Source organism: Ammospiza nelsoni, chromosome 2 (assembly GCF_027579445.1).
Source record: "Ammospiza nelsoni isolate bAmmNel1 chromosome 2, bAmmNel1.pri, whole genome shotgun sequence".
NCBI lineage: Eukaryota > Metazoa > Chordata > Aves > Passeriformes > Passerellidae > Ammospiza > Ammospiza nelsoni.
This window is the reverse complement of record NC_080634.1, coordinates 117,147,760-117,436,117: the sequence shown is the minus strand read 5'-3', so window position 1 is coordinate 117,436,117 and position 288,358 is coordinate 117,147,760. Positions and strand designations below refer to the sequence as shown.

The 288,358-nt window shown below is 44.0% G+C and overlaps 2 protein-coding genes across 8 annotated transcripts; one reads left to right on the top strand and one right to left on the bottom strand.

Annotated features, from left to right (window-relative positions):
* Nucleotides 1–41,747: 41,747 nt before the first annotated feature.
* Nucleotides 41,748–76,680, top strand: KCNJ15 (potassium inwardly rectifying channel subfamily J member 15). 3 transcript variants are annotated; one of them, XM_059466815.1, is made up of 2 exons: nt 41,748–41,945; nt 74,534–76,680. In XM_059466815.1, exons 1-2 carry the CDS (start codon nt 41,932–41,934, stop codon nt 75,678–75,680), a joined length of 1,161 nt encoding a protein of 386 aa, XP_059322798.1. In that variant the 5' UTR covers nt 41,748–41,931; the 3' UTR covers nt 75,681–76,680. The 3 variants fall into 3 exon arrangements, with proteins under 3 accessions (XP_059322798.1, XP_059322799.1, XP_059322796.1); XM_059466816.1 differs by lacking the exon at nt 41,748–41,945 and adding an exon at nt 53,609–53,825; XM_059466813.1 differs by lacking the exon at nt 41,748–41,945 and adding an exon at nt 73,980–74,180.
* A 44,023-nt stretch (nt 76,681–120,703) lies between these two features.
* ERG (ETS transcription factor ERG) lies at nt 120,704–269,784 on the bottom strand. Of its 5 annotated transcripts, none has more exons than XM_059493843.1 (11): nt 269,598–269,784; nt 227,920–228,007; nt 153,183–153,400; nt 140,035–140,186; nt 137,431–137,634; nt 136,433–136,513; nt 134,453–134,524; nt 128,856–128,924; nt 128,078–128,134; nt 126,534–126,581; nt 120,704–122,725 (listed from the first exon to the last, which is right to left on the bottom strand). In XM_059493843.1, exons 2-11 carry the CDS (start codon nt 227,956–227,958, stop codon nt 122,205–122,207), a joined length of 1,461 nt encoding a protein of 486 aa, XP_059349826.1. In that variant the 5' UTR covers nt 227,959–228,007; nt 269,598–269,784; the 3' UTR covers nt 120,704–122,204. The 5 variants fall into 5 exon arrangements, with proteins under 5 accessions (XP_059349826.1, XP_059349827.1, XP_059349829.1 ...); XM_059493844.1 differs by lacking the exons at nt 227,920–228,007; nt 269,598–269,784 and adding exons at nt 161,949–162,078; nt 185,150–185,224; XM_059493846.1 differs by lacking the exon at nt 128,078–128,134.
* Between the last annotated feature and the right edge of the window lie 18,574 nt (nt 269,785–288,358).

The following is a 288,358-nucleotide window of genomic DNA, read 5'->3' as shown; positions in this document are numbered from 1 at the left end:
TTGCAGTGAAAGGCCATGAGGATGACTGAAATCCATGGATTTGTGTATCCAAATGACTGAAATCCATGGATTTGTGTGTATTTTCTAAGGAGGCCTCACCTGGCACCACATCAAACACAGATTGTCCCTGAGGAAGTTGTTTGTGTGAGATATCATGGTTTTCAGCTGATCTTGCTTGTGGTTTTGGCTCTTACTAAATGTCTCCTTGGTAGAAAAATAATGGCATCAATATCCTTTCCTGTTTGCCTTGAAATAAAGATTGAGTAGCACACCACAAAATAATAGAGGAGTGCAGCAAAGCAAAACGCTCCTCCAAAATAAAGAGTACTGTAAAGAAAGGCAGAAAGGAGTTTGAAACCCATAAAAAATAAGGACTGTACTACAAAACAAACACTCTGGTATTTAGGACAGAACAGATTTCAAAAACTCAGCAAAAGCAGCCAGAATAATCTGCAGGAAGGTGTTATTAACATTTAAAACTTAGGGTTGATAATTCAACAGTGTATGTGCTGCACATCAAGGTGCCTAATTAGATGTCTTAATTGAGGGTTTGACTGATTGCCACAGGCAGCAACACAGCTGAAAAGGTGCCACTGTAAGGCTGGGGTCTCTCTGCTCTCTTGCCTCTGTTTTTCTGTCTTTGCTTCCTACCTGTTGTGAAATTGTAGGTTTGGATTTGGTTTAATTGCTGGGTTTAGACCTTCCCGCACCTCTCCACGAATAGAAGCATTTTGCACGATTTTCTGGAGTACCTGGACATAAGGAAGACAAAAGGAGCTCTAAAAGCAACTTCAGGGTAGACCAGCAACTGCTCAGATGACACAAGAGGTTGTACAAAAATTGGAGAAAGGAAAAGACAGACTTGGCACTGAGGATGGCAGGAAGAAAAGATAATTGGAACACTGTGTGTTGTTTAGACTTTACACTTCTGAATTTACACATTGTCCTTGGATGTGTGGTTTAGTCAGCTAAATTTAGGCACACCCTAATGATAGTTCTTTATTAATAATTAATGGATTTTGCTACATATGGATAAATATGTTGTAAAAATGCAGTGAGAAATGTGCAGCTCTGGAGAAGTGAATGCTCTTGTGCAGCTGCAGCTGCCTGTAGCAGTCAGACACACAGATCTCCTTCCCTACAGATTTAAGCATCCGTTAAATCCACTGATGTATCCCTAATTTTACACAAAAGCAGAACACCAGGTCAGAGAAAATCAGATCACTTTCGTTATCAGCTTGATAATACTTTTATTTGATTGGTTCAAGCCGAGTTGGTAGATATACAAAATCATTTGGCAGAGTTTATGGAATACTGAATTCTGCAGCACTTGGACCTTCCCTTATGGGACACTGTCCCCTCTGTGACTGCCAGTCCTCTTAGAGTGAAATTTATAATTGTGCAGACACACAGCACATGAATCAAGTTCATGGATTTCTTAAGTCTGACCTAATCCTTGTTTTGAGGCTGTTAAAGACTCCCCTTCACCTTTTATTAGCTTTGCTCTGATGTTCAGCTTATCCATCAGCCCCCTGGGATAAACCAGTCTGCAAGTTCAGGACAGCTCTGTGATTTGTCTTTCAGGTGCCACCTTTGGCCAAACCATCCTCAACAGCAACTTTTAGAAACCCTGAGCATTTTCCAGTGCTGGCAATGCAGATGCTTCAGAGAAAACATCTTCAGTTTTCCTCTTGCTCTCAGTGTGAAACAGCTCTTGGACCTTGGTTCTGCTCAGCTCTGCTGTGGAGGAGAGTTTCCCCCTTCTTGGGTGTTTCTGGACCAGGATTAAAAGTACAATTTTTTTTTGCCTCATATTCCTCATTCAATGCATATCTTTATCCAAAACCTTATCTGATATATAAGATCAAGCTATGTCCAGCCTTCCTTGGCTAAGGAAAGGCAGCAAAACTTCCAGTGGACTTAAGAGAGCTCCCATAAAATCTGCCCCATTCACTGAATTTCACATCCCCTCTCCTCCAGACCTTCTGCCTGCTATAACAACTTTATTTTGGGGGGAAATAAATCAGATTTATTTCTGCCAGTGGCATCAGTGCACATCCCTGAGGCTGATCCCACTCCACCCACTGCAGGATTTTGGGAGGTTGTTCCTTCAGGTTTTCAGCCTTGAATAGAAAAAATCAGCCCTTTGTGCACAGCTTTCCTTCTGAGCCATAGCAAAGAACACCCTCTCCCTCCTCCTGGCATTGTGGCTGCCTGCAGGGACTTTTGTTTTTTCAATAAAAGCTTTGTCTCTGCAGGTTTTCTTCTTGCTGTGCTGATTTTCCACAATTCCATGCTTCTCTGGGCGATCCAGGTTGATTTTAAGCAAATTACTCAGTCCTACCATAGCCTTTAAGCTTAGGGAGTGAAAGAAATAAATTGGTATTTGAGCTGTCTGATCAAGACAAAATAAAGATTTCCTGGGTTTGTGGCATGCAGCTTTAAGGCCTGTCCATCCTAGAATGTCTTGTGCAAATCTGTGGGAAATAGTAAAGGCAAAAAGATTTCTAGAAAGCTGTAAAAGCAGGCTTTAGAAACAGAAAGAACAGAAAACAGAATTAGCTGTAGCTGCAAAGTCTGAAAGTAGAAAAAGTTACATTAGTACAGTAAGGACATGAAACAATAGCTTGAATTTTAGGCTTAGCTAAGATATATTTTAAGACTGCAGAAAAATATGCTTAACAAGACAGAAGAAGGTTTTAAACTTAATAATAAAGTATTGTGTATTGTTAATAGAATATACAAGCAAGCATTGTGTGAAGTAGGTGTAGGTGTGCTTTTAGTGATTGGTTGTGCAAATCTACACATTTTCCTGTCTCCTGGAAAAATATGAGCCTGTGCCATGTTTTTTCTGCAGTTTCCAGAAAACTGTGTGGATTTAGGGGAGTCAAAACCCTCTGCATGCACCCTCCAGGAAGTTTTGAGCCAGAATTATGATTTCCTCTTGCTCCTTTCCTGTTGGAACCCTGGTTACTGAGAATTTGAGAATTTCTGTGCTGCCAGGCACTGAGCCCCAAGAGAACACTGCATTGACCTGAGGCCATGCAGAAGCTTCCAAAATTCAATAATAAAACTGAGATTAAGGGTGTGGAGTTTGAACAGAAGTGTGTGATATCACAGGGTGGGAAACTCAGAGCTGAAGGGTTTAGAATACAGGAATAGATAGAAAGCAAGATGGAGGTTTTAGGGTGGAGGCTGCTCCTTGTTCTTGCTCTTGTTCTTCTTCTTCTTCCTTTTCTTTTTCTTCTTTTTCTTCTTCTTCTTCTTCTTCTTCTTCTTCTTCTTCTTCTTCTTCTTCTTCTTCTTCTTCTTCTTCTTCTTCTTCTTCTTCTTCTTCTTCTTCTTCTTCTACTTCTTCACCTCCTTCTCCATGGATTTGGGTGGTTTTGTATAATTGGCTAAAAAAGTCCCCATTGGGGGCACGGGTGGTTGGTTATTGAGTTAAACATAAAAATAATTTAAGTGTCATTTCTTAATTGGACAGTTTATCCTTCAAAGGTCTTGTAGAAAGAGAGAGATGGGGCTCCATTTTTAGTTTGTTAAAGTGCTGCAGAACTCAGGGTTTGTGAGACTGTGACAGAGATAAGAACTGATAAACATCTGAATCCCAACAAGAAATACCCTCTCACACATTTAATCCCAACCCTGGAGAAAAAAAAAGGCACTAAAACTTGACACTTTACACCACTTTGATAACACAAAACAGCCACATGGCTGAAAATTTCCTTCACCAAAGGAATTTAGGGGTTGGTGGGTAACTCTGCCACTGGTGGAAAAATCCCCCAGTTCTGCAACTCAGCAGGAATAGAACCCTCATGAAGAATATATTTAAATATATCGCTAATAAAAATCTGTGTTGTCACTACAAGGCCTTGTGGACTTGGCTGATTGAACCATGTGAGTGATTTACAACTATCATCAATAAACTGCCTCTCTTGAGTGCCTTTTCTATTCAGGATAAAGACTTTGTTCCCACAGCCACTGGGAATGGTTTTATTTACACCTGAGAATCCCACAAGAGGGAAGGAGATTTTCTGCGAGCCTTCTTAAGATCATAATTGTTGATGGGATTTGTCTTGCCTGACTGCCAGGCTGATGTCTCATGCAAGGCAATTATCAGAGTTTCTTCCATGAGAGAGAGAGAAACTGGCACTTCCAGGGGGATTTCCTCCCATCTTTAAATGGAAAAAAAAAAAAAAAAAAACCCCAAAAAAAACCCTATTAAATGAATCACACTGTAAAGGTGTTTTTACCTTTCTAATGAGCAGAGAAGGAATTCGGCTGATTTTGGTAGGATATTATAGGATATATGGATAGGACAGCTCATTTTTTGAGGCATGTTTGTGCTCTGCTGTCATTTTTACAGATGTATTTCCAAGCCTTGGATCTGGAGGTGATACTGGAGCTTTTTTAGGGCTGATTTTTCCCTGATCCAAGAGCTCTGGTCCCCTTTGTCCCCCTGAGGGACCATCCCAGAGCTGGGTCCCAGCTGTGAGCACTGGGGCTTTATCCTGGGAGCTCTGCCAGACACAGATTAGAGGAACTCTGTTTTCATTCCAAGTAGATTTGGGCTTTCTCTCTGTGTGGGCCGGGGGTAGAAGACACACTGAGTTTTTGGACAATGTTTATTGTAACACCTCCTTGCTCAGCTGCTGCTTGAAATTCTGTTTTAAAATGTTGACAGACATTTGTGGCCATATCTTTAGTATAACAGAAATAGCAAATTTTCCAGGTTAAGAGCAGACACTGGGCCCAGTTTTTTCTAGAAAACAAACTATATTGGAGAAATCTCTTTTATTTCTCACAACAACAATTGCAGAAGTTTGAATCTGGGGCTTTTGGAAGGGCAGAACATTCCTAGCTTGATTTTGGAGTTTTCTTTTTCTCACACATTGTTTGGATTTGTTGGCTTAGTTTTAGTTGGGATTTTTTTGTTTCATTTAGAGAATGAGAGGAATAAAACCCAAACCCTCCTCTGGGAAAACTGGAAAATTTTGAAATGGGGCCAGTGAAAGATAACAGCCACGGAAGACTGCAATACAATTAAATTGTGTTAATTTGCAGATGATTATGCATATTTCTTTAAATACTTCTGCAAAGTTCTCCCTCCACCCCAAATCAGTCTCTTGCCTTTCCTGGAACTTGTGAGGAAAAAGAAAAAAACCGTAAGAAAACCATTGTTACCCTAAACTTCCTTAAGCTGTTCAAATCCACATCTGTTGTCTGGGGAATCACCTCATTTCCTCCTGAAATCCTTTGCATTACATCCAAGCCTTCTGGTCCAGAGTGAGGGTTTAGTTCAGGAGTTATTTCAGTGCTCTCTGGCTGAGATCCTGGTAATTTATGTGATGTTAACAGAAAGTCACACTTGAGAGAGATGGGAGCTCAATAATAATTTAACCTTTCCCCTCTCTGAGCACAGGAGTGAGCACGGCAGGGGCTGGAGGGACAGAACCACAGCCAGAGGCTGCAGGTTTGACCAAGAAGATGGCTGGCCTTTGGGAAATGCACTTCTTTCTCCTCCCAACCTTCCAGCCCCACTTTCCCATTCAGTTCCTGAACTCTGCTGCACTGGGAAAGGCTTTTAAACACCAGGGAGAGCCCAAAATCCCAAATCCCAGGTGTTTCACAGACAGCTTCCCTCATCCAAGCACATCCTTCTGACTGTACTTTTGCCAAACCCAGACATGAGTGCAGCCTTTTTTTTCATGTTTCATGGTTTTGGTTTGGACATCTGAGCTGAGAGTGAGGTGCTCAGAAATCTGTTTAATCACCTTTAATTGTCTGATCAATGATTCTCCTATAGCAGGATGTGGAGGGGAACTTTTCCCCTGGGATTTGTCCATGCTCATGTACAAGTTGGATCAAAACATTTCATGAGATTGGGAAAAGATTGCTGAACATGAGGGGAAAATTAGCTTTGATTGCCTTTCTTCTTCTTGCTTTATTGTACATTTCTTGCTGGATGAGGCTCTTTGGCCTTGGAATGAACCCTGGATTATTTTTAGTGGAATGCAGGACCAGCAAGAAAATCAGCAAATGAGCAGAATTTCCCTGCAGCCTCTCTCCCACGGCTGGACCTGGGGAGCTGCTGCAATCCCCAGCAATCTGTTCTGTTCCAGAGCACAGAGAAACCCCCAGCTGTAGGCACTGCCTCCCCTGTGGCAGCTCAGGATTTCTCCAAGGCAGCGTGGATGTGCACGAGCATAAAGAAACGAGCTCTGAAAAGCCCAGAAATCCAAATATTCATCAGCTGGCAGAGCAGCCAGAGAGAAAAGGGGATTTTGAGAGCAAAATTTAGAATTATGGAATGGTTTGGATTGGATGGGACATTAAAAATCATTTTGTTTCATCTCCTGCCACGGACAGGGACATCTTCCACTGTCCCAAGCCCCAATGTCCAACCTGGCCTTGGGCACTGCCAGGGATGCAGGGGCAGCCACAGCTGCTCTGGGCAGCCTGTGCCAGGGCCTGCCCACCCTCTCAGGGAAGGATTTCCCCCTAATACCCAATCTAACCCTACACTCTGCCAGTTTGAAGCCCTTCCCCCTTGTCTACGCATAGAAGAAGAGAGGTAGATCCATCACAGCCAATATTGGAGATCTTTTCTGGAGCTTTTGATGCCTCCTGGCTCTGCAGAATTAACAGGTGGGTCTGGCTTTATTTTAAAAGATCTTGGTAGGAAGAGGCCACAGGGGTGGTCCCTGTGCTGGACACAGCCAGTCCCAGGTGTCTCCAAACCAGAGCCACCCCTGGCCAAAGCTGGAGCAGCCTCTGTGACACACATATTTAGGGAAGGGTTAAAACCCAGGGGTGAGAGAGGAGTGGAAAGGTGTGAGGAGCAATCCAGCAGCCCCAGGGCAGAGCAGGAACAGAGGCAGGGCCAGAGCAGCTGGGTGGGTGGGTGGCTGGCAGCCAGGCGAGGTCACCACCACAGCAGGTGATTTTCCTGCTGGGACCTGCACTTCCAAGGTTCTGGTGTAACTGCTGGATTTAAACTCGTCCTCTCTCCCATTGGTTCTGATTTCCTCTTTCATCCCCAGAAACTGTACAAGGTCTGTGCGATTCCTCTTGCCAAACCCATCTCTGCCAAAAATGAGGAAATTTAATCACCTACAGCTCCCCTTCTCGAGTCTGTATTCTGTTACATCCCTCTGAAGTGCTGCATGCAAGGCTGTTTTTTTTTCCTGCATTAATCTGGGGATCAAATCTGACTTTTAACAGAGCAAATCCTTTGTGCTCATAACAAAATCATGTGTGGGAGACAAAAGGGTTCTCTTCTGTAAAGTGCTCTTGAGTTGTTTGGGGGTTTTCCCCCCTCCATACTTTACTGCTATCAGTCCTTTTTTATTTGGAAATAAAATAATGTAGAAATAATCCCACCATCTCAGGAGTCAACCTCAAAGACAAAATATATAATTAATTTTGTAATTTTTGGTTACTATTCACTGAGGGGAGACTTTAAGGCTGGAGCCTGAGCTGGGAAAAATCTTTGCAGGACAATGAAAAGGTGATGGTTAATCCCATGTTGTTCCCACCTGGATGGACACCTGTGTTCAGCATTGCTCCCAGTTCAGCTCAGGGTCACCTTCCAGAGCATCTCTGATTTTAGACCACATTTGAAAGTGGAGGGATGTTGAGTTTTATCTTCTTTTTGCCAGGGTCAGGATTAAATGTGCAAGATGGTATTTCTTCTTTGGACTCAGATGTTTATTAGTTCTTATTATATTATAGTCTCACAAACTCTGAATCCTACAGCACTTCACCCTAACAAACTAAAAATGGAGACATATCTCTCTCTTTATAAGGTTTTTTAAGGATAAACTAATTAAGAAATGATACCTAAATTATTTTTACTTTTAATTTAATAACAAACTAACTGTGGCTTGCAATGGGGACTTTTTTATCCAATTACACATAACCACCCAAACCCATGGAGAAGAAGGTGAAGAAGAAGGACCAGCCTCTGTCCTAAAACCTCTATTTGGTTTGATATCTATTCCTGTATTCTAAACCCTTCAGCTCTGAGTTTCCCACCCTGTGATATCACACACTTCTATTCAAACTCCACACCTTTAATCTCAGTTTTATTATTGAATTTTGGAAGCTTCTCCATGGCCTCAGGTCAATGCAGTGTTCTCTTGGGGCTCAGTGCCTGGCAGCACAGAAATTCTCAAATTCTCAGCAGCCAGGGTTCCAACATGTGGAAACATCAGCCTTGTCTGCAGGATCCATTGATCTGTCCCAGGTAATATTAAACCTGTGGTAGAGGAGTTTCAAAAAGAAGTGATGACAAAACAGACAGAAGAGAGAAATTTTGGGAGCAGAGGCCCAGCTGAGGGAGAAAAATGATGTGAGTGGTGGAGGACTGCAACGATCTGCCTGACCCAATTTTCTTCACAAATTCCTTGGTGAAAGCTGGTGCTGCTTCCTTCCTGTGCACCCTGCTCTCTCCTCCTTTCCTGCTCCCTTGTTCCCTTATCAAACTCCAGGAAAAAGCCATGTTCTCTCCGTTCTTCAACAATTCCTGACTGCTGTGACTGCAGGTGACTCTCGAGGGCAGGGCAAGGCCAGAGTGCTCTGGGAGCACGTCCTGGTCTCTGTTACACACCTGATCAACAATTCAGCATCTTGGCTGCAGAGCAGCAATGCAAGAGTGCAAGGGGAGCAGTTGATCATAAAGGCACAGCTCTGTTGTGTCAGGACTTAGCAAAGATGTGCTTTGTGCAGACTGAGACAGGTCACTGCATCAAAAGTGCTTCTGATCATCTCTTAAATGGCATTGTTCCTTCTCTCACACGGGCCAGACCACCAGGCCCCCAGTGACACCTTGGGGTCCTCAGCCCATCTGGGGTGTTGTAAGGGCAGGTTGAGGGGGTCACAGTCACCTTGACTGCCAAACCACCCTTCTCACCTTCCTTGCTCCTAGTCCACGGATTTTTGAATGGAAAACATAATCCGTGGCAAAATTCCTCCTGGGTGACTGTCACTGTCATATTTTATGAAAAATCACTTTGCCAGAATTTTTCTCCTGAGAAGCTGGAGGCCTCAGAAACGAAATGTAAACAATAATTATCTGAGTGCTTGGAATGGGGTCTGGAGGTTGCTTACCAACAGGGGCATCTTTGATTGGTTCCATGTGAATTGTTTCCAATTAATGACCAATCCCAGTCCAGCTGTGTTGGACTCTGTTCAGTCACGGTTTTTTGTTATCATTCTTTGCTAGCTTTCTGATGTCTCCTTTCTCTTTCTTTAGTATAGTTTTAATAATATGATATATGATATGATATGATATGATATGATATGATATGATATAATATAATATAATATAATATAATATAATATAATATAATATAATAATAAATCAGCCTTCTGAGAACTTGGAGTCAATTCTCCTCTCTCACCTCGTCCTGGGACCCACAACACCACAACAATTAATAAACACAGGTGACAGATGTATATCACTACAAACCTTGATCCCTCTGACAGGAACCAGAAATACAGCTGGGAAGGATTGAGCATGAAGGATGAAGAAAAAAATGAGTGATGGAAGACTTGCTGTGAGAATGAAAGTGTTCACGCAGTGATTACCCATAACCACCACCCTGAATCCCCTTTCGGCTCTGAAGGTGGCTGGAGCTCAGTGGGATTCCTGTATTTTCCTGGAAGAAAAATACAATGCTGGGACAACTGAGTTGGTGGCTGTCTTGGTTTGGAAAGCCAGGTGTCTGCTAAGGAAGGCAGGAGCCTCCCCTGAAATGGAAAATGAAAACCCCCTCCCTCTGAATTATTATAATTTTAAAATTAAGGGGCTCTCACGCAAAGATATGGGAGCAGGAATAACAGTTCTTTATTAGGAAAATTAAAAATACAAATGCAATAGTACAAAAAAAGAAAACAAACCACTGCCTGAGTCAGACCCTGCCCTGCCCCCTGTGTGCCAGGGCGGTGTCCCAGCCCCATCCCAGGGGGGCTCAGCCCTCCTGCAGTGCCAGCTGTGGCTCTGCTGCAGCAGGGATCCTGCACAAGGGGGGAGTTTTCCTCTGCAGCTCCAGGGCTGCTGCAGATGGGCCTGGGCTCCCTCTGGCCATGCAGGGCAGCAGAAAGCTGCTCCTCTGGCAATGCAGGGGGCAAAGGCTGCTCTGCTGTCCCAGCACCTCAGATTGGATCCAGGCAGGAATGCTTGGCTCCTCCCCTGGGCGGAGCATCTCCCCATGGGATGCTGGGATTGGATCAGCCCTGCAGGGACACTCAGTGGCCATGGACAGCAGAGATCTCCTGCAGGGAGGGTTGGCTGTGGGAGAGAGAAAGGAAAAACTGCCCCAGGAACAGCAGAGAACTGCCCCAGCTCTGACAGATGGTGATAGAGCACACATTCCCAGCCACAGCTTGTGACCCAAGACATTGGGAAATGCCACAGGGTCTGGGTGTCCTAGTCCAGGCCCTGCTGTTTTCCTGCTCTGTGATCCTAGAAAAGTTACTTCCTTTCTGTGCTTTCGTCATGTATAAACCACTGAGGATTGAATTTACCTCCTTTGTAAAGCTGCGTGAGATTTGGTGAATATCAAAGTCCAGATACGAGTGTCACAACTCTTGAGAACCCCAGTGTTGTCTTTAGTTCAATGTGGGATTTGTGGCTGGGCAGGAATTTGAGTCAGAAAATATTAACCTCTCTTTGGTTTTTCTTCTTTTCTTCTTTTCAATAGGCTTATTCAGCTACAAATCTGAAGCCACATCTTGATATGAAACAGTTTTCTAGGTCATTATCCTCAGAAATGGCATCAGAAATGGGAGATGTGGAGTGCTGGCATATTGCAGAAATCAAGGATGATCCTAAGAATCATCAGGAAGAGGATCATGGACTTTGCTGAATCCAAAAGTGCCCTCATAGTGCTTTATAACTTTGGCAGTGTGTTGTGCCACAAGGGAATGAAATGAAAATGTTACCAAGGTTTTTCTTCACAAAGGTTTATTGGTTCACTGGGAGGTAATCAAAAGGAGAAGGAAGAAAAAGGCAAAACACAAAACTTCCTGCACTAAAAAGAGAAACTAAGGCAGGAGAGTTGTAGAATAATAGAATGGATTGAGTTAGAAGGAATCTTAATAAAAAACATCCCATGGCAGGGACACCTCCCACTGTCCCAGGCTGCTCCATCCCCAGTGTCCAACCTGGCCTTGGGCACTGCCAGGGATCCAGGGATGGAATTCCATCCCAGCCCTGCCCACCCTGCCAGGGAACAATTCCTCATTGCCAGGATCCCACCCAGCCCTGCCCTCTGGCACTGGGAGCCATTCCCTGTGTGCTGTCCCTGCATGCCCTGGCAATTGTCTCTCTCCAGCTTTCCTGGGGCTCCTCCAGGCCCTGCAAGGCCACCCTGAGCTCAGCCCAAAGCTTCTCCTGTGCAGGTGAGCAATGCCAGCTGTGCCAGCCTTTCCTGCCAGCAGAGCTGCTCCATCCCTCTGCTCATCCTGGAGCCTCCTCTGGGCTCTGCAGCAGCTCCAGCTCCTCCCTGGCTGGGATTATTAAATGCTCTGAGTTCTTATATTTGATCAGAACTTATTTTCCCTGGTTCCAATCCTTGCAAAAGCCCCTCCTCAGTTTTGCAGCCTGTTTGGGGTGCACAGGCCCCACAGATCTGCCCTCAGTGGGGTCATGCAGACCCTGCCTGTGTTCCAGGGACAGTGTCAGGGTTGTGCCATGGGTTAGAAGCTCCAGGCTCCTCATGTTCTGTTTTGCCATCCCTGATTTATCTGTTTCTTGCTCCAGCTGCAGCGCTTTCCTGCTGGCACCAACATCAGCAGGTGCTGGCACGGGTCTAGAAGAACCCAAAGAGTTTCAAAGGCTCTGAGCACTCAGATCTTGTGAGCAGCACAATACTGGTTTCACAGCAGTTCTTTATCTTTGGGTCAAAGTGATGAATTACTTTTGGGAATAATACAAGATTTTTTAAAGCCTTTTCCTCTGTGCGCCAGTTTCAGACAGATGGTGACATTTCCCTTCATTATACTCCTAATTTTCCTAAGGAATTGACTAACCATATAAAAAAGTCAAACCAATTACAGCGGGCTTGGGGCACAGGTTTTTTTCCCTCACAAAGTAGTACCTGAAATCTCCTGACTTTTTGTTTATTTAGGAGAAATTTGCATATGAAGGCAAGAGTGCTTTTAACTGTGTCAAAGCAGTATTACCATCACCATAGATTAGAGAACCATAGGATCATTTGGGTTAGAAAAGACATTTCAGACATTGAGCCTAACCCTTAAATTAACACTGCTAAGCCCAGCATCAACCGTGTCCCCTTAAGTCACATCTGCACCTCTTTTAAACATCTCCAGGGTTGGTGACTCCTCCACCACCCAGGGCAGCCTATCCCAATGCTTGACAGCCCTTTCTGTGAAGGAAAATGTCATAATATCCGTATTATTAATATAATAATAATAATAATGATGATGATGATGATGATGATGATGATGATGATGATGATGATGATGATAATAATAATAATAATAATAATAATAATAATAATAATAATAATAATAATAATAGTCCCCAGCACTGACCCTTCCATAACCCTCCTTCCTGGGAGAGTCAAGGTGTTCTGATGTTAAATTAAAATAGATACCCACACAAATCCCACTCCATCTTAGGGCTCTGGGTGCAGGCCCTAAATTACTCACCCTGATTCCCTCCCTAGACACTTCCCAAGTGTGGGAATTGCAAGCCCAGAGAGCTCCCAAGACCTCAAGCACAAAGCTCATAGATAGAGATGGATACAGTGTTTGACCTCAGGCCTTGGAGAAGTCTTGAAACTTTAGAACAGAATAGTGAAACAGACAAAAAATAAGAATAAAGACATGTAGTTTAAGCAGAAATATGTTTCAGGGAATTAGAAATATGCCTCATATAAGTAAATAAATATGTTAGACCAGATAGTAGAAGATTTTAGAGTTTAACAGCAGAGCTTGTTACAGAGTTGATAAAAAGTAGGAGATACACCAAGAAGTTTCTGCAGAGTTACATGATTGGATAGAAAAAGACACATTGTAGGAAATTGTGTAAAATTTAGCAATTAGCAGTTGGTTATGAGGATGCTAACGAGATTTGTGGAAGTAGCTGATTGGATAAGAAATGTATAAAGGACATTGTAACTAGAATTAGAACTGCTTCTGATGCAAGGCTTTTAATGCGATGGTTTTGGAGGTAACAACCTTACAGTTTCTCCCTTCCTTGAGACTGGTTTTGCAATAAACCCCTCTTCAGTCAACCCCATATTTCTGTACCCCAAACACCCAAGTGTGAAGAATTTGTGAACTTTATTTGAGGCAGATGCAGCAGAAGAAGCACCAGGCACCATCCCAACAGCTGGTGAAAGGAAAGCAGATTTGTGCCTGGGGAATTCATCTGCTTCTGCAGTGCTCCTCTGGAGGATGTGCAGCTGCTGTAATTGGGAAAATGTGTCAGAAATTAGATTAGCTTGGTTTCCAGTGGAAGGCACCACTAAGGTGGATATAGTGATAACAAGGTAATATGTCATCCCCATGGAGATTCACATTGTTTTTACAGGATTTGAGTAATTTGGGCTCAGACACACCAATTTCCCCCAATAAAATGAATGCCAGGGATAACACAGATGCCATAATGCTGTTGATCAAACAAGAGCTTAAGCTGTAACTTTCCTCATGAGTGAGAAGGGCAATATAGACACAAAAATCACTGTGGTGATGGCTATAAATTATTGACCTGAAACACTGGATACTGACATTTGATGTTGTGGTATTTCCATTGATTTCAGGACTTGGATGATCCCTGTGGGTTCCTCCCAACTCAGAATGTTCTGTGATTGTGTCCTGCTGCCTCCATGCTCCTTGTTGCAAATGGTAATGAGAGTGACAACAAAAATCCTGTGGGAAGGGACAAATCTCCCCAAACCTCAGCTGTGAGGTGACAGCCTGATGGAACACCACAGGTGAGAGCTGGAAGCCTGAGGGCTTTTTTGTAAGTTTGCCACATGCCTCTGGCAGATCCTGTCCCCTCAGGCATCTCTTTGTGCACCTCCATGCTGTGGTTTCCACGAGCATCTGGGATATCCAGCACACCCCAAGCCCTAAAATTGACTGTGACCTGATGGGGACCTCTCACACATTGAGAATGTTCCCCTGAAATTTCCCCCCAAATGAGGCACCCACATTTTCACAGAGCTCACCCTGCAACAAGTCCTCTTCTGATGGAATCCCCAGGCCACCACACAGATGGGAAATGTTGCTGCTCCTTCCCACAGGCCCACAGCCCTGGGAGGGTGGAATACTATTCTGCCACCTCGGTGCTAAAATCTTTCAGCACTTCTGCTGCCTCCAGCAGGGATCCAATGGATTAGGCACCAAGAGAAAAACGCATTCACTGAGTTTGTGACCTTAAGGGGCTCTCTGAGGGTGAAATCCTGGCAAATCCACGCTCTGTGCCAGTGTATCATTGACATAGTTCCTCAAAGGATATTTATTGAATAATTTATTGAAAATTATTTAATAATTTATTGAAAAATTCCTTTTTCTTTGGAGAAATTTGGCTGAAAAGTGACTGGAAAAGGCCCTGGGGGTGCTGTGACAGGGGCTGGACACGAGCCCAGGGGTGCCCAGGGGGGCAGGAGGCCCCTGGCAGCTGGGCTGGATGGGGAATTGTGTGTGCAGCAGGAGCAGGGCAGGGATTGTCCCTCTGTGCTGGCTCTGAGAGGCCCCTCAAACCCTGTGAGAGAACAAACTCTGTCCCTGGGACAGCTTTTACAGCACTAACAACCTTTGCTGAGGGGTGTTTGAGAGGAAGATGCTGATCTGTGGCACTCGGCTGTGGCATCCTGGAGCAGAAATCGATGTGCAATAATGAAACATTTGCCCATCTTTAATTCTCACCCCGCTGCTCCATGAGCCGTGTGGCTCCGGGAGGGTCGGATAACACCGCGGGAGCTGGGGGATGTTTGCGGGACGGAGATGCCATCTAGTGGGAACAGCAGCTGGGGACAGGGCAGGAGAGGAGGGTCCTGGCACCCCTCCCCGTCCCCCCAGTGCCACACACAGCCCTGGCATGGCGACGTGAGGTGGCACTGGGTTCACAAGTGAATAAGCCTTCGATAACGTGGGGACAAAAAAATAAATAATAGACAAAAAAAGAGGTTTGTGTTGTCCTTGATTCTTGATCTGCAAGTTGGGCGGGAAATGAGTCTCAGGCAGAGTGCTTGAAACAAGGAGCTGAGAGGGGAAAATCTTGCACAAATTAAGGGAGAAACAGCATCAAGGAATTGTGGAATATCCTGAGCTGGAAGGAACCCACAGCATCATCGAGTTCAACTCCTGTCCCTGCCAAGACCCCCAACAATCCCACCCTGGGCAGCGCTGGCCAAAGGCTCCTGGAGCTCTGGCAGCCTCAGGGCTGTGCCCATTCCCTGGGCAGCCTGGGCAGTGCCAGCATCCTCTGGGCAAGAACCTTTCCCTAAATCCAACCTAAATCCCTCCTGGCCCAGCTCCAGCCCTCCCTTGCCGCTGTCCCTGTCACAGAGCTCAGAGCTGTCCCTCAGGAGGAGCTGCAAATCCCTGAGTTCGGCCCTCAGTGTCCTCTGCTCCAGCTGGGCAGACCAAGTGCCCTCAGCTCCTCCTCCTGTGGCCTCCCCTCCAGACCCTTCACCATTTGTTTTCTCCTGCTTTGTCCCTCTGGGCTGCTGACAAGTGGAACAGGTTCCTCAGGTGTGTCCTGCTCAGCCATCCTGTTTCCTCAGGTGAGGTGATGGGCAGTGAATGTGTATGTCATGAAATGGACTGAAGTGTGGAGATCCTCCAGCTGGCTGGGAGGGAGCCATCCTGTGAACCTGAAGTGAAGAGTAAGAGAGACCGATTTCAGCCTCAGAATGGCACTTTTCATCTTTTATTTTTGGTAAAGATGGACAGGGACACCTTCCACTGTCCCAGGTGCTCCAACCTGGCCTTGGGCACTGCCAGGGATCCAGGGGCAGCCACAGCTGCTCTGGGCACCTGTGCCAGGGCCTGCCCATCCTCACAGGCAACAACTCCTTCTTATATCTAACCTGAATTCCCCCCCTTTCAGTTTGAGCCCATTCCCCTTTGTCCTGTCACACAATTCACCCCGATGAATTGTCCCTCTCCTGTTCCCCTGTTGCCCTTTCAGGTATTGCAGCCTGTGAGGGCTCCTCTCCAGGCTGAATGTCCTCAGATTTCTCACCTATTTATAAGACAAGTGCTGGGCATGCAGATCCTTCTTGTGCTCAGGGGGGAATTTGCTCCAGTGGGCAGCAGGGATGTGGGAGGGGTGAAGGACAGCAGGATGGGACAAAGCACCATGGAGTTCATCTGTTCCCTCACCATTCCTCTCTCCAGATCAGTCTCTGCTCCATCTTCAGTTTAGAGCACCAGAGGCTTTGCTCTGAATTCTTACCCTGACAGTTCCTGGAGACCCAAGGTGAGAGAGTTTTGTGGGCTGTACCCTTCCCATGGGATCCCTGAACATTAAACAGGACCAACATTTCCAGGATCAAAACACTTCAACAAGGGTCACTGCACCAGTCTCTGAGGGCTTTGAAGATCCAGAGCGCTTTCCACACATTTAGCCTTTATCTCAATCCACATTTGTGAATGAAGGGATTATAATGTCCCTAAAACCTCTTGATGCTCAGAGAACAGAATGTGAGTCTGCAGCAGCTCCTGAGATCACTTTGCAGATGTATAATTCAAAAATGAAAAATTTTGCTCACACATTCAGCCAGTTCTCTCTTTTGCTTCCTTTTCCCTGTTGCTGCTCTTCTCTTCATCTATAAATAGCGCCTGGTCCCAAAGCAGTGCTGGAGCAGCTCTTCTTATTATCAGCAAAGCCTGATAATTTTGTCTGCCAAGAGCTTAAATGTGCTGAGGAGCTGCAGAAAGACCTGGATGTGGGGGAAATGTCCTGCCTCTGCCTTTTTACCCAGGAGAGAACTCCAGGTACCTTGTGCTGGGATTGGGGATCCTGTGTGGATTCTTCTGTGAGGCCATTTCAGAGGGAGCTGCCTGGTCCAACAGAACTCTGCCTCCTCCATCCTGATGCCTTGTGCAGGCTGCCCCAGAGCAGAGGCTGGGCAGAGCTAAAGAATAAAGCAGGGATTTATTCACAGCATCTCCTCCATGGATGCACCTTGGGCAGCACCAGAGCCCAGCCAGGGCTGCACCCAGGATGAACCAAAATGGCCCCAAAATGCACGGCCGGGCACGGGCTCTGTCCCTGGGATCAGTTCTGCTCCATTTGCACCTTGCAGTTCATTGTCCCATTGCAGCTTTAGCCCTGCAGTCCCACCCTGCTTGTTTTTCTCTCTCCAGCCCACGGGGTTTGTGCTCCTGGGCTGAGATTTGGGTCATTTGTCCTTGGTGCCCAGCTGGAGCAGGAATTGTTTTGTCTCCCTGCTCTGTGCACAGAGCTCACCATCCCATAATATGAAACTTAGAAGTACACACTAAAGCAGCACAGAATCTGTGTTACCTAAATTTCAATTTTCAGAACTAAATCAAGCTAAAACTTGAGGCATCAATCCCAAACCCAGGGTTAGAGATCCCACCTGTGGGAATCAGAAATTAAACCATTTTTGTGTCCTCATGAGGGTGAATTCCTTGTGGAAGTTGGCCACTGTGTTCTTAAGTTGATTGATCCCCTGATTACCTACAGCTGGATGTATTTTGATGCTGCCGGAGCTGCCCAGCTCCTGGTGTGGATTCATCCCCTGGCTCCCAGAGCTGGCACAGGAGGAATGCTGGACTGTTCCTATGAGAGACTGAAGAATACGAAAGGCTTTAATGCTGTTCTGCTTGGAGAGTTTCCTGCAAGAGAGGTGAAAACAATTCCCATCTCTTTCCATCAGCAAAACGTCTCTGTCAACAGCAGCTGAAAAGCAAATGCTTGGGAAATAAAGTGTGGGAAAGGAGGGATTTCTGGTACTGATATCCCTGTCTGGAGCAGCTTGTTTGCCAAGAGCAGACAGACCTGGGTGTTGTTTTTCCAGTTTTCAGTTAAGAGTTTTGTTTTGCTGCTGCAGTTCACCCTGCAGGAGGCTCCTTGTGTGGCAGAGGTGTTATTTATCCTTCACTCTCTGCCTGGACAGCAGGAACTGCTTCCCTCAGCCTCCTTTATTTGCTTTTGCAACAGTACAGCTCTGCCTTGTTCCTTCTGTGCTTATTTCAGCTCTGCCTTGTTCCTTCTGTGCTTATTTCTTCTGCACTTTCTTCCTCCTTCCCTGCTGAAGGCAGATCAATGCTTGACCTGGTCATGAACTGGCCAAGATATTTTTCAGATATTTTTCAAGACATTTTTCTTTATTTAAGAATTGATCATTAGAACTTTGTGCAGGGAGAAAAATAATGAGGCAAAAATGTAATTTTTTTTTCCTCGGAAAACTTTGGGGCATAACTGTAAGGGAGTAATTTACATAATTATTATTGTTGTTATATTGCTGCAAAAATACAGCAGCAGTGGTATTTTGTGTTTAGGTTTAGATGTCTGTTATTTCTTATTTATATTATAAATTGTGAGTTCTATTGTATTTCACTAACAAATTATAAAATGGTTAACCATGTTTATATAAGGTTTTTTAAGTTTAAACTATTTAATTAAGAAATGACTTCAATTACTTTTATTTTTAACTTAACTAATTACTCAAAATTCATAATGTGGTTTTTTCTGCCTGGATTTGGAATGATGCTGTAATTACTGACAGAAAGAGGATCCAGTTCTCCAAAATCATAGTAACATTGACAGTAAAACTGAAATTGTTTATGAACCTTTAAAATGGAAGAGTGATTAAAAGAGTGAATAAATACTACACAAAATGTACAGGAGTCAAAGAATACAGGTTTTACTTTCAATTATATATTGGCAGCACAACAAGTATTGAGTCTTCCCTTTTAATACCCTTTTTTTGTTATAAATTATAAAATACTATTTAAACTCATAAAGAAAAAGGTAAAGAAGGAGGACTAATCACTGTTCTAAAACTTGAATCTTAGTTCTATATATATTATTATATTCTAAAACTTCGAGTTTTATGTCTTCTACTTAGTGATATTGCATACTTCTGATTAATCTACGCACTCATAATCTCAGTGTAATCAATTAATTTTGGAATTTCTCTACAGCTCCAGGTTAAATGCAGCGTCCCCCAGGGAATCAGAGTCTGTTAGTACAGAAAGTTTAAATTTCTCAGCATCCAGCGCTCCAGCAGCCTTCCTTGTGGATTTGGCTTTTTTAGAGGGAACCTTTCCTCTCTGGTGAGAGCTGTGCCCGTGATCACCAGAGCAATTCCCATCCTGCCAGCCCTGGAGCAGCAAATAATCCAGCAGCTGCCTGCTGTGCTTCGTGCTTTCTCCCTCCATGGGCACAGATAAACTGGGGAGAACACATGGTAAATTGATTGTGTTTGTCAGGTAGAAAAACAATTTATAAAGAGTGGGGAACTGACTGCGGGTGAGAGAAATGTGGGATTTTTTATTGAGAACAAGTGAGAGTTTTGCTTCGCCTGGTTCAGGTTTGTTATCAGCACTCTCAGAGGGCTGTCACCAAATGCCACTGCCTTCAAAGCCATGTGCTGTTTCCGAATAAAATAAATAAAATAACCTTTTAAACTGGGCACTGTTGCCTGGTTGTGGATGTGTCGGTGATGGAGGCTGATGACTTTTGAAAATCTGCCCTTGCTGAGCTGCACAGATGGAATTCCAGGTGGAAAAAAACAGTGGGAATTATCACCAAAGGGGTATTGGAGAGAGACAAAGGTGATACAGAGACTCCATCATCAGAAGGCAAGAAAAGCACTTTATTATTAGAAATCCACAGTTCTTATAGAAACAATGGTGGACCTAAGACCTGACTGGCCTTTAGGAATCTTCTCTCACCTATTGGGCAAGAAGGGACAACTCCTTCTTGTAAACACCTTTGACAAACAGAGATTGGGATAATAATTGTTTTAATTCTTTCTCTGAGCTTTCTCACAGGAAATCCTGGGAGAGCCATGTGTCTGTTCAGAGGATGTGTGATTACCACAGGAGTCCCTCATTTGGGGTAAAACAACTTTTCCTACCTCATGCAGGAATCACTGCAGGGTCATGTCCTGGCCTCAGCCAAGCTGCAGAGAAAAATTAATGCTCTGAGAGCCTTGCAAATTTTCCTCTTGGTGCTTTTGAGCCCTTTCCCAGCACTGCAGGGTGTGTTTGTGCAGAAAAGGTGGATATTATGCCTATGTGATTTTTCCATGAATTTTTGAGAATGCATGTAGGAAATAATCTTGTCTTCCAGCTACAAGTCAATGCAGGAGGGAGAGTTCATGGAATAACAAATTCTTCGGTCTCCAGATGATTTGACTAAAAAAGTGAGGGAAAAAACCCCACTTTTACTAAAATACTACTCTTTCTGCTCTCCACAAGATTACACAAACATTCACACTTGCTGTGGAGAGAAGAATCAGGAGGTGGCTTTCAGAATAAAAATAAAAGGAATAATTCATTCACCTGACTTGCTCCAAGCTCTGCTGAGCCAACAGAACTAAGCAGGAGGAACTGAGAGGTCCAGGTGCTGCTTTCTTTTCTATGTTCTGCATAGACTGTGGAATTTATGGCTCTCTTTATCCCATAAAAAAATGGAATAACAGTGTTTTAAGAGCCATTCCTTGCCAAAAAGTCCTCAGTAGCCTTAGCCCTGTAGCTGCTAGATAGAAATTTCTTTGGATCTTACCCAGTGGTTGAAGGTCCTAATAAAACCTCACCTGTGCATGTGTTCTTTCCTCCTGCATTTTAAGTTTTTCACCATAAAATATGCTGTGATTGAAGTCTGCCCCTGGTGAAGAAGCAGCAGACTCCTGGTTTTTGTTTTTTGTTCCAAATCCCAGCAAACCAGTGGAACTTCAAGCTGGGAACAATTCAGCTGGAGCTCAGCAGTCCTGGCTAATTAATTACTCTGTCCATGCTGGGTAATGAGGAGGGACAGCCATTTAAAACACAATCTAGTTATTCCATAATATTTGGCCAGATTTGCAAATCTTGGTGGAAAATACACCGGAAAATGCTAAGATGAGGTGAATTTCTGGTTTTTTATCAGTGCTGAAGAGTCAAGGAGTTTCAGTGTGCTGCAGCAGGTGCAATCCAGCCAGAATCCCATCTTCCATGGGAAGGAAACATCCCTGGGAGGAAATTACACCCTAAAAAAGAGGCAGAAAACAATCTATCTGAAGCCAGTTTGTTACTCCTTCTATATATTTATCTCTTCTTGCAAACCCTTCTGTTAAATTTATGGGGTGTATTTTATTTAGATTACTGACCATATCTCTCTATAGAGGCCACATCTCTACCAGTAAGGTAAAGGGTGTCAGGGAACATTCTCAGCTGCCATAATTTTTTTTTCCTGTTCAGTACAACTTTTAGAGCAGTCCTTAAAATGGTTTCTGTCTCAGACAGATAGGACTCTCCAAAATCTCTTAGTTCCTGATAAATAATATACTTATTGAGAGGCTCAGAGTTCTTTAGGATGAATGTGACTGGTCTCTGACAAAGAATAGTCCTGAGAACAATAGTCCATGTTCACCTTCTGGGAAAAGGCACAATGAATGTGAACTTTAAATCCCATCCTTGCTCCCAGAAATTGGCAATTTTTGACCAAACTTGCTCTGTGTAGAGCTGCTCTTGCCATTTGTGAAGATGAGAATTGGTTTGTTATCAAAGTGTGTCACAGACATAATTTCTGAAAAATATTTTAGTTAGGATTTTTCCTCCTGAGAAGCCTCAGAGGAAAAGAAAAAATTAATTATCTTCTGCTGTGGAATGCAATAGGTGCATCTTTGATTGGTCTATGTGAGTTGTTTCTACTTGATGACCAATCACAGCCCAGCTGTCTCAGACTCTCTGGTCGGTCACAAGATTTTATTATCATTCCTTTCTTTTCTATTCTTTTCAAGCCTTCTGATGAAATCCTTTCTTCTATTCTTTTAGTATAGTTTTAGTATATCATTTTCTATTAATATAATATATATCATAAAATAATAAATCAGCTTTCTGAAACATGGAGCCAAGATTCTCATCTCTTCCCTCGTCCTGGGACCCCTGTGAACACCACCACAAAAGTGCTTTGAATTTAATGTTGTGTCAGCATCTCTGGCTGGGGAATTTGTGTAATCCAATCAATTCTGATATAAAACAAGGTGAATGCTTTGACATAAATGGTTCTCTGAGGAGCAGAGCAATGAGGAACCCAAGTCAGGAGCTGTCTTCCTGCACAATGCCCCAGATCTTGCCACTGGGTCAAGAAACCTCTTTATGCATTTTTGTTTTTTACAGAACAGCATCTGCTTAACTTTGATCTCTTTGGTTGGGCAGAGACAAATCCAGACCTTCCTGTGAGGAGAATCTTTGCTCCTCACTCACACATATTTCACTTCTCCTCTCTGCCAGTGCTCTGGGCATTTTAGGCTAAGAGAAAGATTAAATTTGGGTTGAGCCTTTACCTCAGCACAGCTGCTGCTTTATGTGACTGCAGTGCCTGTGAGGACATGCCTAAATCCTGACAGGATCCAGCCCTCACTGTGGGAACCTGGGCAAGACACCCAAATTTCTGTGTTTAATCAGCTGTGATCAAACTTATTCCTGCTGCATGGATCTTAAAAGCATGGATCATGCTCCAGATAGTTGCTTTTTAATAGAGAATGAAAATAAGAGGGGAATCGGGGGATTGTAACACTTGTCTGCAAATCTATCACTCAGAAGCCTGTGACTTTAACATTAATTACTGGAGAATAATGAGTGAGCAGCAAACAAGAGCCAGCCCCATTACTTAGACAGAAATAATCTGTTAGCAACATAAAGTAGATTTGGGAGCAGCACCATAAATATCTGGTGCAGATCATTAGATTAGAGATGGTTTTTTACAGAGCAGTGCAGAGGGGTGGGTATTGAAGAGGAAGTTTATGGAAGTTTATGACTTGTTTTTGAGTGAGATGGATTGTTCTTACTCTTAGAGCAACACAAATCTTAATAGTAGATTGCTAATTGGGACTGTTCCACTTTAGGTAAAGATAATATACAATTATTTTTATAAAAGCAGAGAGATTAGCATTTTTAAGAGTTACCCTAAGCTTGTTTTTATGAATCTTCTGCCCCCTTTCCCATTTCTGTCTCACAGGGAAGAAGGGGGGAGTTCACTCTCTTTGAGATCTCCAGATTTCTCTGTATGTGCAACAAATTCCCTGCTCTGCTCCAACATTTATCCTTTTTCTTTTCTCAATTTAATCTTTTAAACTATTAAAATCTCTAGGAGTTTTCTAGAAAAACCTCTAGAAATTTCCAGAAGGTAGGCCCCATTCCATGCAATTTTTGCCAAACACCAAAGAAGTTTCTAGACCAGGTTGGCGAACTCCCACTGGAGTACGCATATTAATTAGGTGGAGTTAATTGCCCCTTGCAGTTCCCTGTCCACATTGCCTCTGCAGAAAGCAAAGGTCACTCATTTATGCAGTTAATTGGATATTTTAGGTAAGACAAATCCCAGCCAGGTATGGGCTGTGAGGGGAAATTGCCAGCTCACCTTCCTTGCACTTTGCTAGGATGGCTCATGCTTCACCTTTCCAAAATAGCCATGGAGCTGCCTCTGATCTCCAGAGACAGAAACAGGGATCTGTAAATGAAGGCTGGAGGTTCAGCCCTTTTCAAAATGACTGAATTCTGCTTTTCTGTCTATATCCCTTGCATGTGACCCCAAACATGAGCTCAAAGAATAATGAGAATGAAAAAAGGAGAAGCTTCAGAAATGTTGGCCTTAACCTCTGCTTGTTCTCTCCATCTGCAGCTTCCAGACAGTTAAATTGGGGATTTTCAGTGAGTTTGAAATCCTGAATGTGTCTGCTCCAGCCAGAAACTTTTATCTTCATTCTCCCATCTCTTTGGATCTGCCCTGGATGGGGAATTGTGTGTGCAGCAGGAGCAGGGCAGGGATTGTCCCTCTGTGCTGGCTCTGAGAGGCCCCTCCAGGGCTGGGCCCAGTTCTGGTGATGCCTTGTGCAGGCTGCCCCAGAGCAGAGGCTGGACAGAGCTAAAGAATAAAGCAGGGATTTATTCACAGCATCTCCTCCATGGATACACCTTGGGCAGCACCAGAGCCCAGCCAGGGCTGCACCCAGGATGAACCAAAATGGCCCCAAAATGCACGGCCGGGCACGGGCTCTGTCCCTGGGATCAGTTCTGCTCCATTTGCACCTTGCAGTTCATTGTCCCATTGCAGCTTTAGCCCTGCAGTCCCACCCTGCTTGTTTTTCTCTCTCCAGCCCACGGGGTTTGTGCTCCTGGGCTGAGATTTGGGTCATTTGTCCTTGGTGCCCAGCTGGAGCAGGAATTGTTTTGTCTCCCTGCTCTGTGCACAGAGCTCAGCATCCCTGAATGTGAACCCAGAGCCACACACTAAAGCAGCACAGAATCTGAAAAATAGAAAAGAATATAAGTATTTTATATATACAGAATATAAAAAACATAAACTCTGAGGCATCATGGCTCCTGCAGGAGAGCCCTGGAGGGGCTGGAGCGTGTCCAGGGCAGGGAACGGAGCTGGGCAGGGGCTGGAGCCCCAGCAGGGGCTGAGGGAGCTGGAAGGGGCTGAGGCTGGAGCAAAGGAGGCTCAGGGGCCCTTGTGGCTCTGCACAAGTCCCTGCCAGGAGGGCACAGCCGGGGGGGTCGGGCTCTGCTCCAGGGAACAGGGACAGGAGCAGAGGGAGCGGCCTCAGGCTGGGCCAGGGCAGGCTCAGCTGGGACAGCAGCAGCAATTTGCCCATGGAAAGGGAGCTCAGGCCTTGGAACAGATTTAGCAGTCTCTCTGGTTTATAGGTGATGTACCTCATGCAAAACCCATTTTTTTTGCTCCTCATACCATGAGTTGCAAGCAGGAGTTGCTCAGGTAGGGATCTGGTATGGTTGGATGTGGTGGTGTTCCCAGGGGTCCCAGGACAAGGGAAGAGATGAGAATCTTGACTCCATGTTTCAGAAGGCTGATTTATTATTCTATGGTATACATTATATTAAAAGAAAATGATATATTAAAACTATGCTGAAAGAATAGAAGAAAGGATTTCATCACAAGGCTTGAAAGGAAGAGAAAGGAAGGAATGATAATAAAATCTTGTGAGTGACCAGAGAGTCTGAGCCAGCTGACTGTGATTGGCCATTAATTAAAAACAACCACATGAGACCAATCCCAGATGCACCTGTTGCATTCCACAGCAGCAGATAATCATTGTTTACATTTCATTTCTGAGGCCTCTCAGCTTCTCAGGAGCAAAATCCCAGCAAAAGGATTTTTCATAAAATATGTCCATGACAGTTGGATCTGTGCATGTTGGGAAGAGCAGCCAGAACATCTGAATTTCTCCCCTCCTGATTTCTCTCAGCCTGGCCAAGGTCCTCATTACAAGGAATTAGCACAATGTGAGAGGTCACTGCTCCTTGCAGGGAAAGTTTGTTCTGGCTGTTCAGAAGTTTGTGCTCTCTGAGGGTTGAAATCCTTCACCTCCAAAAGATGGAAATGGAATATCTCAGTGCTTCCTACTTTCACCAGTCTGTGGGAAAGCACAGCTCTCAGTAAGGAATTGCAACATTTTCATTCCTGGCCATAATCTAAATCAATGATGGAATAAAAATTATTATTTTTTCAACTGACTGTAAGAACTATCAGTCTATGGAAGTAGCATTGAACAGTAAGTTACTGTAATTGCTTTCAGGCAATGAGAGCTTGAGTTCTTAATATGTTTATTCTTGAATATCTGAGATCTCTGACTTTTACAAGAAATCTTGCCTTCTGGTAACTGTGATACTGATTTCTAAGAACAATTTGTTCAGTGTTTGCCTTTAGAATCCAGCAATTATTACGCAGCCCAGCCTCACTGATTAGTCCAGAATTGCCTGGTTAAAGCAGCATTTAAAATAATGAATCATCCCACTGTTTCTCTGGTTTTCCAGTGAATTATTTGCACTTCTTTAGACAAATGAGGAGATTAGCTGGAAACCTTAAGTAATGAGTATTCTCCATTGTCTCTGTGATTGAAGCTGAGATTATCTCCCTGAGTCTTTGCTATCCAGGCTGTGATTTCACAAGTCAATTAAGCATGTTGCTAACATTTAAATATGCAAGAAAGCATTAGTTTTGTGATGGAAGTCTCAGCAATTTTGGGCTCCATACAAAGGGAACTGTTGAAGGACTCTAGCTTTCCTCAAAAACCCCAATATATTATTTTAATTCGAATTTATGTGTAAATAATAGTAGAAAAATGGCTAAAAATCAGGATGTTTATTCATCACTCAGAAAAATCATAGAGTGTGCACCATTCAGGGACAATTGTTGTGCAACAGCTGAAAGAAAACTATTTGTAGATCTTGATAAAATAGTGGCATGAAACCCAGGCAAAAAAAGTGAGAAAATATTGGAAAGGAAATTATCACTTTTATGTTTTGCAACAAGAGAAAAAAAAAAAGGGGGGGAAATTGTAAACAGGTTTTCAGTGCATAAAAACAAATGCATTTAATAAATTCTTAACTGAGTGAAAGTCACTTCCCTGTTGAAGGGTAATTTTCTGCCACATTCCATAGCTATTCTTAGCAGGGAAGGGACAGTTCACAGAGCAAGAGAGCAAACCCTTTTCCTGGTGTGCAGGCAGTAAACAAAGGAAACGCATCTGAAGCTGTGACCCTGGCCCCAAACCTTGTCCCTCTCTCGGTATCAGCGATTAGGAAATGGGAGCGTTTGCTAAAGAGATTTGCACATTGCTCACAACGTGCTGGGATAAGGAAGATTCACGGAACATCCAGAAGATGGCATAGATGCAGCAAGGCTGGTGTGGGGAAAGGGGGGAAAGAAAAGAAAAAAGAAAAGGAAAAAAAAGGAAAAAAAGGAAAAAAAAGGAAAAGGAAAAGGAAAAGGAAAAGGAAAAGGAAAAGGAAAAGGAAAAGGAAAAGGAAAAGGAAAAGGAAAAGGAAAGGAAAGGAAAGGAAAGGAAAGGAAAGGAAAGGAAAGGAAAGGAAAGGAAAGGAAAGGAAAGGAAAGGAAAGGAAAGGAAAGGAAAGGAAAGGAAAGGAAAGGAAAGGAAAGGAAAGGAAAGGAAAGGAAAGGAAAGGAAAGGAAAGGAAAGGAAAGGGACACAATTTTTCCCAGGGCTACTCCAGGAAATATCAACACATGGACAAAAAAGATGGAGTAACAAATTTTTGAGGAAGGACTGTAAAAGCTGCAGGCAGGGACACAGAGGGGATGGAGCCTCTTGGAGAGGCTGGAACCTACAAAAAATCAAGGGCAGTGAGGAGGCTGGGAGAGGCTGCAGGAGTGGAGGGGCAGAACCAAAATTTAGGATATCTGTAAGGAAAACATGGTGGGACAGGCCTGCCAATAGCTCCTGATGGGCTTGGAAAGGAAAAGCTGTTTCTTTGGATGTTATTGAGATGTTATGAATGTGGATTATTGTAATCGTGTTTTTATTAGGTGTTAATAATGGGTATTATTAGATTGATGTTAATAAGTGTGCTATTATCTGGCCTGGATTGGCAAAGAGTTGGTACAAATATGGTTTTAGTATTTGTAGTCTCTGTTATTACAAAAATAATTAAAATACTATTTTAATAATGTAATATAAATATATTAATTTAAATTATATAAATAATAGAAAAATATATATAATATAACATAAATATATGTTAACATATTATGTTAATAACATAAATATAATAATTTAAATACTGTTTTTAAAATTATTGTAGCCAATAGCTCAAGTTCAGCCACAATGAAATATTTTATTTGGGATGGTTATTTTGGAAATCAGAAAACACTGGACAAATTAAGCTTTCCCCATAAAATATGATGTCAGGAGACAATTCCCAACCAGCGCTCCTGGTACACAATGTCAAAGACACTTAGACCCCAATCTTTGATTGACCTGTGGCACTTTCTATAGTAAATAATTAAATATACTCTTTGGTGGAAGAGGAGCCAGTCTAGTTTAAGGTGAAAACCACAAATTCTGTGAAGAATTGAGAAAAAAAGAAAGAAGCAGACAGATTTTCTCCTATTTTAGTAGCAAAACTATTGCTCTAAAATATGATTTCCTGCTTGGTGGTTTCTACATCATCTTAAAGAATGACAACAGGAGTGTCTTCCACAAAGCACAGTTCCATTTTTGGGGTAGGATACCAGACTACCCTGCCAAAAATCCAACTGTCCTGGTCCACCATGAATATGTAAACTTTCAGGATGGGATCTGTCTATTTTATTTTACTGAACATGTTCTATATTGTGAGATTGTGAGGATAAAGAATTGGTAATAATCAGTGCTGTAAAACCTGGTTTTGTATTAAGGAGAAAAAAATGTCATGTTTGTTTCATGGAACAGGAAATAAATTTTTACTTCTTTGTCTGACAGGTGTAGAGTTGGCAGTGCTGGAGATATTTAAGTGTGAGTTATGAAAAAAATCCTTTTAATTTTGAGGTTACGTTGAAATTCTTGCTTTTTCCAGAATTCTTATGTATAAAAGAATCCTTTATCTATTATCTTGGAGCTAGCAAAGAAAGATATACCAATTATTTAATTTAAAAATATAACTATGAAATAAAACTTAATGAATGACCGTGTTCCAGAAAAACCATACAGTTCCTTCCAAGTAAATGTAGCTGGCCTTAAAAACATCTCAGGCTTCTCTACAACATTACCTGGCACCTTCTGGCTTAGAGCAAGTGCTGACTTTGGTGTTCAGAGTTTGACTGGGAGGGGAGCAGCTCTCCCTCATGGAACCATGGAATAGTTTGGGCTGGAAGGGTGTCTTGGTTTGAAAAGCCATGTGTGTGCTAAGGAAGGCAGGAGACTCCCTTGAAATGTAAAATGTAACGCCCCTCTCTCTGAATTATTATAATTTTGAAATTAAGGGGCTCTCAGGCAAAGATATGGGAGCAGGAATAACAGTTCTTTACTTGAGAAGAAAATAAAAATAAAACACAAAACAACCACTGCCAGAGTGAGACCGTGCCCTGCCCCCTGTGTGCCAGGGCGGTGTCCCAGCCCCATCCCAGGGGGGCTCAGCCCTCCTGCAGTGCCAGCTGTGGCTCTGCTGCAGCAGGGATCCTGCACAAGGGGGGAGTTTTCCTCTGCAGCTCCAGGGGAAGAGGCAGCTGCTCCTCTAGCAATGCAGGGGGCAAAGGCTGCTCTGCTGTCCCAGCACCTCAGATTGGATCCAGGCAGGAATGCTTGGCTCCTCCCCTGGGCGAAGCATCTCCCCATGGGATGCTGGGATTGGATCAGCCCTGCAGGGACACTCAGTGGCCATGGACAGCAGAGATCTCCTGCAGGGAGGGTTGGCTGTGGGAGAGAGAAGGGAAAAATTGCCCCAGGAACAGCAGAGAACTGCCCCAGCTCTGACAGGTGGGGATGGAACACACACCCCCAGCCACAGCTTGTATTTGACAAAGGGACATAAAAATTCATCCAGTTCCAGGGGCAGGGACACCTCCCACTGTCCCAGGCTGCTCCCAGCCCCAGTGTCCAACCTGGCCTTGGGCATTCCCAGGATCCAGGGGCAGCCACAGCTGCTCTGGGAAATCTGTTCCAGTTCCCCCTGGCACAAGCAAGGAGCTGAGATCTCCCTAAGACCTCCTGGTCCCATCCCACGTCCCTCTGGGGCTCTCTGTGGCACTAATGAAGTTCAGTTTTCCAGGCATTAATTGTCTGTTCCATGCTGGCTCTTGGAGCTGTCAGGGTGAACTTGCAGAAGCTTAGCCAGCACTCTGTGAGGCACGTAATTATCCCACCTCTCCACCAGCCTTGTGAAATCAAAAATAGCCATGCCAAAAGATAACTGTTTCGTAAGCACATCCCTCCCTGCTGAACTCAGAGGCCTCAGCCCTCAGTTAGTTAATCACAAATCAGGCTGATTGTTTTATTAACATTAACAAAGCTCCAAATTTTGGCTTTCTGCCTTTGTGGAGACTCCGCTGTTCTGTCTGAAGTGACACTTTGAGAGGCCCCTTGTCTCATAAGTCTCTTCTTTTGGCTCGTGTTTTAAATTTCCCATTTTCTCTTCTTTTGGCTCATGTTTTTAATTTCCCATTTCTTGTCAGATTTAACCATTGATCAGCTCATATAAAAATTCTAATGCTGATTTCTCCTCAACCACAGGCTCTGAATTTTAACCTGCCTGTAAGATTAAAACAGCAACTTGACACAGAGTTTTAAAACACAAGCATCTTTCCAATCACTTCACTCTTGATGTGTTTTAAACTTTGGCAAAACGTAAGAATTTTGTGTTTACTGCTTGCCAGAATGCTGCACATACTCCACAGCAAGTGGAATGCTGCTCAAGCTCTGAAGTAATTTATTGTTATAAATCAAACTGCTGACTCTCCATTTCTAAACAGAGGAGGAATCACCAAAATTCAGCCTTTTCAGTTGGAACAGCAAAGCAACTACCCTGGGATGGTTTGGAGCAAAATTCACTGACTGCATTGTCAGAGACTGCATGTCTTTCTTTTTTCATTTATAATCTTAATATTTAATATTATTTATTTAATTAATAGGCTACATATTATTTTTTTTAATTGCTGATTTTCACAGGGAAAAAATCCCTCCCCTAGCTAATTCTACCTCCCTATTCCTTCCTTCCTTCCTTCCTTCCTTCCTTCCTTCCTTCCTTCCTTCCTTCCTTCCTTCCTTCCTTCCTTCCTTCCTTCCTTCCTTCCTTCCTTCCTTCCTTCCTTCCTTCCTTCCTTCCTTCCTTCCTTCCTTCCTTCCTTCCTTCCTTCCTTCCTTCCTTCCTTCCTTCCTTCCTTCCTTCCTTCCTTCCTTCCGCCACTTCCTTCCGCCACTTCCTTCCGCCACTTCCTTCCGCCACTTCCTTCCGCCACTTCCTTCCGCCACTTCCTTCCGCCACTTCCTTCCGCCACTTCCTTCCGCCACTTCCTTCCTTCCGCCACTTCCTTCCTTCCGCCACTTCCTTCCTTCCTTCCGCCACTTCCTTCCTTCCTTCCGCCACTTCCTTCCTTCCTTCCTTCCTTCCTTCCTTCCTTCCTTCCGCCACTTCCTTCCTTCCTTCCGCCACTTCCTTCCTTCCTTCCTTCCTTCCTTCCGCCACTTCCTTCCTTCCGCCACTTCCTTCCTTCCGCCACTTCCTTCCTTCCGCCACTTCCTTCCTTCCTTCCTTCCTTCCTTCCTTCCTTCCTTCCTTCCTTCCTTCCTTCCTTCCTTCCTTCCTTCCTTCCTTCCTTCCTTCCTTCCTTCCTTCCTTCCTTCCTTCCTTCCTTCCTTCCTTCCGCCACTTCCTTCCGCCACTTCCTTCCTTCCTTCCTTCCTTCCTTCCTTCCTTCCTTCCTTCCTTCCTTCCTTCCTTCCTTCCTTCCTTCCTTCCTTCCTTCCTTCCTTCCTTCCTTCCTTCCTTCCTTCCTTCCGCCACTTCCTTCCGCCACTTCCTTCCGCCACTTCCTTCCGCCACTTCCTTCCGCCACTTCCTTCCGCCACTTCCTTCCGCCACTTCCTTCCTTCCGCCACTTCCTTCCTTCCGCCACTTCCTTCCGCCACTTCCTTCCTTCCTTCCTTCCTTCCTTCCTTCCTTCCTTCCTTCCGCCACTTCCTTCCGCCACTTCCTTCCTTCCTTCCTTCCTTCCTTCCTTCCTTCCTTCCTTCCTTCCTTCCTTCCTTCCTTCCTTCCTTCCTTCCTTCCTTCCTTCCTTCCTTCCTTCCTTCCTTCCTTCCTTCCTTCCTTCCTTCCTTCCTTCCTTCCTTCCTTCCTTCCTTCCTTCCTTCCTTCCTTCCTTCCTTCCTTCCTTCCTTCCTTCCTTCCTTCCTTCCTTCCTTCCTTCCTTCCTTCCTTCCTTCCTTCCTTCCTTCCTTCCTTCCTTCCTTCCTTCCTTCCTTCCTTCCTTCCTTCCTTCCTTCCTTCCTTCCTTCCTTCCTTCCTTCCTTCCTTCCTTCCTTCCTTCCTTCCTTCCTTCCTTCCTTCCTTCCTTCCTTCCTTCCTTCCTTCCTTCCTTCTTCCTTCCTTCCTTCCTTCCTTCCTTCCTTCCCTTCCTTCCTTCCTTCCTTCCTTCCTTCCTTCCTTCCTTCCTTCCTTCCTTCCTTCCTTCCTTCCTTCCTTCCTTCCTTCCTTCCTTCCTTCCTTCCTTCCTTCCTTCCCTGTCTAGTACCAACTTTGATTTTGCCCTTATTTTGTCATTGCCTGGAAAATTCCTCTAAAACCACCAGGAATAACCAACCTATTCCTTTCTACTTGGGGTACTGCACCTTCAGGAAGGATAGGACCAGTCAAAGAGTGCTTAAAAATATCAGGGAGATAAAAATGAGAGAGAATTGGTATGGATTGGGTGTTATTGTTATGGAAAAGAAGATTGAGTTGAGACAGAGCAAGTTTTCAATTATATAAAAGATGTGGGGAGGAAAATCTGATCAAAACAAGTCCCTGTGAGTGGGTTCAGTGCACAGAGAACCATTCAGGAAATGAACCCTGCCCCACCTCAAGCACCATTGGATCCCTAACCTGACATTTCAAGGGAAATATTTATCCCCAAACATGTGTTTATATATATATTTATGTATATTTATGTCCATTTGGTTTCCATTAAACTTGAAATACTCATTTAAATTCACAACTCTCATTTCTCTTGATTTAAACGCTGGCTGTAAAAGACTCAGCGTTGCAGAGTCTTTTACAGCCAGCCAGATCTGCAAAGCTGACAAAGTCACTCTTAAAATCCTGTTTATGGCAAAGGGAAAGTACATCTCATGTACCAATAAACCCATGAATTCACTAAAATATTAAGAACATTATCATGACTAGTCCAGATGTAATAGTTACAGCAAAAAATAGTGCTTGAATTCAAATTGATATCTGTGTGATTTTTAGTGGACCCTCAGTGGAAAGAGTCACAAGCTTTTCCTCTTGTTCAACAAGGAGATGCATGAAGTGCCCATGAAATACCTGCTGAAATTGGATGCTGAATCAGGAGCTGAACTGGTTCAAAATCTACAGCTCTGAAGCCTTGAGCTTTTCTCTTCTCTTTGGCTGGAGTCCCTGAGAGCAGCTCTGCTCATTTGCAGTCCAAAAATGTCAAAATCACCAGGCATGAAGGCACAGTTTGCTCCTGGTGAAAGCAGGAACAGTTTGTGATCATTCGTGTTCAGAGCTGCACTAGAACAAAAATTAATCGAGTTCAGCTTTTTAAGGGGGAAAAATAAAATTAAAAAATTAAAAATAGAAAAATAATTATAATATAACATAACATAACATAACATAACATTATATTATATTATATTATATTATATTATATTATATTATATTATATTATATTATATTATATTATATTATATTATATTATATATTATGTAATATAATGTAATGTAATATAATAATACTTTTAAAATAATAAAAATAATACAAAAATAATAAGAAATAAAATTAATAAAAATAATACAATAAAATAACAATTAATAAAAATTAATGAAAAATTATTTAAAAAATAAAATAAAATAAAATAAAATAAAATAAAATAAAATAAAATAAAATAAAATAAAATAAAATAAAATAAAATAAAATAGCCTTCAACACTTCTCCAGTCCCAGAAATCGGGGATATCCATCAGAAAAAGCTCTTGAAAATCTCCTTTCTAACTCTTGAGACACTTAAAAGGGGGATGCCGAATCAGAGGCTTCTGAGGTGGTTCTGAGTGGCCAAGGTTATTTGACATTTTTGATACCAATTTTTATTTTGGTTAGGGAAGTATAATCGACCTAATTTAAATTAAGATGTAATGGATTTGGGTAGTATTCACATGTATCAGAAACATGGATTAAGTTTTAAAAGCAAATAGGCTGAATTTCTTAGGGCCATGTACACCTGTTTATACAGTTATAAATTCAGAAACTTTCATCCCTTAGAACAGATGATAGAAAAGGCAGCAGATGTTTGTTTTGAAAAACTTACTTTTAAACTGGCAATGACATTTTTCACCTCACAAGTTGCTGCACTGTGATCTGTTTTCATACATTTTTTAAGGATTGTCTTGCTTCTTTCCAGGTTAAATGTTGTGGCAGGAGTGGCTGGAAAAGTGTTGTTAAAAACAATTAAAAAGATGTTAAAGAGTGTTAAAAGTTTGTTCACTTCTGTGCTCATGGTAAAAGGCAGTCTGACTTCCTTCACACTCCTCTTTGGCAATTGCACACTGAGAATGGGGAAAACACAAATTCTGAATTCAGGAATCCTTTAAAATCTCCAGAGCAATGGAGTTCAGGAAAGCTTCCTGAGTGTGCACAGCTTTGGGAAGAAAGCTCCCAGAAGAAGCAGCATTGCAGATTGCAGGAAACTTTTTAAACATCTGTGAAATGCAGACTGTAAGTGGAGCTGAGGAGAACCCAAACCTGTGAAAACACCCAGTCAAACCACCCAGACAGCTTCATCTGGGCTCCCTCTGGTGCTGCCTGAGGCAAGGAAAACAGAACCCCCAGGCAGCTTTATCCAGGCATCACTAGAGAGCCTTGCTCGGTGAGTTCCTGTCTAGCACCATTCCCACAGCCAGGGAAAGCATCCTCTGGATGTTTTGGGATTCTTTTAAAGGTTTGCTGGAGCTTTCACTGAGTCTCCAACACCTGCTGCTGTTTCTAAAGAGCCCCATCCTCACTAAATGCAGCTGAAATTCGATTTCCCCAGGGTCTGCACAGAGCACCTGAGGTTTCTGCAGTTTCCTTGGCTCTCAGGATGTCTGTGGCAGCTTTTCCTGGGATAGGGCAGCTTGGAAGTTTGTCTCCTGTTCTGCAGAGGCCGACAACCACTATTGCAAAGAGGAAAAGCCAACTTTGCTCCCAGTTTTTCCAAATCCACAGCCTTGCTCTGGAGCTTAACTCCATCTTTTCTGCTCAGCTTCAAGAGTCTCAGCCTGCTGCCTCCTTTCTGTGTTTCCTCCTGCCAGCTTTGATGCTTAAACCTCTCTTGTTTTCCAATTAAAAATAAAAGGGATCATGGGTTGCATTTGTCCCTCTTTCCAGGATGCTTAAACTTCTCTTGTTTTCCACTAAAAAAAGGGATCGTGGGTTGCATTTGTCCCTCTCACAAATTCCAAGTGGCCAACGCTGGCATTAAGATTAAAATTCAGCAGTGATTGTCCAGCTAAAGAAGGGTCACCAGCCTTGAGTTTTGTTATGAATGAGCTCCTTGAAAAAGATCCATAATTCAAAATGTCCAATTGGGTTTGTGCTTCCCAGGATTTGGAAGCCCAGAGCAGAAGCCCTAAAACACAGCCCCTGGGAGGTCACTAAAACAAGTTTATAATGAAAAACTGCACAATTCTCTTTATTTTCCATGTGCTAAGTAGGGAAAAAGGGAGGAAAAAATATTTCCTTCTGCTTTGCTTTAAATGTCCCAGTGTGTGAACACACACCAGTCACTCCAGGCATGAGTTAAAAGAGGGGCAGAAAACACAAAACCTATAAATGGATGTCTATAATGAAAATACAAAACCCATAATGGATGTCTAGACTTGGAGTCCCTTCCAACCTTAATATTCCTGCCCATGGGTGAGAACAAGGTGGATATGTCCACTTTCAATCAGCAGCACATTCCTTCACATTTTCTCCTATTTGTTTTCACTCCACACAAATGGAGCTCAACAGCCACTTTACAGATGTTTAATTAGACAGTTCCCCTTCCCTTTAAAAATTTTATACCTTTGAGTTGTCTCAAAAGGCACACAGGACTGAGGCATGACTTTTATAGAGAGAAAAGAAAAAAAAGAGTTGGACCACAAGGAGCAAATTAAAGCAATAGTTAAAAATGAACTGCTAATTCAACCACATCTTCAATGGAAAATTCATATTACAATGCAAACACCAGCATATTTCTTTCTCCTTTGTGAGTTTAACTTGGAACCTCACCACAGCTTTAAAACTGGATGAAAAGCAAAGAGTTTTGGAGTGAGAATTTCTAGCATGTGTTTTGCTGTGGCAGCACTACAAAAAAAAAAAAAAAAAAGGCCCTTGTATTAAAAGATAGCTGAGGATGTTTGGCTCAGTTTTCTGACCTTGATGTTCATGTTGACACTGAGAAAATCTGATCACTATACCCTAATTTAGTTTTTTTTCTTTGTGCAAACTATAATTCTGCACTTTCCAATTATTTCTGAGGTTATTTGAGAGACATTTCCAGGACCTCGGCATGACAGGCAGGTCTTGGGGTTTTTTGCTAAAGGTTACAGGATGTACAGTTTGAAAACTGTCAAATTAAATAATCACTCCACTGCAGTTACAGGAGGGCCACTAATAGGATCAGAGGGGTGGAACACCTCTGTGCTGGAGCCAGGCTGGGAGAGCTGGGATGGTTCAGCCTGGAAGAGTCTCCAGGGAGAGCTCAGAGCCCCTTCCAGTGCCTGAAGGGGCTCCAGGAGAGCTGGGGAGGGACTGGGGACAAGGGATGGAGTGATGGAGCATGGAAGAATGGCTTAAAATGGCAAGAGGGTAGGATTAGATGGGATATTGGGAATGAGGAATTGTTCCCTGTGAGGTTGGTGAAGCCCTGGCACAGGGTGTCCAGAGCAGCTGTGGCTGCCCCTGCATCCCTGGAATGCCCAAGGCCAGGTTGGACACTGGGGCTGGGAGCAGCCTGGGACAGTGGGAGGTGTCCCTGGCCATGGCAGGGGTGGCACTGGATGACTTTTAAGGTCCTTTCCAACCCAAACCATTCCATGACTCCACAATTTTAAATTCGTGTCCTAGGCTGGAAATAGGGGTGTGCATTCTGTCTCCATCTGTCAGAGCTGGGGCAGCTCTCTCCTGTTCATGGGGCAGTTTTTCCTTTCTCTCTCCCACAGCCAACCCTCCCTGCAGGAGATCTCTGCTGTCCATGGCCACTGAGTGTCCCTGCAGGGCTGATCCAATCCCAGCATCCCATGGGGAGATGCTCCGCCCAGGGGAGGAGCCAAGCATTCCTGCCTGGATCCAATCTGGGCCTGGCACAGCACAGCAGCCTTTGCCCCCTGCATTGCCAGAGGAGCAGCTTTCTGCTGCCCTGCATGGCCAGAGGGAGCCCAGGCCCATCTGCAGCAGCCCTGGAGCTGCAGAGGAAAACTCCCCCCTTGTGCAGGATCCCTGCTGCAGCAGAGCCACAGCTGGCACTGCAGGAGGGCTGAGCCTCCCTGGGATGGGGCTGGGACACCGCCCTGACACACAGGGGGCAGGGCACGGTCTCACTCTGGCAGTGTTTTTTTTTTTTTATTTGTTTGTACTATTGCATTTGTATTTTTAATTTTCCCAGTAAAGAACTGTTATTCCTATTCCCGTATCTTTGCCTGAGAGCCCCTTAATTTCAAAACTATAATACTTCAGAGGGAGAGGGTTTTCATTTTCCATTTCAGGGGAGGCTCCTGCCTTCCTTAGCAGACACCTGGCTTTCCAAACCAAGACAACTGGTAATGGAATTCCTCAGCTCCCTTGCCTGGTGCTTGCATATCCTGAGGGAAAGACCTGAAGCATCTCCTTGTGCCACAGCAGTGCCATGGCCAGGGAGTTGTCCCCTTGCACCTCTTAGGAGCTGCCTGGACCCTCAGTTAACCTCTGCACCTCCACATGCTGCAGGAGGATCCAGGAACTCTGAGGGCAATCATTCAAGGGTAGGAATTCGCCCTGTGATTACAAAACAACTGACCCTGTGTGCATTTTTAAGATTTTTTCTCACCAGGAATGGTTAAAAAGTAGCCAGAATTCAGTTCATACATAATCAGAGTCGTAACGAGGAGGTGTTAAACATTGTGGAGGATGAGGTACTTGAATGAAGGATTTCATACCAAAGTGGTTCCCTTCACATCACAGACAATTTTGTGCTTGAAGATTGAAGTTTTGCTGACAAATGAGTGCTGAATTCTGACCCTTGTGATACCACCAGTGCTTTGTCATGTGCTTTCAGTCACAAGGTTTACCACTGGCACGATGTTTTATAGAAAATCAGAGCAGTATTTTTCCCCTTTGGAACAAATGGTGTGGTTTGATCAGTAAAAATACAAGATTTCATGGCTTTACTGAGGTCTTCTTTGCATTCTTGAGTTTGCCTGCTGGGATGCCACACTGGGGCTGAGTTTTGGCTTTCACAAGAAGCAGAAAAAGGGACTTTATAACAATCCCTGCAGTTAATAGATCTGTCAGAGTCTTTACACTCACTACAGCCTCATTAAGTGCACTTTTAGCTGAAAACAATTGCCCAGTGACAGTGACAAGGAGAACACAAGCAAATAAAAAATTTTATTTCCTACAGGGGTGGACTAAATAATTGATTTTATATCCAAGTGATCTATGGGAAGTGCAATGCCTGTTGTTCCAATACAAATAGGGAAGAATTAATTTCTCCACAAGGAAAATCTGTATTGATCAGCCAAGCCTCATTAACCACTCACAAGTCAGACCATTGAAAGGAAACTTCAGGAAATCATTTTTGTGGCAATCCATTTCCCTTCCTCAGTGTGAATCAAGCCGAGAAGTAATTTTTTAAAGTGAAGCAAACACTGGTTTGGTGATCCATAATCTCGGCTGGGCTTGTAATTCCAATCAATTTGGAACAGCTCAGTCTCACAGCTCTGCTTCTGCCTGGTCTGGGATCACTCCTGGGGAGATCCTTCTGTGGCTGAGAGAACCATTCAGGATCCCATTTTCTGGGGGTGAATATATATCAGCTGAGGGCTGAAATAAACCATGGGTACCACTGCAGAGGCCTGGCCTAGGTCCCATAAACAGAGTATGTGGTGACAGGAATCTGCTGAAGGATTCTCCTGAGCTCCTGTGTTCTCAAGAGTTAAATTTTGGATGCCCCCACAAGTACAGCCTTGCAAGTTGTCCATAAACCAGGGGTGAAGGAACAGGACTGAATAAGAAGCCCTGATATCTCCAATCAGGCCATAGCAATTTGTGAGGCTGCAGTAGAAGATCTCCTTCCAGATTTTTGGTGATTTCCCTAAGAGGAACGCAAAAGATCAGGGCTTCCTACTTTCCCCTGTTTCTTCACCCCTGGATTACCAGAGAACATGCAAGAATGTTCTTGTGGGAGCTTTCCTGAATTCTTTAACATCAGTACAAAGCATGACCTCAGAGTTGTTCAGCACTGTCTTGGTTCAGGGCAAATTTTGGAGAGAAAAATTTTGGTTCAGGGCAAATTTTGGGAAGTCATCCCAGGACAAGCACACAGGAAGCCAGGTGCCCACATTTAAATTGAAACCTGCCAAAAGTACTTGGGGAACACTTCTGCAAGTTTTCCAAGGTGAACACTGCAAAGGTAAATCTTGCCCCATCTTGTGGGGTGAGAAAAGTAAGAGACTTTGCTTTTCACATCTCAGTTTGCACAGAAATCAGGCAAAATGACTGAGCCATGTCAGTGCTTGCAGAGAAACAAATCAGACCATGAGGAGCAGTGTTGGGGCTGGCCTGTGCTGTGAGGATCTGCCACCACCCCATCCCCGAAGCCCAGCACCACCCCAAACTCCAGATATGATTGCCAGCATATCTGGAGAAGATGAAAATCTATATAAACACACAGAACATGAAATTCTGCACTTGTCATGCTCTGACTTTGACCATAGCTGTTTCCTCATCACATCTCCCTAACGATGTTTGAAGATGGATTTGCTGCCAAACCATTTTTGTTGTAATTTATTTTTTTTTTCATATTCCTGAGCTGAAAATCAGCATGCATCAACACAGACATTGATACTTTTCCACATACAATTTTTGTTTAATATAATTTGAGGCACCAAATCCCGAAACTCTAAGAAATTCTAAATCCTGCAGGCCCTGGAAGACCACAAGCTCTCTGCCTGTCTTTCCTAAGAGAAAATTGCTTCAATTGATCTAAGAAGCTGAAAAGACCATCCCTTGGTTAACTTTGACACCTGAAAATCACAGGCACTTCTCATTTGAGTTTTCAAGGTTATTGGACTATGTGCATTGTTGTATTTTCCTTGAACCATAAACACTGATAAGGTGATTTCAACAAAAGATCAGTTTTCACCTCAGAGGATGTGGGCTCAAGTTTGCCTGTTGCACTGTACTAAAACAAATGTGTTTGTCTGAATTCTTCCAACCAAAGAGCAAAAACATCACTGGGAGCCAGTGAGCTCTGATACAGAGAGAGAGCTGGCTCAGCTCTAGTCCATGTGGCCAAGGAGGCACCGGCAGCTGGGCTGGATGAGGAATTGTGTGTGCAGCAGGAGCAGGGCAGGGATTGTCCCTCTGTGCTGGCTCTGAGAGGCCCCTCCAGGGCTGGGCCCAGTTCTGCTCCTGCAGGAGAGCCCTGGAGGGGCTGGAGCGTGTCCAGGGCAGGGAACGGAGCTGGGCAGGGGCTGGAGCCCCAGCAGGGGCTGAGGGAGCTGGAAGGGGCTGAGGCTGGAGCAAAGGAGGCTCAGGGGCCCTTGTGGCTCTGCACAAGTCCCTGCCAGGAGGGCACAGCCGGGGGGGTCGGGCTCTTCTGCCTGTCTCAAGTGAAAGAATGAGAGGAAATGGCCTCAAGTTGCACCAGGTTCAGATTAGATAGGAGAAAAAAAATTCTCTACAAGAGTAGTCAGGCACTGAAATGCACTGCCCAGGGAGGTTTGGAGTCACTGTCTGTGGGAGTGCTCAGGAGGAGGCTGGATGTGGCCCTTGGGGACAGGGATTGGGGTGATGCTCATAGGGCTGGCATGGCACTGGATGATCCTGGGGGGCTTTTCTCACCTTGATGATTCTGGGATTCTGTGATCTCTACTAGCAGTTGTATTCCTGCATATGCCCATGTAGATCCTTATTGTAAGTCCATGGTTTACTCCCATATATTTAATTTGTGCATGTTGGATATAGATAAAAATTACACAGAATTGGAAGTGACCATGGAGAAATGGAGACCAGAAAAGTTGTGTCTGTTCTATAGGAGTAAAAGCTGAACTCAGGTTTGATTTTTTTTTTCTGTGTGCTGTCATTTCTGTGGTAAATTTTTAGCCCATTTCATTTACAGTATTCCTGAGAAATGCCAATGGGTTATTTCCCTAATCCAGATGCATCAAAAATAAAGTGATATAATATACTTTGAATTTTAATATCAAGGATAAAGCCAGCAAAACTTTACAAAGAATCAGCACTGTAAACAAGCCATGCTTTATGTATTTAATTTATCTGCTTAGTACAGAGGCAGCATCTGTTTTCAGTGAGATGCTGCTTTTTAAAAATTTCCTTTCTCGAACTCAGCAGCTGGAATAAATGAAATAGCAGCCAAATGAACAGTTGGACAGGATGATTCTGCTGGAATGAGGGCATGGAAGGACAGTTGAGGAGGACAGTGGCAGGAGGAGCTGTAAACTCAGGATGTCCCAGGAATAACTTGCAGGCCCTCCATCCACAGCTCCATCTCAGACAGGTTCCTCACAGTGCTGCTGATTCCTCTGTTATCACCTTCTTCCCACAGAGCTGCAGGAAGCACAGGAGTGAAGGAGAGGTTGCCCTGAACCCACCACACATCCATGATGTTGGAAAATTCCTGCAGGACAGGGGCCACAGTGTTGCAATAGGAATAAACCTGCCCCTCTCCACTCTGTAACTGGAGAGCCAAACATTTTGGCCTCAAGTCACGTTCTTAAGCTTCTTCCTGGATTCCAGCTTCCAAAATACCAAAGTATAAATTCTCTTCTTTCTTCTTTTGCTCTCCAGCCCTTGGGCTCACCACCTCAACCTGCTCCAGCAGCTGGGAGTGAAGGAGCTGCAGGAGCAGGCAGGGCTGGAAGGAAGGACGGACAGACGGACAGAGCCCCAGAACCCAGCAGGACAAGACAGGGGGGAGATGAACTCCCCAACCCTCAGCAGCTGCCTGCCAACACCCTCAGGATTTGCCATCGGGAAGAGGAACCCCTGGCTGAGGAAGGACCAGGAATAAATGGAAAATAAAAGGTATTTTGGGTGGGTGCATGGCAGAGTGGGCAGACAGTGCAGGGCTGGCATGGCTGGCCATAAGGAATTAGTTTAAATTGCCTTTATTCCAGTGAAGAAAATTAACTGGGCTTTTAATCATCCCAATTAAAACTTTAACCACACTAAATTGTCCTGGTTAGAAGCAGGGCTCCATCATAACTTGAATAATCAAGGCTCTCTGTTTAAATACCTGTTTTCTCTCAGAGGGTCTGAATCTTTCTAGCACTTAGGTCCCTCCGTGCTGCCAGAGACAGCTGAGTGGATTTGAGAATAATACCTGGGGTATTCTTCATTTCCTTCCCTCCATGTCTGTGTGGCACTGGTTGCTCGTTTGTACCTTATGGAAGGTTATTTTCTTTAACCATGGCACTGGAATTAAAATGTAAAATCCCCCTCCTGCCCCCTTCCCCTTTACAATGCTGAATGCAGCACCCACACGAGGAGCCCACCCAGGGAAAGGATCAGCCTGCCAGGAGCTGCAATATTTTGGATGACAAGCCCCAGACAAATGCAAGATGATAGTGCTGATAGCATGAACTACCTTGTAGCTCTGTGTTTGAGGCGTTGGAGAGGACTGAATGATTCAGAGACTGTGTTTGCAGTAATAGCTTTGCACAAAGAGGTCACTTAGAGATAAAGTGGCAGTTAATTCAAACCAGAATTTCAGGCTTAGCTTTGCCTTTTTCCCCCTTCTTTGAAGGAAATGAGAGGTGACACAATTGGATTAGCTACACATTTTAGGCTTTTTCAGAAACTGGGATATTATTTGCTGAAAAGATTGTAACAGTTCCAGGCTGATAAATGCAGTACATTGTTTTTGGCATGCATATCAATTCTTAAAACAAATACTCTTTACCAGAAATTTTGTAGAAGCTCCTTTGGACTCTGGACAGTCTATTAGGTAAATATGGGCTTTGCAGCACTATAGGAAAATGTAGAGTTTTACAGAAGCTTTTCAAAGCTTGGCAACACCATCCAGCCCAGCTTCCTTTACTTTATAACAAAACTCTTGAGATAAGAAGAGTGAGGGAGATAGAGAGGTACTTTGATTGGCAAATGTGTCAGGAACAGAGATACAGAAATGGGAGTCTGTGTGAGGCTGTTCCAGAAACCTGAGAGAAGGAAAGGACATTTTCCTTCTCAGCACCACTGGGATGTCTGGGATCACAGGAGGTGAAAGTGATCCAGTCTGCCAAGGAATGTGTGAAAGCTGCCTTCTAGAAAGTGCCTCTGTTCTGTGTGCACACATTTGCCAGTGTGGGGGTACAAATTCAGGTTGTATTTATACACAGGTGCCCATCTCAATGCAGATATAAACTGCAATTATTTTAATTTAATTGACCTTCATTTCAGAAACTGCTGGCAGCTCTTCAGAGAGGACCACTTCTCTTAGCCCTCTCCATCAGCCAGCTGGTTTCATCTTTGCTCGAGTTCTGTGAAACGTTTTCCTTGCTGTGGAACTCCAGTTAAGGAAGGATTCACCTGCTTTGGAGTCTGCTCCCAGACCCAGAACTGGCAGGACATCTTGTAACGTGCTGTATCCAAACTCTGCCTTGCCAAAGCCGGAATGAAATTGTCTCAGTTTTGATAGCTCCAGATTCCTGGAGGTTCAACTTATTGGAAATCCAGAGCCCTTTCCATGGCCTGGGCCTGATGGCCAAGCTCCAGAGGAAAAAATCAGTTTGGCTCAGTGAGTTCTTCTGGACTGGGGGTGACTTTTTGGGCAGCAGGGAGGAAAAGTCACATTGGGTTCCACAGTGTGATAAGGACCAGGTGTTGCCCTCTTGCTGTCCAAAACCAGCTTATCTTCACCATCTAGGTGGGAATTTTGGGTGGTTTTGAGACAGACTCACCTGTGTGGCTCTATGAGTTGTCATCCCACACCTCAGCTGGCTCAGTAGAATCTTGAAATCTTTTGGCTTTGGTCACACTAGAGGTTTTTCCTGCTTTGATTCACCTTTGAAAAGATCTCAAACCTCCTCAAAAAAGCAGGGCTGTGCTAAGGGATAGCTCCTGCCACTCCTCTTAGGTGTCCTTGGGTGATTTTCAGGCCACTGGCTGGCAAGGATGAAGAAATCTCCCTGCAGATCTGCTGGGATATTTTCAAGGAAGTGATAAAAAACCAAGTGAAGGAAGTTATTGAACAGTACACATAGTTAATGATGGTCTAGATGAGCAATAAAGCAAGGCAATATGAGGAAAATGTAAACAAGCCAGGGCTGAAGGGAAACAAAAGAAGTAAAAGTATCTTGCAGAGCAGTGAGAAAATCACTCTGAGACTGGATAAGCAGGGAGAAATCTGAGAGAAGATCAGGAAAGCAAAGTGCAGAGCAATGTTCTAAGGGTTAACTTCTCTGGAGATGCAGTTGGGCCAATAATACCAACAATTAGAGGGAAAAAAAAAATAAAGTGGTGAACCACACAGCCCAAAGGTGAAGTAAATATGGAAGAAATATTTTGAAGCCTGCCTTAGCCAGCTTTAGGAGATTGCAGTTCCTCCCTGCAATGCAAACACTGTGGACAGGTTTGAAAGGGCTCAGTTCCTCCAGCAGAAAACTCTGCTCCAAGAAGGAGTTAACAGAAGAGATCCTCCAAGAAGGGATAAATAGGACAGCTGGCCTTGAGGGACACAAACATCTGAAAAGGTGTATTGGAGCAAGTGGAGGTTGGAGGTAGCTGAGTAAAGAAAACAGTGGAATGAACCCCGAGGAAAAGAGTTCCTTTCATTCCAAGCAATCCAGAGGTATAATTCATTGTCCTGATGAAATCAATTGTCAACAGGCTGCACTCAAGACACAGAACAGGGGGAAGAGACAGAGTGGTTCAAATCAGGGAATGTTGCAGTGGCCAAGGTTTCAGAAGTCAGGGAATACATGGAAAAGTGTGGAGAGGGCAGGCACTCCCTGTGAGTCCTTTGTCAGTGATTCAGCTGAAATATGCTGTGGGAAGCAGAAGAAACACAGGAAAAAACATGAAATTGTAGAATGGTTTGGGTTGGAAGGGACCTTAAAAATCACCCAATGCCACCCTGGCCATGGCAGGGGCACCTCCCACTGTCCCAGTCTGCTCCAAGCCCCAGTGTCCAACCTGGCCTTGGGCACTGCCAGGGATGCAGGGATGGAATTCCATCCCAGCCCCTGACCACCCTGCCAGGGAACAACTCCTCATTGCCAACATCCCATCTAAACCTGCTGTCTTCCAGTTTGAAGCTGTTTAATCCACTGAGGAAAGATCTGCTTGAACTCTTACACCACAGAGCCATGGGGATTTATGGGGTTAAGCAATTGTTTCACATATTCAAACATTCCTAAATTTAGTGAATGGCAAACCAGTCTGATTTCACCATCATCCCTTTGGTTTCTATAAAAGCTGGATGTATTGCAGAACAAAGTCACTGCAAGTCTGATGTTAAGGTTCACATGCAGGTGCAATTGCAGATCTGCCAGACATTCTTAGGTTGCAAACAAACCTGGAGGAATTATTTAGCAATAATTGGCATGGGGATGCATTAGCTGCAGCTAGAAAAAGGAAGTTATAAAACAAGCAGATTGTTATATGAAATTTGTAAGCTTCGCCTTAGCTAGGCATTTTGTGGTGCTTGAGGTTAAAAGTGTGGCATTATAAGTGTTGTATTTCATGTCAGATATGAATGTATCAAGACAGAGCATGAACAGGGGGTTTTGTGGACTGAACAACATAGTCAATACAAGTAGATAATCAGGCTGCAGTTAGAACAATACTGGGTGTAAAAGACAATAATTGGCAAAGAAAAATGCTGGAAAGGAACTCTGAGGAGAAGGATTTGGGGTCCTGAGGGACAATGAGCTGTCCCTGGGCCAGCAGAGTGCAGAAGGCCTGGCGGGCATTGGGATGGGCACTGCCAGCAGGTCAGGGCTGACCCTGCCCCTGTGCCCAGCCCTGGGGGCACCTCTGGCTGCTGTGCCCAGCTCTGGCTCCTCAGCACAGCAGGGCCAGGAGCTCCTGGAGCTGAGCAAGGGCCTGGAGCAGCTCCGTGCCCAGGAAAGGCTGAGGGAGCTGGGGCTGCTCAGCCTGGAGAGGAGCCCCAGGGAGAGAGAGGGGCTGAGCCCTGCCTGGGCCTGCCTGGCCCTGTGTCTGTCCCTGGCTATCCCTGTGTCTGTCCTTGGCTGTCCCTGTGTCTGTCCCTGTGTCTGTCCCTGGCTGTCCCAGGAGCAGGGAGGTCATTCTGTCCCTGCACTGCTGAGGGCACACCTGGAGTGCTGTGCCCAGCTCTGGCCCCTCAGTTTGGGAAGGGCCTTGGGACACTGAGCACATCCAGAGGGGACAACGAGGCTGGAGAGGGGCTGGGAACACAAACCCTGTGAGGAAGCCCTGAGGGAGCTGGGGGTGCTCAGCCTGGAGAAAAGGAGACTCAGGGCTGCCCCCATCACTCTGCACAGCTCCTGAAAGGTGCCTGTGCTCACCTGGGGCTGGGCTCTTGCTCCAGCAGCACTGACACACCCAGAGCACACAGCCTCGAGCTGCACCAAGGGAAATACAGGGTGGAGAGCAGGGAAAAGGTTTTTGCAGCCAGGGTGAGAAAGTTCTGGAATGGCTGCCCGGGGAGGTGGTGAAGTCCCCATGCCTGGGTGTGTTTAACAAAGCCTGGATGTGGCACTGGGGGCCAGGGTTCAGTTGGGGCTGGGCTGGACTCGATGGTCTTAGAGGTCTCTTCCAACCCAGGGATTCTGGGATTCTGGGAATTCTGTGTCTGTCCCTGTGTCTGTCCCTGTGTGCAGAGCTCAGAGCAGGCCCAGGCTCTGCTCCAGGCCCAGCAATGGCCCCAGAGCCACGGGCAGGGCCTGAGCCCAGCAATTCCCCTCACAGGAGGCACAACTTCTGCCCTGGGCAGTGCCCAGCCCTGAGCAGAGCCCAGAGGGGCTCTGGGGGCTCCTCCTGGGGACATTCCAGAGCCATCTGTACCCAGCCCTGTGCCCTGTGCTCTGGGATGACCCTGCTGGAGCACGTGTCTCCAGATGAAGCTGTAGTCTGGATCACAGGCCAGACCTACTGGAACAAATCCATTTGCACTCCCAGAGACCTTTGGACAGCTCTAGTCTTTATTGGGGCCTGTAGGGAGACTGGCTTTTCCTGTCTGTACAGTAACTTTCAGACATATTTTCTGTGGATGATAAAATCAGGAGAATGTGTGGGGGTATATGAGGCCGCCTGGGTGTGATTTCCTAATAGCAGACATGGGGTTTTGTTCTGGGGCTGTTTGTGGCTTTGAGTGCTGCTCAGCATCTCAATCCTCATGCACTGGCTGTGGTCTGTGAAGCCCCTAGAGTGCATTTTCAGCCATGGGTACCTGCAGTTCAGCATCTATATCCATGTTTTAAAACTCTGCTTTTGAGTAGTGGAGAATATTTAATGCCCTTGACACTGACTAACCCAGCCTGTGGCAATGGATGTGAAAGTGCAACTCTTCAATTCTTAATTAACTGCTTGAGAAAATCAAGTGCTCCATGTTTGAAACATGCAGAGGGAAAAAACAGACCCAGCCTCCTCTCCTGGTATCTTGTATTTAACACCACTTTTCAATAGTTGTCCCTGAAACAGCTCCTGATATAAACACTGTGCAGTTAATTGTCATTAAAGGAGACTTTTGTATCTCTCAGTTAAATCTCTTTTCTTCACCTGCTGCCATTTGCAAGCCTAAACAGTTCTTGCAAACATTAAAATCAGGAGAGCTCTGATGTGTTTTTCATGCCTTTAATTTTCTCCTTCACATGATGGATGGTGGGATTTATTGTAGCTCAGAGGTACAAACCAGTTGTTATTTGATCTGCCCCAGGCAAGCCGCCCTGGCAACAGCCAAAAATAATAGCCATGGTCCCTGAAAAGATTCTGCCTAGAATTTCTGAAAGAATTCACCTTTGGGGCAGACAGCAAGCATGGAAAAATGCAGCCCCAAAGGTCAGCATTTTGCAATGCTCATGGCACATGAAAATAGGAGGTTGTGATGGAAACTGTGGTGCAATCCTTGTGACAATGGGTGCAGCCAGCATCCCTGTCTACCTTCCTCATGGAGCCATCACTTGCTTCCCCTCTTATATCATGGATTGGGATTTACTTCCTCTCAAAGCTGAGTTCTGCAGATGAACAATGAAAACTCTGCTTTTCTACAAAAATCTGATCTTGAAGTTGAGCCTTTTCAGCCCTGTCTGGACAAATGTTTGCCCTTGGTGTTTGGAAGATCACTTTCCATATCTCTTGTGCCACGATCTCTGTTGGTGATAGCAAACTTCAGGACAGTCTTGGTACACAGAGCCTGTACTGAAAACTCTGTGCCCTTCCCTTTATCACCCTCTTTTTGTGCACTTTCTGTAGAGTTCCATGCTCTGTCAACCTCAGGAGTTGTCTGTAGGCTCACTTCTTAATCCTCTTGGATAAAGTTTGGCAAAAGTACACACTGCAGTTCCTTTCATTCAAGCCAGAAGTTATTTTTCCAGGAAGACACGTTTAAAAATGCACAAAGGTACTCATTTAATTTGCTCTGCCTTTTTACTGCTGCTTCCTGAGAGGCCATCTAGTCTGGCTATCTGAAACCAGTAGCAGCAATGCCACATTTTTGTCCCAAATAGTCACAGCTCAAAGAAATTCAGTAAAGAAAGTTCCATAAAAAGGTATTTTTGCAAGGCTCTTATTGGTGCTCATGAAAAGAAGTTTCCAAATAAAATAAACCATTATTTTTCAAGTTATCCTAAAGCAAAGCTCCATTAAAATATCCCAGAAGTTTTAAAGGTAAGTAAAAAACCTGATCTGCTTGCTGGACACTGCTGAGAATTGGGCTTGAATTAGAGAATTAGAGAATTTTAGAGAATTAGAGATTGTGACCCCATGGTTGGAGAATGCAGAGTGGACTTAGCAGATTTAGTGATACAGACAAACTGAAATGTGATTAGGAGAGATTTTCTTTCCCACTGCTGTCCTCCAAAGGGTGCAACTGAAGATACATGAAATTGAAGATGGAAGATACATGAAATTGAGGATGGAAATTTCTCTTTGAGGATTGCTCCTTGAGTCACATCAACAGGAGGCATCCCGTGGTTGAGGAGCTGGGGTTTCCCAGCATTTCCCAAAAGGATTCCTGGTCATCAGGGCAGCTGTTAACTAGGGAAATTCACACTTGAGGAGAAACCATAGAACACCCAAGAGAGAGACCACCGTGGGTCGAGGGGAGGAAAATGACAGACCAGGCAAAGCTGCCTCTGTTTCTTGTGGTCAGTGGCTCTCACAGCTGGATTCTTCCAGCCCTGCCTCTCCATCATCCCCTGGAGCAGCTCTTTTAGGCCATAACCCTGGGTCACTGCTGGGGCCAGACACCCTGCTTGCAGCTGAGAGCAATACTGAGGATTATTGCAGAGTGTAGTCTTCCGTGAGCATGGATCCAATCCTACAGCAACAAATCCAACCTCATGTTACAGCTATGACCTGAGGGAGACTTGTCTGCTCTTGGAAGTGCTGCAGGAAGCAGCTTTGCCTGCTGGGAAGCTCCCAGTGATGTGAGCAGAGCTTCCCCGTGGGGATGTTCATGCATCCTGCTGGCTCATGATGTGGCAAACCAAGCATGCACCCACCACAGAGTATCACAAAGCAAAGATATGAGGACCAGTTCCAGAAATCTGAGGTGAATTTTTGCTGCTTTGGACATTTTGACCAGATTGGCAGGAGAGGGGAAATTAAAATCCCTCTTGGATCTGAAGCCCGTTGTCATTTTCACTCTGGTGTGGAAAGCCAGCTTGGATTTGAATTCTTGTTTGTGAATCTTCCCCTTCTCTGGGCAAGAACCAAAGCCAGAAGATGCTCGTTTCCACAGCCAGGGAGAAGGCAGCCAAATGTGCCTGGGAATGAGTGACTTTTCTCAGGAGCTTGTTTGTCCTCCAGAGCTTTCTGCTACCTGGAAATCCTTTTGCTATCTTGGGTGGCAACATATCAGTATTTCTGTCATCAAGAAGCAAAAATTCTGGGCAGAAACTTAAATTTGGAAGCTGTCAAAGTCCTTCCATCCCTCACAGGACAGCAGTGGAGCTGGGGGTCTGAAACCCTGAGCCAGCTGGATGAAGAACAACCACCTAATGTGAGCAGATAAGACACATCTCAACAACTGCAGCCTTCTCACATCCAAACTCGTTGGGATGAAGTTTTGGAAAGCTGTGCTAACACGGTTTCCACAGAGGTCACCGCTCGCTTAATTGAGAACAGAGCAGGGCTCTCCTCAGCCAGATCCTTCTGTGTGAAGCTCATCAAGCAGAACAAAATCCTGTTCCAATTATGTGCTTTCCATGTGCACAAAGCTCCCCCAGGAGCAGCAGTGTCAGCCACAACCTCTCATAATGCAAAGAGCACATTGTGGAGTGCTCGTACTCAAACCACGGCGTTAACCCGGAGCAGGCTGGGAAAATGGGCTGGGAATTCCTCAGGGTGGCCACTGCTGCAATGTCAACAAAGATGTGACAAAAGAAAAAAGGTGGAAAAATGTGTGTTGAGCATGCTGAGAGCACATGTAAGTGGGGAGAGTGTGGTGTTTGGTTTTTTGGAGTGTGAAGGTTCCTGTCCCCGTTAGTGTCCACAGACCCAGCGCAGGGAGGAGCTGGAGCTGCTGCAGAGCCCAGAGGAGGCTCCAGGATGAGCAGAGGATGGAGCAGCTCTGCTGGCAGGAAAGGCTGGCACAGCTGGCATTGCTCACCTGCACCGGAGAAGCTTTGGGCTGAGCTCAGGGTGGCCTTGCAGGGCCTGGAGGAGCCCCAGGAAAGCTGGAGAGAGACAATTGCCAGGGGATGCAGGGACAGCACACAGGGAATGGCTCCCAGTGCCAGAGGGCAGGGCTGGGTGGGATCTTGGCAATGAGGAATTGTTCCCTGGCAGGGTGGGCAGGGCTGGGATGGAATTCCATCCCTGCATCCCTGGCAGTGCCCAAGGCCAGGTTGGACACTGGGGCTGGAGCAGCCTGGGACAGTGGCAGGTGTCCCTGCCATGGCAGGGGTGGCACTGGGTGATTTTTAAGATCCCTTCCAACCCAAACCATTCTACAATTCCCTGAATTGCATTTCCTGCAGCACCTTCAGGCCCAATGTTTTACCTTTATTTAATGGGAATCTCCATAATGAATTGTAACCCTTTCAATTCTGTTTTTATCAAGAATTTCATCAGTAAGAATCAGGTGAGTAGTTTTATGAAGAGGTGAATACTCTAAAGCATGTGGGAAATGTACAAAAACTAGAGGACTGTCTTCAAACAATTGAATAAAACACAGAGTACATAAAGCACAAATATCTGTGTTTACCAAGACAAGGCTCAGCTTTACACATGGATTTAGTTGTGTAAAAGAACAAATACGGTGTTTAGCAGTTCTCAGGTGACAGCTCTGCCTGCTCAGGACATCCTGAACTTGTTTTGGGCAAGAACCATTTCTCTGGTTTTTATAACAATGCCAGTTTCTTTATATGCTGTATCTGATTTTTAACTCATAAATTGGGGATTCCCAGGAATAAGATAAAAGAGATAAGGCTTGAAGAATGGCTGTGGCTTTTTTCCTATGGACACTGCACACATCCTTCTGAGCTGGATCATGTTCCACATGAGAAGCCCAAAGCACTTTTTCAGTAAAATAACTGATTTTTAGATCAAGTTGCAGGTGCAGATTTGATGACTAGGGCTAACTTTTCTGCCAGGGATCCAGTTTTATTGTTTCTTTTCCTTACTTAACTTCATCCAGAGCCAACATAAAATCTGAAAATGCCCTGAGCAAGCCTCTTATCACCATGGGGTTTCCTGCTCAGCTTTATTGAATGGTGAAGTTTGGATCAGTATTTCAACATCTCTAGCCCACACTTTTGAACTCACTCTTGGTTGCTGAAAGGAAAAAGATTTATAAGCCCTGGTAAATCTGAAGGGGAAAAAAAGTGAATTTATGCATTTTGGAGGGTATGAACTGACAAATTAACTTCTTCTGGCCCACATCAGCAGCAATGTGGGAACAGCCCCAGAGCTTGTGGGGATAAGTGACACTTGTTTAAGGTGGAAAACTGCAAGGAAAGGTATTTGCATTTTTAAATCATGCACACAAAGCTTAAAAACTGAACAGCTGTGCATCTTTCAGAGCATATCCTCATATGATATTCCAAAGGCCTCTCACCCTACAGTGGATTTCATGGTCACCATGTTCCAAAAATCCTGATTTGGGGGATGTGTGGGAATAGCACATTATTCATTTATGATTAGGACAGTTTGTCAAACTTTACCCATAAGAAAGAAGGAGAAAGGCTTAATTGGGAATTTTTAATAATGTATAATCCCAGCTAAACATAATTTAACTGGATAGGGAAAGAGAAATCCTGGTGTAGGTGCTTCATGATGAAGCTCTGCAAACAGAACAGCTCATCTGAAAGCAGAAAAAGACCTTCACAGGCATTTTTATATATAAATATAAATATATTTATAGCTGTTGCCATCTCCCTCATGGTAAATATAGAGAGACACCAGTGCAACAGGTTCATGGATTCAGGGAACAATCCAAGTCGTGTGAAATTCTTTAGTCTCTGGCAAAGTGGAAAAAAAAAAATCACCTCTAAGCGTTGCCCTTTAAAATGCAAAACAGCTGCTGCCTACTGGCACTGCCTGAATGCTGCACTTGACAGCAGAATTCCAGCTCCTGCTTTTCTCTGGTCACATATCATGGCATTATTAATATCTGTTAATGGCATTTAGATCCCCCTTTAGCAGGGATTTGGCTCTGTGTTCCCTGGGAATTTGGGGTGGGATGGGTTTGGTTGGTGAAGGACTCATGCCAATGTCTGATGTTCTCCTTCTCCCAGGGGAAAGGGAAGAAAATTATCCAGGCACTGGGGGTGTGCCTGCAGGTGATGCTGAGCTCTCCTGCCCTGGAGCAGCTTGCTGGGATTTGGAATTCCCAGGAATTACAGTATAATCATATCCAGGGGCATCGCATGATGCTGCAGCATCTTCCCTTTCCCTGCTGCTGTTGGCACGCCCAGGGAACCCCATCAAATTCCAGTACCTGACTCCATCCTGCTCAAATCATCCCTGCCTGTGCTCCCTGCAACTGGGAGACAAAAGCACCCAGGCAAACCCAGAAAAAGCCATCAAAGAAAGGAGTGTTTGGATAAACACATTGGAAAATTTGGTGGTCAGGGATCTCAGCTGCTGCAGCTCAGTGTGTGACAACCATAACCTGAACTGATTTCAGATGAGTTTCAATCTCCCCTTTGCCAGCAGGAAAGGGGTAATCAATAATGTTGACTTTTTATCCTTCTTCCTCTTTTCTGAGCATTATACAACCTCTCATAACCTTATTTATTTAGGAAATAAGGCCTTTCAGGGACTTTGATCAGCCTGGCTGAAGTTTCTTCAAAGATTAACTGACTTCTTTAGAAGTAAATCAGCTTCCTCTGAAGCAGGTATTTGCTCACCACGTAGCTGGGTGTTGAGAGCTGTGCAGTTATAAAGTTTGCTGGGCTCAGCTGTAGATTTCCTTAACACACACTGCTGACATCACTGAGTCTCCTCTCGGACTCTTTTCTTTTTTTCTTTTTTTTTTTTTTTCCTCTCTTTCTCCCTCCCTCCCTCTCCTCCCTCCCTCTCTCCAGTTTCTTTATTCAGGTAATTCCAACTCAGGCTTATTTCAACTTGTTTTTGACTGACAGCGAGGGAAGGGAGACTCTCTGAGGGGTTTGTTTTGGGCTGGATTTTTGTTTGTTTTTTTTTCTTTAAATGCACACATGCTTTATTGAAAAGCAGCCCAACCTTCTATAAAAAAGATTGTTTGACTTGTCATGACGATAACATCTAGTAAGGAATCTGAACATTGCTCTTTTACAGGTAAGAGGTATTTGTCAAAAATCCATACATGTTTAGCAGTGCTTTGGGAGCTGTGTGGAGCTGGAAGCTAAGGAGTAGGTGCTTTTCCTATTTTTTTTCTATATTTTGGTAGTTTAAGGATTTAGAAACTGTGTGTAAGAGAAAAAATGTTTTTATAAAATTGTGCTTTTTTGTGGATTTTGACATAGAGGCAGCTCAACAATTAAGCAAAAGCTATCATGGTTTGGTCTTTCCACTGATGTAAAGCACTGAATGTGGGGTTTGTAATGCTTGGGGCTGGGATTTTTATATGTTGGGGAGGGGGACAGATGCTGAACCTGTCTTTGTCACTGTTTGCCTGCCAGAATTTTTTCCCTGTAGAAACCCAGAGTGCTGTTTAGAGTGTTGGAATCAGAACTTTCAGCCAGCTCTTGCTCTTTTTTCCAGTGCAGAAATCAGTTTTCATTGGCATGGTGGGAAAACCTGCCTGGAACTTTCTCCTGTCCCTGTCACCTTTATGTATAAGAAAAGAGAATGTCAGTTTTCTGTGGAAGGTGTAAAGAATGTAAACATGTCTGAGTTTGAGAACTTCAGGCATTGTCTTCCAACTTTTGCCTGTGTCTTCACACGACTTGTTTACGACAGCACTGGCTTTTCCTCATGATCACAATCAAAGCCCGTTGTGCAAATTCCCCTGTATTTTCTACTGCCTCCCTTTTTATTTTCACACTGGGATCGTGCTGCAATGAGAGTTACAGATAAAATCTCCTTTTCTCCATGAGGTGCTGGTTGTGAAGAAGAACAAAGCTGGCTTTCCTTTGTGAACCAGGAGTATCCACAGCACTTTTAAACTCACCTTGTTTCCTCCTATTCTGTATTTCGAGGCATTTCCAGGGTCTTTCTGATCACAGTGCCTGTGTATTTACCTACCAAGTCTGTATTCTTGTGATTTTTTTGTTTTTTAATTGAGGGGGAAGAAGATTTGCTGCTAAAGAAATGTCTTCTTTATTTCCCTGTTTGTAAAATGTCACAATGCTCTCTGCCCTCCCTAATAACCAGCTAACAGGAGGGAGGAAGCAAACCTGGAGTGTAACACGGTGCTGCCTGTACAGAACAAACTGGCATCACTTTTATAAAGCAGAGTTGTAGACCAGACCAAAAACTTCCCCAGGAATTTCAGCCCAGTAAATGAGGCATGGCCTAGAGACAAAAACAGCAGCAGATGACTTGGGCTTCAGTCTTCCAATGTACATACAATAATTCAGTCTGTTACTTTTTATAGAATTTCAAATGAAAGCAAATAGTTCTTTTTTATCCTGGCTCCTCATGCAATGAAGCAAACAAGCCATTAGCCCACAGCTAATGCTGCTAATTGCACCTGAATTTTTTATTGATTTATCCAGATTTCCTTTAAGCTGTCTGAAATATTATTTCTGCCTCCTGTCCTGTTTCCCTCTCCTCAGACACACAGTCCCCATAGACAGGCTGTGTTCTTTGGGAACAGGTGGAGACCAAGGCTGGGAAAGACCAAGAAGAACAGAAATGTTACTGTTTTACATGCTGAAGCTCAGAGCATTTTGAAATAAATTTTGATTCACTTTTCCTCAAGGAAAAACAAGGCAAGTTTTGGGGTGGTGCATTTTTGGTTTATTTGCTTGACAGAGGGAAAATTTAGAAATTTAGAAAATTTACCTTTAGAAAATTGTAAGTCTTTACCTGTATGAAAATTATAAAAATCATTGATTATTGCATGAAACAGTTAAAATCAACTTTGTCAATTTACTAGGAAGGAATTTACTAAATGCCAAATATCTGAAAGCTGAGCTGTCCTTAACCCCTTGGGGTGAGAGAAGTCATGAATGACTTGAGTGAATTATTACAGGCTTGAGCATCATTTCAGAATTCAGTGTGTCTGGATGTGTTTGTTAGTATGGCAAAGGGCTTGGAGTTAATATGGTAAAGAGCTTGGTGTTAATATGGTAAAAGGCTTAGTGTTAATATGGTATAAAGTGGAAAAGAATTGGGTCTTAACATGGTAAAGGGCTTGGTGGTAATATGTTAAAGAGTTTGGTGTTAATATGACAAAGAACTTGGAGTTAATATGGCAAAGAACTTGATGTTAATATGGAAAAGATCTTGGTGGTAATATGGTAAAAAGCTTGGTGTTAATGTGGCAAAAAGTTTGGTGTAAATATGGTGAGGAACTTGATGTTAATATGGCAAAGAATTTGGTGGTAATAGGGTAAAGAGTTTGGTGTTAATGTGGAAAAGAATTTGGTGTTAATATGGAAAAGAACTTGGTGCTAACATGGTAAAGAACTTGATGTTAATATGGAAAAGATCTTGGTGGTAATATGGCAAAAAGCTTTGTGTTAATATGGCAAAGACCTTGGTGCTAATGTGGCAAAGAGTTTGGTTTTAATATGGCAAGGAACTTGATGTCAATATGGCAAGGGGCTTGGATTTAATATGGCAAAGGGCTTGGAGTTAATATGGCAAATAACTTGATGTTAATGTGATAAATGGCTTGGTGGTAATATGGTAAAGATTTTGGTGTTAATATGGAATAAAACTTGGTGGTAATAGGGTAAAGAGTGTGGTGTTAATGTGGAAAAAAGCTTGGTGTTAATATGGAAAAGAAGTTGGTGGTAATAGAGTAAAGAGTTTGGTGTTGATGTGGAAAAGAATTTGGCAAAAATCATGTGCATGTTCCTGGAGTCAGCAGGGGAGAAGCAGTCCCCAAGGACTGGCTGTGCATGAGCTGAAGCTCCTGCTCACTCTGCCAGTCTGTGCTGTGAAATGCACGTGGATCCATCCCCAACCAGAGCCCCTCTGCCTCCTCCCAAGAGCAGGAAAATGTCCTGTATGCCCAGGGTAGGGAATTGCCTTTGTGTGGCCAGCACACCCTGGGGTTCACAGCAAGGCAGAGCTCATGGCCGGGCAGAAAGGGAACGAGATTGGACAGCAGTGAAGCTTTAGGTGTTGTCACCCTTCACAAGACAAATATTGCTTGGACATGAAGAGGGATTTTTGGGATAATCCTGCAGTTCTGGGATAAATCTGCAGAGTTTTGGGACCTCTGCAGTTCTCTGCACTGGGGAAAAAGGAGTTTGGCAAATTTCATCTTCCAGCAGAGCCTTCTGCAAAATTTCTGCTGCCTCTGGTGAAAGTAAAGTGCTGGGACAAGGTTGGTCCCATCTAAAATCATATTTGGCTCCTTTCTGGTTGGTTTTTCTCGTGGAGATCCTCAGCTGGATTTGCCTGTGCTCAGAGAGCCACTTTCTCTTTGTCATGACTCAAAAATCATAAAATAAAATAAATTTTGACTGCGACAATAGTACAACCTAATCAGATTAATTTAATCTCCATTGTTTTAACTGAGGGGTTTCACTGTTGGTTCAATCTGGTTTCACATAATGAACTTATCTAAAATTAGCACTTTTGCATTGAGAATATATGATAAAAATGGTTATCTGTTCCATATATTACCATAAATCTGTAGGGAAGGAATATATATAAAAAAACACCTACTTAGATGACATTAAAGGATATATTCTTATAATGAACAAATGAAATTTCAAAATTTCCCCTCTTCCTCTCTAGAATTACACAGCCTGACAAAAACATATAATAAAATACGTACAGATAAAATAAAATAAAATAAAATAAAATAAAATAAAATAAAATAAAATAAAATAAAATAAAATGGATAAAATAGAGGTTTACATTTTAACCAGCGAATAAATAAATTTTCCTGGTTAAATGATTTTAATTTCATTTTTAATTCCCCAAGGAAAATGGCAGCTAGACAAATGTTTTTGTGATTTTTCTGACCTTGTCTGTGAAATTTCCCCAAAGTTTTGCCACCAAATAATTCTGGTTTAGCTTTTTGCTCTTTATCAATTGATCACTGGCTCGCATCTTGCTAAACAAATGGCAGCTGAACCGTGGTGAAAATGAGAGGAGGATTTGAAATCCCATCATGAAAAGAGGAACCTTTGAAAGAAGCAACAGTGCCAGAGGTGTAGGATGTGGGTTGTTCATATTTTCACAAAATTCCCAGAATCCCTGGGTTGGAAGAGACCTCCAAGACCATCGAGTCCAGCCCAGCCCCAACTGAACCCTGGCCCCCAGTGCCACATCCAGGCTTTGTTAAACACACCCAGGCATGGGGACTCCACCACCTCCCCGGGCAGCCATTCCAGAACTTTCTCACCCTGGCTGGAAAAACCTTTTCCCTGCTCTCCAGCCTGTATTTCCCCTGGTGCAGCTCGAGGCTGTGTGCTCTGGATGTGTCAGTGCTGCTGGAGAAAGAGCCCAGCCCCACCTTAGGATTTTGGAATGGCACAGATAAAAACATTGGGGGTGCTGTGACAGGGGCTGGACACGAGCCCAGGGGTGCCCAGGGGGGCAAGAGGCCCCTGGCAGCTGGGCTGGATGGGGAATTGTGTGTGCAGCAGGAGCAGGGCAGGGATTGTCCCTCTGTGCTGGCTCTGAGAGGCCCCTCCAGGGCTGGGCCCAGTTCTGCTCCTGCAGGAGAGCCCTGGAGGGGCTGGAGCGTGTCCAGGGCAGGGAACGGAGCTGGGCAGGGGCTGGAGCCCCAGGAGGGGCTGAGGGAGCTGGAAGGGGCTGAGGCTGGAGCAAAGGAGGCTCAGGGGCCCTTGTGGCTCTGCACAAGTCCCTGCCAGGAGGGCACAGCCGGGGGGGGGGTCGGGCTCTGCTGCTGTGTCCCAAGGGGAAAGGAGGAGAGGAAATGGCCTCAAATGGCACCAGGGCAGGCTCAGGTTGGAGACTGGCACAGAAAATTTCCCTGGCAGAGTGGTCAGGCCTTGGGCTGAGCTGCCCAGGGAGGTTTGGAGTCACTGGAATTGTCCCAGAGCAGTCTGGATGTGGCCCTTGGGGACAGGGCTTGGGGTAATTCTGGTGCTGCTGGCATGGCACTGGATGAGTTTGAAGCTCTCTTCTCACCTTGATGATTCTGGGATTCTGTGATCACAGATAAGGGAGTCTTTTAAATGTTCAGGCTTGATGAATCCATATTTTGGTGGTGGTGGTTGTCACAGTTTCTGTGTTGACGGGGATAACCAAGCTGACCTGTAACAGGGAATATCACAGCCAAGAACCTTTAAAACAGAGCAGACATATTCTACACCCTATTTTAAATTCCTAGATGGGTTGTTTTTATTTAAGGAACTTGTTCATAACCTTCAGTGCATAATTTGCATTTTTTTCAACAACTAAACCATGTGTGTGGTGGACAGGGCACACCATGGTGTGTGATCTCACCCAGGATCCCACACAGCTTAGCACTTCCCATGGGATTTCACCTGAAAGGCTTCAGCAGTACAATTCACACTGACCTGTATTTATTTAGGATATTCCAACTTCAAATGCACACCTGTACCAGGTAATTAACATGTGTAATTCTCAACCTTCACATGTACTGCGGCAGTTGATTTTCATGGAATAAATAAACTTGGCATCTTTCAAAACCTCTGGCCTTGCTGTAGAGGTGCAAGAAAAAGACAATTTCAGCTGTTTAAAAGTTCTAGGTCTGGTCTCAGGTCATCAGAACTGCAGGGAGATGGGCACATTCATCCCTCAAGGTATCCCAGGTTTCCATCCTGGAAAAGTGTTGTTTCCAAGGAAATAAATCACTTATTATCCATGCTGAACATAGCCTACAGTCAGAACAAATTATTTCTCACAGCACAGCAGGTCCTCAACACACTTTGCAGTCAGATGAGGAAAGAGGAAAACTTTGGATCTGCTGTAAATTATTTCAGATCTAGCAGTGAAGGACACACAGGAGGAACTTTGTAGGTGAACACAATGATGGGGAGAAGCTTGTGGAAGTTGTATCTCACACAGGTGGATTTTCAGGACGTGGGAATTTTATTTATGTCACATGGGAAGCTATTGTGGAATGGGAGAAGTCTAAACCAGGAAAGGAGCAAAAAAAAAAACAAACAAAACCCAGGGATTGATTTGAGGACAAAGAGGAATGAGATGCCAACAAAGAGCAGAAGAAAGCAGAGCTATGGGGGTCAGGGCAGCAGCTGTGGAAAGGTTAGACTGTGACCTTTAGGGGTATAAAGAAGTGAAAGATGTGTTTGGATTAATGAAAAAGAAATTAAAATGGCCAAAACAGCAGAAAAGAAATAAGATTTTTTTTATCCCAGAATTTTTGAGTGGGTCAGGTGAGAAGGACTGTGAGCAGGAGGAGAATTGGGAAATATTAATTAATAAACTGAAACTCTGGACTGGAAGAAAAGGTGGATTTTGGAGATGCTGTGGCACCAAGCTGACCAGAAGTGTGAGCTGTGCAGCAAATGGAGCAAGGGAACAGCTTTTCAGAGAGAGTTTTTACTTTTGGGAAATGCTGGGTTTGACAGGTTGTCACCAGAACAGTGAACGGAGGAGTTTTCTGCTCTGCCACTGAGCTCCCACCTGGACTTTCAGCAATGCCATGATCTTAACCCCTTCTGAAATCTGCTGCAATTGAAGATATTCACAGCCCTGCTCAGCTGCTTTTTGCCACCACTTATCTTCAGCACTTACCTACAAAATATGAATTCTGTTCAAACAGCACTAAAATAGAATATAAACAGCACTAAAATAACACAGAAAGGTCTAATAGTTACACATTTCCCATCAAGTCTGTTTTCCAATGAAAATGGAGTCTTTATTAAATATTACAGGAAAAGTACGGAGGGTTAGAGATCAAAAAGGTTGATTTTTCCACTGGAAGAATGATCTCTTGTGGGAGATGCAGTTGATTTCCTCATTGTGCCTAAACTAAATTTCCATTGATGCATCGAGCCTTATTACAAGGCGACAGAAAATAATTGGGGAACGGTGGTATTTTTTGTTCTCATAAATCAGGCAGCTTGGAAAACATCAAAGTGCCTCCTGAAACCCACAGCATCTGTAAAACTCACAGAAAAATAAGGTAGAGGAGCTGCTGAGCGTTGTAAAAATAAGTTTGCGGTGTCCTGAGCACAGTCGGAAAAAATTCTCCACAGAGCAGGAACAATGTTCTATTCAGGCTGATGGCTCCAGTGATCAAAGCTGGAGCTTCCCAACTGTAAAAGGTTGCAGGAGCTTTGGAGATGACATGGGATCATAAAGGAGCAGCCATAAAGATAAGGGATGTGTAAATAAATCAGGAAATCAGGCTCCTTTGAGGGTGAGGAAACGCAAGGGCTTTGAAAAGCAGCGTGAGATTTTTTCTCTTGTTTGGGCACATTATCACTGCTGTTATGGAGGTTCCTAAGAAACTGCAAGAAAAAGGAGGACTTTTCAGAAAAATGAGGAGGGAATTGTGTTCCCAGATCCCACCAAGCAGGACAGGCTGTCCCTCCAAGTGTCACTTGTCACCAACCCAACCCACGTGGCCCTTACAGTTGGCTGAGACTTTTCAACCATAAGCTTTAAGGGCTGAAAATACAGGTTTAGATTTTAAAAAAGAACAAACCCCACGATTTTAAACAGTAAAAAAATTGTACTATGGCTTTGTGGAAGTAAGATGTCACAGTCTGTCACTCCAAGGAATATTTTGTTCCTCACCTGATTTAAATGAGTCACATCTGTGCAAACTTCAAAAGGAAAGGCTCAGTTTTGGTTTGACCAAACAACCAGAATGACCTTTTTATGTCTTGTTGTTTTCTTTTTTTTTTGGGCTAGAAAAATTTAAACTTGTTTTTTCTTTTTTTTTTTCTTTTTTTCTTTTTTTTTTTTTAATTTTGTTTTGATATTTCTGGTTTGGCGAGAAAATCCAAAAACATTGATGTGCACCAGTACTTTCATGCTATTTCCTCCCTTTCAGAAGCCACAGTCTCTGCAGCAGACTGAGGGGTCTGTGTCATGGAAATTGGCAGGGATCAAGCAATTTGGGAGAGCAATGAGGAAAACAAAGATTCTTTTCCCTCTGATTCCTTGGGAGTTTATCTGGAAGACGCAACAGAGCAGGGCTGTGTAACCTCCCAGTCAAGAAACTCAGGAAACAGCTTCTTCTTAAAAAAATATCAAATTTTTGCAGATATATGAGTGACAATAAGCTCCTGTACAATGTTAGCATGGTGCTGATGGAAAGGATAAATAATTAACCTGGCTTATTTGAATTTCCATCACCTAAGAGTGAAGGGATACAAACCAGCCCATGTCTTTAAATCCATGGGCTAATTTCAGCTTGGCTTGGCAGGTGAACAGAGGCTTCAGAAATTATGTTCCAACAAGCTCCAGGAAAACAGGGAGCTCTGTAAGTCAGAGAGGATTTATTAGTGCCTTTCCTGAGAAGAGGAAATCAAGGGGGACCAGCCTTAACCCCATGAGAATCCCCATAGAGGGCAGAAAAATGGAAAAGCCTTTGGATGGAGCTCGTGTGTTGTTACAACCCTTGGTCCACCAGATTTCCCCAAATTCAAACCCAGGTTTGGAGCAACCTGGGGTAGTGGAAGGTGTCCCTGCCCATGGCATGGATGATTTCTAAGGTCCTTTCCCACCCAAACCATTCTGGGATTCCATGAATTTGCTGTTAGCCCAAAATACCCCGTTAAAGGACACGGCTGAGGCCATTTCCACTCGGAACTCCCCAGTGTTTCTCACCATTAATCTTTGATTTTTCTCTCAATCCTCACCTAAAATACCAGCACATTCAGGAGTGTGAAGGACTTCATACGAACAGAATGGAGTTTTACCAACCAGCAGCTACTTTTGCTTCACATTTATTAATTTTTAAATCTCTTTGGCACTCCACAATTCCAGTCCCAAGCAAGCACTGGGGCTCAGAACCTCATAAACCTCAGGAAAAAAGCATTCCCATGGACAACACTGAGGTTCTTTCCCATTTCTGCTCTGAAAACACAGGTATAACTAAATACTTCCTTCTCCTCTGCACGGTCAAATCATTCTGGGATTCCATGAATTTGCTGTTGGCCCAAAATACCCCATTAAAGAACATGGCTGAGGCCATTTCCACTCAAAACTACCCAGTGTTTCTCACTATTAATCTCTGATTTTCTCTCAACCCTCGCCTAAAATACCAGCACATTCAGGAGTGTAAAGTACTTCACATGAACAGAATGGAGTTTTACCAACCAGCAGCTACTTTTGCTTCACATTTATTAATTTTTAAATCTCCTTGGCACTCCACAATTCCTGCTCAGAGTCCCAAGCAAGCAATGGGGCTCAGAATCTCAGAAACCTTAGGAAAAAGCATTCCCATGGAGAACACTGAGGTTCTTTCCCATTTCTGCTGTATAAACACAGGTATAACTAAATTCTTCCTTCTCCTTTGCATGGTTCCCCCTCTAAAATGTGCAGGAGTGGAAAAAAGGGCATTTTTCCACTCATTGCAAGGAGAGTAGGGAAGCTTGGCACACGAGTGAGCTATGTACTGGAATTTGGGTGGGTCTAGGAAAAAGCACAGACTTCAGTGGAAAACATATATGGGTGTGTGTGTGTATGTGTGAGCAAAAGCCTTTTAAACCTTAAATTAACCACATCCATGGATTGGTCAGGAACAAAATTAAATTAAAAAAAAAAAAGAGAGAGAGAGAAAGCTGCCCTGACAAAACTTTTGGGCAGCACTGAGGATGAGTAACCCTACACCAATGGGGAAATGTCACTGATATCTTTAATTCTTGCCTGACCACCTCAGGGAAGCAGGTGAAAGGCTTTGGTTTGTAAATCAGAATTTTGGTATTTTAGAGGACCCCCATGATCACTTCTGTCCCCTCTGAGGGGCAGCAGGGTCGGGACAGGAGTGGGGACAGGGATGGAGGTGGGGACAGGGTGTGTGAGCCCCAGGGTGACCCAGCCCACCTTTGGGAGGTGTTTTAGCAAAGGCCTTTGCTCTGAGAGCACAGCCCCAGGCAGTGGCTCCTGGGCCTTGGGGAGGTGTCCCAGACTGGGCATTTGAGGAAATTATTTTATTTCAAGGTCTAGAGAGTTTATTCAGGGTAATAATGGCCCAAAGGGGGACATGTGTGAAAGATGCATCTACAACTGACTTTAGATAGAGCAAAATCTCCCACATCAATGTTTTAGGTTTGCAACTGCTTGTGCTTTACAGAACTGGGAATCACAGAATCTTCTGGGTTGGAAGGGTCCAACAAGGACCATCAAACCCAATTTTTAAGGGAATGATCCATCCAGGGACTGAAACCCCAACCCTGATGTTTTTAGCACCAGACTCCAACTAGCTGAGCTTACACACCATGGGATGATATTTTAATAAAAAAGTACTTTAATAGATACTTTTAAATAAAAAAATACTAATATTTAAAAATACTTTTTAATTTTAATAAAAGTATTTTAATAAATCTCTGACTTCTATGTAAGTGCCCATAAATGTTTGCCCATGAAATATCACACCCTGAATCTATTGGACACTCTTGAATTTTCTTTCCAGAATTTAAAAATTTCTAAGTTTTGTTTAGGTGAAGTAGCTTCCAAACATTTGTTTGAGATGAAGCAGAGCTTGCTCTCAGTTTATCAGACTTTGCCAATCAAGGGAAATGGGTGATTTATGCGATTTGAAATCTTTGTAGTGCAGAGAAAATGGGGTAGGAATGAACATTTTTGAAGATGTTGTGCCCCTCGAAGAGAATATTGCCCACAATTGCTGTAATTCACTGTAAAGCAATTAATTATCAAAAAATAAGTCAGTTATATGTGCCAGTAACATCATCTGTGCTTTGCCTAGGAGAAAGAGACATCCAATGTAAAAATAATTTAGGTTTGTGTGAGAGAAGTGGGTACTTTGTCTCACAGGCTGCATTTTGTCAGCATGAGAGAAGACTTTCTTTTTGAAAACATTCTCCACAGTGTGAACTTGTTCACACAGGCAGGGCAATGCTTCATAACCAAATAACTTCCGGAGAAAATCAGCTTGCAACAAGTTTTAAGATGAAACCCTGACAAACCCATCCTACTTTCTTGGCAGTGTGCTTTGTGTGATGGCAAACATCCCTCCAAATTCACTGCTGTGTCCTGGCCTTGCAGAGATGACAAAAATTTGGATTATTTAGAGGGTTATTCTGTATTTATCATTGCTCTGCCTTCATAAGGCAGCACAAATCAGCTGCAACAAACAGGTTAAAAGGATCCAGGAATTCTTTTATAGGAAAAACTTTACTCCAATAACAGCATCCACCTTCCTGCTGAGTCAAGGTGTGCTGTTTCCCCAGTTGATTTTGTCCACATTAGGAATAAATGAAAAAAAGGTTACAAATATACTTTAAATAATTTTTTCCCCTTACCAGCTTCATGGCCTTTTGCACCCCACCATTACTTTCAATATTATTGAGATTTTTAGATATTTAAAGGCACAGGAATTTTAATATTTTGTGGTGGAAAACTCTTCTCATAGCCTGAGATTTAGTGGCTGCACAGAGATGGAAAATTTGAGGAAAATTTTGAACAATTGAGCAGGTTTATCTCTGCAGAGTATGTGCACACAATATTTGTGGGGTGCTCACGGGTAATTAAAGCAATTCTTAATGAGCTCGTGGTGTGGGCTAAAGGAGAGCTGTGATTTACTGGAAATGTGATTTTTGGGGAGAAAGCAGAGCAAAATCTCACCCTGCAGGGAGCCTCACCCCCATGGCCACACCTCCACCCAGCTATGGGAGCCCTGGTGTGCAGTGACTAATTAAAAACAAACCCCAACTTGACTGGGACACAGAGCAACCACAAATTGTTGATTAAAAAGAGAGCTGCTGAGCCCCAGGATGTGTTGCTGTCCTGGTGGGGGTGGGATACAGACAGGAGATGATGCTCTGGGGGTGTTGGAACCTGGTGGCTGATGTTGGGTTTGGGGTGTCAGGGGATCTGGCGTGAAAAAAATAAAGAGGGGCACAAACCACTGTAAATTGTCTGCTCTAACTGGTCTGAAATGACTGATAAATTGTCTTTCCTGTCTCAGCTGAGAGTCAGGGAGAAGCAGCAGCCCTGGGGAAGGCAGCCTGCAGCTGTTTTATCCAAATTTTTGAACGACCAGCAAAGCGCTAACTTTTCTCCCTGCCGTGGCTTGGCATGCTCCTCTTCATTTTCAACCACCTGCTGACAATTGAAATTAAAAATCCAGAGGAAATGTCTGTTTTTGGGTTTGTTTGCTTGCTTGTTTTTAAACAAAAGCAGATTTTTTATTAGGCCAAGAAATGAATTTGGAGGGAAAAAGGCAAGCAAACAAGAGAAGAAAGCAGAGCCGTTTTCTGTTCCACTAACCCCTCTTCAGCTCTGAAACAGATGCAGCAAATTTCACACCAGCTGCAGACTGGCAAACCAGTTGCTCTGAGTTTGACTTTATTATTATTATTATTATTGCTGTTGTTCAAAGTGATGAAGTGATGGGTGAGTACTGAGGTTAAAAACAAGGTGCTGTCCTTTATCTGCTGTGGAAGAAGGGAAGTGAGGACACAGCCTATGGTGAGCAGGGAATGACAGTCCCAGCAAGCTGTTCATGGAATCATGGAGTGGTTTGGGTTGGAAAGGACCTTAAAACTCATCCAGTGCCATCTCTGCCATGGGTGGGGACACCTCCCACTGTCCCAGGCTGCTCCAGCCCCAGTGTCCAACCTGGCCTTGGGCACTGTCAGGGATCCAGGGGCAGCCACAGCTGCTCTGGGAATTCCATCCCAGCCCCTGCCCACCCTGCCAGGGAACAATTCTTTACTCACATCTCACCCTATAAGCCCTCCTTTAGCTTAAAGCCATTCCCCGTGTCCTGTCCTTGTGAAAAGTCCCTCTCCAGCCCCCTTTAGGGACTGGAAGCTCCTTTAGGGTTTCCCTTGCAGCAGTGCAGTCCAATCCCTTTGTTCTCCTGCTGACCTGGGAGGGAATTCCCTTCCCCTTGAACTTTTTCCAACACAACCTCAGCAGTAATTAGCTTCAGACTAATTATTTTCTATCTTGTTGCCTAATGAAGCTGCCACCCTGTGACCAGAATACTGAAAAGAAGCACAGACACCCCTGATTTGGGTACAAAACCATGAAACTCTGGGCACATGAGCTCGTGCAGGAAGATTTCAGCTGGGTAATTCTTGTATTTGAGGGGTTCCCAGACGAAGGGAGGAATGATGAATCTGACTCCATGTTCTCAGAAGGCTAATTTATTATTCTATTCTATTCTATTCTATTCTATTCTATTCTATTCTATTCTAATCTATTCTGTTCTGTTCTGTTCTGTTCTGTTCTATTCTATAATAAAATATCCTAAAGAATAGAGAAAGGATACAGACAGGAGGCTAAAAAGATAATAATGAAAACTCCTGATTCTTCTCAGAGTCCTGACACAGCTTGGCCCTGATTGGTCATCAAGTCAAAACAATTCACATGAAACCAATGAAATGACCACCAATTTATTTATTGTTTATCCACCAATTTATTATTGGATAAACAATCTCCAAACACATTCCAAAGCAGCGAAACACAGGAGAAGCAATCAGATAATTATTGTTTTCCTTTTCCTCTGAGGCTTCTCAGCTTCCCAGGAGAAGAATCCTGGGCAAAGGAATTTTTCCAGAAAATATGACAGTGACAGGTAATTAATACCAGGCAGTATCCAGAGGCAGAAATCAAGGGAAAACAATGCCTTTGGGGCAAAAACCTCACCCACCTTGAGCCCAGCCCTGGAATCAGCCAAAAAGAGGCAGCACCAGCCTCTGTGTGTTCCTTTTCCCTGGGAGCTGTGCTCCAGCAGCCAGAGCAGCTAGCTGGCCAAGGGCCTGTTCCTAAAAAAGGAATTAAGTACTTAGGAAGGACTTAGGTAGGCCTGAGTTGACGAAGTGAAAAGCTATTCTGCAGAAAATCCCTGCCCAGCTCCTGTTTGGTGCTGGAATGTGTCCAGGTGTCTTCATCCCTGACCCTCACCCTGCTGGATGTCCAGGCATGCCACAAAACACCTCATGGATTAATTGATCTTGTGTCTGAGCAGGAAGAGCCAAAAAAATGAAAAACATGAGGCATTCCTTGGCTTGCCTTCAATCTTCTCCCAGCACATCCCCTGCTCTCCTTCTCCACCTCCCTCCTCCTCCTCAAACCTGCCACTTGTGTTCCCAAATCTGGTCGTTGGAGGTGAAGCTGAGACTCTTCCTTGAGTCTGAGGCTTTGTTCCCACATTTCTGACTGATAAGGAGCTGGGAAGATGGGGAGACCTTGCACTACATGAAGCTTTGCAAAGTTTGAAATTTCTGAAAACAGAGTTGTTGCTGCCTGTGCCAGGGGGTTGGAATGAGATGAACTTTAAGATCCCTTCAACCCAAACCCTTCTGTGATTCTGTGATTCTCTGATGTGATGGAGAGGTCAGGAATGGTGGTGTGAACCTACAGGGAGATTTTTGCTGAAAATAAAGCAATTATGCTGCAAATAAAATAATTATGCACTCAGCTACACATTTCTCTTGGTGTGGGGTAAGCACTCTTGGTTTGGAGCTTTTGATTCAGAAAACGGGAAGGGGAGAGGAATGGAATACAAAACAAAATGAGGGAAAGCAGAATAGTGAGTGATACCCTTGGGGTAAAGAGAAATACCTCCAGGGAGGAGGAATGACAGGATTTAGCTGTTCCCCAAGGTCATCCTGGAAGGGGAGAGTGGAGAAATAGTGGCAGAGACTGCAAAACAGGACAGCAGTTAGTGTTAAGCTCTCTGAAACTTTATTCCTGGCTTTGTAGTGGCTGTTAAGCTCAGCTGGGATAGGACATCACTCCTGTATCAGCTCCTTCTCTGTGCTGAGGTGTTTGATGTTCCCACAGCAGCCCCAGATGCGACTGGAAGTGGAAGTGCAGAGTATGAGCTCAATAAGCAAAAATGCAACAATAAATGTCCCTTTCAGCCCTGCAGAGCAGCTCTGGCTCTACCCAACTTCCCAGAAACAGAGAGGGCAAGATCCCAGGAGTCTGTTCAGACTTGTCTGTGCAGAAAGAGCCAGGGATGGTTTGCACAGCAAGAATGAGGAAAGGGTTTGTAGGTGGGAAGAGCATCACAGCACAGGCAGGTTCTAAATGCCTAGCTGTGCTTTCCCAGTGTTTGAAAAGATTTTGGAGCAACAATGTGCAAGCCAGGGTGGCATTCTAAAGTATTTTTTACTGCCCTGCTGAAGAAAAGCCATTCATAAAAAAATTAAAAAAAAAAATCAGGACAGGTTTCTGGGGAACCTTTCTCTCTCTGGTTTTGTTGGTTTTTTTTTTTTTTTTGTTTTGTTTTGTTTTTTTTTTTCCAGCTGAGCACAAAAAGGAGAGTTTTGTGATGTGGGGAGTTGATTAATTTCTTCCTGAAAGAACACTTTTATGTACTTGAAGGATGTGCATGGCCAAGCCCCTGCCCATCCCCAGAGCCCAGGGCAAGGCTGGAGGGCAGGATTTTGGGAGGGTGGATGCTCCCTTGCAGTGTGTGAACTGCTCACATCCTTGCAGGATGTGCTTTTTCTCCCCTTGGAGGCCTTGGGAATCACTGGGAGCTTCTCCATTAATTTAATAATCTTTGAGTCATCTTTTGCCTCCATTCTGCCTTCTTGGTTGTTTTTCTATTTCTTTGCATCAGTGTAGCTCCAAAGGCTCCTCTGTGTAAAACCATAATTACTGCAAATCCTTGCACCCTGTCCTGGGGAACGACAGCATTCCTGGACAAATCTCCCCCAGAAACAACACCCATGAGACTTCTCCATCTTTAACCCATCTTCCATGGCCAACAGGTAGAGACAGATGGATTTGGTGTTTTGCTTCTTTACCACTATTTTGTGAATGGTGTGAGTGATGTAAAACCCATCTCTGGCTTTAGCAGAGCACCCCTCAGCCCTCCCTGTGCTCCCCAGGATGTTTCCCTGCTTTCACCTGCTCCTGGTTCCCAAATTGGGAAGAGTGACCATTCCCAGGGCTGCTCTGTGCTGATGGTGGCTCCAAGGTGGCAGCCGCAGGCAAACTTTGGGAGCTGATTTTGACTTGAGGGTGTATTTATGGTTCTCTTGCCTCAGTCTTTTTGTGGTAAAAGCCAGAAATGTGTAAGTTTACCTTTTCAAGCTTTTCTGTCACCACTCCCTGGTGGGTCCTAGCACTGAAGGGCTCCTTTTGGAGCCCCGTGTCCAGCTGTGTGGCTGTGCCAGAGGCAAAGCACCCTTCTCCAGCCTCCCCTTGCCTCCCTCCACTGCTGTGAATTCCAGAGCTGAGCCATGGAGGAGGATTTTGCTGGCTGACAGCTGTACAGCATAACCTGGTGCACAGCCCAGGGGGAGGAGGACGTTCATGCTACGCGGAGCACTGAGAATTCAGGAGGCACTTTTGTAACCTACTGAACCACATCAGACCCAGGAAGGATCTGAAGATTATGCAGCCCTCCTCAATGTTTTCTTTCCTCACCCCCTGGCTTTTCATTTTCTCCTTGCCAAGCCTTGCTAATGGTTTTTTGTGTGCTGCTTGAAAAAACAGCTCAAGTTCTGCCCCCGTCTCGGAGTGGCAGCGAAGCATGCGTGAGGATTTGCTCCAGTGGCAAAGCCACATCTGATTGAGGGGAAAAAAATTTGAAAAAAAAAAGGAAAACAGCTGAGGCCCTTCGAACAAGTCATGCTCCTGTAGGCTTTTAATCACTTGTGTCTGCCAAGAGAGATCTTGCACAAGCAAAGCTGGCTCCATGCAAGAGGAACATTTTTGCGTGTGTGCAGGCTGGCTCCCTGATAATGTGCTCCCTGGAAGCAGTGGCAGCGTGCTGCTTACACCCCTGGCTGCTGGAATTACCTTAAGGTCAAGGTATTCATGCTTGGTGGCTTGGTATGTAGCTCTGTGTTTTATTGGCTTTGTCTGCGCTGCACTTGGAGGCTCCTCTGGCTGCTCCAAAAGGGCTGGTGAGGAGAGGAGGTAATTCAAATTTAGAATGCTAGACAAGCCTGAGACAATTTCGTTTTCTTCCCTCTTGGAGTGTGTTACCTTAACTTTGCTTCAGCTCAGTTTTATTTGCATCTCCACTTTGATTTACAGCAATTAAAAGTAATTTATTGGTGTAAAATCAGTGAGGGAACAGACAGAAGTTGTTCCTTTAATTTAAAAATGTATATTACTCTATTATTTAAGCTTGCTTGCTCATATTAACTCACTGTGGTAGATGTGCTTTGTGATTTAGAGTGAGCACAAACCAAACCAACCAAAGTATTTTGGCTGGGGTTGATTTTCAGGGCAGAGAGTGTGAGGTGCCTCTGTAAGATGGGAAATAGCAATACAGGTGCTATAATGTGGTTTTTTACACACACAGACACCCATAAATAATTTATTTTGGGATATTATAGTGGTCACTTCAGTCAGGAAGCAGTGGGGAAGTGGGGGCAGGAGAGGATCTTCATCTGAAGCCTTTTTTTTTCTTTTTTCTCCTGGTGGTTTCATCAGAGTTTCTTCCCCCAAGTGATTGCTGCTGGCTGCTGCCACTGATAAGGGAGGCAGCGTGACAGATCCTCTCTTCCCATGTCACTGTGGCAGAGAAGGGAAGTACTTCTGCAGGGAAAGGAAACCAAGAGGAATTTCCCTGGGGAGGAAAAGAGCACTAGAGGAATTCAGGATCACGCAGGAAAGAGTGATGTGAGAGAAGAAAAAAAAAAAAAAAAGAAAATAGGAAGCAAATCAACACAAAAAAAATACCCTGCCGCCAAAAAAAGCACCTGGATTTGGCTGGGATCCATCTCAGGAAGTGGCTGTAAAGCTGAGTAACTTGGTCACAAATCAGGGGAGGACACAAAACGTGATGAGAGAGCTCTCAAAAAGCTTCATTCACCTATGGCAGGCTCCAAAATTTCCCCCTATGCCACATGTGGGATCAATATTACACATGGGACAGGGAGATGGACAGTGAGGAGCAGCCTTGGCTGGGAGCTGGAGCAGCCTGGAGTGTGCCAGACCAAAACTTCACTTTTTAGCTTAAAACCTGAAATGGCAAATTTTACAGCTCTGTTGGTGCAGCCCAGGGAAGAGACTGTGCCTTGAAAATTCCTTCCTCCCTCCCATCTTTTGGGGGGAACTCTTCTGCTGTGGCATTTTGGTGTCGTGTCTGTGGTTCTGTCCTTCAGCAGGTCTGGGAATGTGGGAGGCTGCTGCAGCTTCAGGATTATTTTCATCTGGGGCTCTTGGACAGGGAACAGCCTATCCCAGGGCAGAGCAGAGACAGGGCAAGGAATCTTTTCCTTCCCTGGGAGGGTGGGCAGGCCCTGGCACAGGTTTTCCAGGGAAGCTGTGCCCTGGATCCCTGGCAGTGCCCAAGGCCAGGTTGGACACTGGGGCTGGAGCAGCCTGGGACAGTGGGAGGTGTCCCTGCCATGGCAGGGGTGGCACTGGATGATTTTAAGCTCCATTCCAACCCAAACCATTCCATGATTGTTTAACTGTTGTTGTTCCCACTGCATCTCACACATAAACCAAGCCCTGGTGCAGGATCTGGGTCTCCTGGGCATGGCAGAGCCATGGGGAGTGTGGAGAGCTGAGTGCCCTTGGGCCATCCCTGCCCTTGGACATAACTCTGGCCCTGCTCCTCCAGCCCAAACCCACCAGCTGGAGCTCCAGGGTGGGATGGTGGAGCCTTGGCTGTCCCCATCCCTGTGACCTGCAGGGCAGGAGGAGCTGTCAGCCCTGGGAATTGCTCCCAGGAGCAGCTCTCCAGGTGGGCTGAGCTGGGGATGGGATGGGGACGTGCCTCCAACACTGGAGCTGAAACCCCAAATACCTCTGGCACAGCAGGGAAAATCATTCTGACAGGGTGCAGGTGAAGTTTAAGGAGAGGTGTGCTTGAGAGGGAGAGGTTTACTGATTTCAGAACAGACTTTTGGGACTGTTTGAAATCAATGTCCTATCCAGGGACAGGCTTGGTGTGGGGGAATAGACTTTTGGGCATGTTTTAAATCCATGTTCAGTCCAGGGACAGGCTTGGTGTGGGGGAATGGACTTGTGGGCATGTTTTAAATCCATGTCCTATCCAAAGATAGGCTTGGTGTGGGGGAATAGAGCCTCTTCCCTAAGGAACATGCACTTGCTGAAGGATTTCCCTTTAGAGGCTGCACATTTTTGCCTCCCCCTGGCAGCAGTGCTGGCTTTGGGCTGGCCTGAGGAGCAGTTGCATGTACAGTCCTTCCCAGCCCCCACATTTCCTCCCGTTGTTCTTTTTCAGATCACTTGAAGGTTTTTTCCTGTTTATTATCCGGACATGCTGCGCTCTGTGTGTTGATTTGACTGTCACATAAGGAATCTCCTACTGGGGTCGTGGATGCACTCCTTTCTTACATAAATATGTATCTGTGGCAATGGTTCAGGGCTGTGGAGAAGAAATGTTGGTGATTAAACCAAAACTGGAATGAGCTGCAGTTGTTAATGAGGGCTAAGTTTAATTACCCTTTCCCAGAAAACCTGCAACTGTGTGATGAGTACAGTCACAAACAAAAATTCTCCTTAATTGACATAACAGGAAAAGTACTTCAGTGAGCAATTATGCTGATGTCCTGGGCTGGCACATGTGTGTCCCACAAATATATCTTGTACTTCCTGCAAAATTCTTTTAAGTAGCTATAAGGAAGACATTATTTTTTTTTTTCTTTTAGTTTTTTTTTTTTCCAGCAGTTGGCGAAAACTAATCACTAACTTGGAGGCTCTTTTTGAGGAAAACAATGGGACAAAACAATGCCTTTTTGTGAGACCTGCCAAAGCACAAAGGATGCATGGGATGTTTTTTTTCTTTGTTGCTTTTGTCAGCAGGAAGTTTTGTTGTTGGGAACGACTATAACATGCACTGTCCTTGCTCTACGTAATCTCTGTCTGGTCCTGTGAGCAGGATCCTGCTCCTGCCTCCTCCAGCTGGCACGGGCAGGCCTCTGCCTTGCCCCGGGGGCTCTGCCCAGCCCCTGTGCCTGCACTCTCCTTCTCCATCCAGCCTGGTGCCCAGTAAACAAACCCAGGGGTCTGGTGCTCCAGTTGCAGGGGTCGTGCAGGTCAGGGCCCACGTTTAGAATGCTGACTTTGTGAATTACTTTCTTTTTTTATTTTTTTTTCTTCCCTCAGACAGCTTAAAATTTAGGAGTGCTATCCAGGGCAGGCAGCTTCAGAGTGTTGCACCCAGGTGTAAATATTGCAGACCTCGCCTTTGATGTGTTCAGGTCTGCTTTGTTTCCCTCTAGGTTGGTTGTAGGTCCGTCACAAAGAGCCAGATCCGACTGAGTAAATCACTTGTGGAAGTTAATTGTTCCCAGTGAAAGCTGGTCTGGCTCATTCTGCCTCTGTCGCAGGAAGGGACAGAGGTGGTGAGCTGGATCTGCGTTCTGAGCCCAGCGACTCTAATTCTGATCAGATGTCTCTCTTCAGGGCATTAAAGAAAACCTGCTCACTAATCAAAAAGAGCCTCTTCTCTAGAGAAACGTAAGGAAAAAAAAAAAAATTAATGCCTTTTACATAAATAAAGTACTGATATAAAATTTCAGCTCTGACAAATTTCTTTTGCAGGCTATCATAAAAGAAACCTACTTCTCCGTACTTGGCAGGCACCAGAATCAAAGAATGATTTTTTTTTTCCTGGAAAAAAAAAAAGACTGTCAAATTATTTGTGATGTCAGATACTGTACAGTGGTAACTTTATATTCCAGCTGTTTTCATTCCCTGCTGCCGTGTTTAGATGATGCTTGTGCTTCTCTCCATCAACATTTTCAAATACTCCTTGGGGTCAGCTCTGGCTTCATTAAGCAGCAGCTTCCTTTGTTTTCTTCTCTCCCCAGGACTGAAGCAGTGAGGATGGAGCCCACGAAGATCAACATGTCCCGCGTGGCCCTGGTCAACGGCGGCATCGACAGCGCCATGCTCAAGGCGCACAAACCGCGTGTCATGTCCAAGAGCGGCCACAGCAACGTCAGGATCGACAAGGTCGACGGCATCTACCTGCTCTACCTGCAGGACCTGTGGACCACGGTCATCGACATGAAGTGGAGGTACAAACTCACCCTGTTCGCTGCTACTTTCGTCATGACCTGGTTCCTCTTCGGGGTGATCTACTACGCCATCGCCTTCCTTCACGGCGACCTGGAGATGAACAAGTTCTCCCCGAAGCGGGAGCCGTGTGTGAAGAACGTGGATTCCCTCACTGGGGCGTTCCTCTTCTCTCTGGAGTCCCAGACAACCATTGGCTATGGATTTCGTTTCATCACCGAGGAGTGTCCCCATGCCATCTTCCTGCTTGTGGCCCAGCTGGTCATCACCACCCTGATCGAGATCTTCATCACTGGTACCTTCCTGGCCAAGATTGCCAGGCCGAAGAAAAGGGCAGAGACCATTAAATTCAGCCACTGTGCTGTCATCACCAAGCACAACGGGGAGCTTTGCCTGGTGATCAGAGTGGCAAACATGAGGAAGAGCCTCCTGATACAGTGTCAGCTCTCTGGGAAGCTTCTCCAGACCTACGAAACCAAAGAAGGGGAGAGGATTCTGCTGAACCAAGCCAGCGTCAAATTCAACGTTGACTCCTCTTCAGAAAGTCCATTTCTCATTCTGCCTTTAACCTTCTACCATATTTTGGATGAAAGCAGCCCTCTGAGAGACCTCACACCTCAAAACCTCAAGGAGAAGGACTTTGAGCTTGTGGTGCTCCTGAATGCCACGGTGGAGTCCACCAGTGCTGTCTGCCAGAGCAGGACTTCCTACGTCCCCGAGGAGATCCACTGGGGCTACGAGTTCGTGCCTGTGGTTTCCCTCTCCCCAAATGGAAAGTACGTGGCGGATTTCAGTCAGTTTGAGAAGATCAGGAGAAGCACAGATTCTACTTTTTACAGTGTGGACTCTGAAAAGCAAAAGCTGGAGGAGAAATACAGGCAGGAGGACCAAAGAGAGAGGGAACTGAGAACAATGTTGTTACAGCAGAGTAATGTTTGATTGGATGGACAAAGTATTCTGAATGATCCTTTTTCTGCAAACTGAAAAAAGAACTTTCTGTGCTGTATGTCTGCTGTGAAACCAGAAGTGAAGCCCTTTTCAGGATTATTTCCTTTTCAGTCCTATTTCAGCAAATAGCTTTGGTGTACAGTAAATCGACCCCTTTGGCTGAGTTGTTAATCAAGTATTTTGTAATTAGGCAGGATTTCTTTGTTCCTGATCATGACTTAGCAAAACTGGGTTTGTGTTAAACCTCTGCCTGTTGCCACCACTGAAAGCAGACACGCCACTTTCCGTTTGGAAAGTGAAACTGGACTCACTGAGCTGATTCCCTCAAATATTTATTTGACGTGGTTTTACTGTGAACATGCAGGGGAAGCACACAGCACTGCTAGAGGAAAACGTGCTCCTTTGAAATGTGTACCTTTAAAATGTAAATTCTCCTACCAGGGATCACCTGCATGGGGATTCCTGGCACTGAAAGTAAGTTGATTGAAGAGACAGATGGTTGGATGTGGGAAGAGCTGCAGGGAGGGGTTAAACTCCTTAAGTCTGGAAGGAATGTGACAGAGCAGTGCTGGGTGGTGGGGAGGAACACTCGCTCTCTGTCTCTGCTGCTCAGAGCTCGTTCTGTGATTATTTTGGGATCACTCACTTTTCTTAACCTTGCTAATGCCTGATTTATATCTGATAGCAAAAAGGGGAGATGAGGGCAGGACAAACACAGGATCACAACAGTAATCACCTAGGGTTGTAGCTGGCTTTGAGACACCGGATTTTTATCCAATGTAAATAGTTTGTAACAGCAGCATCTAACAATACAATTCTACAGATTGCTTGCTTTGCTCCAGACCGTATTTAATTTTGGTTAAAAGAAAGCTGTGTAATGTCTGTAGACAATATTTACTTTTTCTGGCAGCCATAAAGGACAAGCATTCCTTTCATCCAAATCAATTTTGGTCTACTAAAACCATTCCATTAATAAATGAATTTAATTTGAGCAGTTCCTGATCTCTTTGTGGCATGGGGAGAGGGTGAGGTACCCCAGAGATGTTGAAAGAGCTGAGTGCTTGGGGGAGACATTTGGCTCTGGCACAGAGCCCTGGGAATTCTGCAGGTCACTGCAGTGGCCAGAGGACAGGTGACAAACCAGTGGTGTCCACGTAACATCTCTGTTAGAGAGGCCTTTATAATGGGAATTTGAAATTATTTTTTAATGGGAATTTGAAATTATTTCTGACTCGTATCATTTTGGCAGCTCTCTGAGTTCTAGAGATTCTGCTCCTCTAAAGCTTTGGCAAGGAAAAGCTGCTTTAAATGGGTCTGACCTCAGAGCCACCAAAGCTGATAATGATGAGAAATGGGGGGGTTGGAACCAGATGATCTTTGAGGTCCTTCTCAACCCCAAGCCTTCTTTGTTTCTGTGACTTCTGGCATCATTGCACTTATTTTTATTTACCAGTGGCCTGGTGGAATGCAGTGCTGCAGCCTGCCATACAATGTCCTATAAAGCAGATAAATCCAGCAGGCTGAGCACAGAGGTGGCACCGGGGATGGATGTCAGGATTAAGGAGCACACACTGCAGGGGCCTGTGGGGTGTCTGTGAGTGGGGCAGGATGGTGGTGGTGAGGAGGGGAATGAGGCACTTAGAGCTGCTCATTTTTATGTGAATTTTTAGCTCTCCTGTGGGGGAATACATACACAGAATCATGGAATGGTTTGGGTTGGAAGTGATCATCTTCCACTGTCCCATGTGGCTCCCAGCCCAATCCAAGCTGGCCTTGGACTCTTCCAGGGATCCGGGGGCAGCCACAGCTGCTCTGGGCAGCCTGGGCAATATCCAGGTACCTGTTTGAAGAGATAAACTTCACTTCATCCACAGAGTTCCTCTACCCACTACAGAGTGAACAAATTCTCTCAAACCACTGCAGGCAGAGTCTGCCTGGCATTTGTGGAAAGAATTTCCAGGTTGTTTTATGCTGGGTGATAACACAGGTTTGCAGTCCCATGTAGAAGATGTAAGTGTTTAAATGATGGATTATTAATTTCAAATTTTCCATCACTTTTCCTGATTTCTTTTTTCAGCACACACATGAATTGTGTGTGCTCCAAGAACTTTTGCAGTCACTTCATCAATCTGAGGTTTGTGTCCTGCAGCTCAAAGATGCTTTGGGATGAAAGTGCACAGGTGTCTTAACTCCTCATCTGCCAAGCCCTAATACCCATGTTTTGATAATCAAACAAGCACCCCAATTAATTTTTTTACCCAGATAAGGACTCAGATAATTCCTAAAATAATTGTCACAGCTGTGAATTGACTATAAAACAGTTTCACCAACAGCAAATGAGCTGGTTCTTCTCCAGAAACATCTGATGGTGACCTGATCCCTTTGTACACCAGTCCCAAAGTTCAGTCACTGTGCTCCAGTCATCAGATTATCCTGGAAGGAAAAAGCATCTTAAAGCAAAAGCTTTGAAAAGAAAGAAAAAAAAGAACCACAAAAATGGTTTTCTCTGGGCTTTGGGGTCTAGAAGGGGAAGGGAAGGGAAGGGAAGGGAAGGGAAGGGAAGGGAAGGGAAGGGAAGGGAAGGGAAGGGAAGGGAAGGGAAGGGAAGGGAAGGGAAGGGAAGGGAAGGGAAGGGAAGGGAAGGGAAGGGAAGGGAAGGGAAGGGAAGGGAAGGGAAGGGAAGGGAAGGGAAGGGAAGGGAAGGGAAGGGAAGGGAAGGGAAGGGAAGGGAAGGGAAGGGAAGGGAAGGGAAGGGAAGGGAAGGGAAGGGAAGGGAAGGGAAGGGAAGGGAAGGGAAGGGAAGGAAAGGAAAGGAAAGGAAAGGAAAGGAAAGGAAAGGAAAGGAAAGGAAAGGAAAGGAAAGGAAAGGAAAGGAAAGGAAAGGAAAGGAAAGGAAAGGAAAGGAAAGGAAAGGAAAGGAAAGGAAAGGAAAGGAAAGGCCTGTTTCTTTAGAAAAAGAAAGAATAAAGATATTTCTCTACAACTCCCTGACAGGAGGGGCAGTGGGGGGGGGGGGGGGGTGTCAAGCTCTGCTGCTGTGTCCCAAGGGAAGGAATGAGGGCTTAAACTCCTCCAGGGGAGGCTCAGGTTGGAGATTGGCAAAGAAAATTTCCCTGGCAGAGTGGTCAGGCGCTGGGCTGAGCTGCCCAGGGAGGTTTGGAGTCACTGAATTGCCCCAGAGCAGTCTGGATGTGGCCTTGGGGACAGGGATTGGGGTGATGCTGGTGGGGCTGGATGATTTTAAGGTCTCTTCCAGTGTTGATAATTCTGTGAAAATTGGAAATCTTTTACAAAATCAAGACAAATCTTCATTATACAGTGAGAGACTGCACAGTAGTGTTATATACATACATAAAAATAATATTTATTGTCTTCAGCTTGAGAAAGCAGCCTTGCTCTGGCATGAGCTGATCTTTTCCCTCCTGCCCTTGTGCAGGTGTAACTTCCACTGCCCTTTCCAAGCCCAGCAGGGCAGCAGTGGAGCAGGATGATCAGCAGCAGTGGGAAAATGTCAGGACACGTGGATCTGATAGGAACCAGCAGCAAATCACCACCTCTCACTGCTCCTCACCTCCCCAGCTCTGGGGATTTCCCCTGCCTGAGAAGGAACAGGATGTGGAGCCAAAAAACAAAACTTTAGTGAGCATCCCAAAGCTGCCTCACCCACAGGCAAGGACTGTTGAATCAGAATTTCAAATTTCAGGGTCTAAAGAAAGCAGTGGAATTCCACTGCCCTGTGTGAACAACAGCATGAATGTGTGTTAAAAGTAAATTATCCATTCCAGACACTGTTTAAAAGTCAGACTTTTTAAAAATCCAGTTATTTGCTTTTTAAAATTTTACTGAGGAATATGACATACTTACATTTCTTTTATTTATGAGCTATCAGTGAGCAGAGCATTTTTAGAGCGGCTTTATTGTTTGGACTTACAGCCCACAAATGAATGAGAACTTATTTCACCTCATGGACTGTCTCTGAATTATTTGCCTTGGCTTTGGCTTCAATAATTCATTGTTCCCTTTTTATTTTTTAAAATTTATTTATTTTTTCTCTGTAGGTAGGTGATTGAACGAGCACAGTTTCACTTCTGTTGCTTCCTTGCAGAAGATGAGTGTGCCAGAGTCAAATCCACCATCCCTCACTAATGTTTCACTTCATTTTCCAAAGGGATGACAATACCTGTGGGAAGGCAAGGATTTGACAGTAAAAATGTGGTTTTTTTTTAATTTTCTGACTGGAATTAGGAGGGAAAATGGCCATTAAGTGTAAAATATACTGGGGGAGAGGATGGGAAAACAGAGAAAAAAACCCCAAATACACTTACACCCATCCATATGACTGAAAATCTGCTACTTCCAAGGGTTAAAAAAACCCCAAAAATCAACTCCCAGATTTGCTGAGATGACTCAAAGCCCTGGGAAAAGTGAATGCAAGAACTGTATTTGAGCAAATGTTCGTGATGCCTTCAGAGTGTGTTTGCTCAGTGTCAGCCTGATGACAGCCTGAGCTCCTGAGGGAACAGCTAAGACTCTGTGATGACTCTGACAAATCCATCATGGGGAGGAGTTTAAAAAAGCTCAGTGTGTGCTCCAGCTCTTGCTTATCCATTGTTTTTGTCCTGCTTGGCTATGTTCTCCTCACCCTCCTAGTGCTGGGGTTATGTGCATAATGTGAATAATCCTGGTGCTGGGGTTATGTGCATAATGTGAATAATCCTGGTGCTGGGGTTATGTGCATAATGTGAATAATCCTGGTGCTGGGGTTATGTGAATAATGTGAATAATCCTGGTGCTGTGGTTATGTGCATAATGTGAATAATCCTGGTGCTGGGGTTATGTGAATAATGTGAATAATCCTGGTGCTGGGATTATATGAATAAAGGAACTTTCCCCTGCCTTGGCTGCTCAGCCTCCAGCAGAAATTCTCTGCAAATATGAGATTTCCAGAACAGAGCCCTTTCAGTGGCAAAGGTGCTGCCTGGACATCCTGTACCTCTGTGGCCTGACAGGAGCATTTCCAGTATGTCACACATCCCCATTCAACTTTGTCCTGTGGCAGCACGTGGCGCAGAGGGAAGGGAATTCCACCAGCAGCACAGCTTGCAGGGGCTTTGTGCTTCTCCTCCCAACATTTTGCTTTTTAGACACATTCATGCTCTTGTGCACACAAGTATTGTAAAATCAGGATGCCCTGATGAAGGAAGGAATGATGAATCTGACTCCATCTTCTCAGAAGGCTAATTTATTGCTTATTATACTATATTATACTAAAGAATACAGAAAAGTTACTGAATGCTAAAAAGATAATAATGAAAACTCGTGACTCTTTCCAGAGTCCTGGCACATCTTGGCACTGATTGGCCAAAGAGTCAAAACAACTCACACAAGAATCCAATCAGAAGGCTAATTTATTACTTTATGATACTATATTATATTAAAGAATACTATATTATACTAAAGAATACAGAAAGGATATTTACTGAATGCTAAAAAGATAAGATAATAATGAAAACTCGTGACTCTCTCCAAAGTCCCAACGCAGCTTGGCCCCAGTTGGCCAAAGAGTCGGAACAACTCACACCAGAATCCAGTCAGAAGGCTAATTTACTACTTTATAATACTATATTATATTAAAGAATACTGCACTATACTAAAGAATACAGAAAGGATACAGACAAATGCTAAAAAGATAATAATGAAAACTGGTGACTCTTTCCAGGCCTGATACAGCTTGGCCCCAATTGGCCAAAGAGTGAAAACAACTCACACCAGAATCCAATGAAACAATCACCTGTGGGTAAACAATCTCCAAACACATTCCACATGAGCACAACACAGGAGAAGCAAATGAGGTAAGAATTGTTTTCCTTTTCTCTGAGGCCTCTCAGACTCCCAGGGGAAAAACCCTGGGTAAAGGGATTTTTTCAGAGAATGTGAATGCCACACACAGGGAAATGGGGTTCCACTGCTTTCTTTAGACCCTGAAATTTTAAATTCTGGAGTGCTGGCTGTGCCCTTCAGCAGATCACAGAATTGATGATTTCATTCCTTCTTTACCATTCCCTGGAAACATTTATCCACACAAACCATGAGGTGATGCTGGCACTAATTCCACTGGGAGGAGGAAAGTGTTTAGGGAAATATGAGTACAAAAGTCATCTTGCCATCAATTATTCCCTATGGCCAAAACCCATCCCTGCTCTGCCTGTCTGCTCTGCTCTGCCCAAATCAGCATCCTCAGGAGCAGCAGCACAATGGAGCAATTCCTGGCACTCCCAAAGCTCCAGCTGGAATCCAAGTGTCTGACAGGCTCTGAGAGAACCCAAACCAGCTTGTGGAGCTTTATTGGTGCTGAGATCCTGCACCGTGGAGATGCTCTGATGATTTTCATGCAGAAAAAAGTGTCCTTTGGGTGCAGAAATATGAAACTTTCATTGGCCACCCTCCCTGGATATCTACTCTTTTGGGAACACACCAACCTCAGATTAAAATGTTGATTTTTTATACATTAAAAAGAGGTTGGATGGCTCCAGGACTCATTATTGGGTTTTGCAGTACAAACTGTCCACCCCTATACACTAATTTCAATGTTTTTTCCCTTCTGCTGCCCATATTAAGCATCTAATTATCCAGTGTTGGTTAGAATCATAATTTATTTATCTTTCTTTTGCTACAAAAGATGTATGCTTGAACCATGAGCAGAGTATGATTTCACTTAACAACTGTGGTTAAGCAACAATCTTCAAGTTAGGTAATTGTTATTCATTCTTTACGGGATGAAATGGGTAAAATGGTCTGAGAAATGTACCCTTTGCTGTGCTCCAAAATCAGAAATATCTCAAAATAAATATCAAAGTCCAAAATCTGGGATGAATTAGGTGATTCATGCTAAATGACCAATCTGGCCAGTTATTGAAAAAAAACCCAGATGGTTATTTTCATTTAAAAAATGGCAGAAAAGGTTCAGGAAGAACTCTGTACACCATAAGTGCCTCTGAAAGGTGCTTGATGTGAGTCTGGGTGGTTTTCCTGTGGAAAGCTGCCTTCCTGAGAGGAACAGAGCTTTTAGGGAATGTTGGCTTCCCAAAGTGTGTCCAGCTGATATTTGTGTGTGACAGAACCACTCTGGTTCCAGGGCAGCACCATCAGGTGTCTGGAGAAGATCAGAGTGGATATTGTGTGATTCCCAATGAGATTCCCAATTTCTTCATCTCTCCCTCTACTCTTTTCCATGGATTCAGAGCTGTTCTGCCCTGAAAAAGCAGGGAACAGCAAATGAGAGCCCCATGAGCTCTGCATGAACATGAAGCATCTTGAAAACTTCAGATCTGAGTGTATAATATGAGAGTTTATGGCTGAAAAAATAAGGAAAATGCTTTCCAAAAGACAGACAAGGAAGAGGGGGTGAAATAAATATCTTCCCTCAGCGTGGAGCACTTCAGAATTGAGACATTCCACTCCAAATAAACTGCACCTAAGCATAAGGAAATTTGTGTTTATTTCTAGAAAATTGTCCTAAATCCATTTTTTTACTTATTCCTGGGTGAACATGACAGCTGATCCTTCCTCCTGCAACCGGAGTGTTTGGAAGCCAGAACAGCCACTCCAAACCAATGGTTTGAAACTCGGAAATGGTTGAGCCTTCTGATACATTGGAGAAAAAGTTTACTCAGCTGTGAAATGCCCATTAATGAAATTCTGATTGCTTTACTTGGGCAATTTTATTTGTACAAACCTCACAAACCCACTGTGAGAGGAAATAACCAAGCTGAGTTTATTCCCTGACAGAATTCCCCAATTCTACAGCAAAATGAGGGCTTGCATTCACATGGAATTATTCCAGCACAATCATTTAACAGCTCCCAGTAACTCAGCCCACAGTGGCAGTGCCTGGGGATGTTGGGGGACTGGAATCTGGGTGTCTTTCCCTGCCTCAGCTTCACTGAGCAATCCCAGCAGAAATAAATAAAAAAGAAATAACCCCATTGCCACATGGCTCTCTCCATTTTACCGCTCTCACACTCTGAATTTACAGCTCCTCTCATTCCAGATGTGTTTATTTGCATGTGCAGACAAGCCCCAGACTGTGAGGAGCAGCTCCAGCTTCCCTCATGGAAGTTGGTCCTTCCCAGGAATTCTTTCTGGGTGTTAATGGCACTGAAATCCAGAGGCCAAATTCTTGGCTTCACGGTTCCCCTTCTCTGCAGAGAGGCAGTAAAACTGATCCAAAAAGCCAGCTGAACCTTTTCTCTGGCACAGGGGGAAGGATCATCAGGACCAGGCTGTTTCCACTGGAAAAATGAGCTTCATTTTGTTCAAGAGACGAATGAGCTGCAATGAAATTTTACAACTCCCATAATAAGCCCATTATCAAGATTGTGACAAAAAAAAACCCCACCAAAAAACATAAAAACCAAACCAACAAAAAAACTGTAAAAGCTTTAAACTTCCAGTAGTTTCATGCTAACCCAGAACAATTTCAGCCAGCTCTAATTCTGTTTGGTGATGTTCAGTTGGTGTCAAATACAGGTTTGTTTAAACATTATATTTTACAGCTCTAAATTTGGCTTTTTAGCTGGAATTTGAACTTAGACTTCACTGCTAATCCATGGTCAGTGACTGAATTAGTATTTCACAAGTTTGTGGACTTTCCTCTTCTGAAAGTGTCTATTTTTAACCCTGCATTGTGACACCACCAACCCATTACCAAAGAGTCATCTCACACCTGAGCACTAAAAAACAGCAACTCTGCCTGGTTTTGCTTTTGCTGCCCTTTGGAGCAGGAGGTTTTCGGTGCTTCTTTAAGGCAGCCCAGCTGATTTACTGCCATTATTCCTCATTGCTGGGAAGCTGTGGCAGAACAGAAGAGCAGGACATCAAGGGTGACCCAGCAAATCAAAGCTGGGGGTGTGCATGCCAGGTGTCAAAGCTGAGTTTTAGTTTGGTGAGATCACAGTTGGGTCAAATCAGGGATTTTTAATACATTTGGTGCTACCTTAGAGGTGATGAGTGTGAGATTTTTTATCTCTTCCAGGGGCCTTAGAGATAATTTAATTCCCAACTCCTGGGACACCTTCCACTGTCCCAGGCTGCTCCAAGCCCCAGTGTCCAACCTGGCCTTGGGCATTCCAGGGATCCAGGGGCAGCCCCAGCTGCTCTGGGAACCTCTGCCAGGACCTCACTATCAATTTATTGAACTTCCTTGGAATTTTTTTAGTTAAGTGGTGACTGGAGCCACTGCACTGCTCAGATGGATCCTCTCTGAGGCTGGACAACATCTGAGGATAAAATTGGATGTCCAGTTTGAGAAGAGCAAGCTCAGCAACTTTCCTTCTGCCAGCCAGCCATAAAAATGTGCGATCTTGTCCTTCACCACCCTAACTTGTGCCAGAGAGCTTTCTTGGGAATATTGTGCTCACAGTTAGGCTTAGGGAACAGACAGCAGGGCAAGAAGATGTTCATTTATATCTTTTCTGATGAAGCTTCATCCAAAATAGTTTCAGTTTTCAGGCAGCTACTGAGAGGTTTGGGGGGGTGATGGAACAACATTCTCCAAGAGTTTAAACTACAAACAAACAGTGGGGCTGGCACTGAGTGGAAATGTTCTAAATATGAGGAGAGCAGCTCCAAATGTGGGGTTTGGGTTACAGAAATAGAGTGTTTGCTGCTAGGGATGCGTTTCCAGTCCCAGCCCTGGGTCATTACGTGTCACCACAGTGCATGTGTGTGTACAGGGGGATCTGTGACTAATTCAGCTGCTGGCAAAACACAAAGTACCCCAGACATCATCCAGAGTCCCTTGAAGTCAAGGCCCTTTTCCATGGACTTCAAGGGACTCTGGATCCATGCTGGAGTGATGGTGAGCCAAGCTCACTGCTGGAACAAATGATGGAAGCCAAAGGAGCTCCATTGCTTGTGCCAGCAGTGAATCTGGTCTATAAACTTTATTCTGCAGCGATCAGAGACTGCATAATTCATTCAGTGGCTTGTAAGTAATTAAATTTTCATGGCCATCAGTGTATCAGCCATGTTATGGGCCCAATTATGTTCTGACTGTATGAAATAGTTCTTGCCCACAATCATTTATTTAAATGCTTTAAAAAAACCTGGCTCTTTCTTGCTGCTGTTGTTGAAGCCATTATGGTTTGCTCCCTCTCCTTATCTAAAATGCCATTTAATGTCTGAAGCCTTCCTGTTCACACAGTGGCAAGGTAATAAAATTAAATGTATGATTATGAGCCTGCATTTCATTTATCCAGAGTGTTGGTGGAGGAGAAATGGGACCACGTGACTTGTAAAAGAGCAGGGTGGAAATAACTCTGGACATTTCTGGTCCTTATAAATGTAGCAGCAATTCTGAGCTGGCTCAATGCTCATTTGCAGTTCAGGCATCTGAATTCAGAGGGGAGCTCCAAAATACTGCATTTTGCTTTCCATTTTCTTGGTGATAGATGCAAAAAAGTCATGGAGACTGTAATGGCAACATTTATGATTATAAGACCACACAGGCAAAAATAAATGAGAGAGCATTATGGAGGAGGGCCTGGTATTTCTTCCCCTTTCTGTTGTTTTATTTAAGTCCAAAGGCTGATTGCTTGTTTTATTGGATTTTTTTTTTCATATTAGCATCCCAACAAATGACCATCATCTGTGGATTGTGGTGGATCAAATGCTCCATGGACTTCCTCCTCTTTTTTGGCCAGCTGAACAAAAAGCCTTAATCCAGATAACAGATGTCAAGTAGAGTATAGCTTTTTATGAACACATAAAATATATATGAAAATATTTTACTTTACATTTTGGCAAGAGCAGGCAGTGAATGTAATCAGGGCCCCAAGAGCACTTGCAAACCTTATGGTAATGTGTGTCTGGGCAGGAGGAATTCTGTGGTAGTGCAGAAAAATGGAAGCAAAGGAATATTGCACCGTTTCATTCTTGTTTTATATAAACACCACCAACTAGGAGGAAAAACCCTGTTAAAAACACTTATTGAACCTCTTTTCTTTTGTAAACAAGTTCTTTTTAAATTCTGTAAATAAAGATAACTTCATCAATATTTCCGAACTGAATTTTTAAAGCAGAGCACTTCTAATTTTGTGTTAAGGTTGGACACCTAGCAATAAAAATTTTTTTTTGAGATTTTTCCTCGCTTAGGCAACAGCCACCCCATAAATAGTTAATGTGGCACTTGGCACGTGAGGGATCTGTGGTGGAGGAAGGAACAAGGTAGTGATGGGTGGAAATCTCTGATAACCCCAATAAAATTCTGTCCTGATTTCTCTTTCGTAAGCACCATCATCAGCAAGCTGGTAACAATTTACCAGGTGTATCAGGAGCCAAGCTGATTAGAGTGATTAAGTTTAATTAATACACAGGGGCTTGTCAGAAATAAATGATTCAGCCTTGAAATTTCTCACTCATGTCTTCGTGGAGGGGAAGGCACAAACTCCAGCATCATTTCCTCTCTTCCCATTGTTTGCACAATCTGAGGGTGTTCTGGGTACTGCACTGCCTGGAACTGAGCTTGCTGGAACTCCAGGGTGATAAACCCTCCTCTCTCCAAAATGAAAATGCTTTCAGGCTGTTAAGAGCCTTCACAATTGCATTTGTGGTAATGCCAGTGTTCCCCAGAAAGGTTTTAGAGTGGGGATATTCACAGTTCAGGATAAAATCACATTTCTGTCATGCACGAGGTAGGGATTTACATGAACAACCACAGACAGGTTTGGTGGGATGGTCACTCCTTCAGGAGCACAAAAATAGGGGAAAAAAATATGTGGGGATGGTTCAGACATGGTACTGGGTGTGATTTAAGTCTTGCTAATGAAGGTGGAAGTCTCCCTGATTTTAGGCTGGGACAGGAGTACTGACATAATCCTCATATCCCAGAATGCTTGGAAGGAGCCTTGAAGACAGTCTAGTTCCTGAGGGAAAGAGTAAAAGTGAGAAGATTTTTTGAAAGCTGAGAAAATAGGCCTCAGAAACAGAAAGAACAGAAAACTTAGAACTAGTTGTAGATGTAAAGTTTGAAAGTAAAAAAAAGTTACAATGATATGGTAAACAAAGACATTAAACAATAACTTGAGTCTTAGGCTTAGCTAAGATGGGCTTTAAGACTGCAAGAAGACATACTTAGTAAGATAGTAGAAGGTTTTAAGCTTAATAACGACGTATTGTGTATTGTTAATAGGAAAAAGACAAGCAAGCATTGTGTGAAACAAATGTACATGTACTTTTAGTAATTAGTTAAAACAATCATCTGTGAGCTTCAACAACACGCTATTAGCCAGGAAGTTTTTAAAGTACTCTGTAACAAAAAAAATCCTTAGTTGCCACTAGCTATACATGAGCTTTACCATCTTCCTATGATATCAACCATGTCATGAAGCTGATGCTACAAATGAAGCTCAAAGAAGGACCCCAGCATTCCCTGGCTGAAATAACCACACCAACACAGTTTCTACTCTCTGCCACAGGTAGGGACAGCTTCCAACAGACCAGGTTGCTCAGAGAAACATCCAATCTGGCCTTGGACACTTCCAGGAGTGTCTGCCTGCCCTCTTCTGCTGGGTGATGTCCCATGGGTGATTGAAGCCCTACAAACACATTTGGTGAAGGGCTCAGGTACCTTGTGGCCTCAGCTCTCTCCACAGAGAGCAGCAGGCACAACTTCCCCAAGGATTTCTCCTGGGAAAGGCACTGAGAAACCTCAGAGAAGAAGAGAAAACAATTCTTATCTCTATTCATTGCTCCTGTTGTTTGGCACATGTGGAATGTGTTATGGGGATTGTTTACCCAGTATGATTTGTTAATTGGATTCTGCTGATGGTCGATTGGCCAATTGGGTCAAAGTTGTGTCCTGGCTGTCTCAGACAGTCATGGGTTTTTCTTTAGTGTCTCTTTACTATGTAATTTAGTATAGCATTAGTGTAATATAGTACAGCTTAATAAAGCAATTGTTCAGCCTCCTGAAATCATGGATCCAGAGCCCATCATTCCCTGGCTGGGGGTGCCCTGCATCAATAGGGCTTCATCACATTCCACACCTTCCTCAAGAGGGGAGAAGGAGGGACAGGCACTGATTTCTCCTCTGTGTGACCAGGATTTGAGAGTCACACAGAGGAGCTGTGTCTGGGCAGATTTAGGTTGGATTTTAGGGCAAGGTTCTTGCCCAGAGGGTGCTGGCACTGCCCAGGCTGCCCAGGGAATGGGCACGGCCCTGAGGCTGCCACAGCTCCTGTGGCCACCACTGCCAGGGATGCCCAGGGTGGGATTTTGGGAGGTCTGGGCAGGGCCAAGGTGGGACTGGGGGATCCCTGGGGGTCCCTTCCAGCTCAGGACATTCTGTGATTCAATTAGGGCTCTTCCACTGACCCCCCATTTCACAACCCTATGAAAGCACCAAACACCTCTTTAACCATGATCAATTCCCCGCCAGTGTGAATATTTTGCTCCAAGGGCAAGCCTCACATCACCCTGGCTTTGACTCTAGCACTAATTAGTTTTTGAGCTGAATGCAGCCCTCAGAAGCCTTTCTAGCAGCAGAGTGGTGAAACCAGTGAATTCTCTGCTCAAGAAAAGCCCCCGAGCGCAGAGCGGCTTTGGGAAATATTTTTCATGCCTCTGACAAGTCAGTTGGAATTTCCAATCTGCAGCTTCCCCACAGCTGCAGACACCCCTCTGAAATGGGTCTGTCTTGAGGTATTTATAACGTGTCTGTCACCAGGGGAGCCCAGCACCACATGGAAAAGCAGCACCCAGGTTTGCAGCTGATGCAGCTCGTCATCCTTTTGTCTCTCTCTCCCAGGTTCTGTGTCGCAGACACATTTTATGAAAAATCCTTTCTTTAGAATTTTTCCTCCTGAGAAGCTGAGAGGCCTCAGGAACAAAATGTAAACATTGATTATCTGCTGCTGTGGAATGCACCAGGTGCATCTGGGATTGGTCCATGTTGGTTGTTTCTAATTAATGGACAATCACAGTCCAGCTGGCTCAGGCAGAGAACCGAGCCACAAACCTTTGTTATCATTCTTTCCTATTCTATTCTTAGCCAGCCTTCTGATGAAATCCTTTCTTCTATTCTTTTAGTATAGTTTTAATGTAATATATATCATAAAATAATAAATCAGCCTTCTGAAACATGGAGTCAAATCCTCATCTCTTCCCTTATCCAAGAACCCCTGTGAACACTGTCACAGTTCTGCACTCTTCTAACAACAAAAGGCTTGTTACAAAGGTTTGCCCCTCCAAAATTTCCTCTGTGGGAACAGTGGGCAAGCCTGGTGTCTGCCTCCCTGCAGAGCAGCATCCCCTCCACAGAGTAAAGGCGTTTAAAACTTTGATTTTCTGTTCAGGAGTTGGGGTGGCTTTGGATGCCACAGTGAGCAGGCACATTTAGCTCTCCAGGCTCTTTCCAAATGAACTTTCAGTGTCTGAATGTACCAGTCTTGGCAGGTGAGCACTTTGAAAGGATCACAGGCCAGTGCAGATCATTGCCCTTGGTCCTGCAAAGCCATGAACTGCTTTCCCCTCTCATCTCCTTCCTGACCAGTTCCAAAGGCGCTTCAACCTGAACTAACTCTCTAACAGCCTCATCAGCCATTTCCTTTCCATTTTGTCTGCAGTTTTCATCCCTTCCTTGTGTTCTGCCCAATATTTACTTGGAGGAGAGTAATCTTATCTGAAAGATGGGGTTTCTGCTCTTCAGGGTAAATATCCAGCTTGGACTGCTGGTAAATTACCTGTAAAGGAGCTGATAAAGGGAAATCACTCCCAAGCAGTTCTGGTCTGATCCAGATCTGAGGGCAGGTAAAGACCTGGGACTCCAGAAAGCAGCCAAGGAATTTGAACATTTGTGCTGTTTAATTGGAATATATGTCTGGGCAAAGTCACCCAGGGCTTCCCAAACCAACCCCACCACTGCGTTTTGTATGTGCTTGCACGTCTGAAGTCTGACAGTTTTGCAAAATATATTCAGAAAAAAACACTCCAAGGACCATTTAGGTTACAAATAATAATAATAATAATTTTAAAAGAGCTGAGAATTCATAGTAAAAGAGGCATTCCTGGTCACTCAGCCCACCTGGAAGGGCTCAGCCACAGGGATTTGCTGAGCTCCAGTAGCTGGGGGAAGCCTTTAGAGTGAGCTCTGAGCAGGGCTGAGTTTTCACACAATGGGGACTCTTTGCTCCACTTAAAATGTTCACAGGGCAAACTCCCCCATGAGAGAGACAATCCAAAGGATGGAAACATCAGGCAGAAATTGCTGGCATTCCCTTTTTGTTTTCCTCCCTAAATGTTTCAAACCTGAAGAAATCAGAACCTTCAGGGGATCTCAGCACAGCCCCTCTGGTTCCCCTTCCAGCTCTGCCTCATTTGCTGAACCCTGCCCTTAGGGAATGTCACAGACACAAATTCCACCACTGATTTCCCATTTTTTCCCTGGAGAGCAGCCTCGTGGACTTCCAAGATATTGCCCACAAAGCCAAACTGTTGCTTCCACTCCTCTGGCCCTCCAGAGCCCCCTCATTGTGTGCCTGCCCTGCCCACACTGCTGCTCCACAGAGACTCTCACAGACCATGGAAAATTCCAAAATTTGCCTGTAGAATTCCTGCGTGTTCCGAGCGGGGGAAGGGGCTGGGTCTGCATCCAGATTGAGTTTAGATTTGGTTTGTGGCTGACCTGGGACTGGAGTTCATGGTCATAATTGAGGAGAGGAAAACTCCTTAGGATTTGTCTGATGGGAGATCTTAGTGAAAGAGCTACTCTCATCAGATTTGGGGTGCATGGGAAGCAGGGCAGGACATGGAGTATCCCCCCAACATCCATTGGTTCCCATGGGATGACCAGAAGAGTTTGCATTGAGCCCTAAAAACAATTTGTGTGAGGCTTCTGATTTTCTAATTCTTATGCTGAACAGGATCCACTGAGGGGTTTGCTTGTGGGGAGCAAAGCCCTGCATATTTAACAGTTATCATGACTTTTTGCCTCTTTGTGATACCTAAACTATGCCCTGGGCTGGGATTTGTCCCTAAACTATGCCCTGGGCTGGGATTTGTCCCAGCCTAGCTGGGGGACACTGATCTCGTACTGCTACACACTCTAAAAGAAGAAGAGGAGGTCTTCAAAACTAATGAGGGTGGCATCTCTTAGCTTAGAGAAGAAACTCTTTTTGGCAAGAACAACACAACCTGTCCCCAGGCCAGCAGGGTGAGATGAAATCTGCCTCAGGTCCTCCTGGCTGATGTTCTCCAGCACTGCAAGAAACAAATCTGTTTGCTCTTTTTATCAGTGCAGCACACACAGCACCAGTTTTCCATTCATGCCATTGTTAATCCACAAGGGAAAGAAGCCAAACCTTTCACTTTTCCACTGTTGTTAAAGCACAGCCATTTTATTTGGAGACTCAGAACATAATTGTTTAGAGTCTTAAGTAAGATTCCTGTGCTGCCAAAGATATCCATTCAGAAACCACAAATCAGCCCACTGAAGTTCTTAGGGCTGGCATAAACATCATGAGACCTTAAACAAAACAAAAACAATTTTCCTTTTCTTTCTTTCTTTCTTTCTTTCTTTCTTTCTTTCTTTCTTTCTTTCTTTCTTTCTTTCTTTCTTTCTTTCTTTCTTTCTTTCTTTCTTTCTTTCTTTCTTTCTTTCTTTCTTTCTTTCTTTCTTTCTTTCTTTCTTTCTTTCTTTCTTTCTTTCTTTCTTTCTTTCTTTCTTTCTTTCTTTCTTTCTTTCTTTCTTTCTTTCTTTCTTTCTTTCTTTCTTTCTTTCTTTTCTTTCTTTCTTTCTTTTCTTTCTTTCTTTTCTTTCTTTCTTTCTCTTTTTTTTTCTTTCTTTTTCTTTCTCTCTCTCTCTCTTTCTTCTTCTCTCTCTCTTTCTCTCTTTCTTTCTTCCTTTCTTCCTCTCTTGCTCTGCCTTTCTCCTCTTTCCCTCTCATTCTTTGCCTCTCTTCCTTCCTCCAGGAATAATATTCTAAAGCTTTTCTCTGGACCATTAAAAGCAGAAAAACTTGGTTTTCAGTGAGAAGTGAGACTCAGCTATGACCACCTGACTCTGGGACATGAAGTTTTCCAAAAAAACCCAAATATTAGTGAGACTTTTAGTGCCATTACAAGAACCTGCCACACTTACCTGCCATGAGAGCTCCACAAAACCTAGAGAACAAACAAAATTCAGCTACATGACATTTATTTAATTTCTATTTGAGTCCTATCTGGTGATAGCAATTTCATGGCTACTTTCATTACTATACATTGTCTATTTTAAAGTAAAACCTACAGATTGTGGCCAAACTCAGGATGCTCCTACACTGAGAGGCAACTATTAAGTCTTAAAGGATGAGATGAACAAAGGGAGGAGGAAGTGAGAGATTCCCTCTCCCTCCCCATCCCAGCAGAGGAGATGGAGAAGCTTTCCCACACTGTCTCAGGAAGTCTGTGGCAGAGCTCAGAACTGTTGGTGCCTATTTCCAGGCAGCTTTGCCTTATTTGCAAATCCTTCCTATCAACCCAAAGCCCAAGAAATGAGATCAGCAACCTGAGGTGACCCAACACCACGTCAGCCAGGCCAGGCCATGCTCTGCCCCCCTGATGCCTCAGGTTTTATCTTTTCTATTTTTCAGATTCTGTGCTGCTTTAGTGTGTGGGTCTGGGTTCACATTATGGGATGGTGAGCTCTGTGCACAGAGCAGGGAGACAAAACAATTCCTGCTCTTGCTGGGGACTGTGGTATTTTCTGGGTCCTCAGAAAATTGTTGGGAGGAATGCTGAATCTGACTCCATGTTCTTAGAAGGCTAATTTATTATTATATTATATTATATTATATTATATTATATTATATTATATTATGCTATACTAAACTGTACTAAAGAATAGAGAAAGTATACAGACAGAAGGATAAAAGATAATAATGAAAGCTCCTGACTCTCTCCAGAGTCCTGACACAGCTTGGCACTGCTTGGCCAATAAGTAAAAACAATTAACTTGTTGGATAAATAATCTCCAAACACGTTCCAAAGCAGCAAAACACAGGAGAAGAGAATCAGATAATTATTGTTTTCCTTTTTCTTTGAGGCTTCTCAACTTCCCAGGAGAGAAATCCTGGGCAAAGGGATTTTTCAGAAAATATGACAGTGACAGGGCACCAAGGACAAATGACCCAAATCTCAGCTCAGGAGCACAAACCCCGTGGGCTGGAGAGAGAAAAACAAGCAGGGTGGGACTGCAGGGCTAAAGCTGCAATGGGACAATGAACTGCAAGGTGCAAATGGAGCAGAACTGATCCCAGGGACAGAGCCCGTGCCCGGCCGTGCATTTTGGGGCCATTTTGGTTCATCCTGGGTGCAGCCCTGGCTGGGCTCTGGTGCTGCCCAAGGTGCATCCATGGAGGAGATGCTGTGAATAAATCTCTGCTTTATTCTGGAGCTCTGCCCAGCCTCTGCTCTGGGTCAGGTTCGCAAGGCATCACCCCAGTGCAGGCGTGCTCAGGATCCCTGCTGGGACAAGGTCAGGGTCCCTTTTGGGTGTCCCTGGGTGCTGAAGGGCAGCACAGCCCCTGACACGTCACCTGAGACCTGAGGGTGACCTCAGGACTTGTCCTCACCCCCATGGGACAGCACAGCCAGTGCTGATGTGACGTGAGCTCAGTCACCCCCAACCTCCCAAGGGCTCCCTCTGAGTCCATGGCCAGGCTCAGGTGGCTCCTTTTGGCCCAAGAGGAAAGGAAACTTGAAGGGCTTTGCTTACCGTAGCATGAAGGGAACAAAGGAACAAAGTACACTGCTCGTGGAAGTCAATAAAGTACAGAGAAATATCCCAGACTTGGCAGGAATATCACTTCATTAAATAAAATAAAAATCAGTGTGCTGATCAACTTCCTGAATTTTAAAGTATTGGTTTGATTATCAGCACTGAGCTGCTTTCCACATACCTGGAAAACTATCTAATGTAAATAAACTTTATGACTCCCAGCTATATATTATTAGGCAATGAACATGATGACTTTATGAAGGTTATTTGGAGTAACTGTATAAACTGTATAACTGTATCTGGGTCCTGGGATAGGTATTGCATGTTTTAACTTAAGTTATTCTGGGGAAAACTGTGGTGGTGTTACAGGGGTCCCAGGATGAGGGAAGAGATGAGAATCTTGACTCCATGTTTCAGAAGGCTGATTTATTATTTATTATTTATTATGATATATATTATACTAAAAGAAAATGATAGATTAGAACTATACTAAAAGGACAGAAGAAAAGGTTTCATCCGAAGGCTTGAAAGGAATGGAAAGGAATGGAATGATAATAAAATCTTGTGACTGACCAGAGAGTCTGAGACAGCTGGACTGTGATTGGCCATTAATTAAAAATAATCACATAAGACCAATCAAAGATGCAGCTGTTGCATTCCACAGCAGCAGATAATCATTGTTTACATTTCATTTCTGAGGCCTCTCAGCTTCTCAGGAGAAAAGATCTTAAGGAAACGATTTTTCATGAAATGTGTCTGTGACAGAAAACAAAAAGAGGACAGTAACCTTCCAGTTTTCTGAATGAGGTGATTTAAGATTCTATCATAAGCAGATATCTTATCTGTTGAATATCTATATGAATCTGCTGGGTTCAGAGGCCTTGCCTCCTATGCCTTGAAAATTAGACATCAGTGGAGTTTGGGAACAAAAACTTATGGAACAAAAACTCCTTTCAGGTGGGAGGTGAGGGTGGGCAGCACAAGCAAGAGATGGTTTTGCTTTTACCAAGAGGATGGGATGGACTCCCCAGAGCAGGGAAGGGTCAGGCCTTAGGAAAGGACCAGAATTTGGGTTTCTGCTGTTTCTTTCCTTGGAAGTAGACTTGATTTAAGGAGAAGTTGGTGTCTCTGAAGACTCTGCCTGCTGGTGATGAGCTGGGACTGAAATGAGAGGGGACCTGGGGGGACCTGGGGAGAGTTGGAGGGACCTGAGGGGCCTGGATAGACCTGGAGGGACCTGGATGGACCTGGGGGACTTGTGAATGCCTCCTCCCAGCACAGAGAGTGATGGGGACTAGAATAAAAGAGGTGTCCAGTCAGGGTTTATATCTCCCTGGGCCTGAGATGTTGTTCATTTGCCACTCTTCTGGAAAATATTCCTCTTCTGGATGGTTCTCATGGGCCAAAGCACTGTCCCTGCCACCCTGTGACCCCACAGGGCACTCTGGGGCTGTGCTGCTCCCAGCTGTGGCAGCCCCACAGCTTCCCCAGTGCCCCTCTCCTCTGGAAGAAAACTGAGATTTGTTGATCCAAAATAAAACTGTTTATTTTGGATGGTGTTTACACCCCTTTTCAGCTATTTTGCATACACAAAGGACAGCCTTTGTCAGTTTTATTCTGATGCCTGCTCAGATCCATTTCCAGGGCTGATGCCAATCTGGCTGGCTGCAAATGCAGGTGCCCTTTCCTTCCTGCTCTCCTTTCTCATGGTTACACAAGTGAAATAAATTATTTACAGCAGATTTTGCCACTCCAGCATCGTTCAATTTAGTGAAAGTGCTCCTGTTTAAAGGCCAAACCATGCTGCTCCATGGATGTGCTCCCTGGACTCTGAGAGGAGCTACAATTATGTAATTTGGATTTATGTGTAAATGGGCAGATGCTTGAAAAGCCTGTTCAGTTCTCCTAGAAAGGCTCTGTAGGAGCTGGCAGAGCTGACAGAGGGCAAAGCACCTTGTGTGCACACATTTCTGACCCAGAGTAGAGTCACAGAATCCCAGAATGGTTTGGGTTGGAAGGGGCCTTTCAGATCATCCCATTCCACCCCCCTAACATGGGCAGGGTCACCTTCCCTGTCCTGGTTCAGAGCAAATTTGGGAGAGAACCCCCAAAGAGGCTCTGGTAGGAAAGCACATTCAATTTGCCCCTCCTCACAACCAGTCCAGGAGAAAATACCTCCTTGGAGAAAAGTGGAAGAAACCTGTTTATTAAATAATAAAACCTAAACAATATTAATCAATAAAAACCCTTGCTGCTCCAAAAGAGATGACAAACTCACAAAGTCCCTCCATGGGTTGCAGCTCAGCTCACTCAGTCTCTTGGTGATGGAAATGTCGCAGGCCCGGCCAGGCCCGGTGGGCCTCAGGTGCAGCTGCCGGTGCTCTTCTGGTGTTCAGGCCAGAGCAGGCTTAAACAGTTCCAAAGAAAAGGGAGGAAAAGAAACCCCAAAGTCCAGGGACCTTCTTTGCCTCAGCTAGCTAAACTAGCTAAAAGCAAAGGAGAGCTCTGTCCTGCTGTCTGTCCATCCACAGACAGCACAGTCCACGAGCAGGAATGTGTAGCAGTGAGTGCAGTGTCTGAAAACAAACTGCTGCTTCTTCTCTCCCCCCTTCACTCTCTGGAACAAGTCCTAAAAGTGCAAAAATTATTATTCAGCATAAACAGAACAGACAATTGGGAATAAAAGCATCATATGGTCAACCCAGGACATTCCCTTAGACCAGGTTGTTCCAGGCCCCATGTGGGGCTGAACCACGTCCAGGTGCAGCCTGTGGGATTTGTGGGCATTTCAGACAAAGCTCCAGGTGTTTACAAGAGGATGGAGTGACAGGACAAGGAGGAATGGCTTCAAAACCAAGGGCAAGGTTAGATCAGATCCAAGGTGAGAATTCTTCCTTATGGTGGCAGTGAGAGCCTGGCACAGGGTGGGCAGAGCAGCTGTGGTTGTGCCTGGATCCCTGGCAGTGCCCAAGGCCAGGCTGGACACTGGGCTTGGAGCAGCCTGGGACAGGGGAAGGTGTCCCTGCCATGGCAGAGGTGGCACTGGATGGGCTTTGAGGTCCCTCCCAACCCAAATCATTTGGTATCCTGTGAAAACCATCAAGCCAACCATGGGAACACCAGCTCCAAGAGAAAGCTGTGGCAGCTCTGCTTTGCAGTATTGGGGGCCACAGACTTGTCACAGGTCTTAGCCCAGCATTTCTCAAGCCCAGCATTTTGAAGTGGAGAATGACCTCACTGTTGCCAATAACTTCCCCCCTAAATTTAATATTCCTCTATTCAGGAGGAAATGGAACTTTGGGTGCTGGTCCTGCACCATGAAATCATCTGCCCACAGAAAGTCTGGGCCCTTGTCACACTCTAATATACACACCAAGAGGAATGAGGATATTAAAAAAAACCCAAAGTGAATCTTGAAAACCCTGAAAGCACTAAATCAACACAAAACATTGCACAGGTCATTTTTCCTCTGGGAAAGAAATGCCAAAGCACATGCCCCATATGCTAATTATGTGATATAATACACTTCTGTAGTATATTCTGGAGCCATATATGGCTCCTGAGCAGATAAAAGCAGGATAATAAGATTATTATGGATAATAGAACAGCCTGAACAGAATTGTTGACTAAATTCAGAGAGTCATTTCCACTGACCTGAAGTAGGAATGGGTGAGATACACAGAGAGGTATTCCTGGTGGCTTTGTTTGGGTTTTTGTTTTGTTTTGTTTTTGCTTGTTTGTTTGTTTTTCATTTTGGGTTTTTTTTTTGTTTTTGTTTTTGTTTTTGTTTTTGTTTTTGTTTTTGTTTTTGTTTTTGTTTTTGTTTTTGTTTTCATCCAGAGAGAAATCAAACCTTTGGTCAACAGGAAAAGCTGAATGAGGGGTCTGTGGAGGGCATGGCTGAGAAGCAAGTCACACACACAAACTCACAGTAAAACTCTTTGAAGCGGAGGTTAAAATAAAAGATCCCAGGGGGGTTTTGACCTCCCAGAGGCTCAGTGCTCCGTGGGCACCAGCAGGAGAGAGGACTCAGGGATGGAAGCTTCCTGCTCCTCCAAGGCAACAGGATGATATCCCCAAACTATGGATAGTGGAACAGCCCGAACAGAACTGTTGACTAAATTCAGAGTAATTTCTATTGACCTGAAGTAGGAATGGGTGAGATACACGGAGAGGTATTTCTGTGGTTTCTTTTCTGTTGGTTTTTTCATCCAGAGAGAGATCAAACCTTTGGTCAACAGGAAAAGTTGAATGAGGGGTCTGTGGAGGGCATGGCTGAGAAGCAAGTCACACACACTAACTCACGGGGCTTTGAAGCAGAGGTTAAAATAAAAGATCCCAGGGGGTTTCTGACCTCCCAGAGGCTCAGTGCTCTGTGGGCACCAGCAGGAGAGAGGACTCAGGGATGGAAGCTTCCTGCTCCTCCAAGGCAACAGGATGAGCGTCCCAGCACGGCCCCAGGCATGGCCCTCACTGAGATAATGTCACTGCTGCAGCCCCTGAGCCCTCCCACTTCCTCCAGAGGATAAACACCTCTGCTTCCTCTTGATTCTCCCAACAGACATTTGGCAATGGAGCTTCTCAATTTCCTCAGGAGAGATGAAGGAAAGTCTCGGTTCTTCCCAGTTGCGCAAATCCCCCCTCCCCGATCATAACCTTGGCATGCAGCAAGAAATTATTTCCTCTTTCATCAGTGAAACCTTTGCACAAGCATCCCCTGGCTCCTCAGCAGGCAGGAAAGGCACAGGAGAGGGCACAGCATGCTCTGGGTCGCTGCAGCCTTATCAGTAACTAAATATAAGCAGCAGGAGGAGATTTCCTGACATTTACGCCATTCGTGCTCCCGATGACTCTGCAGCAATTTGTTGCAGCCCACCACCTCTGCCTCCTTCTCCAAAAGGGCTGGAGGACACAGGGTCATTTCCAAGGCCTTTGCCACACCAAACCCAGAGCAGGTTGCCAGTAAAGCCTGCACAGTGAAGGACAGGGTGACTGTGTTTTTTGGAAGGTTGGCGAGGCTGGGAGGAATCACCATAAATCACCAGCATCTCTCTTCCCTTCAGCTCAGCAGCCCCTGTGCAAGGAGATCATTCAACATCCCATCTCCCTCTTTTCCTGGGCAGAGAGGGACATTCTAGCCCAGTGAACTGCTCTGTTTTCCAGGTGCTCCTCTCTGGTGCAGGACTCACCCTTAGGGATGTGACTCTGCTGTGACACCTGCGTTTGTTCTGCACCTCGCGGAGCAAGAGAAGGGCTCTGCTTCAGGAACAGCAAGGACAGGATGCTGTGCAGTTTTTAGCCTTTTGTGTATTGAATCCCTGCCCTGCACAATGGCCTGTTTGGGAGCCTGCAGTCCCTCAGGAGGAAATCACACCGGAGGAAGCATTTCCTGCTGTGGGCAGTTGACAGCTGGCGCTGTCCCCAGTGGTGGCGAGGGGGCTATTTTGGGGTGGTTTTGGTGACATTATTTTACTCCTCTTGTCAACAGGGCTGGTGGTTGCCATAACACAAGTGAAGTGGCAGATCAAAGGGGGAAGGTGACAGCAGTGAAGGGCTTCAGGTCAGTGTGTGTGTCCCAGGCAAGCAGAGTTTTCCCCACTCAACTCCTGTCATTCAGTAAATTGGGTTCTCCCTCACCTCCTGGTCATATTTGCTGAGCAAGGGGGGAGATGATGAGCACAGAGGTGCCACAAATCCCCAAGTACAGAATACCCTGCATGGATAATGTCTCTGAAGAGCTGTGATTGCTTGGAGGGGCTCACAGTGACAATGCAGAAGAGTTTGGGGTGAATTCAAGCCATTTATATGGCCCTGGAATGTCCCAGACCAGGCTGGACAAGACCTTGAGCAACCTGGTCTAGTGGGAGGTTGGGACTGGATGATCTCTAAGATCCATTCCATTCCATTCCATTCCATTCCATTCCATTCCATTCCATTCCATTCCATAACTTTCTATAATTCTATTTCTGTGGTTCAGTCAGCCCATAACAGAGAAGAGATTTCATGGGCCTTATTTTCTGCAACGAGACAAGGACACGTTGGAACATTCAGGTCAGGATTGGGAGCAAGAGTGCTGAGCAAGGGTGGAGATGATGAGCACAGAAGTACCACAAATCCTCAGGTACAGAATACCATGCATGGATTATGTCTCTGAAGAGCTGAGATTGCTTGGGGGGCTCACAGTGACAATGCAGAAGAGCATGGGGTGGATTCCAGCCCTGGAAATGTCCCAGAGCAGGCTGGACAAGACCTTGAGCAACCTGGTCCAGTGGGAGGTTGGGACTAGATGATCTCTAAGATCCCTTCCATTCCCCTCCAAAACTTTCTATAATTCTATTTCTGTGGTTCAGTCAGCTCTTTACAGAGAAGAGATTTCATGGGCCTTATTTTCTGTAATGAGACAAGGACAAGTTGGAACATTCAGGTCAGGATTGGGATGATTTTGCTGAAATCCTGGAAAAACATGATCATTTCAATCAGTAGTGGGAGAATGAGAGGAAGAAACAAAGGAGTGGGCAAAGAAACTCATCCTCTGAGCTCTGAGGGCAGCAGGATTGCAGCAGCCAGAGCTGGGGAACTGGTCAGCTGGGAAATCTGAGAGATGGGAAAAGCAATGACAATTTCTATTAACTGGCAACAAAATGTTTTATGAGCAAACCAAGATTGTGCATCCAGTACAATCACATGTTTCTAGCCAGTAACAGCCTCCACAAAACCCATGGCACAGCTCAGCTGGGCAGTAACATCATTTATTTTTGGGAGAAGGAATTTGAAATAAAGATGATATAAATATGAAAAAAAAATCACTTTGGATAGTCATAGTTTCCATGAGTGGAAGAGCCTGAAACAATTTCTAACAAAAGGATATAACTAAGAAAATTACTTATTTTAATTGACCAAATATTTTGTTGAATTCCTATCAAATTCATTGAACTACTTCAACCAGAAAGGGCTGAGAAGACAAAATGTTAACCAGCAAAATATTTAACTTCGAGATTCTCAAACAAAAATATTTGGTTTTCCACTTTGAATGTGAGGGTAGCTTTCCAAAATAAATCTTTGTGTAAATATATCTCTAAGATTAAGGCAGGTGGGCGAGTGTTTGTCTCTGCAGTCATTTATTTGCAGTTTGGGGCAGCTTTACTGGAGATGCAAAAGGACATTGCTCAAAGGGGCTCCTGCTCCAACCCCCTGGCATGTCACACACCACATTTTCCAGGACAGCTGCACAATCCCCTTTTGTCCATCCATCCCCGGGCATCGTGGCTGTCATCACTCCTCGTGGTTTCAGCTGACAAAAGGAACTTCACAACACAGATGGGCCCGTCCTTTGTGCTGCTGATGGCCTCGCCCATGGCTATCCCAGCATGTCCCTTCTGTCCCCACCCCTGCAGGTGTCCAAGGAAGGCCTGGACGTGGAATTCAGAGCTCTGGGCTGGGGACAAGGTGGAGATTGTGACCGTGCTCACAGGGGTTTTCAGACTGGGGAAGAGACGAGGATCTGACTCCATGTTTCAGAAGGCTTGATTTATTATTTTATGATTTATATTATATTAAAACTATACTAAAAGAATAGAAGAAAAGTTTTTATCAGAAGGCTGCCTAAGAATAGAATAGGAAAGAATGATAACAAAGGTTTGTGACTCGGCTCTCTGTCCAGGCCAGCTGACTGTGATTGGCCATTAATTACAAACATCCAAGAAGGGCCAATCCCAGATGCACCTGTTGCATTCCACAGCAGCAGATAATCAATGTTTACATTTTGTTCCTGAGGCTTCTCAGCTTCTCAGGAGGAAAAATCCTAAGGAGAGGATTTTTCATAAAAGACGTCTGTGACAGCGGATGGATCACAGGTTGGACCTGATGACCTTGGAGGACTTTTCCAGCCTCGGTGATTCTGGGATTCTGTCACCCTCTGGCCAAATATCTCCTTTCCCTGCAGCCCTGTCAAAGCAACTGGTTGCCTTTACTCCTTTTCTTCGTAACACTTCCTTTATTATTAAAAGAAATTTAAAATAATAGGCAGCAAGCTGAATGTTTATTTAATTATTGGTCAGGAGTTGGCTCCTGTGGAAATGTTGGCTAAAGGCACTGCTGCACAACTCAGTCCCTTCCAGAAGAGTGCCAGAAAACCCAGGGGCAGGTGGCAGGTCTTGAACAATGGTTAATTAGACTTTTTAGGCAAATATTTGCTCATGTGTCCAGACAATAATGTCTTGTGGAAATGTGTTTGCACAATGTCCTTGACAAAGGCTCTTCTATTAACCTGCACACAATCAGCTGCAGCCCTGGAACAGCGTTTTAACACATGAACCTCTCAGTCCAAGCAACAACAAAACGTCATGGGTCCAGTCCTGGACAAAATAATCAGCCCAAATTGCCTTCATATGGGGGGGGGGGGAAAGTCTTTTAAAGACTATTTACTTTTAGCCTATAAAAGCATCCACTATGTGCTGGGATCTGTGACTCAGTTCCCACAATTTCATGTGCTTCCAGTACAGCCTTGGCCAGGTTGCTCATGAATGGAGTTTCCAGAGGCTCTGCAGGGTACCTACGTTGTGTTGTGCTGTCACAAAGGGATTTTTGGGTGGTCTGTGGGGTTTTACAGAATAATCCTTTACGGTTAGTGCTCACAGGATTAAACAAACAATATTCTAGCCCAGATTTGGAGTGTGGACTGCTCAGGAGGGTCTCTGGACTAGAGCTAGACAAAGCCAAGCTGACTTTTCTATATTTCTCTGGGTTTGGGGGCACACAAAACGAAGCCAGAAGCATTTGGGAATTGTCAGCTCAGCCCTTTGGGCTACAAACAATCACTCCCCAGCTGCTGCTCTTTGTGGGTTCCCTAATTTGTAGCAGCGCTTTGTGAATGTTTTGGCTGAAAGCATTCCAGCCTCTGCTTTGCACACCACATGTTCACCTCACCCCACTGGTGATTCAGCACCCACGAGGTGTGTGAGTCACCTCAGGCATGTGGGATTGTTTCTTATTCCCTGACTGACGTGTGGGCACTTTTACAGGGCAGGACACACCGTTTGTGATAGACAGAAAGCAAATAAACCAACAAAACAGCAACAAACACAGCAGTGGCTGCGCTTTGGCAGGAACACACGTTTGGGCTAAAACTGATGAAAGTGACAGAATTCCTGCAGGTTTTTTTCAGGATATTAATGAAGATATTCAGGATATTATGAACCTGTTCCCTTAGTTCATTACAGGAACAACTGGATGAAATATGAGGTTTGTGTTGTTGGAGGAGGTCAGGCAAGGTAAGAAACAGCCCTGCTGACCTCCAAGCTGAATGCAGGAGTCACAGCAAACTCAGCTTGCCTTGTTTGCTCCTAAAAAATATTCCTGACCTGATTGTTTAGGCTTTATCCCTCTTGATGAATGATAAAAATATCTCAAATTCCTACTGCAGTGTTCCTGATGGTAAAACCACACTCACAACCATTTTATTGTGATCATTATCTTATCCCTCTTTCCCTCCCCAAGGTTATTATTTTCCTGCATTTTTTCTATGCTTATTTTTCCATAGGCTTTTAAAGCTCAAGCTTTTAAAAATTCCTTCATGTGCTCAAAGTTACTTTGTGCTTCTGCAAAGGTAAGCTCAGGTTTACATTGTGGGCACCACAGGAGGAGACACTTGATGAACAAAATTATGATGGATTCAGTTCCTATAATGCAACACTTTTTGTTTATTTTCATCTTTTTCTTCTTTTCTTTCTTTTTCATCTTTTCTTGTGAGTTATAAAGCAAAGGAGGAACATTTGGGTCTCCTGTGGTGCCCCAGTTTTGGCCACTAATGCATATAATTGAAGAAGATTTAAGCAGATAAGCATCAAACACCAGGACTGGTTTAAGTTGCACTCAGGATATTTCTTGGGGTTGTGGGAGAGTGGCCAAAACTGCTGAAGTGGCCCAAACACTGGAGTCAGGAGTGGTAGAGGCTGGTAGGATTCCATGTGCCTTAATCCGTGGTGGCACAGAGGAAATCCTGCCAGGATTCTTGTTCTGCCTCCCAGGCTGCTGCAGGCACGTGATGGAAAGCAAATCATCCCCTCAGAAGAGGGAAAATTGATGCTTTGAACAACCACAATTCATGACTTATCACAGAATCCCAGATTCCCTGGGGCTGGAAAAGCCCTCCCAGCCCATGGAGTGCCAGCTGTGCCCCATGGGCACCCTGTCCCCAGCCCAGAGCACTCAGTGCCACCTCCAGGGGACACCTGCAGGGATGGGCACTGCAAAGCTCCCTGGGCAGCCCCTGCCAAGGCCTGAGCTCCCTTTCCATGGGCAAATTGCTGCTGCTGTCCAACCTGGATCTTCCCTGATGCTCCTTGTCCTGTCCCCGTTCCCTGGGAGCAGACCCCGACTCCCACCTGGCTGCATTCTCCTGTCAGAGCTGTAGAGAGTGAAAATATCTTTCCTGAGCCCTCTTTTCTCCAAGCTGAGCCCCTTTCCCAGCTCCCCCAGCCATTGCCTACATGATTTACTCTCTAGACCCTTCCCCATCTCTATTGCCTTTCTCTGGACCCACCCCAGCCCCTCAATGTCTCTCTAGAATTGAAATCCCCCAGCCCTCGAGGTGAGACAATCACTTCCCTGCTCCTGCTGGCCATGCTATTTCCTATACAAATTTCCAAAGAAGCAGTTGAAACAGATCCTAAAAAATTCCCTAAAACTTTCTGAAGCTAAAATAGACCCCCTGTTAATTAATAAAAAAATTCCCTAAAACTTTCTGAAGCTAAAAGAGATCCCCTGTTAATTTCCTCTCTCCAGCAGCCGCGTTTCTCACCACCATAACAAAACACAGGGCACACACAAAGGGGAAAACCATCCAACCCCCTGGGCCAAAAGCTGCTTTCAGTTACACCCAAAAACCACATGAAAGGCTCCTGTTAGTGAGGTGCCAAGCCAGCACTGAGTCCCCGTTTGCTGCCACTGACATCATGGAGCGTGGCAGGAGCCCACAGCTCCTCATGGCACCTCAGCCCTGGCCAGATGTGGCTCCAGTGGCCAGGAATGGCCACAGATGTGGAATTCAGGATTCCACAGATGTAGAATTCTGCTCCCCTGGCTGGTGGCAGAATGTGAGAGACAGCTGTTTCACTTTGAAAATTTAAAAAGGTTTATTAAACTTTAAAAATACAACAAAGGACTGCAAAAGGAGAAATTCACAGCACTGGGAACTGCCTCTCATGGATGCCACATGGCTGGTTCATCTTCAAGATGGATGCTCAGTCTTTTATACCCCTGGGGCTGCCCTGGCCCCTCCCAAAGTCTGTCAGGCAGCTCTTCTGTGCCATTTATCAGTGCAAACTGCTTTCCTGTCACTGGATTGGAGCTCAGCTCTTGCCATGCCTCACCCCCTGAGCACTCCCAAGCTTTTCCATTCCCAGCTGCCCCATGCAAGGGACACCTGTGCAGCTTCTTTGTACCTGTCCTGGACAGCCCAGGCTGTGTGATGGCAACAATACAGGGGGAAAGGGAACTGTGGGGAGAACAGAGGGCATCTAAACTACAATAACATAACCATACACCACTAAAGCTTTTCTTAATATTCACACAACAGCTATCCCTTAATTGCAAGAGCAAATCATCTCATTATCCATCTACAACACAAAACACCAGCAAAAAAGGCCAAAATAGGCATCAGCATGAGAGCTTTGGGGCTGTGGAGTCACCACCCTGCCCTAAAGCCCAGAGCAGCCCCAGCATCAGGCACCACTTGGCAGGGCAGGGGATGGCAAAATTATATCCCTGTATTCCTCTAGCCCTTGTAATTTCTTGTTGGGAGCCAAGCCTGTGTTTAATAGAGTGAATATTGAAAGAAATAAAATAACCAGCAGATGATGGCAATGATTAATGACAGATACAATAATTGCTACAGCAAGGGGAAAATTGACAGGTTTCCAGAAGACTGGAAGCAACTGGTGACAGGACAAGGGGGAAAGAAGCGGGTTTGGATTGGATATCAGGAAAAAATTGTACTCTGTGAGGGTGGGCAGGGGCTGGGATGGAATTCCCAGAGCAGCTGTGGCTGCCCCTGGATCCCTGGCAGTGCCCAAGGCCAGGCTGGACATTGGGACAGTGGGAGGTGGCCCTGCCATGGCAGGGGTAGAATTCCGTGATCTGTAAGAACATTTCCAACCCCAAGCATTCCATGACTCCATGACAATAACACAACTATACATCACTAAAGCTTTTCTTAATATTCACACAATAGTTATCGTTTAATTGCCAGAGCCAATCCTCTCATTATCCATCTATAACACAGAATGAACTGGACTTGGAGGCTGCAGGAAATCATCCCCCACAGCAGAGCCAGACTCAACCAGGGCCTGTTTTGGCACTGGAGGTTGGCTGCTGTCCTCTGGGGATGATTAATTTTGGTAATTAGCGTGGCTTTTCCTGCAGTTTCTGGGCAGTGATGCTGTTAATGGGAGCAGAGCTGGGGTGGGATGGGGCTGAGCACCTCTCTGAGCCCTGACCTGAGGCCACATAGCTCCTTCAGAGCCCCTGGAGAGCATCCTAACAAACCTGCTCCATCCTGCTCTGAAAAATGCATGTATTTTATGATTAGCTTTTCACAAATATTATCATGAATATTGTATGTGTTGTGTTAGAAAGTTATGCTGTATTAATTCTCTTAAGTAGTGTGTAAATATAGTTTTAGGTTATAACAAAATGTTAAAATAGAAACTATGCTATGCAGGATACTTTTTTTTTAAAGAATGGACTGGCAGTGAGATAGCAGCCACAGGACACCTGAATCTTTCACAGAAAAAGAATTTATTGCCCATTATCAGGAGAAACGAACTTCTTCCCACCTCGAAGGCACTGTCAGGATTCAGAGGAAGAAGTTGATGATGACCAGACAGAATCCTGTGTTTGAATGGAATTTATGCATCATGTATGAGATGTATGAATATGCAACAGGCTATTGTTTTTAAGGGTTAATCCTCTGTTAACCTGGGTCCTTTTTCGGGCTTGTGCTGCCCAGAAAAAGGTACCTGGACACCCGTAACTCTTTGTATTTGTTGTCTCATATTGTCCTAATTCAAATTGTCCTAATTATTATTACTCTAATTGTATTACTATTTTGACAACCATTTTATTGCTATTAAACTTTTAAATTTTTAAAAACAAGCGATAGGCGTTTTCCACGCTGCCAAGCCCCGGGACCAGCCTGGGATGCGCTTCCAGCAGGATGTGCAGGAGGAGGGATCACGCTGAGCCATCGCTCCATCTAGTGCCAGCGCCTCTCACAGCACCCGGGGCTCCACAACATCCCAGGATGATGCTCCTTCCACCCCCGGGGCTGCTTTGGACAGCATTTCGTTGGTGGAGGTGGTTGGAGGGTTTTTTGGAGTTGGTTTTGTTTTGTCAGGGGTCTCCTCAGCTTATAAAAGTCAGCGAACTGCCCTAAGGAAGGGTCACAGGTGAATCTGACCTTTCTGGAGGGATTTGGATGAATCCTGCCCTCCAGAAGAGGTGAATCCTGCTCTAAGGAAGGTTAATGGGTGAATCCAGCCCTAACGAAGGGTTAATGGGTGAATCCAGCCTTCCTGGAGGGATTTCGATGAATCCTGTCCTCCAGAAGGGGTGAATCCTGTCCTCCAGAAGGGGTGAATCCTGCCCTAAAGAAGGTTAATGGGTGAATCCTGCCCTCCAAAATGTCCTGGATGAATCCTGCCCTCTGGAAGGGCTGAATCCTGCCCTAAGGAAAGATTATGGGTGAATCCAGACTTTCTGGAGGGATTTGGGTGAATCCAGCCCTCCAGAATGTCTGTGGGTGAATCCTGCCCTCCAAAATGTCCATAGGTGAATCCAGCCCTCCAGGATGGCCATGGGTGAATCCAGCCCTCCTGAATATTCATGGATGAATCATTCCCTCCAGAGTGTCCTGGGTGAATCCACCTCTTAAGAATGGGCATGGGTGACTCCAGAACATCCATGGCTGAATCCTGCCCTCCAGAACATGCTGAGTGAATCCAGCCTTCCATAATACCCTGGGTAAATCCAGCCCTCAGAATATCGTGGGTGAATCCAGCCCTCCAGAATATCCTGAGTGAATCCAGCCCTCCAGAGTATCATGGGTGAATCCAGCCCTCCAGAATATCCTGAGTGAATCCAGCCCTCCAGAGTATCATGGGTGATTCCAGCCCTCCAGAATATCCTGAGTGAATCCAGCCCTCCAGAATATCCTGAGTGAATCCAGCCCTCCAGAATGTCCTGGGTTAATCCAATCCCTCCAGAATATCCTGGGTGAATCCAGCCCTCCAGAATGTCCATGTGAAAATCCAGCCCTCCAAAATATCCTGGGTGAATCCAGCCCTCCAGGATATCCTGGGTTAATCCAGCCCTCCAGAAGGGCTACAAGTGAATCCATCCTGGAGCAGTCCTCTCCTCCAAGTGTGTGCTACCACCTCACTGCTTAATTAGCACTTGTGCTGCAATGGTGAGTGGCAATTTGTAAATCCCTGAACAGCCCCAAAGACACCAGCAGTAAAAATGGGCTGCAAAGCACAAAAAAAAAAAAAAAAAAAAAAGACAAAAAAAAGGCATGAGTGGGATGTGTAAAATAGGGACATGGACAGTGCTGGACAGACACCTCCAGGTTCAGGTGCTTGGAAGAAGCCCTGCCCTGCAGAACATCACCTTCCCCAGCTCTGCCATGAGGGTTTTCACACCAGGGCTCAGTAGAGTCCTCAACTGCCTCTCACACTTGTGTTTTTAACCACTCTTTAGTGATTTTAAATCTCTTTTAGTGCTTTTAATCACTCTTTAGTGCTGGTAGCACATAGAGGAGAAAAAAGAATGTTTCTGGCTGCATGCTAAACTTTGGTCCCACAGAACATTGGAAGCATGTGGGAATGAAGCACCTGTCCTTCAGGACACACCAACGTTTGCAAAACAAAAGAGCAAAAAGTGTCACTGCTGCAGTTGTTATCACTAATGAACACAGTTTTAGAGAAGTTTTAGGATTCAGTGGTCCTTAGAGGCTGCTGAGCTGCCCAGGCAGGTGAATTGCTTGGACAAGGTTCTCCCTTCATTATTAAATTAAATTCATTATTAAATCCACTGAGACAGCACTTCCAGCCATGGAATTCTGCTGTCTATGGAAATCCTTCATCTGCACACTTTAATTCTTTTCATTCATAGAGCTGTGATCCTGTCATTTTCTTTAATGAAAAGGAAACTTCCACCTCTTCAGGTGATAGCTCCATCAGGGATGTTAATGAATACAAAAAGTCCATTATCTTGGAATGAGGGTTGTTTTTCAGGAAAAGAAATTATTGCTTCATTGACAGTTAAAAAGCTCTCTTCAATGGGTTATAGAAATTGCAAAGAAAAATAATCTCCCCAAAAGTTACTTTCATTAGCTGTATCCTTTTAATCATGGAAATATTTCCATAATTATCTTTACGTAGAAACATTCACATAAAAAAACCCTTAAAACGTGGTCTAAATTACCAGGAAGATTCTCTATTCATAATTTTATGGGCTATGTTGCTTATATGAATAAAATAATTAACTTCTGAGTAAAAACCCTTAATGTTGTCAATTTTGCTACGGCAGATAATGTCAGTGTGCAGGAAGATTAATCCCAATATTGCATCTTTGTTTTTCTCATTGCCTCAGAAATAAAACTCAGGATGTAAAGGGTGGGAGTGGGGGAAGGAATATTTGCATCCTAGCAAAAGACATCCCCTCCTGCTGCACAATAAGGTGATAATTTGATTTTCCCTCTGCTGTTTGTCCCCATAGACTTGAGGCCAATTAGGGGAGGATTCTCCAGAGGGTAATGGGAGTGAGGGATGGGCACTGCCTGGATGGTCCTGGAGGGATTTCTCACAAATATGAAATATCCAGGGTGCTGAGAGCTCAGTTTTGGTGAATCCTAGTGCCATCTTTTGGGAGAAATGGGAATATGCCTTGGGCAGCAAATGTGACATGACACATCAGAGGAGAGGGAGCTCTGGCTCTGTGGGGTGAGCACACTGCCACCCTCACCTCAGGGAGCTGCTGAGGGGACAGGAAAAGGGCAGGATCCCCAGAAGGAGCTGAAATTGTGCCTGCAGTGACTACAGCAGCTGCACAAAACCAGCCAGGGCACTGAGTGTGGCATTTCCAGCCCTTGCTGCCCTCCTGTCCCACTCGGAGGCACCTCTGCCCCTCCTTCAGTGCCCTGGGAGCAGGGTCAGCACCACAGCCAGGCTGGGAACAGGGCACAGCCCAGAGCTTCCAACAGAGACTGCAGGGAGATCCTGAAATGGGAGTATCCTGACATGGGAGCATCCTGAGATGATGGGAGCATCCTGGAATGGGATCATCCTGAGATGATGGGAGCATCCTGGAATGGGATCGTCCTGAAATGATGCGAGCATCCTGAGATGGGACCATCCTGAGATGATGGGAGGAGCATCCTGAAATGGGATCATCCTGAGATGATGGGAGGAGCATCCTGAAATGTCCTGCACAGCCTGAAAGGTCCTGAAATGTCCTGCACAGCCAACTCTCACCAGTCATGATTCTGCAGGGGGAAAGAGGTGAGGGGAGAGGGGCTGAATGTGGCAGTACCAGCTGTGGGTTTCTCTGGGTCTGGATTGAAGGCACTTGAGATGGTGTTTCATGTTCACACTCAGGTGTTTATTATTTGTTATCAGTAAAACAGTCTCACTACTGTGAGTTCAGCAGCTTTTCATTAGAAGGCACAAAATGGCCAACAATCCCTTGTTACAAGGACTTTTAAGACTGAACTATCCAGTGAAGAACTGACACCTGGATTATTTTCCCTTTTAACCCAATAACTGATCCCAAAGAGCTGCAATGGGGACTTTTCTGCCCAATTACAAAATGCCACCCAAACCCATGGAGAAGGAGGAAGAATCAGCATGAAGAAGAAACCCAGGACAGCACCCTGTGCCCTCCATCTTGCTGCCATCTACAATATACTAAAAACCCCCAAATCTCAATTTCTCACCAAGTGATACACCTACACTGCTCTCTATAAACTATTTCACCCTTTTGTGGATTCTAGTTTATTTTGAAGTTTAGGAAACTTTCTCCATGGATGAGGGTCAGAGTCAGTGCTGCCCTGGGGGTCAGGGCACCCCAGAGCAGACAGGGAAATATTCCCAATGCCCTGGGCTTCCACAGCTGAATAAGGCCTGAGCTGCAAAATATGGCCCCAAAACAGCTCTTAAAAACCACTTGGTAAAACCCTGCAGAGTGTGGGAATGAGGAGATGATGGGGGGACTTTACCAGGGAGCACTGAGGCATGGAAGCTCCACATGTGTGTGATCTGTGGGGGTTTTCCAGACCCTTCCCCAGCTCCATTCCCTTCTCTGGACATGCTTCAATCTCCTTTTGGAAGTGAGGAGTCCAAAACTGCTCAGGGGAAGTTGTGGTGTGGCCTCAGCAGTGCCCAGCACAGAGGGACCATCCCTGCCCTCTCCTGATGGCCACACAATTCCTGGATGCCACTGGGCTCTGTGACCACCCAGGCACACACTGGCTCCATCCAGCCAGCTGTCCCCCCATCTTTACAACACCACTCCTGTGCTTTTTAAAACTGATTTTTTTCTTGTTGTTGTTCTTGCTAAAGAGAAAAGCTCCTGGTGCCTTGCACAGCCACAGTTCCATGAGGAACAGGGATTGATGAATCAGGAGCTGACTGATCCCACCAACACCAGAGGAGAGGGTCTCAAGCTGTACCAGGGGAAGTTTAGGGTGGACATGAGGAGCCTGTCTGAGTTCAAGGTGCATTTGGACAATACTCTCAGGCACATGGTGGGATTGCTGGGTGTTCTGTGCAGGGCCAGAAGCTGGAATGGATGATCCTGGTGGGTCCCTTCCAACTCAGCCAATTCTATGACTTTTTACAGTGGCATTTTCCCCCAGCCCCACGGCTGCCTTTGCCAGAGGGAGGGTCACCCCAGGGCTGTGCACTCAGCTTCAAGGCCTTCCAAAGGAATCTGATTTCTTAAATGACAAAGCACCAGGGAGGGATTCCTGGAATGTCCCAGGAACATAAATCCCATCAGCCTATCAGATTTGAGAGCCTGACTTGCTTTTGGTCTTTTGGAAACTTTATCATCAGTCAGCTCACATTCACTTCAGCACATTCTGCCGGGTATTCTGACTAAATACAGCTGCTTTGCTTCTTCCAATTTCTCTCCTTCTGCCAAAACAGGGGAGGGAAATGCAAGTTACAATCAAGTATAACTCTGTCCCTGTGCCCCTCAGGTGATTTCCCACCTGCAGAGCTGCCCCAGCCAGGGAGGAGCTGGAGCTGCTGCAGAGCCCAGAGGAGGCTCCAGGATGAGCAGAGGATGGAGCAGCTCTGCTGGCAGGAAAGGCTGGCACAGCTGGCATTGCTCACCTGCACAGGAGAAGCTTTGGGCTGAGCTCAGGGTGGCCTTGCAGGGCCTGGAGGAGCCCCAGGAAAGCTGGAGAGAGACAATTGCCAGGGGATGCAGGGACAGCACACAGGGAATGGCTTCACACTGAAAAATTACAGGTTTAGATCAGATAGCAGGAACAATTTCCTCCCTGTGAGGGTGGGCAGGGGCTGGGATGGAATTCCCAGAGCAGCTGTGGCTGCCCCTGGATCCCTGGCAGTGCCCAAGGCCAGGTTGGACACTGGGGCTGGAGCAGCCTGGGACAGTGGAAGGTGTCCCTGCCATGGCAGGGGGGTGGAACAAGATGATCTTTAATGTCCCTTCCAATCCAAACCATTCCATGGTTCTATCCTGAGTAAAGTCCACCAGACATTTTTGAGAAATAGATGACTGAGTCACAAACCAAACACCTCAGCTTTTGTCCAAAGTAGAGAAACAGAAATCCAGCAGTGACTGGGAGCACCAGCTCAAGAACTGTTTCGGTAGTGACAGTGGAATATCAAAAATATTAAAGCAGTTCCTGGTTTCCCACCTCAAAGCCTGATGTGCTGAAACCTTCCTCTGTGATCTGCACTGAGCAGGAAAAGGAGAGAATATTGGATTTGTCACAGAGCAAGAGACACACACACACACACAGAGTATGAATGAAACATATTTTTTAGTGTACACCGTTTGCAGAGTGCTAAGCCAGCACTTTGTACAGCTCATGACAAAACAAGAGAGATGTATGGCCTGATGCTTTTATACAGTCTGCAGTGACTGATTATACACTCCCCGTTTAGCATTGCAATACATTTAATTGTTGAGGTAAGTGGTTAAAGAAATGAAAAGTGCCAGTGAGCTCGTTTTGCACAGCACTCGTCAGCGACTGGAGCTGGATGTTTCATTCCCAGTGCAAATCACCAGCATTGGCAGGGCTATTTTACAGCTGTTCCCTCTGCAGCCTGCATTGTAATGAAGTCGTGACATGAAATGTTTGTGGAAATTGTAATGAAATGTTAGCTGAAAATATATTAAAGTGGTGAGTGTAGAAAGAGAAATTAAGTACAACATTTACCCACTCCAACGTCTCCTCTCTGGGCTGCTGCTTCAGCCCAGATGTGCTGACCTGCCTGCTCCTACTGAACTGCACACCACAGCTGCTCTGCAGCCCATCCTTTGGGCTCAGCTTTTTGAGCTAAACCTGACCTTTTTTATTTTTAAGCCTCCTTTTTCTTCCCGTGTCTTGGTTTGGAAAGCCAGGTGTCTGCTAAGGAAGGCAGGAGCCTCCCCTGAAATGGAAAATGTAAACCCTCCCCACCCCTCTGAATTGTTATACATTTTAAATTAAGGGGCTCTCAGGCAAAAAATATGGGAGCAGGAAATAACAGTTCTTTAATAGGGAAGAAAATAAAGGATAAAATAAACAATGCAGTACACTAGAACAACACATACAGAGTCAGAACCCAACCTGACACCCTGTGGGTCAGGCTGTTGGCAGCAGCCCCATTGGAATTGTGGCTCAGCCCTCCTGCAGTGTCAGGGGTGGCTCTGCTGGAGCAGGGATCCTGGAGAAAGGTGCAGTCTCTTCCTCTGAAGATCCAGTGGGAGAAGAGGCAGCTGCTGTTCCTGTGGGGAATCCAGTGGAGAAGCCGTGCTGGTGTTCCAGAATCTCCAGATTATACCCAGGTAGGAATGCTTGGCTCCTCCCTCTGGGCTCACATCTCCCAATGGGATGCTGCGGTTCTTATCAGCCATGCAGGGACATTCAATGGCTGTTATCAGCAGATGTCCCCTCCTGAGGGAGGAGTGGCTGTGGAAGAGATAAGGAAAACTGCCCCCTTGACAAAAGGCAACTGCCACACAGATGGTAATAACAGAATTCATCTTGCCTTGCAATCTGGAACACCCTGAACCTCTCAATTCCCTCAGGCTCACAGTCATCGTTCTTCTGCTTTCATCTCTCTTTCTGCAAACCTTTTGACATCCAGTTGCTGTTTTGTTCTCCACATCCCTCAGATGCATCTCACTTTCCATGGCTAGACAGGGAAATGAGCTGTCTGGGTTTCCCTGGCCATTGAAGACTCCCTGGCATCCCCTGTCCTGTGGAATTCCCCTTTTTCCACGAGTGAGGGAATTTGAGAGAAGCCAACCCCTTGGGTTGCTCCCCTCATGTTCTCAGCCCGTGCTTTGATGCTCTGGTGTCACCATCATATTTTCTGGAAAAATCCCTTTGCCAGGATTTCTCTCCTGGGAAACTGAGAAGCCTCAAAGAAAAAGGAAAACAAGAATTATCTCATTTGTTTCTCCTGTGTTTTGCTGCTTTGGAATGTGGTTGGAGATTGTTTATCCAACAGGTGATTGTTTCATTGGTTTCATGTGAATTGTTTTTACTCATTGGCCAATTATGGCCCAGCTGTGTCGAGGCTCTGGAGAGAGTCATGAGTTTTTCATTAGTATCTTTTTAGCCTTCTGTCTGTATCCTTTCTCTATTCTTTAGTATAGTTTAGTACAGCATTCTTTAATATAATATAGATCATAAAATAATAAATTAGCCTTCTGAGAACATGGAGTCAGATTCATAATTTTCCTCCCTTCATCAGGGGTTCCTGAAAATACCACGCTCTGGTTGTTTCCCTGCTTGTTGACAGCTCTGAGCTGACCTCATCTCACCACCATCAAATCAGGTCCAACAGCACCAAGTAACCCCTGCAAGGATGCCTTAAATTTCACTTCCATCCCCTTCCATAAATTGTTAAAAAGGGTGCCAGCATTTTGCTACTCCTCTGACAGCACTTCAGAACTCTTTTTCTTCTTCTTTACATCTCCATTTTTGCCTCTTTCTCTTACTTTTCCTTCTTCCCATGCCCTGCTGATAAAAGCCCTTTCATTTCTCTGCATCCTTGGCTGTGTGTCCCCTCCCCTGTCACCTCCTGGAACAGCCAAGGTAATTTCCACACCTGTTTTGAGACTCAAACCCTCCTCCAAAGGCTGTGTGCCACTTGCTGTAGTCCTAATTTTCTGTCTTTTCCTAGGAAACCTGTGGTGGGAGGTTTACAGCTTGCTTGCAGCCATGCAGAGGCACTTGGAATTTTTCCATATTTGTAACCAGCAGCCATTCAGACACTCCAGCCCCTTGGGGAGCCAGGCTATGAGCTGTGCCTCTGTGCCAGGATATGAGCCCATCACAATGTCCAAGGACCTTGCACATATTTCCTGGATTTATCCTCAGCATATGCTGGAAGAAAAAAAAAAAAAAAAAAAAAACTTCCATCCCTCCCCCCCAAACTCTTTGAAGAAAGAGTGGAAAATGTTCAGCCTAGTCTTGGTAGAAAATACAGAATTTTCCAGCATTTATTAGGCTTGTGTATTTAAAGATAGGAGCACTTCAAAGCAACATCTGTTAGTCATGATCTGTATTTACCCTCTCCAGCACAATGGGATCCGACTCATGGCTGGGTCATCATTCCCATCCCAGAAAACTGAAATGTGTGGATGTACCGGACCAGTTTCTGGGAACCAGACAGCATGAGGGCATTTTTCAACCATAAAACAATGGATATTTTGATTTTCCCCAGTTTTTCACCTTGTACTTTGAGTACACTAATGCACACATGCTGCTTCCCAACCCACAGGGGAAAAGGGACATTATTTCTAAAATTGACCATTTCAGTGTCAGTGTGGTTACAGAAATACTGGAGAACTTCAGAAACCCTCCATCTCTTTTCCATGGGGTGAAGAAAAGTGGTTTTTGAATTCCTCTCTCATCCCTGGCAGTCCTGGGCTCTTGTGTCAGGTGGCCAAGGGATCTACAAGGCTGTTTTGTGACACAAACTGGGAATTTTGCAAAAATGTAAGAATGAATTGAGTAAAAGGTGTGCCTAAAACTTAAAACTTGCCTTTCACATCCTATTAGAACTGCTTGCAAGCCTAAAAGTATCATGGCAAGTATTTAATCCAAGTTCTTGTGCCTGTTTCAGAAGCCTGTATCCAATTTGGTTTCTGGATATGGATTTTGGGACACGGTTTTTGGGGTGATGGTTTCTTCCAACCTTGATGATCCTGCAATCCTGTGATTCTCTGCAGAGCAGATTTCAAGTTTTCTGTGGAGAAAAATGACACCTCCAGCATGAAGAAAACTGGAAATGAAGAGGCACTTTTTCTGGGGCAGGATGAGCCGGTGGAATCAGTGCAGCAATTTCACTCCAAGAGTTTGCAAAAAGCTTCCCAGCGGTCTGCTGATGGAGACACCTGAGGAAAGGAGGCTTTTAATCCCATGAGAAGGGAACTCCAAAGAAAGAACATGGAATTCCATCTTTCAGGTGCTCACCTTTCATCCAGGTGGGACTAAAGGTGCATCACTGCTTGATGGGAAGAACAGACCCCAGTGGGATGGAGGTGCAGTCAAAAAACTCCTGGATGGGAATGGTTTAGACAGGGGGAAACAGGGGGAAAAAAGGACAAAAAACCCAAAAAAAGCCAGAAAAGAAGAAGAAGCAGGGCACATTAACAATTGTCAGAGAAGAAGAGGGATAGGTTTGTGAAGTGGAATATGTCAAAGCTTGGCAAACACCCAGTCAAAGGGAGCGTGATAACAAACCACAAATATTTGGAGAGCTGTAAACACTGAGGCAGGCAAAGAACTCTGGAGGGTGAGGAATTGCAAAATACAGAAATGGCAGGAAAAAAAAACTAAAAAAACCACCCACCTCCTTTTGACAATGAGATGTGTTGGGCTCTGTGTAATGGGAATGGGTGGAAATACCCTGGAATTGAGACCATTTCAAAGGAGAAGGTTAAGGAAACATCAGTAAATGTACAACAGAAAATAGTTTTGTTATAATGAGTTTTGTTATAATAATACCATAATAATAATAGTTTTGTTATAATGTTGTAATGGATGGATTTGGTTTCCCAAACAGAATTCCTCACTGCTTCTAGGACTGGGCACAGAAAATTATTCTGCCCCTTAGGTTTTTATAAAATATATATGGACCAATATTCTGGCATGCAACCCCAACATTTTCTGAGCCTGGTTTTGAGAAGTCCTCAATCCAGTGATTTAAAAGGACATCTCATCAATTCCTGGCCCAAGAACCCTGGGTGTTTTGCTAATTTTCTTGAAAATATGTGCCCTTTTAAAAAGATGCTAGGGAGGGAGCTGACAAGAAAGATGGAGAGGGACATTTTACAAGAGCTTGGAGTGCCAGGACAAGAAGAATGGCTTCAAACTGACAGAAAGCAGGGTTAAATGGGATATTAGGAAGAAATTCTTCCCTGTGAGGTTGGGGAGGCCCTGGCATAGGGTGCCCATGGATCCCTGGCAGTGTCCAAGGCCAGGATGGATATTGGGGCTAGGAGGGACCTGGGACAGTTGAAGGTGTCCCTGTTGGAACCTTGATCTCCCTTCCAACCAAACTATTCTGTGATGCTATAAAATTAAATTTTGAAATAATTTTCCACATTCCAGTTGGCCCAAATATCCTCATTAACCATCTCAAATTATTCTCATTAACCTTTTTTCAAGCAGAGCTCATGCTGGGTCGTGCTCTGATGTCCGTGCGGCTGCCAGTGCCTCCAAGGATCGGTCACAGCACCCAGGGGACAGCAGCAGAGCCAGGCAGGATCTCCAAGTGCTCCCACCACTGCCCAGGGGGGAATGAAGGATTTGTGTTGCATCAGGAGGAAAAATTCAGGAATTAACCAAAACCTTTAGATGGATGAGGTGCCCCTCTGACAGCAATTTAGATCATCAGAGGCTATTTTCCTAATGTGACCAAAACTTGAGAAGATGGCACAGAAAACGATCATGGGATGACTAATCATATGGCATAGGCAAAATGGTTTCTTCTACCTTTAATGCACATGTAACAAGAAATTGATTTTAAAATTATATTTTAGCTGGGGCAAGAAATAGTCTGAAGCAGAAAAATTTACAGAAGAAAAGCCTGAATCCCTGGTGATCTGTGGGCAGTTTAAAAGGCTTGTGGAATTTGGGGTACGAAGTGCAGACTCTTTGGAATTGTGGTAAGGTTTGAAGCTTGGCTGACAACTGACTTTGAGAGAAACTTAAATAAATTTAAAGAAATCTAAATAAAGGGCTGAAGTTATTAATATTACCAGTTTCTGCAGATGTGAGCACATCAGGGTTGTGCTGTCCAGGTACTAAATGGCAAAGAGAAGATCCAGCCAAGGTTTTGGGGTCTGTGTGAGCCTCACTGAGTGTCTCTCATGGTGTGGACATGGAGCTCCTCTGCTCTGGGCTCACCCCTTGCCATGGCCACAGGGAGACCCTACAAATAATCCCAAAACAGATGTAGCGCGTCTCTCCATCCTTCACTGCCCTCTTGCCAAATCTGCGTTTTCCAAGGCTCCTGGAAGGCAGGGAGCAGGTCCTGAAGGAAGGTGTGGTTCTACAATGGGTGACCACTGAACTTCCCAGCTCAAGGACTTTGCTCTTCACACGAGGGTGCTCCATCTGCTCTGGCTCCATCCCTGTCCCAGGATCTGGATCCCCATGCCAGGATGCTGTTCCCATTGCCCAGGACAGCAGCCAGGCACCAAATCTGGAAATCCTGCAGGCCGCCCCGTGAGCACTGGGGATGCTTTGGAGCATCCAGGCATGTCCTTGCCCATCCAAACAAAGAGCTAATTTAAATCTGGATTTTTAGTGTTTAATTAAAAGCTGGTTCAAAAATACGCTTACCATTTCGGGTTGGAAGTACACATGAAGCAGAAAGTGAGGATCTTTGGATTTATTTCCATTGAAAGGCAAATTATTAACTTTGTAGTCACACGTAGGTGTGCCTGCCTTAACTCCATACCTTTCTAAAACAGTGACTGACCTTTTCCAATAGTTCATATTTTTCTTTCTTTTTTTTTTTTTGTTTTTTAGAAATACAGACTTAAGAGTGCTTATTTCCCTGCTCAGGTCTCACACATTGATAACAGAATCCTGTGCTTATAAACTGGCACCAAGACACTCCTAACACGAATCCTGGTGAGTTGGCTCCCATTGCTCCCCAAAAAATGGATATGCAGAACATCTATAAAACCTGAAACCACACCCATTTTGTCTGGGAAAAAGGACACAAAAGAACAGCAAAAAGGAGGGATACAGAGGGCTGAGCTGTCTGGGATTCCTGCAGCAAACACTGTGGAGAGACACTCATAAATGTCAGGGATGATTTTCCAGACCAGTTCCTCAGATGGTGTTGGGAAAGAATGGATTTATGCCAGTAGGCACCAGATGCAGTTTTGGGGCCCAGGGTACAGAGTGGGAAGCCTCTAAAGCCAGAAGAGAAAAATAAAAACCCCTGCCCTTTGTAACAGCCAGGATGGGCTGCAGTGACAAATGAACAAGGCTGCCATACACTCCATTCTAAAGTGGGGAATAATAGAAATTACTCATTATTCACTTTATTTACTAATAATGATACAGAATGTATTAAGGGCAAGGGGGCAAAGCAATTCAACACACGATTCAGGAGGGAGATACATCTCAGGCTGAGGTTTTGCAGCATAACTTCATGACAACAAAAAACAATTTCTGGGCATGAACACTCTTCCTTAGAGGCCTCCCTTAGGCTTCATTTCCAGCCTTGGGCGTGGAGCTGTCGGTGAATTAATTGGGGATGGTTGCAATCTCTGGGCCAGAGCAGCTCAGCACAGGGATGGCAAGGCACTGTTGAAGAAGGGCTGGAAGTGTTTCAGCAGAACTGTCTGGAAAAGAAGATGCACAGCACCTGTGCACTTTAAACTCAGGCTGTTTGCTCCTACATTTTCACAGCCCAGAAACCCCGGCCTGTTTTAACCTGGTGAGTAGCAGATCTGGCATGGGTGTCACACACAAAAAATGCAAACCACAGTGTCAATCTGAAATTGCCATGCTAGGCCAAGCTTATTTTATTACATACATTCTGCAATCTAAGGACTAATATGTTCATAATGTAAACATTAAGCATACAGAGTTAAAATTCAAGGCCACAATAGTTTTGGTTTTTTTGGATTGTCCCTTTTTTAGTTTGTTTTTTGTGTGTGTGTGTCTTTGGTTGGCCGAGATCAACTCGTAGTGTATAAATGCATAAGTTATATAATAATTATATAAAAAGGAAAAAAAAATAACATTGAACTTGTATACTTCATTCTGACAAACGCACAGCGTTCGCGACTCGGTAAGAAAAACTGGCGCCCGCCTAACAAAAATACTCAGGTGATTTCTGGTTCTGGCACTCAGGGGTTGTCTCTTGCTCTAACCCATAGAAAACAAACTCCCTTAGTAATGATGAGGTTCCAACTGGTAACTTTTAAATATCAGACACAATTCCAGTTTTGATTTTGGATTTTTTTCCTAAAAAAAAAAAGAGAGATGCATATTCTGATTTCTCGCCTCCTTCTGCTTTTTCCCTTTTCCCACTTTTTATTACTACTGAATCAAGTCTGTTCCTCCTGAAATACTGGGAATGGTATAATACTGAGCAATATGTTTCACAAGTCCAAACAAGTGTTTCTTCATAGTCCCAACACTACAAAGTTTTCAGTCTTTTCAGTCTCTACTGGTCAAGAAGTTTCTTTCCTCCCCTTCTCACCACCTTCATCCTCCTCCTTCTCCTTCCTGCTTCCTGTGCCAGGTGCAGGCCTCTGATCTACAATCATACACTTGCCCTCCAGCACATTCTCATTTCCCACGTTTGGCTCAGGGTTCCTGTAAAACTGTCAAGGAATCTGAAAGTTTGGGTTTTCTTCACAGTTTGAGTAGCTGATTCGCTCTGATGACTTTAACAATAAGACTGCTGTTCTATTCCAAATCAGCTTCCACACTAACCAGTCTCTTCTGCTGATATGTTTCTATTTTTTTAAATACAGATAGGCTTTTTTTTTTCCTTTTTTTTTTCCCTTTTCCCTCTCTTTTGTAATGATCCATATACTGTATGTTAGGTCACTATAGACTTATCCTTATATTGCTGTAGTATAGTCCCAGTTTTGCACTAGCATGATATCAAACTTTACACACAAGCTTATCAACTTTTTAAGACCACCAGCTTCCGTAGGTTTTCCTTATCATTTCATGCTTCTACCTACAATAGTCTATTGTTGTTTGGTCCACAGAGTCGATGCCCATATACATTACATTTTAGTATCTTAATACTTCTTGGATATTTCCTTTAAATCCCTACTACAAAAAAAGTCTTTTTGACATCTATTTTTAACGTGGTTTTGGGCTTTTTTTTTTCCCAGCCAAACCTTCACTTGTCTCTTTAGGCACTTTTAATTCGAGTACTCCAACAGAGTTCATTGCGACTCCTCAGGGACCGAACCCCAGTGAGAAGCTCCTTCGCTTTGCCTTGCTGTTTATCTCCCCCAACCCCACTCTAGTAGTAGGTGCCAAGATGAGAAGGCATATGAGCAGCTGGCAGCCTGGTGTTGGGGTAGATCCCTCCAGTCGGCGAATTCCAGTAGGGATTGGGGGCGGCAAAAAAGCTGGAGGACGTCACGGGCAGGGCGGGGGGGTGGGGAGCCACAAAGTTCATCTTCTGCGGGTGCGCGTGGTACGAGCTCATGTAGGGCAGCTCCGAGGGGTACTTGTACATGGACGACTCCGGCGGGTGAGGCTGCAGGGCCTGCGCGATGCCGTGGAAGTCGAACTTGTAGGCATAGCGCTTGCCGTGCACCTTGGTCATGATGTTCTTGTCGTAGTAGTAGCGCAGGGCGCGGCTGAGCTTGTCGTAGTTCATGTTGGGCTTGCTCTTGCGCTCGCCCCAGCGCCGCGCCACCTCGTCGGGGTCCGTCATCTTGAACTCGCCGTTGGTGCCCTCCCAGGTGATGCAGTTGGAGTTGGAGCTGTCCGAGAGCAGCTCCAGCAGGAACTGCCACAGCTGGATCTGCCCGCTGCCTGCGGGGAGAAACACAGCGGGAGTGTCAGTAACACTGCACGGGCTCGCCCCCATCTGGGGAAACAAACAAAGCTTTGCAGCTTTTGTGAAAGTTGTAAAGCTGATATTTACAGCTTTATTACAGAGTGGGAGGCATGTGGGAACTGTTCTTCTAAAATGACATGTGTACCGCCGGGAACTCTAGATTTCTTTTTATCTTTTTCTTAAATATATATATTTATATATATAAATATATAAATATATTTCTTAAATATATATATTTTTTTATATATTTATATTTATATATACATAATATATACTATTATATATATTTTATTTATATATTGTTATATTATAAAATATATAATACTATACATAATATTATAAATAATTTTTATTGTATTATATTATATTATATTATATTATATTATATTATATTATATTATATTATATTATATTATATCTATTTATTATATATTTTATTATATATAATATATATAATAAGTAATGTATATAATAATATATATAATATATATTATATATATATAACATATATATAATATATAATAGATTTTTTCCCTTAATATATATATATTATCTTTTATTTCCAGAGGGAAATATATCTTATATTGTCTTTTTCTTAAATATATATATATATATATATGCCTACAATTTCACAATAGGTTCACACACCTTTATTCCACTGATTTCTCATGACAGTTGCTACTAATTATTTTTTATCAGAATGAACGCTTGGGTCAAGTTTCTACTTTGCTTCATCCCCAAGGACCCCATTAGGAAATGTTGGGATGTTGGCTCCTAACTCTTTCTGTTAGCCAGTCCCCTATAGGAATGTGACACAACTACGGAGTGACAAAACTATCCTTTGTCCCCTCAAAAAGGAAAGAAGCCCATAAGTTTCTCTCCTTGATTAGGTGAAAAAGACACCTCACAGGACCTCCAACTCAAACTGGGGGACTTCACCTCAAACTTAAGGATAGCCAGTTGGACAGAAGCCAAAAAATCCTGAGCAATTTACTACAAAAAGAAGAGAAAAGAAACTAATGGCTTTTTTGAGGTGTTTTACCAGGAGCAAAAACCTCTTGCACCTGGCTCGATTTTTCTGTTTGTTATTTTGCCTTTTATTAAACATTTTGTTTCCAACACTGCAACAGAAGCCATCCTGCTGATTTTATGCCTCCAAAGGTAGCTGAGCTATCTTGGGTGAGTAATAGACCTCCTAGAGCTTATGAGACCTGTCTCGAGGAGACAGCTATTACTGTCCTCCTCCCAGGACTGCCTCATGAAACCCTAAAGAGCAGGGATAATTGTAATGTGTTGTGTTTTCCCTCATGTGAGTGGCAGAATGCCATTCCATGGAGCCTTAATTGTTACCTAATGTCATTCAGCGCAGACAATTGATGGGGAAATAATACAGGGCTCATTTAGGAAACTAATCTCCAAAGTTCAGCACAAACAGCTTTCACTTGCGTAACACTCGGCTTGTTCTCACAGCATTATGTTGCAACTCAATGTTCCCTGCTATGGAATGAGCCCACACAAAATGGAGAAGTTTAGAGCAAGCTGGGCCCGTGCCAAACCATATCATCCCTTTGCAGCATTTGGGGAAATGCACAACGGAAACTTATTAGCTTGCTGTTACACTGCATACAAGCAGAGGGCAAAACAACTGCAAGAACAGTGAAAAGGTCCATAAAATACAACCGTGTCATCATTCTGCTTCCAATGAGTAAAAATGATTATTTTATGTTAAGACATAAAATGTTGCTGTTGTATTTTTCTCACTCTCTGCCAATTCCACTGCAAAAAGAAAACAGTCTGCTGTGAACTTTGTGAAAGTGAGGTAGGGCAACAAAATTTGTCCATTTTAGACAAGTGAAAGTAGATTTCAAAGGGCCTTGCCACTGACAGTCGTGTTATAAGCTTAGCATTTCTTAACAAAGCAACACCGAAATGATGCAAAATGCAGCTGAAGCAGCTTGCGATGCAATCTGTTTCACAAGCACGGTGTCAGCAGAATTTGCCAACCAGCCTGGATGTGCTAACTCTGAACTACGTCTCTGACCAGGAATAGGTTGGGTTTCTTTCTTTTTTTCTTATCCAAAGCAGCTATGTGGGTATAATAAACAAGCTTTTCTTTAGAAAGCTTATAGTAGCAATTACAATATCGAGCTAGAGCAGCATCTGAAACCCATTAGCAGTTTATACTTCAGTGCAACTGAAACCCATATTCATTTAAATTGTATTTATCCAAACTGGCCTTAATGAATTTCTTCTGTTCCATTAACATGCATTAAATAAACAAACAAACAAAAGAATCCATGGTATGAGCAAGGCATGCAAGTTTTAATACACAAAACATAACAAGAGGATTAGGCTTCAAAAATCAATAAACAGTTCAGCACTGGACAAAACACAAATTTTTGAATAAGCAATCCAACATATGTTCTAACATAAACACTTGCCTTCCAAATGTAATATATAGTCCTATGAAAATAAATGGTTGCTGTCAATTTCCTTTTAATGAGAGAGTAATTCCACCAATTTATAAACACACAAAACATGTTAAAGCACAGGAATGATGGCGTGGAGGAATTCCATACCCAAATGTTAAGAAAGAATCCCAATCCAGATCGTGTTAATGTCATTCACAGTAATGAAATCAACCAAATGGACACTTGATAAAATTTGGCAAGCCATGATTTATGACCAAATTAAAGAGATGTGGGCCCCTACTTCCAGTCAAGACTAGTGTTGCCTGGAAACCTCCACCACCTCAGGCCATTTGGAAAATCCTATTCTTAACACTTACTTAATTACTTTCCTCTGCCACACAAAACTGTTTAGAGAGTCAGCTAATCTAGAACTGTGCTCGATGTCGGGAGAAATGAAAGGAAACTGATCAGCCTTTTGGCAATTTCAGGCCTTGAAAAGACATGAGATTGCTGCAAAAAGAGCCATTGTCATGGGGGCTGAGGAGATCTGTGTGAAATGAGCAATGTTGTGCCCTGGGACTGTCCAGGCAAGGGACACAAGTGGAGCACACAGTTCCACTGTGGTGGGCTGTGCTGTTGATCATAGTGCTGCACAGCCACAGCACGTCCTGCAGACTTGGAGCAGTAAAATCTGCACATTTCCTAAGCAGAGCTACTAAATCACCCAGAGATCCTTGTCTTTAGCAAAAACATGATAATCCAAGGTTTCACTCAATGATCCTTGAAGTGTTTTCCAACATGAGTGATTCTGTGAGTCTGTGATTGTGTTCTACGCTACACATCCCTTTCCACAATGCACCCCACTGCCTCCTTGAGGTGGGAGAACATTTTTGAAGTGTTTGATCCAGTTCTTATTTGCAAATAGATTATACTTTTCTTTTTCCTATATATTTCATCCCAAAATTTTGTGTTTATCAAGGTCAGTATGATACTGTGTTGTGGATTAACAGAATCTGGGACACAGCTGATGAGGAGCGGTTAAGAGATTTGTACCCTTCTGGAGGGGTAACTGGAGACCAGATGGGGTCTCTCACACTCCTTAACCAAATCCTGATGTTCAGGAAACTGAGGTGAACTCCAGCTTCAAAGGTTGGACTCTTTGGAGGCCCTTTCCAACCTTAATGATTCTAAATTCCTCAGTCCCACCCTTGTGTAATTCAGAAATTCTGCAACACACTGGGTATCATCAGCTCCCCCTGAGGAGTGTGAAAATCACGGACATCCCCTTCCAGGTGTGGTCTTACAGCTGAAGTGGGGACACTCAGGAGTGAAAGAAAGGAAAGCCTCCTAAATCACAAAAATCCCTTCTCACCTGGATTTGCGAGTCGGCTGCTGGTCGGTCCAAGAATCTGATATGGATCTACAAAATTGCGAAAGAAAGATTTAAAATCATGCAACAGCATTGTCATATATTTTAGGTACCATGTGTGAACCTTGTGAGGGGCAGTGTGCACTGCCTGGTGGGACACCAGGTCCAACACCTGAGCAATTTTCTCCCTCTGCATGGCCATATTTGCATGTTTTCCTTTCAAACTCGGTGTGCAAGGACAGACATTTGCTTTTTGCACTGTAATAATGTCCAGATGCATACATTTAGAATGTAAACTTTGTTATGAAGCATTCTGGTGGTGGAATCCCCATCCCTGGAGGTGGCACTCAGTGCTCTGGGCTGGGAACAAGGTGGGGATGGGGAACAGGTTGGACTCAAGTCTCTGTAAGTCTTTTCCAACCTCAGTGATTCTGTGATTCTCTTTTGGCACCGGACTCCAGTGAGGGATCCCATGGATTAACCCTGCAACTGGTGTTTTCAGAAGAGCCTCTGTCAGCCTTACAGTGCCTGTAGCATCTCAGTATTTCCCTCTGGAAATGAAAACTTACTTTGTCCTGAACTCCAACAGGGAAAAAAGGAGGGCTGTGACAGCAGGATCAAAGCCAAAGTGAGGAGCTGCAAGCACTGAGTGACCCTGTGGCTTTTACAGCCAAAAAGACAATCAGGTTACATTCCTTACACATTTAAATAATCTGTGCAGCTCACTCATAGCCATTAAAAGGTCCTTGGGACTTACATAAATCATTGGTATATTTCTAGGAGGATTCTCATGGTTGGAAGGCCAGATTAGATAAAACACTGTTTGAGCAAAATTCAGTGTAATGCTTCCCAGGCAGTCTGTGCATGAGTTAATGAGACCTAGTCATGCACAGTCTTGTTTAGCTCTAACAAAAACCAGAATAATGATCTAAAATCCATGTGGTAAAACCTGGCTCAGAGTCTTCTGAGCTAAGAATATCCTCTAAATCTCTTTTATTTCCTCCTTCTAACCTTTTGCTGTTAACAAAAGCCATGACTGACTCAGGACTATGGAGTGCTCCCCAGCTACCTGTCCAAAATCCAGCTGAATTTGCAATAAGGGATTAGGTCCCACCTCATGGATTTGGAGCTCTAAAAACACAAAAGGAACCCATTTTGCTAAACCACTCTACAAACCCATAAACTTCTGCTTTCTCCTCAGTTTTCCAACAACATTAAGAATCCCTCTAATATTCCTGTTGTGTTGGGTCATGTACATTTTCCAGCTGCTGCCATCTCAACCACTCGGGTCTTTTGACATCTCCACCTTCCACCTTTGTACCCAAATTGTAGATGAAATGTTTCAAGAGCATTTTCATTCTGGAGGGTTGTCACTGCCTTTAAACATTACACATTTCATCCCAAATCCAGCTGCAGAGCAAACCCCACTCACATCTGGGGTTTTGGTGGTCTCCAGCTGGAGTGGTCTGAACCAGACTGTGCAGTTTGGGTGCTCTTCTCATCACATTCAACAAATCCAGGCAGAATTCAAAGCAAATTACACCCACCTAACTGAGGACGCTGGTCTTCTGTTTTGGGAACTGTTGAGGATGATGGCTGAGAAGCTGAAAATGGAGAAAAAACATCCCATATAGTTATTTTTCCAGTTAGGAAGTTGCTCACCAAACCTATGAGAGGTCCCCAGGCCTGGGGCTCCTGCTGCCCTCTGCTCCAGGATGGACAATAACAGGATTGAAAGCTCATAAAAAGCTTTTTGAGGCTCTATGGCGTCGCAGACATATTTTATAAAAAATTCTTTCCTTAGGATTTTTCCTCCTGAGAAGCTGAAAGGCCTCAGGAACAAAATGTAAACAATGATTATCTGCTGCTGTGGAATGCAACAGGTGCATCTGGGATTGGTCTCATGTGGCTGTTTCTAATTAATGGCCAATCACAGTCAGCTGGCTCAGACACACAGCCTGAGCCTTTGTTATCATTCTTTGCTATTCTATTCTTATCTAGCCTTCTGATAAGAACCTTTTCCTCTATTCTTTTAGTATAGTTTTAATGTAATATATATCATAAACTAATAAATCAAGCCTTCTAAAATACGGAGTCAGATCTTTGTCTCTTCCCTCATCCTAAGGCCCCTGTGAACACGGTCACACTGTGGTGATGGACTTGATGAAGTTTGAGTTTAAGGGAGGATGTGGCTGCCCAGTGACACCGCCCAGCATTGCCCATACAATTGGCTTTCCAAAAAAGCACAGATAAAACCCCTCCAGAGCTCCAGTAATTCCCTTTGGAGCCTAATCCATGTTTCCCCAGCTGTGCAGATGCTTTTACCTTTTGACTGAGGGCTGGGGTGGCTGTGACTCGTCCATGCTGATCTCCTGGCTTGCTCATAAGGCAAATCTGTGAAGGAAAAAGACATTTATTCATGCAGATATGGCCTGAAGTGGTTATGTCCATAAAGGGCACGTTTGAGGAGAGCCAGGATTGGGAAAATTACTGAAACAGGCAGGGAATTCTTTGTTAAAACCTTTAACATCTCTAAAAACAACAGTAAAAACAACAGTTGTGCTCTGCAGAGGTGCCTGTTGTTGTCAGAAGTCTGAGCTGCAGTGAAATAGGTGCTGCAAAGCATCTTTGGAGACAATACAGAGTTCATCACTTCCAAAGGTTCAGGGTACCCCCTTCAGTCCCCTTCCTCAGCCCAGCACACCAAGGAATGGCATACACTGACATCATTGATAATCTGTGCAGAATCTTGCAGGAAAAGTCCCCCAAGAGCCCATTTTATGCTTAAACCCTCTCAAATTCAACATTTAACAGTGTTTCCTTTCAAAAAGACAGGCTTTAGTGGATTTATTCCTTTCTGCTTCTTGGGACAAGCTCCTTAAATTTACACATCTAAATTTTCATTTCCCTTTCTTTCATTTACTCCTTACTTCTATTTTATTTCAGTGCTTTAGCATATTAAAAAAAATGAAAAGAAAAAAAAACGAAACCATAAAAGCTTTCTTCATAAAGCAAATGTAGTAAATTCAAATGTTTGGTTTACCCTTAGAAATCTTTGGCAGTTTCCTGTGCTTTTCCACGGCTGACTTTAACACATTAGCTAAAACTACTGCCAAAATCAGAGACTTGTGTAACTTCCAGGGCCTCAGGAAGGTAGCAGTGCCCACCTGGTGGAACTAAGTTGGTGCAGATGTCTTGACTCTCAACACTGCTTGTGCTTTATTTCAGAATTCATGTTTGGAAATGAAACCAGAAAGCAAAGAAACAGCCCCAGCCTGGCTCTGTGCAAGGCAGATGTATCTGCCCACTTCCAAGCACTGCACGGAAATAAAGTGTAATGTGAAATGCACAACCAAATTGCCTTTAATTTATTTAGTCTGTTAGCTCTGCCACCTCCCAGAACCCTACACTTTTGCTGAGATTTGCAACTGATTTTTCTACTGCTATTAATTACTATTCATTACTATTCATTTTCATCATGAATAACCTTGTATCCCTGATTTATTGAGGACTATTCCACAGCTTCAGAGAAAATAATGTGAATTTTACAGGTGCCCAGCTCTGAGCAGAAGATGAATCAGTGTGACCTGCAGATGTCCTGCCCAGACTTAGACCAACACTGCCGTTTATTACAGACTTTACCATCTGGCAAAATCAATCCAGAATTTGGTTGTAATTGCAGTGGGTTCTGAGCTCTGTCTGTACAGAGGGGGCTCAGCTCTGGGGGTTTGCAGGTACCTTGTGCCTTGCCTGGCCAGCTCCCTGCGCCATGGCAGCTTCTCCACCTCCTCTCCAGATTCCCTTGCCAGATTTGGTCACATAAAGAACCTATTTTTTCCCTCCAGTTTTTCCATTTCCCAGAAAGATGTTGTCTCAACCACAATTACACTTTTCTCTTTCTTTCTTTCTTTCTTTCTTTCTTTCTTTCTTTCTTTCTTTCTTTCTTTCTTTCTTTCTTTCTTTCTTTCTTTCTTTCTTTCTTTCTTTCTTTCTTTCTTTCTTTCTTTCTTTCTTTCTTTCTTTCTTTCTTTCTTTCTTTCTTTCTTTCTTTCTTTCTTTCTTTCTTTCTTTCTTTCTTTCTTTCTTTCTCTCTCTCTCTCTCTCTCTCTCTCTCTCTCTCTCTCTTTCTTTCTTTCTTTCTTTCTTTCTTTCTTTCTTTCTTTCTTTCTTTCTTTCTCTCTTTCTCTCTTTCTCTCTTTCTCTCTTTCTCTCTTTCTCTCTTTTCTCTCTTTCTCTCTTTCTCCCTTTCTCCCTTTCTTCCTTTCTTCTTTCCTTTCTCTCTCTCTCTCTCTCTCTCTCTCTCTCTCTCTCTCTTTCTCTTCCTTTCTTTCTCTGCTCTCCTCTCCTCTCCTATTTTTGGATCTCCAATCCATCACACACCTGTGCCCTGAGAGCCCTGGCAGGCTCTGTGTGTGTTTGTACTTGGTGGCACTTGAACCACACTTGGTACAAATTCAGCACTGTGAGAAAACTGCCTTGCCTTTGAACTCCTCACATCACAAGATGATCTTCTGACTACGCCCTCTCCATGAAAAGAAAAATCACATCATCAGCTTTTCTTGAAATAGAGCAAAGCTCCAGCTCCATGCTTGGTTCAGCCTTGATAAACATGTTGTTATTGCAGATAGGCAGATCTGTTCTTGTCCATGAGACATCAGCACAGCATGTCCTTATCTGGGACAGACCCCTGGTGGGAATGCTCCTGTTTGGTGACACAAACCCCAGCCAGGTGTCCCTGGGAGCCTCATTGTCACTGAAACCTCGTGTTCTGCTCTAAAGGTGACTGCAGAAATCCTCCCTTGCACTGAAGCCCATTTCCCATTTTCTATTGTAGTGCCTTAACAATGGCTGTGCTTAATTAATCTCTCCAGAACTGCACCCCAGGATTTGGCTGATTCCCACTGAACTTTATTTATTCCCCCTGCTCCTCATTTTTGACCTTTTTCATGTCATCAAGTGGCTGTCCCCAGGGTCTGCTTTTGCTCTCACATGAACAGTGCTTTGTTATGGGAAAGCTTCTTTGCAGTCTGGTTGAAATGTGACATTTAACTCAAAGGAAAACCACAGAATAAGCCAACAAAACAGTTTCCTGAAAGAAAACTGAATTTCCGCAAAAAATCCCTTTTTTCTCTGAATAAAAATTCTGACTTTGAAGATGTCCATCAGCTTTCAATTGTAAAAGATAAATTAAAACAATATTTCCAAAATCACTACAGTTCTTTGGAGAAAATGTTTAGTTCTGCACAGAAGAACCCTAAAACTAAACTGCAATTCCACAAGTAATGGTGTGAATGCAGAAAGATGCTGACACAAAGCATTTTGTTAAGTGTCATTTTAAATATGAGTTAGATAAAAATGCTGAAATGAAGGAGCTCATCATGTTTGATAGGTGGTTTAGGACATTTTCCATGAGAGAAAATTTACATTTTAATTTTCCATCACACACAGGATTAAACAAATATGGAAATAATGGACCTTGTCAGGAAACAAAAAAAATCCCAATTTTTATTCAAGTCCAGTGGAAAACAGGCTAATTCCAGCCTTTTCCTGAAATCCTCTTCATTGGAACAGCTTTTCCTGCAGACATCAGGTCCCTCTGGTCTTACGTTACATGTTCATTTCTGCTGGGAATTACTGATAGTTTGGGGCGTCTGGATTTATGTTTGGTGATTGTTTCCACAGTTCTGCTTTGTTTTCTCATCCCTATTTGTGCTGACATTCCCCAGTGTCCCTGAGAGCTCCTGGGTGCCACAGTCTACTTTAATGCTCCATGAAAATGTTTAATTTATTTAGAATATCACTTCTTCTTATACTGACACTAAGCAGGTGCTCTGTCACTCTCTTTATTTTGATAATTACATCAAGTTTCCTCAACCCCAGACTGTGATTTGAACAATTTCAAGCCTCTGTATCTCTCAACACGCTCCAAAGATTTTTTTTCCACACTCCCATGGCTTTCCCAGGCGTTTCTAAGCACCTCCAAACTCTGCCAAAAGCCATTTTGATAAGGGATGATTGATGCAGCTTTCCATGCAAGGCCACACTGCTGGGGTGTTCAGTGGCACAGCCACATTTCCCATGGGATTTTCCACTGTGGTTCTTCATTTGTTCACAACTTTCACTCTGGCTGTCGCTGTGCCATAAATAAAGATGACTCTGCTAAGTTGTTCCTTCATGAGTGAAGGGGGCTAATTTGGAATCAGTAAGATATGCAAATAAATTGTGCCTTGGGCTGCATTTATCAACTTGTGTTTTCAGTTTTTAATTGAATGCCAAGTTGTTTTTCCCTAATGAACTTCCTGGGTAGCTGGACAGGAATCCTGTGTAGGAATCTCTGGGTTTAAGTAACAACAAAATCAAAGAATCATGGAATGGTTTGGGTAGGAAGGGACATTAAAGATCATTTTGTTCCATCCCCTGCCATGGCAGGGACACCTCCCACTGTCCCAGGCTGCTCCAGCCCCAGTGTCCAACCTGGCCCTGGGCACTGCCAGGGATGCAGGGGCAGCCACAGCTGCTCTGGGAATTCCATCCAGCCAGGGAACAATTCCTCATTCCCAATACCCCATCTAATCCCACTTTCTGCCAGTGTGGAGCCATTCCCTGTGTGCTGTCCCTGCATCCCCTGGCAATTGTCTCTCTCCAGCTTTCCTGGGGCTCCTTCACAAAATAACTTAAGATGTCCATTACTGATGACAGGATAATTAGCCAGCTCTTAGTTTGTTTCTTATGATACACTGATTTAATTTCTATTGTAAATAGTTGTGGGGTGTTTTGGTGAATGCCTTATGAAAGCCAAATGTATGCACTGGATCAGCAGTTCCCTTTTTAGCCATTAATATAAACCAACAATTCTAGCAGAGTTTGATTTCCAAGGATCCAAACAAGTTGAATTTGTAATGGCCTGGTAGTTATTTCCTTTTTTCTCTTTTCAAATTATCAATTACCAAATCTACAGACATGCATATATACATGTACACAAGTCTATATTAAATAGTATCTGTATGAACCCTCCTGCACTCTACCCTAGAGCACAAATAAAATAATTCCTGTTCAAACTCCCTTTTTAATGTGCCAATATCTCTTTTCACCAGAGCTCAGCCAATTCCAGTGCATGTCCCTTCTGAGCACTTGGATTGTTGCCTCTGGCTCAGTACTGGATTTCCTTTAAATTCAGTATTTGCTGCAGCTCCTCCTCATGTCCCTTAGTACTCTGCACTCATTATTGGAAAAGCAAATGTCCAGTTTAGGCACTTTTCCAGCATTTTTTGTGGTGAAGGGTGATAAAAAGAAAATCTTTGCCTTCATAGCCATGTCCTCACCTTCTTTAATTACTCCCATCAGCCATTCACAAATCAGCACATCCACAAAACTTTCACAGGTTTCAAAATGTTGAGCCTTAAGAGCTTCCTTATGTTTTGATTTTACTTAAGACTCTTAAACTCATAATCAGATTGTTGTGGGATCTGCTTGCCTCAAACATAAATAAAATTTAGATAGCAGGAGAAGCCTATATCCTGCATTTTTACAGTATTTTTCCACAACAGACTTCAAATAAAAGGGAATTTTAACCTCATTTTACAAAAAGAGAGCTGAAGGGGATTGACAGATGACTGTGCTGGGACAGTGCAACAGAACCACTGAACAGAGCTCAGGTTTCTGATTCCCTGGTGCTTTAAAAAGTTGATACAATTTCTTCAAAGACAGAGATTTGTGGAAGAAATGCACTTCTTAAACTCTACTTAATTATTTCACTCTAATTATTTCACTCCACACAATTATATGGACACATATATATGTGATAAAAAAATGTGTGTGTTCAAAATAGAGCCTCATATTTATGAAAAGGGGAAAAGAATGAGATATTTCAAGAGATGAAATGAGTAAGATCACAGCACACAAAAAGTGGTCATTGTTCATACCTGGCCTGGTTGCAATTCTTTGTGTTGCTTCTGGATAAACTGATGTGTTTGGGAAAATAAAAGTGGCACCTCCTGAAGAGAAAGAAGAGAACATAACACCTAAAGATTCATTTCCACAGTCCCTAAATTCACCAATACTTTCCCCTCCTGTAGAATGAATGAGTGAGGAATCTGAATAGCTAATTTCTGCCTTTGGACTGTTAGATATAAAAGTTAATTCTAATAATCTTCTACGTCTATGTAAATCCATTCAAGTTACTGGATGAAAGTCTGTGCAAAATCTGTTTTAAGAAGGAGACAGTCAAGCTCAGGAAATCCCTTCTACCACAACCACCTCCACCTGGGAAGGTGGCTTTGCACCCCCTGAAATAAAACCTCTTTGCCTTCATTAGTGCATTCCCAGAAAAGTCCATGTTTTCAACAGAGACTTTTGGGTCAGACCCTCAGATATCTCATTAATCTTCCCCAGAGTGAAAAAAAAAGATAAATATTGAGCTTGATTGTAGGAAATGGAATCTCCCTTTTCTCAGGCATTGAAATTGCTCTGACTACACCAATGGAATTCTCATTACCCTATTCAGGAAGATCAAAAAAGTCAATTATTGCTGATTTCAAGAACTTTTTTTCTAACTCTTTTGTGACCCACTGAAAATTTAACAACTGATTTCCCATTTGCTGATGATCAGCACACCATCATTCACAGTCCCCAATGACAGATAATCTCATTTTGGTGAAATGAATTTCAGAATATCATTGTCAGTGCACACATAGAGAAAAAGATAACACACAGAACTGCTGAACAACACTTGGATATCCACAAGTGGAAACTGCTTGACAAATGAGAATCTCTAAAGCCAGAGATGGAAAAGACCATCAAGTCCATCTATTCTTAAAAAGGAGTTAAATCTCATCCAAACCACATCAAGGTAAATGGAAATTCTTTTTTGTTGCCTTTGGTGGGGTTTTCAGCAGGCCTAGAGCCCACAGCAGGACTTTGTTTGCCACTATGACCAGTGGCAAACCTCTAATGTCAGGGAAAGATCTAATCCACTGAATTTTGCTATGAAACTCACTCAGAGTGAAAAACGAAAATAAAATATGAAAGAAACATTGCTATCCAAGTTTTGTTTTCTTTTTCTTTTGCATTATCCTTTGTATTATCTTTTTCCTTTCTCATAGAGAATTGTTATTTCTGGTCACTGTAGGTAACTAACACCCTCAGGCATGATCATGCAATACTCCAAACATCTTTTGTAGGGATATAAAACCACACTATTATTTGTACCATTCCATGCCATCCTCTGCTGCACAACTGTTACAGAAAGTTAAAATAGATTCTCAATTATTTTCATAAATACTTTAAGTTGCATCCTGAAAGACAGATGAGGCACGTGTCATTCTCCTGCCTACACTCTACACTTTTCTGGCCCAAATTAACACGAGGGTGAGTATCAACAAAAATAATTTTAAATTCAGATCAGCCTTAGTGGAATTCCCAGCTCAAGTCCCACAGCAGCTAGAAAATGAGATGAGCTAACTGCCTAAAGAGCAATTTTATTGATTCCCACAACATTTAGCTCATGGGATGGGGGACATCCCCATTCCCCAGAGCCCAAAGCACTTCTGAGCTCCAAGAAGCTTCTAGGGATCCATGGAGAAGATCTCACAGCAGAATGGACAGAGGGACCATAAAAATCCTCAGATGAAAGGCCCCAAACCTGCAGTTTTATGCTGTGTCAGGGACCCCATCCTCTTGCAGGACATCAGAAATTTCTGCACCATTTTTGCACCACCTGGCCCTGCGTGATCTCACCTTTTCTCTGTGTGTCTGTGCAGAAAACACACAGACAGCAGGGAGGGGACTCTCTTGCCTCCCTCCTCATTTACCACCTCCATGTTTTTAGCAAGCAGCCCATGGAAAGGAATCCTGTGCTTTTAGAAGATGATGACCTACAGCAGTGGGAGCAGTGCCAGCATTACCTGTGTTTCTAGCATGCATTAACCGTGGAGAGTTTTGTAAGGCTTTATCAACATCATCTGAAGTCAAATGTGGAAGAGGAGCTACAAAACAAAACAAAAAGCAACACCAAAATGTAAAAAAAATCGTGAATTATCTTTTTAAACCATATTTTTCCCCTGACAGGATTGCCTGAATGTGAATCCATCAACAGCCTGCAGTTTGGAGGGAGGTGTGTGGGCTAAAGGGTAAATGAGGGCATTCATTTATCCAATATCATAATTTATTGTTATGAATGCACAAAATTTCTGGCTGGTTATCGACAGTGTGCGTGTGGAGGAGACTGCACCGCACTGGTGTTGCAATGCTTGGTGGTTTTTTCTCTAAAAACCATGTTCATTTTAACTTCTTTAAGCTGAGGTAAATTTTCCTCAAGCTTAGGTGAAAGCCCTCAATCCAGGTAATCCCTTTTTTCCCATTGAAATTCTAGCCATGCACTACAATTAAGTTGCATTTGGACTTCAGGGACTTTTTTCCACGAATTTACAGAATTTTTTTTATTCAATTCAGTTGAATCTTCCCAATCCTACCCAGAGTACAGCAACCTACTGCCATTCCTTAGAATCATGCCTGGAATTCACTTTATGAATCAATGTTTGCACTCTTGTTTAGTTAAAATGGAAAGAAATGAGTACGTGACCAGAAAAAACATCAGCACTGAACCCCATGGGATTTTTTCTTCCTGCTCAATATGCTCCATCTCAATTTTTTTCTTCCTGCTCAATATGCTTCAACTCAATTTTTCTCTGAGATGGATACCTAGAAAGAGTCACTAATTCTTGTCTGTGATAAAAATGAGTGAAATTAATGGGAATCTTTCCACCAAACTCAACAAGACTTGGGCTGGCCTCCCTGTTATGCTCTTAGGAACAGCAACATTTGCAACAGACATTTGGAAAACCCAATTATCCACAGCGATCAATCTGGGACCGACTGCAGGCAGGACGCAGGGCTGGCTTACTCTCTCTGAGGTAGTGTAGGTGTGACAGGAGGATGTCTGCATTGTAGCTGGGGGTGAGCCTCTGGAAGTCATCCTTGGTCATTTTGCAGAGCTCCTTGCCGTCGATGTTCTGGAAGAGCAGGATGTCCACGTCCGGCAGCCCGTACTCCTTCACCGCCCACTCCAGCCACTGGCGCACGTGGTCAGTGCTCCACAGCGTGGGGTCTGCAGGGACACACAGCAAAACATCAGGCAGGGATATGTGCAAAATAATCAATAATCCCTTCTTTACTGACTGCTGGAGGAGTTAATTTGGTGTGCTGAGTGCAAGGGAGAGCAACTGTGGAGGGCTGAGAGCTCTGAGTGCTAACAACAAAGCCTGTCAAGGGAACAAAGCTGTGTCAAGGGAAATATAGGTTGGATATCAGGAAAATTTTCTTTACAGAAAGAGTGAGAAAGTTCTGGAATGGCTGCCCGGGGAGGTGGTGGAGTCCCCATGCCTGGGTGTGTTTAACAAAGCCTGGATGTGGCACTGGGGGCCAGGGTTCAGTTGGGCTGTTGGGGCTGGGCTGGACTCGATGGTCTTGAAGGTCTCTTCCAACCTGGTCATTCTGTGAATTCTGTGAATTGCTCTGCACAACTCCCTGAAGGAGGGGCACTGAGGGGGGTTGGGCTCTGCTGTTGTGTCCCAAAGGAAAGGAGGAGAGGAAATGGCCTCAAATTTGGGAAGGACCTTGGGACACTGAGCACATCCAGAGGGGACAACGAGGCTGGAGAGGGGCTGGGAACACAAACCCTGTGAGGAAGCCCCGAGGGAGCTGGGGGTGCTCAGCCTGGAGAAAAGGAGACTCAGGGCTGCCCCCATCACTCTGCACAGCTCCTGAAAGGTGCCTGTGCTCACCTGGGGCTGGGCTCTTGCTCCAGCAGCACTGACACACCCAGAGCACACAGCCTCGAGCTGCACCAGGGGAAATACAGGCTGGAGAGCAGGGAAAAGGTTTCTCCAGCCAGGGTGAGAAAGTTCTGGAATGGCTGCCCGGGGAGGTGGTGGAGTCCCCATGCCTGGGTGTGTTTAACAAAGCCTGGATGTGGCACTGGGGGCCAGGGCTCAGTTGGGCTGTTGGGGCTGGGCTGGACTCGATGGTCTTGGAGGTCTCTTCCAACCCAGGGATTCTGTGAATTCTATGAGCGAGCTCCTCCCACTCAGCTCTTCTGCCTCATTGTTTTTAGGCCTTTTTAACCATTGTTTTTAGCTCTTTTTAACAGAGATTCTGGCCCACTGACAGCACTGCAAGCTGGAGCTGAACAAGTTTTGATGCCCTCTGTTCAATCCTTATCTTTATTCAAATGAAATTTCCACTCATGTTTAGAAGAATCTTTCTTGGGTACAGGCTAAATAAGCATTCACAGATACAGGCAATTATTTCACAAACTAGAGTGGGTCTCTAGTTAATAATATTAGAATATTAAAATATTTTGCTTCTCAAACACACCCCCAGGAATACACTAAATAAAAAAGTCCCTTGTTGAGCTAACCATGCTAGCAATTACTAAAAGTCTTTTTTAAAAAAGTGCCAAACGTTAGGAAGAGAAAGGTTTTGGAACATTCAGAAGCTCTGTATTTCAGTGTTGGCAGGACATTTATTATTCAGAGCACCACTCTCCTGTCTCCAGAACAGAATTGACAATACCATTGCAGAGGAGGACACTGCAACAGATTTGTCCACACCTTTCTTGACAAATAACTGAAATAATCACAGCTTGCAAAACTGGCCACAGTCAGTACTCTTGCATGTCTAAGCAACTGAAAAACTGTAATAATATTAAGCAACATGGCAGAGGCAGAAATATTTCACACCAGCACCTTTCTGCTGGAGAGGAACCAGCAGCAAACATTCCCCTCCTGGCTGCAGGTGTTGAGTTTACCCTGTGCCCATCCTGTGGTTTAGGAACACCCACAGATGCCATGATGCTGTGACTTGGAAACAGGCAGGCTAATAATTCTGCAGAATATTCCAGGTTTGTTTGGAGGACAAGGCAACAAGAACAAGGCAGCAATCTTCTTGTCCCATCAACTGTTGAATCCCACAGCCAAGCCTGCCAAGGCTGACCAAGAATTTCTCAATTGTGCTCTTACATTGCAGTGGAGTTGTCAGTTTGCTTATTAAAATGTTTTATGCTGCCCAGACTCAGGGGATAACCCACATAAAGGCTCTTCATGCCCTGTTTGATCCCACAGAAGCTACTTTTTGGTATTTTCAAAGACAACCTGTGCTACAGTGATCCTTTCTCTCTCTCTCCCACACACCCTGCACCCAGTTTGGGATAAGAAATGGAGGTGCTTCTTCCTTTTGCTCAATTTGGGGTGAAATCCTCCAAGAAGGAGCTACAGGAGCCAGATAAGATCTGAGTGCCTCTTATCAGCCCATTCTGCTGCTGAAAATGGGGAGAACAGATTGAGGAGGTGCCCTCATGATCCTCCTCAGCTCATTCTCTCAATAACCCCTACAAACTACTGCTCTTTTCCTCCTGATCACTGCTTTTCTCCAAATCCTCTCCAGTAATCTTAGTGAGGTTGAGGAAAATACAGTTTTTTTGGCTTGCATTTGGTGCAGAGGGTCTGACCTGCTGGCACAATGACTCTCCGTTCGTTGGTCGTCATGTTTGGGGGGGGAATGTGCTTCTCCTCCATGTAGCTTCCATAGTTCATCCCAACACTATCTGAGCTGCTGACCATCTTCCCTCCTTTTGCCACGCTGCAGTCATCTGGAGAATTCCTAGGCAGACAAGAAAGGTGTGCTTCCATTATTATTTCAGTCCTTATTAATATAATCAGAAGAAAATCACCTGGAATGAAATGGAAAACTGGAAAACCCAGTGCCCCCCACCCAGTGACTCTGCAGGTTCCTTCAGTTGTCCAAAAACACCAGGTTCAATGAACCATATAATTATTTCTGTTACCAAAGGATCAGGCTCTCCTATCTCTCCAGAAGTTATAAATACTAATAATTTAATTCCAGACATGGAATGGAGGCTTGGTCATGAGCTTGTTCAGCAAGGAGCTGCATTTCGCTTTCCAAATATCTCACAGCCAACTGAGAAACACAGAAATGCACTTACTGCATGTTTTCTGGGGGGAAAACTATTCTTAGTTGCCATTGTCCAAGCAGTCCAAGGCTTGGAGAGCTGCCCACCTCCACTGCCACTGCTGTTCCACACTCAGTTGCACTTCATGTCATGCAATGTATTCACATTTCTATGTAAGGCTCACAAAAAAAAGGGAATATTTGCCAAAGCCATGATTTAAAATACCACACGCATGACTGGAAAAACCTTTCAGCTCCTGACTAGCTCAGTCTCCATGGTACTGTAGTCAAGACAGGGAAATCTGCAGAGGATCTGCAACCAGACACCTCTTTAATTTTGGCTTTGCTTTCTGAATAGAGTCTTTAGGTTTAACATCCCACAGGGGCTTCCCTAACGGCATTTTAATTGCATCACAGTTTTCTTTCTGGCAGACACAGACATATTTGTCCCTTAATTTAATGTCTACAACGTGTTTCATCAGAGGGAGAAAAATTGTTACAAAAATCAAAATAAAGAACTCAGCCATGGGGAATACCTTTAAATGTAAAGAGTTTGTTTGGCAAGGGAAGAAGGGTGTTAGCTGGGGATTGGTTTCTTCAGCAATACCTCATTACTAACAAGCTTTCCTTTAGCCCTGCCATTTAACTCCTGAAATTGTGCTGTGGCCTCACTGAACAAGAGGCAAGTCACAGATTCATGGAATCGTGGAATTTCAGAATGGGTTGAGTGGGAAGGGATTTTAAAAATCACTCAGCTCCACCCCTGCCATGGCAGGGACACCTCCCACTGTCCCAGGCTGCTCCAGCCCCAATGCCCAACCTGGCCTTGGGCACTGCCAGGGATCCAGGGCTGGAATTCCATCCCAGCCCTGCCCACCCTGCCAGGGAACAATTCCCAATTCCCAATATCCATCTAACTCTGCCCTCCTTCAGTTTGAAGCCTTTCCCCCTTGTCCAGTCACTCCAGGCCCTTTCCAAAGTCCCTCTCCATCTCTCTTGGAGCCCCTTCAAAGCCCCGTGACTCAGTTGTGTTGACTGCTCAGCACTATCATGCTTCAGGAACTAACCCAGCTATAATTCTCTCATGAGTGTTTTAAAAAAAGAACCAGCACTTGGAAAGCTGAAAAAATAGCGTAAATCTTAAATACTAGAAGAAAATGAAAACATAACATTATTTTTTCTACGCAATTTTTCTACTAATTTTACCCTTCTGTGTTAAGGTAGATATTAAGGAAAAAAATCAACTGCTGCTGATTTTCAGTTAAAAAATAAAATATTTTTTTTATTTTTGAGATCATTCGATGGTTGGCAATTTTTTTTTTTTTTTTTTTTTTTTTGAGATCATTCAATGGTTGGCAACATCATCTTTAGGAGAAGGATGAGGGCCTCCAATGCTGCCTGGAAAATGTTGGCTTCACACACTTTTTCCAGGATTTCTCTAAAGACACCCCCTATGAAATGTGACCTGTGTAAAAGCCCTGCAACTGCTCTGTCAGCCCCAGGACTGAAAAACAACCACAGGGAAAACACAGCCAGCACCTGCCACTGCATGGTGGTGAATTCAGCCCTTCCTCTCACAACCAGAGCACTTGGGCAATATTTTCTCAGGTTTAGTTTTGCTCTCCTACCACACACCACTAAATATAACCCTGGGATGCAGCCCATTTCTGTCCAAACAGAGCAAAACAAAGCTGCTTTTTGTTTCAGACATAAAATCTGAAGGAGAGCTTTTGTGATGATTCCTTGTGAGTGAAATGTTGCCTTTTTCTGCTTCCCTTCCACAAATACAAATGGCATAAATGCATGAGTGAGCCTGCACTTGAAATTATGGACATTTGGAAACATCCTCCACCACCTGCCCTTATACCTGTGCAGATGTGGACCCCAACTCCCAAAAGCAATTCTTTTACAAAGAACTATTTGGTTTATTCACTGAACTTTTAGCTAGCAACATCCTTTAGTTTAACTGGCAAAATTATTTAATTTTTTTTTTTCTGGGGGAAGAAACTTGGGCTAAAGGAACTCCAAAGTGAAATATCCCATCAGTAGCAGCCGACAGCACTTCTACAAGCAATGGTGCATTAAAAACACTCTTGTAAACACTGAGCAGTAAATGATGTGGAAGATCCAGTAGCACAGAGGTTTTGGCAATCTGACAGGGCTTCTGAGATGGTTTTCTTGATCTGAATATAAACACACAGGGGTGGGGAAGAAGATCATAAATAAGTCATAACTTTTCATTAAAATCCAGAAGCAGATGGTCAAGGGTTTTGTCCCTTTAGCTCACTGGGTGGACAAGCAAATCCCCCATCCATCAAATCTCCTAAGGCCACGCTTAATTTCAGGCATGGAATCAACTCCATGGGATTTAACAGGACTACTCTGGTACTTCAAATTGAGTGTGTGCCCTAAACCACTGAGCCTGGGCTTAACTCAACTGCCTGGAACAAACTTGTACAGCACAGAAAGCAAAACTGAAAATGCAAGCAGATGCTAGAAAAACGGTGTTTCTAGTGCCCAGAACAACAAGAGAGTGACTGTCTACAAAGGGTTTTTTTTTAGGACTTTCTGTGAGTCTGCTTTATTTCTGTGCCACCAGGGCAGCAGGGTGGAAAAGCAGCTTTTGGAAAGTGTACCCAGAGTGAAGGGTGCAGCTCTGCAGTGATTCATCCCCAGCTCCAGGTCTGAAATGAAAGCAGAGATGTTTTTCTTCGTGGCTGCCTGTTATTTTTGCCCTTTGTAAATATACTCTGTTACATCTGGAATTTACAAAAAAGGAAAAAAAAATTAAAAATTAAAAAGAAGTAAGACTACTCACAGTCATGGAACCCAAGAACACTTTGTCCAGTCTTGAGATGATAAATATCTGCTGAAAAAGTATTCTCTCCTTCAGACTTGAAAGCCTCACCTTAAAGCAGGGTTACTTAAAATCAAGCTGATTTGATAGTTAAATTTATCACCCATTCCTACCAAAGCTGACTGGAGTTCTGCCAGTCATTGACTCTGATGAAAGCAGATGTAAGTTCATAAATAAGCACATTTTTTCCTTTTCACTATGCTACTATTTTCCCCAGGTGACATAAAACACCTGTGCTGTGCTGAAATGCAAGGTTTCAAGAGAAATTCAGATTAGGAATCAGCAAAACCCTACATGTGTAGGGTGTATCATTCCCGTAATATAAACTCCTCTGTTCAATATTTCTGAGTTTCAGAGGGAAATAAATGAGAAAAAATGTATTGTCCAAATATCTACATGTCTTCACAAGTCTAATAAGCACAGTTTGGATTACAGAGCTGCTACAAGGTCAGCTCATGCTGAGGGCAGTGCAAAGCTTGCTCAGCCTCATCCTCATTCACTGCAGCCACTCAGGTTGTGGTGAATTTGGTCAGTGCTTCCTCCCCAAGGAGTTTATCACTGAAAAAGTGACCCATGAAGAAAAAACCTGAAACTTCCCCAAAAGTTATTACTTTGAAACACAATGGGGACAGCCAGATGCTGCCAGGTGAGAAGGATCCTGTGCTGAGACTCTGAAAAGCACTTCCAGAGTGTTTTGGAGGCCTCAGCACTCAGAGAACCATGGAATTCCAGGATGGGTTGGGTTGGAAGGGAATTTGAAGCTCATCCAGTGCCACCCCTGCCATGGCAGGGACACCTTCCACTGTCCCAGGCTGCTCCAAGTCCCAGTGTCCAACCTGGCCTTGGGCACTGCCAGGGATCCAGGGGCAGCCACAGCTGCTCTGGGAATTCCATCCCAGGGAACAATTCCTAATTCCCAAGATCTCATCTAATGCTACTCTCTGTTAGTTTGAAGCCATTCTCCTTCTCCTGTCGCTCCAGGCCCTTGTGAATATTCTGTTTCCATCTTTCTTGTCAGCTCCTCCAGGCCCTGCAAGGCCACCCTGAGCTCAGCCCAAAGCTTCTCCTGTGCAGGTGAGCAATGCCAGCTGTGCCAGCCTTTCCTGCCAGCAGAGCTGCTCCAGCCCTCTGCCCATCCTGGAGCCTCCTCTGGATTCCCTTCCAAGACTTCTTGTGAGAGCAAAATTTCCCACAGAGAACTCCAGCACAACAGAGCCATGAAAATGCCAGAAAACTCACACTGGTCAAAATATCTGCTCCCACAGGCTCTTGCCCAATTGCTCAGTGACCTGGGCTGGGGAGCTGTACACAGAGAAATAAATAAGTAAATGAGTGAGTAAGTAACTGGAAAAGGGATGGCCAGGGTGGGAACAAGCTGCCAGGTCTGTGGAAAGCACTGAAGTCCCTCAGAAACACATCATTGGCTAAAGCTGCTTAAACTGGTGCTGAAACCATGTTGACAGTCTTGCTAATCTTTGCTATAAGGTGACAAAAGCAGTCCTAAGATGACAAAAAAAGAAGGAAAGTGCAGTCCCCCATGGCCACTCATTCATGACACTGCCCTGCTCCATGTTGGGCTTTGCATTTCCAGCAGCCCCAGCAGGCCATGGCCATGGAGAGGCTGGAATGGGGTATCCCTCTCAAACAGAGCACCCAAACCTGGGGCAAACCCCCCTATTTGGGGTGCCCTGGGCTCAGTGGGTGCTCAGGGTTACATGGGGCTGGCCCAGGGTCACTCAGAGATGTCACCTGGAGCCACCTCTGGCTCCTTTCCCCTGTGACAGAGCTGTTGGCTTTCTGTAAACACAACACAAGGTGCTTTTCACTGAGCTCTACACACAGCAACCACTCATCTCCAATCAAGCAATAACTTTGGCCCATCCAATCTTTTAATTTTCTTTTTTATTTTCTTCCCCTTAGCTTTCCCCAGCCATCCTGCAACCCACAGCTGCTTCCAGCCTCAAGGCCATGGTGGCAAATGCAGGCAGTCAGAGTCTGGCTCACTAGAGGCCAGTCAAGCTATAAATATTCCCAGCTTTGCTCTTTGTGCTCCCAGTGTGGGGAAACAGCTGGTTTAAGTTTGACTGCACGTTGTCATTTCTCCATTAGTGCAAACACTTCAATATTTCTTACGTGTCAGGTTGGAGTGAAGAAAGGGAAAGCAGAGAAGGGGGTCACAGAAAGCCAAAGTTAAGAAATGATGTTCTGTATATACATAATTTACAATTAGATTGCTGCCTGGGACAAGGCTGAGGTTTGACATGGTGATAGCTAGGCCAAAGCCACAACGACTTCCCAGTTGGCCTATAACTTTCAGGACCTATTTTCTCTTGTTTTTCTTCTATTATTTTTATAGAAATTCTATTATGATGGTAATGGATTACATTTCTCAAATTGTATTTCATTTCAAGAGCTTTTAAGGCTGTTGTATTTGTGGTTTGGTGAAATATGAAATACCAGGAGATGGGGCCCTTCCCAAACCACACGTGCCTTCTTTTGTGGACAGGGATCATATAGAAAGTTAGGAAAATTGAGCATGCCAGGCATAAACAGAAGTGACATCTTGTATGGAAACCATAATCCCCCATGTCTGTGGAATGTCTGCTGATTTTCATGATTAGCACAAAGGGGCTGTGAGGGTGCAATTTTTTTTTTTTTAAGGACTTTTCCTTACCTTCTGTTTTGTCTTGAACAGCTATTCCTAAACTTTAAATAGTGAACAACCCCAGTGATGCTGCCCTGATCAAAATGAAACACCCACTAATGACAGGGCAGAGGAGAAAACTCACCTCTAAGTGCTCTGGACACAATCAACAGGAAATAAAAAAGCAAGGATGGCAATAGACTTAAATAATGACAGAGATCACAACTCTTGTGGGGTCCTATGCCATTATTTGAAGATTATTTTTATATTTCACTGCCCATCTCAAAGCCTTTGGTTGCTGGGAATTCAGTGGTCAATCCCAAATGTAGCAATGATAATTATGAATGAGTTCATTATCCCAGACTGGAAAGCTTCTTGTTTAGCACCTGCCAGCCCAAAAAGCTTCCAGAAAAACAAAATAGTTGTAGTATTAGTGAGCTGAGTTTGTTTTTCCCCTTGGCAACATGTTTGCCTCAAGAACAGAGCCAAACTATGCCCACACACACACACGCAAGTGCTCGTGTTAAGCTGGTGGATTTTCAGAGCAAAGAGGAGCTTCTTGAAGCAGTCACACATCCTAACTTTACCATTTTTCCAGCTTGGTAGGCAGCCACCCCACCAACCACCCAGTCAGTGGGAAAAAGGATTATCAGTCTGAGATAATCAATGTCTTTTTACCAAAAATTAATGACATTTTACACAGGCAGCTCCAATAAGGAGAGTCATCCTCTTAGGACAGATCTCCCAGCTCTGCCCTGGGCTGCAGTAGGGGCTGACTCTGCTGGTCATGCCTTTTCTTTGGTTTTAGTATTAAGAGTTAGATAAAGAGTTTTTATTTTGGTATTTAACAAGGATTTTTATGGTGTAATAATTCGTTAAGGTGGAATATGCTGAAATGTATATAAATCATAGATGGCATATACAATTGTATAGATTTTGTAAATTAGCATATTTAACAAAGATATTTTAATGAGAGGCTTAAATGAATAGCATGACATTTTTCTATTTTAAACTAATTTTTTTAGATAGGCCTAATTTTAGTTTATATGACATATTTTAGAGGGGGCTTTGGTTTTTTAAGACAATGTAAAGTTTTTTGGTTTTAAAATGTGAGTTTTTTAGGATGCTTGGTTTTTTTGGCTTAGTAGATTATTAGGATTATGTTATGATATTAGCTTTGAAGAATTACAAGTATGTATTTTAAGGGTATAAAGAATATATAAAAGGTAGACAGAAAAAAGAAAAGGCAACAAAAATCATCATGGCATCACTGGAGACAGAATCCCATGGCCTACTGGGGGCTTTGGGCTGGGCTTATTGTTTAGTCTGAGCTGAGATTCCCCAGGAATGCCAGGCTGGATGTGCCACCAGATGTGGAGGGCACGTGGCACCATGCCCCCATCATGGGGCTGTGCTCCAGGGCTGGAAAAAGTCTTGGGAAAACCAGAGATGGCAGGAGGGTGGATGCACATCAGCCCTGTCCCTTCACAGGCTGGATGCTCACCAGGTGGGGATCAAGAGGATGGGGACAGAATTTTCAGTGTCAGGATGAGGAGCAGTGACCATAAACAGAACCACAAGAAGTTCTACCTCAACAGGGGAAGAATTTCTTTACTTTATGGGTAGCAGAGCTTTGGAACACCTGCACAGGGAGAACAAGGAGTCTCCCTCTCTGGGGACATTCCAGACCCACCTGGATGTGTTCCTGTGTCTCCTGATCCAGGTGACCCTGCCTTGGCAACAAGAATGATCTCCAGATGCCCAGGGAGAGCAAGGAGTCTCCCTCTCTGGGGAGAACATTCACCAGATGGGGGCCAGAGGATGGGGACAGAATTTTCAGTGGGAGGATGAAGAGTGATGGCCATAAATGGAACGACAAGAAGTTCCACCTTAATGGGAGGAAGAATTTCTTTACTTTATGGATGGCAGAGCTCTAGAACTGCTGTCCAGGGAAAACAAGGAGTCTCCCTCTCTGGGGAGGACACTCACCTGGTGGGAGTTAAGAGGATGGGGACAGAATTTTCAGTGTCAGGATGAGGAGCAGTGGCCATAAACAGAAACACAAGAAGTTCCACCTCAACTGGGGAAGAATTTCTTTACTTTATGGATGGCAGAGCTCTGGAACTGCTGCACAGGAGCGGAGAACAAGGAGTCTCCCTCTCTGGGGAGAACATTCACCAGGTGGGGGCCAGAGGATGGGGACAGAATTTTCAGTGAGAGGATGAAGAGTGATGGCCATAAATGGAACGACAAGAAGTTCCACCTCAACAGGAGAAGAATTTCTTTACTTTGTGGGTGGCAGAGCTCTGGATCAGCTGCACAGGGACATTCCAACCCCACCTGGATGTGTTCCTGAATCTCCTCATCCAGGTGACCCTGCCTTGGCAACAAGAATGGTCTCCAGACATGTCTTCCAAGCCCAACAATTCCACAACTCAGTGATTCTGTGGAGCTGCCTAAATGCTCTAATTAAATCCACCAGTATCATACCATGATGTAGAGGTGCCTCCTACAGCTTAAAGCCTGCCAGTCTGGATCCTGGGAGCAGGATGGATCTGTTGGAATACAGAGCTCCACATGGATGAATTTTCCCTCCCCATGCCTGGGCACAGCAGCTGTCACACATCCTGATGGTACAAGGCACCTCAAAGGCTCCCCATATTCCAATCTGCTGGCTTGTATAGCACAAAGAATCTACTCCTTAGGAGACTTTACATCAAGGGGAAAAAAAAAAAAAAACACCAGCAAAGAAACTCAAGTTCACCCTGGACTCTGCAAAGTCCTCCAGTGTGTCAGACGTTCTGAACCTGGAGAGTACAGAGGCTCTTTGATGAAAATTCAGGCAGTTACATGCAAAGAAAAATGGTATTTCCCAAAAGAGCCAGCACAAAAGATGTATTAAGTGATAATTTCATTCTCAAATGGTTTTCAAGCAACAACTGGTAGCACTTAAATCAACATTTTGCACATGATTAAATCCTAAGGACAACTAATTATTTCTGGCATTTCTTTCAAACTTCTCTATCAGCCAAGCTGATGTTGGAAAGCTTCTGCTGTGCTTTCACTGCAGTTAACTTTCAAAATACTTCTTCAATGAAATCATCACGCTGCTCATGGCAAGAGAAATTTATCTGTGGCCTGAATAAGACTCTGTGTTCCCTTTCAGCCTGCCTGAAAAAGATGGATTACCTGCAGTAAATGTCATTATTCCAAGGTACCTTTGTGTAGTGCCACCCATGGGCACGGCAAAGCCCCGTGGGTGAGCATATTCCAAGCCACTGGGAAATCCATGGATTCATAAATGTTGTTCAGGCAGTACCCAGAGCCTCATGAGAGCATTTCCACAGAGTGAATTTCTCCCTGAATGCATGACATGAATTGCACTCATTGTGGCAGAATTTGATGGAATACATAAAGAACAATAAACAGCAAAGTGCCAGTGTGGCATATGCAACAGCCAGATTTATACTGCAGAGTGAATCTTTTTGGCCTGACACAGGAGCAATAAATAGCAGGAAACAGGATTGTTACATTCAGGTGAAAGATTGACTGTAGTGTAGCACAAAAGGTCTCATTAGATTTATGCACCTAGAAGGAACAGAATTAATGTACTTAGAGAAACTCAATTTGATACCACCTGTATTATATATGCAACAACAGCCAGGTAAATGATAGCTTTAATTTAAACTTTTCTTGCTTTATTTAATTTAAGGTAAGGCCCCAGACTGTATTTTGTGGTGCTGGGCTGCAGGGTTTATCTTGAAAAATACTGTTATTGTTAAAGAAAAGTGGGTAGCTAATCCCTGTGCAGCACACTGAAAATAACCCTTAATTTCATTCTAATGGCATTTCTCCGGTAGTCATAGGAATGCCAGCTCTGAGACTGTTAAATTTGGAATTTAATGTAGGGCAATCACAGCCAAAATATGTCTGGGGAAAGTCCTAGCAGAGAGGGTACATTCCTTCTCTGTGTGGGTGCTTAATTGGGGGTGTCTGAGGAGTTCAATGTGCTCCCAAAATTTTATACCCCCCTCCAAAGCACAGAATATATGGCCAGGAAGCTCTGGACAGCAAAAAATTGCAATGTTAACTTCTCCCTGGCCACCACTTCGTGGGATCTCATTCCCTGCTTTGCATCCAGAATTATTCAGATCCAAATGTTCACATGAGAGGACAGAGATGCCCTGGAGATCCTCAGGGCAGCACTTGCACAGCTCTGAGATGTGGGGTTTTATTTTAGACTCCTCTGGGACAACTCAGATTTTAAAATGGGTCTAAACAGAGCAGGTACAGTTGTAATAAAAAATGAAATGCAGCTCCAAGCACTCCAGGAATTGCTTGTGGAAATATTGAACTGACAAAGCATTTTAAGAAGTGAGGAAATATTATAATTTAATATTATCATTTAAGGAAATAGTTTTATGGATGGCAAAAGAAGAGAGTAGGGAAGGCTTCTGCAGAAAAGAAATGCAAATTAACTCACAGAAAGGCAGGGTAGCACAATCTGATTCACACTTTGTTCTCCCTAAAACTGGCAGGAAAACCACATTTCAATTCCCAGAGTGTAATAACACGACATATCACACACATGTATGTGAGATGCAGAAATGCCACAACTTATTTATTTTTGTTGATTGGCAGTGTTAGCTCTCCATTAAAAGTGTAGTATCAAGATCTATTTTTTCAGGCCTGAGTTAGGCCCTATAAAATAAAACTTCTCTGATGAAATAAACAGCGGTTTTCAATGACAATAATTTAAAAATATTGTTTTTGTGTATAGTATGAGCATGCAATATTTTTTTGCTTTTCTGCTAATTTTTTTTTTTTTTGGTAGCTTTTAAGTGATTTTTTTTCTTTTCCTTTGGTAGATTTTAAGCGATTTTTTCTTTTTTAACTTTTTCTTTTCTTTTTCTTTTCTTTTTTTTTTTTCTTTTTTCTTTTTCAGCAAGTCATGCCTTAGGAAATGTATTGAAGTATGAATTTTCCTTGCTGTCTCCATTTAGGAACTCTGCACTGATCTTTCAAGAGGGAAGGCTGTAAAAAAAGTCAAGATTATTAAACAAGCACTTCCCACTGTGCCAGGCTGCTCCAACCCCAGTGTCCAACCTGGCCTTGGGCACTGCCAGGGATCCAGGGATGGAATTCCATCCCAGCCCTGCCCACCCTGCCAGGGAACAATTCCTCATTGCCAAGATCCCATCCACTTTGAAGCCATTCCCTGTGTCCTGTCCCTCCAGTTCCTGATGAAGGGTCCCTCCCCACAAGCACAAGCATTTCATGAGGACAGTGCAGACAGCCCTGAAGGAAATGCAGGCACCTGTATCCACAAAGAGGAATTTTGGCAGCTGAAATCTCAGCCACCGCCCATGCAGGGAGCCACAGCATCACCCTGAGTGCTTCAGTGCATGCACATGCTAATAGAAAACAGCAAAAAGAAGGAGAAAATACAGAATCATGGAATGTCCTGAGTTGGAAGGGACCCACAGGGATCATCCAGTGCCACCCCTGCCCTGCCCAGACCCCCCAAAATCCCACCCTGGGCATCCCTGGCAGTGCTGACCAGAGGAGCTGTGGCAGCCTCGGGGCCGTGCCCATTCCCTGGGCAGCCTGGGCAGTGCCAGCACCCTCTGGACAAGAACCTTGCCCTAAAATCCAACCTAAACCTCTCAGCAACAATTAACTCTGATTATCTACTCCAGTGCACTTTATGGAGTTTACACTGAGGGAAACTGTGATCAGTTCTCTTACAGAAATGCTAGCACAAATACCTCAGAGGCACTTTTAGGAAGCAGGTAAGACTGATTTTGAATCAAACACCATTTGTGATTATACCTGTGCATTTGCTTAGCACAAAAAACAAAATTAAAAAGACACTGGAATAGATTAAAGACACCTGAACTTCTGAATAAGCAACCTTACAAGAAAACTTCCTCTAATTCTTGGTAACTTCAGCTCACCATTTATTTCTACGTATCTCAAATCTTTGACTGCTCACTGGAAATCCTGCTTTGACTTCAGCCCAATTCCCACCCTCACCACAGAACAGGAGAGGTGTGATAAGCTGGCAGACCACTTTGCCCTGCCCGTGGTGCTCATCACACCAGCACAGCAAGTGTGAACAGCAACCACAGAGCCCCAGGGCTGCGGTTTTCCTCAACAACTGACCCTGGGAGACGAGATTAAAACACAGCACAGGTGTTTGTGACAGCAAGATGTGAAGCACAGGCTCCACTGGTACATCACCAACAATTGTCAGCAACTGACTCCTCTGGACCTTTGCCCTCCAGCAACACCAAAGGAAAACTGTTTTGACAGTCAGGGATTTTAAACAGGAAAGCACTTGTTTGGATAGCTTCCTTAAAAAAAATACAAATCTTCATTGTGTTTCTTCAGATGTCCCACAGGGTGCTCCTAAGCTTGGGAAAGGCACCAGTCAATATCCAAAAATCCACTTTAATACCTTTGCAGACTAATTGACACAAGTCTTCTTTATAGTGACATTCCCCAAAAAATGTCCTGAGACAACAGTCAATAGATAGACACTCTGTGGCTACTGCCTGTTGAGTTATTTATTTTTCTGTTCCTTTCTACTCCCCTGCCTGCCTCCATATTGATGTTTTTTCAGCATGAGTTCTTAAATCCAGCTCCACTTTTTGGCATTATGTTTACAGTGACTACAAAAGGAAAGATCAATAGTTCACTCCCTCTGCCATTACAAGACTTTACTGCCAGTGTTTCCCTGTTTGGTTATTTTTGGAGCAAAGACAACTGCCCAAATTGCTGGATTTGACAGCTTCCATGGAGTGTTAGATCACACACACCACACCCTTTGATGGATCAATGGTGCTGCTCCAGGCTACAGCAAATCCCCATTTTATTAACTTTAACATGTGCTCTTTCACCTGGTGTGCAAAGCAAATTCACATCCAAAAATGATCAGCAGTCAGAGGAAAGGCATTGCACAAGCTCAGGAGAAGTCTGTGTCAATAGCACCATTTCAGACCCTCTGTAACACATGACCATGGATTGCAGGTCAAGGTAGGGCAACCTGGAGACTTCTAGGATAGCAGCAGTGGCCAGGTGGGATAATGAGGCACCTGAAATGGTGCTAAATACACAGGTTGAGACAACTGAGCCACACTCATCACAAAAATCCCCATTCTTGAGCCACCCCCAGCCTCCTTACCTTGACCCGTTCACCTGGTTGGGGTTACACTCCATCTTGATGGTGACTCTGGCCGGGGGCTGTGACAACCAGTCCTGCTGGGGGACACGTGGGCTCATCTTGGAGGTCTGCCCATATTCACTGGAGGAGGAGGCTGTCATCTCTGTCTTGGTGAGGTGGGGTGATCCGTAGGCACACTCGAACAGGGACTGGTCTTCGCTCACCACCGATAACGCTTCCTGCAAACAAGAGACAGGTCAGGGCAAACAGCACAGGGCTCCCCAGGGAAAAAGGGATTGTCCATCTCACAGGGAGGGGAACAGTCTCATGCATCAAGGAAAAATTAGGTTGGATAGCAGGGAAAAGGTGTTTTACAGAAAGGGTGAGAAAGTTCTGGAATGGGAGGTGGTGGAGTCCCCATCCCTGGGTGTGTTTAACAAAGCCTGGATGTGGCACTGGGGGCCAGGGTTCAGTTGAGCTGCTGGGGCTGGGCTGGACTCGATGGTCTTGAAGATCTCTTTGAATTCTGTGAATTCTGGGAATTGCTCTGCACAACTCCCTGAAGGAGGGGCACTGAGGGGGGTTGGGCTCTGCTGTTGTGTCCCAAGGGAAAGGAGGAGAGGAAATGGCCTCAAATTTGGGAAGGACCTTGGGACACTGAGCACATCCAGAGGGGCCAACGAGGCTGGAGAGGGGCTGGGAACACAAACCCTGTGAGGAAGCCCTGAGGGAGCTGGGGGTGCTCAGCCTGGAGAAAAGGAGACTCAGGGCTGCCCCCATCACTCTGCACAGCTCCTGAAAGGTGCCTGTGCTCACCTGGGGCTGGGCTCTTGCTCCAGCAGCACTGACACACCCAGAGCACACAGCCTCGAGCTGCACCAGGGGAAATACAGGTTGGAGAGCAGGGAAAAGGTTTCTCCAGCCAGGGTGAGAAAGTTCTGGAATGGCTGCCCGGGGAGGTGGTGGAGTCCCCATGCCTGGGTGTGTTTAACAAAGCCTGGATGTGGCACTGGGGGCCAGGGTTCAGTTGGGGCTGGGCTGGACTCGATGGCCTTGAAGGTCTCTTCCAACCTGGCTATTCTGTTCTGTTCTATTAGCTTTTAGGCACATCACTGTTGTCACTGAAGGTGAGGACCCATGGGGACAGATGTTGTCAGCAAATGACAGGACAGCTGCAACAGTTGTGCAGCAGAGGATGGCATGGAATGGTACAAATAATAGTGTGGTTTATATCCCTACAAAAGATGCTTGGAATATTGCATGATCATGCCTGAGGGTGTTAGTTACCTACAGTGACCAGAAATAACAATTCTCTATGAGAAAGGGAAAAGATAATACAAAGGATAATGCAAAAGAAAAAGAAAACAAAGCTTGGATAGCAATGTTTCTTTCATATTTTATTCTGTTTTTCACTCTAAGTTTCATAGGAAAATTCACTGGATTAGAAGTTCTCTCCCTGACATTAGAGGTTTGCCACCTGGTCATAGTGGCAAACAAAGTCCTGCTGTGGGCTCTAGGCCTGCTGCAAACCCCACCAAACCCCCAACAAAAAAAAATTCCACTTACTTTGATGTGGTTTGGATAAGATTTAAGTCCTTTTTAAAAATAGATGGACTTGATGGGGGAACTCTCCCTGGGGAGACCCTCCCAGAGCAGCTGAGCAGAAACACAACCACACACCACCAAACCTTGGTTACAGAGGAGAGGGCAGGGTGGGCAGCACAGCCCAGGTCTGTGGGGTCTCAGTAGAGCTAGAGAAGGCGAGATCTGCTGAATGAAGCAAAAATTGCAGCCCCTGAGAGCAGCAACCAAAAACCAGGCCCTGCTGAGCCCCTGGGATCCTCCTTTCCTTCCTCAGGGACCCAGCCAAGTCCTTTCTGGACCAGGAGCCAAGAGATGTGGGCACAACCTCTAACACAGGGACATGATGCCCACCAGCCACTTTCTTCCCTCTGATGGCAACTCTTCCTGGTGGAAATTCCACTCTGGAGCAGTGGAAGGGCTTCCCATCCTCTTCATGGCAGCATGGGGGTTATGGTTGAGGGCACCAGGGCCCATCAGGTGCCATCACATCGGTCTGGAGGTCAGACAGAAACTAGAGGGAGGGACAGTGACCCTCTATCCCCACTGCCAAGCATTCCTGCTGGCACCAATTCCTTCCCTGAGCTATCTGAAGCTGAGTCTTGTGAGTGAGGCAGAGCCTGTAGCCACCACATCCACCAAGAAGTGTGGGAAGGGCTGAAACTCCTGAAGGGACACATCCCACCTGAGATGAGGCTCCCCAGGCACGAGAGCAGCTCTAGGCTGCCACACTGTCCTCCAGCAGGGCACAGGCTCAGGGGCACCCTCCAAAAGCAGAATTCTGAGGAAATCCAGCTTCTCCAGGGGTCACTTTGGGGGGACAAGGTGCATAAGGGTGCAAATTCAAGAAATGGAAGAGGCTGCCCAGGGAGGTGCTGGATGGAGGTGTCCAAGGAGTGCCTGGATGTGGCACTCAGTGACAAGGTGGGCATTGGGCATAGCTTGAGCTCGATGGGCTGGGAGGGCTTTTCCAGCCTCAGGGACTCTGTGAAAGGACAGTGGCCCACTGTGTGACTCTATCTTGCCATCAATGGAGCAGGGGTGCAGCCCAGCATTTCCTCCCTGGATTGTGGGGACAGTCCCCACTGTGTGACTCCATCCTGCCATAGAATAGAGCAGGGGTGCAGCCCAGCACCTCCTCCTTGGATTGTGGGGACAATTCCCACTGTGTGCAAGGAATGGAGCAGGGGTGCAGCCCAGCACATCCTCCTTGGATTGTGGGGACAATCCCCACTGTGTGACTCCATCCTGGCCTGGAATGGAGCAGGGCTGCAGCCCAGCACCTCCTCCCTGGATTTTGGGGACAATTCCCAGCCCTGGGCCAGCGAGGAGGCTCCGTGTGGGCCCAGGGGCTGATGGAAGCTGACGGGGAGGCTGGGCCAGCTGGCCATGGCTGCGAGTTTGGGGGCCAAGGATCAAGGAATGAGGGGAATCCTGAGCCAGACTCAGGGCAGGGAGCTCTGTGAAGCAGTGTGGGTGGGCTGTGCTCCTGCCAGATCTGCTGCTGACAGCCAGAAACGTGGTCCTGTCAGCAGAGGAGAAGGGAGAGAGAAAGGGATGGGAGTTCCCCAGCTCTGGGAAGGTGAGTGTTTTTCTGCAGGCTCCCACCCTCCCTGGCTGCTGAACAGGGCTCTGCTGAGTCCAGCAGTCACATGCTGCCCTAAAAATCAGTGTTTGATCATTTGAAAACCCATGGTGTGACCCTTGCAGATGTTCTATGCAGGGGGAATAGATGGACTTCATCCTGGTGAGTTTCTACTCTGTGATTCTACATTTCCTCCTTTTTATCCATCTTGTTTGTGAGGCCTTGGGGTGCACTCTGCTAATATTCATAGCTGCAAAGGTGAGGACATCACTTCCAGCCTCTTACTGCCTGTGAAAACTGAGATCACCCCTTAATCCCAGGGCTTGGGGAGGGGGATCTCAGGCCCTTCAAGCTCCCTGAGACTCATGATTGAATTACTAACACTGAGTTCAGGCAGTGATCTGCACCCTTTTACTGCTGATTTTCAGATGTCACCTGGGTGCAAAGATCACCACTAGGCTGCCCCAGTGACTTCTCAGTTACCATCCTTCCTTCTCTCGCACCAAAATACAACCAGCTACCTCTGCCTCTTTGGTTCTGTGAGACAAAAAGGATGCCAGGATACACCTCCCCTTTTTGTCATGCCAGAAATGTTGCTGTTGGTGGTCTGAAGCTTTTCTAAAGAGCCTTTTCTGAGCAAACCTGCAGACCAAGGAGGTGTGGGGGGAGATGGCCACTGGTCCCTTGCTCCTCAAGGATTCTTCCCTGGCTCTACTGAGAAACCTCAGGGAACTTGATGTGCTTGGATAATGAAGTAGCAGGGATGATGTAACAAGAACTAAAGAAAGATGTTACACTGGAAGGAAAATAAAGAGCTCTTTCTCAGCAGCCCACGGAGATTTTTTCATGAAATAACTCCCCAAAATTAAATATATGTGTGCACAAACACAACTTGGCCAGATGATCACAGTGCATCCCATGCTTGATACTACTGAATGCACAGTTCTCTCTTTTCTGCCCCAATCCATGAGACAAAAAACACCAACCAAAATGTTGATTTTGAAAGAGTTAGCTCCAGTAAATACACTAAAGGGTGAATTATACAGGAGAAAGCTGATACAGATTGCAAATAAAACATTATTTAACTCTATTTACTATTGTAAATAGTGGAATATTGTATTTAGTACTGTAAATAGTATAAAGAGTATACTACTGTTAGAGTATTGTATTTACTACTATAACTGTTCACTCATTTACTACTATAAATGTTCACTCAGGCATCAAGCCTGTTTTGGAATGGAGAAATAAATCCATAATGGATTTATTTCTCATACTTCCCCACACAAGTGACACAAAGCAAATTTTTCTGGCTCCTATTAAAAATGACTCCACCTAATGTAAGTTAATTTATGGATATTTAGGGTAAGTATAAATGTAAAGAACAACAAGAAAAAAAGGGTTTTCTATTTATTGGCATTACTAATGACAACAAACACTGCTTGTGCTATGGGTGTCCATTATGTTGCCTGAAGAGGGAACACGCAAACATTCAAACTTCCTGATAAGCATTGTAAATGCTGGAAATACAAACCAAATTACCTAGGGCTGTGTGGAAATCTACAGCTATGGACACAAAACAAGACAAACATAAATGAGCCCAAGAGACAGATTTAAACTTCACATTTGAGAGGAAAACTCCTGGAGAAAGCAAGCTGAGCCTGAGTTTAGCTGTGGTTTATTAGACTGAGTTTAGCTGTGGTTTATTAGCACTGATCTGTATCCATCCTGCTGGTTAGCAGTTAGTGCTCACTGTCAGGTCTGGGAAGGCTCTGCAGGAACCACTGAGCTCCTGCCAGCTTTGTGTGCTGTGGGTCAGGCTCTGTGTGGAGGTTCATTAATGTGCACCCCACAACATCCTCTGACATTCACCCTCCCTGGTCTTGGTGGCCTGTCTGGAAGGACAGCAGGACAGGGATCTCCCCTCCCTGGGTGACAAAAGCTGCCCTGGCCATCAAAGCCTGTGCAAGACATGAGGAGTCAGCACAACTAAAGGATGTGGACCATGCTGGAATCAGCCTCAGGTCTTCTTCAGCCTCTTCTTCCTCTCAATGATCTTTAATCAGTGAATCAAAGAATGGCTTGGGTAGGAAGGGAACTAAAAGATCACTTCATTCCACCTCCCTGGGACACCTTCCACTGTGCCAGGCTGCTCCAAGCCCTAGTGTCCAACCTGGCCTTGGGCACTGCCAGGGGTCCAGGGATGGAATTCCATCCCAGCCCCTGCCCACCCTGCCAGGAAACAATTCCTCATTCCCAAGATCACATTCCCTGGGTCCTGTCCCTCCATCCCTTGTCCTCAGTCCCTCTCCTGCTCTCCTGGAGCCCCTTTAGGCCATGGAAGGGCTCTGAGCTCTTCCTGGAGCTTCTCCTCTCCAGGTGAGCACCCCCAGCTCTCCCAGCCTGGCTCCAGCAGGGTTCCAGCCCTGGGATCAACTTAAACCGCTTAAAAGGAGAGGATTTCTGGCCCAGGCTATTCTGAATCCACTGACCCTACAAGACCCAGGGATGCTGATCCAACCAGTCAGAACCAGCTCTGACTCTCATCCTGGGGAAAAGCAGCCAGCAATAGGAAGCATTTCTCAGTTCTACAGGAATTTCTGATGATGGGCATGGCTTGGTGTCCCCAAAGTGTGAGCTGTGAAAGGAAGGCTCCACCAGTAAGCTGCTGTCCTGGAACAGCTGATGGAAAGCAGTGTGGGTTATTTCTCTCCTAAATACAGGGACTTCAAAATCTGTTTTGCGTTATAATTGCAAATGCAAGCTCCTGGACCAAATCTAATAGAAAAATTGTCAGAACTCACCATCATGAAAAAAATAGTGGCATGGTCTGGCCACGTAGAAATGTAAACAAAGCTATTAATACTGACAATGTTTGGCAAGGTTTTATTACATATGGATGCCAGTTCTATTCCTAGTAAATGCTTTTCATTACTCATTTACATGTTAATCTCTTTTTCTCATCCATATTAATGCTGTCTCTGGAGCAGTTTGGCAACATCAGGCCATAAGTGGGATTAAGAAATGTAAACACTAATAATTATTACAAAATAGATGCCTTACAGGCTTCTTTCAGTTTTGCAAAGGTTTGTAACTTTTTGACAACAATTTTAGCAGTGAATGGGTCATCTTCCTGAATTTCACACGATGCAGCATATTCTCCTGACATCTCAGAAATTAAGTCTTTAATTTCTAGTAATTAATGTCTGGAGTAAAGGGATATGAAGAAAAGAACACATGGACCTTAAAGGAGAAGGTGGGAGGGATCTTTCATGCAGATCATGTGAAGCAGAGCTGCTGGTATTTGAGGTCAATATTGAACATGAATATTCTTTATTTCATCTTCCTTTCTCCACATATTTCCTCTCATGACATCACAGGAAAAAAAAAAAAAAAACAACCACAAAATCTAAACAAACCCATGTTCCTTCATCATATTCTTTTTATATTTTAATTGCTTATACTATGCCAAACCTGGCTTCTCCCTTGGACTTTCTGTACTAATGATAAAAGAACAAAATGATTTCTCTATTTGGTTTTGATTTACACTTCACTGATAAGTTTAAAAAAAGAAAAAAGAATAACAGACTGACAAATCTGTAGAACAATAGGTGCAGCAACGCCTTTAAAGTAGGCATAAAGTCATTAGGACAAAGGTGTTTACTTAATCAAATGCAAGATTACTTGGCCTAGAAACATGAAGTTACAGGAAATGTGATTGAAGTAGTTCCCATCATGAGAAGCACATGCAAGCTGCCCCTCCTTTAAATGCAATGTCAGGAACTAAGGACAAAGACTTTTTTTTTCTCTAAAGTTTGGTCAAACTCAAGAAATGCTACACAAGACAATAAGGTGTGTGGTTGTGCAGCAGAATTTGCTTGGGATGAGGGATATTGGGGAATAAACACAGCAGCAGGATTTTAAAGTACTTTGGAGGCCACTCTAACCCAGGCATTTGAATGGGTTTTAAACTGCGACCTGTTTGGTTTGTTTGTTTTTTTATTCATGAGCAATGGTTTTAAACTGCAGGAGGGCAGGTGTGTATTATATTTTAGGGAGAAATCCTTGGCTAGGAGGGTGGCAACCTGGGACAGGCTGCCCAGATAAATTGTGGATTCTCCATCCCTGAAGTGTCCAAGGTTGGATGGGGTTGGGCAAGAACTGCACCAAAGGAGGAGGATGAATGAGGGGACACAAACACAGCAAAACCCCTCATTGTACATTGAGATGCTAGAGAAATAAAATGCATTTTTTGCTTCTTCAGACAGCATTCCCGGACTCCCAAAAGGACCTGTTACCCTTGGCTTACAACAACACTGCGATAAAGAACTTTTAATTAACTTTGCCATATGCATTGCATTTATACAATCTATTTTTTGACACCAGTTTTACAGTATTTCTCCTCATCAATGTAAACACATTTTGCTTTTCTAATCTGATTTCATGATAATACATAGATAAGCACAAGCTTTGTCCTCCCCACAGCCACAATCCATTCAGACACGGGCTGTTTCTTATCACTTCTCAGATGTCTACAGTTGGGCAGAAAAAACCTCTCTGTTCTAAAAAGAATTCTGACATACTGCAACTTATTTTCATTCTAAATTGGACCAAAAGCTGTTAAACAAAAACTTTCACCAAACCGTTTATTATGAGGATTAATTGTAACACACCAGCGTGTGTTTTGCAGATGTTGAAACTTTGTAATAAACAGTCACATTTGGAGAGGACCTGCATTTTCTGAGGGAAGATTGCTCTCATCAAGGCCGTGCAATTAGCTCCTTAAGTGTTTCCATGCTTTAGTGCTCTTGGTATCCCCTTGTATACCTGGTAACACTGGTTATTGAAGGTTTGTAAATTGAATCACAAACTGTTTGTAATTTGAATTAAAAATTGAATTACAAACTGTTACTGAAAGAAAGGACAGGTGAGAGTGTGGGGGAGAGTACACAGGGCACAAGATTTGAGCAAGTCACTCTTCTTTCTTGCTGCTCTCCTACCCTATCCTCCCTCAGACTGCATCTTCTGATGCTCTAGGAAGCTGCTCATCTGGAGTGAGAGCCTAATTTCAAACAGGAATGCCATTTCCAGGCTGGAGCAGAGAGCACAGGGAGGCTGGATACCAGAACCTCCCTGAGCAGTGGGAACTCATCCAGTGTGAGACTCTGCTCACGTCTGCAGCAGGCACCACTGCACGAGGAAACAAGCTGGGCTTGAACTGCTTCAAGAGCCAAAATTTGCAGCCCTGCTCCAAAGCCAAGCCTTTGAGCCTTGGATTCATTGCATCCAGCAGCAATCGGGTGAAACAAAAGGCAAATGATTGATGTTTTAGCCTTGCTGTAGCTTATTAATCATGATGCTTGTACAAGCCTCCCCTGACCGTTTGCAGAAGGAGGACATTCAATATGGTGTGGGGAACATACTGGAAAAGGTTACTGCTTAAAATGCAGTCACCTGAGTCAGGAATTGCAAGGCACATCTGGAATATGTTTTCCTTCTAAATCTCCGAGTCTTGGATTCATTAGATCAGACAAAAACCCCACATATTATATTCATGAGGAGAGTTCAGGAACAACAAAAAGCCTTGGCAAGTACAAGATAGGAAAGACAGATGTTGTCCTCACCTCCACCCATGAGAATGTGATTGCCAGCTCAGCCAACATCCTCCAGCTCCTTTCAGGGAGCACTTGGAGACTCCGCGTTAATCCAAACACAGGCCTGGTGCTGCCACTTATCAGCTCTCCTCACCTCTTGCTGAGAAAAATACAAGGATGTTTGGAGGCCCACTTGAAAATAGGAATAATCAAGCATCCATCAAAGTGAAGTTATGGAATTGCAGGCTAGATTAATTTCTGGGAAACGGCAGCAGATGTTTGAGGCCTGATCCTGCAGCCCTCTTTGCGTAACTCTGACTTCACCGCTAACGTGGGCAGAGGCCTCGTGGCTAAGCCCAAAGGCTCAATATTTTGTGTCTTAATGAACAAATTCTGAAATATTATAAATTCAAATGCAGACCCTGGTGCCTTATCACAATTTCTAATAAACTGTCATTCCTGAAATGTCAGCAAAACATAAGGTAATATTTGCAGCATGAGCCATTCAACTCCATGTCTGCAAGTGCTTCAGAAAATAAAAAATCACCATTTTGTTATTGCAGATGGTGAAACTTTGATAAAAATTACTAAAAATCAGTGTTAGAAAACATATCTCCCTCATGCCAAGCTGTATGCTGTGTTTAGGACTACCTAATTCACACATTAAAATTACCACACTGAGTAGAGCCCTTTCCAGAGCAGGCACGAGCAGCTGCTTTAAAGAGTTGCCATTTCACAATCAATTATTTCATCTGCAGTTTTTATCTGTCAGCAATGTGCAAATAAATAGCTTAACACTAAGTCAATATTTAATATATAGAAGTAGAAAACTCTTTTATAGATTCCACAGAGATGAAAACTTCCACCCTGCACCTAAGAGGGCTTCAAGTTGCTTGGAAGCAGCTCTGCCCATTCACAATAACCAGAGAAAGGCAGCAGGCTCCTGAGTGAAAGTGGACCTCAAAAATCTCCTCCGGCACAAACAAAGTGCTGGAAAAGTATTTAAAACACTGAGGCAACACCAGGTTTTATCAGCTGCACCATGAGCTGAAGAGGGTGCAGGGTTGCAACAGCACAATGATCAGAATAAGTATTCCTGAATGATTATGTCAACCTTAAATCACCAGGGCTGGAAACAATACAAATATATCCTGCAGATTGTATATTGCATACAATATATTGCATTTTTAAAGAAACTGGAGCTTTGTATGCTTATTTTAGCACTTCCATCCATGGAAAGACTCGAGCAGTGAAGTTTGAATGACTTTTCTTCCAGTCAATACAATAGACTTTTCTTCCTTTTCATCTTGAGAGTATTGTCAATTATAAACTTTGAAAGCTGAAAGTTTTTTGCGTCTTCATTCTTGGCTGTAAATTTCTAGGCCTGCAAAAATTTCTAGAAAAGTGGGAAAACTTTGATGTAGAACCCTTTAATTTCTATCTCAGCCCAAGACTAGCCTGTTGCTGCTACTTTGCTTTTCAGATATCAATCTGAAGGAGCAGCCAATATTCTATTTTGTTAAAAAGTACAAACATCTTGAGTGTTTTTTCAGCAACCTTTCCAGCAAAAATTTGTTTTGCAAAGCTGATTGCAGGTTTGTAAAGTGGCCCAGAGCCCAACAGGAAGGGAACTGAGGGTGCACACACCTGCTAGGAGCTAACAGATCAAAATGATACCGGGAAATAACCTTGGGAGAGAGTCTTGGGACCAACCAGGGCCCAAAACAAGGCACTGACCCCATTCTAAACCATCAGTCTTACCCATATTTTATTCCTCTTAAAATCCTTTACATCTTGGCCAGCCCCAGCAGTTCAGGTGGGCTTTCTTCAAGAATTATAGAGTGTTAATCAGTTATTCTCTGTCTAGAATTAAAGCTTTTCCTTATACACAGTAACTACCCTCAATAAAGTTTGGAAACTTTACTGAGAAAAATTTTCACATTATTTTTTAGCCTTATTCAAAAGACCTGCCCAGTGTTATGGTAACATTTGAAACTCTTTTCTATCTAAGGAAAATTACAAGGTTGTATACTACATTTATAATTTATTCTGCTACGTTTAATATTTGTCCACTTTGGTGGGTTGATAAATAGATAAATTTTATCTATAATAAAATTTATTATATAAATAATATAGAATAAATATCTTATTTATAACCATAGATAAATTTTATATATATATAATTACCTATTCCTATTTTATATATGTAAAAAACCCAAACCAACATATATAATGTATGTAATATAACTATAATATAAAATACACATATACGTGTATGTATATATAAAGGTAATATATATATATATATGTAAGATATATAGGTAAGATATATATTACATATATATTTATGTGTGTATATGTCGCAGACATTTCTCCACAGAAATCCTTCCTTTCAGATTTCTGTGTCTTCTGGAAGGCAGAGGCCTCAGAAGAGAAGGTAAACAATTGTTATCAGCTGCTGTGGAATGCAATAGGATTCACATTGATTGGCTCATTTTCTATGTTTATAATTAAGGGCCAATCATCAGTGCAAGCTAGGGGACTGAGTCCCTGGACACAACTTTGTTGTGGGTTTCTTTTCTATCTATTCTTAGCTTAGCTAGCAGCTCTGCAAACCTCTCTCTATATTCTATTAGTATAACTATAATGTATTATATCATATCTTAATAAATAAGCCTTCTGATCAAGATACAAGATTCACCGTCTCTCTCTCACCAGCAGCGGCCCACACAGGACGCTGTAATATGTATATTTATTTATTTATTTATTTAATTATATACACACACTCTTAAGTATATGTACACATGAACATTTTTAGAGGATCCCACCCTCAATCTCTAAGGAAACTTTAAAGTAAAAATAACTGAGGTATTAAAATACATTTCCTTAAAGCAGAGCATGTACCAAGGATAAGCACATCAGCAAAGTGATTAAAAATGCATGGGAAGGAATGAAGAAATCTTTACAGTCACTGCACTGAGGAAACCAGAAAAAAAAATGCATCCAAAGGAGTTTCCTTTCCAGAGAAGCCTCGTTTTTTAGGAATGCCTGAGAGCATGAGGGAAATAACACTTGGATGGAGGCCACGAGCTGAGCTCCTGGTGACCCGTCACTTCCCTGCAGGGCCTGTGCGTGGTGTTTGTGCACGTGCACACGCCAGGGTGAGCGTGGCTGTGTCACCAGGGGGTCACTCATCTTCCTGCTGCAAAACCTGCCCCGACAGGGCAGTCTCAGCTTCCAACATCCCCCACCCCAAGGGAGCCACAGGAAAACAAAGCGGTGTCTGCTGGGTGGGTGAGCAAGTCCAACCAGCTGGAGAAGCTCAGAGGGTTCACAGAATTCCCAGAATCCCAGAATCCCTGCGTTGGAAGAGACCTTCAAGACCATCGAGTCCAACCCATACCCCAACACCTCAACTAAACCCTGTGTTCACCTTCACACGTGTTTAAAACTTTCACTTTGCTATTTAGAGAGCACTGACCACATTCAGCTCTTGTGAATCTCCTTGCCTGAAAGCTTCTGGAAATGCTGCTCAAGCCTTCTTTGTTTCTATGGATGCTTTTATTCACTTCCAAGTGTATTTTGTACTGAAGTAATTCTTCCCTGGGAGGGTGGGGAGGCCTTGGTACAGTTCCCCAGAGCAGCTGTGGCTGCCCCTGGATCCTGGAAGTGCCCCAGGCCAGGTTGGACATTGGGGCTGGAGCAGCCTGGGACAGTGGGAGGTGTCCTTGTCCATGGCAGAGGGGTGGGAAAAAGATTATTTGTAAGGTCCCTTCTAACCCAAACCATTCCATGATTCTATAATTCTGTATATTTTACTGACTTCTCCACATCAGACAACTGGAATTAAACCAAAATTTACATTACTTTTTAAAAATTTACTCTGTTAACAGTGCTCTCCGTCTTTGCACAGCACTGGAGCAGAAAATCTTTTGTTTACGTTTTTCTGCCTTCCTTTTCCTCAGACACCTTTTACTCTGGAGCTCCCATGTATACACTGGATAATTACATATGTAGTATTGCATGCCTCTCGTGGTATTCTCCATTTCAGGAGCATATGGAATATTGCTCAGATGGGTAATCCTTCTAAATTCAGAATGAACTTTCCAAATATGCCCACTGTGTATGTAAAATATGACTTCCTGTCACGATAACCTTTGCAGTGCATAGCCCAGCATACCTTCCTATAATTGTTTATAATGAATATCTTGATTCATACTTCTGCACACATTATTTTAGTCATCTGCCACAAAACATGACTAATGAAATTAAGGCAGGGTTGAATGTCACAGCATTAAGTCATTTCTTTGGGTGCAAAGACAGGAGAGGGTTTAGTGAAACAGCAATAAAGTTAAGTGCCTACTTTTCTTTGAGGATATTAAATTTACTCTGCTGAACCAGTATAAAGTAAGGATATTGTTGTTTTAGCTCACAGATTAGATAAAATCATTCCAAGAGACTGATTTTTTTTTATATATTGCACTTAGAGATGCAGCCAAATCAATGGATCAGAAGAAAATATTGTTTCATACCTATGGTAGACAAAGTGAACATTCTTTGTTTGTCCCCAAATAAATCAAAACAGAACCATCCCAAAAAGAAACTCTCACACACACACACACACACACACACACACACACACACACATACACCAAATTGTTTGTGACAGCATAAAAAAATCTAATCCCATTCACACCTGTGCTTTTGCTTTTAAGCTAAGTTCTTATTACTTTATTTAAGCAATGCCATTCTAAGTAAAATCTTCAAAATCACAAAATACAATTACTTCAGAAAATTTTCAACTGTTTCATTCTTTTTCCTTTTTTTTTTAGAGCTCTGCCTCACAAATTTAACCTTTATCTTCCAACTCCAACCATTTTATGATTGTAGGAGCTTGTGGCTCTCTGCTGAATCTCATATGCAGCAGAAACAGGTCGTGGCCCATTTTTAATTTTACACCTGAAGAAGAAAAGGAAAATGCACGTGGCAATGTCTTTGATGTGGTGGCAAGAAAAATCCTGCAGCTTTTCCCTGTGGCAATAATTCTTCCAAACTAGTGATTACCAAAGTTATCAGTCAAAATCCAGACCCTGCAGCTCTGATATTGACTGGTTTTTGTAAGAGCACCAATATCAACTCCAGAAAAGCAAAAAAGATCAGCTGCTGCCACTGATGGGAAAGTGAACTGAGAACATCAATGCAAATTAAGGGAATCTCCTGTCCAGAACTGTGAGATCTGCATTTACCACAGCAATAGAAACCTTTAAGAGGGTTTTTTAAGGTGGTTTTTCTCCACACCTCACTAACAAGTGTTTTATACACATTGCTACAAGAAATGAAGCTGGGTGGATGCAAAGTTTAAGATATGCTAAAAATATATTTTTTTATTTGCTTTTCTTTGGGCTGTATTGAAAAATCACCCCAACAATGTCTTTAGATACTGTAATCCAGGCCTTCCAACATCCAGGAGAGGTGGAGAGATATGCAGGCTGTTTCTCTTTTATTGTTTCCCCAAACAAACCCATTTCCTACAAGCTGTTCCCATATCTTTCGTGCCACGTCCAGCTTCCCAGAAAAACAGCAGGAAAACAAAGTGTGAACTCCAAACAAGCCATTTCCCCAGAACAATGTGCCACACCAAGGAGAGAGAGAGAGAGATAAAGGGGAGGAGGGCTGGGCGAAGAGCTGGAGGGAGGCAGAGGAGCTGCGGTGATGCTGCCAAGGGACCCAGAGAAAAAAAGGAAGGAGGAACTTTTAGAAGTCACAGAGGGGAAGAGTTGTGAGTTGTGCAACTGTAAATATGCAACAGGCAGGCTGCCAACTATTTCAAAGGATTTGAGGTTTCAAAATCGTCGAGGAGGCTTAACTGATTTGCACTCTGGGTCTGGAGCTTCCAGGAACACCTTTACATGTCTGAGAGGCAGAATCTACCCCATCCTTTTATAGACTCCTCAAGCCATACTTGGTCAGCATTTCAAGCTGAATCAGTGAGGAATGTAAACAGACACCATTTATGCTTCTCTGCAATCTAATAAAATGAAAACATGGACGAAATAAAGAGAAATGATAGATGTTGTTCAGTTAGAAGGGAAAACCAGATGAGCTTGTTCACTTAGTTCCTGGCTGACCTGAGCAATCTCCAACGCTCCTGCTGTTCAGAAGTCCAAGAAAACCTATGGGCTGAGCTCCCACAGGAATAAAACCCATTCATTGAGACACATGTGGTAAAAGAAAATGATAAATGTTACCATGACATTTTAAAATCCCGTTTCTGTATTTGAAGGAATAGAAGTAAGGAAGGAACAAATCATTCCAGCCTTTCTGGCCATGAGGATTATTCATGTAAGGAAAAAAACTAGTGTAGAATCAACACAGTTGGAATTGGGCTGGGCTGATCCCCCAACCTGGGCATCAGGAAACGGAGAATTGTGTCCCTGTGTCCCCTCAGGTGATTTCCCACGTGCAGAGCTGCCCCAGCCCTAGCCCAGCACAGGGAGGAGCTGGAGCTGGTGCAGAGAGCCCAGAAGTCACAAAGGATCCAGGGCTGGAGCCCCTCTGCTCTGGAGCCAGGCTGGGAGAGCCAGGGATGTTCAGCTGGAGAAGAAAAGGCCCCACGGAGAGCTCAGAGACTCTGCCAGTGCCTCAAGGGGATCCAGAAGAGCTGGAAAATGAAGATATGTTGTGATAGAACAAGGGTGAATGGCTTCAAACTGAAAGAGGGTAAAGTCAGGTTAGATTGGGAAGGAATTGACTCCTGGTATGGAATTCCCAGAGCAGCTGTGGCTGCCCCTGGATCCCTGGCAGTGCCCAAGGCCAGGCTGGACACTGGGGCTTGGAGCAGCCTGGGACAGTGGGAGGTGCCCCTGCCATGGCAGAGAATTGAAACTGGGTGATTATTAAGGTTCCTTCCATCCCAAACTATTCTATGAATCCATGACATCAAGAATCTGACCAGCTTTGAAATCTTTGGGTAGGGAGACACATCTTCTCTAATGAAAGAGAAAAATGGGGTTCCTTTCTTTTCTTCTGCTGATAAAAGATGCAAACACACAGATGTTGCAGTCAGTGCAGTGAAAACCCAAACACAACCATTTGTCAGAGGGGCCTGGCATGACCATGAAAGGTGCACTCTGCAGAGAGGGAGATGTGGGGCAACACTCATGTCACAATGTGCTCACTTCCTACTGTGCACTTTTACTTAAACTTGCTGTAATTCTGCAGAAAAAAAGGACATTTCCAGTGCCTCAAAAGTATTTACTAACCATGAATTTTACGCAGTGCCAAATGCAAGAAATAAATGGATTCTGCTGTCTTGGGCACAGAAATAGGGCAAAGGATTAGACAGACCTTGTCAGAAAATTCTTACAGATAAAACAGAAGAGACACAAGCTGAGGGAAATAGATACAAAGCAGAAGTGTGAGCAGTGTGACTGTCATAGCTGTGCCAGAGGTTATTTTCTCAATTTGAATGACCAAAAAATAATAAATAATGAAAGGCCACTATGCATGCAGGCAAGACGTGTAATGAAGGTAAAGAGAAAAGCCTGGTGAAAGCAGGAGGAAAAGCAAAGTTTCAGGTTGGAAGGGATCTTTAAGAACTTCTAATTCCACCCCCTGATGTGGGCTGGGACATCTTCCACTGCTCCAGGGCGTTCCAAGCCCTATCCAACCCTGGACACTGCCAGGGATGTGGCTGCCACATCTTCTCTGGGCACCCTGTGCTCTCTTGACATGACAGCAGGAAGGGGGGGCTTTTCCATCTGAGAGCTTGGCAGCATGAATATTGGACTTTGACCAAGAAAAGACTTATTATTTATTAATACATCATCCAGCTCGCCTGGAACACATGCAGGTAATGAGGCTTTGGTAACTGGGTGTGATTGATACACTGGCAAGGCGAGGAGTTAATGATGATGCACATGGAGGTGTCCAGCCTCGGTATCAGAGAATCCCAGAATTGAGTTGAAAAGGACCTTAAACTTCATCCCATTCCACCCCTGCCATGGCAGGGACACCTTCCACTGTCCCAGGCTGATCTAAGACCCAGTGTCCAACCTGACCCTGGACATTTCCAGCAGCCACAGCTGCTCTGGGAACAATTCCTAATTCCCAATATCTCATCCATCCCTGCCCTCTGGCAGTTTGAAGCCATTCCCTGTGTCCAGTCACTCCAGGCCTCAGCAGAGTCCCTCTCCAACTTTCTTGTTGGTATCTGTGTCTGAACTGAGCATCTGTCCAAAGCATCCATTTCTCAAGGCCATAATTTTTCAGCCAGCCAAACAGAGATTGTTGAGGATTTCACACACCAATTTTACCTAAACAATTAGCAAATTCATTTTGCTCCATCAGAGTTAACAGAAACACTTCACTGGTGTAATCAGGGGAACTCTGACTCTTCAGAACATCATCTAAGTATATAAAAGCTTTCTTAAAGATACTTCCAGGGAGACTTAAATCTAAAACAGATCTTTAGAAACCAAGTCTTTTGTAAGAATATGGAAAACAGATCTAAAGCTTCAGTAAAACTTCTTGTTTCCTCATGTGGAGTATTTCATCACTGTCCACGCGTGTTTTAAAGCTGTTTATGACCCTCTGAAGCTTCAAGCACAACTGTGGAGAAAACATTTTCTAGAAACATTTAAAATTCTTGCCACATCTTCTTATATTCTACTTTTTTCTACAGATACGTTTTCTATGTTGAGTACACTAAATATTATATTGGTGACTGTGCCAATATATAACAAAAAACCACTACAGTAACATGTACAAAAAATATTTTTGAGTCAGTTATTTGAAAAATTAGTTCCTATTTATATCAAAGTCCAGAGCTCCTGATCCTGTATTTCTAGGAACATCTCTCAGGATATTTTTCTAAGTTTTACAAAATTTCTGAAGTGTCAATGAAATCATCATTCCTTGCAACAAAAACCACGCTGCTCATTTTAAAACTTGGTAGCTAAAAAATCTGCATTCTAAATTTATCTTTTATATGAGCCATAAATAGAACTATTTGCAAGTAAGAGCTAAGAGCATCTAATTAATAGATATTTTTCAGAGCACTAAAACAACTTCAGCATTAACTGAGTTTGGTGGCAGCCCATGCAATTTTAGCAGCTGAGCAGAATAATGTCCCATTTCAAGTCAGATGAAAAGCTCTTAAAGGCTATTAATGATAATTCAGTGAGAAATAGAAAAGCTCCGAAAATCACAATTAAAATGTCTCAGATGAAGACATGAAAATAAACCAGCGCTTCTTAAAATACAGAGTGATTTTTTTCATTTAATGGTGAGGATCTGTGGATGAAACTGAAAAATCTCTCTCCCAGCCCTGTGCCAGAGCCAGCACCCATCACATGGAATTCAAAAAGCCAAAATGTCCCATCCAGCAATAATAGGATTAAAGAAGAGGCTGCTGATGATACATTTGGGACTTATTATTCAGGGGGAAAGATTTCCAAAGTACTGTTAGATAGGTTTCAACAAGACCTGGATTTGATGAGTTGGGTGAACTGTGTTTCTGATGGAAAGGGGTGTAAGATAGTGTGTGAAGATCACAGAATTATGGAATGGTTTAGGTTGGAAGGGATCTTAAAGATCATCTAATTCCACCCCTGCCATGGCAGGGACACCTGCCACTGTCCCAGGCTGCTCCAGCCCCAGTGTCCAACCTGGCCTTGGGCACTGCCAGGGATGCAGGGATGGAATTCCATCCCAGCCCTGCCCACCCTGCCAGGGAACAATTCCTCATTGCCAGGACCCCATCCAGCCCTGCCCTCTGTCAGTCTGAAGCCATTCCCTGTGTGCTGTCCCTGCATCCCTTGTGAAAAGTCCCTCCCAAGAGACACAGTGTAAAACCACCTCTGTCCTTCAGAAATGCGTTTTCAGAAGCTGAGGGGAACTGAGGATTAAATAAACAAAGTAATTGCAATCTGAGCGAAAAAGAACACAGAGGAAGAGCTGTGGTAGTGCAAAATGAGATGGAAGAAACCTGGTGAAGGAAAGGCCATGAGTGATGAAAACCAGGCTGAAGCCTGTGGTGCCAGAGGGCTCTGCTGGTGGCTGGAGCAGGGGGAAGGTGTGGAACACAACAGCCAGCCAGGGAATCTGGGAATGGGACTTGGGAATCTGGGAAAGCCAGGGCTAACTGAGGCCATATTTTGCATAGCACTTCTCTGTTTGCAAATCCACAATTTTTTTGGAAGTTTGGGCCTCTATTCTCCTTTTCTTGGCCACCTTGTCATTCATTTAAACAAGGCCGGTGACTGTAAATGGTCCCTGGAACACTGGGGATTACAGATTTATGCTCACTGCCATGAAAATTCACAGTAAAATGACTTTGCTTTTCTTGTCTGACAGTGTCTCTCCAATACAAAGCTGACATCTTCAAAAAAAATTGAAAACTTTGTCCTTCTTAGGACACTTCATGACTCAAAGAACTTCCTCAACAGATTCTGTTTTCCTACCTTTCACTTTGGTTTGGTTTTTTTAGCAGCACTGACTGGCACTGATAATTATTGCTTCAGTTGTTCATGGAATAGTGGGAAAATTATTTAAAACAAAATTTAAATCAAGTTCCTCCTAATGAGAATCTAGTTTTAGCATCCTTCTCAAGCTTAGAAATTTCACTTTCAGCATCATCCCAATCCTATTTAGCTAGGATTTCAAAAAAGTTAATTCTGAGGATTTATCAAGCTTCCTTTTTAACAATGGTGGCTGCCAATTTTCATGATCCTACTGAACCTTAGGTTCCTCTGAACCTAAATTCTGGAGTCAGCTAAAAACACTGTTGGATTTCATTTTCAGTAAAATATTTGTGAATTAGAAGGAAGATAAGACAAGATATATATATATATATATATATATATATATATATATATATGTTTCACTGAAATTTCATTATTTTTAAGATCATGTCATTGTGCATTCTGAATATTTTTACTGACAGAAAATTTAACATTTTTTTCCTTTCACCTTAATTTCAATATCACATCCTACTGCTTTCTACCTCTACCTTGAGACTTTCATATTAAACTTTTTGCAACATTTTAACTCAGCTTCTTACTCAACCTTATGAATTTCTCTCCTTTTCACTAAGGAAAGAAACAGAGAATTAGGAGGGGAAAAAAGCAAAGCAATGCTTTGGGGCTCACAGACACCCAATGTAATGCTGACCTTTCTCAAGCAACCTAGAGCATCTTTAATTGATCCTCTGCAACGCACTAAAAGCCTTAAAGCCCCCTAAATTACAATATTTGGAGGGAAAATTTCTATGAATATATAAATAGAAATGCATTTTCTTTACTTGTGATTATATAATCATAATTTTGTGATGTGAAATTTGAATATTTTAAATTTTTTTTAAATATGAAGCTTTTGGCAGTTACTACACAGCAAATTCGCCAAGAGGTTGAACTGCCAGCTTTATTTCTTGACACCTTCAGGAATAAGATTTAACCTGATGACAAGAAAACATCTGAATCCCAGCTTACAAATCAGAAACACAACCAGGAAGTTTTGGATGAGGCCTTGGGAAACAATTACTTAAACACAATGTCCATATCTTCGCTTTTAAGACAAAATTTTTAGAACTAGAGCATTTGTCTGTGAACACTGAAGATTTCAGATGTTCACAATTCAAGAAAGTGACCCTTAGTTGCTAAATATCACAAGATTCCCAATAAAAATGCTGAGAGCTGGCGAGAATTGCATCTTCCAAGAAGCAGATGAGATGCATAGAGGCTGAATAAAAATTCTACAAAAGAGGAAAATAGTTTTATGAAGACCCAAGCCTGGAAGAGAAACGTATTTGAAACAGAATTTGGTCTGGTCTGGGTCCTAAAAGGTTACATTAAGGATGTGATGAAGGTGTGGAGAAAATAAGTAAATTTGAAGACAGCAAATAAGGGAGACCTTGCGGCTCTGCACAAGTCCCTGCCAGGAGGGGCTGAGGGAGCTGGAAGGGGCTGCAGAATCCCTGAGGGAGCTGGGAAGGGGTTGCAGAATCCCTGAGGGAGCTGGGAAGGGGCTGCAGAATCCCTGAGGAGCTGGAAGGGGCTGGAGAATCCCTGAGGAGCTGGAAGGGGCTGGAGAATCCCTGAGGGAGCTGGAAGGGGCTGGAGAATCCCTGAGGAGCTGGAAGGGGCTGAGGCTGGAGCAAAGGAGGCTCAGGGGCCCTTGTGGCTCTGCACAAGTCCCTGCCAGGAGGGCACAGCCGGGGGCTCGGGCTCTGCTCCAGGGAACAGGGACAGGAGCAGAGGGAGCGGCCTCAGGCTGGGCCAGGGCAGGCTCAGCTGGGACAGCAGCAGCAATTTGCCCATGGAAAGGGAGCTCAGGCCTTGCCAGGGGCTGCCCAGGGAGCTTTGCAGTGCCCATCCCTGCAGGTGTGCCCTGGAGGTGGCACTGAGTGCTCTGGGCTGGGGACAGGGTGCCCATGGGGCACAGCTGGCACTTGGCTGTTTTGGAGGTCCTGTCCAACCTCAGTGATTCTGTGATTCTGTGAGATTTCGCATTCACGCTGACTGAAAAGGATGTGGGCACCATTGCAGACAGAAAATTCACACAGAATGAGTTTAAAGTCAGTAATTTACATGCACATTTCACAGATTGTGCTTTAGCACAACATCTTTTTAGCACAACATCTTTTTCCAACATCTATTAAAAAGAATTTTTTTTTAAAGATGTTGCAGTTGTCAAATCTACAACCCACTTGCCCAACAAACAGCTTTGGAATTCCTAGTTCATTTTGAATGTCTGGATCTAAAGCTTCCCATTTTAAGTGAGAAAACCAAATTATCTCACAATGATGGAATGGTTGGGACTGCAAGGGACCTTAAAGCCCACGCAGTGCCACCCCTGCCATGGCAGGGACACCTCCCACTGTGCCAGGCTGCTCCCAGCCCCAATGTCCAGCCTGTTCTTGGACATTTCCAGCAATCCAGGGGCAGCCCCAGCTCCTCTGGGCACCCTGTGCCAGGGCCTCGCTGCCCTCACAGTAAAGATTCTATTATTTTGCTATAAAAAGACTTTTCCTTGGAAAATCCACTTTCAATTTCCTTTTTCTAGAAAGGTGGTACTGACAAGGAGGAGTTTTCTCACATCAGGTAAGTGGCACAACAACAATTCCTAATTGTGTGTTAAGCTTCCCTCTTCAAAACCATCAGAATTCTCACTGAGCACAGGCAGCAGGAACTCTCCAACAGCATCTTGAAAAACAAGATCCTCGTTCAGGGCTCTAAGCAGAGATTTAACAGCCTCTTAGGGACTCTCTTCTTTTAAAAATAATTCAACCTGGCCCATTAAAAAACTTTCTACTAAACTTGCCTCTTTTGGCATGAAGCAGCGGTGATTTGGTTGGCATTGTAAAGATTTACTATGCACTTTTCCTATCTTATTAGAACCAGTAATGGAATTCACTCTCTTGAATTGCTTTGGCTCTGAATGCACAGTGCCGAAGAGGATGACATCCAGAGGTTACATTCCTGTCTACCTTTCATTTCAGCTTTATAACTGGAGCAAGTAAATTTCCCTAAACCCCGTGGATTCTAAATCAAAGGAAAATGCATTTTTAATCTTGCTAGTATGAGAAACCCCAAGAATTCTGCAGTAATGTTATTAAAGTACTTGATTATTAAAAGAAATTTTAAAAAAGAAAATTAGGGAATTCTCAGAAACTTGAAGATAGTTTTTTTTTTTAAACAAAACTTGTTTTTTGTATAATTTATTAGTTTTGTTGCATGTTTATAAAACAAACTGTAAATAAATCATCCAGTGAATGCCATGCAGCCCAGGACCCTCCACAGAGCTGGATTTCTTGGCTGGGACAACCCAGCCTGACTCAAAGTTCACAGAAGTCAATGAAGAGACTCAGCACCATCGACAGGACAGAGCTGATCCCAAGCCAGGACAGGAAACTCAAAGGAAACATCAGAGCCACCCTGTTTGTTGCCTTGAATATTTGTTTGGTGTTTCAGAATTTACTGACTAAAGCTGCGTGGCAGAGAGCTGGCAGCCAGAGCCTTCTGCCAAGTTGTGTTATTTTGGTTGTATCAGATCTCCTGAAATAAACCCAAAAACTCCAGCGAGACTCTTGTGTTCGTGCCTCAGCCTCCTTGAACTCAGTCCATGCAAAGGCTCAGGATGAGCCTGGACTGGCAGAGCTGCTGCAGCCTTGGCCAGAAAGGCAAAACTGTGCTAAGAATGTGATGTGTCTGCTTCTCCTCACAATTCACATCCACTTCATACCTCTGCAGCCCAGTGGATCCATCTCTGAATGGCTCCAGCTTGGAAAAAAGAGGAAAATTCAACATGTTTAATGGTTTAATTGATGGACCTAACTTAGGTCCATCAATTATTAGCCTCTATTTCCCAATGTTACAGCTATGGAGAAAAATAAATGCCTCCACAGAGTATCTGAAAAATGTTGGTAAGACCTTGTCATTCTACAGACACCCTTTTCCTCTCCATTCACCATGACTCAAGCAAGGCTCCTAAGTTACATAGCTAAGCATAGACACATTCTAATGAAAGTCATGCTCCCTTTCCTCCCCCTTTCATTTTAACCTGATTTAAAAACCCAAAAACCCTGTCTTGGCTTAGAGCCGAAGACAGAACTCCCAAAGTTTGAGGTTTTTGAGTGGTCACCATTCTCCAGTGGTGTGGGAGTGGTCACCACTCATCATGAGAGGTTTATTTGCTCTCATTTAAGCACAAACTGAAGGTCTTGTCCATCAATCAACCAGACAGAAGCATCTTGGGCTCCACATCTCCTCAGGGCTGCTTTGCTGGCTAAAACACACCCAAAAATACACCCTTGGACCTAAAAAAAAAACTCCAAGGAGATGAGGAGGGACACAAAAAAAAGTGTCGACGAGGAGGGTTAACACAAACACTCCTGATTGTTTCTGTTGTTTATGAATCTCGACCTTCAGAAGAGCTCTGAAATGTGCCGTCTCCTAAAGATGTTCCCCGCCGATATGACACACGCTCGGCATTGTTTGGCTGCTCGCAGGCATTAATATCCCAGAGGTAACCCACCCTTCTCCTAACGGCTGCTGACAGGTCCAATGGCTGAGCAAAAATCAGTTGGAGGAAAGGGAAGTCTTGTCGGAAACGAGATTAATCTTGTAACGAGTGTTCAGCCCTGATAACCCATCTGTGCAGAGAACTGCTTTAACTGGAGAGCAATTAACCTTCACCTGACAAGCTCTGTCCAACCGTTATAAACAACATTAAAGGCACAGGACCCCCCTCATTTTTCCCCCTTGACGTAGACTAAACAATCGGACTCTGAATTCCATGAAAACAGCAGAGGTAACGATGCCTCGATGACAAATGGCGGGCAAATATTTTAAAAGGTAATGCCTGCATGGAAATAATGTGAAAAATGTCTCTGGCCACCACTTTAGTGAGCTGGTCTGATTAGTAAAAAGCAACAGTTTTGAGCACTTCCAAGGGAATAACTGACGCATGAGGAAAGCTGCTGTGAGTACGCCAAAGATTAACAATAATAAAAATTTATGTGAGCAGATAAGAGTTGACTAAACCACATCTGAGGAACATTGCTTTCAGGACAAAGCGTGCATTTCTCCAGCACCCCTGTGAGCCCAAAGCCAAGGGGCAACTTCCTGAAGCTTCTTCACTCACGGCCTTGGGAAAGCCGCTTGTCAAAATTAATCTCCGCCCTGCAGAACCCTCTGTAGTATCTGGGGTTTTGGGTCAGGTGCCCTCCTGTCCCACAGCCAAGGAATCTCCAAGGGATGCATTCACCATGGTGTCCGGAAAGGCCTGTGAATCCAGCCTCAGATTCCCAGCCTCAGAAAACCCAACCAGGCCCTCAGATGCCAGGTACAGAGCACAACACGGATTTAGCAACCTGAGGAGATACCTGAATGTGGGACTGCTCATCCCAGAGGAAAATGTGGGATGTAAATGAAGCCACGACAGCAAAGGACTTCTCAGTTCTGCAGGGAAAGGCCAAAATACCCATCTCATTCACAGTGGCAGAAACCTGGAATGACTCCAGCGGAATCACTGGCAAAACAACACAGAAATTTTGGGCTGAACTCCTGAATAACTTGAGTGAAAGCCTGGCCCCAGTCAAGTCATACTGCTGACTTCATTTTGGCCAATTTCACTCCAGGTTTCATAAATCCTCATTCATCCTGCTGCTCATGTGCCTGAAACAAATTACCCTGAAGTTACGATTAGCAGTGGAGGTTTTCTGTCTTTATTTCCTTTGCTCTTTTTTCCTTAGCAGAGGTTCAAACACACAGGTTAGTAATGTTTCTATTTCCCAGCACAGTGAGGTAAAATTTTTGTTTCAGTCATTTTGGATGAATATGTAGAGCACTGTGGATTGCAAAACATGGCCATGAATCTTCAAGACCTCCAGAACATGCTCTGAATTATTTGTTGGAGAAGTCCACCTCAAGTGCTACTGAAATGTGTATTTTAATGTCTATTTAATGGACTACTGAAATGTGTATTTTACTTGGAATGTACAGAAATGAGCAAAGGATTCAGGCAACAAGCAGTTTGAAGGAGGATTATTTTTCAGCTGACAAAATGACAGTGGATTTTGAAGCATCCTGATTCCCAATTATTATAAAATGCAGGGGTACTTTTCCTACCCCTGCAGAGAAAAATGCTGATATTTCATAGTCCAGGATAACTGCATTGGTTTGAAATTTATTACAGCAACAGACGCATTGTGCTGTGGCTTGAGTGTTTAAAAAGCATCAGGTAGAGCATTACCTTTATATGAAACAAGAAGGACTCAGATCTTTCCAGTGAATTAGATATTAACAGATAGGAAGTTCCTATTGAAAGCATTTCCTGTATTGGTAGTCCCTGATTTTGGCAGCTTATCTGGGTAGGAAATGAATGCAGGAAGTATCTGTCTACAGACCCTTTATCATCAAGGTAATTGCTGTGGCAGCATTTTGCTGTTTATCAAGGTAATAAACAGAGAGTCTAAAAAAAGATGTTTTTCAGCTCTGAAGAATGAAGCTTAAAAAAACCCTCCTGCAGTTATGCAAAACCTTCCACGTAGAATTAACGTGCTGCAATGAGGGATTTGTCAGTCAAAGCATTTCCAGTCTCCTGGGGGTTTTTTCTCCACTTGTGGCACCATATCTTGGTCTGCCACTCTGTCCCCCCTGTTAAATCAGGCAGGTACCTTTAAAGAGTCCCTGTCACTTCCCGAAAACCGGGATCCACCCCTTCCTGCAGGTATTTGCATAAAGCCAGTCCCTGTCATTGTTGGCAGCACGCACCTTTGACTAAGCAAGTCAGCTCCTCTCTGGGGGTGACGAGGTCACGCCAGCCTGGTGACACCACTTCCCACCCGCAAACACACAGCCCTGCACGGGGAACACATCACATCCCAGGCATGCCTTCCACTCACTGCTCCCAAAAAAACATTTCCTTGGCCACTCTGGGTCCCTCAGCCCAGCCCTTAAAAAAAATTTCATTATTACTCATCGTTCTTGTATAACTTTTAATGTTCGGTGACATTCTTGTGGCGACTGATTGTCAATTCATTCATTTTACTTTGAAACAAGATTGATTATAATTACCAGAAGAGGTAATTGCTGGTTCATACACAGCAATTATTTAAAACCATAATGAATTTTATTAATTAACCACTAATATCCCTTTCCTGAAAGAAATGTCCAGTCTTTCTCTGTGCATAGTAAAAATTGGTAACCCGGTGCCTAAAGACGCATTTCAAGGAGAAAGGTAATATTTGCAAGCCAAATCTCACCAGATTTCCTAAAATCTCTCTGTTCATAGTTATAAATTATTTACAGGATTATATAGTTTTTCTAAGCGAGCAGGAATAAATTGAGGGACACAGCATTCTCCAGCCTCAGACAGACTTGGTTATAAAATTCAAAACAACCCCTCCAACCACAAAGATACATCCATTCCTTAAGGAAAGGACTGATGTCTTTTTCATATAAGTGCTTCAAAGTTTTCCCATTTTTCTTGATGTTTTCAATGCAAAAATTTCTTCTGTAATACACAAATATATATTTAAAAAATAATATATAGATATGTATATCAAAGACAGCAGGGTGGCTGCATAATTACCTATCCAAAGAAATTAATTTTTCAAAGATAGTTATAATAAAAATCCCATTGCAGTCAATGAATTAGTTACCCTGACAAGGTTTGGCACTGTGATATTTTCTACTGTATCACCCTTATTTTGCTAAAATTCATAATACAAGTGATGCAAAACAAAATTTTCTTTTTTTAATTTTTTTCCCAATTTTCCAAGTAATTCTCTTGGCTTTATTTAGAAACTTGCATTACAAAGACTACTTCTTCCTGAGTAAACAGCATTATATATTTTTATTGAATTATAAAGCGTCGCTTGGAAAATAAATCTTTTTTTTGGCATTGACATTTTGCAAAACTGCTTCTGTGTTTATCTTCCAGCAAGTCATTCTCCAAGAGCACTTGTTTCTTTGAACATTATTTCTGAAAGGCCTTTTGTAACACGGGGAACTTGCTGAAAAACATTTTGTTAAGGGATAATGTAGTTCTTGTTCAGGAAAAACAAACAAACCAACAAGCTCAGACAGTCAAACATATGCATTTTCCAGCTGTTGTTCCTTGCCTGGGGACTTAATTCTAGAAAGCAAAATCCTTATATTTCACTTGGTTTTGGCATATGAAGACACAAACAAAATTGAGTTAAATGACTGCTGATTAAAAGCGAAAGAAAACAACACAAAAATCCCCCCAGAATAACTTCTGTTCATTTCTGCCTTGAAATTGCACATTTGTATTTGAGTCAGAAATAGTGCTTTACCTGGAAATAATTATAGCTCTGATTCTGCTGCCTTTATTGGGATAAAACTTTCATGAAATTGGTGGAAGTTTGGATTGAGGAGTGGAGGATCAGGGTAAGTGCTTTAAGGCTCTATTGCTGTCTCTGGTTCACCAGAGCACTAAGGTGTGCGCTCAGAAAATTTAAATGTTTAAATGTTCAACATCACCAAAGCCAACGGAAGGATTTACAAGCTTTGATAAAGTGAACAAAGTTAAATATATTAAAAAGTTAAACAAGTTAAATATGCCATTGGATCAGCTGCTAACTCAGATGAGGGGGGGAAAAAAAAGATAATGATCTTTACAATTGTTGTAATGCAAGGAACAAAAGTACAAATTACTGTGTCAGCTCTGCTGGACTCAGTGCAGATGCAATCCTCTAAACAAAGCCTTAAACATTTCCATATGCCAAGAACAGATTTATTTCTTAACTGTCTCCAGCTTTCAGAAGGATTTCAGTGACTACTTGGAGTTTCTAAAGAAAGTGAGAAAAAACTAATGGTATAGAGACAAGCACAGAATAAGATTCCTCAAAAAAAATTAATCCTGCCTCCTATATTCTGCTTTAATCAGTGCATCCTCACCCTCAAGCCTCAGAAACCACAAAGATTCTCCTGTCCTTTATCAAACACACAGACTTTTTCTCCCTGAAATCACAGATTCCATATGAACATCACTTCAGCAAATAATAACGAAGAGTGGATGTGAGCTTATTTAGGTGTAAGTTAAAGAAATATCCACAAGTATAAACAATAAATTATTATTAAGTCAAGTTACTGACAAGTTTTTTTAAGAATAAGCATAATGGCACTGGCAGGAGAAGAGAGAAACAGAGCAAGACTTGAACATGACAAGAATTAGAATTATAGTTGTATTTTTTCTATTTAATGGGAAAAAAACACCAAAATGACCTCCAGGATAACTATTTTTACTGCACCTCAAGGTAACTCAATTAATTTTTGCTCCATTCTATTTAAAAAAAAAGGCAAAACACAAACAAAAGACTGATGTCCAATTCAGATATGTTCTAAAATTGTATTTACAGTAATTAGTGTGACTAATAAATACAAATAACTGCATTTATTTTATAATGTTCAGCTTCAGTGCTCTGCACTGCTGTGCCACTGCAGTGCTGTCAGACGCCACCTGAGCCAGAGGGAAACCTGTCAGCACTGAAATCTTCACTCTAAGGAGACTTTTTCCACTTGAAAAACCACATTTCATCCTCCAAAATGCCAAAGAAACATAACAGAGAGCTCAGCTGAGTGTGCACCAGGTATTGGGATATGAAATATCAACCCAAAATTTTGGGTTTGGGGAGGCTCCTTCTTGCACCTTCCTCTGCACAGCTTCTTGCACTGACCTCTCCCCATCCAAGGGAGAGATCCCTGGCCTGGGCAAGGATGGTCCAGTGGGGAACTCAGATTAATATTATTTATCCATGTCAGAGCTTGGGAAAAAGCTGCTGCTTCATCCTCCTCTTCCTCCTCTTCAGGACAAACCTTCCACCACAGTGGGAAAAAGGAACAGGGGGCAACAGGAGGAGGGCATGGGGTGAGGAGAGAGTGATCCTCTGGGAAAACCATGCTCAGGATGTCAAATTCAGCACCCAAAAACTCACTCACAGCACCCAAAAATTCACAGGACCCAAAATCTTCCAGCACCCAAAATCTCACAGCACCCAAAATCTCACAGCACCCAAAAATTCACAGGACCCAAAATCTTCCAGCACCCAAAATCTCACAGCTCCCAAAATCTCACAGCACCCAAAATCTCACAGCAGCCAAAAATTCACAGGACCCAAAATCTTCCAGCACCCAAAATCTCACAGCTCCCAAAATCTCACAGCACCCAAAATCTCACAGCTGCCAAAAATTCACAGGACCCAAAATCTACCAGCACCCAAAATCTCACAGCTCCCAAAATCTCACAGCACCCAAAATCTCACAGCTGCCAAAAATTCACAGGACCCAAAATCTTCCAGCACCCAAAATCTCACAGCACCCACAATCTCATAGCCCCCAGAATGTCCCATCAGGGTTTGCCTGCCCAGAGCCCCAGTGACAGCAGCTGGGTTCCTGCTGAGCCCCCGTGTCCCACGGGTCCATCTGCAGGGTGGTGAGAGGGAAAGGATGAATCAGACAGCCTGACTGGAAGGTCACCTTTGCAGGTTCCGAGAAGTCTCAGCCCCGTTGTAAACAAATTCAGAAGGATTCCCATCCTAATTCTGAAATTTGGTGGTTCCACGGCTTCCCCGAAGAAGTCAGTGAATTCCCAGATGAGGCTCTCCACACTGGGAGAGCTGGGGCACCCACTGCCAGCAGACAACACAAGCCATTATATTCAATATTTATATGATTAAATATATATATGTGTGTAACAGTTTAGCAAAATCTAAACAAACACCTGCCTGGCCTTCAAAGGGAATGTCTTTATTTCAGAAACCCTTCAGTTAAAAGGCTTCTTTATCCACTCCCCATAGAAGAGGAATTGAAAATCTTTGGACCGTCTCAGCCTCATGTCAGAGCACATTTCCTGCACCTCGAATACAAAGCACCTGTCATTTCTTTCCAGTCATTTCACATTTTGCACTTGCAAAAATAAAATTTTAATTCTTGCTACAGTATGTAAGGCCTTCCCAGCAGCCTGGGCAGCAAAATCCTCAACATTTTGGGTTGTCTGAGATCTCCTGCAAGATTCACACTCCAGATGAGGACAGAGAATTGTACATTTTTCCATTTTGCTGAGTACATTGCATTACCAGGCTGTATAAAACAGCTCTCTAAGTGTAAGGTGGAGGTTAAATAACAACAATTAGGTATCATTTAACCATCTTCTAGCCTATTAAAATTCAGTCAGTATGAAACATAAAGGAAATAAATAATAGGAGTTACCTAAAGAGCAAACGGTGTCCTATCTTGTGGGTGCCATTATTTTTCAAAATAAATTTGTATCAATATTCTGATTAATAGAAGCAAACCCATCATTAAAACCTCAGTGCACAGCCCTCCTTTCAGCCCAAACTTGACTCCCTGAAACTCAAGATTTTCATTAGGTGCCTGTCATGTCCTGCGTGCTCTGAAATGCACGGCCAAAACCAAAGGGAATTCAGTTTCAGGAGGTACTGAGCATTTAACAGATGCTGGCCAGCAATGCAGAGGAGAGTAAGATCTATGTCTCTATTGATAGCCTCATGAAAACATCAGTTATTACAAAAACACAAAAACAAAAGGTTCATTTGACTTTTCAATCGCACTGCCCTCGGGCACCACTGTCAGCTTCCCAAAACTGTAACAAAAAGCATCAAATGATCTCTGAAATGTAAACACTGGAGCAGAATTTACTGAAAAATCCAACTGCAGCCCTTCTTATCCAACAGCCAGATATTCCATACCCCTCGTTAAATCTCTGAGATAATTAGAAAAGTACAGAAACAGACAATGCCACAACGAAAACAAATACCTCAGTCCTGAATCCGACAATACCTTGATCCCAAACCTGATAAAACAACACAGCAGAGTCCTCCCTATCCATGCTCTTTATGTAAAATTAGTTTCGCTATCAGAAATCACTTAATTGCCGTTACATTCTGCAATTAATCACAGCTATTGCTCTATTGGTAACTGCTGTCCAAAGAAACAAAAACTAGACAGACAGATTTACTCAACTTTCTAAGTGACACAGCCCAAAAAAACTCAGCAAAGCCATTCTTAAAAAAAAAAAAAACAACAACCCAAAGCCGACAAACCATGCTCTGAGATCAAATTATGCACCAGGAGGAGATTTTTATTGTCCAAAAAATTAAAACAATAAAAAAAGAACACGCCCGCGAGATCTTCCCACCACCATTAAAACAACATCCAGAAAAGTCCTGAGTTTAAAGTTAAGAGTTTCTAGAAAAGCACATAATTAACACCTGCATGAGAGAGAGAAACAAGAGCTGGTGCCTCTCCTTCCCATTTGTGTCCCCATCCGCAAGAGAAACATTTCAAAGTATCCAAAAGTTTAGTGCCCTTTAGGAGCCCGGTTTTTCCTTGCAGTGCACACCCTCTCCCCTCATGGCAGTCCACAAACACATCCAAGTCGTCCCAGGGATACCTACAAGAAATTTCAGAAGCTCTCACAAAAGGGCTTCGTCTATGCAATCCACACCACTGAACAGTGAATTTAAAAAACCCAATTTTTTTTCCGAGTTTGAAGTTTTTAAGCCTTGCGGATGGTTGGAGTAGGAAAAAGGAAATTTACTAGGCAGTACAAAGGAAATCTTGTTGTCCTCTATTGTGGCAGTGGGGGTGTTGCCCAATTCTAACTTATCTAGGTTGATAAAGGAAACCAAAGAACACGGCAGTGAGAAAAAAATTCCAACCAAAAAAAGGTACCCCCCTCCTTACCTTAATAGTGCTTGCCATAATGTGATCAAGATTATTGATCGCTAATAATTGCTAATAATAATTATTGCTTCGCTCTGACCAGAAAGAAGTTTTGATGAGGTTGTTTAGAGCGGATGAGATTGTGCTAACTCTGGGAAATGAAGTCAGCCAATGGCAGGAAGAGGTTTCTATTGGTCCTGGCCACCGCAGCTCGAAGAAACAGGATATTTGGGAGTGAAGAGATAAGAGTCCTAAAACAATGTTGTTTTTCTTGATGATATGTGACTGATTTTTTTTTTTTTAATTTTTGTTGCTTTTTTGGTGTTTTTTTTAAACAAAAAAGTCAATTGCCAGTGGCCGGCTGGGCAGGTGTGATGTGATGTGCAGTAAGTGTGACAGGCCACTTCGAGGCAGGATGCAGATGTCAGATGAAATGGGCCAAATTCAGCAGTGGTTTGATGCAGGCTGGTCCCTGGGGAATTGCTGATCCAGGGCCAAAGCCAGGCTGGGTATAAATGGGTGTAACTCCAAATATGTTAATGAGGCCTGGGCCTGCTTACACCACGTCTATATTTGTCCATTAACCTCATTCCTGCATTCCTGAGCTATTGACACTCTCCAGCCTATCTGATTGAGCACTTTTTTTTTTCTTTAGAGAACAAGCACATAGGTCGGGGACAATAATTTGATTTTGATGTCTCTTTCTTACTGAGGAGAGGAAGTCACCAAATGACAAAACTTCAAAAGCAGATGCCTGAATGCCATAAACAGTCTTAAATCTTCCATGTTTTTCCCTAAATTCACAGCTCTATCCATGAATGGAAATGAGATGGTTTCACTGGCAGGTCCCTTCCTGGTTAGAGTGTGATGGCCATTTTTTATTCAGTGTTATATTTTTATTTGTCCTTTCAGAGCACTTGGCAGTCATGGGGCACCCCAGAATTCCCAGCTGTGCAAACAAAACACTGTCCCTGTCCCTTTGTATAAGAGACCTGAACTTTAAAAAAAAAATATATGTCAGAAAGGCAAAGTGCTTCCACAGTACCAGCCAGGGTATTCCACTCAGGATCCAGTGCTGGCACAACCCTTTCACACTTAGGAGCCTCACAGTTTTCTATATTTTCATAAAATATACAATTCCTGGTGTCAAGAGATACTGAGCTTTCAGCCTGAAGAGAAAAGCTTAAAAATACAACCCGTTAAAATGGAAGGAAAAATCAGAACGAGTCAGAATTCATTAATTTTTTTTATAAAAAAATTTTTAAAAGCTGGTCCTGCTCTAACAGGTTTATAATTTCTCATTGCTTGCTATGACAACACCCAACCATGCACAGGTTGCCTGGAAGATAATTCCAGCCGTAGTAAGGTCCTGCCCCCTGACCAGGTACTCTGGTACAATAAAAAGAGCAAGAAATAGTGAATGGCTCATTGCAGCATTATTTAATGGAATGATGACCTCACCCTCTCCCAATGCCGCCTTCTCCCAACCTTAGGAAAAAAAAGGAAATGGGAGGTCTGTTCTGTAGCTGGTGATGAGTGCTGGCATTCAACACACAGTTTTTCCACACAAAGACAGCAGAAAGTCCCAGTTCATTTCTCCCCTCCTATGCCAACCCAAGAAAGGTGAAATGCGTTTTCCCAGAGGTGCACACAGAGTCCCTCACTGGTTTGTCCTCCAGGGCAGAGCAAAAGCTCATCCACCCTCCCCTGCTTGTGGGAATGGCCCTGCCAGATCCAGGAAATTCCCATTTCCACGTGTCTCATGGGGACCACAGAGCTGGGAATCCCTGGATGCAGCAGTGACAAACAGAACCACTAATGTGGGAAAGAGCTCCAAGATGGTCAAATCCAATCTTTGGGACTCAGGATCAACTCCCTGCACAAGATCAACTCAGTTTTAGAGTTCACTTTAAGGAGCTCTCCATTCTTCCACTGTAAAGAATATTTTTCGTGGCTTCAGAGCAATCTGGAGTCAGCACTGCTATACAATATTTTATATTCTCCATTAGTTGGTTCATGTAGAAATGCATGTTGCACTGCTGAATGTGCTCTTGCAGTCTGCTTCCACCAAATTACAGTGCTCCTGCAGAGTAGGTAACTTTCCTATTTTCATTATGAACAGTATGAAAAGAAAGCAATTTATAGTAATTGTATTTCATGGGGATGTTGATTTCCTCCCTTTTCATCTCCAAACAATGAGCAAGACAGCCAAAAGATTAGAACCTTTCTCTTGAAATTTCAAAGCATTGTATAATGTTTCAGTTGGGTGACTTCCACTCCAGTTAAGCCCCTGATATTTTGGTTTTTCCTCCAATATATCACGAGGTTGCAAGTATCAGTTCCAGCTCCCCAGTGGAGAGGATCTAACAAATTCATTCATAAGCAGTTTTTAGTAATGATTCTTCTCCATCCCACCTCCATATACACAAACCTCCTCTTGGTTTACACAAGGATTTTGGAAGCATAAGGAGCACTGCTGAGCTCTATTATTATTATATAAGTTTTACAGAGCCCACAGCCCAGTAAGGATTTTGCCATTTGAAGCTGGCACACATTCTGTGCCAAAGAATCCAGGGAAGTTTATTTGACTTTCAAACTAATACCCACAGGCAGATTTCTGAGTGCTTACGCTGAGGCCAATCCAATTGCAAGCAGAGCTTTGGTACTGTGAGGCAAGGAAAATATTGGGTTATCAAATCACCATCATCCAGTTGCAAAAGAAAAAGAGTACAAACACTCCAGTAATTTTTCTCTTTTCTGATTTTTTTAAGGTTAAACAGAAAGAAAAATATGCTTTTGTTATGTTAGGCAATTCTGCGTTGTTGTCTGAAACAACAGTCTGTGAGTTTGAACAACTTGGTCAACAAACAGAATAAAAACAGGACAAAAAATCCCACAAGTCACCTAATGCCCCCCTCTAATTTCTCTCTGAAGCTTGTCACCCTAAGTTGTCCTGCCTCCTTTCAGCTGTTGTCCTGCCTACTTTCAGCCTGCATCTGGGAACTGCAGAGCAGCAAAACTCCCCAGCATGTGTTAACACTGAACATGTGCTGAAGTGTCTTGATCAAAGCAGGCACTTGCACATGCTTTACAGTTACAGCTGAGCTTAAACTCTTTCCTGAACACCCTTAAACTCTGCTTGGAGTGCTTTCTACCTTTAGGACTCAAGAGTTCCCTCTTCAGAGAAGATCTTTCCAAACTGGAGTTGAAGGATCCAATCTATGCTGATCTAAGCCTGCTTAAACCAACAGGGCTCTGGACAGACCTGAAGATTGGGTTTGATCATGCAGGGAAAAAAAAAAAATCAGACTGAGTCCTAAATGAAGATTAAATTCCAAACAGAAAAGTTGTTTTGCTTGTTGTATCCTTTCTAGGATGTACTAGAAATATGCTCAGTATGTGTGTACTCACCTGAACACCTAAAATGCATTTTACACGGGTTCAGCTGAGAGTGACTTGTCACACGGGCATGGAGTGACAGGACACAGGGAATGGCTTCACACTGAGAGCAGGTTTAGATGGGATCTTGGAAATGAGGAATTGTTCCCTGGCAGGGTGGTCAGGGCTGGGATGGAATTCCCAGAGCAGCTGTGGCTGCCCCTGGATCCCTGGAAATATCCAAGGCCAGGTTGGACACTGGGCTTGGAGCAGTGGAAGTGGACAGTGGAAGGTGCCCCTGCCCACAAAAGAGGGTTGTAATCAGAAGATCTTTAAGATTTTTTCCAATCCAAACCATTCCAGGATTCTATGAAATATGAAGGAAATACATTGCAATATTCCTTGTGTAAATAGGTCTTTAATCCTTCTTGCTGTGTGGGAGGTAAAGGAAGAACTCTGCTCTGGGCTGACCAAGAGATTAGAGACACACTCTGCTATGGTAGTAAGGTGACCTTCATCCCTTGAACTGCTCAAAAAGCTCTGGGTATATCATTGGAAAACTAGAGATCCATTCATCTTTATGTTGTGCTTGGTATGAGTACATACAGTGTCTGCAGATGTGACTATTAAGAGAAAAGACAGCAGAAAAAAGAAGTGAGTTTTGTTCCTCTCACCAACCTTCCAGGTAAAAAGGAGACTCTTCTCTAGAAAGAACCAGGCTACAGATCAAAAAACTGGAGCACAATAAAAGAATTTGCACTGCAGTTTTTGGAAGCAGGTTTTTAAAAGTCCAAGCACATTTACTGCTACTTCATGGCACATGAAGACACATTTCTAGAGGTCTCAATCCTCTCAAAAGAATTCAGCATTTTGCCAAAATGCAGCTCCAGTTTGGCCATGCCCAGTTTGGTGTGTGAGAGTTAAGTACACTCTTACCTTCAGCTGGATTGCCTCCCTTTAATTCCCAGTTTTCTGATGAAAATATCAGTGAATCTGCCCACAGAGGGGTAAAATCTCCCCTCAGCACAAAGAAAGGTCTCACAGTCAGGCTTTTAACAGTGAAACAAACACGTGCCCAGGAGAGAAAGGAATTCCAGTATGGGGCTGCAGGGCCAGCAGCTCTGGGGTGATGGGCTCTGCTCCCCAGACCCCCTGGAACCCTGACCCTGGGAATGCTGTGCCCTTGGGGCTGCTGCAGGAACTTATTCCTTCCATGCCTGAGTGGCTCTGATGCAGCACCAGGTCTGAGGGACCAGGACAAAATCCTGGGAAAAAAGGGATCCAGCTCCGTGGTGGTGTTCACAGGGGTCCCAGGATGAGGGAAGAGATGAGAACCTTGACTCCATATTTCAGAAGGCTGATTTATTATTTTATTATTCATCTTATATTAAAAGAAAATTATATGTATTATATCAAAATATATAGATAATATAAAACTATATATTATATTATATTATATTATATTATATTATATTATATTATATTATATTATATTATATTATATTATATTATATTATATTATATTATATTATATTATATTATATTGATACTAAAGAATAGAAGAAAGGATTTCATCAGAATGCTTGAAAGGAATAGAAAAGGAATGATAATAAAAACTTGTGACTGACCAGAGAGTCTGAGACAGCTGGACTGTGATTGGTCATTAATTAAAAACATCCACATGAGACCAATCAAAGTTGCACCTGTTGCATTCCACAGCAGCACATAATTATTGTTTACATTTTGTTTCTGAGGCTTCTCAGGAGAAAAAGCCTAGCAAAAGTATTTTTCAGAAAATATGTCTGTGACACAGCTTTGGGATGGGCTCACACCCACTGCCCCATGGTTGGAAATGTGGAGTTCAGCTCCAGGAGCCAGGCACTTGCATTCCCAAAATCCAAACACCGCATGGACACCAGCAGCCCATAAAGGCACATAATTAAAATAATTATCACTGCCTGATCACAGGGGTGACACAACTTGCATCCCACAAAGAGCATCCTCTCCTCCAGCACTGCTTCCAAGCTTTTGTGCCTCTCAATTCCCCCGCTGCCAGCAGAGAGGAGGAGCAGGGAATGTCCCCACGGCTTTCCCTGTTCCCTGCCCTGTGGGCAGCCCTGTGGTCACTAGATGGTGCTCCCTGCCCCTGGAAAGGAACTTCCTCCACTCCAGGCAACGAGCAGCTCTTTCCCAGGTCAGCACTGATGCCTTTCAGTACAGAGAATACTTTAAAAAAGGATTTTTCCTGCTGCCCTGGCACCCCAATCGCTCTGCGCCCTGCACTCAGGGCTGCTTGTCCTTAGTGCATTCCCACTTTTGCTTCCCTTCCTTTTGCTGCCCCAAACCATGTGAGCCATCAATCCCTCCATGACTTTTCCCCCATCCCCACCTTCCTTCCTCTCACAATGAATTCACTCACTGGCAGAACTGAAAACATGAGAGAGAACCTGATTTGGGGACAGCTTTTTTATTTAACATTACTTCATGAAATAACGGCAGTTAACAATGGGCTGTTTCCTCATGGAAAATGCTTTACAGAAAAGAAACCCTGGAAGTTTTCAGAGTGAAAATCAAAGTACTTCATTAACCAACTCCTTATCTGTGACCCAAGCTACCTAAAATTTTACCAGGGAAAATATTTTTGGTGGCTACAGCACTGTTTTCCCACCTTTACTGGAGACCAGCTTTAGTGGCTACATGAAACAAACACCACAGAGCTGGGAAATAATAATAATAATAATAATAATAATAATAATAATAATAATAATAATAATAATAATAATAATAATAATAATAACAACAACAACAATAACGAATAAAAGAATTTTGATAATAAATTGATCATATTTTTATAATAAATAAAAAATTAATTAAAAATATATAATAATAAATAATAAACAGAAGCTCTCTTTAGATGACACTGGAATTATTTTCAACAATCAATTCATGTCCTTAATAAGAGGGAAGTGCTGACACTCATTGCAGATAGGGAATTGAATTCCTCTCTGCTGAAGTGGGATTCACTTCAGCAGAGTTGAAGGATTTTAAGTGCAGGTGTCAGAACTACCCTAGTTCTTCAAGATTTCTGCAATTCCCAACACAACCACCTTCATAGTTTTGTTCAATCGCACCTACAACTGCTACTTGAAAAAGATGAGATGAATTTCAACCTTTAAAGTATTTCTCTTCTCTTCCCTACAAAGGGAACATCTGCTATTCCCAGCTTTTGGATAACTCTGCTTATATGAAATGAATCCCATCTAAATTTTCCTTCCTTTCTTCCTTAATTTCCCACCTCTGAAATATCAAGTTGTACCACCAAATGCCAAAGGAGTGCTGTGTGGATTGATTAATTAATTGATAAATTAGAGTGCACTGAAAATTTTCAGCTCCAAGTTGCCACTGATATGAAAACCTTTATATTTGATGAAAACCTTTATGAAATATGAAATATATATGAAAACCTTTATGTTTGATGCTAATTTAAAGCTGGTAAAGTGACAAAGATAACACAGGACACACAAAAAAAAAAACCCAAAACAAGACAAAACACCAAAACCAAAATACTTTTTCAAAAAGCAACTTCTCTGCATGGAAAAAAGAAGCAACCTCTAGGGCAAAGGCCAACATTTTTCCTCACTTTCTTCCAAATGTTTTAGGTAATTTTAACTGAACTACACAATGGTTTGAAGTGGTTATTTGTCAGTGTCCTTCAAAGTCCTCCCATCCCTGGATTGATGGCCACTTCACACAGCAAAAATGTCTGGAATATTGGATTTCTACCCCGTATTAGTGAGGCTGCTCCAAGATTTTCATCAAGAATGGAACCTATTAAAGTGTCTCTCACACTCTGCTGTTTGGGACTCTCCTGATATTGTACTTCTTTGTTAGTGGCTGTGAACAAGAAACAGATGTGGAATATCTGTGTTTGAAACTCAGTGACCCCGAAAGACCAGGGCTAATCCAGATCATTTTTTAAAACTGAAATCTGCCACTCTTGGAGCACCTTGAGGTCCATGCCCACACTCAGCAGACACAAACAGAAACCCTCAGGATGTGAAATACTAATCATGAATTCAATTGTAATTTGAATATTTGAAAAACAGAAAAAAAAAACCTGATTTCCCATCAATCTTTTTCCTCAGTGTCAATTAGACTTTTTCCACTTAGACAGCTGTCCTCCACCAAAGGGAAATTCTCTGTTTTGTCACAAGATTCAATAAACTCATTAGAAATTAAGCATTTTGGAAGATGTTACATCTTCTAGGAATATTCCCAAGACCAGGGTGTGTGATCCAAAAAGTAAAATAAAATTCACACATTTCTGAAACTGTCTGATATTTCTGCCTCTTGCTAAGACCTACTAATACCATATGCCTGTGAGGTAAAAAAAAGTTTAAAATTCACTTTTAACTAACACTGCTTAGCTACATGGTTTTATAATAGTTACAAAATTAAATTAAAAATACTGATCACATTGGATCTGTAAGGCCTGGTGTCAAATACCAAGTATTCCAAACACACAAGAAATTCCACTTTAAGTCCTACCTGATCTGATTTCTGCATTCTCAAACCTCAGTACGTCTAGAGAAAGACATTTCCAACAGCATAGAAGAAAATGAGATTATTATCTTTAAAGTAATAGAGTGAAATCAAAGGACTTGGCAACAATAAACCAAAATATTTTCTCCTGGGGACTATTAATTTACTTTAATGGATAAAAACTATGCGCATTTAGAAAAAGAACACTGAATATAGTTAATTGCCAAGTTAAATCTAACTCAGAGTTTTACAGACCTGGGATTTGTCACGATCATCACAATCTTTTTACCTGTATCTAAAGCACTCTGTAGGTCTCACAGTGCTTTAAGAAATAAATATAGAATAAGAATATAGTATCAAGAAATAAATAGATATAAATGAAAATAAAGACAATGTCCTGCTTCCACCAACATGAATGGCAAAACTTCTTTAGCTCCCATGGGAGTAAAGTTTCAACCCATTGGGAATTCAACCAAATGACACAATATGACAGTTTTCTGCAAACTGGAAATTCTGAGTTTCAGAAGGCTCTAAGTTAATCATGTTACAAGGCACAAAAAGTGCTGCCCAATAACAAAAAATGAGCAGAAGTGGAAACAGGGGGGGAACCAATAATTGATAGGATTTAATGCACGATTTAAGGCTGGGGAAAGAATCCCTAAAGCTTTCTCCTACTGTGAGAGGCTTGCCAGACACGTGTGAAAAGCTTGCTACAACATGTGTGCTGAATTACCTTGGTAACCCGTGACTTTCCCAACAACCACTCACAATTAGCTGGGATCCAGTAGAAAAGGAATTAAATTCTGTGTGCAGCATCATTCCATGGAATGGGGCACTTTGAATCACTTCTGAATTCCCAGAATTTCTCACACTGCAGGATGGTGACTGGTCTACAGAAGGGACTGCTTAAAACATTTGGATCTAAATTCCTATTGCATTTCCCCAAGAGGAGTAGTGGAAATCTGGACAGGATGTCCTTGAGGAAAGTCTGTGCCTCCAGCAAGATTTGGGGATCTTGATGGAGGGGTGATCCATTGTTCCCCCATCCAGTTGTAACCAGAATCCTGCACAATTCCATTTTAACAACCAAGACATGAGGAAAAGCTGGGAGAATTTGGATTGTTCAGCCTGGAGAGGAGAAGCTTTGGGCTGAGCTCAGGGTGGCCTTGCAGGGCCTGGAGGAGCCCCAGGAAAGCTGGAGAGAGACAATTGCCAGGGGATGCAGGGACAGCACACAGGGAATGGTGGGGGCATAGATGGGATATGGGGAAAGAATTCCTGGCTGTGAGGTTGGTGAAGCACTGGAAGAGGTTTCCCAGAGCAGCTGGGGCTGCCCCTGGATCCCTGGCAGTGCCCAAGGCCAGGTTGGACATTGGAGCTGGAGCAGCCTGGGACAGTGGAAGGTGTCCCTGCCATGGCTACATGGTTTTATAGCAGTTACAGAATTAAATTAAAAATACTTATCACACTGGATGGGCTTTAAGGTCCCTCCCAGCCCAACCCATTCTGGTTTGTAAGTGGCAAATAGGTTATGGTAGGAGGGCTGAAAAAATGTTATTCATGCCATCATCATCTTATTTTTATGATCTGGCATTAAAAAAAGGAAAAAGAGAACAGGAAAGAAAAAGTAGACAAATTTTCCTCAGACTTTAAAGTAGCCAAGATTTATGTTTTAGCTGAGTGGTAATATTTCATAGCTTTTCAGTTCCTAGGTTCAACAAAGGACACTGCTGGTACCTGTGATGTGTCACTTGGTGACCGTAACTGCTGGATTTCTTCTTAATGATCTCATTTTGGGTTTGAAAATAACTCCACAGACATGAACTGCAGTCCTGCAAAGACTCACAGCTGGCTTATCTTTACACAAGGCTACGTTCTCACTGAGCTCAGTGAAGACTACATAAAATGTAAGGAACAAATTTATGGATGTGGTTTCACAGGTTTGGGGCGTTATTTTTTTTAAATTTTCACTTTTTATGAGATGTTTCATTGTAGCTGTTATTAAGCCTGGTTAGGTCCCTTCACACCCCACATGCACAAATGATTGAAGCCACTGGTTTGTATGTCCAGTGTGAGATTTATCATTGCCATCAGAGCTTCAGGTGATTTAAACAGCAGGTGAAAAAATGCAGAAAAATTTCAGAAAACCTAGATTTTCCTGCCTGATGTGGAATATCGACCTTCTACCCTGAGCTGCTGATAGAGCCAGGACAGCCTCAGGAGTTTCTCAGCAGATAAGCCTATTTTGCCAAATAAACACAGATATTTAAGGTGGCCAAGTGGTTTAACACCTGAACACTCAAACAAAGAGCTCCTTCCCCTCCAAGGTTCCAGACTTTCCAGACTTTCTCTCACCACTCTGCATCTCTTCCATCACAGCTCAGTGAAACCATATTTATTTATGGGCAATGCAGTTATTTGCCAAAGAATGTGGGTTTGGGGACAGCTGAAGACATTTATTAGCTCAGGACAAACTTGCTGGGTTTCAAAAAAATAACACAGGCTTTGAAAACACTAAGCATTCCCTTGAGCTGGTATTTTTAAGTGGTTTCCACAGTTGGTTTTCAGGGCACTTCTGAAAGCAAAGGAAGGAAGGAGGATGATTCTCCAAGTTTTCAAGGAGGGAACCCCCAATCCCTTGCCCACAGTAGCCCAGGACATGCTCAGGCTCAGCACAGGGATCCATCTGTGTGGAAAATGCAATGCAAGATGTTTTCCATTACCATCTGTATGGCAGATTACCTTTGTCATGTGGGCAGTTTGCTTTATCTCTCTCTTTGAGTGATCACAATCACACCTCTCTGCGGAGGGGACGTCTGCTGATAAGAGACTATTGAATGTCACTGCGTGGCTGATAAGAACTATAACATCCCATTGGGAGATGTGAGCCCAGAGGGAGGAGCCAAGCATTCCTACCCAGATATAATCCAGAGGTTTTGAGACACCAGCACGGCTTCTCCACTGGATTCCCCAGAGGAACAGCAGCTGCCTCTGCTTCCCCTGGATCTTCAGAGGAAGAACACATCCTTCTCTACAGGATCCCTGCTCCAGCAGAGCCACCCCTGACACTGCAGGAGGGCTGCAGCCAGAATTCCAATGGGGCTGCTGCCAACATGTTGACCCACAGGGTGTCAGGTTGGGTTCTGACTCTGTCAGTGTTGTTTTAGTGTACTGCATGGTTTATTTTATCCTTTTATTTTTTCTTTTTCTTCTCCCTATTAAAGAACTGTTATTTCCTGCTCCCATATTTTTGCCTGAGAGCCCCTTAATTTAAAATTTATAGCAATTCGGAGGGATGGGGAGGGTTCACATTCTCCATTTCAGGGGAGGCTCGTGCCTTCCTTAGCAGACACCTGTCTTTCCAAACCAGGACAATCTGCATCCCTGAACTCCCAACACAGCAGTGCCAGGAGAAGATTCAGCACCCAGTGCCTCCCTCCAGAGCTCAACCTCCCACCTGCTCCTCAATTCTCCTGTGAGAGGTGGGACAGAAGGAAGTGCAAACACCAGAAGGACAATTTGACACTTTCTCAGACACTTTCCTGAATCAGAAGCTTCAATCCCAGACTTTCCCCAGGTCCTCCACATGGGCAGCTCCAGGTCTGGGGGTCAGGGAAGCTTTGTTTGCCACTGGAATATTGACAGCACACAGGGATAAAGTGATGAAGGAGTGCATTTCTCTGCAAGCTGTGTTTGTGCAGGTTTGTTCAAGCCAAGCATGTGCAGAACCAAAGCATCTGCCAACATCACAGGCAGGATCCAAGCACGCCCAGAGAGACACTGCCAGCCACACAGCTCTCTCCACGAGGAAAGAATTTGGAATGCCTTATTTGACACAGAACCATGTCATTGCAGAGTCAAAAATCAGAGTCAGTGGTTCTAATCAACTGCCAAAACCTGGGGTATTTTTCTGGCTTGAGCTTCTAATAGGAATATTTAAAAAACGCAAAAATAGTTACAGCAAGGCTGATGTTACTCAGCTGTCATTCCAGAAATTGTCCTTTAAAAAAAGAATTGCAGGGGATAACAAATAAGATGATACCAGTTAGTTCAAGTAAGGTTGGTAAACATGGCTTTTTCAAGCTTCCTATACCAAACCACAGAACTTTTGTGCACCAAAATAATATGTGGTGATTTATGTTATTAATCTAAATACTGCACAAAAGAACTCAAAACAATTGACTCTTCAATTGCAAAGATGATTTTCGTGTGTTCAGCTCTTAACAAAATGATCAGCTGTTTCAGATGAAGGTCATTTGGAGGGATTTTCTTCCTCAGGTTAATTTTCTTATTGAGTGGAGTGCCTTTTTCCCTACACTTTAAAACATTTATTTATTTATTTATTTTAAGTTACTCAACCATTTTTAAATTGGAACACCGCAGAACTTTGTGCACCATGAATACCCAAAATCATATGTGGTGGTTTATGTTATTAATCTAAATACTGCAAAAAAGCACTCAAAACAATTGACTCCTTAATTACAAAGACGATTTTCATGTGTTCAGCTCTTAACAAAACGTTCAGCTGCTACAGGTGAAGGTTCATTTGGAGGGAGTTTTTCCCTCAGGTTAATTTTCTCCATAAGAGGGGAGCATTTTTTCCTACACTTAAAATTTTTATTTGTTTATTTATCTAAAGTTATTAAACTGTTTTTAAATTGGAACGCCTCCAGATTAACACTAATCTCATGCATTAAAGCACCTTATGGAAATGATACACATAAATTCATGCTCTAATCACTGTGTTATTTCAGGCTTCAATCACATGGAGATTCCCTGGGCAAGACAATGGGAAGAGCCTCCTTCCCCAAATATTCAGAATATCCAAGGAAGGGAATGCAGAGGATACAGCTGGGTGACAAAATCTTCATGCAGTGGGGAAATCAGGCTGCATAAACCAGATCATGAGGGATGGGATCTCACTGGGGGATGGTTTCTGAGGAGAACTGCTGACCAAGGATATCAAAGCAGCAGACTGAAAGTGAAGGAAACTTGTGGTTTCTTTATGACTCGGAGATGAATTCTTTCATCAGATCAACCACTTCTGAGAGCATCCGGCGTGTCTGACACACTTGGGGACAGCCAGGGCCCAGGCTGAGCACTGCAAGCAGGGGCTGACTCAGAGAACATCCTCATTCAGGAAGGACATTTAATTTTAGATTTCACTCTAAGCAGATGCTCAAACCCCATTACAATTGGTGTCTTAGGTTGGAAATGGGGCTGTGTGTTCTGTTTCCATCTGTCCGAGCTGGGGCAGTTCTCTGCTGTTCCTGGGGCAGTTTTTCCTTTCTCTCTCCCACAGCCAACCCTCCCTGCAGGAGATCTCTGCTGTCCATGGCCACTGAGTGTCCCTGCAGGGCTGATCCAATCCCAGCATCCCATGGGGAGATGCTCCGCCCAGGGGAGGAGCCAAGCATTCCTGCCTGGATCCAATCTGGGCCTGGCACAGCACAGCAGCCTTTGCCCCCTGCATTGCCAGAGGAGCAGCTTTCTGCTGCCCTGCATGGCCAGAGGGAGCCCAGGCCCATCTGCAGCAGCCCTGGAGCTGCAGAGGAAAACTCCCCCCTTGTGCAGGATCCCTGCTGCAGCAGAGCCACAGCTGGCACTGCAGGAGGGCTGAGCCCCCCTGGGATGGGGCTGGGACACCGCCCTGAAACACAGGGGGCAGGGCACGGTCTGACTCTGGCAGTGTTTTCTTTCTTTTTGGTACAACTGCAGTTGTATTTTAAAATTTCCTAGCAAAGAACTGTTATTCCTACTCCCATATCTTTGCCTGAGAGCCCCTTAATTTCAAAATTATAATAATTCAGAGGGAGGGGGTTTACATTTTCCATTTCAGGGGAGGCTCCTGCCTTCCTTAGCACACACCTGGTTTCTCAAACCAAGACACTTGGTGAATTTTAAGCTTATCCTCAAAGTCAAACATGTGTTTTGGCTGCTTCCTGAATCCAAGATTGGTAGGTAAATGCAGGTAGAAATACATGGAATTGCAGGAATCAGTGGAAGAAACAAAAATCCCATATGGAGAGCTAATAAAATGTTAATAATTATACGGAAAGTTTCCAGAAAATGAGGAGCAGGACTAGCAGAGAAGTAGTCTCCCACCCAGAGTCCTGGGGGACCAGCACCTCTCCAGGTCCAGCCCTGGGAGAATTACAGCTAGGGGCACAGATAAAAGAAAAATCCATCTCTGTTTCAAGTCCAACCTTTGATTGAACACCACCTTATCAGCTGAGCCATAGTTCTGAGTCCTCCAAAACTCTGAACTTCAAGTAATCAAGGGCATGTATTCAGAAGAAAAACTTCAAACACTCCAATGATAGAGTTGGAAATTCAACCAAACATTCAGGTAAGTAGACAAATTCATCAAAAATTGGATATAGAAACAGGAAATAGTCTTTAGGGAATTAGTAAGAGAGAATAGCCTTAAGAGGAAGGAGGGCAGGGATGGATGGGGTCTTGGAAATGAGGAATTGTTCCCTGAGAGGGTGGGCAGGGGCTGGGATGGAATTCCCAGAGCAGCTGTGGAGCCCCTGGATCCCTGGCAGTGCCCAAGGCCAGGCTGGATATTGGGGCTTGGAGCAGCCTGGGACAGTGGAAGGTGTCCCTGCCATGGCAGAGGTGGCACTGGGTGGGCTTTAAGGTCCCTCCCAACCCAAACCATTTTGGGATTCTATGATTTATGGTATATCAAACATCCACAAGCCAAAAAAAAAAAACCAAAAACCCAAAAACCAAAACAGAAGTGTGTTTCCTAAAAAGGGTCGCTTCAGATTTCTTTGCTCTCAAAGACAACTTGGGCTGCAGAGAACCAAAATCCACCCCTGACAGTTTGAAAGAAACACTGAGAGGCTCCTCCAAGCTGTCTGTGGGTTGTCCCAACCCAACTGAAAATGAAGCCACCCAGGTGAGCACAAAAGCAAAGTTTATCCTCCAGCATCTCCACACAGGAGATGTTATTAAGCCTCTGTCTTTTGGTGAAATTTGTGATGCTTTTGTTGTCTAATCTAATAACAGCCAACCTAATATTCTACAAGGTATTGCACTCCTTGTGAGACTCAACTTTCATGAACATCAACCTCTAGGGAAGGATGTTCCACGTTGTTCTCAGCTTTGGTGGCTTCCCAGAGCTTCGCTTCATGGAATAATTACAAAGTGCAAAGATATTTGCCAGGATGACTTGATGCTATTTTTTATCAAGTGAAATCAATCCGGAAAATAATTAAGACATGATCACACTTTTCATCTCCAAGCAAGGAGGAGAATGTCTCTAGTTTGCCAAGACATCCAATTAGCGGAGGGAAACCAGTTTTGCCAGGTTTTGGAGAAACATATCAGGATTCTCTGGCAAAGAATGGAAACTGGTGATCAGGAAATTATTTAGGGAAATAATCACGGAAATGACTGAAATTTATTTTAAAGGATTTGCTGGTGGGAAAGAATATTTCTGTGCTGGCACAAGGATACAAACATTTGTGAAAAACTTAGGGCAAGGTTAATGGAGGAGAGCTCAAAATAAATGTTTTGAAGAAAACACTGTTGGAGGAGGCAGCTTTTTGTATTACAATCTCCATTTCTTTCAACCTCCAGGAAAGGTCATTGATTTAATCAAAAGCTTTTTTTTCCCCCTTTGGTCAGACTCCCAAATGCACATACCATCAAGATCTGGTGCACAGAAGTAATTTGAAGCAAATCTTCTAAAAAAGGTTTTGAAGATGCCTGCCAGTAGAACATTGTGCCTCACAGCTATAATATCAGAAAAAGCCATTCAATTTAAATTAATATATTTGGCCAGACAGCTATATTAAAATTCTTGTTGTTTTTTCAGTTATAATGGTAGCCTGTGGTATGACTAGCCCCCCTCAAAATCTGTGTAGTTATTGCCTTTCTCTTGCCTAGGGTGCATCACATGTTTTTGATTTGGACGATCTGCATTGCGCTACCTCATTAAAACAAACATTTATGCAAAACAAAGGCCGTGTATCACAGGGCAGGGCTCAGGAGCCAGCTTTGAAGGCTGCAGCCTTTCCAAGAGCATCTTCCAAAGCAGAGCTTCCTCCAGCCCAGCCCCACTTGTGCTGAACATTTGTGGATGATGTCAGCCGTGCGCGGTGCCCCCCGAGCCCCCGCCAACGGGGAGGCTTCAAAAGCGATGCTGGGAGCAGCTGTGGAGCAGGGAAGTGTTTGCTGGGGGAATGGTGAAGGTTTCTCCTGTTTCTCCTGTTTTTCCCGTCCCCTCTCGGAGCAGCAGCCCTGCCCTGAGGAGCTGGAGGTGCTGGACAGCTCCGCTTCTCCAGGGCCACTGCCCCGGGACAGCCCTGCCCTCCTCCCAAAGGCTTCCCAGCCCTGCAGGTGGGAAAAAAACAGGGAAAAAGCACTGGCAGAGCATCTGTGCAGGGAATCAGGAGTGTGTGTGCTGTAGGAATTGTGTTTCCTGGGTCGTTTGCAGCAACTGCTTTCAGCTGAGGTTATTTTTGCCCTTAAAAATGTCAGGTTCCCTCCCACTGGAGGAGCAAAGTCCCTCACCCCTCACTTCAAACAAAAAGGACATTGATTCCCTCACTTGAAAAAAAAAAAAAAAAAAAAAAACATTGAGATGGAGTATGTCCAGAGAAGGGAATGGAGCTGGGAAAGGGTTGGAACATGAATCTGATGAGGAGAGGCTGATGGAGCTGGGAAAGGGGCTCAGCCTGGAGAAAAGGAGGCTCAGGGGGGACCTCATTGCTCTGCACAACTCCTGATAGGAGGGGCAGGGAAAAAATGAGAGGAAATGGCCTCAAATTGCACAGGTTGGAGTTTGGGAAAGAAAATTTCCCCTGGGCTGAGCTGCCCAGGGAGGTTTGGAGTCACTGAATTGTCCCAGAGCAGTCTGGATGTGGCCTTGGGGACAGGGATAGGGGTGATGCTGGTGGGGCTGGGGTGGCACTGGATGGTCCTGGAGGGCTTTCCAGCCTTGATGATTCCATGATTCTCCAAAAAGAACTTCAGATAAATAGTTTAAATGCAGGCATTACAGATTTCTGAAGGCAGGTGAAATGAAAGCTTAAAAAAACCCCTAAGATTTATTAATTTGTGTATACATTTTCTTTTAAAAAGCAAACAAAAAAAAAAAACCTCAAAAAAACAAACAAAAAACCTCAAGTGTCAGGGTTAATGCTTTTCATCCGAATCTCCCAAGCCTCCCATATGTCAAACTCCATCACTACTAACTTAACAAAGTTTACACATGTGGTTTTGTATAATGTATTCCTCACAATAATGCTTTATCATTATCTGTCACAGACATATTTTATGAAAAATCCTTTTGCTAGGATTTTTTCTCCTGAGAAGCTGAGAGACCTCCGGAACAAAATGTAAACAATGATTGTCTGCTGCTGTGGAATGCTACAGGTGCATCTGGGATTGGTCTCATACGGTTGTTTCTAATTAATGGCCAATCACAGTCAGCTGGCTTGGACTCTCTGATCAGTCACAAGATTTTATTATCATTTCATTCCTTTCTATTCCTTTCAAGCCTTCTGATGAAATCCTTTCTTCTATTCTTTTAGTGTAGTTTTAATATATAATTTTCTTTTAATATAATATATATAATAAAATAATAAATCAGCCTTCTGCAACATGGAGTCAAGATTCTCATCCCTTCCCTCATCCTGGGACCCCTGTGAACACCACCACATTTATGTGTCAAAATATAGTAATCAATGCAGGCAAGTATTTCATACTGAAAAAAAGTATTTACTGTTTGGCATTTCTGACACTTCACAAGCTCATTTTTAATCACTTATCTTCAAGAGGAAATAAACACTGCTAGTAAAAATTCAGCAGAATTTTCTACCAACTTCCTTAAAATGTGGCACAATTAGTGACTGTATTTATAACTCCATACAGAAAAGGAATTACCAGCCTGTGTGCTACCTCAACCTTCCAAAATAAGTATGGCAAATCCATACATTCTACTGTTGTAAAAAAAGTAAATATTTTTAGTTTTTGATGTGGCACGTTTTAAGGTGACTGATGTGAAATTATGGCAATGTTGTGATGTGTTGGAGGCTGAGGATACAAGTGACTTTTCACTGAGTATTTATTTGTGGGAGTTCTGCACAGGATGATCCCAAAATGAGCCCTGCTGGATTTGTTTCTAGCTTGGACAATTTCAATCATCCATTAACAAAATCTACTACAGGAAATGCAGGGAACTCACCAGTACCGCAGTCTGAGTACAGGTTTTTAAACCAACTTAGTGAATTCAGGCTGGGGCTTGCTCAAGCTATAAATGGACTGATGCAATGTGTGAATTACTTCAAAATAGTATTTGTACAAATATGCAGAAACAACTCCATGTCCATGGATAATTAAGGAAAAAAAAATACAATATTTAGAACTTAAACAGTTTGTTAAAATATACTCAAACACTTGGTCTTAAGAGCTCTACTCACCAGTTTATCTTGTCATCTCCCTCTGGATGACTCTATTTCTTTTTTTTTTTTTTAATAGACTAATTATGCTTAGAAGTGAGTAGTTAATTTCCTTTTACAAAGCTAGCAACTTGACTTTTAAAAATACATGCTATTATCTTGCATTGAAGCCTGCCAAAATAAAACAGCAAGGAGTGATACAGTTCATCACCAACAAAAGTATATACAGAGAGCTAAAAAAAAAGAGGGTGAGGGTTAAAACCTGTCTCTGTGAAAGCCAGGGGAGTTCTATCACTGTCTTCCTTAGAGCCTGCACTTCATCCCAGCTACTCATAACACTTCTCGTATTTGATAGGGCACAATTTAAAGTGATAAATAGCAGCCAAACTGCACGTGTGTGTGAGGAGGGGAAGATTGCAAAACAGCCTCAGTGTCGAAACTAAACTACTTCTGTCAGTTTGGAGATATTTTGGCCTACCAGGCTAAAGCTGAATTTAGGGGAAATATTTCTGCTTGTGCTGGTTATCTGAAAGTTCCAGGCTGGCCAGGCTGGCTCCTTCTGGAGCCACCTACTCAGATGTGAAGTTCAGGCTTGCCCAGATTTCAAAAAGGGCCACCAATCTTCACTCAGAAAATGAAGTTATTTCTATCCATGTGTCTGTCTATCAGTTTAAGATCTAGTTTCAGGCATAAAAAAGAGGCCTCACACAGCTCTAAAACAATGATGCTTTTTCCTCATTTCTTGTTGGCAAACCTTTATTGCAAAGTCCTGAACCAGAAGCCACACTCACAATGTCTGCAGCTCCATCCATCTGGAACATGCTGCAAAATTTCACCTTTGAGATCTGTTACCCATGGATGCTGAACCAACCATCATCATCATCATCATCATCAAGGTGATAAGAGGCATTCAGAACCATCCACTCCCAACTTTCAAGGTAATTCTCCTATATTACTTCAATTTTATTCCCTTCAGAGAGCAGAACTCTTCAAAGCAGGGAAGTTTAATATCTTGCATTGCTTTCCTGACAGTGGGCTCATTAATATCTATTAACGATTAATAAATCTCATTCAGTATCTTTGAAACAGAAATTTCATATCCTCAGTCTATTTAAAGAATTTATAATTTTTGCTTATTAAGAAAACAAAAACAAAAACAAAACTTTAAAGATATTTCTTGGAGAGTTTTGCTCTCAAATATAAATATACAGAATGGATAAAAAACCATGTTTATGCTTTGGAGTAAAGCAGCCAACAGACTATTTGAGGATGGATTTCTACTGATTTGCTACCTGAAAATAAAAGTCATTAAAATGCAGGCTGACAGCAATGAAAGTTATGTAATTACAGATTCCTTCCTTTCTTTAAAGCACCTCTCCCTTCAAAAAACGTTTCCTCTGCTCCATCAAGTGAAATATTTCAGGAAACTCCCTCACAGCTTATCTCTGGCAGGAATGAGATGTGTGGGTTCTGCCCACATGTGTGAAGCTGATCCTTGTCTCCCACATCCAAGGCAATTTTTAGCCAAAATGGTTTGCTGGCCCAGAGGGAATAATGGTTGCAAGTTAAAGCCACATGCAGAGCAAGACAGAAAGAAGAGATGCTACCCCCTGGCAAGCCTTCAGATGTCTGGCTCCAAAAATACTTTTCTCATGTCTGCCACGCCAAAAACAGTAATATTAACAGCACTGCTATTACAGCCAGCACTTCCAAAACTGCCATCTCATTAAAGTCTCTCATCCAAAACAATTTAAATGCTCTGTATCTAAACCACATGAAAGTCTCTAACAATGGGGACAGGCATTATCTGGGCCTCACCCAGCCTGGTTTGCTCATCAGAACTAGTAAAGCATCTGAAATCATGGGCCCACTGTCCAGTTTCCTGGAAAAATGCTGTCAGCCACACACTCTCTCTCACACAGCTCCACCCAGACTCTCACAGCCCTCATTTTTATCATATTTTTTCAGAAAAGCCCAGCTGACGCTGTGGGAAGTCCTGCACTACCAGATCCCAGTGTTCCCATTAAACCTGTCTTGGAGAGCCTCTACTTAAGGCATGTAGTTATAGGATCAGAAGACTTTGTACCCTTTAAAGGCAAAATCCATCATTTTGGAGCTGCTGGTTCATTTCTTCAGTTTGAGACTTCCCTCTGCTGTGAAGGGCAATGGAGGCCAGGCCTGACCCTACAGCTCTGAATTGAACTTCCCCTAGATTTAAAGAAGGGCATGAGAAGAGTAATTCCTTTCAGAAACTTTCACAAAGGAAAATTATTAACTTGATTTGATGTCAGGAAGATTTGATTTCTAGCACTGGGCAGCCAACAGGGTGTCAAGAGGATGCCCCAGGCTCTTCTTAGCGGTGCCAAGCAATGGGACAAGAGGAACAGGCAGGGCCTGAGCCCAGCAATTCCCCTCACAGGAGGCACAACTTCTGCCCTGGGCAGTGCCCAGCCCTGAGCAGAGACCAGAGGGGCCCTGGGGGCTCCTCCTGGGGACATTCCAGAGCCACCTGGACCCAGCCCTGTGCCCTGTGCTCTGGGATGGCCCTGCTGGAGCAGAGAGGTGGCACCAGGGACCCTCTGTGGGCCTTCCCAGCCTCCCCGATCCAGTAATTTTGTATTGTTCACCTCAGAAAATTATCTGGTGTTTCTTTGTTTTTAACTTCTGCATCTACCTGGCAGTTCTTTCCCTGACAAGTTCATCCTCCTAAAGGATGCATGAAGTGGGAAAATACTTCTGCCTCCTTTGCTGGCCAGATGCCATCTCCTCACTGCACAGGTGACTGAAGCAGAGGGAGACCTCAAGATGGAGCAGGAGATGTGTGTCTGGCTGAAACTCAACAGCTGAGGAGAGGAGAGAGGCTGAGGGCACCGAGTTGTTGAAAATCAACAACTGAGGCTGAGGAGAGAGGCTGAGGGTCTGCCCAGCTGGAGCAGAGACACTGAGGGCAGAACTCAAGGGTCTGCAGTTCCTCCCAAGGGACAGCTCCAATCTCTGGGACAGGGACAGCACCCAGGGAGGGCTGGAGCTGGGCTGGAGGGATTTAGGTTGAATTTTAGGGACAGGTTCTTCCCCAGAGGGTGCTGGCACTGCCCAGGCTGCCCAGGGAATGGGCAGAGCCCTGAGGCTGCCAGAGCTCCAGAAGCCTTTGGACAGGGATGCCCAGGGTGGGATTTTGGGGGTCTGGGCAGGGCCAGGAGTGGCACTGGATGATCCCTATGGGTCATTCCAACTCAGAATATTCCTTATTTCTATGGAACAGAGACCACCTGGGTTGTTACATCCCCCTGATAAGCCAAAATCAAATTTGTTTTGTCTTCCCCTTATCCTGGAGAGGGAAGGGTGAGGAGCCTGCCCAGGCTGCAGTTTGTTCATACCTTGTTTACTCACACTGAGGGCCTGGCCTCCTGTGACCAACCATCACAATTACCAACAATCTGCAAAGTGGTCCCATTTTCCAGAAGTGCTGCAGACTTTCCCAGAGGCTGCAGGGACATGGCAACCATTTCCTCTGAGTGGTTGCCACATCTTCCCCCAGCACTGGCTCTGCTTCAGCCAGCAGTGAAGGGACTCCTATAAAAATTGTCTGAAAAGCACTCAGGGATTGCTTCAGATAAAAGCTGCAGCTCCTCACCATATGGTGCAAATGGCCAGGAATAAAGAACCTCCTTGACAGGAAAAGCTAAAACCTGCCAGAGGCACAGGGATCCTAGCTAGGAATGATACCATCAGCCTTGGTTGGAGGGCTGTGCACCTGGACCAATTTTAAAGGATATTTTCTGCCACAAAGAAAAAAATAAAGATAAAATTATTTAATTTTTAGGAAAATCTAAGTAGACACAAAGTGTTAAAACAAAACATTTCACTGAGCTCCTAAAGAGACAGGATTAAATATATTTTTAAAATTATATGTAATTCTGCAAGTACTGGTGAAAGGAAAATTAACAAACAGAAGGGAATTATGAAACTTTTAAAAATCACAGTCCCATGAGAGACTTTTCCCCTCCTATCTCACACAGAAAACTTTTTTTTAAAAAAGTAGTAATTTGTAAATCCAAATTGCTAATCCCTGTACCTCTGACACCTTTAACTGGGTGCTTGAAACATATTTGGTAGAACTTTTATTCCATCTGACCCATGGTCATAAAGTTGCCATACAGATTTTATTTTAAGGGAACTCTTCAAGGGTGTGAATGCCTCTTTCCACTAGAGAATCAAGAAACAGCAATGTATGCAAATCCTTTAGAGATATTATCTTTACCTTAGCTGCCCAAAAATTCAACATCTAGATTAAAATTATTGCCTAGGCTCCTATGAAATCTATTTTAATATGGGATTAAATAGTCTCAGGATATACCAATATTTCCATAAGCTCTCAGGACAGGTTTAGACTCTCAGAGTTAGGGGAGATGGATCTTGATCCTAAAGACATAAAGTCCCTTTCCAGTACTAAAGGACAAATGACCCAAATCTCAGCCCAGGAGCACAAACACCGTGGGCTGGAGAGAGAAAAACAAGCAGGGTGGGACTGCCTGGGCTAAAGCTGCAATGGGACAATGAACTGCAAGGTGCAAATGGAGCAGAACTGATCCCAGGGACAGAGCCCGTGCCTGGCCGTGCATTTTGGGGCCATTTTTGGTTGTGCTGCCCAAGGTGGATCTATTGAAGCCTTTTCATAAATCCCTGTTTTATTCTTTAGCTCTGTCCAGCCTCTGCTCTAGGGCAGCCTTCCCAAGGCATCAGATGATCTCCAGAGATCCCATCCAACCTCAAGTAATTTGGGATTCTGTGACAGTCATGGCATAGAATTCAGAGCAGGAACTCATCTGCAGGACATCAGGAGGCAGTAAAAATCAGAGATGGGACGGCAGAAAACACAAAAAAATCCTACAAAACACATAGCCCTGGGCAGGCAGTGCAGCTCCTGATCTGGATGAACTCACAGCACCCTGGGATCTCACTGACATAAGTGAGAAATCAACTTGGCTCCCTCTGCTCCACCTGGTACTGACGGAAACTCTGAATGAAGCATGTGGCCACTGCTTTGTGCATCTCCCCAAGTGCTGATTTATCTGAGAGCTGAGGAAGCTGAAAACAGGAATTGGGGCATTCACATCACCAGGTTAAATCCAGCTCAGCAGACAAGTGAGTTTATTTAGTGGTGGGTTTAGGCCAGGCCCCAGAAAACAAGGTGTTGTGCACACCTCAGGTGACAGCCATGCCTTGGCAGTCTGCTATAGAAAGGAAAAGCCTTCCTTGAGGGACAGGAACCATTCTGTCACCCTGCAGCGAATGTCTGAGGCTGTGCCTGAAGGCACCGATGTGATGGAAATGATGCTCACACTGATCCCTCCTGCTCCACACTGATCTCCCAGGCCAGAGGCATCATCAGCCCCTTCCCAGTGCCCACTCCACAAACAAATGCAGGCATGGAACCTGAGTAGAAATTTCACTGCCTAACACAACAACTTGCAGAGGCCACAGCTAACCCTGAGGCTCCCTCTAAGCATTTTTCCAAGGACACCACTTGATGGTAGGGCCAGAGACTTTTGTTGTCACAGCCACTGAACAAGTGACATTTCCTTGGCCAGGAGAGACTTACAAAATGGATCTCAAATGCATCACTGACCACCTACTCTTCTGTGTTTTGTTTTTGTATTTCATTTATTTCTTTCTGGAATCTGCTCAGCCTGGAGAGGAGCCCCACCTGAGAGGGGCCCTCAGCTCTGGGTGTCCCTGTGTCTGTCCCTGTGTCTGTCCCTGTGTCTGACCCTGGCTGTCCCTGTGTCTGTCCCTGTCAGTCCCTGTGGCTGTCCCTGTGTCTGTCCCTGGCTGTCCTTGTGTCTGTCCCTGTGTCTGTCCCTGTGTGCAGAGCTCAGAGCAGGCCCAGGCTCTGCTCCAGGCCCAGCAATGGCCCCAGAGCCACGGGCAGGGCCTGAGCCCAGCAATTCCCCTCACAGGAGGCACAACTTCTGCCCTGGGCAGTGCCCAGCCCTGAGCAGAGCCCAGAGGGGCTCTGGGGGCTCCTCCCTGGGGACATTCCAGAGCCACCTGGACCCAGCCCTGTGCCCTGTGCTCGAGGATGGCCCTGCTGGAGCGGGGAGGTGGCACCAGGGACCCTCTGTGGTCCCTTTACCCATTCTGTGTGATTCTAATACAAATCAAACCCCCTCAAGCATTTTTACTCCATCACAACAGCTCCAAAAGCTGATTATGGTATTAATTACCATCCCTGCCATTTGTCAGCCACTGCACCACATGGATCACTGCCTGGCCCAGACAGAATACAAGTGTACCACAAGCTTAGGACTTTGTGCAGAAAAACTTTTAAGAAGGTTATCAAAGAGAAATGGTTGTCATAGGATGCAGGTTCATATTTCACTATAAATTAGAACCTGATAAGCAGAGAGCCAGAGATCACTTTTCAGCATGGGAGAAGATTAATGCAGTGTCTCAAAAATGCTTTCCAGTGATTTTTAATTGCAATGATAGTTATTCAATGGCACACATTTTTTTGACATTACTTTCTCAGATGGATTTGTCAGAGCATGGCGCTTTCTGCTTGGCTTGGTGAAACATTCTGTGTTTCCTTCAGTTTCTCCTGAATAATCTAAAAAATACACAACTATGGATATAATCTCCAATCTGATTGGGGTCTAGCTTCCTGTTTTCCAGCTTATTACCAAATGGATTAAACAACACCTGATTTAGGATGTGATTTGAGACACCCTGCTACTGATCTTGAGTGCCAGTCTGAAAAATTATTTTTTACTAATTTTTTTCATGGTTTTTCCTTGTTATTTTTCATTGTTTCTTTCCTATCCATTTTAAATGGCTGACCAAATGTCACTTTTTCTTTCGACAAGAAGGTTTTTTGAGCTGATTTTTTTAAAAAATAAACCCGTTCTTTCAAATCTGCATTTTTTTGTGTGCGACCTAAAAACTGTGCTACAACAAAGACTTCCAATTTTCCTTTAGAAAATACATCCCACTTCACATGGCTGATGGAGGAGGTGTATTTATAACTTTGCCATTGTTTATTATTCCGACTGGTTAGGTGTTGTTTTTGCCCTGCAGTAAGGCTTGGAGGTGCTTCCCAGCTCTGCTCTCATGTTTGTTTTTAGAAGTAAGTACAAAGACTGTCACTCTTAAGTTCCCCACTTCCCCTGAGTCCATACATTTGTGTTGTGAGCAGCTCAGGCACTTCATTCTTCAGGCCTTTCAAAACTCCTGGATTAATACCATTAGGTCTGGGTAACTTGTTGCTATTTAATTTATCAGTGTGTTCCAGCACCTCGTCTGTTGATCCTGGCAACAGAAGCAAAATGCTTGAAGGGCGCCTCTAGAGCAGATATCTAAAGAAAAGTCACACACACATCCCTAAAAAAACTCCTCCCTCTAGCAGCCAGAATTGGAGATTAGAGCCTGGTTCATGGATGTGAGCCACACCAAACCAAATGGGGGATCCAAACAACTTGGGTCTTTCTGCTGCCGAATGTACAGTACCACGTCAGGCTCTGTATAATTAGCACAATTCGTAACAGATTTGTTTTTTCTCCCAAGTAGTAAACATTCTCATGCTTTATTCAGCTGAGGTGGCTGCTGCTCTGCTCCCAGCTGTGTGGGTGCAGGCACACGTATCCCAGAGGCTGAGGACGATGTGCTACAGCTGAGAGACAAACCTGATCCACAGTGCAGAATAATGGAATCACAGAATCATCCATGGTGGGAAACACCTCCAAAATCATCAAGCCCAACCTGTTACCATCCCCACCTTGGCAAATAGAGCTCTGGGTGCCATGTCTAGGTGTTCCTTGGGTCTCCAAAGCTCCCTGGGCAGGCCCTGCCAAGGCCTGAGCTCCCTTTCCATAGGCAAATTGCTGCTGCTGTCCCAGCTGAGCCTGCCCTGGCCCAGCCTGAGGCCGCTCCCTCTGCTCCTGTCCCTGTTCCCTGGAGCAGAGCCCGACCCCCCCGGCTGTGCCCTCCTGGCAGGGACTTGTGCAGAGCCACGAGGGCCCCTGAGCCTCCTTTGCTCCAGCCTCAGCCCCTTCCAGCTCCCTCAGCCCCTGCTGGGGCTCCAGCCCCTGCCCAGCTCCGTTCCCTGCCCTGGACACGCTCCAGCCCCTCCAGGGCTCTCCTGCAGGAGCAGAACTGGGCCCAGCCCTGGAGGGGCCTCTCAGAGCCAGCACAGAGGGACAATCCCTGCCCTGCTCCTGCTGCACACACAATTCCCCATCCAGCCCAGCTGCCAGGGGCCTCTTGCCCCCCTGGGCACCCCTGGGCTTATGTCCAGCCCCTGTCAGCAGCACCCTGAGGTCCAAACCATGTTCTAGAAGGACTCTTGGTGACACAATCACCATCACTCAGGTGGTATCATCCTAAAAGCCTATTCAACCTTCCCAATCCCTACTCAGCCTTCACTCAACCTTAACTCACCCCAAAGAGCAGGCTCAGTGCTGCTGGCCACATCTGCCACTTCCTTACTCCAAAACTGTGGCAATAAGACCAAACTGAGGAGCTACCCATGCCTGGACACCTCTGCTGACACGAAGCAGCCTGGAGACAGATGAACCAGGGAGGGAGCTGACCTGGCAGCAGCCCCTCAGCCCTCTCCCCCCATCCTGGCGTTATTAGGGCTGCAATGGGATCCATGTGTGACCGCCCCACGTGTGCACGGCGCTTCCTGCGCTCCCAGCCCTGCCGGGGCTGGGCTGAAATGACAGCATTTTATTTATAAATCTGCTGCCAGGGGCCTGCAAAGGCTGGGCTCATTCTGGACACCTGCAGAGTCCATTCAGGGAGCAGCCAGTCAGGAAAAGAAGCAGGAAAAGCACTGGGAAGAAGAAGAGCAGCACCAGCCCTGAAGAAGGGAGTGCTGGGAGTAAGGAGAGCTGCTCCCTACATTTACTTTGGAGCATGTTTTTTGATTCCAAACAAAAACCCCATTAAATTTGGGGTTTGTTTGAGCTGTATAAGCACATGCCATGGTGAGGGGGATGCAGGTCGCAGTGACCAACTCCCAGGCTCCCCAAAAACTCTGGGATTTCGTTCCTTTCTACCTTGAGCACTTTAAACCAAGCACAGCCAAAAACAAATGTGGGAGAGGATCAAATCTGTGCTACAACCAACAGAAATGCTTTCTCCAAACCAACAGAAATGCTTTCTCCAAAGCCTGCCTGGTAGATTTAATACTCTGGGTTTTGGAGGCCATCTATCATTTTCATTTGACATGAATATAAATCCAAAAATCCCTTGATCCCAAGAAGGCACTGAGGAGACTCAGTCAAGATTTCAGAAAGGATGTGCTCCTCGACTTGGAAAGTTGGCAGATGATTTAATTTTGTTAGCAAATTTGACAGCGCCATAGGAATTTTCCTCAATCAAAGAGCCCTTTCATAGGCTTCCCTACCCAATCCTCAATCCAGTGTCTAAGAATAACATCCAGCCCTCATTAATTAATGATATCAGTCCCAATAATGTCAGATTGCCTCAGAGGCCTTGCCGGGAGGGATGAATCACACCCGGCCAGCTCCAAGGCTCTCCCTCTGACAAACTCCAGCGTGTGAGGATGGAAAGCTCAGCCTGCAAAGCTCTCACCCACAGAGCCCCAGCGGCTCTCACCCTGTCTGAGGTGTGTGGGGCACACTTGGAGATGCCACCTGGCTGTATCAAGAAGGAAAAAGATTATTTTTTGCCCTGGTTAAATGGTGCTGCACCTTCCCATGCACTTTGTGTGGTGGATGCAAGAAAGGTCTGTAGAGTCCTCTCATTTTTGGGATTTCCAGCAGAGTCAAGACTGTATCCAACAGCAAAATACCACTAAGAAATCTCTATCTGTGATTCTGGCCTTTACCAAAACTACAAACTGAGATTTCTCACAAGCCCTACTCAGCTGATCCTATTCCAACTCAGGAAAAGACACACCAGCTGTCTCTGTAAATGTACAATTTTACTGAAGCCATGATTATATGTATGAAAACATCCAGACTGCTTCCAGAGTGCTCTGTCCTAATATTGACATAAAATTGCCTCATTTCTATTTGCAACGTGATTGCAAATCCATGATTGGAGTTTTCATGTGCAACAGCTGAAAGCAGTGACTCCAGATCAGTCATGAACGTGAAATTTGGTAATATTTGTGTATCACCATCTTTTCACATCAGTGTTGCATTCCCGGGCCTCTTGAAAGATCTTCAGGCAAGAACAATCACATTGTTTAATGCGTTCACATAAACCACAGATATTCCCCCTTTGCCTTCACAATGGCCATGGCTGGCCAGGCACAAACCTCACCCCCGGTGTCCCATGGAACACCCCAGTCCTGCCATGAGTACCAGCCCAGGGTTGAGCCTGGCTCAACCCAAACACGAGCTCAGCAGAAAGGCACATGTGGCCCTGGTTGTGGGATGCTGGTCACAGAGGTGAAGTGTCAGGCAGACAAAGCTGGGACTTGTCTTTTTTTGTGTGCAGCATTTGTTTATGTGCCGCACACGTCGTGCCCGGTAACACGAAGCCACCAGTTTCGGGTTACAAATATACCATAAATGCCATAAGTGATTTATTTTTCTGCCGCGCCTGGGAAAGCAAATTTGGCATTTTTTAAAAAAAAAATCTTGACTTGACGCTGATGTATTCTGATTGCCACTGCAAATATAGATGTTTTTGTTATGCACAAGCACCGTTTTGATGTGATGGCCAAAGCTCTCAGAGGGTTGGATTCGGAGAGATTGAGCATTGAGAAAGATCCATCAGATTTTGGGACCCCCGCCACAAACAATTTTCAGTTCAGTAGGACCGGTATGAGAACAACTTTAATGTGCTTTTTACTCTGAGGCATGTTGGTTCTAAAAGCCACTGACAAGTTTCACACACAAACATTTATGTTTGGAGGAGGCGCTGCCAAGCAAGCCTGTAAAAACCATTAAATCTAAAATTTGTTTTTTCGCTAAAGCATTCTGAAAAATCACACAGAGAGGCTGCATTTTGCAAAACCTGGAGAGGTTCATTTCACCCCTGAAATGTGATTTCTTTTTAAATCCTTTTTTCCTCCACAATCCTGCCATAGGATCCACCCCAACATCTGGAGAGCAGAATCCAGGCTGACAGACTAACGCACATGTGGAGCAGTGTGTTTGCTCCTTTGCTGCTTCTCAGGACAGACACATTGTCTCCCTCTCCTTCTGTCTGTCCCCTTCTTTTCTTTCCCTCATTTTTATTTTTTTTTTCACCCTTCCTTTAATAAGGCTCCACATGTCTTGCAGCTCTCTGCTGCGAATGTGACCAGGATGTGATATTGCCTTGCACCAACACACAACGTCTGGCTTAGGTGATACCAAGTTACTGCCCTGGCTTTGAATGCCTGCAAGGTTATTAACCAGCACATCTGGCTCTCTCCCTAGGAGGGTGAGTTCTGCAGTGCCCCAGGAATTTCTTTCATACACCACTTTTATTAGCTTTTCAAAAGAATAAGGATTACCACTGGAAGGGAAGACTTAGGTCGTTTGCAAACATATTGGTCGCCAACCTGCTTGCCATGTTTGAAAAGCAACAATAACCACAACTCATTATTTGATTTTCAGAAGTAATCCTCCTTCGTTTTAGCAAACTATTACTGCTCTTGGTCTGTATTAATGAAAAAAATAGCTGGTGATTTTTGATAAATAGAATTTAAAAAAAAAGACATTACAGAAAGCCACAAGGATAACTTAGTTTGGAAATATAGCCCCCAAAACATTAATTTCTAATCCTATTTTTCCTGCAGACCTCACTTCATGATCACAGAAAGGGAAGAGAAATGTGTTTCAGGCTTAATCAAAAGAGAGAAGCGCACGTGTAGCTCCAGAGAGCAAATTTATCTCCTTTGCCCACACATGGAAGTTGCACAGGACGTGAAGTCTGAATGCACAAGTGATATTACTGTAATTTCCCATCTGGACATCCCTATTTCAGTAATGCCAGAGAGACCTTTTCTGGTTTCATTTATTTCACTTCCGAAGCAGTTTAAGACAAACGGGAAAACTACAAAAAAAAAAAAACAATCCATGTGGGGTTGTTACAGAGGGAGCTCCCCAGGGCTTTCCTTCTACCTGCCCAGCAAAGTTCAACGCTCCTGGCCAAAATTCTCCTGAAAAAAACTCTGTAAACACCTGCCCAGCTCCCTGCCTGCCTCCCAACCCACCTGGAACTCCACCTTCCCACCACCTGCCACTGCTGAGCACACTTCAAATGCAACATTCACCATGCAGAATTAAGCAAGACTAGAAAAATAAAATAAAAAATTGCTGGACTTGCTAATTAATCTCCTTTTGAAGCCACGTGAGGCCAGATTTTCAGAAGCTGTCGGCACTCAGCAGCTCCCATTGTTCCAAGTGAGAGTTGTTTGGCACTCCCAGCTTTTGAAGGGCTGCTCCTCCACGTAGGTGTTTAAATGGGAGCTCTGCTCTCCACTAACCTTTCACAATTGCTTTTGGCCAGGCTGATCCTCCAGAAATATCCCAAAGAGTGGTGCAAGCACTCACAGAAAAGTCTATTTTAAAACTAAGCATAAATAGCCCATACTCCTCCAGCCAGGGAAAAGAAACAACATTCTGTGATTTCCCCGACCAAGGGAGACAGCCAGGCAAAAAGTTCACCAACTCCACTAAATTCATACAATGAAAACAAAACAAAGATTCCTAATTATGCAAATGAAAACACTGAATGTTTTCAAGAATGTCACAACCATACGTGGGGATTTCTGCCAAACGGAGCAAGAATTTAAATCCATCAGATAAAACCCTGATTTCTTTAGATTAATACCCAAACAAAAGGCATGCCTGGGTGAAACTCTAACCATAAATTCTAGTATCAGATAAATTACAGCCAACAGAACATAAAGATCTTCTCACCTCCTCAGGTTTGAATCTTCTGAGAAGCCCACCTTGGCAGCCTTAGACTTGGCATTATTCACTCAGCTCCAGCCTTCAAAAGAGCCACGGCTCCTTTGGTCCACTAAGGCTCATGGAAATCCTTACAGGGATTTTTGTTGTGCCTGCCTATAAATTGCATTGTCTTCTAAAGGCTTCCTGTCCTGCAAACAGAGGCACCAGCACAGAGATTCAACTGAGATTGTTTTCCCCCTCTTCTGCTGCTTTTATTTAACAAAAAAAAAAAAAAGGGGGGGGGGGTGGGGGGAGAGAGAACTGGTAGAAGTTCCTTACAGGAGTTGGAAGAGGACATCTGCAGGCAATTTAACATGAGGGTTTGTTTCTGTGTCAGCTGGCAACCCCTGGATAACTCTGTCATGTAACTTATATGCTAAAACATGATGTAGGACAACCAGTGAGACTGGGTAAATATGGCAGCACATCAGTTTTATTTGATTAAGATTTATACTTTTTCAAAGGGAGCAGCTCTGCCATAAACTCTGAAAAACAAATACAACCCTGGATCTGTGAAAGTGTCCCACCCTGATCTTCAAACCCACCTTCTGCTGCAGCCCAGGAACAGAAAACAGGGTCTTTTTCAGGTGAAGATGGGAATTTTTCCATTCCCTCCCAGTTCAGGAGTGATCCAGCAGAATGTGGAAGGGCTCAGGCAAACCTGAGCTGAGCCCACAGTTTGTGCCTCAGTTCTCTGCTCCCTGCCCATTCCAAAAGGAACACAGACCAGCATCCAAAGGGAGCTCTGGAGATAACCCAGCTCCCCAAATTTCCCCACCCCATGTGTTTAACTTCCTCCCAGCCAGAAGAATCTGGTCAAGTGAGGAAAGCTCATCCATCCTGGTTCCACTTCTGCTCTTGCATCAGATCTTACGTATTTTGACATTTATAGCCCCGCATTTGAACTGAGGCCCTGATTAGATTCAATTGGTAAAATTACCTTCCTCTCCCTCCCTCTCTCCCTTCCTCCCCCCTCCTCTTTGTGTGTGTGCACACTTTGGTTTAGATTATTAGTCATTTAAAAATCAATCTTGCAGTTAAATCTTTAATGGCATAATTGCTCCTGTTGCCCAAATTTGTTTAGTTTGTGCTTTATTAGCATGTAATAACTGAAAGTATATTTTCCTCTGTCTCAGTTAATAACATCTCTGCCATGGCTGAGGTGCTGGGAGCTGGCTGCCTGCAGCTCTGGGACAGCTCTGGGGGAACTGGAGAGATTTTCTGAAGTTTCAACTTAGGAGGCAGTGGCTCCCCTTAACTCAGCTGGGCTCCACTTGGGGTTTTAAACAATTTTTGGGGTTTTTTAAACAATTTTTGTTCATTCTGAAGTCATTTTGAGGGCTTTTTAGTGCAACTGTTGGGCAGGGAAGCTCTGTTGTCACCTGGTGCCACCTCCCTGCTCCAGCAGGGCCATCCCAGAGCACAGGGCACAGGGCTGGGTCCAGGTGGCTCTGGAATGTCCCCAGGGAGGAGCCCCCAGGGCCCCTCTGGGCTCTGCTCAGGGCTGGGCACTGCCCAGGGCAGAAGTTGTGCCTCCTGTGAGGGGAATTGCTGGGCTCAGGCCCTGCCCGTGGCTCTGGGGCCATTGCTGGGCCTGGAGCAGAGCCTGGGCCTGCTCTGAGCTCTGCACACAGGGACAGACAGGGACAGAGACAGGGACAGACACAGGGACAGACACAGGGACAGACACAGGGACAGAGACAGGGACAGCCAGCGACAGACACAGGGTCAGACACAGGGACAGACACAGGGACAGGGACACTCAGGGCTGAGGCTCCTCTCAGCTGAGGCTCCTCTCCAGGCTGAACTCTCCATCTAACAAAAAGCTTAACACAAATACCCCTGTGCTCACTGTAACTTCACCAAGTACCTATGGAAAGAGGGGAAGGACAAAGTTGCTTCCCAAGGAAAATTTACCCTTCCTTTAAAAATGTCTCCCCTTCCTTTAAAAAGGGACCTCAGATACTGCTGAAAGTAATTTAATTATTTGGGAAGGAAGGATCTTGAAGCCCATCCAGTTCCAACCATGGGCAGGGACACTTTTCACTATCCCAGTTGCTCCAGGCCTTGAATATTTCCAAGAATTGGGCAGCCACAGCTTCTCTGGGTATCCTGTGCCAGGATTTCTGCCCTATTATTCACAGTCTTGACATGCCAGCTTTCTGGGATCTTGGAAAATCTCTCTATGTGACCAAGAGAGAAACCTGTGTCAGCCCACCCTGGAAGGCTTACAGCACACCTCAGATTTACCTCCCTCCTTCCCAGTGTAATTTGAATTTGCAATAGAGCAGGTTACAGTGTCCTAGCAAACATTTACTGCTGTTCCAGGAGGTGATAATGACTGCCAGCAAGTTTATCTCTTTGATCCAAGGCAATCACAGATGATATGGAATATACAACACACATGCCAAACACTCTTTTAAGCCTCAGCAGCAGAAACAATTGATCCCTTCCATGTCACGAAAAAAAAAAAAAAAAAAAAAAAAAAACAAACAAACAAAAAAAAAAAAAAAACCAAAACACTGAAGGCAACAGAAGCATGGGCCTAGAGATGTAGAAGAGTAGGGTTAGATGGCATATTAGGAAAAAAATATTTCCTGTGAGGGTGGGCAGGGCCAGAGCAGCTGTGGCTGCCCCTGGATCCCTGGCAGTGCCCAAGGCCAGGCTGGACACTGGGGCTTGGAGCAGCCTGGGGCAGTGGAAGGTGCCCCTGCCCATGGAAAGAGGTGGAACTGGATAATTTTAAAGGTCCTTTCCAACCCAAAACATCCTGGGATTTTATATCTCACAGTAAAAGTCACCCATATTATTTGAATTTAAATATTGCTGTAAGTCTGCAGGGCAACATTGGGGGTTTATAGGTTGTTAGGCAGAAAAAAGCTGAATTTCTGAGGAGGACATGTTAGTGAAGAAAGCACTGTAGAACCTCTGGAGAACTGAACTCACTGGTCACACAGACATGGGATTTTAGGGGCACAGCAGTTACACTTCCTGCTCTTCTAGGTGAGGAAAATATATACTTTTTTGATAAATAAACGAAATTGCACCAGGAAAACACATATTGCACATATTCTCTTTCTAATTAAACATGTATGCAAAAATATCCAAATATTCCCTACTGATCTGAGCCAAGGAAGATTTTCCACAACAAGAATTTGAATTTTCTTGGGAAAGAACACTGGGAGTCTGAAAATATCCTACAGAACAAGAGGGAAAGACTTATGGCAAATGATAAAATAGCAAGTTGGTGAAAGGTATCTAATCAAATGCCCATAACTGTTTATGAGGTAATGTCTGTATTAACAATCAAAAGAAAGGGATAAAACAACACATCAGCCAGAGATAATGCACCCCAAAGTCAACTATGGGACACCAACAGGATTGGGGAAATAATCCAAAAGAGTCTTGAGGAGATAAGAACAAGGGTAGGAAATAACCAAGTAAAAATTCAGATTTAAAGAGGATGGGGCTTAGAACAAGTTGAAACATGAGATTTTCTAAAAAGGGAGGGAAGAGAGAGAGGAGGAGCAGGGAGAGTGAGAGAGGGAAGAAAAGAATTTTGGAACAGATGAAGCACATCACCAAGTCCAAGAGAATCATTTATCCCTGTCTGGGCTGCTGGAGCAGCAGCTCCTGGAAAATGCCTTTCAGCCCTACAAGGCATTACCAGGAGTGTAACAAAGTGGCCATTTATGACTCCATCTGTGACCAAACAAGCAGGACAGCTGAAAGGAGGGCTGGATGCAGAGCTGAGGGGTGAAGCTGCCTGATCCCCACCACCCAAAATGGACCTGAGCAGAACTGATGTGCTTGGCAACCTCCCCTCAGCTCCCCCTATAAATCTCCCTTTTTAGGAAGGTGAGGAGGAGCAAAGTCAGTGTGAAATTAAGGAGTTTGAATCCCTACTGAGTAGCTGAGTATGAGGAAATGCTTCACAACAACAAGCCATGGGGAATCATCCCTCAGGAAAGGTGAAAAACGACCCCTTGCTTGGGATATTTGTGGCCAGATGAAGGCAAATCCAAATGCAGTGTATATTAAACATACAGTAAGTCTGTAATCTCTGTAAGTAAGTAAGTAATGTCTGACTTGCTCAGAGATAATCCCCACACATCTTCAGCATTTGCTCTGCAGATCTGTGTGAGGATAGTCCAGGGCAGGTGGTTTCTGTACCAGTTTTCAAGGAAGAAGGACACAGTCCTTTAGAGAGTCCCAAGGCTGCTCCAGAGTCAGACTTCCTTGCACCCCTTCCCTTCAGTGATCTCAGTGAAGCCACACACAAAAATGACAGCCTTGGAGGCACAACACAGCACTGGACATTTGCGCTCACTGGGTTTTCAGAAACTGCTATGGAATAATTATTTTATTCCTTCTAAGAAACCAGGTTTTCATTCATTGTAGTATCAGGAACAGCTTCCAGATTTGATAACCCAAATCTGACAGATTCAGAGGCAACAACCTCAGTTACATGCCCAGAATAAATGAGGTTGTGCAGACACAGACCAGCTGAGCTTGGCTTGAAATGTTTGATGCCCTTGGAGAATTTTGGATTTGCTGGCCCCACATGCCAGGGTGGGCAGGACCTAAGGAAGAGGGGACAAATATTTTGGCAGTGGGCTTGAGAGACCTTTACAGGCTGAGATTTGGGAGCCCTCAGTGCCACTCCAGAGCAGAGCAATAGGAACAGGAGGATCTTCTTTCTCAGTGTCCCCAAAGCAGAACTGGTTTGGTTCCTATTCCAGATTGCGTTGTCCATCTTTCCCAACTTCTCCTCGTAGCTTCTCCCCACCCTCAGCTTTCCACCCTGGCTCTGCCTTCCAAAACCATCCATTTTATGATCTCTACCCACCACCAGTGGAAATGTCCAGACTTTTAAGTGTCTGGCAGACTGCAGAAATGAGATTTAAACACGTCTGACTCCATGTAACAAAGGGTTTGTGTAAAGCACATCTATCAGCCAGAGCTCTGGAAATGTATTTGGTACTCTTTAGTTTGCTCTTTCCTGCTTATGAAGAAGATAATTTTTGTTTAAAAATGGCCCCACTTAAGGAATTATCCATGCCATTAGTCCCTATAACAATAGAGATTAAAGTCTCTAGACCATCCCTATCAAAATAACATACTTTTCTTTGAACATGTCATTAACACTGTTTTCCATCTGGTTGTTGGCAGCAATCTTGGATTTGCTCCGAATTGCTGAAAGTTCATCAATTATAGCACACAGAAGCCATTATCTCTCTTTTCCTTTAGCAAGGAGGTATTTGCTCAGGCAGACAGAAGAGGTAGAGGTTCAAAAGCAAAGAAAAAAAATTAAAAGCAGGAAGAATTTACTCACTGGAACTCTATGGCAATCATTTGGTCACCATCCAGAATTTTAAGCTGCTGAGAAGTGAATCACAATTTCTGCCTAGGAGGGGACTGTAGAGTTCAAATCCAGTAGTGATTCTGGCATTATTACAGGTAACTGATGTGTGCTGACACAGGAGGGAAATGGAACAGCAAATCTGAATCCTGGCAGTGTGGGAGCTCTGAATGAGCACGGGAGGGGAGGGAGGAGTGTCACCCACATCCACATAAACTCTCTTTATAAAAAACTCATCCATGGCAAACTTTATTTTCTGAGGACACTGAGAGTAAGCTGTGGTGATCATCCAAACAAGATTTAGGGGCTCTAATCCAGCACAATGAGAAAGAAGAACAGTGAAACTCAAACTGTGGCTTTACCCTGTCAATACTACAACAGGGGAAGAGCTTTTAAAGTTTCACCAGAATAATGAATGAAGTCCAGAGTGAGAGGTAAGAGAAGGGGATGGAGTTACAACTGTTCAGCTTTGGGGGCTGCTGATATTAAAATCTTTTCACATCTCTCATGAAGCAGGCAGCAGTCATCCCTGAGCTGCCAGGCCCTGTGACCATGTTCACAGGGGTCTTAGGATGAGGGAAGAGATGAGGATCTGACTCCATGTTTCAGAAGGCTGATTTATTATTTTATTATGTATATTATATTAAAACTATACTAAAAGAACAGAAGAAAGGATTTCCTCAGAAGGCTAGCTAAGAATAGAACAGCAAAGAATGATAACAAAGTCTTGTGGCTCGGGCTCTCTGTCCAAGCCAGCTCACTGTGACTGGCTATTAATTACAAACATCCAACATGGGCCAATCCCAGATGCACCTGTTGCATTCCACAGCAGCAGACAATCATTGTTTATATTTTGTTCCTGAGGCCTCTCAGCTTCTCAGGAGGAAAAATCCTCAGGAAAGGATTTTTCATAAAAGATGTCTGTGACAGCTTTACCCTGTCAGTACTAAAACATGGGAAGAGCTTTTAAAGTTTCACCAGAATAATGAATGAAGTCCAAGTGAGAGGTAAGAGAAGGGGATGGAGCTGCAACTGCTCAGCTTTGGGAGCTGCTGATACTAAAACCTTTTCACATCCATCATGAAGCAGGCAGCAGTCATCCCTGAGCTGCCAGGCCCTGTGACCGTGTTCACAGGGGTCTTCTTAGGATAAGGGAAGAGACGAGGATCTGACTCCATGTTTCAGAAGGCTGATTTATTATTTTATGATATATATTACATTAAAACTATAGTAAAAGAATAGAAGAAAGGATGCCATCAGAAGGCTAGCTAAGAATAGAATAGGAAAGAATGATAACAAAGGTTTGTGGCTCAGACTCTCTGAGCCAGCTGACTGTGATTGTCCATTAATTAGAAACAACCAACATGGACCAATCACCTGTTGCATTCCACAGCAGCAGATAATCAATGTTTACATTTTGTTCCTGAGGCCTCTCAGCTTCTCAGGAGGAAAAATCCTAAGGAAAGGATTTTTCATAAAAGATGTCTGTGACAAGGCCCCAGTTTGCAGCCCAGGAAATGTCCAGGAGCTTGTTCACCTCCATGCCCTGGGGCTAAAGGCGCCTTCTCCCAGAGAGAGGCCACTGCAGGACTTCTGCCCATGGATTCATCACTCATTCATACCTGCAGGAGGGCTGGCTCATTGGTCAGGAGCAGATATTCCACATTTTCTGGAAGGGACAGGAGCATGTTATCACCTGGTGGCAGGCTGTGATCCAGCAGAACTCCATGCTGCACAAGGATCACCTCCTCACCCAGGCTGCACTGGGTCTCAGTTTACCTCACCTGGGGCTCTGGGCCAAGCTCTTTGTATCCTTGGCTTGGATTTCCATGCTCTCACTCCCAGCTGAGCTGCCCAAACATCACTTCATAAGCAGTGAAAGTGCTTTAGCCATGCAAAGAATCCACAAGGACCAGGCTTCTGGCTCAGGCAAGCCCCAAAAAGACGTGGGGGTAAAAGCCTGGCTTTATCCTCCTTATCCTAAAGGATGGTAAGAATAGTAAAAAGAAGAATGAGAAGGAGAAGGAGAAGAAGAAGATGATGATGATGAAGAAGATGAAGAAGATGAAGAAGACGAAGAAGATGAAGACGAAGAAGATGAAGATGAAGAAGATGAAGAAGATGACGAAGATGAAGAAGTTGTTGTTGTTATTCTGTTGTGCTTCCCTTCTTGTCCCCCTGCCTGTTCAGGCACAGACTGTATTGTGCATCCAAAACTCCCAGCATAACAAAATCTTGGATCCTATTTAGAGACTCTACAATTCCAGGAAAAATAACAGATTATATCAGACCCAGAATATACTCCTCAACAAATAATACCACTTAAAAAAAAATCAGATTTAACCATAACACAACAGATTAGGTACAGCCAGCAGCATCTCAACACTGCCACAATCTGAAATCCAATATTCTTTGCCCAGCAAAAGAGTTCTGAAGTCAGGTTTGTGAGACTTCCAGCAACAATATGGGATGCTTGGTGGAAATGTGGATTTGCCACCACAATCCAGGCAGAGAAGTGCTAAATTCAGGAGAATTCAATGAAAATCACACCCATTATCCCAGGATAGACATCATTACTGATAAATACAGTCTTTTTTTTTACCTACACAATGACTTGGATTCTCCTCTCCCAGTGAGGCCCAAAGGAACAGCAGTAACTTGTTTTCCTTAGAATTGGTTCCACAAAATCCCCTCACAGTGATGGCACAAGCTAATTAAAGTCAAACAAACATTTGACTTCTTTTGAAAGCAGAATTTAACCCTTAAAAAATACAAGGTTTATTTAAAGGTCAGTGTTTACAAAGCATAAATCCCTAAAAACAAAATATGCAAATGTCAGGCAGCATTCTGGAGTTTTTCTGTGACTGTGGTTGCAAGAACTGGAGTTTAATGGTAACAGAACAACAAAAATATCAGATGAAAGTGTGTGTAAATGACAGTCTTGCCTATACAAAGCCACAATTTTATCAGTGCAAGGAGGTTTATTTATTTCAATTCTCTTACAGGCACTCAATGTGTGAAAAATATCAGGTCAGAATTCCCCATCTCTTGTTGAACTGGAAATGAAAATCCAAAAACATCCATCCTTTTTCTTGTCCACATCAAATGTTTCTTTCCTTTGTGTTTGGACCAAACACAAGGTCATGACTCAGGTGAAATGACACATTAGGGAGCCACAGGGTCACCAGATCAATGTCAGATGCTTCATTCAAGCTGGAAAATGTAAAGCTTAATCTTTAGTATCTCTGGAATGAAGCTGCCCAAACAGAAGGAGGACACACACTTTGAGGCTTTCCAAACATTCCCAAAATTGGACAGGATCTGCCTGGGTGTAGAATGGGTAATCCTGGGTAAGAATCAAGCTCTTATCCCATTCAGGGATGGAGCACAGGAACATTGAGATTTGTTACATTTTCCTTCTGGTACCAGAAAAGGCTGATTTCAAACTAGAACATACAAAACTCACACGGTGCACATGAAATCCCCATTTCTGAAAAAAAAAGACATCTCTGAGTAGTCATCTTTACATGTTCTTGTATATTTTGCATTATTTTTCTGCACGTGTTCAGGCAGAAAACTGAAATCTTGCAATCTGCCGAATCTTTAAGAATCCAGACACTTCCCAGAAGGTGAATTTTCAAAGTTCCAGCTCTAAATGTGCATGGATGAGGCTGTGTCTGCTCGTAAAGAAACACGACCATGTGACAGAATACAGTCAATTAAACAAAACCTTATCAAGGATGATTGTAATGAACCCAGTTTGTCTCTTCTGCATCACAACAGCAATAAGAGATCACAGAATCATGAAATCATGGAGTGGTTTGGGTTGGAAGGAACCTTAAAGATCATCTTTTTGTACTCCCTGCCATGGCAGGTTCACCTCCCACTGTCCCAGGTGCTCTCAGCCCCAGTGTCCAACCTGGCCTTGGGCACTGCCAGGGATGCAGGGGCAGCCACAGCTGCTCTGGGAATTCCATTCCAGCCCCTGCCCACCCTGCCAGGGAAGGATTTTTTCCCAATATCTTCACCCAAATCTCCTCTGGCCCAGTTTGGAGCTGTTCCCCTTGTCCTGTCACTCCAGCTCCTGATGAATTGTCCCTCTCTGGATTCCCAGAGATTCCCTGTAGCCCCTTCAGACACTGGAGGGTGCTGTGAATGCTCCACAAAACCTTTTCTTCCCCAACCTGAAAAATCCCAACCCTCTCATCCGGTCTCCATAGGTGCTCCAGTCTCTCTTATCAACTTTGTGGCCTCCTCTGGACTTGTCTCCATGTCCTTCACACCAGAGCTGTGACCAGGGCAGACAGAAAAGCCCAGCACACCAAAGAGGCTTTCCCACATCCCCTGCACCCCTTTAATCCCTTTTTTATTTTAAAGAATGCAGCTATGTCCACTCTTAAAGCCGAAATGACCCGAGCATCCATGGCTGCTTTCCAAAGAATGTGTTTAGACCACAGCAGGCCCTAATGACATAAACAGAAATCAGAAGGATTTGAAGTGGAGTTGGCCAGCTTTCCTACCCCAAACACAGCATTAAAGTAATTGCCTTCCTCACACCCTTTTTCAATAAAACAGCAACTTTGGGGTGATGCTCTGCTGAGAACAGGCTCCTGCAATTCCCTTGAACACACCATTACAGGGATTTTTATGCAGCTCCCTTGCTGTAATAAGATACTTTCATAGCCAGCCTTGCCCTCTCCCACTAACTCCTGTGGTTACAAAAACCTTCTTTGGGCACCAGATTTGGCAGAAAGCATGGAACTGAGTTATTCTTTATGTTATTTCTGCTGCTGTGGGCATTTAAACAGCATGAAGAGGGATTAAATCCCCTTCAATGTTTTCAAGTCTTACTGGTTGTAACCCATGTTGAGGCAAAACTTCAATTTTTTGAGGGGAGGAGGATTTGTTTTTCTGCTCTTTCCATAAAAACAGGTGAAGACCAGAAGGCTGTGGAAGTGCTGGGTCTGGAAAACCTGGAGAGGGGGAAAGAACGAGCTCTCCCACTACTGCAACTCATCCTAGTAACTAAACACGACCCAAAAACAACAGAGGGATACAGAGAGAGGGATTCTTTCATTCACTGAGTTTTACAGAAAAAGGGAGTTTTTTAAAATAATATTTTATTTTTATTCTATGCTTCAGTTAAAAATAAGTTGTACAGTGGAGCTTTTTCTAGAGAGAGCTGCTGACTGGTAGATGGCAGCCAGCTGAGGAGAAACTCCATGAAAGAAGTTGCAGAAAATATAACTTAAAAAAAAAAAAAAAAAACAGACAGAAAGGCAGTCAGAAAGAATGAAAGAGTCCTTAAAAGTCACCCAGTGCCACCCCTGCCATGGCAGGGACACCTCCCACTGTCCCAGGCTGCTCCAGCCCCAGTGTCCAACCTGGCCTTGGGCACTGCCAGGGATCCAGGGGCAGCCACAGCTGCTCTGGGAATCCCATCCCAGCCCCTGCCCACCCTGCCAGGGAGGAATTTATCCCTTAGATCCAACCTAAATTTTCTTTCTCTCAGTCTGAATTAATTGCTACTTTTCCTATCACTCCAGTTCCTGATGAAACTTACGTGCAATACCCCAAAATTCCTTGTTCTCTGCAACAGCTGCATCTGCCATGTCTCACAGTTTCCATAAAGAAGTATAAGAAAACCACAGTAATAATATTAATAATAATAGTCATAATACAGTAAAAACAAACACTTCCTTCTGAAACACCAATGCAGGTTTTAAGGTGTTTTAAACATTGCAATGAATTTATGTAAGAGATGGTTGTTTGGATCTGAATTTTTGCTTAATGTTCCTTTTCCTTCTGCAGTTGAATTTAATGTTTGCCACTGGATGTCGTGGAGCAGAATCAGGGACATAGAAATCCAGGGTTTCTCAAGGAGGTGTATTTTATCAAACACACCAAACATTAAAGGATGATCAAGGAGGGTTAATTTTAGAAAAAGTTATCTTTAAAATATCAACGTGCTTCAGAGCATATCACACAGGTGTCAGCAACAAAGACTGCAGGGCTGACTCAGACAACAGCGCATAAATATTGAGGAATAAAAAAGCCCATGTTGGGCAGTAGCACAATTTGTAAACATGCAAGAAAAGCTGTGGTATGTGTACATATTCTCTAATTTTATGGCTCTCCAAACATCTGAGGACTCACAATAAACAGGAAACTAACCTTGATGTGAGCTGCTGGATCGGGGACAGTCTGAATCATGTCCTTTACCAGGCCAACGTGTTTACCAGGAGCTCAGATCCCAAGGCAGCTGCATAACCAGAGAAACAAAAGGCATATCATTACACTTTAAATGTTTATTTTCAATAGAAATCTCTTTTTATAGACTGATAAGCATCTTTCCTTCCCCAGACCTCCTCGAGGCTCAGCACAGCTGAAGCTCTAAGACAATTCTGCCTCCATAGGGTCTGCTGAGGATTTATTTCATGCAGGAGAAAACAACCCTGAAATTTTCATGGAAAAAATTATTTTTATTTGCAATGTACAGTTTTCCCAAAATAAGAACTTGGGACATGCTCTGCCCTGCCCAGCCCCATTATTCACCCAAGGTATCAGAGATTTCCACAAGCCATTCTTCCCAATTTAGAAGCATCCAGCAGGACTGGGGCAGATCTGCAGCTGATAGGAAAAAAAAAACAGCATTTCACTGAAGCTGTGCCCGTTTACAAGAGCTGCAAATCTGGTCCAGACCCTCAATTAACAGCACTTCAGAGCAGGGATGTTCTGGAATCCCTTATCCATGTCCAGTAATGGAGTGCAGAGGGGCTGGGGCAGGTGGGGTGCATTTGTCTGCATGTGCAGGGGGTGGAAAACCATTAAAGCTCTTTAAAATAACAACAGCTTTTAATGTAAATAATGTGGAGTACTACTCAGTAACTTGAACATCAAATAACTGCTAATAAATTGGGATAAATAAATCAAAAAATTATAAAATGTGGAAAAACGTGGGAACATGGACATGATTTAAAGTAATCTTGTCTTTTTCTCTGTTCTCCCTTAAAAACCTGGAAATTCTCATTTTTCACACAAGAGGTTTCCTTCTGCCCATGATCTTGAACTCATCTTTTAAAGCAGCAAGGCGCTATCAGGGAAACAGTCATTTTCCTCAGCATCAGTTTTTTTTTTTAAATTCCATTATCTGCTCTCACATTTACACTAACTTGAAAATCAAATTGCATTTTTACCTATTGATTTAGATAAATATTGCCTGGCTAACACTGAGCTGCAGCTTGTCCTGGAGACAGTGAAGTGAGGGGACCATCTATGAACTATTCAAGCCTAATTTGCATAAATTGCAATAAAAAGAGCAATTAAAGGCATCACCATTTAGATCTTTGCACATCTCCCCCTTACTACTTAAAGCAGCCAACTTTCCCCCTTCAAATCCACAAAAAAAGTGTAATTCATTTGAAGGCCTATTAAAGAAATGCCTAAACAAGCCAAATTCCCATTTTGTCCACTTTTCCCAGCTATCTGTGGGTGATCAAATGACATAATGACATCATGGTTTTAAAGGAAGATTTTTCTTTCCACAGAACTTCAAAAGGAAGAGACGCTTTTTCAGTAAAAGCAAAATTTCACCAGCAACTTTGTTCAGATTGAAGTCAGACAGAAACACCAACAGCACTGATGTGCTTTTAATTCCCTCCCTCCCTTCCCCAGTAAATCCATGCCTGCCACATCCTCACTGGATTTATGGGATTCATATTTTAAGCTTTTGAAGCATCACACAAGGATCTGGAAACTGAGAGGTTTCACGTAAAGTGGACAGAAAAGTGTTTTGAATCCAGTGTTAGATCATGTTCTCAGTGTTTTCATACTCCCAGCACTGCACCTCGCCCCCAGTTACAGAAGCCCACCCAGGAAAGGGGATTTGTGCCACATCCAGATTTATTTTGGTCTCTCTAAAGCCTTTGCTCAAATTCCAACAGCATCTAAGCTTAGAAAATACATCTTGAGCTCCATCTCCAAAAATGCCCTGCATCCCTCAAGCCAGATCTTTCTCTCACAGCTCAGTCTTGAAGCTCTCAGGGTTAAAGAGAAGTTGTTTGAGCTATTCCAGGCCTCTCATTTCACTTCTTTTCTCCAAAAAGATGGATCCTTTATGGAAGAGAAGATGACAGAGAACATTTGCAAACCAGTTGGCAATTCTGCACCACAAGGAACGGGAATCAAAGACAAGCAAATTTTGTCCAATATGAGTTGGAAAAATGAGTATGCAACTGTTCTGGACATTTGACTTTTCCCTTATGAACTTAAAAGTGAGAATTCTGCTTTAAACTCAACCTTTGGCAGTGTATTCTTCTTTCTCACCTGGATATTCCAGTCTTGCTACTCTAAAGTGGAACAAGTCTTTGTCTGCAAAATGCACAATTTTTATCTTTTCACCTCTGGAAATCATGGCTAGGAAACAATGAACAAAGGTGTGACAGCTTTCCTTGCTTGTTTCAAACAGAAACACAATTTTCATTTTTTCAGCTCCACTTTTACAGGCTGGAATTGGAAGCTTCCAGACATTTGGTACTAACTTGCTGAAGCAGATGGGATCTATTGCCAGACCCTCCTCCACCCCCAGCCCAAATTTCATGCTGGTCATGTCTGTGCTTGATGGTCTGTGACAGGCTCTGCTTGTGGCTACAGGGTTTGCCCTGCATCCCTGAATTAGCAGCACTCTAAGGAAAGAGCCAAAACTGACACTAAAACCTGGTTTAGCAAGACATCTCTCTCCAGGAAACTGAAACAAGGCTATTACAACACAAAGTTAAACACTTGCTTAACAGCTTTTCTGATTTAGGGTTATCCTGGAAGGATATCCTGGATATTCTGGTTATCCTGGATAACCCTCTGAGCAACCTGGGATAGTGGAAGGTGTCCCTGCACATGACAGGGCTGAGTTGATCCCCTCCAACCCAAACTATTCTGTGATTTTATAAAAGGATAAATTTGTAGTCACAGAGCAGGTTTTCTTCCTGGCATCCTGAGTCCAGACGAGCATTTACTAATCCAGCTTCAGCAGCACAGGTTTTTGGGACTGGTTTCCCTCCTCTGTCCCATCCAAAGTGTCACACAGAAGGATGGCATTAGTGAGAAGGCAGAAGATGTGAATTCCCCTCTGATGCTCAGGACAGATTAAAATACCAAGACAGGAACAAGTTCTTGCACAAAACCAGCCAGACCTGGGTGTGCCAGTGCTACCCCACACAGGAGGAGACAGATAAGCTCTGGGACCTGTCGTCTTTCTGAGCACACATTTGGGGAGTTATGTAAATACATCAAGAGTGGAGAATCATGTACACATCTAGAGCTCACCAGATGTGATTGCATTGCTCTTTTTTTTTCTACAGATGTATCAAGAGGATCAAACTTCTGATGGACACATATTGCCAACTTACTGAGGCTGAACATCCGCTTTATACAGGGGCTGATTGTGATGGTGTTCACAGGGGTCTCAGGTTGAGGGAAGAGACCAGGATCTCACTCCATGTTTCAGAAGGCTTGATTTATTATTTTATGATATATATTACATTAAAACTATAGTAAAAGAATAGAAGAAAGGATTTCATCAGAAGGCTGGCTAAGAATAGAATAGGAAGGAATGATAACAAAGGCAGCTGTCTCAGACTCTCTCTCCAAGCCGGCTGGACTGTGATTGGCCATTAATTAGAAACAACCAACATGAGACCAATCACAGATGCACCTGTTGCATTCCACAGCAGCAGACAATCATTGTCTACATTTTGTTCCTGAGGTCTCTCAGCTTCTCGAGGGAAAAATCCTAAGGAAAGGATTTTTCATAAAAGATGTCTGTGACAGCTGATTACAAACCTCTCTCATGCCTTTTCTCACCTCAGGTGCATTTTCAGTAACTTGTCATGCTGTGCTCACCTACAAACCCCAGCAGGTTCCTCCTGAAGTGTCTTGGACCCTGCACTAAAGGACTGCAGTGCAGCATGGCGGGGCAGTGAGTGAGGCAAAAGGGCTCCAGGCCAAGCTGTGGCAGTGTGACACCCATGGGGAGCAGAGGGGGCTACAGCAAACAGAACCTCGGCCTGTGCTGTTCTGTGCCAGGAATGAACGTGGCCCAAAGCACAATGAACAGGGTCACTGAGGCTGGAAAAGCCCTGCAAGGTCACTGAGGCCAAGCTGTGCCCCATGGGCACCTTGTCCCCAGCCCAGAGCACTCAGTGCCACCTCCAGGGGACACCTGCAGGGATGGGCACTGCAAAGCTCCCTGGGCAGCCCCTGCCAAGGCCTGAGCTCCCTTTCCATGGGCAAATTCCTGCTGCTGTCCCTGCTGAGCCTGCCCTGGTCCAGCCTGAGGCCGCTCCCTCTGCTCCTGTCCCTGTTCCCTGGCAGCAGTGCCTGACCCTGCTCTGGCTGCACCCTCCTGGCAGGAAGTTGTAGAGGCTCTCACGTGCCTCTTTTTACCCTCTTTAGCCTTTTTATCTCCAGGCTAAAAGTAATTGTCTGCACAGGTGTCCTGGGTTACAAGCTGTGGCTGGGTGTGTGTTCTATTTGCAATTTGTCAGAGCTGGGGCAGTTCTCTGCTGTTCCTGGGGCAGTTTTTCCTTTCTCTCTCCCACAGCCAACCCTCCCTGCAGGAGATCTCTGCTGTCCATGGCCACTGAGTGTCCCTGCAGGGCTGATCCAATCCCAGCATCCCATGGGGAGATGCTCCGCCCAGGGGAGGAGCCAAGCATTCCTGCCTGGATCCAATCTGGGCCTGGCACAGCACAGCAGCCTTTGCCCCCTGCATTGCCAGAGGAGCAGCTTTCTGCTGCCCTGCATGGCCAGAGGGAGCCCAGGCCCATCTGCAGCAGCCCTGGAGCTGCAGAGGAAAACTCCCCCCTTGTGCAGGATCCCTGCTGCAGCAGAGCCACAGCTGGCACTGCAGGAGGGCTGAGCCCCCCTGGGATGGGGCTGGGACACCGCCCTGACACACAGGGGGCAGGGCACGGTCTCACTCTGGCAGTGTTGCTTTGTATTTTTGTTTTATTTTTATTTTCTTCCCTAATAAAGAACTGTCATTCATACTCCCAAATCTTTGCGTGAGAGCCCCTTAATTTCAAAATTATAGTAATTCAGAGAGAGAGGGGTTTACATTTTCATTTCAGGGGAGGCTCCTGCCTTCCTTAGCAGACACCTGGCTTTTCAAACAAAGACAACAGGAAATAATACTCAGAATAGAACCACAGTTGTAGCCAATTCTGGCTGATGAACAATTCTGGCTGATGTTTAATCAACAGCAAACAAGGTGCTGGAGTGGCTGGGCCTGACCCCTGGTGCTCTGAAAGCAAGGACAGTATGAACTGGTGATCCAAGCACAGGCTGCCTGGGAGAACAGCTCTGCCTGCAGGCTCTCTCCAAGGAATCCTGTGTCCCTGCTGCCTGAGATGTGAATATCAGAGAGCAGAGCAGCTCTGAATGGCACTGACAGAATAATTAAACACAACCTCCCCCTTTCCTGTGACAAGCACCCAGCATTGGCACACACACACACAGGGGTGCACGCTCTGCTGTGGTGAATAACCACCCTGGCATCACACCAAATTTCTACCAGCATGACTCAGGATGTTTACCGTTACTCACAGGAGGTGAATCCCTGAGCAGCTATGCAGAATATCCCAAGTCAGTGCCAGCAGGACTCTCAGACCCCTTCACTGTCATGCAACTGGACTGGTCACATATTTTTAAAGAACTGATGTTTTTCAGCTGTTGGAAAATTTTGAGACGTCCCTTGCTGGATTGTTTTGTCAGGAAATCTCTTTTTGTGTGCCTGGGTCCCACCGGCACTGGTCAAACAGTGTGTGCCAGAGGGAAAGGCTGGGATATTCCAAAGGCTGAGCACTATAAACCTGCTCTCAGTGGTGTGCAGAAACAGCTTAAACTCCTGTTGCTGCAGGTTAGAGCTGTATTTTTTAGGTAGACAAATATGCTACATGTGATTTTCAGCATTTCTGAACCCCTAAAGTAATTCCAGTTATGATGGGAGCCCTCATGTTGTGATTTTAAGCCAAATTTGGGCTTCCTGCACTTTAGAAGCAGCCTACACATCCAAGGATACACTGAGAGAAAACCAAAGTGCACTCTTCCCCCTGTGCTGCTGCTTTATTCATACCACAGGGCTGCACTGAAATTATTACATTGCTATTAATTTTTTTAATGAAGTCCTTTAACCGGAATAAGATGTGAAATCTTCATCCACAGAAATAAACTGTTTGAACCAACCTAGAAACTCACCCACCCTGCCTTTCTTGATGTGGGCAAAACTCAGGAGCAGAAGATCCTTACAAGCCTACAATTTGGGAACTGCTAAGCAAACAAAATCACTTTCCTGCCCAGCATGGTGCTGTAAATTTGTGCTTTCCCTTCTCTAATATTTCCAGGTTTAGAAGGTGGTGCTGCAGCTCCTGCTGGCACCTGGGGCTTGCTGAGAAGCCAAGGGGTGCCCCAGGAGGGGCTGAGGCAGCCCCAGCCCCTCAGTGCCTGCAGGATTCCATGGATTTCTGGAGGAAATGGCTCCAAGTGCAGACTGCAGCCACAGAAATGTTTATAATTCATATTTGTAAAGCAGGTAAGTGTGAAACACCACAACTCTTCCACTGGCAGGGAGCTATGATACAGCAGAGCTGCATGACATGAGCTCAAAGCTTTCATGTTTAGCTTGTGGTTGGGTATAACCACTTCAATTTTTGGGGTTTTTTTTATTTCTTGTTTCTCTGTAACCTCTCAGTGTTTTAACAGCCTCAACAATAAAATCTTGAGGAAAGGTCTGCAGCATCAAGAAATGCTACTGCCGAGGCTGTTCATGTGCAGTCAGTATTTGCTGTTAGGGTAAGGTATGATTGCAGGTGAATGCCACAAATAAAACAGTAAAGGACAAGAAAACAAAAATACAAACAGAATTGTATTTGTTTGCCAAGCCATGAGGTTTCCTTGACTTTCCACAACTTTTCCATAACTTTTTGTACTCACCCTGACCTCGCAGGACAGAACCCACTGGATCTGCTGTGAACTGTCTGATGTGCTTAGTTCTCTAAGAGCAATTCAAACAGAAGTATAACTCACTGACCATTTTCTAATGGCATCCCCTGATAGTTTGGATGAGGAATTTTTTTTTATTATATGGCATTATTTGTTTAAAAAAAATACAGTGGGAGAAATAAAAGCTGAGTGGGGCTGGTCTCAATTCTGGCAGCAAAAAAAATTGCCAGATTTTTCACTTTCAAGAAACACTTCCAGAAATTAATCATGGAAGTATGGAACAGTTGGGGTTGAAAGGGACCTTAAAAATCATCAGTGCCACCCCTGCCATGGCAGGGACACCTTCCACTTTCCCAGGCTGCTCCAAGCCCCAGTGTCCAGCCTGGCCTTGGGCACTGCCAGGGATCCAGGGGCAGCCACAGCTGCTCTGGGCACTCTGTGCCAGGGCCTGCCCATCCTCACAGGGAGGAATTTTTTCCTGATATCCCATCTAACCCCACTCTCTGGCAGTGGGAGCCATTCCTTGTCCTTGTGAAAAGTGCCTCTGCAGCTCTCCTGGAGCTTTTTTAGGTGCTCTTAGGATTGTCCTGGAGTTTTCCTTTCTCCAAGCTGAACATCCCCAACTTTCTCAGTGTGTCTTCACAGCAGAGATTCTAAATCTCCTTCTTCTTTTTCTTCTGTAATTTTTTCTTTTATATTTTTTTCTGGAAATAAGGACAACTCCCCCACTCAGCCCTCCTCCTGCAAAGCCTCCCAAAGATTTGGTTCCATAGCCATGCTGACAAGTTCTCTCCCTCACACGAAGTTAATATTAATTTCTGTCACTCAGGTCACCATTGGTGGTCTAAGTGGCAGCAAACCCCATTTCTGAGGGGATTCCCTTCCAGATGGACTGCAGAGATTCCTGGTGGCCCTGGAGACCTCAGGACAAGGCAGGAGGGAGCAGTCCCAGCTCAGGACTGCAGGTAAGACCTGTCCCTGTTGAAGCAGCTGTGGGTTCAAGCTGACCGTGACACCACCACTGGAATATCACCCTAAGAAGTCAGAAACTGAGGGGGCACTGTCAGCACCTGCTGGAAAAGCACAGAGGGTGTTTTCCCAGGGTTTATCTGGCTCTGGACTCACAGCACTACTCCATGTCCCTAAATCTGTGGGGACAAAGGGATGCAGCAGTCTCAGAACATGTCTCTGCCATCTGTGGCCCTCCTGGAGTTCATCAGCACTGAACATGGATTTTCTCCTGAGTACATTTTTCAGTTCTCCTACAAAAACTCCCTCTCCTCCCATTTGAAGGATGGGGAAGGCACATTTCTGTGCTGCCACCCAAAAGTGTCTGTGCAGCTACTGCTTATCTCACATTCCAGCCCATGATCTCAGAGGAGGATACAGCCCTAAATTAGCTCATTTACAGTAGGAACTTTAAACTACAGCCAAAAATATCTGGTTTTATTAGTACTCCCTATATAGCACGCCTCTGACCAATAACTTGTTTTATTTATTTTTCTGGCGAATTACCATGTTCTTATTCAAAGCCATAATGAGGATTATATATCAATGTGGAATGCAGAGCAGCCATTCCTGAAACTCCCAACTGCATATAAAAGAGGTTGGAATTCCCCAAACACTATCTCTTCAGCCCAGGCCACTTACAAATGTGGTTAACATGAATGAAGTAATATCTTCAGAAAGGAAGGAGACTTTTGAGTCACGTCTGACACATTTAACTGCACCAAGCACTTTCCACAGCTCAAGGTTTTTGACTGTGTGTCTTAATTCCAGGCAGGGCTGTTTGATAATGATTACTCCCTGATGCTTATCCTGTTGCAGGATACTTGGGACACACACATGGGATGCCAAGGGGAGAGCTAAGGCAGGAATTCAAGACTTTGTGTCCTTCCAAGTGCAAAATCACAGAGGTCACCAGCAAAGTTCTGAGATCCAGTCAAGTTTCCCACCTTTCTTTCCTATGCTAGAGCTGCCCTGGCAGATTTCTGTGTTAAATTATTCAAACTCAGCTCAAACACCAGCTTAGCTGAAGGTGTGCACCAGTCAGCCCTAAAATCCATGGAGTAACCAGCACTGACTGCAGGTTGTAATTATGGACCTTGGTTCTCTACAGAAATACAATTTTGTAAAGAAAAATATTGCATTGTGGAAAAGCAGGATGACATCAGGAGAGATATACAGTGACAAAGAGCAGTTTCTAATTTACATTCAGTCCACTGGTTAAAGCCCAAGCGTGTTTCAAACATTTTAACTGGTGCTGCACTTAAAATCACATCTGAGGAAAGATACACAAACTGTTTGCAAAATAATGAATGACTAAATACCTCAAGGTAAGGAAAACTCATACTTCCTTTTGAAAGATAAAAGCAAATAAAAATGTTTTAGAAAGTGAAAAAACAAGATTCAATTCAATAATAACAAATTACAGATACTCTCATGGAATCATGGAATGGATGGGGCTAGGAGGGATCTGAAAAAATCATCCAGTGCCACCCCTGCCATGGCAGGGACACCTTCCACTGTCCCAGGCTGCTCCAAGCCCAATGTCCAGCCTGGCCTTGGGCACTGCCAGGGATGCAGGGGCAGCCACAGATGCTCTGGGAATTCCATCCCAGCCCCTCATTTCCATCACAGGGAACAATTCTTTCCCAATATTCAATAGAAGCCTTCCTTCTATCAGTGGGAGCCATTCCCTGTGTGCTGTCCCTGCATGCCCTGGCAATTGTCTCTCTCCAGCTTTCCTGGGGCTCCTCCAGGCCCTGCAAGGCCACCCTGAGCTCAGCCCAAAGCTTCTCCTGTGCAGGTGAGCAATGCCAGCTGTGCCAGCCTTTCCTGCCAGCAGAGCTGCTCCATCCCTCTGCCCATCCTGGAGCCTCCTCTGGGCTCTGCAGCAGCTCCAGCTCCTCCCTGGCTGGGGCAGCTCTGCAGGTGGGGTCTCTTATCTCCATCCCATGGTGGATGTTATCAGCTCCTTCAACCTTCCTTGGCTCGTGCTTCTTGGACTTTAGGGCCATTTTTAAAAGAAAGATTGCTGGATTGGCCAACACAGGCATTGTGCACTCACTTCTGGTTCCTGAATTTTCCAGACCAGGAAGGTTTCTCTGTGAACCCTTCCTGATGTCCAGAAGATTGGACTGGATCCTCTAGAGGCTCTCTAGCTGTCAGATACCTTTGCCTCTAGTTTTAATTTTGTTCACAGGAGATCTGTTTCTAATAATCTCATGGAAAATGGGAGTACAGAATCAGGACAACTTTCTCAGCACACACAGCAATTCATATTTTCAACCACATTTAAGCATGGAGTACAAATTGATGGCACAGACTTTATAAACAAACAGTAGTAATTAGGAAAAGTCATGAATAACTGTGTGAACACCTCACAGCTTTTTCAAGGATAATTACTTGACTAAATCTGCATAATCAGAAATCACATACACCATGCACTTTCAGTAATTGCTGAGTACATTAGACCTGTATATTATTTACCGCAGATCATCCAACAGTTCTGTCAAACACAGAAAAGTCCTGAACTGTTACAATGAAAAACAACATCTAAAAACTGGAGAATCTTCAATTCATTTTAGGGAGATCTAAGGAATAATGACAGTTTAGAAATACATGAGCAAGAAAAAAACCCCAGTTAACATTTTCTCTGCTTTCAATAAATTTCTTCAGTTGTCATATTCTAGAAACGTATATGTTGTTCAGGAACAGAATGTACTGGCACTGAATCTGTTGCATGCAAGCACTCACTTTTAGGGATGCAACAAATGTTTCTGTAATCTGCCCTGGAAAGTTGTCCTCCTTTTTCTCCCCCCTGGTTTCTGGGGATGCTGCTCATTCTAATGAGGAAAATCACTGTTTTAATGAAAAAAAAAAAATTTCCCTGTGCTTATTGAGTCACTTTTGTTGGTCCAGGGGCTGCAAAGAGCAGAGCCTGTCCTGGGGGAGTCACCCATGAGGCAGCTCCAGTGAACACCCTGGAATCTATCCCAAGAAAAGTCCATTTCTGGAAGTGTTCAAGACCAGGGGCTTTGAGGAATCTGGTCTGTGGAAAATGTCCCTGCCCATGGCAGGGTGTTGGAACAGGGTGATCTTTAAGGTCCTTTCCAACCCACACCTTTCCAAGGTTCCATGATAAACTGATGTAGTTTCCCAGCCTCGACCTGCACATGCCAGACATGACCTAAAAGAAAAGAAATTAAGCTGGACCTAAGGTGCTCCAGGGAGTGTGAAAATTGTCCCATATGAGGGAACTTTCCCAAAAAGAAGATTGGCACTGATGCCTTGTGCAGGCTGCCCCAGAGCAGAGGCTGGACAGAGCTAAAGAATAAAGCAGGGATTTATTCACAGCATCTCCTCCATGGATGCACCTTGGGCAGCACCAAAGCCCAGCCAGGGCTGCACCCAGGATGAACCAAAATGGCCCCAAAATGCACGGCCGGGCACGGGCTCTGTCCCTGGGATCAGTTCTGCTCCATTTGCACCTTGCAGTTCATTGTCCCATTGCAGCTTTAGCCCTGCAGTCCCACCCTGCTTGTTTTTCTCTCTCCAGCCCATGGTGTTTGTGCTCCTGGGCTGAGATTTGGGTCATTTGTCCTTGGTCTCCTGTCACTGTCATATTTTTTAAAAAATCCCTTTCCCCAGGATTTCTCTCCTGGGAAGCTGAGAAGCCTCAGAGAAAAAGGAAAACAATATTATCTCATTTGCTTCTCCTGTGTTTTGCTCCTTTGGAATGTGGTTGGAGGTTGCTTATCCAACATGTGAATTGTTTGTACTTATTGGCCACTGAGTGCCAAGCTGTGTCAGACTCTGGAGAGGGAATCTCAAGTTTTTCATTATTATCTTTTAGCCTTTTGTCTGTATCCTTTCTCTATTCATTAGTATACTTTAGTATAGCATTCTTTAATATAATTTAGTATCATAAAATAATAAATCAGCTTTCTAAGAACATGGAGTTAGATTCAGCATTCCTCCCAACGATGGGGGACCCAGAAAATACCACAGTCCCCAGCTGGAGCAGGAATTGTTTTGTCTCCCTGCTCTGTGCACAGAGCTCCCCATCCCATAACGTGAACCCAGACCCACACACTAAAGCAGCACAGGATCTGAAAAATATAAAAGCCAAAATCTGAGGCATCAGCACAGCTGAGGACACTCAGTGGAACAACTCTCAGGTGAGGTGTCCTCCAGCACAGATTGGTTTCCAAAGGCATTTGTGGCACCTGATTCCCGGCTCCAGGCAGGTCTGGGTGTTGCCTGCACTGGCAGAAGGACAGGGATGCTTTTGGGGTACCAGGAGGGATGAAAATTCATCTGTGGAAGGATTAACAAGGCAGAAGCCTGGAAGGTCCTTCACAATCCCCTGCAGGGTTCTTCTGTTGCTCTGAAGCTCCACCCTTCACAGGGAATATTAACACAAACAACATGACTGGCAACACCATTTTTTTTCCCTTAAAATATTCTTAAGACAAAGTGTAAATACTTGTGGTGATCCTTCTTCAGAATATTAGTAAATACAGCCAGCTTCCAGTGGAAATAATCATCTAACCACAGAACAAAACTAAACACCCTCTGAAGTTCTTCAGGCTAATCCTCCTTTCTGTTACTAAATGCTTTTTTACTCCTTTTGTACATCTTTGGCACAAAATACTTTTTTTTGTTTTGATTTATCTTTCTACTTGTAGCACTTTCAGTTCTGATGCTGGAAAGCAGAAGGGAAAAAAAAAAAAAAAACCCAGAACAGCTGAATAAACACAAGGTATTTAAGAAATCAGTGACTTCCATTAAGTGCTGACCTGCACTGCAAAAACTGTTGAAATACACAGATCAGAAAGACTGGCACCTCCACTGCAGCCTGAATCTCACTTTATCAATAAAAATGTTAATGCTTTACAAAAATAGAAATATGCCACATCCTCAGCAAGAAAGTACCTTGGAATGATATAAGACATTCCCAATAATGCTTTGATTTGTGACCTTCACAGATTTGGTTTTTTTTTTTTTTAATTTCAAATGCATTTGAAGAATGTCTATAAATAGCTTATACTAACTGAATGCATAATTTTAGGCTCGTTTTTTCAGCATCTGGATTTTGAAATACTTTGCTAGATGAAACATTGACCTGTCATCCATGAAACTGTAAAGTCCAGTGTTTAGAAAAATAATATTTTAAGGATCTAAATGTAGTTGCCAATAGTGAGTGCAAAGCAGTACTATTCAATTTATAATACATTGCTGAACCTGAAAAGCAAGTTTTTAAACAAAAATGCAAGTTTGACTTAGAAATTCAAAGAAACAAATTTCACATGGAAAGAAAACCTCACTATTTCTATATATATGACAAGGGAAATGCCTTTGTTCCTCCACAGACACTAAAAAAAGAAGGAAGAGGAATGTATTTAGTTCACCCAACCTGGATTGACAGCAGGCAAAAAAAAAACTGCACCAGAGAAACAGTAGCAAAACCAGCACAGAGGGTTTTGCATGTGGATAAGTAAAAAAGAAATATTAACTATTTTATTAACTATAATTACTATGTGTTTAATTTCCAGCTAGAGGAGAAAAGTGATTCCAGGGTAAAGCAGGTTTCAGTCCCTCTTTTCCAGCAGAACTTGGGAAGGTCCAGCATGGAAAAGAGATATAGATGCAACTGTCACATACATATTTTCTGGAAAAATCCCTTGGCCCAGGATTTTGCACCTGGGAAGATGAGAAGCCTCAGAGAAAAAGGAAAACAATAATTATCTGATTTGCTTCTCCTGAGTTTTGCTCCTTTGGAATGTGTTTGGAGATTTTTTTACCCACAGGTGATTGTTTCATTGGTTTCATGTGAATTGTTTTGACTCAATGACCAATCAGGGCCATCTTGTTGAGGCTCTGGAAAGAGTCACAAGTTTTCATTATTATCTTTTAGCCTTCTATAAGTATCCTTTCTGTATTCTTTAGTATAGTTTAGTATAGTATTCTTTAATATAATATAGTCTCACAAAATAATAAATTAGCCTTCTGAGAACATGGAGTCAGATGCAAATACAATGTGCAGCCATTTTGGAAGCAGTTCCCCGCCAAAAAATGGGAAACGTTGTAATGTCTAAAGACATGGAATCATCACAGAATCCCAGAATGGTTTGTATTGTATTTGCAGGGAATGCCCTAAGGCAGGAATGGTGAATTTGACTTCATGTTCTCAGAAGGCTAATTTATTATTTTATAATACTATAATATATTAAAGAATACTATACTAAAGAATACAGAAAAGATACTTACTGAATGCTAAAAAGATAATAATAAAAACTCGTGACTCTTTCCAGAGTCCCGACACAGCTTGGACCTGATTGGCCAAAGAGTCAAAACAACTCACACCATAATCCAATGGAACAATCACCTGTGGGTAAACAATCTCCAAACACATTCCACATGAGCACAACACAGGAGAAGCAAATGAGATAAGAATTGTTTTTCTTTTCTGTGAGGCTTCTCAGCTTCCCAGGAGAAAAATCCTGGGCAAACAGGTTTTTTCAGAGATGTGAATGCCACAGGTTTGGCTTGGAAGGACCTTAAAGTTCATCCAATTCCACCCCGGCCATGGCAGGGACACCTCCCACTGTCCCAGGCTGCTCCAAGCCCCAGTGTCCAACCTGGCCTTGGATACTTCTAGGGATGGAATATCCACAGATTCTCCAACTTCCCTGTGCAAGAATGAACAGAACTTCAAGGAAAAAGCTGCAATTTCCTTCTTGCTTAGCTTGCATTCAAAATCAGGGTTTAATGGAACAAATACTATCCAGACTTTCCATAGATGTAATAGGAAGCTCAGGAATGGGATACAGGAGGGTTTTCTTAAGCAGTGGGGCCTTTTATATTTAGTTATTCTGTAATTAGTTGTTTTTATTGACATAAGGCCTACAGATGGGCTGATCCACTGCTGCAGAAAACAGGGCCAGAGTTTATGATCTTGCTCCATTTATGACAATAAATGCCTTCCACGAGGGCTCACAAAAATACCCAACAAGCACAGGGTTCCATCCCACTGCTGTCCAAGAGCAAAACTAGCACAGATTTCAGCCACTAAGGCTCAAACTCCAACCACTGCATGGGCACACATGTGTTTCATCCACTTCTGAAGGGGTTCATGTCTGGAAGGAAGCAGAAATTCTTCCAGCCAGGAGTTGTGCTGCAGAAAATCACTAATTCCCAGGACCAGCAGAAATAGAGGGTGCTTTAGAGGCTGGAATAATTCCAATTATTCCTTTAGCAGGAGAAACCTAATTAATGCCTTGCCCCATGAAATTGGTGTATTAGGGATGGTATTTGAGGGCTATGACACTGAAGGAATTTTGCCACAGGAATGTAAGACACTGCAACCCTAGCTGGCCATCCACCCTTTCTTTTGGTCCAGCCATATATTGGATTCCTTGTCACAACAGACCCAACCTGAAATTGTTTAGATTCTTCCAGTACTTTCATAATCAACATGTTTCCTTTGTTCTCTCCCTCCAAAGCCACAGATCCCATCTCAAATTCTCCTGCTAAAAAAAATATGAGAGGTAGACACATAATAATGTTGAGATTTTATGGTGGTTCTAAACCTGACTGCAGAGTCTGATTTTTGAATAAATTTTTATGTACTTCCACGCAGGTTTTTTTTGTTGAATTTCAGCCCTTCTTCCCCAAAGATGCAATTGTAAGCAAGATCAATCAGTTTGTTTTAATACTACAAGTAATTACCATTATTTTTTCCTGTTGCTCTCACTTGGCTATTTCCCCAGCTCCCACTATACCTAGGGAGGACATTTCCCCTATTTCCCCTGTCCCATTATTACCTAGGAACTGCTCACTGGTGTTTTTTTCCACTTTTGATGTCTAAAACATTCTCAATTTCCAGGTCTCACTGGAATGATTCACCCAAACTGGAATGTATCACCCAAAAATGATTCAGCATTTTTTTTATTCCAAACCCCTTGTTGGAATGGAAGCTCCTACAGACCCACACCTTCTGTGCTCATTCCAAAATGGTAGTGACAGAAAAAGGGGGGAATGGCTTCAAGCTGACAGCGGGGGGTTAGATGGGTAATTGGGAAGAAATTCCTCCCTGGGAGAGTTGGGAGACCCTGGAATGGAAATCCAAGGCCAGGTTGGACACTGGGGCTGGAGCAGCCTGGGACAGTGGGAGGTGTCCCTGCCATGGCTGGGGTGGCACTGGATGACTTTTAAGATCCTTTCCAACCCAAACCATTCCATGATTCCATGATGATTCTATGAATTACACCACTGCCACCTGTTCCAGTTGTGGCCACACTTAGAGCAATCTGGTTTTTATTCTTATTCCTAGTCACAGTTTCCACTGTTGTAAGTTAAACTGCAATCCCTTGGACTTTGCTGCACTTCTCTCAGAGAAGTGTAGTTCTGCCTTCTCTGCACCTCCCCATTACATAGCCAGGGATGGTAATAATTGTAATTTTTTTTGTCTATTCTGCAATCTTTGGACTTTTTTAAATTTATGCTTTTGACCTCTTTCCTCACTGCTACACTGGCTACTACCTGACTGTTGTAGCAATTGAGTACAGCTAAAAAAGAGATTAAATGTCCGTCTCTGTGGGTACATCTGCATGTGTGTGTGGGGTGTTACAAGTGAAGGCATTATTTCAAGTGCTCATGAACCATTAAAAAAGATAATTGACAATATAATAGATAATAGATAGCCTAACAGATAATTAGGCTATGTTCCATTTCTGAGGGTCAAACAGGCATCTCCTATTGACTACATGTTAAAGTATCTTTTTGCCATCCACCAGTACATTAAAATAAACTGGCACATGGCCATGGTGGCCTCATCAATTCTTCACACCACTGACTTGACATGTCAGAACTAATGTATGATCACAGCTTTAGCAGGATTCAAAGCCCTGGTGCAGCTCTAAAACTTCATTTTGGGTTCTCTGAAGTTATTAACTATTAGAGAAAATCAGGTATGTCAGTATTAAAGACCTTTTATGAGGCATGTTAGCATGTAGATAAAGATTGATGTTTTCTGTAACATGTCTTGTTGTCCCTTAATGTAACCCTAAAAGAAGGAATAAAGCAGCACTGAATTTAACTCAGTGATGCCAAATATTTCCTTTAAGTGCAGATTCAATTTATTCCACTTTTTTGTGTTCCAGGTGTGTATAAAAGTCTATCCCCAATATGTAACAGCAGTGACTGTTTTATTTCTTTTCAGTAGAAATAAGAAAGTAAATTACTGTCCTCACCACTCCAAGCTTTGACTTATCCTTGTGCTAATGAAATAGAGTTGGGAATGATAAGAACAAATCAGCACTGTCACTTCCACTCACTGCCTGAGGATTGCAGTTGCAATGTGGCATAACTTTGTTACAAAGCAAGTTGGAAGTTCACTTTTAAGAGTGTATAATTCATGTGCTTCATCTCCAAGCAGCTCACACCTGACAGAACTGCTTGAACAGGCACCTGACTCAGATATTACAGATCCTCCATTAATTCCATCTTGCTGCTTCCAGCATCCTTTTCCCCCCTCTCCTCGCGGAAAGGCAGGAGGAGACGAGCTGGTATTTCCAGAATTGCACAAATCACAAGGATTTGACAATCTCCATCCCACTTCTGAGGCCTGCAGGGCAGCGGGGGACCCACAAAAATCCCCCCTCAGGGACACCATGAGGGTCACCATCCACAGAAAAATAACATGCCCCAAATATCTTCCCTTTTGCACTGGCCACAGAGCGGGTTTAATGGAGATAAAAAAACCCTTCACAGCAGCTCTGGGAGCAAGCAGGGCAGGGAGTAAGGGGGTAAGGAACAATTAGGCCTCGTTTATATTTGTGAAACAATTAGTCATTAATTAGGCCAGCTTCACATTTGGAAGAGGGGAATAGCTTTAATTAGAGTGGAATTACATCCCTCTGACAGACTTCAGAGGGAACTCTAATGGCAGGATGCAAACTATAAAGTCTGCCAGGCTTTTACAGCATTTAATGGCTTACGGAGCATATTGGAAGTATAGAGTCCTTTCCAATGTGTATAACAACCATCTGCCACAAAACCCCACGGCCCTGCCAGCATCACAGCTACTAAATGGGGGGAGAAAAAGAGCTTTAAAACAGTAACCAAATCCCCAGCTTGGATCAGGCATCTTCATAGCTGCATTTGGGCAGCTTCTCTCCCTAATCTAGAAATTCTCTCCCCGTGGAATTCTTGCCGTGGAATATGAAGAAAAAATGAAGTGGCATTTAAGGAGATAAATATTTAATGTATAGCTGCAAAGTACACTCTCTCCTCTGCAGTCATGCTGTTAACTAGAGGAAGGGTCTGCACGTGAACTTTCAGCCCTAAGTAAAGTTAATTTAATTGATGCCTTCTGTTCCTCACACTGGGGCTGAAAATGGGCACTGGCCTTGACATAAAACTTTCCTGGGAGCTGCAATTGTTCTGCAGCTTAGTTTGCACTGCCTTAGCTTAAAACCCCTTCCATGGGGATAAACAGCAAATCTTCCATTGCAAACTCTGGGATCACTCCTGTAGAGCCCAAGGAATTCTTTCTGCAGGTTGGCTTTGAGGTAGGACAATCCAACCAAAGATATTTACCTAAAAACTACAAGCACACTCCCATCCTCTGAAATCAACAGTGAGCAAGATGGAAACAGATGATGTTAAAATCCTGGCAGAGATTAAAATGGATGCATCCTATTTCCCACGTATTTCCACCATGGAGCTACAACTTTTCCAACTTATGATTAAAGGCTTTATTAAAAAAACAAAACAAAACAAAACAAAACCCAAAACCACAAAAAAGGCCAAAAAAACCCCAAAAAACTACCGCTCTAAGTGTTTTATAGCACATATTATTATTAATTTTTAAATTCATAATTTAATTATTAAATATATAATTAATTATTAAAATAATTAAAATAATTACAATATTAAAATAATTACTAAAAGTATTTTATTGATTTTAATTATTAGAATAACTATTAAAATTAATAATTTTAATATTAAATTATTATTTATATCTTATTTGTATTATTATTTTTAATATTAAAATATTATTAAAAATAATAATTTGGGCTTAGGAGCAAGAACTCTTTACAAAGAATTTCCTAGACTTGTAAATACTCCCTTTTTTTAATCTCAACTATGGAAAAATGGGACACTTGTGGTAACTGAGTATCAAAGTATTCAGAACTCCAGGTTTAAAGCAAGACCTGAGGCACCATAAGCTTGTTGGAAACCAGCACAGGTGACGCCCCACCAGCCAAAAAACTCTTCCTGCAGACACTCGTACAAATTAACAAGTAATCAGTGCACCCAGCATGCAAAGATGTTATTTTCCATAATCACTGGGGGGAAAAAAGAATCATTTTGGGAGTAATTTCATAGGCAGATTCCCTGCTCATCTAACATTCCCTCAGGACACAGCCTACCTCTAACACAGTCACCGGGTAAAAGGCAAACAGAAGAAAATAAATATAAATATAAATATAAATATAAATATAAATATAAATATAAATATAAATATAAATATAAATATAAATATAAATATAAATATAAATATAAATATAAATATAAATATAAATATAAATATAAATATAAATTAAGGAAAGCAAGGACAGAGCTTGTTTCTGAAATGTTGCTTTCTACAGGAAAAAAGAAGAGAAAATGGCAAAAAAAGCAGAATAAAACATTATGGCTTTTTGTCAGAAAATCAAGGAGTATAACTAATATCCTGCTTTGTGCCAGTCTTCAGTTTACTGCAGCCTTGGGAATAAAGTAACAGCAGCACAAACAATCTGGGATGCCCAGGTTGCCCAAAGGTCATTGTGACCACTATGACCTTTTAAATCCTCTCTGATCTTGGAATATTTATGGTGGGCCCAGGCTAGTTGATCATTTTAACCCAAAATATTTTTTTAAAGAATTTAACTCAATTATGCAAAATATTCCCTTTAAATGCAGATCTAATTTCTTGTTCTTTTTTATCTGATTTTTCATCTGATTTTTTTTTAATATTGTCATTGCATTTTGCACTTTTATGGTACAATTCTCCTCAACTTTATCACCATCACCTACATGTCTTGATGTACCACCTTCATTTCTGGAAAATGAAGCACAGCATATAATTTTGTTGAGAACACTCTATTACAGTCATTCTATTATTGAGAATGCTCTCAATTCTCTCTATTTTATTATTGTTGAAGGAAATAAAATAGAGGCATTCTCTAATCAGCTTTAGTTTCCAAGAAAACAGTATCTGCCAGTTATTCTGCTTCAGTAGTGGTGGGATAGCAAGGAAAGGCAAATATCAGTATTATATTGATTTTTTTCAGTATAATACTGGTTGCATGAGGCTCTGAGCAACCTTGTCCAGTGAAGGTGTCCCTGGCCTTGGCAGGGGGGTGGAACTGGATGATGTTTAAGGTCCTTCCAGCCCAAACCTTTCCATAATTCCATGATTTACCAGCATGGCAGAGGCTCCACGAGGCACTGTCTGGAGCTGGCTCCCCTGTACACTGAGGCCTTGCATTGCTGAGACCTGTCTGGACAATTTCTCCGTGGTACAAACCCAGAATGTTGTCACAGAGTCCAGACAAATTTATGTTGGGAGGGTGAATTTCTTCCCTTGAAATTCCTCTCCTCACATTTCCCTCTGCCCAAGGCTTTATCTCTTCTGCTCGTCTTGGGGAAGCCACAGGAATGAAATAAAAAAAAAATGGGAGATGTTGTCAGGAGCAGGACTGGACTGTTAATCAGGAAAATAAATGAACCCATAAAACTCATATAACCTCACAGAATATAAAGCAAAATTGGCCTGGTGGTGACAGCTTAATTCTAACCACTCTCTGCCAAAGTTTTGCTCTGGGTATGAATACACAGGTTGTCCGAAAGAGCAGCAAATGCCCCTTCTTTGCTAATGCTGAGACACTTCTTTCAATGCACATAGTTCAAGATAAATCAGATGTTAAAGGAGATATTTATGATCTCCAGGACTCAATAAACTGCATTTACACTTACAGTACATTGGCTCTTTCGGGGCTGAAAAGACCGTAAGACCTCATGTATAGTTGTATAAATAAATGAATATATGAAATTTAGTAACAGGAACTCTTCTGACTCATAGGAGTCTTTGGAAAAATCCCCGCTAATCTATTAATAATAAAGAATCTGTAATGCTAAAATTGCAAACGCCAGCACGTCCCCCTGTTCTTAGCATACCAGAAAGATTTTTTTCTTGGTAACAGTAGCATATTCAAGACAGCACAGGCTTGACACAAGCCTTGTTCAAATTCTGAAGCCGGATACCTGGAATTAAGAGCATTCCCGTGCAAGATATTGGATATTCAGCAAAATTCTGAGCTCGGTGTAAAAAGCAAATATTTTTAAATGAGATAAGTACAAAAGTGCCCAGTGCAATCAATCAGTGTAGAGCTCTCAGCCTTACTGGGACGGGTATCAAATTAATTGTGTTCCTTTTTCCATGTCTTTCATAAGAAGGGTCATTTTTGTGTCCTTCATGAGGACATGGAACTGTTGGAACAAGTCCCAAAAAGGCCCATGAGGTTGATAAAGGGTTGATAAGGAGCACCTTCCCTATGGAGAAAGGATGGGGAAGTTGGGATTGCTCATCCTGGAGAAGAGAAGGTTGTGTGGAGAGCTCAGAACTTCCAGATTGGAAGGGGCTACAGGGAAGCTGGAGAGGGACAATTCATCAGGAACTGGAGTGACAGGACAAGGGGAAATGGCTTCAAACTAAAAGAGGAGAAATTTGGGTCAGATACTGGGAGGAATTCCTCCCTGTGGGGTGGGCAGGGGCTGGGATGGAATTCCATCCCTGGATCCCTGGCAGTGCCCAAGGCCAGGCTGGACACTGGGGCTGGAGCAGCCTGGGACAGTGGGAGGTGTCCCAGCCATGGCAGGGGTGGAATTGGATGATTTTTAAGGTCCCTTCCAACCCAAACCATTCCATGATCCCAGAGTTCTTGCTGTGTCTAAATTAGAAATTTAGAGTACAACAAACATGCATTGAAGTCACTGGGATGACATTTCAAGGCTCCTTTAATAGGCACTGTCTTTGGGGATCTGAAATTTTGACTACTCAGCACAATTCTGCTGATTCCTAAAGTCAGCTACATCCAAGTAATTCAGTAGCATTTCTGCACCCCAAAAGGCCCTGCCTGTTACTCTTGCACTTAACTTGTACAGAAAACATAGATAATTTCCTGCTTTCTGCCTGGTCTCCGTCCTGAGCACTGATGTGATCATTCCTCAGATTTCTAAACTGGACAAATTACACAACTGAAAACATGCATGTAATATTTCATCAACCATTAAAGCACAGTGCTGTGACTGCGAGGCCTAAATTCCTTTCTTCCACACTCTTTGTTGGTTTTGTGTCTGTTTTATTTTTTATACAGCGCTTCAGGCACCACTCAAGAAATGATAATCTGCCCACACTGAGACACAGCACAGTAAATAAAGCGAGGTGGAGAAGATCCCTTCAGCAAGGAGAACACAAGGGTTCCATTTTTAGCCTCATTCTTCAAGGAATGGGGCTTGAGATACCACACTGTGCACAAAGGAGTGTTACTTGACCTTTTCTTCCATCAGCTTAGGAATCCTTGCCTGGTTTTGCCCAAATTTAACAGAGTTTAATATAAACTTGAAAAGCTGATATTCCATCAAGATTCAGGGGAGCAAAAAGCTGGGTGAGGCAAGAAAATACAGTTGGTGCCCTACTGAGTTAAAAAGCAGCACATCAGAGAATCCACACAGGGCAGCACTGCTGCAAGGGGCTGATTCCTTTTGCAGCTCACAAATCACTGGAACACATGGATATACCCATCTGAACAAAACCCTTTCTGTGCCCACAATACTACCCATCAGCAAGGACAGACACTTCCTAAGTGACAAGTTCATGCCACCCTCTGAGCACCACCACTGTCACAACAGGACACGAAATAAAACGATGCAGACACTGGAACTGCAAGGTAAGAAGAAGGGAAGTTTATTTTTCTACTCTAACATTTATAGACTTTTAAAAGTGACAGTAGATTGGAGGATGAAAGTGCTACCTCTCTAATGACACTGGACAAACCAACAGTCCAATAAATTTCTCATCCTCCAGAGAGGAATGTAAAAACAATTATTATTTACATAAAAGTGTGTGAGATACTCCATTACAAACATCAGAAGGCTTAGAAGAACTTGGAAGAACAGGATGACACCACCACCATGTGCTGGGGCTGTCACCAGCATGTTCAGCTGAAATTTGCCTGGGCAAGGCAAGGACTTGAGCAGGACAGGAGCAAAAGGCCTCAAGTTACACCAGCAAAGGTTTAGATTGGATATTAGGAAACAAAATTCTTCACTGAAAAGGTGGTCAGGTATGGGAACAGGATGGTGGAACAACCATCCCTGGAAGTGTTCAGCAAGGCAGTGGAGGTGGCACTTGGGTTTTGCAGTGCTGGGTTAGCAGATGGACTTGATCTTGGAGATCTTTAGAATCATAGGATAATCAAGGTTTGATAAAAACCAACCTTAGCCAACCTTAATTATCCCATGATTCTAAGGCTGATGGATCAATAAAGCTGGATCTCAAGTGAATTCCTGGTCCAGCCTCTATGTTACTTTGGTGTGAGACATGAATGGCTTTAAGCTGACAGAGAGTAGGGTTAGTTTGGATATTAAGAAAAAATTCTTCCCTGTGAGGGTGAGGCCCTGGCACAGGGTGCCCAGAGCAGCTGTGGCTGCCCCGGGATCCCTGGCAGTGCCCAAGGCCAGGCTGGACACTGGGGCTGGAGCAGCCTGGGACAGTGGGAGGTGTCCCAGCCATGGCAGGGGTGGAATTGGATGATTTTTAAGGTCCCTTCCAACCCAAACCATTCCATGATTCCATAACAAGCAGCATTTGCTTCTTCTAGGATGTCTCTTAGCAGTCCTTTTCCCTTTTGCAAATACCTCTAAAATTATACACACCCAGTATCTTGAATTAATCTTCCTGCCACCATGCTCTGGAGATGGAAAAGTCCCTTCCTGACTGTCACACACCATCCTGGTGTGACAGGAATTTAACAATTCAGACAGATTTGTTAAAACATCACCAGTTATCCAAGCAGGAAGTACAAGCAGTGCTTTGTGGAGGTACAAGATAGCCACAGGTGCCTACAGATTATCCAAATCTGTGATTTGGCCAGGAATCTTTCAAGGTTAACAACAACAAGCCTAGCAAAGAAACAAAACAAAAAGTTATTATTTCTTGTAGTGTTTTAGGCTCCAGTTTTCCTCACAGATTCGTGAATCTATTTCAATCTCAGTAACAAAGGGATTTCAAACACAGATATCTCTCTGTCCAAAGACCTACACCTTACTCACATGATAAATCCACTTTTTGTGAGAAATTTATCTATTAGTTGCTTCAGTAAATCTTAGGAAGAAAAATACCAAGAGAAGAGGTCATTTATACTCAGAGTAAAATAGGAAATTTTAGTGAGACTATATTTAAAATGAATACTCTTTCATAAGAATTTGATTAGCAGAAGTTGCCCTCAAGAAAATCAGCACCACAGCTAAATAATGTATTTGTGATTGAACAAGAATGAAAGAATATTCAGATAATCTGAGACATTTTCAGCTTACACAGAGGTGTGTTAGCTCTATTAACACAGTGCTTTTAGACAGAATTATATAAAAAAATATTTAAAACTGTTAATATTTTAGTGGTGAAATCAGAACAACATTTTTCCTTATCTACAGCATAGCAAGCTTTTCTCTCACAAACATTTTGACCAAAGAATAAATTGCAGATGTCTTTTTTTCAACCCAAAAAAATCCCCAAAAGAAGCAAAAAAACCAACCCAACAAAAAAAAAACCTCCAACGTTTGAGCTACTAAAAGGTAGAAAATAACCAGGGAGAATTATGACCAAATGCCAGATATTAAAAAGTTCTCCACATGTGGCACAGAAAGAAACAGCCAATTCACTGCAATTGTCTGCTTAACAAGTTGAGCCTCTCTCCAACTGGTAGCAATCAGGCAGGACACTAGAGCGGGCAGGAAATCTAAAATTAGGTTTTACTACCTATAATGGAGGATTTATGGGATAATTTAATTGGCAGTCTTGGGACTGAAACCCATAGTGGGGGAACAAAAACATCTTTCTGGATATACTCCCTGAACCCTTCCTGGAGTGGGCTGAACAATAAAAAGTACTGGGGAAATAACCTGGAGATGTAATATCCCCTTTCCTCGTGCAAAGCAAGTGGTGCATGACAACATTTGTGGGTGTGTGGGGTTCAGCAGAGGCAGAAGGCAGTCCTGCACTGATGCAAAATGATTTTTCTTCTTTTTAGGAGAAGAACTGAGTTGCTTCATGTAGCGAGATGTGCCTGTAAGGACATGAGAGATGATGAAGAGACCCAGATAAAGAGCAGGCTGGAAATCAAGGCTGTAAGGGCATGAAAGCACAGCCCCAACACTTTTTGGTTGTGGCAGATTAAACCCAGCCCTGTCCTCACCATCCCTGGCCATCCCCAAGATTTGCTGAGCCCCTGTGGCCCTTCTGTGCTGACACAAACCTTTTAAAGCCAAACCTCAGGGATGTCAGCAGCACTTTCTTGCCTTTCTCTGCTTTGAAAGGGTTAACACCCATTCTGTGCAGCTGGACAGGGGTAACAGGATCCCCTGCTCCATCCCCAGGGGTGTCAGCTCTTGCTGCTGATGCCTTTGCCTGGCTTGTTGCATGTATCATTTATGGGATGGGTTTGGGGGTTCAGGGAGAGCAGCAAGGACATGTCACACTGTCTCTGAGGAAGGGGGATGTGCTCCCAGGTGCTGCTGGCAGGGGATTCCTGGTCATTTCGCTGTCAATTCCTCAAAAGCCATGTATCCCAAACTCCATATCTGACTGGGATGCAGGGAACAGACTGACATGGAAATGAGGGAGCAGCAGCCCCAGCAACCCCTGACAGAGCCCATCTCCTGACTCTGCAGTGCCACCACCAAATCCACCCACAAACTCACCATCCCCTGCTGAGATTTCTTCTTGGTTTGTTCTTCCCATGTCTCAAATCCAGCAGTTTAAGAAAGGCTGTCACTCCTCTCTACTCCCAACTTCCAGAGCCAAGGCCTGCCCATTCCAAAGTTTTCCTTGTAATGGCATCTCCACTGCAGACCTTTGAGGCCGTTAAGGGATTTGACAAATGCCTGCAGCTTTAAAACACATGCACAATCATCCTCTCATCCGTGGTGACAAGTTTGAGAGGATGACAGAGGAGTATGTTTAGTGTTATTACCTCTGGCGTGTCACTGGCAGTGCCAAAAGGAAATGTAAACAATCAAGTCAGTGTAACAACCCCTGATTATTATTCTTACAACAGCCCTGACATCAAGTTATAAGCTATCACAAATTAAAAAATGTATTCCCATTTATTTCAGAAAGCTACACGCAGGAAAACGCTGAAAAAAAATCAAGGCTGTCTCAAGAACTTCTCTCTCAGCACATTTCAAACTTGATTGGTGTGACATGAAAAAGTCCCAGAAACAACGGAAAATGAACTAATTTCAAAAATCACCTTTTGGAGAAGCTCTGCTGATAAATCTGCTGATAAATCTAAATCTGCAGTGAAATCAGTCAGGCAGTTTGGAAACCAACCCACTGAGAAGGCTACAGCAATTTTAAAAAGAAGGTGTTTAAATAAATCCAAGTGTGGCAGTTTCAAGATTGGGCTCAGGTTTTTTCCCCTCTTCCACCTTTTGAATATCAACCATCCTTCATTTCTTGCTTTTCATACAGTTCCTCTCATCTTTTTTTCTGGTGATGTAAATAAGAAAAGTGCCATTGCCATCAACAGGGAGAAGTTTTTGCATATTTTAAGCCACTCATGCTCCTCCACTAAAAGGACCACCACACCCCCTAACAAAGAACTATCATTGCTATCTCTAAGATGCTCTTGAAATGTCAAATTAGGATCTTTCCATGATCCTGAAAAGTGTCCTTTCTCATAGATCAATTTACTTTCTAGTTCAAATTATATTTGACCTTTATATTTGAAATGTTCCTTCTACAAACTTCCCTTTTTATTTTCCCCTGGCTTACATTTTCTTCCTTTGGGGATAACATAATTACATTGACATAAAGAAGAAAACCTTTGTGTCTTAAATATTGCCTCTCTGTTGCCTGAACTTAAAATATGTGAAAAGTTTATAGACCTTGACAGATCCAGGGTGTGGTACAACACACTCTCCTTCATGCAATGCAGCCTCCATCTGCAAGTGAGTTGCCTTTTCATGGAAATACTATTCAGAGAGCATTTCCATAAAAATTCACCCTGGCAGGGCTCTGTTTCTCTTGTCATTGGCCCAGCTGTGTTCCTGCCTTGATTGAGTTCTCATTTTGAATAAGGCACAGCAGTCATTTCCATGGGGGGAGCTGGGGGAACTTTCCATCCTTACGTAAGAGCAAAGCCTGTGGTCACTGCAGCGGGGCTGCAGGAGGCAGCAGTAAAACCCAGGGCAAGTTGGATTTACAGCCAGAGATAGTCTGAGAACACACTGCAGCCTCCTCCTGGCCTCCTTTTTAGCTCCTTACTAAAGACCAGGAGTGCAGGAAGCTGAATCCCAAGCCTTGCTCTGCCCAGACCAAACACCAGGTTTACTTGGCGGTTGGTACAAGATGATCTTTAAGGTTCCTTCCAACTCCACTCATTCATTCTGTGATTGTCAAAGTCCTGTCTGAGGTCATCACAAGGCCCCACACATTGAGCAGCAGACAGGGCCCAGGTCCCTGCCATGGCAGAGGGTGGAACTGGGTGATTTTTAAGGTCCCTTCCAACCCAAACCATTCCCAGAGGAGGAAGAGATGCAGAAGAAGAAGGAACCATCCTTAAAGAAGAGATCACCTGTCCCAGGTGGCCAAATTAAACAACATCCCACTGTCACTGCTCCTCAGCCACTGAGTCCCAGCAGTGCCCTGAGGCACCGAGTGCCTTCCACATCCAGCACCTTTCATTCCCTCCATCAGCAAGCCAAGCTGGGACTGAAATTCCACCATTTGCCAAAGAATTCCCTAGTCCTGCAGCAGGAAACTCATTCATTCCCTCTTGTAGGATTGATGGGGGTTGCACGGTCGGGATGGATGGAGACAAGAGATCTCTGCAGCCAGGGCTGGGAACTTGTGGTTTATTGCAAAGGGCCTGGGTGCAGGGCCCTGCTGGGAGCTGCAGCCACAGCTCAGAGCAGGCCCAAGAGAAGAGAGAGGGAGAGAGGATGAGAGGGTGAGAGAGTAAAAGCATCAGAGAGTAAAAAGGGTAAGAGCTAAGAGACAAGAGGTAAGAGTGCTAAGTTCCCATTACAATACAATAAATCATCTTCTATGTTGAATATTCTGATTCACACTAACCAATCTAGTACAATATACAAATCCTACAGCATTTCCATACAGCCTATAAGAATCACTACATTACCATACTGTGTTACATTTTAAACCCTGAAAACTCCTCTTTGGGCCCCTTCTGCCAAGCTGTAGGGTCTGCTCTGACCCTTGGGCCTGCAGGCAGAGGGTGTTGTTTCATCAAAAGGGGATTACCCTCAGCCGGCCACACCGTTGTTTTCCCGTTATTCAGTAACTAAGGGATCTCAAAGCTTGCTTTCATTTCAATCTCGCTTATAGTTTCTATATTCTCAAAATATTTTGCCAGAAATCATATTTATAAGGCTTTCCTGTTTCATCTTCCCGAACACCCTCTGTCCCTGGATGAAGAATTGTGTCTCCAGCAAGGCCACTGCAGGAAGGATCCCAAGATGGCCTCATGTACCCACTGAGCCCAGGGCCACTATGTGTAAAACACAAATTCAGCTTTCCCCATGCAGACGGGGATACCAAAGCAAGGCAGATGCTGCTCCTGCACTGCTCCCAGCAGGTGGATGAGCCAATGTCCCACCGTGGCACCAAGGCAAGGACACCCAGTGCTGGGGCTCACACATCACCACACTCTCCTGCGTTCAAAAGGCATTTTGAGCACGCTTCCCAAGCACAAATACTGAATTGTTGTTTTAAATTATGGGGTTTGTATTTTTCCTGAAGCGTTGGCCCTGCGCTGAGGCTGAAAATGGACAGTCTGCGGTCGCTTTTGCGAAGCTGTTTTTATCCTCTCAGAACCAAAGTGGTAAACCACTAATGGCATGAGCATTTTTCTCATTATCAGTTACAATGTTAATGACTCTTATTTAAGCAAGCAATATTTTAAAACCTTTCAGCCTTGCTTGTTCACTTATTAGACCTCAGACTGTTTATTGTGTCTTCTCTTAAGAGAGTTCTTTTATGATGTTAAAGGGAGGAGGCCATTTCAAGACCAGGCTGCAATTTGCATCAGTAAACACTTTAGGAACATGTTGCTCCAGTATCTTAAAACTGACTCATTTTCAAAATCCCTTGCCTGAAGGATCAGTGCACTCTGGTACTCAGGTCTAACTGTAAATAGCTAAATGTTCAAACAAAATCAGGGTCTAGCAGCTGAAGCAAAAGCAGGTTTCAACCCCAGCATTGGGATCAAACTCTGCCTTGTAACCTTGTACAAAATACTCAGCCCACTCTTAGAAAACATTCACAGAAACAAAGTGAAATTTCAAATTTATTTGCCTTAACCCTCCATCTCCAGGAGTCCAGAGCCACCCACACAGACGAGTACAGGTCATAGAGGTTATTTCCACACCAGGATCATAAGGGACTTTTGTTGGCTTCCCCGTTTTTTACAAGCCCCATCTCAACAGTGACATGGAGAAAAACAAAAGCATCATCACAGCTACCTAAGGGCACTCATGGAGAAGTGTGGAATGAGAATGGGCTGGAATGAGAATGGGCAACTTTAGGAAGGGTAGAAAGCCAAGCACAAAGGCTGTGGCAGCCAAAAAATCAGAGCACATTCATAAAACAACAGCCCAACGTTTTGAAAAGTATCAAACAAAGTGGTTGCCAAAGGGTTGCTGTCATCTCCAGGAAAAGCAAGCATGCCACAGATATTTCCTGTGCACGCTGATCCTGGGGGAGCAGTAGAAGTGGGTTATTACACAGGCCTACTCTCAGTGTTCTCACTTTCACAACACACACGAGCGTTTCCTCACTGCATCCATTCTTGCTCGAAGCCATTGGTGGGCAGCATACCTAACTCAGCTTTTGTTGAAGTTCTTATGTTCTTCCCAGGTAATTGGCCCGACGGGACTTTAATCTAAATGGAGTGTGTCTTTGTAGGGACCTTGCAGAGGTATTTTGAATGTTTAATGGTCTCCTGAATTACTGCTTTCCTCCCACTGAGAAGGAAATGGGCTCACCGCCGTCCGCTTCCCCGTAGCATTCATTACCTCTGGAAACACGGATGTGTAACAGCATCCCTCAGCCCATCCCATGCAGCAAAAGCACATGGGAGAACAGGCAAATATTCATCCTCCTGAGCACTAAAGGACTTGCTCCACGTGGATGTGGCCAAGTGTGGCAGTCGTATTTTCTGAAAAATCCCTTCGCCCAGGATTTTTCTCTGGGGAAGCTGAGAAGCCTCAGAGAAAAAGGAAAACAAATTCTTATCTCATTTGCTCCTCCTGTGTTGTTCTCCCATGTGGAATGTGTTTGGAGATTGTTTATCCAACAGGTGATTGTTTTGTTGGTTTCATGTGAATTGTTTTGACTTAATGACCAACCAGGGCCAAGCTGTGTCAGGACTCTGGAAAAGAATCACGAGTTTTCATTATTTTCTTTTTAGCCTTCTGTAAGTATCCTTTCTGTATTCTTTCGTATAGTTTAGTTTAGTATTCTTTAATATAGTATAGTATCTTAAAATAATATCATATAGTATTTTGATTATAATATAGTATCTTTAATTCTTTAATATAATATAGTATCTTAAAAAAATAAATTACCCTTCTAAGAATATGGAATCAGATTCATCATTCCTCCCTTCGTCTGGGAACCCCGCAAATACAAGAGCCAAGCAAAGGTTTCCCCCACATGCAATTATTCAGAGTTCACCTGTCTGGGCTCGCCCCAGGAGGGAGAGGGAATTGGATCCCAGCACAGCTCAGGGTGACACGGGCACGTACCTGGCAGCGGTGTGGGAATGGGGATCTGCCTCTCTGGGGTTATTTGTTGCCTTTCCTGTGCAGCCCTTTCTCAGACCACGTCTTAATGTCTTCCAGACCCCCAGCAGCCCTTACACCATATGTGGAGTGAGAGCACCGTGGAGTAACTGGTTAATGAGTTATTATTCTCACAGCCTGCTCCCCTTAGGAGCTGGTACACATCTTAGTGCTTGCCAGCAGCACAGTGGAGAACCAGCTCTCAACTGCTGTCAATACCTAATTCAAAACCCTTGTAATTACAGCACTACAATAGTAACATTTAGTTCACCTGGAAGCCAAGTGCCTCATTCATTCCCTCTGTCTCTGGAGTGTCCAGCAGGAGCAGGGCAGGGATTGTCCCTCTGTGCTGAGGGCCCTCCAGGGCTGGGCCCAGTTCTGCTCCTGCAGGAGAGCCCTGGAGGGGCTGGAGCGTGTCCAGGGCAGGGAACGGAGCTGGGCAGGGGCTGGAGCCCCAGCAGGGGCTGAGGGAGCTGGAAGGGGCTGAGGCTGGAGCAAAGGAGGCTCAGGGGCCCTTGTGGCTCTGCACAAGTCCCTGCCAGGAGGGCACAGCCGGGGGGGTCGGGCTCTGCTCCAGGGAACAGGGACAGGAGCAGAGGGAGCGGCCTCAGGCTGGGAAATGTATTCAAAATTTATTCAAGGAAAGTGTTGTTAAGCATTGGAAGGGACTGCCCAGCGAGGTTTGGAGTCCCCATCCCTGCAGGTGTCCCCTGGAGGTGGCACTCAGAGCTCTGGGCTGGTGACAAGGTGGGCATCGGTCAGTTTGGACTTGATGGTTTTGGAGGTTTCTCACCTTAATGATTCTGTGTTTCTGCAGCACAGAAAATTCTAAACCAGGTCTCCTCAAACACTGGAGTTGAAAGTTTCCCTTCAGACAACACAAGTGGAGCTGAGCAGGGAGGAGCATCCCCAGGGCCGTTCAGTGCAGGGTTAGTGACAATCCCGTGTGTCCCACAAGCCTGCTGGGCTTTTCCTCCCTTTTCCTGCCTGTTGAGATCACCTGACTTGCATCAAGAGAAAGAGACAATATTAGAGGTGATGTGCTTTGGCTGTAAATGTCATCATATCCCAAACACCTTTCAAATTTAAACCAGAAAATAGAGGATTCCGCAGCAAGAGGAAGCTACTGGGTCCAGCAAGGAATTAAGACAGTAGACCTTGACAGAAAATCTTCACTGACTCCTGCCTGCCAAGGGACTGGGAGGAGGCCAGAGATGGAGCAGGAGGGAGTTGTGAGATCTGCAGGCCTATGACCCATGTCTCCTCCTGTATGAAAGATGAGCCCACACAGAGAAAGTGGAAATCCTCTGAGCTCATACAAGGGAAATTTTATCAAGAGAAAAAAGCAGTGGTTGTTTCCTGTGCGAAAAAAATGGTGCCTTTAAATGCTGTAGTGACTTGGGGGAATTAAGGCTTTAGGAAATCAGCAGTGAGAACACTTCCAAGGCTTTCCAGCCCCAGAAGAATCATGAGGAAGAAACCCTTCAGCTGAAGAGCTTTGCCCCTGTGAAAGCCAGTAGAGACACTTCAGCCACTCCAGCAAGGACAAGATTTCATCTACTGAACAGAAATTCAGAGTTTTCAAACTCTTTCACGGGTTATTCTGGAACAGAGGAGGAAGAGGAATTTAAGGGGTGCTGCTCTTTTTCCATGTAAAACCAAGTGAAAGTGGTAAATATGTTAAAAAGGGTTTGTTGTTTTACTTTTCAAGAGAGCAATGCTCCAAAGGAGAACAACAGGACTGTCAAACACCCAGGAGCACATGTGGTCTGATCACACCACTGGTTTTGAGTTTCCCTGCACCAGCCAGGCTCCAGCTTCCTACCAAACCATTAAAAACGAGAAAGAGACGAGAAGAGTTCAAAAATTCACTATCACCTACTTAGCCGGGAGTGACATTTTGTGCCTTGCTAATCCTTTCCAAGGAATGCAGATGAGGGATCTGCTTGGACTGGGCTCCATCAGCCTCCCCAGGAGCTGGAGGGGCCCTGGGCTCACCAGTGTGGGGGATAACTTGTCCCTCATGTGAGGGACAACCAGGCTGGGGCTCTGCTTGCCAGCGATGATTTGTTTCCTCGCAGGTCCATAAACACGGATTACGTCAGTGTGGTTTCAGGCTCATTTTTAGCAGAGGCCACTCAGTCCAAGAGGAATTAGAGGCAGTGGTCAAACAGAGCCTCTCCATGCTCCACACAAGCCCACTGATCCCAGCCTGCTCCTGCAGGCCCACGAGGATGTCAGAATTCACAGGCGGAATTCATCCAAGCGCAACAGGCAGGAACGAGGGATCGCGCTTTTCCACCGCAAACGGTAAAACTATCCAAGCCCAAATCCCCCTCCCCACGAATTTCAAATGCCTTCTTTCTGCTCTTCCTGGTGTTAAACACATGTTGCATTTGCCTCACAAAACGTGCAGGGTTTGTCTGGTTCCAAGGCAGGGCTGGAGTGCGGCAAACGGCCGCGCTCTCGCTGCCGGTCCTGCCTTCCAAAAGAAGCGCCAGAGAAAGGATTCTATTTCTGTAAGAGTTTAAAGGGCAGGCTCAGAAAAGTGACTATGTAAAAATGGCACCTTTTCATCCAGCAGATCTGTTCCCAGTGAGTATTCTGAGTCATGTCTGCTTACTTTAGTGACCAAAATAGATTTTTAGTACTTCTCACTCCTCTCTAGTCCTGCGGAACCAACACAGCAGAGAGGAAGTTATTTAAATCCTATCTTGGACCAAAACCTGTCATGATGAGCTCAAAAGGCAGAAGGGAGGGCTGGATGTGGGGTGGCTGAGGGGGCAGTGCCCCACCCCAGTGCCACAAATGGCACATCACACAGGGAGGTGTCAGCCCAGAGGGACAGGAGTGCAGGACAGCCCAAAATTCCCTTCAGCTCGGCTCCTGCATCCTCCAACAACCTGATCCTGACCCCCCATCCCACATTCCTGCTCTGCAGACAGACCACAGGCCGAGCTCCCTGGGCTCACATTTGGTTACAACTCTGTCTCCTGTAAACTGTCATGGAAATCACGAGCAAATAACAAACACGGAGCTCGCCCCTCCTTCCCCAGTGGCTCCATGCAGGGCTGCTCTGGCTGCAGCTCAGCTGTGCTGCTTGCAGGGACCACGGACAGCAGGGGACCAAAAACTGCCCCTGACACGTAAAAACCTCATGGCCTGTCCAAAGTGAGCCTTCCAAAGTTGTGCTTCGAGAGATTAAAGTGTAGACCTAAGGCTGTCATCTATACAGTTAGACCAGCCTAAAAAAAAATCACTTTAAATGGTTATTACCATTTCCTTCATGAGCAGAACAGACTCCTAAGAGAAGGCATCAGCATTTATCCATTCCTTATGGATAATTCCTTATGTCTTATTCTGAAGCTGAAATGATGGCTAATGCTTTCTTACTCAGTTTTTCAAGGAAGTTAAGAGAGCAGTGCAGAAAGCATAAAAAGGTTTTCTGTTGCTATTTCTAATGTTTCTATTTCTAAACAAAAAGGAAGCTTGACAGTAAAAATTAATGTTATGTTTACTTAAAATTAAACTTTAAAATTATAAATAAGCAATAATAATAATTTCCACTCAGACTGTATTATTTGTCTGGTTTCTCTGCTATATTTTACTTACATTTTTTCCTTCAGTCTCCCTAAGATCAGCTGCTGGAAGGCCTGGATTTGTCTCTGGATGCAGAATTCAGGGCAGCCACGTAAAAGCCAAAATACCCAGTCCTGCAACCCTAATCCTACCCAAGCTGCTGGACCATCTTCTGCACCTTCAGCGCCTTTCCCAAACGAGCATCACTGTCTCACACTGGCAAGATTACCCTGTCCTCTGGCCAGGCTGGAATTTACACAACTGCTGCCAGCCAGATCCTGGATTTTTGGATGGCTACAGCGAGCTGAGGTGAATCCTACCCTCCCAAAGCCATTTTTCAGTCTCATCACTTAGAACTGAGGCCAGGTTCAGGTTTCTGCAAGCTCTTCATTTCAAGAGGGTGATGAAAAATGCTCTGCTGAAATGAAGCCTTGGAGGTGCCTACAAAAGACAGTGCCCTTGGTGGTGTCAGGATGTTGACACACATATTGGTGACAGATGATTTGGCTGCTCTTGCTTGCAAGAGATACAGAGGCTGCTACAGACTGTTTGCTAAAAATACATAAAAATACCAAAGAACTTATAAATGCAGAAAAAAGCACCAGCCCTGATTGCCAGCTTCACATCCTGGGCAAATGTAATGAAATTTAAGAAAAGGCACAAGATAGCGACCAGGACTGAACTAGATCTTGATTTGATATTAAATCCTTTATCTTATCTTAATGTGGTAATAAACCTTCCTTTTTTTTTCCTTTTCCAAACCTGGTTTTAATGCAATTTTTTGCACAAGCCTATGTATAAAAAAACCCCTTCTATAAGTCTTTGAAGAGCCAACTACAATCAGAACAATCAATGGAACAGCAACAGCAGTTCTTTAGAGAAATGATGGAGAACTTTTCCCATGTCTGCTTTGCAAGTCCTGCAGGTCAGCTGCTTTTCCAAGCAGATTTTTGAGCTTAGTCTCAGTGCATGCTGCAATGCAACATCTTTATGTTACTTTAGTAGTTAATCCTTTGTGTATAATTTGTGAACTCTATAGAGAGCAGTCCGTTTTATAAACAGAATTTTAAACCACCAGGTTTAAATTTATTGCAGGGTTTATTCAGAACTGACAAAGCCTCCTTAGAAAACGGAATTTTGCTAAGAAGCCTTTCCTTCTGCATAACTACAAGACTTCCTTCTGTATAAAACTCTTTTCTACTTACACAGAAAATATAAACCATAAAATTGTCTGATTGCTATTTTTTTCTTGTTTAATTTACAAAAAGAGATACATTGTGCAGTTTTCTAAATCCCTGATTTTACATGCACATTTAATTGCATTAAAATCTCTCCCTGCATGCATTAACACAATTAAGTATTAAAATATAAGTGATTCGTTGAAAGATTTTTTCAGTCAAATCAGGTAAAATACACCATGTATATCCATACTTGAGAAGCTAAAACAAATGTAATCAACTCAATGCAAAAATTATGGAAGTGGGAAGCCCACATGCCTTAAAAATTAGAAGAAATCAATCAGATTTCACAAAACATTTTGTTGTAAGTTGTCTACAGGGCAGCAAAAGCTGCTCCTCCTAAGCCAATGCTCCCAGAACCAGAAAAATGGAACAACCTGAAAATCTGATAAATCAATGCATGTTTTAACAGCACGATAGTAGCAAAAATTTAAAAAAAAATTTAAAAATAAAAAAGAAAGCAAACTCTTACCAACCACTTGTAGCAGACAGTAAAAAGCAGGAGGAAAAGATGCTAATTCAGCAGGCAGTGCATTTGGGATGATGGGAGAGAAACGTTCCCCTGACAACTCACACCTGCATGGCCTCCCTGTGTGCCTGAGCCCGGCCAGGGCTGTGACCTGCTCTGCTCGGGGCAGAGCTGAGTGCTGGCCACAGGCAGCATTCCCAAATTCCCAGACTCTGCAGCATTCCCAGTTCCCAGACCCTACAGAATTCCCAACTCCTAGCCCCTGTGGCATTCCCAATACCCAGTTCATGCAAAATTCCCCATTCCCAGACCCTCCAGCATTCCCAATTCCCAGACCCTGCAGCATTCCCAAATTCCCAAACTCTGCAGCATTCCCAGTTCCCACACCCTGCAGCATTCTCAACTCCCAACCCATGCAGCATTTTCAATTTCCAACCCCACAGCATTCCCAGCTCTCAGCTCGTGCAGCATTTTCAATTTCCAACCTGTGCAGAATTCCCCATTCCTAGACCCCGCAGAATTCCCAACTCTCAGACCCCTCAGCATTCCCAGTTCCCAGACCCAAACTCCCAGTATTCCCAACTCCCAGACCCTGCAGTATTCCCAACTCCCAGACCCTACAGCATTCCCAATTCCCAGACCCTTCAGCATTCCCAATTCCCAGACCCTACAGCATTCCCAGCTTCCAGTCCATGCAGCATTTTCAATTTCCAGACCTTTCAGCATTCCCAGTTCCCAGACCCCATAGTATTCCCAACTCCCAGACCCCATAGTATTCCCAACTCCCAGTCCCTGCAGAATTCCCCATTCCCAGACACCACAGCATTCATTCCCAATTCCCAACCCCTACAGCACTCCCGATTCCCTCCAGCATTCCCAACTCCCCACTCCTGCAGCATTCCCAGATCCCAGTCCCTGCACCGTTCCCAGCCCCCAGCCCCTGCAGCATTTTCAGTTTCCAGATCCCACAGCATTCCCAGTTCCCAATCCCTCCAGCATTCCCAATTCCCAGCCTGTGCAGCCCTGCAGCATTTCCAACTTCCAGCCCATGCAGAATTCCCAGTTCCCAGCCCCTGCAGCCCCAACACCTTCGCTCTGCCCCATCCATCCCCACACCCCAGATTCTCTCCAGCCGCGGCGGCCCTGGTGCGATCTCGGTCAGGGCTCTCCCCCGCTGCCGTTCCTTTGCAAGGTGAAAAGCAAGAGCAACCCAGACTGTTTCAGGCTGTTCCATTAGGGACCCCCTGGAGAACCTGGGTGTCTGACAGAGCTGATTGGAACCACATTTATTCAAGGAGGTTTTTGCTGAACCGGCCTCGTGCCGTGCTCATCATCCCCCACGGCCGGCCTTGCTCTCCCCAATCAGCGCTAATTAGCTGGGGGGGGTTCCCAGCTGCAGGCAAATTCAGGAGGACTGAAACACAACTGAAGGTGATATTTGTTGGCAGGAGAAGCACCTGGAAGAGGCAGCAGCTTTGGAATATCCCAGCAATGCTGCCAAGTGCCTGAGCAGGAGCACGGCATCGTCCTGAAGGCTGGAAGCAACGCTGCTGCCAAGACCCCTTAATGAGCACCTGGGTGTTGTATCATGTGTTAAATATTAAAATGAATCAACACAGAAGGCCTCAAAGCAAAACCAAACCCTCACCTGTGCACAGCAACCATTCCCCAACCCATTGTGGTCAGCCAGAGTTGTGTGGCTACAGCTCGAGGCCCTGGGGTTTCAACCATCCCCTCTCAAGGCTGGTTGTACCTCCAGCTAAAATGAAAACATGTGTTTATTGTTTTTTCTTTGGGCAGACGATTAATATTTATGTGATGCATTATCAAACAAAAATAACTATGTATTTTGTTCCTGGAATAATGTTTTTTGTTGGAATGAAGCTGTGCCAAGGAGGGGTTGCAGCTGATGCAAGCAGCGTGCAAGGACAATCCACTCACCAGGGCAGCTTTCTAAAGGAAAAAGGGGCATTTCTGAGCCAGGGTAAGATGAGGAAAATAATTGCTGTGGTGGAATCTCACACTCCACTCACAAGGAAAATTGTCACCCAGGGCAGCAGGAGATCCTCCTGCCACAGCAGTGCAGGAAAAGCAGGCGTGTTGTAAATCCATTCATGCTCACTTTAGATCAAGTCTCATTTTTACACAAAAATCCCTCACTGCACACATTTTACTTTTGATAAATCGCTGATTAACGAGGACATCTACTCTGTTCACAGCAGAATAAACTCTTTGGGTTTCATTGTGAAATTGCTGTTTCTTGAATTCAATTAACCCCTCCAGATTACACACAGACCACTGAATATAAATAGAAGAGGTTAAAATGCAGTTTAAATATAACAGATACAGCCACAACTCCATATTTAGATATACCCTTTAATTTTTTCCTATTGCCTGCTTTTTACTTACATTTAAATTTAGCAAAGTAATTTTAGACTGCCACTTTTCTACCTACACTGCTTAACTACACTGTGAAGGGAATATATTAGATTAGATACCACTATCTTCCAAAATGACAAATCGATACAAATTTTTTGGACTCAAACCTTCAGCCAAAAAGACAAAATGCTTGATTTTCCTGGGAAACTTGTGTGTCAGAAAGGGCAGAACCACCCTGGGAAGTAAAAAATATTCCAGTGGCAGTGAGAGCAGCCAGTTGTGGGTTTAATGAGAAGCAGTGTGGTGTTATCGCACAAAAGGTAATTCTTCCAACCCAAGACAAACAACATTATAATTCAGGCTGAAAATATCTTTACCCTGCGTGAACTTTTTTCTTTTTCTTCTTTTTTTTTTTTTTTTAAACAGAAGCATTTTAAATCAACAGTATAGGAAAAATGCCATACAAAGCATACACTAATCCCTGGCATCCCTTCCCAGCTGCACAGAAAAGCAGCGGGCAGCTTTAGGCACTCAGGGCTAAGCCTGCCCTGCTGACCTCAGATGATATGGATCAGGCCCAAAGGGCCCTTTCCAACCTTACCCCCTGTCAACAACTTCCACCTCGAGTTTGGGCCACAGATTTCCACAGAGCTGCTCACATGATTCAAACAAGTACAGTTTTACCCTTACGGCTGCCTTTTCCTGAAAAAAAATAACTACTCACTTAAAAGAACATTACAAGCTTGCTGATAGTGGAACAAAACCCCAATGCTATGGATATTCAAGGGAAAAGGTTTGTTTTGACCCAACCATTTCAAATGATTTTGTTGTTACCTGCTTGTAACTCCTGGAGCATTTAGTAAAGCACAGGCGAGGAAAGGAAATGTAACATGTAATGTTTTTGGGCTACCAGATGCCACCAGCACCTCAAAAGCTTCTCACATTTTGAGAAGATTTTTCATCCTCACAGGAGGAGGAACTGCTGTGTGCAGGGATCACAGCAAAGCCATCAAAATTCAGCCCTGTGCAGAGGGAGAGCAGTGCCATGAGCCTCACGCTGCGATAGCAAAGCACTGGGGGTTTGCAGAAGGAGCAGTGGGGAAGGATTTGCCTCATCAGCAGCCAGGTATTCTGTTCACGGGGTGTTGTTCAAACCAACGGGACTGCCACAGCCACGCCAGGGCTTTCTGTTTGTTTACACAGCCCTGTGCATGCACAGAAAATAAACTTCCCACAGCAGAGCAGGTAGCAAAGACATTTTCACAGGGCAGGCTCTTGTGCAGAATTGTCATTTGAACACCGACAACAGCAGGGTCCAAACTGGTGCTCCAGACAGAAAAGGACCAACAAAGCAGCATCCTTGTGATGAGAGACACAGCTCCCAGGTCTGCAACAATCTGGGATTTCAGCTCGTGGTGTCCATCATTGTGAGTCCTCACTGGACTCACACACCCAGATTATTTAGTGCCTTACAAAGAGCTCAAATTCATTTAAAAGAGAGAACCCCACAGGCACTTCTGCTTAAAAACCATAAGGAGAACATGCTTAACATACATGTCTATTAGAATCTATTTCTAAGAACCAAATGCTACAGAAATGACAATCCAAAGGGAGCAACACCTCAGGAGCAAAAAGTCCGACTAATCACACCTCGGACTTATCCTGACAGATCATTTATAAAATTCCTGTAACGTGTAACTCTATCCAGTACTATATGACTTGTTTAACTTTGGGACTAAATTGTGGGAGGTGGGGACAGATGCTGTTCAAAGCTCTAAACCCTGAAATGTTTTTGGAGCTGGTGGATTTTTTTCTTGCAAACTTTTTCAAAGAATTTGTCATTGTTTGCCCACATATGCATATGAAAGAGAAAACAAGGACTGATGTTGCTATTCCAATGTAGCATATCTTTGTTTTTATAAATGCCCCTTAAGAAATAGACCAGGCAATCAACATAAAGATATATTGTCCCTTATGAGGTATGGCTTGGTTTGTTCATGCCTTTACTTATTTACTTCTAATTGGGAAACTATCAAATAATCTATTTCTTTTCCTTGATTTTCCTGTCAGTTCAGGTGTGCCTGAAATCCCACACCTGATATAGGTATCCTGACAAAAGTTTACATTTCATACCTCAGTGAGAAGCTGTCTCTGCCTGCTTCACTTCTTTCAGAGAAACCAGGGAAGTGCTCAAAGGGTTAAACCAAAGGAATGTGACATTTCTCCATGTGCAGTTCATAGACCTATCCTGGTTTTCCTAATGGACTCAAAATTACATGGGCAGAACGGGGCAGAATGTAATTTCCAAACTCTAACTTCAGAACAGAGCTAATTCACAGAACGACACTTAGAATACAAATAAAAAACTTCATTAAAGAACGAGCCATTTCCTCACACCGTGGGCTCTCAGCGAAGGCAGCAATGAATGGAAGTTTATGTTAGCCAGAACTTGCAACTCCAGCTTTTGTAAATACAATTACGTGCACTCCAAACTCCTCAGCGAAGTCATCTGGACACCAAAACAGAGCCCCGCGTATGCCTTACTGTGAAAAGCACCAAACCCAACCACGACTCCCCTCAGCCACGTAGGTAATTGAAGCTTTTCCTACGTACAAGAGCTGCCCGGCTTTTGAAAAGCCATAACGCTATTAATTAATTGAATGATGAATTGCTGAAAGAATTACAAACGCACCAACTATTACGATCCAGAGCGGGGGAAAGTGATGGCGAGGGGGAAGGCGATATCACTTCTACCCGAAGCCAAAGGGTAAATTAATCCTTCAAAACTTAGAGAACTCGGGCACGCTCCGAGCAGAGGGGGCACGGTCCCCGCAGAGGGGGCACGGTCCCCGCAAAGGATGCGCGGCTGCGGCTGCCGAACCCTCGGGGCTGCCCCGCTGCAGCCAGGGGACACCCGGCCGGTCCCTGTGCCGCCCTCGGGGTCACCGAGCCCCGCCTGGTCCCTGTCCTGTCCGGTCCCTCTCCCATCTCCCGCCCCGACGGCCGGCGCTGCGCTGGCCGCCCCACGGCAGCCCCGAAGGGAAAGCACTTACCGGGCTGGGCCGGGGTCACTCCGGGCTCCCGGGGAGGGGGGACGGGGCGGGCCGGGCCGGGGGAAGGCAGCGGCCGCCAGCGGCGGGAGCTCGGCAGGGAGTGAGGCGGCGGGCAGGGGACGGCGGCGTTGCCGACTGCGGTGAGTCACTTCAGTCGGGACGGGCTCAGCCCATCGCGCTGGCCCCCGGCTCCGGGCGCCTCTTCCTCTCTCTCCAATCGCCGAGCGCGGCCGCCGCCGCCGCTCCCGGCGCTGCCCGGCTCCCCCGCCGCCGTCGGGGCGGCCCCGCGCCCGGGGCGCTGCGGGACCCCCGCCCCCGGTGCCCGCGTCCTCCCCGGGGGGGCGGGAGGGGCCGGGCGGAGCTGGAGGTGAGCGGGACCCGCGGGGGGAGGACGCGGCCGAGCCCGGCCCGGCCCGGCGGGGAACGGCAGCGAGAACAAGCGCGCGGTTGTGGCGGGGACCCGACGTGAATCGCAGGCTGGTCCCTGAACCAGGTGGCAGAGGGAGGAATAACGGGATGGAATAACGGGTTGCTCGGGAATAAAAGGGGAGCGAGGTGAGGAAGGGGGGGAAAGCAGAGGAGGCTGGTCCGGCAGAAACTGCAACCCCATCTCCCAGGGGTGATGGAGAGGGGACCCATCCCGTCCGCACTCACCTCGCACGGAGGAAAGCCAGGGAGAAGCGGGCGGTGCGCCCCGTCCTGTCCCTCTCCCTGTTCCCTATCCCTGTCCCTTGTCCCCGTCCCTCCCGCCGGCGGCCCCGGGGCTCCTTCCTTACCGGGGCTCCGCTCGTCCCCGCCGCCGCCTCGCCCCGACCTTCCCCGGGCACGCCTCGGCCCCCGCCGGGCATCGCCCGCCGCTCTCCGCCCGCGGTCCGCGCCCGGCACCGCCGTCCGCAGCACAAAACCCAGTAGTCCCTTAATTAAAAATAATAATTAAAAAAAATATAAAAAAATTAATTAAAAGCGTCTCAGTTTTTAAAGCAGAACTACATAATGTATTAATTGGTTGCTATTAGCATGCAGTTTTATTGAGCATAGCACACAGAAGTCTGATTGTAAGCGAGGAGTGTTTTCAATGAAAGTGGAGTTATTTTAGCTGCAGACATGTTTACATTTCTGTGGTTTAGTCTATAACTTTCTCTTTTTCTTGCTTCAGAATTCTGCTCCATGAAGCAAAGCCCTTAGCTCCCAGACATTCCAAAAAGTCTGCCAAAATAATAGGGGGGGGGAGAGGAGAAAAAAAGGGAGAAGGAATAAAAAAAAAAACACACACAGAGACCCCCAAGTCTGGGTCAGGCTCAGGGCTGGGTATGGGCAGAGTGAGTATACCCCCTCCTCACTCTCCCTCTCCAGTTAAAAAGCCTTCAGGGCTCCATTTCCTGTTTTTAAGGAAAAAATAAAGCGGGTCTAGGACTGATTTTAGACACTGCCTAGACCAGGGCTGGTGGGTGCCGAGGACCTTTAACTCTCTCGGTGCCAAAGAGTACCTGCTAGCACACATCCAGGCAACCCCACACCTCGTTCCCTTGAGACAGCCTCAGCAGAAAGATGGGCTTTTCACCCCAAAGTGTGAGGTTTTGGGTGACTAAGAACCCAAAGATGCCAAGTGACCACCTAGTACTTGAATGAGCAGAGTGAAGAGATAAAATACCCCAAAAGTGGCACTGAGTGCCCTCTGCTACTGCAGCACCCACCTATGGAGATCTCCTGGAGCCACTTCTCAGTGTTGGGGACAGTGTTGTCACCACCCCACCTTCCCCTGGATGGGCAGCGTCACTCGTGTGGCCCTCAGCGAGTGGGCGTGAAAACAACCCGAGCTCCTGGACGTTAAATCCGCAGCTTTGGAAAATCAAAACGGAGCAGCTCAGCTAAAATTAGGAGCGCTCGGTAGTGAATGAGGCACGAAAGTCGTGGACGCCTCCCCACAAAAACTCCCGAGTCAAGTTTTCCACTCCAGGGCTTGGGAGGGTGTGATAGGAATAGAAAGAGGAGTGTTCAGAATAAAGCACCCCTGTAATGAAGGGTTGTGTCTGCAGGGAAGGGATGAGGAGAGGTGGCAGGACAGGGGATGCTGATGCAGTGCCAGCAGCCACACAGGGCACCCTGTCCCAGTCCTGCCCCTCTGCCCTGGGAGGGAAAATCCTTGGATTTGCAATCACCAGGTGAGGCAGCGCAGGAAAATTCACAGTGGTGTTTCTTGGCCCCCTGGCTCCCAACATTTGCCTCCCAACCTCATCCAAAGCATTTTTATGTGTGTGTCCCCTCCCCAGACTTTTTTATTTTTACATGCCAGATGACTCCTGTATATTTGGACCTCTCGCTTTTGAAGAAGCCAGAAAGCATTATGATTTCCCAATGCTTAAAAAAGAAAAGAAAACACCTTTCCCCCAAGATGTTTTATATTAATTTAAGTATCGGTTCCTGGTTCATGTCAGCCCCTTTCACAATGAAATGTCCTGCGTGGGCTGTCACACCTGCTAAATATAATCCTCTCATTCTTTTGATATTCTGCAAAGGGCCTTTAAAGGTTCACATCCTCCAGTCTGGAGGTTTAATTGCTTCATCTCGGATTTTTAAGAAGCCTTATAAATTTCTGATTTTGGTGGATTTCAAAGGGGCAGGGGGAGGGATGGGAGAGGGATGTGAGGGTGATGCTGAGCACTGCCCTGACACTGCAGGTCTTGTAGAAGCTCTGACCCTCCAGCCCGTCCCACAGCTTCTGCTCTTTGGGGCAGACAACTTGAGCTGGTTTTATGAGTTACCAATGAGTTAAATATGAAAATAGTAGCCTATTTCACTATGGTAAATGCTCACCAGGGAGGAAATCATAGATTCGATTTTATAGAAGGTAATGGAGTGAGATTACCCACCTAATGTACTTAACTCTTCAGAGAACATAAATCCAGCAGGAGACAGCCCCAAACCAGTTGATCCCCAAAACCAACTGCAGCTAGCTGCAGTTTCATCCTTACGAGGTGCTGGTGGCACCAGCTCTGCCCAGTGGAGCTGTGGTTAAAAACTCCTGGTCCAGAGCAGTGTGGTGCTTGCAGACTCCAGCAAGGATGTTCCTGGAGCCAGAAAATGCCTGGCAGGGTGGGAACAGGAGGGCTGAGGGCGAAATCCTGCACCCCAAATCTTTGTATGCTGCACACAGCAGCTCTAGGTAACACAGATTCTCTGAAGTGTGATGTATAATTCCTGTAAAATGAGATAAAACAGCAGAGAGAGGGACACTGAGTGTGCTGACAGCTTCGTGCTGCACCCAGAGGTGGCTGCAGGAACGGTACCCATGGCAGGGCCCCCAAAATGCTTTGTTTGCAGCAAAGCCAGTGGGGTCGTGTCCAGCTCTCAGTGAGTTCCCATGGCTCCATCTCCTGCATCAGCTTCAGAGTTCTCCCAGGGCACTCCAGAGGGCACTTCAGAGAGCTTCAGGCACTCCCAGGGGCCGGGGACAGGCTGGAAGCCCCACCAGTGACCAGCACAGAGGACAGCTGGGCTCCCAAATGGAAAGCCCAAAAACCCCAATCTTCTGGCCTTTCAAGCCCTACCTGAGTGACTAAAATACTCAGCCAGAGCTCCTGCAGAATGCAAGCAGTGGGAACACGAGGTAGGAAAGGGTTGTGCTCACCTGGGGCTGGGCTCTTGCTCCAGCAGCACTGACACACCCAGAGCACACAGCCTCGAGCTGCACCAGGGGAAATACAGGCTGGAGAGCAGGGAAAAGGTTTCTCCAGCCAGGGTGAGAAAGTTCTGGAATGGCTGCCCGGGGAGGTGGTGGAGTCCCCATGCCTGGGTGTGTTTAACAAAGCCTGGATGTGGCACTGGGGGCCAGGGTTCAGTTGGGCTGTTGGGGCTGGGCTGGACTCGATGGTCTTGGAGGTCTCTTCCAACCTGGTCATTCTGGGAATTCTGGGAATTGCTCTGCACAAATCCCTGAAGGAGGGGCACTGAGGGGAGGTTGGGCTCTGCTGCCATGTCCAAGGGAAAGGAGGAGAGGAAATGGCCTCAAATTTAGGAAGGGCCTTGGGACACTGAGCACATCCAGAGGGGACAATGAGGCTGGAGAGGGGCTGGGAACACAAATCCTGTGAGGAAGCCCTGAGGGAGCTGGGGGTGCTCAGCCTGGAGAAAAGGAGACTCAGGGCTGCCCCCATCACTCTGCACAGCTCCTGAAAGGTGCCTGTGCTCACCTGGGGCTGGGCTCTTGCTCCAGCAGCACTGACACACCCAGAGCACACAGCCTCGAGCTGCACCAGGGGAAATACAGGGTGGAGAGCAGGGAAAAGGTTTTTGCAGCCAGGGTGAGAAAGTTCTGGAATGGCTGCCCGGGGAGGTGGTGGAGTCCCCATGCCTGGGTGTGTTTAACAAAGCCTGGATGTGGCACTGGGGGCCAGGGTTCAGCTGAGGGGTTGGGGCTGGGCTGGACTCGATGGTCTTGAAGGTCTCTCCCAACCCAGGGTTTCTGTGAATTCTGTGAGGCTGGAGCATTCCTTGCTGTGCCACCTTCCTGCCACCAGCCCCAGCTGCCATGGCCCTGCAGCTCAGTTGCTCTGTCACAGCAGTTGTCCCCAGAGCTGACCCCAGTGTTGGTGCAGGGACAAGGTCCACCCCAAAGGCTCATTCCTGGAGCTTTCTCTCAGCAGGAAATTTCAGAGCAGGTGTCTTTGAGTGCTGCCTCTTGCTCAGGAGTGTGTGGGGAAAGAAAAAAAGTGGTCACATCATTTTCCATCTCTTTAAACACAGTTTTCAAAATGCAATTTCGAAACAAGCGATAAAAATCAACAAATTGTCACATCTGGATCAAGAAAAAAATCACGTATTTCTTCCAGAGCCGTGGAAGAAACACATTTAGGAACTGGTGCAGCCTCAGATAATTTTGAGTGTTAATGGCAGAACTGGAGACTGAAGCCCTTAAAGGATGCACAACTTGCTATGGTTTTAGGCTGCTGCTGTGTTCACCACAAACCCACGTCCCCAAAGTGCCACATCCACGTGGTTTTTGCAGATTTCCGTGGACAGCAATTCCACCACAGGCCTGCACAGCCCATTCCAGTGCTGGCTTCACCCTTTTAGTGAAGGATTTTCCCCTAATATCACTCTCAGCCTCCCGAGGTGCAGCCTGAGGCTGTCTCCTCTTGTCCTGTCACTTTTTACCTGGGAGAAGAGACCAAGCCCCATCCGGCTACAACCTTCAGGTGGTTGTACAGAGCAATATGGTCCTCCCTGAGCCTCCTTTTCCCCAGGTTAAAACTCCAATTAATTCAAAAAACTACAGAAATAAGGATAATAATGCCAACTTCATAGCATTAATCATTGTAGTTGTTATCAATGAAATGGGATATATGAATAAATAAATATCATTTATTTTGATATGAAACAACAGGAGTAGAGCACAGATTATTTTGGTTTTTTTCCCCTACTGGCAAAATGCAATTCCAGCACCTGATTTTCTCATTAGAATCAGAAAGGATTAACATTTTACCTATGAAAATACCATTTAGGATGAACACATCAGGCAACAAAGAGGGGATACCTTTATAAATATTACCTCTCCCAGGTGTGGGTGACATTCACTAATGAAGGTTCCCTTATGTAAAAATGACATTTAATTCAGGAGAGATAGGCAGTTATAGAGACACCTCCTGTTGCCTGGATGTGAACAGGAAACTCTTTTTCACGGAGCAGAAATTATGGCTTTTTCTAGCACTCATGGATTGGTTTTAGTCCCAGATTGGACACCTCAATATTATTTTGGCAAACTGAAAAGACTCTGGTGTCCCTCCTGTGAGAGAAACACTTTTAATTAGGGAAGGAAAGATGATTTCTGTTTAAAATCTCTGAAGTGGTGAAATAAAGGATTTAATTTGGAACTTACCTGTGTAAGTATCTGGTTAATGTGGTTGGGTGAAGGGGATATTGGTCACCAGGATATTCTGCATCAGTGACTATTCAGGACTGCTGTGTCAATTTGAAATAATTCACACTCTTTCCCAAGCAATGGGCTAAAAGGAAAGTGAGATAATTTGTTTATTTTCATTTTGGGGTTGGTTTTTTTTCTGCTTACACTGATAGCTGAGTTCAAAAAACAATATGTTGGCAGGGAAGGTCCAGGGAATGCTTGAAACTCAGGAGGGGTTTTATGAGGCTACAAGAAATGATGGAAAAAAATTTAAAAATGACAAAGTTCTGATCTGAGTGATTGGAGAGCTGGGATACTTGCCTGAATCTCTCCTAAATATCTCAAATCTCCAAAATAAGGTGAAACTCTTTTTTTCCCCTGTATTTTGGCAAATAAGTCCCAAAAGAGAAAAAGCTGAGTATCTGAATATTTCTCTAAAGGCAAACTGGAATAATGGTGAAATGAACTCTCTGTGCAAATTTCTGTGACCAGAACTGAACTCCTCACTCGTTCTCAGTTTGGGCTTGAGGAGAAGAATTTGTGCTTTTTCCTATTTTAACCAAAGCATTTCCCTTCCTCCCTCCAAAGGGGCATTTCTTGGCATCACTGCTGAGATTCAAGGAATAACTCAGCCAGTGAATCAATGCAGAAAGGCTGAGTGGAGCATCCTTGTAAGAACTGCAAAGTTCTCCAGCCACATGGTGAAAATTAAAAATAAGAAAGCTAAAGCTAGAAGTATTTTCAAAAAAAAAAGGAAGTCAAAGTTAGGGTAGATGGCAGAGTGTCATAATTTTTAAAATATTTACTGGTGAATAATCTAACCAGAATAAAAAATAAGATTCTGGTGTCAGAATAAAAAATAGCTGTTGAATAATGGATGAAGACAAGCCTCACCAAAAATACAATGTTTACACTTCAATAGAAAGCAATTAATGAGTGTAAATACATAAAGTTACTTGCTCATTACTTTCTTATATACTTACATTTTTGCATTCTCTTGGATTCCTTGGTGCATGGAGATCCCTGAGGAGGCCATAGCTCAATGAAAATGTAATCCAGTGGAGAATTAATATCCAGATAAGCATCATTTTTATGGGATTTAAATTTCTGAACTATCATCTCTCTCTTCTTTATATTATTCTGCTTTCTCTATTTGTCATGGCACCTGGAAAAAAACTTAAATTTTGCCTTCAGCTCTATGGAATTGGTGTTGTTCACACACAAGTGTAAATCCAGCTTTGTTAACAGATCTTCATGAACACACAGATCTATGAAAGGTGATTATTTCTCTATATTAATCATTTTTCAGCTATTCCCATATATAATCATATCATTTTATCTTTTATTTGGCTGATTCTCACAAGTTTTCCGCAGCATTTCTTCGTTGCCTGTGTCATCTTACAATGCACCAGAGAAATGCCTGAAATTATAGTCAGAGGCAGAAGAACACCCTCCCCCAGGACCTGAAGCTCCAAAAAACTTTGTGATACTTTAACAGCTTTAACAATTTTAACAGTTTTAACACTGGCACTCAGTGCTCTGTGCTGGGTGACAAGGTGGGCATCACACACAGCTGGGACTCAAGATCTTGGAGGGCTTTTCCAGCCTTAATCATTCTCTGATTCACGTTTCTTTCTGAGATGATAAAAAATGAAGATGTTTCATTCAGCACTTTGGACTGGATTAAGTGAGGTCTGTTTGTTCTGTCACAGATTTAAAAATTACATGTTGAACCCTGCTGGTTTTTGACTCAAAACCCTAGAAAACTTCCCACAAAGAAATGAGGTTTCATTGATTTTGTATCTATGCTTTTAGGAGCAGCCCCACGTGCACCATTTATTGCAAAAAAAAGCAAAGTATTCCAAAAATATCTCGCCCTGAAACCTGCTTCTGACACGGTGGTTTAGAGCAAAATGAAATTGTAAAATCACAATTGTAAAATTGTAAAATCACATGTCCTGCATGTCCCCAGGCTCAGTCATGGGCAGTTTTAACAGATGGATGTGGCACTCAGTGCTCTGTGCTGGGTGACAAGGTGGGCATCACACACAGCTGGGACTCAAGATCTTAGAGGGTTTTTCCAGCCTTAATCATTCTCTGTTTCAAATTTCTTTCAGAGATTATGAAAAATGAAGATGTTTCATTCAGGGCAGCCCTTTGGACTGGATTAAGTGATGTCTGTTTGTTCTGTCACAGATTAAAAAATTACATGTTGAACCCCACTGGTTTTTGACTCAAAACCCTAGAAAACTTTGGATTATCCCACAAAGAAATGTGGTTTCCTTGATTTTGTATCTATGCTTGTAGGTCAAGACAGGAGCAGCCTCACATGCACCATTTATTTCAAAAAAGCAAAGTATTCCAAACATATCTCACCCTGAAACCTGCTTCTGACGCCCTGGTTTAGAGCAAAAATAAAATCATAAAATCACAGAAGGGTTTGTGTTGGAAGGGGCATTCATCCAGTGGCACCCCTGCCATGGCAGGGACACCTCCCACTGTCCCAGGCTGCTCCAAGCCCAATGTCCAACCTGGCCTTGGGCACTGCCAGGGATCCAGGGGCAGCCACAGCTGCTCTGGGCACCCTCCCAGGGAACAATTCCTTCATATATTTAACCAAAATTTCCCCTCTTTCAGTTTGAAGACATTTCCTCTTGTCCTTTCACTCCGTTTCCTGATGAATTGTCCCTCTCCAGCTTCCCCATATCCCCTTCAGATGCTGGAAGTTGCTCTGAGCTCTCCACACAACCTTCTCTTCTCCAGGCTGAGCAGCCCCAACTCTTCCATCCTGTCTCCACAGGGGACCTGCTCCTTATCAGCCCCTTATCAACCTCATGGCCTCTTCTGGACGTGCCCAACATTTCCATGGCCTTCAAAACACGAGAATAAATTATTCAAACCAATGTGGAAACCCAGGGTACAGGGAATATTTCTGCGTCTGCTCTGGGGTGCCCTGACCCCCAGGGCAGCACTGACTCTGACCCTCATCCATGGAGAAAGTTTCCCAGACTTCAACATAGACTGGAATCCACAAAAGTGTGCAATAGATTATAGAGAGCAGTGTAGGTGCATCACTTGGTGAGAAATTGAGGGTTTGGGGTTTTTAGTGTGTTGTGGATGGAAGCAAGATGGAGGGCACAGGGTGCTGTCCTGGGTTTCTTCTTCATGCTGCTTCTTCCTTCTTCTCCATGGGTTTGGGTGGCATTTTGTAATTGGGCAGAAAAGTCCCCATTGCAGCTCTTTGGGAACAGTTATTGGGTTAAAAGGGAAAATAATCCAGGTGTCAGTTCTTCATTGGATAGTTCAGTCTTAAAAGCCCTTGGAACAAGAGATTGTTGCCATTTTGTGCCTTCTAATGAAAAGCTGCAGAACTCACAGCAGTGAGACTGTTTTACTGATAAGAAATAATAAACACCTGAGTGTGAACATGAAACACCATCTCAAGGGCCTTCAATCCTGACCCAGAGAAACCCACAGCTGGTACCACCACAACCCAAGATCTGATTTATTTTGTCAAACTGCACACATAGCAGGGCTGGACATGGGGATTTGCTGGGATGTGGCTCCTGAAGGGTGATGGATTCCCAAGGCCATGATGGTTTTGCTGGAAGGATGAAGAAGGACTTTGAGGTAATCTTGCTCATACTATTTTGGTGACACTCATGAGTGAGATCAAGATCATGGCAAGGCCTTCCACATTCTGGAAAATACCAAGAGGAATGTCAAGAAAAGGCAGCAGATGATGCTAAGACAGTGACACAAAACACTGTAAGAAATCTTTTCTACCATTCAGCAAAATAGATGATGAGGATTGGTCCCATCTGGATTAAAAATTTAGGAGATCAATACATTCTTGGATAGACACTCTGTGAAATAGCTGTTAGTGGGGATATGAAGCTTGCAGACACTCACCTCAACTGCCATGTCAAAATTCTGACCTGATTTACAGCTCAGAAAATCCCTATTTTAGTGAAATGAGTCCTCGCTGTTAGGATGGACTCAATGATTTCAGAGGTCTTTTCCAGACTCACTGGTTGTGTGATTCTGTGAGCAGAAGGAGGAAAATCACTTCCTGTGATCAGTTTAGATAACAGCACAAGAGAATTTTTTAAAATTGATTTTACTTAAGTGAAAAAAAAACTTTAATTTTATTTAAAATGTAATTACAAGCAGTTCACAATCACCAAGAGAAGGTTGAATGGGGCTCTGAGCAATCTGGGATAGTGGAAGGTGTCCCTGCCCATGGCAGGAGAGTTGGAACAAGATGATCTTTAAGGTCCCTTCCAACCCAAACCATTCTGTGACACTGTGATCAAATTATTACACTGTCCGCTGTCATCATTTGGAATTTCAATGAGAGCCCCATTTTGATCAGGCAGCTTTTTGGTTTAGTTTCCCTTTTTTTAAATATGAGAAAATATTTGCACCGTTATTTCAAACATTGCAACCATTTCAAAGTTTACTACAATGAAAAATTGGGCTAATGTATTGAAAAGTTTGCTCAAGTAGGTGGATGTTTTTTAATGGAAAGAACAGTTGGTTCTGCAGAAGCATGGGAATTTTTAGCAAGTATTGCATTCAAAAAGGAGTGAAAGTGTTCCTGTTTTTCCAACCAATCTGCCATTCACACAAAAGCAGGCAGAAGGGCATGTTCTCAATGGGACAATAGCCATTTTCTGGAGAGCAAAAGGAAAACATAAAGTGTGGTGTTAGAACAGGGGAGATGAAAAGATAAGATTTGAAAAAAAAAAAGAACTAAAAAAGAAAAGTGGAGGGAAATTTGCACAGCTGTTTCTGGACTAAAACAAGAACTTTTTCTGTAGAAAAAGTGTGTGCAAACTGCAGCAAATCCCAGGACAAGGTGGTGGAATTGCAAGCCTGGGAAAGCCTTCCTTTTTTTTTTTTTTTTTTTTGCTTATATTGCACAAAAGCATCTTTCTGTGGAAACGAGCCCTCTCTGATCTTTTTCATTCTCTTGATGCAGAAATAAAACAACTTAAGAGTCAAATAAAAAGCTGGGAACAGAACAAGCAGTCTGAAACTATATCACACCAGATAAAATTCCCTGGAATTATCTGTGAATTCATTGAGACTGTATATTTTATGTTTTGTTTCAAGACAACTGCTTTGTTGAGGAGGTAATGTATAGATTAAGACAGGACACTTAAACTCCAAAGTCCCCTCGGAGAGTTCTTTCTGGTATAAATCTGCTCTCCTTTAACTTGGATTATAAACAAACTCCATGATATGCACCTGGTTCTGGCAGGATCTCTATTATTTCGCTCCCAAAAAGCAGCTTTATAAAGAGAACACACTGCATTTCAACAGCAATATAAATAATGTTGCAGTTGGGGATCTCTTGCACCGCTTTCATTTTTCTTTCTTCCCTTTTCATCTGAACTGAACCACACCTCTCTAAAAATACTCACTTTCTTAATGAAAACCATATTTTTGGGCATTTTTCTCTCCACTCCCCGCCCCCCCCCTCGTGTGCATGACCTGTTGAAATGCCTGCACAATTTTTAATGTCAGATTCAGACGACACATGTCTTATGAAAAAGTCTGGGACTCAGCTCTCAGCGGGGCCTCCCAGATCTGTCCCACGTCTTTATGAGAAAGAGGGACAAAACCTTCTGGTTTTGGCATTTTATATTGGACTCTGCTCTAAGCTAGGCAAAAGGGAAAAAAAAAACAAAAAAAAAAAAAAAAGAAGGAAAAAAAATAGCAACGTAGAGTCTAGACAGAAGAGATTGGGTTGAAATCTGGAAGCTATTCAGTGAGGCTACGGCACATGGCAGCTTGACTGCAGAAAGAGATCACATTACGCTGCCTAATTACACATGAAAAATGTACACATCACTTTTCTTAAATGCTTGGAAAAATAGATGTTCAGATGGCAACTGCGAGCCAGTAACTGAGCCAGTCGTACATACTTGGAACGCCTCACAAATGGCATTTCTAAAACCTGCAGGTTTTTGTGTGTGTGTGTGTGTGTGTATGTGTGTGTGTTTTTAACAATGTAATTATTGTGTGTGTATGTGTGTGTGTGTGTGTGTGTGTGTTTTTAACAATGTAATTATTGTGTGTGTATGTGTGTGTGTGTGTGTGTTCATAAAACAACTTCTAAAAAAGGCTTTCTGAATTTAGCAGGCGGTTGTGCTGCAGGAGCATGAAAGGTGAAAATCCAGCATGTAAGAACAAGGAACGAGGGCCTAATCCTGACTCCTCATGAGCCAGTTCAGCCAGCTCTCCTTGGAAGTTTGGGTTGATCCACAGTCTCATCTGCTTGTGTGCTGGGAGCAAATCCTGTGGGGTTTAGACCTCCAATGGGAACATCAAGACAAGCAGATCCCTGGGTGTTTGCAGCACCTATGGCCCTGAGGTTGTGTGTTTATATCCTGCCTAGGAAATGTTTAAAAGAGAAGTTTCTCCTTTCTCATGGATAAAGGAGAGGGGAAAATAATCTCATTTATTGTGTTGTTTGAGCATGGAGCTCTCCTGTCATCACCTCCCCCTGACCTCGTGGCTCAGGGCTGATGGCTCCTGTTCTGCCCCACTCCTGCCATCCTCCTGCCAGGGATGGGCTAAAAGAATCCAGAGATAAGTTTGGTGGAGTTATGCTTTTGTCTCCATCTGTTTGGATGGCATCTGCTCTTCTTTTTAGCTTAAACACAAATGCCCAAAGACGGGATACAAATAGGGCTTGGACTAGATCATCTCCAGAGGTCCCTTCAACTCTAAATACTCTGTGACTCTGTGCTTCTGTGAATTTGTGACTTCTCCAAGAGAGAAAACAGTTTTCCAAGCTGTTTCCAAGGATTTGCCATTTCAATCCTGCTAACAGGACCCATGAAAGTGGATTTTCCAGGGGGAAACGTCCATATGTCCATCTGCCTCCCAGACTTTACATTTCCTAGAAGACTGATCAGAGCAAGCTCCTCCAAGAGCAGGAGTGCCCAATCCTGCCCTCAGCACCAGTCTGGGTGAGCACAGAATAAAAACCAATCCCCAAAGCCCTCTCTGGTAGCCAGGCTCTGCATGTGACTACTCCCTCAAAATGCCTTTGAGTCCTCCCCTGCTGGAGCCAGCGGCCAGTCAGACCTTGGCTGAACTGTTAATCCTTCCAGACAAAGAGGAAAGAACATCTTGTAAAGTTTTGTTGCTGTTGTTATTGTTAAAACGGACTGAGCACGGAGCAACTGGCCAAGCTATCTGGCAAAAGTGACCCGCAGAAAAGTCTTTTTTTCAGAAGGAAAAAAAAATGATCTTTTCTGGAGATGGGACTGAGCTTCCCCAGGTCAGGGGGAAGAACTGCACTAATCCAGCTACTCCCAGTTGCAATATGGGTTGTTGAGCTGATTATTTCATCACCGTGCTCTGCAGGACCTTCCTTGGATTCTCCCTTTTACGGCTGAGAAAAAAAAAAAAAGGTGTTTTGCTATTTGCACAATCTGGGCCTGCTGGAGTCCTGAATGAGAAATATCAGTCACACGAGAAGTAGATGGGCAGAATTTGGGTTGGAAATGGCTCTGCTCTGGCCAGGGGCAGCTCTCCTGCAGGAGGGAAGGATGGGGCCTCAGCCAGACCCTGCAGGGAGCCAGGTTTGCCATGGAGGAGCTGGGATGCGGGTACAAGTGGGAGCCACGACTACATTAAGGCTGTTCTCCTTTAGAAGAGGCAGGAACCATTGTGGGCAAGGGCTTCCTTCCCAGGTTAAGCCTCAGCAGAGGTTTGGAGGGGATGGATGGACAGGCCCAGCTGGCCTCTGCTCCTCTGGGTATTTCCCCACGGTGTATTTTGTGTCCCGCTGCGGTCGGAGGCAGCAGCACCAAACTCTGAGAGTCCTTCAGCACAGCAAGGCCTCCTCTTCCAGAAGGGTCAGCCTTGGGTGTAATTTATGAGGGTTGTGGTAGCCCTGCTACCCTCTGGCTGCTTGTGATGAATTTTAAATCAAGTGAATATTTTGTGCTCGCTGGTGAAGGGGGGAGAGGAATGATGGCAGGAAACAAATCGCTTCCTCTTGGTCATTCCTCTCGCCGCAGCCACGCTATTTTTAACAAATCTTATTAAAAATTATACAACCCTGTGTTTTCTGGAATCTGTTTTATTGAGCAAGTACAAAACAAACCAAAGAGTGGAAAAATGCACCATTTGGAGCGGCTCCTTTTGCTGCAACTGATTTAGCAAAACAAGCCACAGGGGAACGCGAGCGGCTTTCTAGAGCTGCTTCCTGCGGCCATCCCTCCCTCCCCATGTGGAAGGGAGGAATATTTTACCAGCTGCATCACTTCATGCAATAGTAAATTATTCTAAGTGTTCTGGTCACCACAAAATACACTGTCTTGGGAGGTTATTCCCATTATCAGAGTTATTTGTTTAATTTCTTGCTGCAGCCAGCTTTAAACAGCGGCTTTTCCAAAAATATCGTCCAACCCATGGGTGTCTGCTTAGCAGAAGGGGCTGAAACTGAAAACAGACCCTCCAGATTTGGGCATTTCCTAGGTCACGGTCAGCTGGGATGAGATTGTGATGGAGGGAAATTCTTCTTACAAATTACTTTCAAGATTCCTGGTCTCTAGTGTGTTACCATCTAGAAATTATTAATAAATTTTGAATTCTTAGGAGCAAATGTGAAAAATTGCTTTGTCTGCAGCTGTGACTGGTGGCAAGAGGTGAGGCTGATGATTAGATAATATCAGTGTCAGCTTTCTGTTCACTCAGGTGTCTCACCCTCACTGCATTGGACCATTCCTTACCAGCCACTCCTCACTTGCAAAGACTGAATTTTGTACTCAGAGATTTTGTATAAATGCAGAGGACATCAAAGTTGCAAACAAACGTAAATTTGGGCTCTGACCATTCCAAATATTTACATGCCTAACTTGAAATTATTTCAACAGGGTTTAGGTGCCAGAGGATCTTGATGAAGCTTTCCTGGATCAGAAATGAAACTTCAAGGTCACATTATCACAGGTATTGCTCTTTACCATGACATCCTTGGCACAAGAAAGGGATCTTCTTTTGAATTTGGTGTCCCCACCCACAAAATTTTTGTCTCCATTTGTGAAAGCACACTTTGGCTTGGAAGAATCTCATTAAAGGTTTGGGAGAAGGGGCAGGAAATTTTTTGTTTAATCTGTTATGTCTTATCACTACCAATAAGAGTAATGATGTTCATTATGATGGTGAGTTAAGTACTTGCCCTGCTCATTTTTTTAGGCTTCAAAATGTGCTAACAAGCACATCAATTACTGATCTGGATCAGATACAATTATTCTACAATATAATAAAAAACAAAAGGTTCTATATTCTTTGAGATCCATCAGCATGTATCTCGATGTGTTCCTCGTGTTAACCCTAAAATTAATGTCTTCAACCAGATATTTTGTGAGATTTTAGACAAATATCACAGTAATAATAAATGTATTTCTTTATAAATATTTTATTAGCTAATAGAATAGCTTCAATCTCTTGACAATGAAAACATTTAGAACATCTTGCTCTCATATCTCTGAAGAAGTACCTCAGAAATCTCACCATGACACCTGAACATTTTCAGCCCTGGGTAACAAATCTAAAGTAGAAGTTGTCCCATATTTCCCTCCCTGTGGGAATCACAGGTTGTGTGGCTTTTACTGGTTAGGGCTCATTTATTTTTATTTTAGGGATCACAGGATGAAGTCACCTTAGATATTCAACCGTGTATTTTAGCCAGAATGTTTTTTCCATTGGTTTCCTTTCCTACAGATCATTCCAGGAGATTTGTGCCTCAATGTGAAACAGGTTATTCCTCTCTCAGAGATGTTTGCAATTTACAGTGACTTCAAGAGAAAACAAAGCTGGGGTTTTTTTAGGATAATAAGTTTAATTATCATCCTTATTGCTTTCAGGTCACATCCTCGGGGTCACCTCTTCCAGGAGGTTGCTCCAACACCTGTGACAGCAGCAAACAGGGATCTGTCCTCCCTGGAATTGTGCCTACTCCAAGACCCTGGATCTGAGGTTAGCACCTGGATTAATCCTGAAGGAAATCCTGGAGGTCTTGAAATAAATAGCTCCTGTATGAAGACTTTCCCAAAATCTGAGATGCATTTAATGGTAAGAAGCCCAACATCTGCTGGGAGAGACTCATCCAAAGAACAAGGAAATTCTTGAATCCAGATGATCTGAAGCCTGGGCTGAGCTTAAATGGAGCTCCTGGCCAGTGAGGATGTTTTGGGCAACTGAGGCCTCTCTGCTGACAAGGTGCTGACACTGACCTGACTGCAGGCTGGTGGATAAAAAATGATAAAATCCAATCAAACAAACAAAAAAACAAGACAGAAGAAATAGCACCACAGCATGAAGCAGAAGGGAAAAGTGGTGAGCATTTCAGTAGGATAACCTGTTTAATCTCCACCTAAAGGCTTGTTCAGGAGACCTGAGGGTTAGGAAGGAGCAGTGGCCCTTGCAAAGGCCAAAGAGTGACAGCCCAGAGCAGAGGGACCCACACTGCTCATGGCACGGATCCCACCAGAGTGAAGGAGCAGATCCTCAGCCAAAGGGAGAGCAGCAGCAGGCTCAGACCCTAAATCCCCTTGGCTGGGAAAGCTGCCTGCTACCAGCAGAGTCCAAGGAAAGGTCAGTGCCCTGAGGTCACTGGCAATTTTGGAATGACAGAAAACCCCACTTAACTCTTTGCAGGCTGTTGCCACCAACATTTCTCCTAAGAAAATCCTCTTTTTGCTGATGCCACCTCTGCAATTTGGGATAAAATTTCCCATCAGCCCAGAGGAGCACAGGTTCACAGTGAGCAGAGGACACCTCTACTCAAATTCTTCTCCCATTGTTCCTCCAACCCCAAAACAAGGAAAATTTTTGTTAATGTTGACTGGAACCAAAGGCTTTTGCTGCCTTTTTTGCATTTGGGATATCCCAGGAGGGCTCCACACCTCACAGATGGAGTCCCTAACAGGATGCAGCAAAGGTAAACAGACAGAAAATGAGGAATAGCTTATTTAGGTGAAACTGAAGAAGGGCTGTACGTCAGGAAGGAAGATCACTCAAGCTGGAATACAGCCAGGACACCAAAGGCAGACCTTTAAAACCTGAGGGGGGAAACCCCAAACCTTTAAAACCTGAGGGGAAAACCCCCAAACCTTTAAGATCTTCACTGAATGCAGTTGGGAGTCATGGAGACACTCAGTTTCTCCTTTCTCTCTGCCCTGTGGCAACTCCACAGCCAAGGAAAAGAAAGTGAGGACTTCTGAATTGCTGTGGAACATGATCCAAACCGCCCAGACTCTTGCAGATTCCATTTGTGCATCCCCCATGAAAGGTGACAGCACTGAGCTGTGAGGCAGGCTGGGGTTCAACACAAACAGGGTCTTCTTCATGAATCCTTTCCAAATTCTCCATATGGATATACCCTGGAGGAACATACAATTTCTCCCTGGTAGTGTCTACTTATAAAAGCCTGATACATTTAATTCTGGAAAAAAGGTGTCTTTGGGTTAAATAAAATAAAATAAAATAAAAACAGCCTACCTCAAAATCCTAGTTCCATGGTATATAGAAAAATGTGGGAACCCTGTTAAAAAGTGTCACTGTATTAGATTGTGAAGTTGGGTTTCCTTCTAATTTCTGTGCTCTTTTGTCACAGTTTAAAGCGAGAACAAGAATGTTTCTCAAACCAGCATTGTGCTGACATTTGACAATTCGGGATACACATCCTCGGAATTTTTATAAAGTGCAATTCTTAAATATTATTTTTCCAAAATGTTGCCCAGAGGAGCCATTCTGGCTGATCAAACAGCCCCTGGAACTGCAGTAAATGCTCACACAGCATTCCTGCAAACAGGGCCTCGTATGAAAACCAAACACCGCAGGGGCACTGTGAAACACCAGTTAGCACCTTTATAAAAGCCTGCTCCCGAGGTTAACTGCACTGCAGCCCTGGCAGATCACAGAACTGAGAGTTTTGTACGAGCACAGGGTGGGATTGTGTTAATTTGTCTCAGAGGGTGCAACTGCAATGGTCCTTTCTTGTCTTCGGAGGAATCCTGCTCCGAGACGATGCACGCCAGGAGGGTTTTTATGGGAACCTGCTCCTGCAGGGGGGTGCTCCTGCTTTCACACAGCTGCTCTTGTGCCCTTCAATCTGCGCAAGACTGTCTGAACAGGAAATACAAAAGCTCTACACTGAAATTTGCTCTGTGATCAAGTGATCCAAGTGATGTTTCGTCCTTACGCCGCGTCGGGTCTTTGGCACGGCGAGATGTCTTTGCCTGTTTGGGAAAAGACAAGGCAAACAGTAAAAGGGCTGAAATCCACTCTGCTTCCTTCCTTTCTTGTGTTTTCTTTTGCCAGCTACACAATATTGTCTCAGAGAAATCTGCAAATCTGCAAGCCATCAAGTGCAGCAGGCAGTGTTTGCTGGGAGCTGAGCTGTACGTTCGGTGGGACTCCCTCCCCAGTGGGGTTTGGATCCTCCTCTCCATTGGGGCTTGGATCCCTTCCCCAGTGGGGTTAGGATCCCCTCCCCAGTGGGGTTTGGACCCTCTCCCCAGTGGGTTGGGACCCCTCTGCAGTGCTGCACACACACAAAGTTCCTGCAGGGCAGGTTAACACACGGCTCAGACTAATCCAGCAGCTTGGGGTTGCCAAAAGGTGTGATCCCACTCCCAGACCTGCTCTGGAATGGGCCCTCAGTGCTGTTTTTGGAGAGTGAAGTTCTTTTTGTCTTTAAAGCAGGACTGGAATGTGCTGGATCCCAGAAATCAACCCTTCCCTGGCCTGGTGCCACAGCCTGAGCAGCAGGAGAGGGATGGGGATTGTGTCCCTGTGCCCCACAGGTGATTTCCCACCTGCAGAGCTGCCCCAG

Bases quoted from the DNA above. Each gene is read 5' to 3' on its own strand.
- KCNJ15 (XM_059466813.1), top strand. From the start codon at position 74,113: ATGTCTCTCTTCAGGGCATTAAAGAAAACCTGCTCACTAATCAAAAAG. The intron at 74,181-74,533 runs GTAAGGAAAAAA...TTCTCTCCCCAG, and splicing joins AGCCTCTTCTCTAGAGAAAC to GACTGAAGCAGTGAGGATGG.
- ERG (XM_059493843.1), bottom strand. From the start codon at position 227,958: ATGATTCAGACTGTCCCCGATCCAGCAGCTCACATCAAG. The intron at 134,525-136,432 runs GTAATGCTGGCA...CTTTCTCTTCAG, and splicing joins AATGCATGCTAGAAACACAG to GAGGTGCCACTTTTATTTTC. The intron at 128,925-134,452 runs GTATGAACAATG...TTTCCTTCACAG, and splicing joins AAGAATTGCAACCAGGCCAG to ATTTGCCTTATGAGCAAGCC.